Raw genomic sequence first — 230,000 nt, forward strand, 5'->3', positions numbered from 1 at the left:
GATCAGGTGTTTGCTTTGAAGAATGTATGTGAGAAATACTTAGAAAAGCAAATGGATTTGTATGTAGCATTTATGGATCTGGAGAAGGCATATGATAGAGTTGATAGAGATGCTCTGTGGAAGTTATTAAGAATATATGGTGTGGGAGGCAAGTTGTTAGAAGCAGTGAAAAGTTTTTATCGAGGATGTAAGGCATGTGTACGTGTAGGAAGAGAGGAAAGTGATTGGTTCTCAGTGAATGTAGGTTTGCGGCAGGGGTGTGTGATGTCTCCATGGTTGTTTAATTTGTTTATGGATGGGGTTGTTAGGGAGGTAAATGCAAGAGTCTTGGAAAGAGGGGCAAGTATGAAGTCTGTTGGGGATGAGAGAGCTTGGGAAGTGAGTCAGTTGTTGTTCGCTGATGATACAGCGCTGGTGGCGGATTCATGTGAGAAACTGCAGAAGCTGGTGACTGAGTTTGGTAAAGTGTGTGGAAGAAGAAAGCTAAGAGTAAATGTGAATAAGAGCAAGGTTATTAGGTACAGTAGGGCTGAGGGTCAAGTCAATTGGGAGGTGAGTTTGAATGGTGAAAAACTGGAGGAAGTGAAGTGTTTTAGATATCTGGGAGTGGATCTGTCAGCGGATGGAACCATGGAAGCGGAAGTGGATCATAGGGTGGGGGATGGGGCGAAAATCTGGGAGCCTTGAAGAATGTGTGGAAGTCGAGAACATTATGTCAGAAAGCAAAAATGGGTATGTTTGAAGGAATAGTAGTTCCAACAATGTTGTATGGATGCGAGGCGTGGGCTATGGATAGAGTTGTGCGCAGGAGGGTGGATGTGCTGGAAATGAGATGTTTGAGGACAATGTGTGGTGTGAGGTGGTTTGATCGAGTAAGTAACGTAAGGGTAAGAGAGATGTGTGGAAATAAAAAGAGCGTGGTTGAGAGAGTAGAAGAGAGTGTTTTAAAATGGTTTGGGCACATGGAGAGAATGAGTGAGGAAAGATTGACCAAGAGGATATATGTGTCGGAGGTGGAGGGAACGAGGAGAAGAGGGAGACCAAATTGGAGGTGGAAAGATGGAGTGAAAAAGATTTTGTGTGATCGGGGCCTGAACATGCAGGAGGGTGAAAGGAGGGCAAGGAATAGAGTGAATTGGAGCGATGTGGTATACAGGGGTTGACGTGCTGTCAGTGGATTGAATCAAGGCATGTGAAGCGTCCGGGGTAAACCATGGAAAGCTGTGTAGGTATGTATATTTGTGTGTGTGGACGTGTGTATGTACATGTGTATGGGGGGGGTTGGGCCATTTCTTTCGTCTGTTTCCTTGCGCTACCTCGCAATACGCGGGAGACAGCGACAAAGTATAAAAAAAAAAAAAAAAAAAAAATATATATATCCCTGGGGTTAGGGGAGAATGAATACTTTTCCCATATTCACTGTGTGTCATAGAAGGCACCTAAAAGGGGAGGGAGTGAGGGGCTGGAATCCCTCCCATTCCGTTTTTAATATTCCAGTAGAGGGAACAGAGAAGGGGTCAAGTGAGGATTTTTCCTTTACGGCTCGGTCTTCTGTTCTTAACGCTACCTCATTAATGTGGAAAATGGCAAATATGTTTGAAAAATATATATATATTTAAATGTATGTATGCATGTATATGTTGGTATATATATGTACGTGTGTATATATATATGTGTGTGTGTATATGAGTGGATCGATCATCCTTTGTCTTTTTTCTGGAGCTACCTTACATATGCGGTGAAACAGCATTCAAATGTAATAATAATGATAGTGATTATGATGATAGTAATATTTTTTATACATATTTGCCATTTCCCGCATTAGCAAGGTATTGTAAAGAACAGATGACTGGACCCTTGAGGGAGAAATACTCACGTAGCCCCCTTCTCTGTTCCTTTTTTTTTGAGAAATGAAACTGGAGGGGAGGATTTCCAGCGCCCTGCTCCCACCCTTTTAGTCGTCTCCCACATCACAAAGGAAATACATGGGTAGTATTCTTTCTCCCCTAGCCCCAGGGATTACATGTAGCGCCAGGAAAAAGACAAAGAAAGACCTGTCCACTCATATTCACACATATATACATATATACACAAAGTCAAATACATATTTACACATGTACATATTCATACCCGCTTGCCTTCATCCATCCCCAGTGCCACCCTGCCCCACAGGAAACAGCATCACCACCCCATGTGCTAGCAAGGTAGCACCAGAGAGACAGACAAAATAGGCCACATCCACTCACACTCATTCTTTCATAGTTGTTCACTGTTTCCTGCATTTGTGAGGTAATGTAAGGAACAGATGAAGAGAAGGCCTCATTAGCTTACATACATTTTCTAGCTGTCCTGTGCAGTGCTACAGAACCACAGCCCCCATCCATAACCAAGCCCTACAGACTTTTCTGTGATTTTCCCTGGCTGCTTCATATTCCCTGGTTCAGTCTGTTGATAGTAAATCACTTCCTTTATATACAGCATCAGGACCAGCCTTTCCTATGCACTCTTTATGCCAAAAACATAGGGCCCTAACTACTAAGGTGGCCTATATTATGTGGCAGCATTCAGAAAATGGGCAAAATACTGTCCCAGAAACTGTAAATTTTCAAATTTGTTTTGGGGGCATGCCCTTATGCCCCCTTAGAGCTCGTGATTTAGCGGAGAGTGTAAAGGGGCCCCCAGAAAAGACTTAGCGTAGGGCAACATGGTCCTAGTTCACTATGTTTCACCCTCTTGTGTAATTAGGTTCCAAGCACTTAAAACCTTTTTCACTCCTGCATAATCAGGTCCCAAGCATATAAAATCTTTTCATTTCATCCTCCTATCTCCACTTTGGTCTTCTTTTCCATGTCGCCTCCCCTTTTGACATATATCTTTATCAAGCTTTCCTCTCTCATTCTTTTCATATGTCCAGACCATTTCAGCTCACCCTCTTCAGCAGTCTCTAACATACCCCCCCTATTACTTCACCTCTCTTGTACCCTATTGTTATTAACTGGATAAAGTCCTTTCACGCCACCTATTGTTCTCAAACATTTCATTTCCAACACATGTATCCTACCCCATAATTTCATATGTAGCACCTGCTTTGCATTGATACATCATTGTATGAATTATCTTATTCATGCTAAAGCCTGTGGCTTCTTGCTAAGGCATCCTTGATAATTTTCATAATTATCTTAAAGTATTTTGAACTTGCAGGTGGAAAACATTGTAAATGAGTCAGTAGCTGCTGGAGCAAAAGTAGTACTTGGAGGAAAATGTCTTAAGAAAGGCAGCCTTTTCTTTGAACCAACTATCCTTAGTGAAGTAACTGAAGATATGTCATGCTTCCAGGAAGAGGTATTTGGCCCTGTCATATCACTGAAAAGGTAAGAATTGTTTAAATTTTTGTATGTGTATGATGTTATGACTGCTCATAGACATTTTCTTGTAGTTTAGCTTAACATGAGTGCCCACTCAAAACCATCTTACAACCATCATTGCATATGATTCTCATTCAGACTCATCTTTTTTCTATACTTGCTTTGTTTTCTGTGATTCATTTGGAGCTAAGCCTATGTAGATTAGTCTTTAGTCAGCCAAATTGGATACAGTATGAAAACCTATTTTCTCTAAATGTTTTATGGTCACATCCAAAGGATGCCCTAAGTACACAAACTTGGTCTGCAGGGACAGTTTCCACTTTGAAGTTCAAAAGAAAATACTAAAATAAACTACATGCTTTTCAATCTTTCCCTACTGAACATACCATCTTCCAGCCCTTGTGGCCAGCATATAAATAAGCATTCATTAATCTGTTCACTAACTAACTTCAGTGGTCAGAAACAGCCTTTGCTCTTCAAGCAAGACTGTAGACATTTTGTAGAAATAGGGCTTGTATCTTTGTTCTTTTGTGTATTCCTAATAGAAGACTATAAGTGGTAGATATTATTATTGCTACTTTAGTGAACTGCATGTTTTAGAGAGGTCAAAAAGGCTTACTTTCCCAGAGAAAAAAAATTGAATGTTGTAATTTTGAATCACACAAAAGTCCCTAATGGCTGTGTAGTTTATGCAAATTGAAGAAAATTTGGGATTATGCAAAGATGATGTTCTAGTTGGTGAAAGCATGAAAAGATCAGTAGTAAGTATTCATAAGTAAGCAAGATGGCTGCTGTTGATTCTGATACAGAGAAATGCTAATTCCAAGGAAAAAAAAAGGATATAGATAATAAAGGGAGAATTTTGATCAGGGAGCTCATGAATAATACAAAGATTGAGATTTGTAATATCATTTTGGTGAAGCCCAGAATTGGTATAAAAAAAATCAGACAGACAAACTTGAAGAGGACACATTAAAGACTTTGGAAACAGAAAAGTTGTTACTCATAATTTAGAAACAGGATAAGATTAATCAGGAACATATACAAATGATCGTGAGTTAGTTACTACCTATTTCTAATTGCCTGTTTGTACCGTGTGGGGAAGGAGTTTTATCTATGGGGCCCCATCTCTTGGACATTCTCTACTTTCTTACAGCTGCTTAGATTTATGTATGCTGTCTACATTAGCCATGTCATTCTGTTACATTCATGCACCACTCTTATACGATAAGAGAACTTTTTGATATCCTTTTTAATGTGTTTCTTGCTTGATATCTTGTTACAGCCTCAGGTTGCTCTATCCCTATATCTCTCTCAAAGAACTGTTCACTGTCCATGTTATCAATCTATCAGTCTCTTTTAAGAACTCAAAGGTTGTGATCAGATGACACTTCATTCCTCTCTCTTTCAAGGTGGGTGGAATTAAAGTCCCCAGCCATTCCCTGTAAATTAGTTCTCTTAATTCTGGTACCATCTTTGCTGCCCTCCTATAGACCTCTATGAGCTCTTTGTGCTTTTTCAGGCATGGAGACCCATATTCAGTTCTGCCTCATGTGGGGGCATGAATAATTTGCTGGATATTTCCTTATCCTTGTACTTGAAAGCTGTTGTGATATTTGCATGGAGACATTTTGTCTCCCAGACTATTCTCCTAATGTGGGACTTTGACCACAGGTTACATATGATGTCAACTTCCTAGTCTCTCTCACGTATGAAATCCTGAAACTTACTTCCTTCTACTTTCTAATCATATTGAGGCCATCTTTTGCTTTGTCCTATCCTCTTTACTTTATATTTGCATGGGTTGAATTTCCCCTACTATGTTTCAGATAAACTTTGGAGTTAGTTTAACGCCTCTTGTAGGCTGATGCAGTCCTCCGTACTTTTTACCTCCTTCATGACTTTGCAGTATTTGCACACATAGGCAAGCCATTAATGTAAATCAAGAAGAGTAATGATTCCAGAAGTGAATGCTGTTGCACTTTGTTGGTCACCTCAACCCATATGGAAAAGGCTCCTCGACATGCATCCTTTGTTCCCTCCCATTGACATAATCTTCTATCCATAGCAGGAGTTTTCTCCTTATTCCTGCCTGGTGATCCAGCCTCTTAATGAATCTTGCATGTGATATAGGGTCAAATGCTTTTCAGCATTGTCCTACTAACCTTCCCTTTTATCCAGGACTGAGCTCTCTCTCTTGTATATCTCTATGAGGTTATTTACCCATCACTTCTTTCCTTAAAACCATGCTATCCCCTCACATAGGAAATTTCTCCTGTGTAATAAGTTATCAACTTCTTTTGATATTCTTTTCCAGAACCTTACATGCCACATTCATTAGTATTACTGGCCTGAAGCTTACTATCTTTTCCTAGTCTCCTTTCTTACACAGGTTAAGTATCCCTTATTTGAAATGTCTAGGGCCAGAAGTGTTTTGGAATTTGAATTTTTTGGATTTTTGAATATTTGCATATACATAATGAGATATGTAAAAAACAGGATGGTATGGAAACAAATGGATTAGAAATGAGACATACCTCTAAGTTTCAACCGTTCAATGGTCTTCCTCAGGAGATACCAATTCCAGCATTCAGCACGACTGTGTTACCCAGCAAGTGATAGTCACCTTATCAGATGCCTTGATGTGTTGCTCTCTGATTGGATCTCTTGTCCTGCTTCCTTCACCCATTTTTAACAATCTCTGCTGCCTGACATGACCAGCAGATGAACCCAGACCTTGTGTTAACATTGTTCTTAATCCCTTCCTCTAGGTCATCACCTCACACTATCACTAAATGGTTTGTCACTTGCCTGTAGTTGCCCTGGTGTTGACAATTTAGTGAGTGTGAGAACTTACCTAGAGGAAGGGATTAAGAACAACATTAACACAAGGTTCCAGTTCATCTGCTGGTCATGTCAGGCAGTGGAGATTGCTGTGAACAGGTGGGGGCAGTAGGACAAGCAATCCAATCAGAGAGCGACACTCAAAGGCATCTGACTCGATGACCGTCACTCACTGGGGAATATGGTCCCACTGAATGCTGGAATCAGCATCTCCTGAAGAAGTCCATTGAACAGTCGAAACGAAGTTTGTCTCAGCTCTAACCCATTTGTTTTCATGCCATCCTGTTATCCACATTTGTCATGATAGATAATAGATAATGAGATATCTTGGGGCTGGGACTCAATTCCCAACACAAAATTCATTTATGTTTCATATACAACTTATACACATAGCCTAAAAGTAATGTATACAGTATTTTTAATGATTTTGCACATGAAACAAATCTGTAACACTGAATCATGAGAAAGCTAAGGTGTCACAACGTCAGCCACTCGTGTTGACAATCTTTGGTTGTTTGGCGTCACTTTCATTCCTGACCTTGAATTATATGCTACTGATAAGCAATCATTTTCTCAAACTTGTTCATACACAGCAAAGAATAAGCAAAAAACACAGTGAGCAATGCACATAGGTCTGGAGGTGACCATGGTTTATAACAAGCTGGCACCAACAGAGCGTCATATCCCAGCATGGGCAAGTGAGGTCAGGTGTGGAATTTTCCACTTGTAATGTCATAACGCCGCTCAAAAAGTTTTGGATTTTGGATCGTTTCGGATTTTCGGGTTAGGAATGCTGGCAATTTGCCTCTCCAGTTATGTTTTAAATGGTACTTCTAATGTATATGCACACATCTTCAATACATTTGGTGAAATTTCATTATGACCATGAGTCTTGTATAGGTCAAGACCTTTTAGCATTTTGTTAATATCTTATCTATATATGTCATTCATTTTCCAAAACCCTCTCCCCTTCCATCTCTAGCATTTGGGCTGTAGTGTCTTCCACTGGGAAAAACACTTTCAAACTTGTTATTCAGTTCCTCAGATATCCTTATACAATCCCCTACAATTTTTCTCTCCAAATCCCATAGCATGATCAGCTGCTCCTTTGATGACAAATGACTCCTAATGAATTTTTGGAAAACTTAGATTTTCACCTGCTGTGCCCGTAATTTTATTTTCAAACCTCCTTTGTTCCTCATTTCTTAACCTACTACATTTATTTCATACTCTCTTTTATCTTGCAAGTGCTGGATAACTGGAGTGCTGTCTATATCTTTGCCACTGCTTATCTCGAAACTCCTATGTTCGATGATATCTTTTATTAAACCATTCCTTCCCATCTTACCACTGTCTTTGTATTTGAAGTGTAAGGCACCCATGCCTTCACCTTTTTATTGAAATTTCACAGTTCTTGGCCACTTGACTCCATTTTCCAGTGTACGTTCCCTTAGAGATTATTGAAGTTTGTGTAATTTCTGCACTTGTATTTTCTCTATATGTCCTGTCTCCCTTCTCCTGTTATGATATCCTCTTTTACCATATCTTCAAAATGAGGATAAATTATCTCTTTTCCAGCTGATGTATGATTTATAATGTTCTCAGTATCCAGGCATATGTGTGAAGAAAAGAACTAGCAGTGATGGTGTGCTCTGTGACTTGTTGGTATTAGAAATTTTCCTGTGTACACTAAAAACTTGTGTCTCCACAACTCATTGTCTGTCTGTATCTCTGATGCCCATTCCCTCTTGAAACTCTCTCAATGGGATGGCCATGGCAGAAAAGCCTCCATAACTGGTGAACTTCACTGAAGCGTCCTAGCCTTTAGTGCCTAACCTTTACCAGGCCATTGGCAGAAGGGAACTCTAGCACAGTGTTTCCAGAGGTTTCTACCTAATTTTCCCATCAACTTCTACCTAAGGTATCTGTTTAATGGTTCAACCTACTACTTCTCCCTAATGCTTCTGTCTACTGTTCCTACCTACTATTTCTATATGTTTCAATAAAGTTTTCAATACGGTTTGTAAGGCTCAGCATCTCACTATGGAGGGCTCAAGTATTCGTCACTTCAGGAAAGAATCACAAAAAGAGAATGGTTATAGGCTATTCCCAAACGATAAATCGTTTCACAGAACTTGATACTTATCCCTTGCCATGAATAGATGAGTTGGTGAGTAGTATTGCAAAGTATAAGGTGTTCATTGCACTGGATATGAATACTAAGGAGGGAGTGAAGGACACTTTTGTTTTTGTGGATAGTGTAACAGTGTGTGATGAGACTGAAGTGGAACATGATAAAAACCTGACATGCTTTTTGGATGTGGCTCTGGAATATAACTTGACTCTTAGTTGCGATAAGTGTGACCTTAGAGTCCAAGCCATAAATCTTCTCGGGTACTCGATAAAGGAGAGAGTGATCAGACCCAACCTGGAGTGCCTTCACCCACTGTAGAATTTTCCACTCCCTAAGTATTTCCTCTGTGTACGGATGCAGTACTAGCTTTTGAGAACTTAAAGAAAGATGTTGCCAATTCATTGGTACAAGCTATTAATCCTATATCTCCTTTCAGTGTGGGAATTGATGCTTCAGACACTGCTATAGCTGCTACACTGACTCAGAATTGTCGTCCTGTGACATTCTTCTCTTGCATTCTTTCTAATAGTGAACAGAAACATTTTTATTTAGAGGAAGAAGCATATGCCATAGTAGAAGCCTTTAGGGAGTGGAAACACTATTTTGTTTCAAGCTTATTGCAGATCAGCGCAGTTTGAAGTTTATGTTTGACACTAGATCTGCGAGCAAAATTAAAAGTGACAAGATAGCAGGATGGCACATTGAACTCTCGTGCTGTCACTAAGATATTGTAAAGAAAATATACTTGCTGATGCGCTCTCACATGTGTGTGGTGTTACTATCACAGATAAACTCAGGGAACTACATGAAAACCTTTGCCACCCTGGAGCATCTCAAATGATGCATTTTCTCCATGATCAGAATCAGCCTTTTTCTATCAAAGATGTGATGAGAATCACTGCCTCTTGTCAAGTATGTTGTGAGCTCAAACCTCAGTTCTACAAGTCAGACTCTGGCCAGTTGATTTAGGCAATTACAGTTATGAAAGGCTGAACTTGAATTTTAAAGGCCCACTTCCATCACAATCAAGAAACAAATATGTGCTCTCTGTCATATATGAATTCTCAAGATTTCTATTTGCCCTCCCTTTTGAGATAACTATCATTACTGTTATCAGATGTTTGATACAAATGTTTGCCATGTTCGGTATGCCAGCATATACCCACTCTGACAGAGGGGTACCTTTCATGTCAGGAGAGCTAAAGGATTTTCTGTTGAAGAAAGTAGTAGCTGCCAGTCATACTACTCCCTACATCCATAGGGGCATTGGACAGCTTGAAAGGTATAATAGAGGCAAATGGAAGACCATAATGCTGGCTCACAGTGAACTAGGTCATTTTTCAACTTATTACCTTGGAAAGTACATTGAGAATCAGTAAGCTAAAAGTGTTACAAAAAAGATTGGAAATCTGCAGTAGATCATTTATTTGTGCACACTGGAGCCTTGAGACACCTTTTGGCAAGAAATATCTCTACATGGATTGAGACACTTGTTTCCTTTGCTTATTTGAGCTTTACATGATGTGAGAAAGGTAGTCTTGACCTTGCTAAGAACCTTTCGTTGAAGAAATTCAAGATGGAAGTCTTCTACACTCTATTCCACCTTTGTCAGTTGGTACCTTAGTTTAGACTCTGTGGATCTACCCATAAGGTTCTAAGGGTCCTTTCTTCAGGAACATTGGATTCTGTTGAGTCTCTGATATACCAGTAAAGGTATTCATTTTTATCTTGTGATTTAGACATGTAGATTTTTTTCTCTAAATCCACTTCCTTCATTTGGGTATGATCTGCTTTGATGCTTGAGGGACAGATCACAAAGGAGAGAAATGTATAAGCCTTGAAAAGTGAAAAAACCTATGCTCTGTTAGGCAGTGTCACAGAAGCAAGAAATATCTCTACATGGATTGAGACACTTGTTTCCTTTGCTCATTTGAGCTTTACATGATGTGAGAAAGGTGGTCTTGACCTTGCTAAGAACCTTTCGTTGAAGAAAATCAAGAAGGAAGTCTTCTGCACTCTGCTCCACCTTTGTCAGTTGGTACCTTAGTTTAGACCCTGTGGATCTACCCATACAGTTCTAGGGGTCCTTTCTTTAGGAACATTGGATTCTGTTTTGTCTCTAATATGCCACTAAAGATATTTATTTTTATCTTTTGAATCAGACATGTAGATTTTTTCTCTAAATCCACTTCCTTCATTTGGGTATGATCAGCTTTGATGCTTGAGGGACAGATCACAAAGGAGAGAAATGTATAAGCCTTGAAAAGTGAAAAAAAACCTATGCTCTGTCAGCCAGTGTCACAGAAGCAGTATTACTTGGTTTCTTGCCCCTTTTCCAAAAAATCCTCTTCTCTGTCTTCTCTGGTTTCCTTTGGGATGACAACTGAGATCTGCAAATTGTGAGCTTGGAGTGGCTCTAAGTGAGAGGCTTCATGATGTCATCCCAGTGGTTGTCACTGATTGGCTGAGAGCGTGCCTGTAATGATTGAGCTGCTGCAGTTACCCCAGTTTGTTTCATAAAGGGTGAATGAAGGATGATGTATCATCACCAGAATTGTGAGGGTTGAAAGGCTCCTGACCCATATGTTCTCAGAGAATGTATATCTCTTGCTGGTGGGTTACTGTTTTGAGAAGAAAGATTTCTCAGTTTTCAAACTTACATATTATCTGACTACATATATCTAATTTGCCATTACTATATATATCTAATTTGCCATGACTACATATATCTAATTTGCCATTATGCTTTCCTTATGGACTTGCATTTTCCTACAGATTCACCACTGAGGAAGAGGCTCTAAAGATTGCAAATTCAACAGACCAAGGTTTAGCTAGTTATTTCTACAGCCAAGACGTATCACAGGTGAGTGATTCTATTTACAATATGAAAAGATAACAGAAGATTCTGTGAAGGACATAATGATTAAAGTCATATCCCCTACATATATTAATGTAGGCAGGGGACAGGGGAGAAAGAATACTTCCCACGTATTCCCTGCGTGTCGTAGAAGGCGACTAAAAGGGAAGGTAGCGGGGGGCTGGAAATCCTCCCATCTCATTTTTTTTTAATTTTCCAAAAGAAGGAACGGAGAAGGGGGCCAAGTCAGAATATTCCCTCAAAGGCCCAGTCCTCTGTTCTTAACGCTACCTCGCTAATGTGGGAAATGGCAAATAGTATGAAAGAAAGATATATATATATATATATATATATATATATATATATATATATATATATATATATATGTATATATATATATATATATATATATATATATATATATATATATATATATATATTTTTTTTTTTTTTTTTTCTTTCTTTTTTTGCTTTGTTGTTGTTTCCCGCGTTTGCGAGGTAGCGCAAGGTAACAGACGAAAGAAATGGCCCAACCCACCCCCATACACATGTATATACATATGTCCACACACGCAAATATACATACCTACACAGCTTTCCATGGTTTACCCCAGTCGCTTCACATGCCCTGATTCAATCCACTGACAGCACGTCAACCCTGGTATACCACATCGATCCAATGCACTCTATTCCTTGCCCTCCTTTCACCCTCCTGCATGTTTAGGCCCCGATCACACAAAATCTTTTTCACTCCATCTTTCCACCTCCAATTTGGTCTCCCACTTTTCCTCGTTCCCTCCACCTCTGACACATATATCCTCTTGGTCAATCTTTCCTCACTCATTCTCTATATGTGCCCAAACCATTTCAAAGCACCCTCTTCTGCTCTCTCAACCACGCTCTTTTTATTTCCACACATCTCTCTTACCCTTACATTACTTACTCGATCAAACCACCTCACACCACACATTGTCCTCAAACATCTCATTTCCAGCACATCCATCCTCCTGCGCACAACTCTATCCATAGCCCACGCCTCGCAACCATACAACATTGTTGGAACCACTATTCCTTCAAACATACCCATTTTTGCTTTCCGAGATAATGTTCTCGACTTCCACACATTCTTCAAGGCTCCCAGGATTTTCGCCCCCTCCCCCACCCTATGATCCACTTCCGCTTCCATGGTTCCATCCGCTGCCAGATCCACTCCCAGATATCTAAAACACTTTACTTCCTCCAGTTTTTCTCCATTCAAACTTACCTCCCAATTGACTTGACCCTCAACCCTACTGTACCTAATAACCTTGTTCTTATTCACATTCTCTCTTAACTTTCTTCTTTCACACACTTTACCAAACTCAGTCACCAGCTTCTGCAGTTTCTCACATGAATCAGCCACCAGCGCTGTATCATCAGCAAACAACAACTGACTCACTTCCCAAGCTATCTCATCCACAACAGACTTCATACTTGCCCCTCTTTCCAAAACTCTTGCATTCACCTCCCTAACAACCCCATCCATAAACAAATTAAACAACCATGGAGACATCACACACCCCTGCCGCAAACCTACATTCACTGAGAACCAATCACTTTCCTCTCTTCCTACACATACACATGCCTTACATCCTCGATAAAAACTTTTCACTGCTTCTAACAACTTGCCTCCTACACCATATATTCTTAATACCTTCCACAGAGCATCTCTATCAACTCTATCATATGCCTTCTCCAAATCCATAAATGCTACATACAAATCCATTTGCTTTTCTAAGTATTTCTCACATACATTCTTCAAAGCAAACACCTGATCCACACATCCTCTACCACTTCTGAAACCACACTGCTCTTCCCCAATCTGATGCTCTGTACATGCCTTCACCCTCTCAATCAATACCCTCCCATATAATTTACCAGGAATACTCAACAAACTTATACCTCTGTAATTTGAGCACTCACTCTTATCCCCTTTGCCTTTGTACAATGGCACTATGCACGCATTCCGCCAATCCTCAGGCACCTCACCATGAGTCATACATACATTAAATAACCTTACCAACCAGTCAATAATACAGTCACCCCCTTTTTTAATAAATTCCACTGCAATACCATCCAAACCTGCTGCCTTGCCGGCTTTCATCTTCCGCAAAGCTTTTACTACCTCTTCTCTGTTTACCAAATCATTTTCCCTAACCCTCTCACTTTGCACACCACCTCGACCAAAACACCCTATATCTGCCACTCTTATCATCAAACACATTCAACAAACCTTCAAAATACTCACTCCATCTCCTTCTCACATCACCACTACTTGTTGTCACCTCCCCATTTGCACCCTTCACTGAAGTTCCCATTTGCTCCCTTGTCTTACGCACTTTATTTACCTCCTTCCATAACATCTTTTTATTCTCCCTAAAATTTAATGATACTCTCTCACCCCAATTCTCATATATATATATATATATATATATATTTTTTTTCTTTGTCGCTATCTCCCACGTTTGCGAGGTAGCGCAAGGAAACAGACGAAAGAAATGGCCCAACCCACCCCCATACACATGTATATACATACGTCCACACACGCAAATATACATACCTACACAGCTTTCCATGGTTTACCCCAGACGCTTCACATGCCCTGATTCAATCCACTGACAGCATGTCAACCCCGGTATACCACATCGATCCAATTCACTCTATTCCTTGCCCTCCTTTCACCCTCCTGCATGTTCAGGCCCCGATCACACAAAATCTTTTTCACTCCATCTTTCCACCTCCAATTTGGTCTCCCACTTCTTCTCGTTCCCTCCACCTCTGACACATATATCCTCTTGGTCAATCTTTCCTCACTCATTCTCTCTATGTGCCCAAATTATTTCAAAACACCCTCTTCTGCTCTCTCAACCACGCTCTTTTTATTTCCACGCATCTCTCTTACCCTTACGTTACTTACTCGATCAAACCACCTCACACCACACATTGTCCTCAAACATCTCATTTCCAGTACATCCATCGTCCTGCGCACAACTCTATCCATAGCCCACGCCTTGCAACCATACAACATTGTTGGAACCACTATTCCTTCAAACATACCCATTTTTGCTTTCCGAGATAATGTTCTCGACTTCCACACATTCTTCAAGGCTCCCAGAATTATCGCCCCCTCCCCCACCCTATGATCCACTTCCGCTTCCATGGTTCCATCCGCTGCCAGATCCACTCCCAGATATCTAAAACACTTTACTTCCTCTAGTTTTTCTCCATTCAAACTTACCTCCCAATTGACTTGACCCTCAACCCTACTGTACCTAATAACCTTGCTCTTATTCACATTTACTCTTAACTTTCTTCTTTCACACACTTTACCAAACTCAGTCACCAGCTTCTGCAGTTTCTCACATGAATCAGCCACCAGCACTGTATCATCAGCGAACAACAACTGACTCACTTCCCAAGCTCTCTCATCCCCAACAGACTTCATACTTGCCCATCTTTCCAAAACTCTTGCATTCACGTCCCTAACAACTCCATCCATAAACAAATTAAACAACCATGGAGACATCACACAACCCTGCCGCAAACCTACATTCACTGAGAACCAACCACTTTCCTATCTTCCTACACGTACACATGCCTTACATCCTCGATAAAAACCTTTCACTGCTTCTAACAACTTGCCTCCCACACCATATATTCTTAATACCTTCCACAGAGCATCTCTATCAACTCTATCATATGCCTTCTCCAGATCCATAAATACCACATACAAATCCATTTGCTTTCTAAGTATTTCTCACATACATTCTTCAAAGCAAATACCTGATCCACACATCCTCTACCACTTCTGAAACCACACTGCTCTTCCCCAATCTGGTGTTCTGTACATGCCTTCACCCTCTCAATCAACACCCTCCCATATAATTTCCCAGGAATACTCAACAAACTTATACCTCTGTAATTTGAGCACTCACTCTTATCCCCTTTGCCTTTGTACAATGGCACTATGCACGCATTCCGCCAATCCTCAGGCACCTCACCATGAGTCATACATATATTAAATAACCTTACCAACCAATCAATAATACAGTCACCCCCTTTTTTAATAAGTTCCACTGCAATACCATCCAAACCTGCTGCCTTGCCGGCTTTCATCTTCCGCAAAGCTTTTACTACCTCTTCTCTGTTTACCAAATCATTTTCCCTAACCCTCTCACTTTGCACACCACCTCGACCAAAACACCCTATATCTGCCACTCTATCATCAAACACATTCAACAAACCTTCATATATATATATATATATATATATATATATATATATATATATATATATATATAGGATATTCCAAAAAAGGCCCAGTCCTCTGTTCTTAACGCTACCTCGCTAACGTGGGAAACGGCAAATTGTTTAAAAGAAAGAAGAAAGATATATATATATATATATATATATATATATATATATATATATATATATATATTTTTTTTTTTTTTTTTTTTATACTTTGTCGCTGTCTCCTGCGTTTGCGAGGTAGCGCAAGGAAACAGACGAAAGAAATGGCCCAACCCCCCCCCCCATACACATGTACATACACACGTCCACACACGCAAATATACATACCTACACAGCTTTCCATGGTTTACCCCAGACGCTTCACATGCCTTGCTTCAATCCACTGACAGCACGTCAACCCCTGTATACCACATGACTCCAATTCACTCTATTTCTTGCCCTCCTTTCACCCTCATGCATGTTCAGGCCCCGATCACACAAAATCTTTTTCACTCCATCTTTCCACCTCCAATTTGGTCTCCCTCTTCTCCTCGTTCCCTCCACCTCCGACACATATATCCTCTTGGACAATCTCTCCTCACTCATTCTCTCCATGTGCCCAAACCATTTCAAAACACCCTCTTCTGCTCTCTCAACCACGCTCTTTTTATTTCCACACATCTCTCTTACCCTTACGTTACTTACTCGATCAAACCACCTCACACCACACATTGTCCTCAAACATCTCATTTCCAGCACATCCATCCTCCTGTGCACATCTCTATCCATAGCCCATGCCTCGCAACCATACAACATTGTTGGAACCACTATTCCCTCAAACATACCCATTTTTGCTTTCCGAGATAATGTTCTCGACTTCCACACATTTTTCAAGGCTCCCAAAATTTTCGCCCCCTCCCCCACCCTATGATCCACTTCCGCTTCCATGGTTCCATCCGCTGACAGATCCACTCCCAGATATCTAAAACACTTCACTTCCTCCAGTTTTTCTCCATTCAAACTCACCTCCCAATTGACTTGACCCTCACCCCTACTGTACCTAATAACCTTGCTCTTATTCACATTTACTCTCAACTTTCTTCTTCCACACACTTTACCAAACTCAGTCACCAGCTTCTGCAGTTTCTCACATGAATCAGCCACCAGCGCTGTATCATCAGCGAACAACAACTGACTCACTTCCCAAGCTCTCTCATCCCCAACAGACTTCATACTTGCCCCTCTTTCCAGGACTCTTGCATTTACCTCCCTTACAACCCCATCCATAAACAAATTAAACAACCATGGAGACATCACACACCCCTGCCGCAAACCTACATTCACTGAGAACCAATCACTTTCCTCTCTTCCTACACGTACACATGCCTTACATCCTCGATAAAAACTTTTCACTGCTTCTAACAACTTGCCTCCCACACCATATATTCTTAATACCTTCCACAGAGCATCTCTATCAACTCTATCATATGCCTTCTCCAGATCCATAAATGCTACATACAAATCCATTTGCTTTTCTAAGTATTTCTCACATACATTCTTCAAAGCAAACACCTGATCCACACATCCTCTACCACTTCTGAAACCGCACTGCTCTTCCCCAATCTGATGCTCTGTACATGCCTTCACCCTCTCAATCAATACCCTCCCATATAATTTACCAGGAATACTCAACAAACTTATACCTCTGTAATTTGAGCACTCACTCTTATCCCCTTTGCCTTTGTACAATGGCACTATGCACGCATTCCGCCAATCCTCAGGCACCTCACCATGAGTCATACATACATTAAATAACCTTACCAACCAGTCAACAATACAGTCACCCCCTTTCTTAATAAATTCCACTGCAATACCATCCAAACCTGCTGCCTTGCCGGCTTTCATCTTCCGCAAAGCTTTTACTACCTCTTCTCTGTTTACCAAATCATTTTCCCTAACCCTCTCACTTTGCACACCACCTCGACCAAAACACCCTATATCTGCCACTCTGTCATCAGACACATTCAACAAACCTTCAAAATACTCATTCCATCTCCTTCTCACATCACCGCTACTTGTTATCACCTCCCCATTTACGCCCTTCACTGAAGTTCCCATTTGCTCCCTTGTCTTACGCACCCTATTTACCTCCTTCCAGAACATCTTTTTATTCTCCCTAAAATTTACTGATAGTCTCTCACCCCAACTCTCATTTGCCCTTTTTTTCACCTCTTGCACCTTTCTCTTGACCTCCTGTCTCTTTCTTTTATACTTCTCCCACTCAATTGCATTTTTTCCCTGCAAAAATCGTCCAAATATATATATATATATATATATATATATATATATATATATATATATATATTTTCACATGTATATATATGTATGTGTGTGTGTGTGTATATGTGCGTGTGTGTGTGTATGTGTGTGTATGTGTATTTTTTTTTTTTTTTTTTCATACTTTGTCGCTGTGTCCCGCGTTTGCGAGGTAGCGCAAGGAAACAGACGAAAGAAATGGCCCAACCCTCCCCATACACATGTACATACACACGTCCACACACGCAAATATACATACCTACACAGCTTTCCATGGTTTACCCCGGACGCTTCACATGCCTTGATTCAATCCACTGACAGCACGTCAACCCCTGTATACCACATCGCTCCAATTCACTCTATTCCTTGCCCTCCTTTCACCCTCCTGCATGTTCAGGCCCCGATCACACAAAATCCTTTTCACTCCATCTTTCCACCTCCAATTTGGTCTCCCTCTTCTCCTCGTTCCCTCCACCTCCGACACATATATCCTCTTGGTCAATCTTTCCTCACTCATTCTCTCCATGTGCCCAAACCATTTCAAAACACCCTCTTCTGCTCTCTCAACCACGCTCTTTTTATTTCCACACATCTCTCTTACCCTTACGTTACTTACTCGATCAAACCACCTCACACCACACATTGTCCTCAAACATCTCATTTCCAGCACATCCATCCTCCTGCGCACAACTCTATCCATAGCCCACGCCTCGCAACCATACAACATTGTTGGAACCACTATTCCTTCAAACATACCCATTTTTGCTTTCCGGGATAATGTTCTCGACTTCCACACATTTTTCAAGGCTCCCAAAATTTTCGCCCCCTCCCCCACCCTATGATCCACTTCCGCTTCCATGGTTCCATCCGCTGACAGATCCACTCCCAGATATCTAAAACACTTCACTTCCTCCAGTTTTTCTCCATTCAAACTCACCTCCCAATTGACTTGTCCCTCAACCCTACTGTACCTAATAACCTTGCTCTTATTCACATTTACTCTTAACTTTCTTCTTCCACACACTTTACCAAACTCCGTCACCAGCTTCTGCAGTTTCTCACATGAATCCGCCACCAGCGCTGTATCATCAGCGAACAACAACTGACTCACTTCCCAAGCTCTCTCATCCCCAACAGACCTCATACTTGCCCCTCTTTCCAAGACTCTTGCATTTACCTCCCTAACAACCCCATCCATAAACAAATTAAACAACCATGGAGACATCACACACCCCTGCCGCAAACCTACATTCACTGAGAACCAATCACTTTCCTCTCTTCCTACACGTACACATGCCTTACATCCTCGATAAAAACTTTTCACTGCTTCTAACAACTTGCCTCCCACACCATATATTCTTAATACCTTCCACAGAGCATCTCTATCAACTCTATCATATGCCTTCTCCAGATCCATAAATGCTACATACAAATCCATTTGCTTTTCTAAGTATTTCTCACATACATTCTTCAAAGCAAACACCTGATCCACACATCCTCTCCCACTTCTGAAACCACACTGCTCTTCCCCAATCTGATGCTCTGTACATGCCTTCACCCTCTCAATCAATACCCTCCCATATAATTTACCAGGAATACTCAACAAACTTATACCTCTGTAATTTGAGCACTCACTCTTATCCCCTTTGCCTTTGTACAATGGCACTATGCAGGCATTCCGCCAATCCTCAGGCACCTCACCATGAGTCATACATACATTAAATAACCTTACCAACCAGTCAACAATACAGTCACCCCCTTTTTTAATAAATTCCACTGCAATACCATCCAAACCTGCTGCCTTGCCGGCTTTCATCTTCCGCAAAGCTTTTACTACCTCTTCTCTGTTCACCAAATCATTTTCCCTAACCCTCTCACTTTGCACACCTCCTCGACCCAAACACCCTATATCTGCCACTCTGTCATCAGACACATTCAACAAACCTTCAAAATACTCATTCCATCTCCTTCTCACATCACCACTACTTGTTATCACCTCCCCATTTACGCCCTTCACTGAAGTTCCCATTTGCTCCCTTGTCTTACGCACTTTATTTACCTCCTTCCAGAACATCTTTTTATTCTCCCTAAAATTTAATGATACTCTCTCACCCCAACTCTCATTTGCCCTTTTTTTCACCTCTTGCACCTTTCTCTTGACCTCCTGTCTCTTTCTTTTATACGTCTCCCACTCAATATCATTTTTTCCCTGCAAAAATCATCCAAATGCCTCTCTCTTCTCTTTCACTAATACTCTTACTTCTTCATCCCACCACTCACTACCCTTTCTAATCAACCCACCTCCCACTCTTCTCATGCCACAAGCATCTTTTGCACAATCCATCACTGATTCCCTAAATACATCCCATTCCTCCCCCACTCCCCTTACTTCCATTGTTCTCACCTTTTTCCATTCTGTACTCAGTCTCTCCTGGTACTTCCTCACACAAGTCTCCTTCCCAAGCTCACTTACTCTCACCACCCTCTTCACCCCAACATTCACTCTTCTTTTCTGAAAACCCATACAAATCTTCACCTTAGCCTCCACAAGATAATGATCAGACATCCCTCCAGTTGCACCTCTCAGCACATTAACATCCAAAAGTCTCTCTTTCGCGCGCCTGTCAATTAACACGTAATCCAATAACGCTCTCTGGCCATCTCTCCTACTTACATAAGTATACTTATGTATATCTCGCTTTTTAAACCAGGTATTCCCAATCATCAGTCCTTTTTCAGCACATAAATCTACAAGCTCTTCACCATTTCCATTTACAACACTGAACACCCCATGTATACCAATTATTCCCTCAACTGCCACATTACTCACCTTTGCATTCAAATCACCCAACACTATAACCCGGTCTCGTGCATCAAAACCACTAACACACTCATTCAGCTGCTCCCAAAACACTTGCCTCTCATGATCTTTCTTCTCATGCCCAGGTGCATATGCACCAATAATCACCCATCTCTCTCCATCAACTTTCAGTTTTACCCATATTAATCGAGAATTTACTTTCTTACATTCTATCACATACTTCCACAACTCCTGTTTCAGGAGTACTGCTACTCCTTCCCTTGCTCTTGTCCTCTCACTAACCCCTGACTTTACTCCCAAGACATTCCCAAACCACTCTTCCCCTTTACCCTTGAGCTTCGTTTCACTCAGAGCCAAAACATCCAGGTTCCTTTCCTCAAACATACTACCTATCTCTCCTTTTTTCACATCTTGGTTACATCCAGAGGAAGAAAGTTAAGAGTAAATGTGAATAAGAGCAAGGTTATTAGGTGCAGTAGGGGTAAGGGTCAAGTCAATTGGGAGGTGAGTTTGAATGGAGAAAAACTGGAGGAAGTGAAGTGTTTTAGATATCTTGGAGTGGATCTGGCAGCGGATGGAACCATGGAAGCGGAAGTGGATCATAGGGTGGGGGAGGGGGCGAAAATTCTGGGGGCCTTGAAGAATGTGTGGAAGTCGAGAACATTATCTCGGAAAGCAAAAATGGGTATGTTTGAAGGAATAGTGGTTCCAACAATGTTGTATGGTTGCGAGGCGTGGGCTATGGATAGAGTTGTGCGCAGGAGGATGGATGTGCTGGAAATGAGATGTTTGAGGACAATGTGTGGTGTGAGGTGGTTTGATCGAGTGAGTAACGTAAGGGTAAGAGAGATGTGTGGAAATAAAAAGAGTGTGGTTGAGAGAGCAGAAGAGGGTGTTTTGAAGTGGTTTGGGCACATGGAGAGGATGAGTGAGGAAAGATTGACCAAGAGGATATATGTGTCGGAGGTGGAGGGAACAAGGAGAAGAGGGAGACCAAATTGGAGGTGGAAAGATGGAGTGAAAAAGATTTTGTGTGATCGGGGCCTGAACATGCAGGAGGGTGAAAGGAGGGCAAGGAATAGAGTGAATTGGAGCGACGTGGTATACCGGGGTCGACGTGCTGTCAGTGGATTGAATCAAGGCATGTGAAGCGTCTGGGGTAAGCCATGGAAAGCTGTGTAGGTATGTATATTTGCGTGTATGGACGTATGTATATACATGTGTATGGGGGGGGTTGGGCCATTTCTTTCGTCTGTTTCCTTGCGCTACCTCGCAAACGCGGGAGACAGCGACAAAGTATAAAAAAAAAAAAAAAAAAATGTTTCAGGGGGAACGAGCTCATGTATAATTAACCTCTTAGAATTCTATGAATGGATGAGTTCCATCTTGAATAAAAGGGAATGCTGGGTGAATTGTTTGTAATTGGACTGCCAGAAACCTTTTGATGCTATACCACATGAAAGGCGGATGAAGAAAATGGATCATGCAGCTGCAATATTAGAGAAACTCCTAAGTGTATTGAAAATTATCCCAGTGGAAGGGAACAGAGAACTCATGTCATAGGAGCCTTCTCCAAATAGGTCAAGTGACCATGGAGTACCATAGGAATCTGTTTTGGGACCTTCATTCTTTTTGATTTATGTAGATAACTTTTCTGAAGGTATGGACTCTTACTTGAATATGGTTTGCAGATAATGCAAAAGTCATAAGGGAAGTGAAAAGTGAGGGGACCTAAAAGGTTCCAAAGTTAGTGTGATATATGGTTGATGAAATTCAACCCAAGCAAACTGTAAGATAGTGATGATAGGAGAAAATAAAAGATCTCAATATTATTATTATCTAGCAAGAAATAAACTTCAGGTTTCTGTGTGTGAGAAGGACTTGGGAGTTGACATTGTCTTTAACCTGTTGCCAGAGTCCCATATTAGGAGAATAGTTTAGGAAAAAACTAATGCTAGAACTATAAATTGCTTATCAGGTCCAGCCAATGCATCTAAAGAAGCTCTAAAAGCTAGCATAGAAAGTCCATTGGAGGGCCACAAAGATGGTACCAGAATTAAGGGAGTTAAGTCATAGGGAAAGGCTCAAAGCTTTAAATTTGTAGACCTTGGAAAAGAGAAGAATGAGGGGTGACTTGATCTCAACCTTTAGATTTTTAGAACAGATCATTGACAAGGACAATGAACAGATTAGTTCTTTGAGAGATGTAGGGATAGAGCAACCAGATAACCTAACATGAAATTAATTAAGAAACTTTTTAAGAGCTTGGGAAGTGAGTCAGTTGTTGTTCGCTGATGATACAGCGCTGGTGGCTGATTCATGTGAGAAACTGCAGAAGCTGGTGACTGAGTTTGGTAAAGTGTGTGGAAGAAGAAAGTTAAGAGTAAATGTGAATAAGAGCAAGGTTATTAGGTACAGTAGGGTTGAGGGTCAAGTCAATTGGGAGGTGAGTTTGAATGGAGAAAAACTGGAGGAAGTGAAGTGTTTTAGATATCTGGGAGTGGATCTGGCAGCGGATGGAACCATGGAAGCGGAAGTGGATCCTAGGGTGGGGGAGGGGGCGAAAATTCTGGGGGCCTTGAAGAATGTGTGGAAGTCGAGAACATTATCTCGGAAAGCAAAAATGGGTATGTTTGAAGGAATAGTGGTTCCAACAATGTTGTATGGTTGCGAGGCGTGGGCTATGGATAGAGTTGTGCGCAGGAGGATGGATGTGCTGGAAATGAGATGTTTGAGGACAATGTGTGGTGTGAGGTGGTTTGATCGAGTGAGTAACGTAAGGGTAAGAGAGATGTGTGGAAATAAAAAGAGCGTGGTTGAGAGAGCAGAAGAGGGTGTTTTGAAGTGGTTTGGGCACATGGAGAGAATGAGTGAGGAAAGATTGACCAAGAGGATATATGTGTCGGAGGTGGAGGGAACGAGGAGAAGAGGGAGACCAAATTGGAGGTGGAAAGATGGAGTGAAAAAGATTTTGTGTGATCGGGGCCTGAACATGCAGGAGGGTGAAAGGAGGGCAAGGAATAGAGTGAATTGGAGCGATGTGGTATACCGGGGTTGACGTGCTGTCAGTGGATTGAATCAAGGCATGTGAAGCGTCTGGGGTAAACCATGGAAAGCTGTGTAGGTATGTATATTTGCGTGTGTGGACGTATGTATATACATGTGTATGGGGGGGGGTTGGGCCATTTCTTTCGTCTGTTTCCTTGCGCTACCTCGCAAACGCGGGAGACAGCGACAAAGTATAATAATAAAATAAGATATTTAAGAAGACGTAAAGAAGTACCTTTATTGTATAAAAGTAGTGTATAAATGGAACAGAATGACTGAGGACATGGTTAATGCAGACACCATACATAAATTTGAGATGTATAATAGAAGAGAATGTTCAGGAGACTGGGCCCTATGAATGTAAAACTCCCTTCCCACAAATGCTCTTACAGTACAAACTAACAATCACACACACACACACACACACACAAAGAAAAAAGAAAACACACTCATTCATTTGTTCATTCATTCATTCTAACCTTCCTTTCAATTTGATATTAGCTATAATTGGATTTGGATAAGGGAGAATATCATGAGCAAGCAACTGTGAGAATAGCCACAAAATGGAAGCTTACAGTACAAACTAACAATTACACACACACACACACACACACACACACACACAAACACACACACACACATATGCACATGCAAACACACACACACACACACACACACACACACACACACACACACACACACACACACACACACATTCATTCATTCATTCATTCATTCATTCTTCCCTTCCAATTTGATATTATCCAGAATTGGAGTTGGATAAGGGAGAATATCATGACTAAGCAATCGTGAGAACAGCCACAAAATGGAACCTTACAGTACAAACTAACAATTACACACACACACACACTCACACACACACACACACACACACACACACACACACACACACACACACACACACACACACTCATTCATTCATTCAGTAATTCATTCTACCCTTCCTTTCAATTTGATATTAGCCAGAATTGGATTTAGATAAGGGAGAATGTCATGACCAAGCGATTGTGAGAACAGCCACAAAATGGAAGCAAGAGGAAGGGATAAAACAAGTTACACCAGAGAACAAAAGTTTGGAATTTTTGGTCGAAAATTATAGAAACAGGATTAGAGATTAATGCAGTTAGAGATAAGAGTAATGATTATCAGAAATTAATTTCAGGATCATGAGAAGTGTCATGAAGATAAGAGGAATTGAAGGAATTAAAGGATAAGATGTATAATCATGAGCACAGATCAGCATCAGTTGAGGGGTTTAATACAGTATGTAGCCAGAGGAATGAAGGTACAATGATTTATGAGTGGCAGAGATCAGGAAGTGCTATTCTAGATTCCCTAGAGGCTGATGAACAAGAGGAAATTCCTTTAACACTTGGGTAAGATTTTTTTTGTTTTGCTGGTGCAATAAGACAGAAACTTGGGAGCATTGAAACTGAGGTGCTCATAGCTCTGCAAATTTATGGTCCAATGGATGAGAACTTCAGAAAAGTGCAAAGCATACAGGATGAATGTTTATTAGCAAAAAGGAAGGTTATAGAGAAGTCAGAGGCACAGTGGTTGATGAACTGAAAATAATGGACATAGCTGCAAGGAGGGTAACCCTTAAATTAGAAGGATAAGTTAACTGGAACCCTAACAGACATAAATCTCCCTGAAGAAGGAAAGAAGAATGAGTGGTGCAATCAAGACAGAGGTATGACCAACAATAGATTTGTTTGATTTGGAGTCATCTTGCTAGGAGATACTAAGATAGGCTGAGAAACTCATAAACAGGTAAGAATTCAGAAGAGCATTCATCATTCATGATAGACCAAGGGAAGAGATGGAAGAAAAGCAAAGAATACAGTCAGAGGGCAAAAACTGGAAGATGTTCATTGAGGTTATGAAGAGGACAGACCACCATTGCCAATGCTACAAAGAGGTCAGAAATGCTAGGAAATGGTAATGGCAGACTGAAAGTTTTATGAACAAATGCTGATTGATTGGTAGTACATGGTAAAGAATGGAAACTTAAGGATCATGTAAAGGAAAATGTACCTAATAGTGTCAGAGTTGTGGAAACAAAACTTACTAAAGAAATAAGAATTTGCTTTACTGTCCAGAGTGGTACATGATATTAAGGAGGGATGGAGAAGAAAAAGAGGTGGAGGTTCAGCTCTCCTAATAAGTTATGACCTGAAGTTTCAGGAAACATTAGTGTATTCCCCATTCAGACAGTACATAATGGAAAGGGAAAATGTAGGAAAGAAGTACATAGTGGCACTGATAAAATGTAATCCAACAAAGTGAACCAGAACAAAATATACAGTGAAAACAATGAATGAACAATCAGGGTGGCACAGGAAACAGTAAGACATTCACTTCTCAGTAAAAGTAATATATTAATGATAAGGAATTTCAGTTATAAGGAGAGAGACTGGTGGGATTAGGATTCTCATGGTGACAGAAAACCATGGAGACACAAGTTAGTAGAGTATGTACAGGAAAATTTCTTAAATCAGCATGCTAGTGAACATGCTAGGATGAGAGTGACTTATTCTCCCCCATTATTGGATCTTATCTTCACCCAGACTACCATGGATATTGAAAATATCATATGATATATAACTTGGAAAAAGTAATCATGTAATGCTATAGTTTAATTTTATGGTAAAAGGAAGTTAAAAGAGCAGAGATGAGACTGGATGAGAGTGACTGATTCTCCCCCATTATTGGATCTTATCTTCACCCAGACTACCATGGATATTGAAAATATCATATGATATATAACTTGGAAAAAGTGATCATGTAATGCTATAGTTTAATTTTATGGTAAAAGGAAGTTAAAAGAGCAGAGATGAGACTGGATGAGAGTGATTGATTCTCCCCCATTATTGGATCTTATCTTCACCCAGACTACCATGGATATTGAAAGTATCATATGAAATATAACTTGGAAAAAGTGATCATGTAATGCTATAGTTTAATTTTATGGTAAATGAGGAAGTTAAAAGGGCACAGATGAGACAGGACTTAAAGAGATGTAGTTGTATAAACTGTATAGCACTTATCAATGTCTGTGGTAGCATTTTAAAGGGCAAATGTTGTACCCACCTTTAAGAAAGGAGACTGGGAAAAGGCACTCAGCTACAGACCATTCTTCTTGATTAGTGTGGTCTGTATGGCACTGGAAGAAATAATCAGAAAGCAAATGGATAACTTTCTAATGTGGGACTATTACCTTATCTTACTAAGGCAAAAGGGAAGGCTAGGTAGATGTTTTATATCTTAACTGCCAGACAGCATTTGGCCTAGTACTTCATAGGAGGCTCTAATTGGCACAGTACCTCATAGGAGGCTCTTAGTGGAATGGAACAAAGGCAGAGGAGCCTTCTCCAAATGGGTGGAGGTCACCAGTGCAGTGCCACAGGATTGTTTTGGGACCTTTACTCTTCTTGATTTATGTAAATAACTTTTCTGAAGTTATAGACTCTTACCTGAATATGTTTGCAGGTGATACAAAAATCATGAAGGAAGTGAAAAGTGAGGAGGATTGCATCAGCATGCAAGGGGACCTGATACATGGTTGATGAAATTTAAACCCAAGCAAATGTAAGAAAATGGGGATGGAATGAATTGAGAGAAGGCTTCAGTATGACTGTTATCTAGCAGGAAATGAACTTTAGGATTCTGTGCATGCAGAGGACTTACAAGTTGACATTGTCCCTAACCTATTGCCAGAATCCTATACTAGGAGAACAGTGAAGGAGACAACCTGTCTGCTAGCGAATATCAGAATAGTTTTAAAGAATATGGATCAGGAAATATTTTGCAAGTAGTTCATACCATTCATAAAGCCAAAACTAGATCATGCTTCTCATCTTTGGTGGTACTGTACTTATAAGAACAAAGTGTGACCTGATCACAGTTTTTAAAAGATCAGTGATGTGGACAATGAAGAATTCCTCATCTTTATAAAAACTACTTCCACTTGAATCACTATCACTCTATTCTGAAATGTTTGAGTTAAGTGGATCTAATATGAAACTTCTCAATGTAGCAATAGTATTTTACATATTGCAATGATGATGTTTTGGTATTTAGCATATATACATGTTATACTCCTCTGTTTTCTGTCATTGCTTTTTGCTTGCTACATCTCAAAACATGGATCCTGGGAGACTTAATTCCTCATCATGATTGATTTCAGTTTCTTTGCCAGTACATTCCAAAAAAGAAAGTATGTAGCATTGTTCTACATCAAAAAATGCAAATATTTCATCTTGTGGGATGTCGGTGAAGTTGGACAGCCTACTGCTTGGAGATGTTGGCTGTATTTTCTTCACCAAACTATATTCCCAGTTTGTTTCATTTACTATCATGCCTGTCAGATGACTATCAGAATACTATAAAAAACTGTCCAACTCTGATCTCTTGGTGACAGAACAAACACTGGTTATACCTGACTTACCAGAAACAAGCTGTGTTGAAGTTGGCAAACATGTTATTGAGGCAAATGGTCGATGAGGCAAAGCACCTCCCCTCCTCACTGCTGGCAATATCATGTTCTTCTTCCTCATACATTTATTTTTCCATATCTTTATGAAAACTACCTACACTTGGTTTAATATTATTCTCCTCAAAGATTTTCAGTCACCTGTATCTAATAAGTCCATTTATTAATTCGGGTAGTTTTATATGACTCTCATGAGGCAAAGTTGTCTTACCATATGCTTCACCATTGTGAGGGTTACTGGCAGCTCAAGCAGAAAAAATTCAGACTTAATGCATTAAATACCCTCTGAAATGCCAGTAAATGAATTCTTAATTAATTCCCATATAGCTACACGCAAACTTTTTAGAAATATGTTCCCACGTATGGGATACTTGCAATCAACTTTTGGAGGTAGCACATCCCATGTATGGGATATCAGCAGTCAGTCGATTAAGAAGTACCAGTTCAGTGTTAGGTTGCTGGTTGATAGGAATAAGCTAATCAGTGAATGCTTGCAATTTACAAAGGGTTAAAAGGCTACTTGATATCATGGAAAGTTCAGGAAACAGGGCTTCATGAGTGTAGAATTCTCTCCCAGTACTGGATGACTTTCTACAGAGGAGAAATTACTTAAGTGAGAGGCAACACGGTTTTCAGGAAAGAAGTGCACCAGGGTTCTGCTTTGGTAACATTATTTTTTTGATGTATGTGAATGACTATTCTGACTTGTCTGAAGGTACAGACTTCTACCTAAATATGTTTGCTGAGGATGCAGAAGTCATGAGGGTAGTGAAATGCAAGGAGGATTGTTCAGCATTCATGGGGACCTAAACGGACTCCAAAGTTGGTCAGATACATGTTTGATGAAATTCAGCCCAAGCAGATGTAAAGAAATGAGGATGGGACAGAGTTTCGTAGGCCTCAGTATGATAATATCTGGCAGGAAGTAAGTTTCAGGAATCTGTGTATGAGGACTTAGGAGTAAATGTCATCCCTAACTTGTTGCCAGAGTCCCACATTGGAGAACAGAAAGTGAAACATACTGTCTTCTGGCAAATATCAAAGTAGTTTTCAAATATATGGTTAAGGAAATATTTAGCAAACTTTTCATTTCCTGCATAAGGCAGAAACGATAATAAGCATCTCAGTTTTGGTCACCACACCGTAAGAAGCACATAGAGCAAATATAGAAGTTCCAGAGTAGTGTAACAAAGATGGAACCAGAATTATGAGAGCTAAGTTACAAGGAAAGGCTTTGAATTTGCCCACCTTGGAAGAGAGAAGAGTGAGGGGCAACATGATCACATTCTTTACAATTCTAAAACAGACTGATGACATGGACAGTGAATAGCTCTTCAAGGGATGTAGGGATAGAGCACCCAGAGAACATAATGTGAAGTTAAGTAAGAAACTTGTTAAAAAAAGATGGTAAGAAGTACTTTTGTAGTACAAGATAAGTGGATGAATGGAACAGAATTACTGAGGGCATGGTTGATATAAACAGCATACATTAGTTCAAGAAGCTGTGTGATAGTAGAGAATGTTCAAGAGGTGGGGGCTCGTCGAGTGTAAAACAACCTCCCTGTACAGTAGAAATAGGTAATTTCATGAAGATGAACACTCCATGCATGGCTCCTTCTTTTCCAACATTTAGAAATGAAGGAACAGGAATGGGAGGGTTTTCAGCCTCCCACTCTTGCCCCTCTTAGTTAACTCAAATAACATGCATGTAATATGTAGGAGGTATTCTTTCTCCCATCTCCTCAGGAGTGAGTCATTTGTAACTCTAAATAATTTAGTTGACTAGACAGTGTCACTTATTCTGTAACTTGATGTTATGAAGGTAGATGTTGAAGGGGTGTCTTTGTTTTTCTTTCCTTCTTTGATAAAACAATTTTCTCTTTGATTATTTGCCATGGTGTAGGGGTCACTTTGGTAATATTTTAGGACTTACCACCTGACTTTTTAAAGTGCAAAGCTTTGTGTAGACAAGAAATGAGAGCTGTTGCTCCTTCAGCCTGCTATATTTAGGCACAGGAAAGAGTTTCTTGATAAGAATTTGAAAGTTACATTGTCTCTGTGATGGAGAGCTTGCTGATATATAGGTTAAGCTTTTTGTCATGAATTCATTCATGTTACAGGTTTGGAGAGTTGCCCGTAGATTGGAGACTGGAATGGTTGGCATTAATGAGAGCCTGATTTCTGCTGCTGAAGGAGCATTTGGAGGTGTCAAGCAGTCGGGAATTGGTAGGGAAGGATCAAAGCATGGAATTGATGACTTCACTTATTTAAAATACCTGTGTATAGGTGTTAACTAAAAGATTTCTCAGCTAATATGAAATATGTCTGTTAGAGGAAATTGTGGGTGATATCAGGTAAGTTGAATGAACAGAAGCATATCCATTTAATAGTATAACCTCTCTGTAGTGAAAAATATTGTAAGAATGAAAATGCATAATTGGGTATACTGGGGGTCCCCAACTTCTTAATACAAACTGCAGAACCACATCCCTTTCATTAAGTGTTGCTTTAAATAATGTTCCTTTAATTATATTTACTTCAGAATACAATATCTTATACATTATTATAGTACAGTATAGGTATTAACTCCTAATTTTATGTATTTCTTTATCATATCTGTCTTATGAACAGATCGACTTATGAACAGGGTCCTGAAACCTTACCCTTTTGCAACCTGTGGGCCCCTTGTAACTTTTTGTTATTTGTAGGAGATCTGATGCTTGATTATGTTGATGGAATTGTGTATCTAGAATACCATTTTGTGATTTGTTAAAGCAGTGATTTAATGGATGCCTAGGTGTATGTGATTATATGGACATCCTAACACATAAAAGACTCATTATATATTACTCTACCTTGTTTTAAACTGAGTTTCAATCAATAACCTACATAGCTTACATGAGAGCATTAAACATATTTGAGGAGCATAATCCCAAATACTTGTTTATGTGTTCACATTCTTTCACAACTCTCCGAACACAAAGCAGTGAAGAGGTCCAGACAGTGATCCCTTCATATTTCATGATTTTGAAGGTTCTACAGCTCATGGAGCCTATTATGTACAAGTAGGGGAGAAGTAGAATATGAAGGGGTCCATAAGTTGTATAAAGCGTTAGATATTCAGCTTAAGTGCAGCAAATTTTGTGAGTTTAACCGATTCATTGCAGATGGGTAATTCTACGGTTTACCCCCCTGTGCAGCAGTAATTACAAAAATCAAAAATGAAGTCCATAAACATATTTGGTAATGAAGATGAATATGATTTTGGATTCTGCTGGACTTGGCTGCATTTTTGCTGTCAATGTGTGTATTTTAAAGAATATGCAGCTCTCTTCACTGCCAGATGCATGATGTAGCAGCAGGATATTCTGCCTCCACTCATAGTGAATTTTTTTTTTTTTTTTTTTTTATACTTTGTCGCTGTCTCCCGCGTTTGCGAGGTAGCGCAAGGAAACAGACGAAAGAAATGGCCCAACCCCCCCCATACACATGTATATACATACGTCCACACACGCAAATATACATACCTACACAGCTTTCCATGGTTTACCCCAGACGCTTCACATGCCTTGATTCAATCCACTGACAGCACGTCAGCCCCGGTATACCACATCGCTCCAATTCACTCTATTCCTTGCCCTCCTTTCACCCTCCTGCATGTTCAGGCCCCGATCACACAAAATCTTATTCACTCCATCTTTCCACCTCCAATTTGGTCTCCCTCTTCTCCTTGTTCCCTCCACCTCCGACACATATATCCTCTTGGTCAATCTTTCCTCACTCATCCTCTCCATGTGCCCAAACCACTTCAAAACACCCTCTTCTGCTCTCTCAACCACGCTCTTTTTATTTCCACACATCTCTCTTACCCTTACGTTACTCACTCGATCAAACCACCTCACACCACACATTGTCCTCATACATCTCATTTCCAGCACATCCATCCTCCTGAGCACAACTCTATCCATAGCCCACGCCTCGCAACCATACAACATTGTTGGAACCACTATTCCTTCAAACATACCCATTTTTGCTTTCCGAGATAATGTTCTCGACTTCCACACATTCTTCAAGGCCCCCAGAATTTTCGCCCCCTCCCCCATCCTATGATCCACTTCCGCTTCCATGGTTCCATCCGCTGCCAGATCCACTCCCAGATATCTAAAACACTTCACTTCCTCCAGTTTTTCTCCATTCAAACTCACCTCCCAATTGACTTGACCCTCAACCCTACTGTACCTAATAACCTTGCTCTTATTCACATTTACTCTTAACTTTCTTCTTCCACACACTTTACCAAACTCAGTCACCAGCTTCTGCAGTTTCACACATGAATCAGCCACCAGCGCTGTGTCATCAGCGAACAACAACTGACTCACTTCCCAAGCTCTCTCATCCCCAACAGACTTCATACTTGCCCCTCTTTCCAAAACTCTTGCATTTACCTCCCTAACAACCCCATCCATAAACAAATTAAACAACCATGGAGACATCACACACCCCTGCCGCAAACCTACATTCACTGAGAACCAATCACTTTCCTCTCTTCCTACACGTACACATGCCTTACATCCTCGATAAAAACTTTTCACTGCTTCTAACAACTTTCCTCCCACACCATATATTCTTAATACCTTCCACAGAGCATCTCTATCAACTCTATCATATGCCTTCTTCAGATCCATAAATGCTACATACAAATCCATTTGCTTTTCTAAGTATTTCTCACATACATTCTTCAAAGCAAACACCTGATCCACACATCCTCTACCACTTCTGAAACCACACTTATGATTTACTTTATGCATTCAAACAGTTTTAAGTTTGGAAGAGCATATGCCAGATGACCTTTCCACAGCACTTAACTCTCATCTGTTTATAAATCTTGAAAAGGCATAAACTAAAGGAATTTTGTGCCAGAAATCTTGTGCACTGGCTGGATTTTCTGCAACTTACCATCTAGTGAAAGTTGTGTATTGTCAATACAGTGAATAACTCACAGTTGAAGAAAGCGGCCATGAGGCCTTAGCTTTCCAAAAATCTTGGTCTCATATGTGTCATCTGTTTTTCAGTAGTCATTCATTGTTCCTTTTAATATGTGCCACAAGATCACATTGAGAAAAAGTTACGTATGATTGTTGGCTATGTTAGTCCTGTTAGCCACTCTGCAGCAAGGTGGGAATGGAGGAAATGTTTCCCTGAGATACTGATTGTATGTAGTTGCTTCCTCCTCAGTCTATTCTATTGTCTTTTCAACAAACTCTAGAAAAAATCATCCCTTTGAACAAGAGTTTTCCGCTTCTGAATTTGAGGAATGAATCACAAAATATTTTTGGCATGAATGGCATAGCCTGCCAAGCAAATACAGCTACCTGATCCATCCTCATGACTCACAAGTGTTCATTTTGCTGGCAGTGTGAATGGGTCATTAAACCTCATTTTCACTAAATGGACATTCATATGCTCATATTGCTACACTTAGTTGATCTTAGTCATATCCAGTAAGAATATCAGTATGATTAGTGGGGTCAGGATAGTGTGGTAGAGGCTTGTTGTTTTTGTAGCACCCACTCTGCCATGATAAAGTGTGAAAAAATGCCTGTATCTTATGGCAACATTATGAATGATACCATTTAGGTCTTCTTTCACCAATATTTGCCCACCAGGCTTCTGCAGTTTTGAATGGAGAAACCATGTATATACCAGCCATATTGAAGCCTTATTTTTCAGCCATATACCAGCCACAGCAAATTTCAGTGAATCAATTTCTTTCCTGCCTATTATTTTTATCCTTTTGAGACCTAGTCAGTAAAAGAGTGAGTGGATAACAATGTGAAATGAACAAGAGCAGTAACCTAGTGTATAAAAGTGCAACTCGCCAAAAGGGAATAAGATTTTTATTTTTAATGTAACTAAGAGGTAAGACTTTGTTAAAGATAAATTTTTTCTAAATGTTTCAAGGATGATTTATTGTCGTAAGCTTCACTACTGTTACTAGTATTACTTTAGAGGCAAATTTATGACCTTCAGCACAGCCTGAGTCAGGAATGTCCTTGCGTTTGCACTGGTTTGTGCATCTTACATAGGCTTAATATTTTGGGATAAAGAGAGACTAGTGTTGTCTTGTTCAGTATACTCTCTCTCAAAAAAAAGATTGCTTACATTCATTTGGGTGTCATTAAAGTCGCTGCTTGCTTATTGGAAACATGCTTTGGTAGACAGTAATAAACATGAATAGTGTCTAAATGTGAAGGAAAGGAACCTGGATGTTTTGGCTCTGAGTGAAATGAAGCTCAAGGGTAAAGGGGAAGAGTGGATTGGGAATGTCTTGGGAGTAAAGTCAGGGGTTAGTGAGAGGACAAGAGCAAGGGAAGGAGTAGCACTACTCCTGAAACAGGAGTGGTGGGAGTATGTGATAGAGTGTAAGAAAGTAAACTCTAGATTGATATGGGTAAAACTGAAAGTAGATGAAGAGAGATGGGTGATTATTGGTGCATATGCACCTGGGCATGAGGAGAAAGATCATATGAGGCAAGTGTTTTGGGAGCAGCTGAGTGAGTGTGTTAGTAGTTTTGATGCACGAGACCGGGTTATAGTGATGGGTGATTTGAATGCAAAGGTGAGTAATGTGGCAGTTGAGGGAATAATTGGTGTACATGGAGTGTTCAGTGTTGTAAATGGAAATGGTGAAGAGCTTGTAGATTTATGTGCTGAAAAAGGACGTGTTAATTGATAGGTGTGCGAAAGAGAGACTTCTGGATGTTAATGTGCTGAGAGGTGCAACTGGAGGTGAAGATTTGTAGAGGTTTTCAGAAAAAAAGGGAGATTGTTGGGGTGAAGAGAGTGGTGAGAGTAAGTGAGCTTGGGAAGGAGACTCGTGTGAGGAAGTACCAGGAGAGACTGAGTACAGAATGGGAAAAGGTGAGAACAAAGGACGAAAGGGGAGTGGGGGAGGAATGGGATGTATTTAGGGAAGCAGTGATGGCTTGCGCAAAAGATGCTTGTGGCATGAGAAACGTGGGAGGTGGGCAGATTAGAAAGGGTAGTGAGTGGTGGGATGAAGAAGTAAGATTATTAGTGAAAGAGAAGAGAGAGGCATTTGGACGATTTTTGCAGGGAAATAATACAAATGACTGGGAGATATATAAAAGAAAGAGGCAGAAGGTCAAGAGAAAGGTGCAAGAGGTGAAAAAGAGGGCAAATGAGAGTTAGGGTGAGAGAGTATCATTAAACTTTAGGGAGAATAAAAAGATGTTTTGGAAGGAGGTAAATAAAGTGCATAAGACAAGGGAACAAATGGAAACATCAGTGAAGGGGGCTAATGGGGAGGTGATAACAAGTAGTGGTGATGTGAGAAGGAGATGGAGTGAGTATTTTTAAGGTTTGTTGAATGTGTTGATAATAGAGTGGCAGATATAGGAAGTCTTAGTCGAGGTGATGTACAAAGTGAGAGGGTAAGGGAGAATGATTTGGTAAGCAGAGAAGAGGTAGTAAAAGCTTTGCTTGAAGATGTAAGCCAGCAAGGCAGCAGGTTTGGATGGTATTGCAGTGGAATTTATTAAAAAAATAAATTAATGTATGTATGGCTAATGGTGAGCTGCCTGCGGCCTTGCGAAAACCATTGTAGAAAGGCAAAGGGGATGAGAGTGAATGCTCAAATTACAGAGGTATAAGTTTGTTGAGTATTCCTGGGAAATTATATGGGGGGTATTGATTGTGAGGGTGAAGGCATGAACAGAGCATCAGATTGGGGAAGAGCAGTGTGGTTTCAGAAGTGGTAGAGGATGTGTGGATCAGGTGTTTGCTTTGAAAAATGTATGTGAGAAATCCTTAGAAAAGCAAATGGATTTGTATGTAGCATTTATGGATCTGGAGAAGGCATTTGATAAGAGTTGAAAGAGACGCTCTGTGGAAGGTATTAAGAATATATGGTGTGGGAGGTAAGTTTTTAGAAGCAGTGAAAAGTTTTTATCGAGGATGTAAGGCATGTGTACATGTAGGAAGAGAGGAAAGTGATTGGTTCTCAGTGATTGTTGGTTTGCAGCAGGGGTGCGTGATGTCTCCATGGTTGTTTAATTTGTTTATGGATGGGGTTGTTAGGGAAGAGAATGCAAGAGTTTTGGAAAGAGGGGCAAGTATGCAGTCTGTTGTGAATGAGAGAGCTTGGGAAGTGAGTCAGTTGTTGTTCGCTGATGATAAAGCGCTGGTGGTTGATTCAGGTGAGAAACTGCAGAAACTAGTGACTGAGTTTGGTAAAGTGTGTGAAAGAAGAAAGCTGAGAGTAAATGTGAATAAGAGCAAGGTTATTAGGTACAGTAGGGTTGAGGGACAAGTCAATTGGGAGGTAAGTTTGAATGGAGAAAAACTGGAGGAAATGAAGTTTTAGATATCTGGGAGTGGATTTGGTAGCGGATGGAACCATGGAAGCAGAAGTGAATCATAGGGTGAGGAAGGGGGCGAAAGTTCTGGGAGCATTGAAAAATGTGTGGAAGTCAAGAACGTTATCTTGGAAAGCAAAAATGGGTATGTTTGAAGTAATAGTGGTTCCAACAATGCTATATGGTTGTGAGGCGCGGGCTATAGATAGAGTTGTCCGGAGTAGAGTGGATGTGCTGGAAATGTTTGAGGACAACATGTGATGTGAGGTGGTTTGATCGAGTAAGTAATGAAAGGGTAAGAGAGTTGTGTGGTAATAAAAAGAGTGTGGTTGAGAGAGCAGAAGAGGGTGTTTTGAAATGGTTTGGTCACATGGAGAGAATGAGTGGGGAAAGATTGGCAAAGAGGATATATGTGTCTGAGGTGGAGGGAACAAGGAGAAGTGGGAGACCAAATTGGAGGTGGAAAGATGGAGTGAAAAATATTTTGAGTGGTTGGGGCCTGAACATGCAGGAGGGTGAAAGGCATGCAAGGAATAGAGTGAATTGGAACGATGTGGTATACCGGGGTCGATGTGCTGTCAATAGATTGAACCAGGGCATATGAAGTGTCTGGGGTAAACCATGGAAAGTTGTGTGGGGCCTGGATGTGGAAAGGGAACTGTGGTTTCAGTGCATTATACATGACTGCGGGGTGGTGACGGGAATGAATAAGGACAGACAGTATGAATTATGTACATGTGTATATATGTATATGTCTGTGTGTGTATATATATGTATACGTTGAGATGTATAGGTATGTATAAGTGCGTGTGTGGACGTGTATGTATATACATATGTATGTGGTTGGGTTGGGCCATTCTTTCGTCTGTTTCCTTGTGCTACCTCGCTAACATGGGAGACAGCGACAAAGTGTAAGAAAGAAAATAATACGTTTTTTTCCCAAGCTCTCTGTTCTTTCACCACCACCATCTCACATATATCATTTCCTCTTTTCCAAAAACCACAACAAATCTTTTACATCTCCACTAAGAAATTATCGGACATCCCACCAGCTGGCCCTCTCAGCTCATTCATGCCTGTGAGCCTCCCTTTTGCATGCCTGGCGATCAATATGTAATCCAATAATGCCCTCTTACCACATTTCTTGTTCTAGGTATTCACAATCAACAATCCTTTTTTAACAGGCATCTCTACAAGCTGTTCATTTCCATTCACCTCTAAAACCCCATGCCCCTCAAATATACTCTCAACCACCACATTACTCACTTTTGCATTTAAGTCATCCATTACTAATGCCTATGCTCTTACTTCAAAATTGCTGACACACTAAACTGCTCCCAAAGCACTTAACCCTTTTCACTATCCTTCTCGTGACAAGGTGCATAAGAACTAACTATCAGCCCTTTCGTTTTCCAGTTTAATTATTAGTTGCACTGGAACTCAGTTCCTTACATATTTAACACGTTCCCACAACTGCTTCAGCAGTAGTACTACCACTTCCTCAGCTCTAGCAAGTCTTATAACAAAAGACATGGACTTGATATTTTTTGTATTTTATATATTCAGTGTGTGGAAGGAATTCCGAGTGGATCGATAATAACTGTAGGTAAACATTAAATCTGAAAGTGGTCATTGATACTCAGACTTGTGCAAAACTAATTTGTTTCACCACCAGTGTTAGACTGATTTGGTCAGTTTATTTCATTAAGATATGTAATACCAATGATTTCTTAAAGGAAACACAGTGAAGCAGTGGTGATGAATAATAGATATAACAAAATAGTCAACTTTAGTTTCTGGATGATGGGCAGCAAACATTGTATGGCAGGAGGGTTTTACAGTCCTCCAGAGGGTGCTATGAGACACGAAGCCAATGTACATTATACTGAAAGGACTGATCACAGGTAATTTGAGTGAGAAACTGCAGTAGTTGGTGACTGAATATGGAAAAGTGTGAAAGGAGAAAGTTGAGAGTAAATGTGAATAACAGCAAGGTTATTAGGTTCAATAGGGTTGAGGGACAAGGTAATTGGGATGTAAGTTTGAATGGAGAAAAATTGGAGGAAGTGAAGTGTTTTAGATATCTGGGAGTGGACTTGGCAGCAAATGGAACCATGGAAGCAGAAGTGAGTCCCAGGGTGAGGGAGGGGGCGAAGGTTCTTGGAGTGATGAAGAATGTGTGGAAGGTGAGAATGTTATCTCGGAGAACAAAGATGGTTATGTTTGAAGGAGCAGTAGTTCCAACAATATTATATGGTTGCAAAGCATGGACTATGATAGGTTTGTACGGAGGAAGGTGGATGTGTTGGAATGAAATGTTTAAGGACAATATGTGGTGGGAGGTGGTCTGATCAAGTAAGTAATGAAAGGGTAAGAGAAATGTGTGGAAATAAAAAGAATGTGGTTCAGAGAGCAGAAGATGTGTTGAAATGGTTTGGACATATGAGAGAATGAATGAGGAAAGACTGACAAAGGGGATATATGTGTCAGAGGCAGACGGAACAAGGAGAAGCAGGAGACCAAATTGGAGGTGAAAGGATGGAGTGAAAAAGATTTTGAGCAATCGGGGCCTGAGCATATAGGAAGGTAAGAGACTTGCAAGGAATATAGTGAATTGGAACGATGCGGTATACTAGGGTAGACATGTTGTCAGTGGACTGAACCAGGGCATGTGAAACGTCTAGGGTAGACCATGGAAAGGTCTGTGGGGCCTGGATGTGGATAGAGAGCTATGGTTTTGGTGCATTACACATGACAGATAGAGACTGAGTGCGAATGAATATGGCCTTTTTGTCTGTTTTCCTGGCACTACCTCACTGAAGCAGGAGGTAGCGATGCTGTTTCCTGTGGAGAAAACATATAAAGGCAAGTGTTAGTGAATTGAGGAAGTGACCGATATGGCAGAAGAGAATGTGATGTAGCTTGCAGAATGAGAGAGGTCGAATATGGATATATGTAAGTGAATGTAACTACTGTATTAGCTGAAAATGGGTGTGGGTGATTGAATGTAACTAGTAACTGAAAAGTACTGGAAGTTTGACTCTGTGTGTGTGTGTGTGTTTGGGTGAGAGAAAGAGAGAGAGAGTTTGCAATGGCTTTTAATTCAGTGGACAGTAAAGTGTGCTGTCTTACCCCCTCCAACATCGACTAACACAACGTCCAGACGTGTGCTGCGTGAGGGCTAACCTTCCTGTGACACCCTTGATGATCTGGTGTCATATCATTGTCAACATATAATGTCAAAAATTTTTTACTCTGTTAGTCCGCACCACTGTGTTAGTCCACACCACTGTGTTAGTCCACACCACTGTGTTAGGACTCATCACTTTGTTAGACCACACTTCTGTGTTAGTCCACACAATTGTGTTAGTCCACAACATTGTGATAGTCCACACTACTGTGTTAGTCCACACCACTGTGTTATTCCACACCACTGTGTTAGTCCACACTACTGTGTTAGTCCACACTACTGTGTTAGTCCACACCACTGTGTTAGGCCTCATCACTTTGTTAGACCACACTTCTGTGTTAGTCCACACAATTGTGTTAGTCCACACCATTGTGATAGTCCACACTACTGTGTTAGTCCACACCACTGTGTTAATCCTCACTTCTGTGTTAGTCCACACCACTGTGTTAGTTCACACTATTGTGTTAGTCCACACCACTGTGTTAGTCCACACCACTGTGTTAGTCCACACTATTGTGTTAGGCCACACTACTGTGTTAGTCCAAACCACTGTGTTAGTCCACACCACGTACACTACGTGTTAGGCCACACTACTGTGTTCGTCCACACCACTGTGTTAGTCCACGCCACTGTGTTAGTCCACACTACTGTGTTAGTCCACACTACTGTGTCAGTCCACATCACTGTCAGGACACACCAATGGGTTAGGCCACATCACTGTGTTAGTCCACAATACTGTGTAAGGCCACACCACTGTGTTAGTCTACACCATTATGCTAAAACACACCACTTTGTTGTACCCCACGGCTGTTAAACCACACCGCTGTGTTAGGCCACATCACTGTATTCAAAGCCACAACTCTGTGTTAGGCCACATTACTGTGTTAAACCAGAACACTGTTAGTCCACATCATTCTGCATTAGTCCACATTACTGCGTTAAACCACAACACTGTGTTAGGCCATATCATTGTTATGCTACATCACTGTGTTAGGCCACATCACTTTGTATTGGGCTACATTGGTTTGTGTTAAGCTACAACACTGTCTTAGGCCACATCACTTTGTATTAGGCCACATTGGTTTGTGTTATGCCACATTGCTTTGTGTTAAACCACATCACTTTGTGTTAGGCCACATAGTTTTGTGTTGTCACAACACTTTGTGTTAGGCCACATGACTCTGTTAAGCCACAACACTGGCCACATGGGGGGGGGGGGGGGGGGGGGGGGGGGGGGGGGGGGGGGGGGGGGGGGGGGGGGGGGGGGGGGGGGGGGGGGGGGGGGGGGGGGGGGGGGGGGGGGGGGGGGGGGGGGGACTTTATTAAGCCACAACGCCCCAACACTTTCAGGCTGGCCACAACACTGTTTGGCCACATGACTTTATCAAGCCACAACGCTCCAACACTGAGGCAGACTCCACCTTAGCTGGGACATCCAACTCAACTGGGGCAACCTTCTCAACTGGAATTTCAACCTTTGTTTCCTTGGCAGCTGAGGCAGACTCCACCTTAGCTGGACATCCAACTCAACTGGGGCAACCTTCTCAACTGGAGTTTCAACCTTTGTTTCCTTGGCAGCTGAGGCAGACTCCACCTTAGCTGGGACATCCAACTCAACTGGGGCAACCTTCTCAACTGGAATTTCAACCTTTGTTTCCTTGGCAGCTGAGGCAGACTCCACCTTAGCTGGACATCCAACTCAACTGGGGCAACCTTCTCAACTGGAGTTTCAACCTTTGTTTCCTTGGCAGCTGAGGCAGACTCCACCTTAGCTGGACATCCAACTCAACTGGGGCAACCTTCTCAACTGGAGTTTCAACCTTTGTTTCCTTGGCAGCTGAGGCAGACTCCACCTTAGCTGGACATCCAACTCAACTGGGGCAACCTTCTCAACTGGAATTTCAACCTTTGTTTCCTTGGCAGCTGAGGCAGACTCCACCTTAGCTGGACATCCAACTCAACTGGGGCAACCTTCTCAACTGGAGTTTCAACCTTTGTTTCCTTGGCAGCTGAGGCAGACTCCACCTTAGCTGGACATCCAACTCAACTGGGGCAACCTTCTCAACTGGAATTTCAACCTTTGTTTCCTTGGCAGCTGAGGCAGACTCCACCTTAGCTGGACATCCAACTCAACTGGGGCAACCTTCTCAACTGGAATTTCAACCTTTGTTTCCTTGGCAGCTGAGGCAGACTCCACCTTAGCTGGACATCCAACTCAACTGGGGCAACCTTCTCAACTGGAGTTTCAACCTTTGTTTCCTTGGCAGCTGAGGCAGACTCCACCTTAGCTGGACATCCAACTCAACTGGGGCAACCTTCTCAACTGGAGTTTCAACCTTTGTTTCCTTGGCAGCTGAGGCAGACTCCACCTTAGCTGGACATCCAACTCAACTGGGGCAACCTTCTCAACTGGAATTTCAACCTTTGTTTCCTTGGCAGCTGAGGCAGACTCCACCTTAGCTGGACATCCAACTCAACTGGGGCAACCTTCTCAACTGGAGTTTCAACCTTTGTTTCCTTGGCAGCTGAGGCAGACTCCACCTTAGCTGGGACATCCAACTCAACTGGGGCAACCTTCTCAACTGGAATTTCAACCTTTGTTTCCTTGGCAGCTGAGGCAGACTCCACCTTAGCTGGACATCCAACTCAACTGGGGCAACCTTCTCAACTGGAGTTTCAACCTTTGTTTCCTTGGCAGCTGAGGCAGACTCCACCTTAGCTGGACATCCAACTCAACTGGGGCAACCTTCTCAACTGGAATTTCAACCTTTGTTTCCTTGGCAGCTGAGGCAGACTCCACCTTAGCTGGGACATCCAACTCAACTGGGGCAACCTTCTCAACTGGAATTTCAACCTTTGTTTCCTTGGCAGCTGAGGCAGACTCCACCTTAGCTGGGACATCCAACTCAACTGGGGCAACCTTCTCAACTGGAGTTTCAACCTTTGTTTCCTTGGCAGCTGAGGCAGACTCCACCTTAGCTGGACATCCAACTCAACTGGGGCAACCTTCTCAACTGGAGTTTCAACCTTTGTTTCCTTGGCAGCTGAGGCAGACTCCACCTTAGCTGGACATCCAACTCAACTGGGGCAACCTTCTCAACTGGAATTTCAACCTTTGTTTCCTTGGCAGCTGAGGCAGACTCCACCTTAGCTGGACATCCAACTCAACTGGGGCAACCTTCTCAACTGGAGTTTCAACCTTTGTTAAAAAAACCTTGTTTCCTGCAGCTGAGGCAGACTCCACCTTAGCTGGGACATCCAACTCAACTGGGGCAACCTTCTCAACTGGAGTTTCAACCTTTGTTTCCTTGGCAGCTGAGGCAGACTCCACCTTAGCTGGGACATCCAACTCAACTGGGGCAACCTTCTCAACTGGAATTTCAACCTTTGTTTCCTTGGCAGCTGAGGCAGACTCCACCTTAGCTGGGACATCCAACTCAACTGGGGCAGCCTTTTCAACTGGAGTTTCAACCTTTGTTTCCTTGGCAGCTGGGGCAGACTCCACCTTAGCTGGGGCATCCAACTCAACTTGGGCAGCCTTTTCAACTGGAGTTTCAACCTTTGTTTCCTTGGCAGCTGGGGCAGACTCCACCTTAGCTGGGGCATCCAACTCAACTTGGGCAGCCTTTTCAACTGGAGTTTCAACCTTTGTTTCCTTGGCAGCTGGGGCAGACTCTACCTTAGCTGGGACATCCAACTCAACTTGGGCAGCCTTCTCAACTGGAGTTACAACCTTTGTTTCCTTGGCAACTGGAGCAGACTCCACCTTAGCTGGGACATCATCCTTCTCAACTTGGGCAGCCTTCTCAACTGGAGTTACAACCTTTGTTTCTGTGGCAGCTGGAGCAGACTCCACCTTAGCTGGGACATCATCCTTTTCAGCCTGGGCAGCCTTCTCAACTGGAGTTACAACCTTTGTTTCTGTGGCAGCTGGAGCAGACTCCACCTTAGCTGGGACATCATCCTTCTCAACTTGGGCAGCCTTCTCAACTGGAGTTACAACCTTTGTTTCTGTGGCAGCTGGAGCAGACTCCACCTTAGCTGGGACATCATCCTTCTCAACTTGGGCAGCCTTCTCAACTGGAGTTACAACCTTTGTTTCCGTGGCAGCTGGAGCAGACTCCACCTTAGCTGGGACATCATCCTTTTCAGCTTGGGCAGCCTTCTCAACTGGAGTTACAACCTTTGTTTCCGTGGCAGCTGGAGCAGACTCCACCTTAGCTGGGACATCATCCTTTTCAGCTTGGGCAGCCTCCTCAACTGGAGTTACAACCTTTGTTTCCGTGGCAGCTGGAGCAGACTCCACCTTAGCTGGGACATCATCCTTTTCAGCTTGGGCAGCCTTCTCAACTGGAGTTACAACCTTTGTTTCTGTGGCAGCTGGAGCAGACTCCACCTTAGCTGGGACATCATCCTTTCAGCCTGGGCAGCCTTCTCAACTGGAGTTACAACCTTTGATTCCTTGGCAGCTGAGGCAGATTCCACCTTAGCTAGGGTAGCCTCCTCCCCAAAAGGAGCAGCTTCCTCAAGCAAGGTAAACTTCGTATCTGCTGGGGTAGCCACGTCAGATGAAGCTTTTTCCTCAACTGGATCTGTTGCCTCGACGATGTCGGTAGTCTTCATTTCTGTATTGGCTGCGAGAGCTATATCATCTTTAGCCACGGCTTCCGTTTCTCCAGCTTCAGATTTCACGAGGTCGATGGCAAGTTGAGCTCGTTCTGCAGGCAACTGCTGCTCTGTGTCGACAGGTACAGCTTGTACAGCAGCGTCGCCCTCAGGTGCGACGAACGGCGCCGCTTGCACCGCCAGTATCATCGACAGTAGCAACTGCAAGAATGAAAAAAATAACACTGAAAACCTGCCACAAAAAAACAAGAGACGAGGAACTGCAGTCGCCAAGCAAGGTAGATGCCCTTGATTGACTCTCTCCTGGTAGCCTATCATACACATACATAAATGAAAGGTCTCAGCAATGAGAGAATATTAGGGTGAAATGTGTTTTTGAATTCAAAAGTGCAAAGAAAGTACTGGTTGCGAAAAATAGATATTGCTAATGAAAGATTACAAATGACATTTTGTTTACAGGTCAGGGATTTTTTTGTTCAAACCTTGCAACTACATCACAATGAATGACTCTCCTACATTTTCATGTTTACTTGTTCCTTGCATTATAGGTTATCATGAGGGAGAACAGGGTGGGGAGGAAGGAACTTCATTTATCGTCCCCACCTGTGCTGAAAGTCAAGGCCTCGAATCGAACAGGATATGCGAATTTGTTTGGTGTGACTCTGGTATAAATTTCCGTCGCTTCTACGAAATTCTGTAACATCAGATAAGTAAGTGCATATGCACGCCGCCGTCTTACCGTAATGATAAAACATTGCCAAATGTCTGATCTTACCTTGATGAATGATTTTCAACTCATCTCTACACCTTCAGCCCATCTCCCTACCTTCAACGTCTTTCTTGACTTACACAGTGTAGGCGCCACTTGTTACGTAAAGAAAAAAAGATATGAAAAGTAATTGTTTCCGCCTAGTTTAGGCATTGTTACGTAAAGAAAAAAAGATATGAAAAGTAATTGTTTCCGCCTAGTTTAGAAGTGCGATTAGTGAAGTGAAAAGATATGAAGCTGGAAATAGGAATGAAGTGAACAGAAAAAGAAAATAGAAATAGTGATGCCAGTAACAGTAGGGTATGGAAGCTAAGTATATGTGCCCTATATGATTTTACTATTTTTCATCACCCGCTCGTTGTAGACGCATCGTATCACATCGCCAGTACGTCGTCGAAAGTCGCAAATTAACCAGAACATAATCGTAGTCATAACTTGAAAAGTTTATATTACATACCGCAAAACTTCATAGATTTCCCATCAACCAAAGAAATTGGCGGCGTAAGATCCGTAACTTTAGTTCAAAAACTGCTTGATTTGAGCTTTTATAAAATGTTTAACTTGAAACATGATAACTTAGCTCAGACTTGAAACAAAACTACACCTTTCGCGATGTACTAAACACGGATGTTTTTCCAAATATCATTTCCGACGTTTTATTTCATTCCCAGTAACGCCTTTGTACTGCTGACGACACTACAGTTCCGCTGGGCACCCCTCTAGTTAATATTATCAAGACCCATAGGCATCTTCCTCCCTGTATATATATTTGTTTCAGATCAAAAGTTGCATGTTTAACCGATCTGCCTAAACACATCTCACGGAACATTACGGACGAAAATAACTTTGCCACTTTAGTACAATATAAAACGTTGAATTAATTCTGAAATTTATGATAGTTCGAATGAATACATTAGACTGTGGTATTTTCACTGTAATACCATTCTGTAAGGATTGTTTCATAATATGAGTCGTGGTGATATTTTGCTCATCCTTACTTAAACAACCTTTATAACGCATAAAGTATGATTTATCTGAATAGCATCACAGGATGCATCGTCAACGAGCTGTCTAAAAACAAAAGTGAATAATAATCACACTAGAAAATAGTAACAAAACCACAGTATTGAGTGGCTAATGACGATAAATCACAAACAATATAAAACACTTGTGCCCACCAGAACTTGCATGGCTGCTGGCACTCGCTGGGAGATTGTGTGTCGAGAACATCGCGGCATTCCATTATATACCTAAGGCCATCTGGCTCCGCCCACCCGCCCAATCCTTGAACCTCCTTCAGTCACTCCTCCGTTGTCCTGCTCTCCCCTTCCAAGCATTCTCTGTTATTATGGCTGTATCCGAAGAGTTCCAGCTATGAGATTCTTATGTAGTGATTCATTGTTTCACGATGATTTCTCATGTTCACAATTACACGCAAAATCCTGGGATAAGCCTACTTATTTCTGTCTTTATAATCGAGGTCCTGTACCCGTTTATTTTTTTTCTAAAGTATGATAATGTCAACCGGTAGCTTCGCATGAATGTTGCTTTCAGCCAAGTGTTCGGAAATTGGATACAGCTGATCACTGAATGTCTGAGAAGTTGGTTACCTCTCTGCCTGTCGTCCATATACTTTGCGTGTTCTCTAGGTTATACTAGGCGGTTACACATACATTATAATCAATAGCTACAATTATGCCAACGACAAGATATGGCAACGAGAGCCCTAAACTAACAGGGACTGCAGAAAGATTGTTTGTGAAGGTAACACAGATGAGCCTGTAACACCACGTGTGGTTCAAGTTGATGTACATAAAGTGTGGCTACATTGATGTACAACATATGAGGGTACACTTGTACATCGGGTGTGGCTATACTGATGTGCAGTAGGTGGTAGATGTTGCTCTACTGATGTGTAGCAGATTTGATCATACTGATGTACTGCAGGTGTGGCTCTGCAAATTTATATATGGTGTGGCTACACTGATGTACATCAGGTATGGCTCTACCAATGTATAACCGGTGTGGCTACACTGATTCACAGCAGGTATGGCTACACTGATGTACAACAGCTGTGGCTCCGCTGGTGTACGGCAAGTGTGGCTCTTTTAATGTACAGAGGGTGTGGCTCCATTTACGTACAGCAGCAATGGCTACACTGATGAACAGCAGTTATTGCTCCACTGATGTACGAAAGACGTAGCTTTATTGATGTACTGCAGGTGTGGTTCTACTGGTGTACTGTAGCTACGGCTCTGTTAATGCATAGCAGGTTTGACTCTATTGATGCATGGCAGGTATATTCCAACTGATGTGCTGTAGGTGTGGCTCTATTGATGTACTGCAGGTGCGGCGCTGTTTATGTATAGCAGGCGTGGCTCTACGACAGGTGTAGCTCTACTGATGTATGACGGACTATGGCTCTAGTAATATACTGCAGATGTGGTTCTGTTGTTGTACAGGTGTATATCTACTGATGTATTGTAGGTGTGGCTCTGTTTATGTATTACAGATATGGCTCTATAGAGGAACAGCAGGTTTGGTGCTGATGTACATTAGGATGGCTCTACAATTGTTCATCAATTATGTCTTTACTAGTGTGCATGGTTGTATTTCTACAAATATACACCAGTTGTAGCTTTATTGATGTACTGTAGTTTTGACTCTGCTCATGTATAGTATAAGTAGCTGTACTGTTGTACAACAGAAGTGGCTCTGCTAATGTACAGATGTTGCTCTACTGATGTACAGTATATGTGGTTCTGATGAGCAGCAGGTGTTCCTCTACTGATTTACCGCAAATGTAGCTTCACTGGTGTACAGCAGGCGTGGCTCTACTGATTTACAACAGATGTGGCTCTACTGATTTACAACAGATGTGGCTCTACTGATTTACAGTAAATGTGATTCTAATGACATACAGCAGTTGTGGCCCCACTGTTGTGCAACATGCTTCTCTACTGATGTACGGCAGGTATGGTTCTACTGACATACACTTCGTATGTTTCTGGTGGTGTACAGCAGGCGTGGCTCTGCAGATATACTGTAGGTGTGGCTCTGCTGACGTACACTAAGTGTGGCTGTACTGATGTGCAACATGTGTCACTTTAATGGTGTTTAGCAGGTGTGGTTCTGCTTTCATACAGCAGGTATGTCTTAATGATGTACAGTATGCTTGACACTGATGATGTAAAGCAGGTGTGGCTCTGATGACATACACTAATCATGACTGCTGGTGTACGGCAAACGTAGCTTTACTGCTGTACAGCAGGTGTGGCTCTTCTGATGTATAGCATAATTTCCTGCTGATTCACAGCAGGTGTGGCTTTTCTGATGTATAGCATGTTTCTCTGCTGATTTACAGTAGGTGTGGTTCTGGTGACGTGCAGTGTATGGCTTTACCGGTGTACAGCTGTGGCTCTGCTGATATAGAGCAAGGCAGGTCTGGTGCTGCTGACGTACTGTACAGCAGGAATGAACCTACTGGTGTACAGTAGGTTTCTTTACTGAGATACAGCAGGTGTGGCTCTTCTGGCTTATAGCGGGTGTAGCTCTACTGATGTGCACCACATATTTCTATATTGATATGCAGCAGGTATGGTTCTGCTGACGTACAACATGTACGGCTCTAGTGATCAGTAGAACTAGTGTCCCTACTGATGTATAGCAGGTGTAGATATCCTGATGTACAGCATGTTTCTCTACTGACGTACGCCAAGAGTGATTCTACTGATGCACAATTGGTATAGCTCTAGTGGTGTATAGCGAGCGTGGCTCTGCTGATGATGTACAGCAAGTGTGGAATCTCCTTGATTCGCTTGTTTACAAGCGACAGGCGAAGAGGCGTCGTGTTTAATTGGGATGAGCCATTAATTGTACCATGATATAGTGTGTAATATATGTAAAACGTTAGCAGGTTAATTTTTCTTGGAAACTATAGCCAATTGAGCGTTTTTAGTGTCGTTCGCGTGTTCAAGCGAACCCAAATCCATTAAAGGAAACACATCGCCTCCGAACATTTTTTGTCATCAGTATTAGTTGGAGAAACACCAGGTGCATCGTCATTATTTCTGGCGAAACTAAAGAAATTTTTACCTTGAATATCTATATTGCATCCAGAAAATGATGCAAGACAAGAATCAACGACAATATTGAATTAATTCTATACGAAATTATGATTGTAGTTTCCTTCATACCTGAATTTCCCACTTTCTTCGGTTTCGATTCTGAAAATCACACACACACACACACACACACACACACACACACACACACAAATAAAACTTATTTTGTTTCCTTTTTTTGCAGAGGGCATATAGGTGATATCATCACTTACTGATACGTTCGTGTCGACCGAATTTCATTTTCATGATTACGTTGACGTTGATATGAATATACAGACGACGGGTCGTCACCCCGCCATCTGTTGAGACGACCCAACAGTGACATATGGGGCAGTGATGACGGGGTTTGGTCGAGGTGTCCTGTCCTTCGTATATAGTCTTTGAAAAATCACGGGAAACATTTGTTTACACCGGATAAAAATGTCTTCCTAGATTTGTGAGTGTTGTGCGCAGATGATGTCCTGAACTTTTGTCCATACTTGGGTGAATAATTATTCTCGAAGTGAAATGTAAAGCTAATACCGAGTGTTGACTAGCCTGGATACATTACAGAAGAGTTAGAGACGTAAAGGTAGGTAAGAATATGATTTTCCACATCTTATTCTACCTTAACCGAAGTGTCTTAGTCACACAGACAAGTTCGTCGCTCAGAGAACAGATCATGACCCAAGACAATTGATTAGGTAGACGGACGCCAGACAAATTGTTGGATGGACCAGTTGCTAATGTTAAGACATCATTTATTTTCACTATGCTCTGACACGATTATTATGTTTATTTCATGGCTGGCTGACGAGTGATTCTAGATTGGGGTGTGGGGGAGGGGAGGGGTAGGGGGAGGGGCTTTGAAAAGTATATCGTACATATCGTTTTTGGAAAACGAAGCACTGAAAAGATGTAATTGGTGTCATGCCATCAGTACACTCAGGCAATTTGGAACGATGTTTCCAGTTCATTTCACATACAAAATTCGTAAAAATTTACGCATATCTTTTCCTTAACTCTTTTATTAACTTTTATGTATTTCAAGTAAAGCCCGTCCTTTATGTAGACTTTTTTTTTCATAGCAGGAGCTATGTAACAATGAGATGATCAGATAAGTACACGCGTAAAAAAGAAATGAAAAAAATCTTCCTGGTCAGGTCCGATGAGCTTTGAGACTGTGAGACATGCCTCCTAATAATTATGAAAGTCCCACTTTATAGTTAATTACATAGAAATATCAAATTAGTATAATATTGTTATGGGGAATGGACGGAAGTGTCGCTAGAAATCGATGTATTACATTATCATGGAAGTAAGGCTACCTATGTGAGACCAGATCTTTGCACTTTTCTCAAAGTCCTTCGCACAAAAAGTGGTTAAACTTTTTCTTTCTTTTTTTTACCGTGTGTAACCTGTTATACCAACACAGCTTAGCATGCGTAAATTACGCAGTGACGGGTAGTTCCGAGTCACAGGTTGGCGTATGTGACGACGTCAACACTTTATCTTCGTGTGGTCTGACCATGTTAAAGAAATAAGATTAAAGAAATAAGTTATGCGAGCGTCCTTCTTGAGCAAACATTTTTCTTTTAGACGAAATGCTAAAAGTTCAGCTTTATCTTTCGGCGGTGCCAAACCTCGCACCAAATCATTTAACCCGAGAAAACTTCTTTGGTTCGTCGTCGTCAAACACAAACTCTGCATCCGGTCCCGTTTCTTCCAATCCAGCACCAGCAGCAGCAGCGTCCTCATTATACACTTCTTCATCGTCGCCACTTCCCATGCCGTCCGGTGGTAGCGGGATGGGAAGGTGGTCATTGTTGTACGGCACTGGTCGTATTGTGGAGTCCAGGCTTGGGTAGACAATCTTGTGCTTGTTCTTAGCAGAAAACCCAGTGACATTGACCATGCAGAGCAGAAATATCAACGGTGTGTGACATGATCCTTCTGCTTCCTTTGCATCATGGCAACTCCAAAAGGCATTGCTTTCTTCTCTTGTTCAGCCAGTCTCTTAGTCCATTTGAACAAACTGTACAGGTGATATGCAGTGCCCATTTTCTGTCCTGATCCCCAAGAGAACACCGAAAGTTCTAATGGTACATCATCTTGATTTCATTTGTGATGATACGTACATGCCCAAACACTTATGGCACCTCCACCCCAGCGATTACCCTTAACAATGCAGGCCATTAGGGCCAGACGCAGCAATGTAGCTTTCATCACATCATGAAAAGTAGACGTGATACAAGAAAACGGATTGCTTTTTCGAAATAGCGTCCAAAACTACAGCAGGTACACCGCAAGCCATGTGTGATGAAGATGAGTTGTTGACCAGTGGGGGGCTTAGGAAGAGAGTCAATTGTTTGATGACACAGCACTGGTGGGGGACTCGAGTGAGAAATGCAGGAGTTGCTCACTCACTCATTTTGGGAGTGTTTGTTTAAAAAGTTGAGGATAAATGTGAATAAAAGCAATGTTATTGGGTACAGTAGAGCCAAGGAACAGGTTGGTCGAGGTGTGGACATGGAAACTAATGGAACCATGGAAGGGAAAGTGAGTTACAGGGTGGGTGAGTGGTCGAAGGTTGTGGGAGTATTAAGGAATGTGTGGGGCGAGATGTCGATATCTGGGAGGGCCATCATTCGATCTCCAATTTGGTCTCTTCTTTCATCTTGTTCCCTCCACCCTGACATATATCTTACCTCTGACCCAAATATCTTGATTGCTGAACCTTTTCATCACTCATTCCCTCTGTATGTCCAAACTATTTCAGCGCATCGTATTCAACTTTCTCAACTGTACTGTTTTCTTTACCACACATCTCTCTTCCCCTTTTATGACTTACTTGATCAAAAAACCACCTCACACCACATATTGTACTCAAACATTTAATTTCCGTCACATCCACCCTTCTCGACACAGCTTCATCCATAACCCATGCCTATTATCCATATAACATTGTTGGGACCATTACGTACGTATGCCTTCAAACATACCCATTTTTGCCCTTTCATGTAACGCTTTCTCTTTCCACACAATCCTCAATGCTCCTAGAACCTTCGCCCCCTCACCTACTGTATGACTCACTTCCGCTTCCATGTTCCATTTGCTGCCATATCCACTCCCAGGTATTTAGAATACTTCACTTCTTCCACTGTTTCTCTGTTTAAAGCTGTACCCCAACTCACCTGTCCCTCAACCCTGCTAAACCGAATAACTTTGATTTTATTCACATAATCTCATCACTATTTTGAACACCTTTTGTTCATATTCAGGGCAAAATGTCTTGCAGAATCTTCCCCAAACACTTTGTTTGTTAACCATGACATTCATTTCATATACATAGCAGACATGCTCATTATATTCATTAAACTCTATGTTGTAAGAATGAACAGTCGTTACTTCCGGTGACAAGAAAGAAAATGGGACAAGAACCAAAATATAAACATTTTACTGAAATGCCGGTCAGCAGACGTGCATAAATAAACGTCTTAGTCTTAACTGTAAAGAAATAGTTAAATCTCTCTGTTCCCCATTTCACTTTTGTTGAATTTTATATATATATATATATATATATATATATATATATATATATATATATATATATCTGTTTCCCATTTTAGAAAGTTAATACAAGGAGGGGAGGATTTCCGGCCCCCCGCTCCCGTCCCCTCTAGTCGCCCTCGAGGCGTGGGCTATGGATAGAGTTGTGCGCAGGAGGATGGATGTGCTGGAAATGAGATGTTTGAGGACAATGTGTGGTGTGAGGTGGTTTGATCGAGTAAGTAACGTAAGGGTAAGAGAGATGTGTGGAAATAAAAAGAGCGTGGTTGAGAGAGCAGAAGAGGGTGTTTTGAAATGGTTTGGGCACATGGAGAGAATGAGTGAGGAAAGATTGACCAAGAGGATATATGTGTCGGAGGTGGAGGGAACGAGGAGAAGAGGGAGACCAAATTGGAGGTGGAAAGATGGAGTGAAAAAGATTTTGTGTGATCGGGGCCTGAACATGCAGGAGGGTGAAAGAAGGGCAAGGAATAGAGTGAATTGGAGCGATGTGGTATACAGGGGTTGACGTGCTGTCAGTGGATTGAATCAAGGCATGTGAAGCGTCTGGGGTAAACCATGGAAAGCTGTGTAGGTATGTATATTTGCGTGTGTGGACGTGTGTATGTACGTGTGTATGGGGGTTGGGCCATTTCTTTCGTCTGTTTCCTCGCGCTACCTCGCAAACGCGGGAGACAGCGACAAAGTATAAAAAAAAAAAAAAAAAAAAAAAAAAAAAATATATATATATATATATATATATATAACAGAAGTTAACGTTTTGTTCTTCTGTATAACTAGTTTTCTGTATATGGGACAGGATATGGACAACTGAATACCTGATCAAACTGAATTTCAATATAAATAATTTCTTATTTTGAATTTGATGAGTACTTTTGTAATTGATTTTGTTATGTACGTTATATTCTGATTTGTATGGTATGAAATTTATTAAGTTATATATATTGAAGTAGTTCTCAATATCTTGACTACTGGGTCACCTAGAGTTGGTATCAGATTAGCTTTTTGTATTAGTAACAAGATGGACTATGTGTGAACGTGGTAAGGTCTGCAGGTATTGGTTCTGTTCACTGTTGGAGAGGAACTTCGTCTCTGTATAAATACCATATCTAGGATGAGAATTTTATTGCGATATTCAGTATCAAAAGTCGTTTGAATACCAAGGAGTTATAGATTCAAGTGATTGTGTAGCTAAACCTTGATGCTTTTATTTGATCTATTAAGAGTATATCATCATAGTATGTGGTATAGGATGAATGCATGAAACCAAGAGGACATTCAGCTAACCTCTGTGTACATATACTGACGTTAAGCAATGTGTTCAAGTGAAGCGACTAGACTTACGCCTTCATTTGCCTTATAATGTTAACCATTAAAGCGGATATATATATATATATATATATATATATATATATATATATATATATATATATATATATATATATATATATATATATTTGTATGATATGAAATTATCCCTGGGGATAGGGGATTAAGAATACTTCCCACGTATTCCCTGCGTGTCGTAGAAGGCGACTAAAAGGGGAGGGAGCGGGGGGCTGGAAATCCTCCCCTCTCGTTTTTTTTTTTTAATTTTCCAAAAGAAGGAACAGAGGGGGCCAGGTGAGGATATTCCAAAAGAGGCCCAGTCCTCTGTTCTTAACGCTACCTCGTTAACGCGGGAAATGGCGAATAGTTAAAAAAAAATATATATATATATATATATATATTTATATACGTTATATATATACATTATATATATGTATACATTTATATATATATTGAAAAGATGCTATGAATCACAGTATTACTTCCCTTCTTTCTTACTCCCGTCTCCCAGCATGGCAGTGCTATCTTTAATATTGGGAAGATATCTTGAACCATTTATTTTAAGTTCTTTAGAAAAGTTGAAAAAAAAAGTGAAGACCAGTTGGGCAAGGCAAAGTTAGGGTTAGACATCTTGAAAAGAATTCATCATAAAAAAAAGTTTCCGCACTCAGAAATTATGGGAAAACACATTTGTTACGAAATCTATAGAAGCTGTTGACTAAAGTTCTTCGGCCTTGAAATCAGGTGAAAGTGTAGGGAAACCTTGATATACAAAATTATTGCCTTATTTATTTTAGGGGCTGAAAATCAGGATTCCTTGTCTTGTTGTTAGTAATGTCAAATGTTATGTTGAAGAGGTAATTGAAAAAATTCTCATTAAGGCCAAAGGTGCACAACAAAGACAGTTTATCACCTTAGTTTAAGATGAAAAACATGGGGAATCAAATCAAATAGAACTGTATATAACTGGCCTTCTGTATCTTTCTCTACCTAGGGACTTAGAGCCAGTGCTGGGTATGAGTTTACAATATCCTTCATTATTCTATCATCTTTTTTCTATCCTTTGAGAAAATGTTATGATCTCTTCGTAGACCTACGCTATAACAAAGCCTCTCTAGATGTTCATTGTGTGAAAACCACTTATAAGAACTTGGCCTTCTCGAACTTTTTGTTCTTTTATCCGGTAAAAGTTTGAACACATAACGGTAGATGACATGAACTTATTGTATGACTTGAGTAAAAATGTTTTAATGGTGACAAAGCCAGATAAAGGACAAGACATATTTTTGTTAGATAAGAAAGGTCATGTTAATAAGATGTTGACTGTCTTGTCTGATTATTGTAAATTTGATCATTGTTGTTCACTCATTATAACAGTAGAGACGTTGTGTTAAAGACATGAGAAAACTTAAGATATGATGGTGTTATAATGAATATGTTTTTCGGTTCTATTTTCCTCTGCTTCTGGACCAGGAATATTGATTGTATGTTCTTGCCCAGGTACACAAGACGTTGTCCCACGGGGTCCATTCACTCAGCTGAAGCTACAGTGAACTATAATGTTTCAAAATGTATCATTGTTATTCCCAAGATATTTTAATGATTCTAACGTACATAAAACTTTTTTTCGTTACAGAATTAGTGAAAATGGAAAATACCCGAGATTACACCATGGCAGTCTCCGATGAAGCCAGAAATATTATCATTAGCCTTGAAAGCAGAAATCTACCAGGGAGTGTCGGTAAGGGCCATAACGTTTTTTTGTTTGTTTGTTTGTTTTTCCATCAGTGATGAACATCATAGATTGTTAGAAAGTGTAGACATAGGTACTTAGGTACTCCACTCAGACCTACCATTGGCAAGCACCTTTATGTGTCGTTATGAACACAAGTGGTAGACTGAATGTCTTCGTGTCAGACCTTTATATTATCACAGATATGTTAGTGACATTTCTCGTGTTCAGATATAGGCATTAGGTCCATGTGTTCTTGGTGTTACATGAGCTCAGAACGCCCTCCTATCCAATTCGTTTATGATTATGAAAATTAGAAAAAACTGCCTTCCTAGATTGTCATGTTTACAGGGGTAACAATAGTTTCTTTACATCAGGTCACGGGAAACCAACATACACAGACCTTACCATTTAGGTCGATTCATTCCTGACGTTGGTGTTCGAAGCTGATTTGATTTAGTCGCTTGTTGACCGAGCAATCAAGATATGACAGACCTGCCTTATTTTTACCAGTTAGATTTCCTAAGAGTTATAGATTTCTTTTGTGTGTTTTTGATTATAACATTAACAAATTTCGGATCATATATTTATCGGAAAAGTCCACATTCAGATATCAAATGGCATAGTTTCTATGTAATCACTATATTTAGGACCTGCAAGTTATGCTGTCAAGTTATGCAGTCATTACGTAGACCACTACTTGGCATGCCACTACGTCACTTGATTACTGTGTGGCAGATGGCAGCTCAAGGGTGGGCTGTTGTAGTTTGCTTCTTTCCCTACGCCGCGAAGCTTTGGGACTTAACATCTACGTGCCCCTGCTAGCAGTGACAACTTGCTCCACTATAAAAGGGAGATTTTCTACTCCCTTCAGCATTTCAAATATTTTTTCCTTCTTGCTTCATATTTCTTCCTTTTTGTATTTCAATTAAGGTCTGTCCTCATTGTGGACTTTTGTGTCCATGACTGGAGCTTCCGTCATAAAAAAGAGGAGTTGGCAATATATTATTTGACCCACCGGTGCCGACCAGACGGGAAAATAACCATTACCTTACATTTGATACGTAAGATCACACATCACGAAGTATGTCTTACAGTTATAGGCTTAGATTGAAGGTTACTCGATAAATCCAATTCTACTGAGAAATGTGAGCAAATAATGCAGCTCACCGTTTCTAGCTTAAACTTCTGCGCCGGAACACTGAAATGGAAGGATGGCTGCTATTTAGCTCTTTGTGGATTCGATGAGCTGGGAGCCAAGGTCATCGAGAAATTGAAAAGTATTCTTCTCCGTGGTTCATGTGTCTGACGCAACCGAGACAAAAAAATGTTCTGTGTTCCCAGGGTCATATGTTTTGCTCTCTCTAGCTGTTCCCTGTGGCCCACGACGCTGCTCTTGCTTTCTGAGCTTCTCTCCAAACATGTCAACCAAGGTGGAACCTGCAGTGTAGTCCCACACCAGCGATCCACACCCCTCTCACCTACATGAGGCTACACCAGCAGGGCGCGTGCCACCCCTCACCAGACCCGTGGAACTGGCATTCTTGGTCAGTAGGACAAGGTAGCGCAGGAGATGCTTCGCAGTCATATATCACTCGCCACACTGTACCTGGCTCACCAGATGTCAAGACTCCTAAAGACGTGGATGGCTATACCAAGACGTACTTATGGACGAGAGGAGGTGGGTGGGTCTGGAACGGCAAGTAGGAGGTAGCTCACGTGGAGCGTCCTCAACGGCTTGTATTTGGGTCTTCCCTGATATCGTTGTTGGCTTGACCGAGCCAACAACTGCGAAACATTTGGACGGTCTGAGACATGAGGCAGATCCTGGTGGAGTCCGCGCCGCACCCGTTATGTCTCTGTTGACCTATAGCTAACGTGCCAGCAGCCACGAGACCAACCCCCTTCAGCACCTCACCATTACAGTCAGTACTCATCTTCCATCACGATTCTGAAGACAAGTAGATAACTGAAGGTGAATATAGATTGTGGTCTTCGTAATCGAGGTCTCTGTGGACTAGCGGTCTTCCAGGTTAACCAGATAACAGACAAGTTTGGGTTGTGCAGTGTGGTGGTGTGACGGCGGCAGCGGCATGTCCGTCCAGCCTGCTCCTCCCAGAACCTCACACCTGCAGCCTGCAAGGCAATTGGCAGGAGGCCGCAACGCACTCACGGACGCCTCCTAGGATGGATGTGACCCTCAGTCTTCTAGAAATGGTGATGACCCTCGTCTTCCTTCATGCCTGCTGGTGTCTAATATATGGTAGTTGCTGCCTCCCTTCCTGCCTCCCTCCCTCCCCCTCAACTATCGTTGTCACAGAGGCCTGCGCTAGTTCGTGATGGGAAGAGAACTGCAACTTGGCACGAGATTATTAGCCTCAGACACACAAGGCAAGAGGTAGAGAATCCTCGTTATACCCGATTTCGCAGACGTCGCTCATCTCCTGAACTGGACGAGTCACGTCAGGGCTGCTGCTCTTGCTCTACCTTGGCTTACTCAGGGGCAACTTCCCCCAGGCACGCGTCGCCATATTTGTAATAGTCTTTTTACACTGTCTTTCTCCAATACTTCCAGCCTCTCCATTTAGTCTCTCCTCTGCTGTCTTGGTCAGTCTTCCGTCCATTCTCAACATACATGCCTTCCATTTCACCACACCAGTACACACCTGACCAAGCTCCATTTTCTTAGTCCCATGCATTTTTCCTTCTTCATTTGTGACTAAATCAAGTTGACATATTTTAGTTCCGGAGAGTTCAGGACTGGGAGCTTTCAAGACCATCACTTGTGGGGAGGAACCAATTTTCAGCTAAAGCCTCAGGACACTCGAGCACGTCATCCCACACCAAAACATCCAACCGATCTCAACCCCTTCAAGAACGAGGACTTGACCCTTCGACTTCGAGACACTCCTTGAGTACGATTACTCTAGCCTTGAGTACGATGACTCTAGCCTTGAGTACGATGACTCTATCCTTGAGTACAATTACTCTTCCCTTAAGTACGATGACTCTAACCTTCAGCGCGATGACTAGCCTTGAGTACGATGACTCTAACCATCCTGTCAAGGAATGTCATCGTACACAGTGGATGAAGTCATACTCGAGGTGTTACGTTGTTTTACTCGTGGGGTTCGCTTACCATCGTCTTGCTTTCCCAAGATGGCTGAGAGGCTGTGGACTATTTTTTTATTTTTCTATATACCGGGGGTCAGCAGGGGTAACATGCGCTGGATAATTCAGTAGTTCGCAGTCTTACGGCCGTCGGCTGATGGTGAAAGGCTGACCGATTATCTCCTCCAGTCTGAGGATTTTAAGTTGACCATGATTTCCACTTGCCTGGTGGGTGATGTGTCAGTGAGAGGCGGGACCGGGCCCCACCCTAACTGTACTGCGCCATTTCGCTTTGTCTGGACGTCACCTGATTCAACACTCACCTGCCAGTGCCCTCGACTCTAAAGAGATTACAATCCGCTTATCTATTATGCTGTTTCAAACACATGTTTTTGTCCCGTACAATGAATAGTAAGGTGTTTGATCCTCTCCAGCAAACTCTGTCACAACAGCCTAGTCAAGTTCGCACGAGGAGCTTTTTAGCTGAGCTTCGCAAATTCGTCAATGTTTCATTGAGCTTTGTGACTCGTGACGTGTATTACTTCACTACACTTTTGTAATACGTTCCACCGATACGTCTTGATCACCTCCCCAGTTTGTGTCCTGCTCCTTGTTTCAGTTTGATTGACCTGTGCAGGCACCACTCGCCTACCTCTCCTCACACTTGCACCAACAGTCGCCCCTTACAGTACGCTGTTCTAAGTTTGAAATCCCCTGGTGTCGTCTCACCAAAGACTCCACTCATGATCGTTAGTGTTCAAAATCTTACATCCCCCCCCTCCCACACACACACACAAACACACACCCCACCCGACGCCTGTCTGAAGTTGCCGTAGCGGCCACCTCACGGCCCACACACCATCAGTGGCCTTTTTAAAAAGCCGCAGAAAGGAGAAGAAAAACAAACAAACGCTGACCTAACTGCACCTTGTACGCTGCCACTCACGTCCTCACTCACGGTTTAACCTGACTCTTGCTCCACATTAAACCTCTCCTGGTCTCCTGATTATTAGCGTTGCACACGGGAAATGCTCCCGGTGCTCGAGTTAGGCAACTCTGGTTTACCATGAGTTTAACCCAGACCCATATTTCTAGACGCCAAGTCATTAACTTTCTTAACAATCTGATCCGCTTGTCTTGCCAGTAGGCATGATCCAAGCTAATCCCGTACTAGAACCTCATGATTTTTCTTTCTTATGCTACCTCTCATACTGAATACTTAATACTATTCAGGGCTTACGGTCTTTCTCTACACATAATCTCTATGAAGACAAACCACTCCTGCTGTGCACTTTAACTGTAGGCTTCCTACCAGGCTACCAGGGACGCTTACGAACTGCAGCCTTTCCACCAAGGCTGCCAGGAACCCTTACTGACTGTAGCCTTCCCACCAAGCTACCAGGAACCCTTACTGACTGTAGCCTTTCCACCAAGCTACCAGGAACCCTTACTGACTGTAGCCTTTCCACCAGGCTGCCAGGAACCCTTACTGACTGTAGCCTTCCCACCAGGCTACCAGGAACCCTTACTAAGTGTAGCCTTCCCACCAGGTTACCAGGAACCCTTACTAAGTGTAGCCTTCCCACCAGGTTACCAGGAACGCATACTGACTGTATACTTCCTACCAGGCTACCAGGGAGGCTTAGTGACTGTGGCCATCCCACCAGGCTAACAGGGAAACTTTTTTTTGTCCGTGTTGAAGGCTCCATTCACGGAAAAAAGTCCGCGTCAAGGCCGGGCCTTAATTGAAGTATAGAGAGAATTAAGGAACAAAAAGAAAAGACAAGGGAAAGTATGTACGAATTTTGGAGGATGGGAAAAATCTGTCTTTTGAAATATGACAGGTCATAGTCACTGGGAAAGACATGAGAAGGTAGAGAGTTCTAAAGCTTCGACGTGTCGGGAAAGAAGCAGGTATCACAACTGCCCACCCTTGATCTGCCCATGGCCACACAGTGATCATGTGACGCAGCAGCTTTCCGAGTATTGTGTGGTCTTGCTAGTGGTGTGGGCACAGAAATAGCCAGTTCTTGGGAGCAAAAACCAAAGTAATACCAAGATAAGAGGGAAACTGAACCAACACTGTAGCTTAAGGCAAGGTAGTCAACTCTGGAAGTTAGCCTGGGACAGTTTATAAGTCGGACCACTTTCGACTCAACTCTTTCAAGTAAGGATGCAGAGCTAGAACCACCCCAGATGTGAGAGCAGTACTCCATACAAGGACGAATCAATCCTTTGTATAAACGGAGCAACTGTTCAGAAGAAAAGAAGTTTCGACATCTAAATAGGACAGCAAGTTTCGTGGAGGCAGACTTAGCTATTCCTGTTTTGTGGAGTTTTCTAGAATGAGTGGATGTTGTAGTAATACCACGTATATTCATTGAGTCAAGAGGTAGAATTACAGAACCGTCAAAGAAGAAACGAGAGTTGTGAGGAGTTTTCGAGAGAGTAGAAACTGAGTCGTGGAGGCATTAAACGTAACAAGTTTTATATACTATACTGAAATATCCTGTCCAAGTCTGAGTTTATTGAGGAAGCTGTGTCAAGACGAGATGCAGAGCGAGTGGGAGAAGAGGGAGCAGAATTGAAGGATGTGGATGAATGCAGTGAGTTGTCAGCGTATGAGTGCACTGGATTAATTTTTGGAGAGGAAATCGTTGAAAAAAGGAGAAAAAGTGTAGGAGACAGGACAGAACCTTGAGGGACACCGCTGTTGATGGAGAAAAGGGGGAAGGCCGATATATCAACAACCACAGAGATAAATCGGCCAGAGAGAAAGCTGGATATGAGGGGGCAAAGTGAGGGAGGGAAGCCAGAAGAGGGGAGCGTAGAGATGACACCCCAATGCCACCCTATCCAAAGGCTTAGATACGTCAAGGGCAGCTACACATGACTCCCCAAAAATCTTTCAGGGATGATGACCACACACCAGTAAGACAGGTAAAAACATCACCAGTGAATCTATCTTTACGGATCTGAGGGAAGACTGTGATTTTCGAGATGTTTAAGGATATGATGTGGATGGATTCAAAGACTTTGGAAATGATAGATGTCAAAGCGATAGGACGATAGTTAAAGGGGTCTGAATGGTCACCCCTCTTAGGGATGGGATGTATCCACATATGCTTCCAACGAGAAGGAAAAGTTTTGGTTTTTAAACAGAAACGAAACAGAAGAGCAGGCACATGTGCAAGTTTAGAGGCACACTCTTTCATTACACGGGGATGGATGCCATCAGGACCATAAGCCTTGCTTGTGTCCAGAGAAAGAAACGCTTTTCGGAGGGTCCGGAAAGAGATTACGGGTAGGAGGGTGAAGGAATGTTAGAATCATCCAAGGTGGAGTTAGAGGAGAAACGGTAACCAAAGAGAGTTGCTTTGTGTACGGGAAAGACAGCTATAGTACCGTCAGAACGGAAAAGTGAAGGAAAGGTAGAGAGACAAAAGTTATCAGCGATGCCCTTAGCTAAAAACCAGAGAGACACATCGGTGGATGACGAGGAGAGGTTACCGCACTTTAGGATAAAGGAACGCTTTGTGTCACAGATAACGTGCTTGTAGCGATTACAGTCAGTGATAAAAGCTGAATGGGCGCCAGAGGAAGGGGAGTCTTTTCAAGCCCGATATGCCCGATCCCGTTGCCTTAATGGCCTCAGAACAGGAGCGGCTGAATCTTGGATTGGATGAATAGGTCCATTCCCGCAAGAATAACATCTACTGTGTGTTTGGCGGAGACAGAAGCGTCACCACATAAGAGACTGATTTACTCAAGGAAAGTCAGAAAAGAAATTACGTAAGATATTCCAGTCAAATTCGTTGCCAGTATTTACGCTTAGAGGGGGCTGCTGGAGGGTGAGATGCCGTTAGAATAGATACATCCCTGAGAGTGTGATCAGATTAACGAACTGAGGGCGAGATTGTGTACTTACAACGGGATGGACAAGGGGTGAAAAATAAATCCAGAATATTAGGAGAGTGGTCACAGCAGTCAGGAATATGGGTAGGTTGGGAGATGATTTGCTCTAATTTACTGAGAATAGAGAACATGAGGGCCTCAATCCCTCTGCCATTTGTATTGAAGTAATTCAACTATTCCCTATTGTGAACGTTGAAATCCCCGGGTAGCGAGTGAGAGGATGTCACAGTCTCATGGCGGGAGTTTAGATCAAAATTTGTAGAATTAGGAGAGCAGCAGGCTAAACAAAGGAAAAGTGTGGTAGCAGGAACCCAGACCTTGAGTCATGTAACATCATAGTTTGGGGACTCGAGGTCCTTGAGGCGTGCAACAGGTGTGATGATGTTGGAAGAAGCACATACATCACCTTCATACCGGGAATGTTTGTGGAGGTTATGGTTGTACATGAAAAAGGGACTTTTGAGAACATCGTTAGACAACTGTGTCTCAGTGAGAACTAAGATGTTAGGAGAGGTACTAGACAGCTGGTGTTCAGTAAAGGAGAGGTTACTTAAGAGACTGCGAATGTTGGTACAGTGAACAGAAAAAGAGGAAGGTCGAACAAAGGGAAAAGTCGTGGGACGGGTTGGTACTACTTCTGTTAGCGTCCTCCCTCTCATTGGTAATAGAGTCAGACAGAAATTTGAAGATTCCTAGCACCCAATGATATGCCGGGGGACTTGGGGCCATAGATTTGTCGGGCACCGTCATGGAGCTTTCCCACCAGGCTACCAGGAACCCTTCCTTACTGTGACCTCCCCACCAGGCTACCAGGAACCCTTCCTTACTGTGACCTCCCCACCAGGCTGCCAGGAACCCTTCCTTACTGTGACCTCCCCACCAGGCTGCCAGGAACCCTTACTGACTGTAGCCTTTTAATCAGGCTGCCAAGAACCCTTACTGACTGTGGCTTTCCCACCAGGCTGCCAAGGAACGCTTACTGACTGTAGCCTTTCCGCCACACTACCAGGGACGCTTTCTGATTGTAGCCTATTTCCCACAAGGCTACCAGGGACGCTTTATTGACTGTAACCTCCCAACCAGGCAACAAGGGATGCTGTTTGACTGCAACCTCCTCACCTGGTGGGGGTAAGGGTGAAGATTTATAGAGTTTTTCGGAAAAGAGGAAATAATAAATAAGAAAAGAGTGATCAAAGTATGTAAGCTTGAAAAAGACTTGTGTGAAGAAATACGAGAGATTCTGTGTAGAATGGCAAAAGGTGAGAATGTACGAAGCAAGGTGGGTGGGTAAAGAATGAGAGATATTTATGGAAGCAGTATTGATATATGCAAGAGAAATCTGTGTCATGTGGTATGTGGGAGGTGACAGGTGAGAAAGCATAGTCACTGGTGGGATGAAGTAAAGTTGCCAGTAAAAGTGAAAATAGAGGTATATGGGCGGTACCTACGGGGAAGGAGTGGAAATGATTGAGAGATGTATAAGAGAAAGCGGCAAGAGCCCAAGACGAAAGTGCAGGGGTTGAAAAAGAGAGCAAATGAGAATTGGGGCAGCGATTATCTGTAAAATATCATGGAGAATAAGATGTTTTAGAAGTGTGAGAAAAACAAAGAGAACAAATGAAAGCATCAGTGAGAGGGGCAAATGGAGAATGGTTGATAGGTAAGAATGAGATAGGTGGACATAGAGGGAGTATTATGAGTGATCTGTTGATTATGTTTGATGATAGGGTGGCATTTGTGGGGTGTTTGTTTCGGCGAGTTAAGCGAAGTCAGAGTCGAGAATGTTTTGGCGAAGAGAGAAGATGTGGTGAAAGCCTCGTGTCAGATGATTTGCGGCTAGGCTGCTGGAGTGGATGGTATTGCAGTTGTATTTTTTAAGAAAAGGGGTGACTGTGTTGGTAATTGGTTTGTTGGGATTTTCAGTGTATGTATTTATCATGGTAAGGTGCTGAGGATCGGCAGAATGCATGCATAGTGCCTCTGTATAAAGTTAAGGGGGATAAAGGTGAATGTTCGAACTACTTAGGTATAAGTTTGTTAAGTGTACTAGGTACATTGTTATATGGGAGAGTGGTGATTGAGACGATGAAGGCATGCACAGTGCATCAATTTAGGGAGGAACATTGGGTTCAGGAATGGTAGTGGATGTGTGATTTCAATGTTTCCTTTGAAGAGTATATGTGAGAAATGTTAGAGAAACAGGAGGATCTGTGTAAGGAATTGAAGGATCTGGACAAAGCATATGATAGGGTTGATAAGAGATGCCTTGTGGAAAGTTTGGCGAGTATATCGTGTGGAAGGAAAGCTACTAGAAGCGTGAAGGTGTATGAACGAGTAGGAATTGAGGAGAGTAAGTGGTTTCAGGTGAAGTTTGTTCTGCGGCAGGAGTTTGTGATGTCACCATGGTTGTTTAATTTGTTTATGGATGGGGTGGTGAAGGAGGTAAATGCAAGAGTCTTAAAGAAAGGGGCTAGTATGCTGTCAGAAGGGATAATGGGGCCTAGGAAGTGAGTCAGTTGTTGTTTGCTGATGACACAATTTGGTGGCAGATTCAAGTGAGAAACTGCGGAAGTTAGTGACCGAGTTTGAGAAAATGTGTGAAGGGAAGAAAGTGAAAGTAATTGTGAAAAAAGCAAGGTTATTTGTTTTAGCAGGGCAGAGAGACAGGTTACATGGGGTGTGAATGTGAATTTCCTCCAATTTTTCTCCATTCAGACTCGCATCCTAACTAAATTGTCCCTCAACCCTGCTGAACCTAATATTAACCTTGCTCTTATTCACATTTACTCACAACTTTCTCTTTTTACACACTTTTCCAAACTCAGTCACCAACTTTTGCAGTTTCTTATTCGAATCAGCCACCAGTGCTGTATCAACTTTACTTCTTCATCCCACCTTTCATTACCCTTTCTAATATGCCCAGCTCCTACCCTTCTCACGCCATATACATCTCTTGCACATGCCATCACTGCTTCCCTAAATGCCTGCCATTCTTAACCCACTCACCTCACTTCTTCTGCTCTCACCTTTTGCCATTCTAAACTCAATCTCTGATGGTATTTTTTCACACAAATCTCCTTTCCAAGCTCACTTGCTCACACCACTCTCTTCTCCCCGACATTGTTTCCTCTTTTTTGAAAACCTTTAAAAATTATCACCTCCACAAGATAGTGAACAAATATCCTACCAGCTGCCCCTTTCTGCACATTTACATTAACAAATCTCTCTTTTACAAGCGTATCAATTAATACGTGATCTAATATTGCCCGTTAACCATCTCTTTTGGCATACTTATACTTGCGTATATCCCTCTTTTTGAACCAGGTATTCCCAGTGACCAATCTGTTTTCAGCACACAGGTCCACAAGATCTTCACCATTTCCATTCACAACACCGTATACCTCATGCGCGCCAATTATATCCTTAACGACCACATTACTTACCGTTGCATTTAAATCACCCATCAGTAAAACCCGGTTTCATGCACTGATACTGTTGACATACTCACTCAGCTGCTCCCAAAACACTTGCTTCTCATAATCTTTGATATATATATATATATAGTTGACGTGGGACATGATATAAGTAAAAATGGAGAATGTTTTCTTTTTTATTTTAATATTCAGATTCGGGAAGACATGTTAGGCTCTTCGTAAAGATACGGGAGAACCCCAGCCTCCACTTCTTGCACGAAGCTCTTAACTTTATTGCTGGAGAGAGTGAGAGAGTGTCAGGCCGGAGGGAGTTCCCCGGGATGAGAGGCGGCTGGTGCAGCCTGCAGGTGGCCGTGGGTCAAGATCCATGTGGTGGTATGGGATGACCCACGTAGCAGGTCTGTCCAACACCGTCCCCGCATTCTTGTCTTTTTCTAAGACCCAGGATGGTCGGTGGTGTGTTGTTGTTCGCCCCGACGGGGTCTGTGACTGGCACGAGCCGTTGGCATCATACTGAGAGGCCGTCCTCAGTGTCGCTTCGTCAGCAGTTGGTGTTCAGCCTTTAAACTCACCACATGTACCGTTACCTGTTCTTGTGGGGGTCTCTTGTGCACTCTTACTGGATGTTTTACTAACCTAACTTAACGTAACCTGACCTAAACTAACCTAACCTAACTTAACCTGACCTAACCTAACCTGACCTAACCTAACCTGACCTAACCTCATCTGACCTAACCAAACCTAACCTAACCAAACCAAACCAAACCTAACCTAACCTTACCCAACCTAACCTAACCCAACCTGACCTGACCTAACCTAAGGATGACAACTTCCACAGGATAGATTAAAGTGTGTTGGGTAATATATCAGGATCACACAGAAGACGTTGGTTGTTGGTTAATGTCGTACCTTTCTGACTGGACCATAACCTATCACTAACTATCCTGGGATGAAAATAAGAGGTAATGATGGTAGTTTCAACCCACTCGGAAAAAAAAAAAAATCGGGTGGGGCCACCTGACAGACCAGTCGTCATCAAACTGTGCCACACGATGTAGACATTGCTCCATTGACTTCCTTGTTTACCTCCTGAACTACGTGCTGAGGTGGCGGGGGGAGAACTCTGTAGTTACACGTCGCGAACAAACAAGATGTGATTGATATAAATTGTTCTTTATAGTGGCTCAGGAAGACGAACTGTAGTGGAGAGACAGTACATTAGGTTTTCGTGCATTTGTACATGCCGTTGAGATGTGTGATTTCTGTTTCATAATTCAGCAGTTGAGGTCAGATCCTAACACAGGGTAGACAGTAAGCAGTTTGGCCTCACATGTCATCTCGCTGTGAAACCCACTGAACTGCGTCTGGTGAGTCATGCGTCCCTGAGGTGGTTAGGGAAGCCCAGAGCCCTGGAACAGGTTGAGGAGGATGTTATACTCCAGTTATTATTATCCCGCGTCATAGATTTTACGAGGTTAACCCATCGAGGACGACCGTTAAGATCCTTGGACGTGGTGACCTGGCCTTTAACCTGAGGCTTCCAGGTCAGACGAAGGACCACGTCACCATACCCAGTGGTCTTACTGTCATGCTAAAGGGGTGAATGATAATGACTAGGTCACATATGTTGACGTGAGGACGTCGTATGAAAACAGAAATCTGGAACAAGGGCACAGGGAACTGTTTGTATGTTTATAGGTAACGAGGTAAATGTCGTTGGAATTGACCGCAGAAGACAGGATCCATTGATCCTGATGTCTGATGGTCAACACTTGGAACATGTCTATTTATAAGAGACAAATTTTGGATAGACATGATAAGTTTGATAAGGAAATGGGACATGTGGAAACTGAGATGACTGGTGGTCATGTCGAACCTTTTGGTAAACAAGTCATCCAGTCTCCTGGATGACTCCTCGAGATCAGGAGGGAAGGCGACTGGTCAGGTCGTATGAAGATTGCCTCCTTCCTTTAGCCACGCATGAAGCAACTAACGTTATTACCCTGGACCTGGCGCGAACTTCCGACGAAACTTTCATACCTCACTGTGAGGCAGATGATAGAAATACTAAGCTTGTGAACCTCACTTTACTGTACGTATGTATAGTTAGAACCGCACACCACACGTGATGATAGCATGAAAACCCGAACTGCAAAAGTGATGATTATAATAGTCTCTCTCTCTCTCTCTCTCTCTCTCTCTCTCTCTCTCTCTCTCTCTCTCTCTCTCTCTCTCTCTCTCTCTCTCTTCCCGTGCCCACTACCGAGAGGGTGTGTGTGTTGTGGGTGGTGGGAGTCGGCCATGCCAGGTCGGGAGCCGCGCCTCAAGGTGACCACGCCCTGCTCCCTCTCCCACTTCATCTGTGTTGCTTGTGGAGGGTGATGGCCGTGCCATCCACGATACATCGACGGTTTTATCAGATCCCGAGGAAGAATGTATGGGCCAGACCGTAACACTATGTGGAACTGTTATCTTTTTTCATATCATTGGATAAAAATGTCTTTTTAGACAAGTTTTTTTTTAATCCCTGGCGGAATCTCTTTCTCTGTTTATTCCGACGACGTTAGAAAGTCAGTGTTGTTGTTGTTATAAGCTGTAGTGAGGACAGATGTATATTTAGAGTTACGCCAATACACACACTCAAGGTCGCTCTCGCTTACGACCTTTACCGTCGTCACCATCAAGTTCTTTTTTCATCGTTCCTCTTTTTCTGTGAGCACCACTTTTACTTTTTATTTTCTGTATACATTGTAAGTGCTGTGATATTATATATATATATATATATATATATATATATATATATATATATATATATATATATATATATATATATATATATATATATATATACTTTTTCTTCCAGCAGTTATCAGACTTACAGAGGTTTGTAAAACTATATAAACTTCAGGCCTGGATATGTGAGGCTGTGAAGGTATTTCTCTTGTAATGGATGGATTGGATAGCGCCTCCGTCCGAGGCTGCGGAGGCCTTGATGTTGGAGAAATGAAGACAAATGTGATAAATGTGTATCATCAGATGTGCCTTATGAAACGCAGACATATTCATCTGTGCCACAGTGCACCCTCAGAAGGCAGGCCGCCCATGGAAATGTTAACCAGTGGCTTTCTAGGCTGCTCAAGGCTACGTAAAGGCAGGAGGTCGTGGTGTGGCGGCCTCCAGCCACAGAGGAGATAAATATTGGACTAGTTTGAGACGTATGACATTAGGACTTCTGGAATTATGTTGTCTTGATTTTTCGGACCAAAGTGGCCAATTTCTGATGAAATCTCTCATCTGGAAAACCTCAGGTCACAGCATGTTCAGTTGGTGGGCGCCCCCGCCTTCTCTCTCTCTCTCTCTCTCTCTCTCTCTCTCTCTCTCTCTCTCTCTCTCTCTCTCTCTCTCATGGCGTCGACTGCAAGAAGATAATGTCAGAGGATCTTGTTTTTGCTCGGGTTCAGTTCGAGTAGGACCACGACTGGCCACCACTGACGAGGCACTAAAATGATAACCACCTCAACACCTGCTACCACCTGACGATGCCTCAGATACACGTGATTACACAATTTAACGAGGCGATAATGTGGGAACTGTGTAAAACAGGTCCTCTCTGTCAGGAAGAGATAAAAGGTCAAGGATACGACGCCAAATAATTTTTTCCCCCTCCTCACTCTCTAATATATCACGTTGGCCGCGTGACATTTGTGTCAGGTTTAGGGTTCACATAATGAAATATCGTTTGTGTTCCTACATTACTGTGGTCGTGCTAGTTTTGTACAACGTCATTATAGTTTTGAAGTTTTGTCTTCGCATGTCGCGCGTCAGTTGATATATTGTTGTTCATTTGTCATACATCATCATATGAATTTCACTATTAGCATTCATTTGTCGGGCACTGTTCTATGTCTTCCACGTATTTATATCGTAATGAATGATCGCATGTCTGACGTTTGCTATCGTTCATTTTACCGGTTATCGTATCTCCATATTCTTTCTTTCTTTCCGCATCCATTCGGTACGTTCTACCGGATTTCTTCATTAAGTCTTATCGCTTGTTTAACAAGAAAAATATCGTTCATTCGTCGCATGACATTCTGTCTGATACCTACCATTTGTTATCATTCCCCGCGGCCTCTTGTCGGTATTCAGGCACTGTTCACTGTCACGCTTCACTGAAGAAACACCTGGGAAATTATCGACAGTAAAAAGTGTACAAACCTTTTGCGGTTTCCAGGCCCATAACCATAACATGACTTCACCAGGGCAGCAGGGGAAGTTATGAATCATAAATGATTGTTGCGTTTATGGTGTCAAGTCCACGACCGCTGGAGGAATCACTGATCAGCAGTAGAAGTGCTGCGACAAGAAGTGCTGGAACCAGAAGTGCTGGAACCAGGAGTGATGGAACCAGAAGTACTGGAACCAGAGGTGCTGGGAGCAGAGATGCTGCGACCAGAAGTGCTGGAACCAGACGTACTGGAAGCAGAGATGCTGCGACCAGAAGTGCTGGAACCAGAAGTGCTGGAACCAGAAGTACCGGAACCAGAGGTGCTGGAACCAGAGATGCTGCGACCAGAAGCGCTGGAACCAGACGTATTGCAACCAGAGATGCTGCGACCAGAAATGCTGGAACCAGACGTGCTGGAACCAGAGATGCTGCAACCAGAAGTGCTGGAACCAGAAGTACAGGAACCAGAGGTGCTGGAACCAGAGATGCTGCGACCAGAAGCGCTGGAACCAGACGTATTGCAACCAGAGATGCTGCGACCAGAAGTGCTGGAACCAGACGTGCTGGAACCAGAGATGCTGCAACCAGAAGTGCTGGAACCAGAGGTGCTGGTACCAGAGGTGCTGGTACCAGAGGTGCTGGTACCAGAAGTGCTGGAACCAGAAGTGCTGCGACCAGAAGTGCTGGAACCAGAGATGCTGCGACCAGAAGTGCTGGAACCAGTGGTGCTGGAAGCAGAGATGCTGCAACCAGAAGTGCTGGAACAAGAGGTGCTGCAACCAGAGATGCTGCAACCAGAAGTGCTAGAACCAGAGGTGCTGGAAGCAGAGATGCTGCAACCATAAGTCCTGGAACCAGAGGTGCTGGAAGCAGAGATGCTGCAACCATAAGTGCTGGAATCAGACGTGCTGGAACCAGAGATGCTGCAACCAGAAGTGCTGGAACCAGAGGTGCTGGAACCAGAAGTGCTCCAACCAGAAGTGCTGGAACCAGAAGTGCTCCAACCAGAAGTGCTCCGACAAGAATTGCTGGAACCAAAGTTGCTGCAACCACAGATGATGGAATCAGAAGTGCAGGAACCAGAAGTACTTTAAGTAGGAGTGTTGCAACTAGAAGTGCCGGAAGCAGAAGTGCAGGAACCATGATCTTAATTTTCTGTCATGAATGTAACGGTGACACTGGTAATTATTAGCTCCTTACTTCATCTCCCAGTCGTTCACTTATAAGATAATTTTTGTCATGAAATCTAATAGCCTTACTCTTATCTATAGTACGTTTATGTGTGCCAACCGTGCACATCAGATGCTGTGCAGGTATGAGATACGTAATGTGTTGATATAGTGTACACAGATGTATGGAGAGAACGTAAGCACTTTTTGAGTTGTCCTAGATTAGTTCAAGAGCAGAGGAGTGAACGCTGGGTGTTAGCTTGGCGTCAGGAGAGAGTGTTGGCTGGGAGCCGGGCGTCAAGAGTGAGTGTTGGGTGTTAGGCAGACGTCAGGAGTGGTCGTTGGTTGGTAGCCGGGCGTCAGGAGTGAATAGGTAGGTGGTAGATGGACGTCAGGAGTGGTCGTTGGTTGGTAGCCGGGCGTCAGGAGTGAATAGGTAGGTGGTAGATGGACGTCAGGAGTGATCGTTGGTTGGTAGCCGGGCGTCAGGAGTGAATAGGTAGGTGGTAGATGGACGTCAGGAGTGATCGTTGGTTGGTAGCCGGGCGTCAGGAGTGAGTAGGTAGGTGGTAGATGGACGTCAGGAGTGATCGTTGGTTGGTAGCCGGGCGTCAGGAGTGAGTGTTGGGTGGTCGCCGGGCGTCAGGTTTGGGTGCTGGGTGGCAGCCGGGCGCCAGGACTCTGTAATCGGGAGCCACAGGCTCATGAAGGACAACGAGAGATCACATCAACCCTCGGCGGGGCCTCTCGTGCTAACGTACATTGGGAAACACATGTCACTGTCGAGCCACCAAGTGTAGGAAACCTTGTGTAAAGTTCGAATCTAAGAATCATCCTGTAGCACGTGTCTGTCAAGCAGTACTGGTCCTTCCCCTCGACAGATGTATATTATCATTAGCCCTGGCAGTTCTCACAGAAGCAGAACTTAAGGGTTCGTATTCCAAGTGAACAGGACGACCTCAGGTTGATGTAGTGGCCGACCTCCCCGCCGAAATACCATAACTGAGACACGCTGGAGGTTCCTCCCTTAGTGAAGTTCATCATGACCCACAAAAACTGTCGACTGGTCTCCGGGAGAATAAAAATACCTCAGGAGCTGGTGGAGACGCGGGTCAAGGCGGACATGCAACCATCACCCAGCAAGTGTTTATAACTTTGTTTATTATACAAGTCTGCTTTGATCACGCTTATGGCGAACTGGAGCAGTAAGTCTCTTGACCTTTGTGTGTGTACCTCATGATCACCAGCTGGGCTGGCCTGATGTGGCTTATGAAGGTGATTCGTGCTGCGCTGGCTGTGGCCCCCACTGTGGCAGGCTGTGGCAGACTGTGGCCCCCACTGTGGCAGGCTGTGGCCCACACTGTGGCAGACTGTGGCCCCAACTGTGGCAGGCTGTGGCCCACACTGTGGCAGACTGTGGCCTCCACTGTGGCAGGTCTTGGTCCACACTGTGGCAGCTAATGGTACGCATTGTGGCATGCTGTGGTCCACACTATGTGCGGCAGGCTGTGACCCGCACAGTGTTGTTGTAGGCTGTGGCCCGCATCATGCCATGCCCACATTGTGGCAGGATGTATGAATATATATACACACACAATCACCACTGGAAAGGGAAAATAAGAAACAGTTTCATATTTTCTTTTTCCAGTGGTGATTGTACATTTATCTCTTTACGTTGAAGTGAAGGTTCTGCATATATATTAAGAATATATGGTGTCGGAGGCAAGTTGCTAGAAGCAGTAAAAAGTTTTTATCGAGGATGTAAGGCATGTGTACGAGTAGGAGGAGGGAAAAGTGATTGGTTCTCAGTGAATGTCGGTTTGCGGCAGGGGTGCGTGATGCCTCCATAGTTGTTTAATTTGTTTATGGATGGGGTTGTTAGGGAGGTGAATGCAAGAGTTTTGGAGAGAGGGGCAAGTATGCAGTCTGTTGTGGATGAGAGAGCTTGGGAAGTGAGTCAGTTGTTGTTCACTGATGATACAGCTTCTACAAAGTGTGTGAAAGAAGACAGCTTACAGTAAATGTGAATAAGAGCAAGGTTATTAGGTACAGCAGGGTTGAGGGACAAGTCAGTTGGGAGGTAAGTTTGAATGGAGAAAAACTGGAGGAAGTGAAGTGTTTTAGATTTCTAGGAGTGGATTTGGCAGCGAATGGAAGTGAGTCACGGGGGGGGGGGGGTGCGAAAGTTCTAGGAGCGTTGGAAAATGTGTGGAAGGCGAGAACATTATCTCAGAAAGCAAAAATGGGTATGCTTGAAGAAATAGTGGTTCCAACAATGTTATATGGTTGCGAGGATATATGTGTCAGATGTGGAGGGAACGAGGAGAAGTGGGTGACCTGATTGGAGGTGGAAAGATGGAGTGAAAAAGATTTTGAGCGATCGGGACCTGAACATGCAGGAGGATGAAAGGCGTGCAAGGAATAGATTGAATTGGAACGAGGTGGTATACCGGGGTGGACGTGCTGTCAGTGGATTGAACCAGGGCATGTGAAGCGTCTGGGGTAAACCATGGAAAGTTTTGTGGAGCCTGGATGTGGAAAGGGAGCTGTGGTTTCGGTGCATAATACATGACAGCTTGAGACTGAGTGTGGACGAATGTGGCCTTTGTTGTCTTTTCCTAGTGCTACCTCGCGCGCATGCGGGGGAAGGGGTTTGTCATTTCATGTGTGGCAGGTTGTGGTCCACACAGTATTAAGCTATAGTTCGCACTGTGGCAGGCTGTGGTCCACACCGTGGCAGGCTGTGGTATGCACTGTGGCAGGCTGTGGTCCACACTGTGGCAGGCTTTGGTCTGCACTGTGGCAAGCAGGCTGTGGTCCACACTGTAGCAAGCTATGACTCACACTGTGACAGGTTGTGGCCCGTGTAGTGTTAGCATGTCTCATGAAATTTGTATGTTTCTCGTGATTTCACGTAAAAGGAAGTTGTTACCTGGGTATGAGTGGGTCGGTTTCCTGAGGCTTGGTGGTGGAGATGAGTCTTCCTAACTCGAGTGTAAGATCAAGGGTAAAAAACGATAGTAGGGTCCGTCAACATGCGTGTATGATGACCTGACGTGGGGAATAAATGGGAAGGTCAGATAATAGGATACTTGATCGTCTATAATGAGGTGCGTGTGGCCAAAGACTTTCAGTGACAGCATGAGTGAAGTGTACGTGGCCAGATGTGTGTGAAAGCAAGTATAAACCGAACTGCATTAGGTACAGTACACCAACGTAGGAGGGTGACAGGTGGGCCCGGGTGGGCCTTGTCCCGTGTGAGAGGAAGGAATGATATCAGTGGCATTTGTGTAATACAAAACAAGTTAACATAAGACACACATGCTGAATATTACGGGTCGTTTGAGCTCAAGTACAATCATTATTGTGGGGAGTGAAAACACGTATCATGAGTTATACAGTGTGCTACAATGTCCGAGATAGATATATAATTTTCGCGATTAGAGACAAAGAAAAACACATGTACACTAAGTATCAGCATGCATTTGGAACAGGACGTAGTGTTCAGATAGTGTGGTGTCCAGTTGTGAACAGTGATAGTGGCCCACTTATATAACATACAGAATGTATTTGCACGGGGATTGATTACGTCAGATATCTCCATAGCTCAGAACATGGCGCATTTTAGATATATCGTCAGAATGACTTCAGTGATCGTAAACTAGTAACAATGTTGTCGAACATGTAGGCTTTGAGGTCTAGATTTTGGGACTTTCTTGGCTACATATAACTGTGCCTTTGACATATCTGGTAGTTTACAGTATCACATTATTTAATACAGATCGCTGCTCTCCATACTCATGTTTCTCGAACTTAAAATGATCATAAAACATCATACTACTGCTCCCTGCTCTTTCGGCATCTCTCAAGAGGTCCTGGCCGGCAGATGTGATGTGATCGGAGTGGACTATACCCTGGAGCAAGCAGGCGTGTTTAGCAAGATAATCTCGGTCGTGACGTTTATGTCCGACATGGGAAAGTATCTGTGGGAATTGGATGTTACAGGTTATAGGTTTCAATAAGCAGAGAGTGAGTGATGGAAGGCACAGCTTCACGCAGGTCACGCCCTCCGGAGGTGTTGCGAGAGTCTGGCTTGAAGTCATGGAGGACTGCTGCATGAGCCTGGAATTAGATATCTCAATGCTATATGAATACTACATGTTCGTGGTGGGTGGAACTGGACCGACGGCTAAGTTGTCTTGCTGAGGGTGAATAAGGCTATTATTGCTGGAGACAGCAAAAAAGCGCGCCGGCCTTACCATTTCCTCTGAAGGATCCATTAGTATACATAAGTAATGTATTGTCAGGCATGATGGTGAGCACATCGTCTAGTTGTTCATACATCAGTCCTTGTAGGATATCATGACCGAGCTGACTACGATGTCGATTTACATAATCAGTTTGGAGAGGTCGAATGTGTCAAGGTTCCAAGAATACTGGTACGAGATCTGTTGCTGTTACTTCCTCTAGTGGCCATAGTTAGAATCACCTGCAGTAGTGGCCATAGTTGGAATCACCTGCAGTAGTGGCCATAGTTGGAATCACCTGCAGTAGTGGCCATAGTTGGAATCACCTGCAGTAGTGGCCATAGTTGGAATCACCTGCAGTAGTGGCCGTAGTTGGAATCACCTGCAGTAGTGGCCATGGTTGGAATCACCTGCAGTAGTGGCCATGGTTGGAATCACCTGCAGTAGTGGCCATGGTTGGAATCACCTGCAGTAGTGGCCGTAGTTGGAATCACCTGCAGTAGTGGCCGTAGTTGGAATCACCTGCAGTAGTGGCCATAGTTAGAATCACCTGCAGTAGTGGCCATGGTTGGAATCACCTGCAGTAGTGGCCATGGTTGGAATCACCTGCAGTAGTGGCCGTAGTTGGAATCACCTGCAGTAGTGGCCGTAGTTGGAATCACCTGCAGTAGTGGCCATAGTTAGAATCACCTGCAGTAGTGGCCATGGTTGGAATCACCTGCAGTAGTGGCCATGGTTGGAATCACCTGCAGTAGTGGCCATAGTTAGAATCACCTGCAGTAGTGGCCATGGTTGGAATCACCTGCAGTAGTGGCCGTAGTTGGAATCACCTGCAGTAGTGGCCATGGTTGGAATCACCTGCAGTAGTGGCCATGGTTGGAATCACCTGCAGTAGTGGCCATGGTTGGAATCACCTGCAGTAGTGGCCGTAGTTGGAATCACCTGCAGTAGTGGCCATGGTTGGAATCACCTGCAGTAGTGGCCGTAGTTGGAATCACCTGCAGTAGTGGCCGTAGTTGGAATCACCTGCAGTAGTGGCCATGGTTGGAATCACCTGCAGTAGTGGCCGTAGTTGGAATCACCTGCAGTAGTGGCCATGGTTGGAATCACCTGCAGTAGTGGCCATGGTTGGAATTACCTGCAGTAGTGGCCATGGTTGGAATCACCTGCAGTAGTGGCCGTAGTTGGAATCACCTGCAGTAGTGGCCGTAGTTGGAATCACCTGCAGTAGTGGCCGTAGTTGGAATCACCTGCAGTAGTGGCCGTAGTTGGAATCACCTGCAGTAGTGGCCATGGTTGGAATCACCTGCAGTAGTGGCCATGGTTGGAATCACCTGCAGTAGTGGCCGTAGTTGGAATCACCTGCAGTAGCGGCGCTAGGTGGAATCGGCTAAGGTCGAGCAAATTACAGGGAGGTGGGGTCTTTAATAACTTAATTAAGATGTTGTGCAAATTTGTGAAAGAATGTAATTTTGCTGAGACATTTGGCATTAAAGCCTTTGATAAAGTCAGGAATTGTGGGAGGGGCAAGCTGAGCCCTCATATTTATTACCCTCGTCGACATAGGACAGCCTTGGATTAGTCTCATAGCTTTGTTTTGTACAACGTCAAGGGGAACGAAGAAGTTTCGGGTGAACTGCGGTTAGTTATCTGCTGGCAAGATAAACATGGATAGATCGAGAGGACACGAGCGCGGACAGGTTGTAGACGACCAAGGAGCCTGGTTTCCAGGCCAGATACACAGGTGTGTCGGTCACTGAGGGAACCAATGTTGGTGGCTATTTAAGTGGGTAAAGGACTTGTTTCAGTTACAGCATTGAGAAGCACGAAGGAGGAATTCTTATTAGGTCTTTTGTTTTGACGGTGATTGGTGGAATGTGCGAAGTGGTCAAGAAGAACTTGAGGTTCTTCGTGCGAAGAGGCGCTCGGACAGATGTCATCAGCATTACACAGTACATGATCAAGTTCATGGCTGGCGAGAACAATGAGTAGTGTTGGGGGCTGAGGACCCCCTCCTTGTGGGGTTCTTAGGACAAAAGGAGATAAGTTACAGACGGCTCCTTTGAATAGGATCTTTGAGAGGCGGTCTGAGACAGCTACCCTCTGATCCAGCTGAATAGGTGACCCCTCACCTCATATTTTGAGATTTGTCCTAAGATGATTTGCCTCTTTGCGGGGTTATCTACGGAAGCTGTTCATGTGTTCTCTTGTTGATGAATGAATACTTGGCAAAGTAATGGTGTATGGCCCTACCTGGAAGGAAGCCTAAATACATTGATAGCTGAGGACAGATGAGATCCATGAGACCAATGAAGATGATGCGCCCTTGTATCTTACAAAAGCAGGACGTGAGAGAAATAGATTGAAACATCAGAATTATGTTCGGGTATAAGTACAGTATAATGGGGCTGGTTTCCCAGGGCTTGAGGAAGGCTTTCTTGCTGAAGGATCACGCTGAAGAGATCGAGAGGGCGAGTAGTAGGAGACTTGACATTTAAAGTAAGTCGGATCACATCATCAGTGACACCATCATTCTCGGGTATAGTGGCCCTGGGCCTTGGAGGAGGGAGTGGACCTCGTAGCTTCTCATGTGTGATTGGAATGTTTTCCATCTCATTCTGATCGCTAAGAGCTATTTCTGTATTAGATATTCTACTGGAAACGATCGTGAACATAATGTGATTTTACAGACCCCCACATTGTTCGATCACTGGCAAACTCCGATGGACTGTGATGTATGGGTGGCGGGATCTTCGCGGGAATCCTTAAATACCTGGCTTTGGTGTGTCTGAGCATTATGGAGGTGATGCAGGCTTAAGTGGGTACGTCATTAGGCTAATTTCTGTTCAGAGAACGACACCTAACATTTAAAAGGCATAATACAGTTATAGTTACGTATGACCTTTCATAAGGCGTTGGTATAAAGCAGGACATTTACGTATGTATTCATGTTTTCTTTTTGCATAATCCCATCAGAGGCAGAAAGCGACGGTGCATTGTGTTACCGGCTGAAGGACAGACGCACATATTCTGTCTCAGATTTAGGGACGGGTGTACCTGAACCCGTCTCACGCAGAGAGACAGGTGGGCCTGTTCCTGTCTCACACTAAGGGACGGGTGTATGTTCCACTCACACTACAACACACACATTCCAGGTTAGCATTGGTTAATGTCATCAGTTCTTCCTGACCGTTCATGTTGGGTGACGTGACCGGTGGTGGAGGGCCGACCGTGACCAGGGATGGAGGGCCGAGCGTTACCGGCGGTGGAGGACCGAGCGTTACCGGCGGTGGAGGGCCGAGCGTTACCGGCAGTGGAGGGGCCGAGCGTGACTAGGGATGGAGGGACCGAGCGTCACCGGCAGTGGAGGGGCTGAGCGTCATCGGCGGTGGAGGGCCGAGCGTCATCGGCGTTGGAGGACCAAGCGTGATCGGTGGTGGAGGAGCGAGCGTCACCGACGGTGGAAGGACCGAGCGTCACTAGGGGTGGAGGGACCGAGCGTGACCGGGGGTGGAGGACTGAGTGTATAACATTGAGAACATTTCTCTGGTTTCGTATTAATAAAAGTTTCTGTATTTTTCTAACACAGTCGTGATGACTTTGTATTTTCAGCCGTTCACGTACCAGAGGCAGGCAGGGAGAAAAGGAAATTTTTCTTGAGAACGTTATTTTAAGCACTCGAGGTTTACGTTAAAAGATTTGTTTTATTACGTAATGAATGTAAACCTATCTAGTTTACCGTCCTCTGGTGAAGACTGTGTAAACCATGTACTTGGTGAAGCTGTGGACAGGCGGAGAAATGTCGAAGTAAACTCAAGTCGAGCGCGTTGCTCTGCCTAAGGTAGGATGGAACGTGTGTGGCGCGGGTAACTCCAGGAAGCAGCAGCATCATACGTGGCATTTAACGTGGCGTCATGGTAGAATGTTGTGAATGTGCTATCAACTGTAAGACACATCTGGGAAAATATGGCACAAACAAATGTGTTCACAGCATTATGGATCTGGGGAAAGATTACTACAGCGTTTACTGGTGTGTGCGGCGTATTGTGTTTGTGTGTGTGGCGTGGACAGAGAGACACGCTGAGGATAGGGAAAAGTTCCCTCCAGCCTTGATATCTTGATGGTCAGGGTTGGGGCGAGCCAGGTGTGTTGTCACTGTGCGGAGCGAGGCTTCCCAGGTCTTGACTGGTCAACACTGGGGAAGGTCAGGAGGAACTCGGGTGGGGGGGCCGCAGGTCAGGGGGCTGTTGGAGGGACGTGACCAGTTGAAGGTATAACTAAGAGACGACACACCATGAGAGTTAAGAAGAAACGTGAGAAATGGAGCTGGAAAGTAAAGTGTTGATCTAAAGTGTGGGTGAGATTTGAGGAAGGCAGGTCAGTGTAGGACTTGGAGGTGGTGACTCCGTACGTTACCAGATGCATTGTAAAGAGACTCAGTGCAGGAGGCAGGGATTGTTGCCAGGATTAAACCTGAAGTGTTAGAGCTGGTCAGGTTGTTCAAGGACGCTGGCAGGTAGGGCTGGGGATAGTACTGGTCACACACGTGGATGTTTAAGAATAAAGTAAAACTGAAGACAGGACTTACTGACATTGCATGGCCATGTCAGAGAGACGGGAGAGAGGAAGTCGCTGGTATAAGAAGTTGAGCATAACCAGGGGGGATGACTCGAGTGCCACAGAGATGATGATGTGGTATGACTGGGAGTGTACGTCTGCAAGATGATAGGAGAGGAACGAAGAGGGGGAGTGAGGTGAAAGGAGGGAGTGTGTAAGTGAAAGGGAAGGATTGAGGTAGTGAGAAAGGTGAAGAGGGAGTATGAGGGAGTGTGTGAGTGGAGGGAATATATAGGATAGACAAATAATAGGAGGCTTAATAGTTAGTGTTGAGGCTATCTGCTGTAGCTGGGTCCTGAGCTCATGATATTGTATGTGATAGCGACAGAATAGCAAGACTGTAGGCACCTCCCCTCCCACTATTCCCTCCGGGTCATTGGATGGCGGGAAGAAATGTGAGAAGGAACACCATGAAGTATGAGCAGGATGGGAAAGAGTGTGTGTGTGAGGTGATGGGAGATAGCGATAGTTGAGTAGGTGACGTAAATAGAGAGTGCGGGGTGAGTGTGTGGTGGGTGAGGTGACGAGAGAGAGTGAGAGTGTTTGGGTAAGGTGACAGGAGAGAGTGAGGGGTGAGTTTGCGAGAAGTGACGGGAGAGAGTGAAGTGTGAGTGTGGGTGAGGTGACGGGAGAGAGTGAGGGGTGAGTGTGGGTGAGGTGACGGGAGTGAGGTGTGAGTGTGGGTAAGGTAACAGGAGAGAGTGAGGGGTGAGTGAGTGAGACGTGACGAGAGAGAGAGTGAGATGAGAGTGTGAGTGAGATGCCGAGAGTGAGGAGTGCGTGTGTGTGAGTTGAGAGTCGCGTACTTTGTGTGGTGTTGTGTGAGGTGTGATGCTGGTCCACGCCACCCGTCCATATGGTACACACACACACAACATTACTATATACAAATCTGTGAAGATATGTGAATTGTTCTCATGGTGAATGTAGCAAGAGCCTTGTGTGCCAGACGATGGCTTCATGCCGGAGCCCATGTCCGGCAGTCATACTGGAGTCCGGGTCCGGTGGCCGAGTGGATAAACGAGCGAACCACACCCTCCTATGCCTCTGGCAACATACCACGCACGGCGACTGGTCTGGTCGGTCAGTCTGAGAACGATCTGGGCGAATATCTGGTGATATCCATCTTCAGCAGATAAAGAATAATGAGGCTCAGACGACGAGCTACAGCCTCAAATGTGGCTACCCTCCAGCCAGCGTCTGGCTCTCGGTAAGCCACACGCTTGATGTAATCACATGCAGCGCATTCCTGTTCTTTGACCATACCCCAGATTAGCACGGCAGTGGTAGGCCTTGCAGATGTCCTCACCTGCGCCACCACCACTCACAATACTCACTACGAGGGGCGACTTACGATGAATTACGCCAATAGTACCAAGACGTAGGTATTGTAGATACCGTCATAATACAAACATCGTGTGAAGACAAAGTGTTAAAGCAAACACCGTGTTCAGAAAGACACCGTGTTAAGACAGACACCGTGTGAAGACAAACATATGGTTAAGACAAGAGTCGTGTTAAGGCACATTTCATAGACTGAGAATGAAGCGAGACTTCCTGATGGTGATACAGAACTGACCATAACGAATGCGAAATGAGTGGGGGGGAAAAAAAAGCAGCAAAACTAAGAGAGAAGTAGGGTTGATAAAAGGACCTTCACTCGCTCACGAGAACCTAGCCTTGACTCAACTGTACAGAGACGGTGTTCGCCCACTTGGGAACATGCCTGTCCTGTCTGCACACTGCACAGGGCGACACACCATCACTGCAAGCTGTTCCCACACCAGCAGCTCTCACCCAAGGTATACCATGTGTCAAAGGTGACATGTCCCATGGAAATTTAAGAAACGGTCTGGCAGAACGCACGCCTACAGACGGCTCGACTTATGAAAGTTTATTTAATATTACCACAGGGACAGTTTCCATAATACCCAGGACCTCTCTAAAGGCTCCTGCAGTCCAAGGCTGCCCTACTTACAGTAGCAAGGAAAAGTAGACTCCTTTGAAGAGACGAGACAGTACTTCCAGTCCAGTAATGCAGACTATCCGAAGATAGTCCGAAGATTGGCAGTGTAACTATGAGCAGGCAGAGTCCGGCGACACCAATGATGAACGAATATATATATATATATATATATATATATATATATATATATATATATATATATATATATATATATATATATACATATATATATATATATATATATATATATATATATATATATATATATATATATATATATATATATATATATATATATATATATATTCCGTCTTTACCAAAGGGAAATGAAACACGATAAGTTCCCAAGTGCACTTTCGTGTAATGATAACATCATCAGGGGAAAGAAATATAAAAGTCAGTTGATATACAATGAAGAGACGTAGCCAGGATGCCATCTGGTAAACAAGTGATAACCCAATTGGAGGACGGGTTCGTTCAAGTCTGGCAACATGCGTATCATATTTATCATGTGGACAAGAAAGGGAACTGTTTACAAATTTCATCAACAATAAAGCTTTTCAGTTTGTACAGACCTTCACTAATATTATTGTATAGTTCTTTGTGTATTTAATGATAGAAGATTCAATGATATTTCTCGTGGTACAAGTGTTAGAGTTAGTAACTGAGATGGCATTACTCCAGTCAGTACAATGATCATAATTTTTGACATGATTAAACAGGGCACTTGATTCTTGTCCTGTTCGTTTACTATATTTATGTTGCTTAAGTCTAACTGAAAGATCCTTACCAGTCTGCCCAACATAAAGCTTATAACAGTTTTTAAATGGTACTCTATAAACGCAGCCTGTAGAAGTTTCTGGTGAGTTCCTGATTAAGATATATTTTTATAGTGTTGTTGTTGCTGAAGACAGCAATACTGTAAAGAATAGCTCCCACACCATATATTCGTAAGACCTTCCATAAAGCATCTCTATCAACCCCTTCATATGCCTTCTCCAGATCCATAAATGCCACATACAGATCCATCTTTTTTTTCTAAGTATTTCTCACACATTCTTGAAAGCTAACACCTGATCCACACATCTACCACTTCTGGAACCACACTGCTCCTCCCCAGTCTGATGCACTGCACATGTCTTCACTCAATCAAAACCCTCCCATACAATTTTCTAGGTATACTCAACAAACTTATGCCTCTGTTGTTTGAACACACCTTTATCCCCTTTGCCTTTATTCAGTGGCACTACACATGCATTCCTTCAATCCTCAGGCACTTCACCATGATCCATACTTACCTTAAATGTCCTTACCAACCAAATCAACAACACTCACCCCCTTTCTTAATAAATTCAACAGCAATACCATCCAATCCCACCGCCTTGCCGGATTTCATCTTCCGCAAGGCTTTCACTACCTCTTCTCTTTTCTCCAAACCACTCTCTGTGACTCTCACTTCGCATACCACCACGACCTAAACACCCTACATCTGCCACTCTGTCATCAAACACATTTATTAATCCTTCAAAATATTCACTCCATCTCCTCCTCACTTCATCCCTACCTTCATCCCCATTCGTTGTCTTGTCTTTTGCACATTATTTACCTCCTTTCAAACATCATTTTATTCTTTTTAAAGTTTAATGATACTTTCTCACCTCAATTCTCACTTGCCCTCTTTTTTAACCTCTGCACCTTCCTGTTGACCTCCTGCCGGTTTCTCTTATACATCTCCCAATCATTTGCACTCCATTCTTGTAAACACGGCCTAAACGCCTCCATTTTCTGTTTCACGAACACCTTTACTTCTTCATCCCACTACTCACCACCCTTTTTAATCCGTCCATCTCACCTTACGCACGCCACATGCATCTATTGCATATGCCATCACTGCTTCCCTAGATACGTTCCATTCCTCACCCATTCCCCTAACAACATTTGCTCTCGCCTTTGGCCATTCTACACTCAATCTCTGCTGGTATTTCTTCAAACAAGTCTCCTTTCGAAGCTCACTTGCTCTCACCACTCTCTTCTCCTCGATATTGTCATCTATTTTTCGAAAACCTCTATACATCTTTACCTTCGTTTCTTTAAGATAGTGATCAGACATCCCCTCAGCTGCCTCTAGTTCGTGTCAAACATTGTGTGTTGTGTCATACTCCGGCAGACTGCCTCCCCTGCACCTCTCACCCGTATGTTTTCTCGCTGTCTACTTGGGGAGATTTTTCTTATAGAAAAATTTAAGATTCTTTCTCTGTCATACCACGTAACATGACTGAAAATGTTAAGTATCCAATCATATTACTGTTGAAAAGTCAGTTTTTAGAGATGATTTTGGACCACTGGCACGAAGTTGTATGAAAATATAACACTTGGTATAAACATCTCATCAGCTTGAAATTAATCAAGAGACATTATCTATCCTATTGTTTTAGATTAACATTAGATAGTTTGTAGAGTTACGTTACAGTGTTTGGTTACGCCTTCAGCCGTGCTGATGATTTCTGCCTTCCCTTTCTTACACTAGTGGCTTGAGGAACCCGATGGACTGCATTCACCTGCGCCAGAGGGGAACGCAGACTACCTGCATTTGTTTAGATTTCTGACATCAAGCATTTATGAAGCACTACGATGTCAGACTTCCTCACAAGCCAAGAGAACAGGTGCGACCGTCCTCATTAGATGTCATGCACATGATGTCCTGAGGCTCGACGTACGACCTTCTCTCCAACAAGCGCTTTTTTCCCTCCACTTCCACCACCAGTCATCGGGCGAATTCTTTCGTCGGTAGATTCACTGAGACTGGATTACCTCGTCCCGTCACTGCAGAAAGTTCAATGCAGAATACTGTTGATTTGTAGTCGTGGTGAGGTCCCTGAGTGCCGCGGTAACCTTCACATCCTTCGGCCACCATCACGATTCGTCTGGTTTCTGCTCTTTTAGTCCCCCCCCAAAAAAAAATAAAAAATAAAAAAAAAGAAAATCACAGTTCTTGATGTCCAGTCTTAATATTTAATGAAATATTGTATACTAAGCAGGGTTAGTTCGTGTCTGCTGGCCTCTGCTTGACGTCTGAGAGAAGGGATGGTGAGGAAGGTTGAGGAAGCCAATGTGATAATAGGGTGTCTTAATTTTCTCATTCAGGCATCTGGGGTGTTATGGGACGGTTGGTTTTCGTTGGGGAAACTCAAGAGTGACTGAGTTCGTGGAGCGAGGTTGGCTCCAGCAGTGAGGTGCGTCGTAATTGACGTGTTGCAGCGCCACATGTGATGCATTTGTTTGCTCCGATCTGAATGATCGAGTCATCTGTGTTGTTTCACATTTTCTTTCATCTTCAGATTTAACGTTTGTATTCAGAGTCACCTCACATCTTCCGGGTTGTGACTGCAGTATGAGCAGCCCACTGGCTGGTCTCGTGGCGGACTCTGGAACTTTCCACGCGTTACTTGTTGTCGACCAGGGCGGTGTGGTGACCTTGTCACCGTCCCTAGTGACCCTGTGTGGGAAGACTGGCTGTACCACCGTCCCTGGTGACCCCATATAGGAAGATGGGCTGGACCGCCATCCCTGGTGACCCCATATAGACAAGTGGCTGTACCACCGTCCCTGGTGACCTCTCGTAGGACCATTGGCTGGGCCACTATTCCTGGTGACCTAATGCAGCACGACGGGCTGGCTGGACCAGAATCCCTACTGACCTATTGTGGGACGGGTGGCTGGACCACCGTCTCTGGTGGCCTCATGTAGGACGACTGACTGGCTTGACCTGGTAACACCTGGTTAAGTCTTCGGGGTCTTCACTCCTACAACCAGGGTTAGGCCGAAGCTGTTGGATTTGGTCGTCGGTCGACCAAGCTATAGGCCGCCTCAGCCTTCAGGCTCACATAGCCCCCCCACAGCCAGGCTGGTCTGGTACACGTTATAGGTACTGGTCCAGTGCACTCTTAAACTTCTTGCTCTTTCTGATGGTGGCTGGCATCGTGTTGAAGAGTCTTGGGCCAGGGTGTTTCAGGTGTTCTCTCCCTTTGTCCATATCGCACCTTTGGATTTCAGCGGTAGTATTTTACATTCTACAATTTCTTCCATTCTGTCATGCCAGAGGGATGTTATTGGGAACCATACCTTATATGATTTTCCATATATCGATGGTGATATACCTCTCAAGTCTGCGCTCCAGGGAGTATAGCCTTAGCGGATCCCAGTAATTTAGTTCCTTTACCACGTTCATACGGGCTGTGAAAGATCTCTGATCAATATCTAATTCGGAAATTTCGTCCTGCCTTGTAGGGTGATGTTCGAACGCAATGATATTCAGTTTGTGAAAGAATTTACGCTTTGAATGATATCACTGTTGATGTGTCTTCCCTTGTCTCGAAGTTCCGCAGGATCCACCCTTCCATTCGTCTGCATGAGGCAATTGTCGTTCTTGTATTCTCTGAAGGTTAGGTCGTTAGACATAATTAATCCGAGGTCTGTCCGATATTCTGTGTTGTTTTTTATTTCTTCATTTTTCCTATTTCGGAAGAGTTGAGACTTATTTCCATTGAAAAGGATGTTGTTCTTTTTTTGCCCAGAAGAAGACTTCGTTTATGTCTTTTTGTAGCCTTTCCTCACCTTCATTTATGTGATCATCATATATTTTATCATATCATATATAAAGGATGGAGTGAAACTGTGGCTCGTGTTCGCATCAATGCCAAATATAAGAATGAGGAACAGGAAGGGTGCAAGTAAGTACATTTCCTTGGAGGGAATTAACAGTTGTAATCTGTTGATGTAAAAATGTCGTATATCCATCTCCTAATTTTTCCGATGATTTCCATCTTTCGCATTTTATCTTCTGTGACGACCTGGTCACACTTGTCAGATGTTTTTGCAAAGTCTTTGTAAATCACCTCAGCATTTTCTTTGTTTTCCAGGAGTTCAGCCATCTCATCATAGTGGTCAAGCGACTAGGAGAGGCAAGATCTTCCCTCCCTGAAACCATGTTGTCCTGGATTATGTACATTGATCTCCTCTTACGAATCTTTCGATGATTTGAATGATGTGAGATGTTAATGCTGTTGGTCGATAGTTTTGGGGACTTCTTTGATCCCACTTCCAGAGGACATTTTAGCGTACGTGTTGAGGGTGTTTTGCATCTCTTTATTCAGACTGAGTTCCATGAGTGAGTCGGGCCTGGGGGCTGAGTGCATGGTCATGCTCTCAAATGGCTCTCTCGAAGTCTTGTGTTGATGTGGTGATATCTGGTATGTGTACACTTGGGGGAATTACTGTTCAGGAAGAAGTCTGTAGGGTTATATTTATTTAATGTAGTTTTTCGCTCACTCATTACCGGTTCATATTACCCATCTAGAGCCTCATTCATCTCCTGGCAGTCGTCTGTAAAAATACTTTTTCTATTTCAAGTAGGCCGGTGGAGTTTATGGTGATGGATTTGCGTTCAGCATGTGATGAAAAGTATTTTCGCTCGAGCATTGTCTCTGGTGATCCCATGTATCACGACTGACTTGATCCCCCTCCCTGCCTGGTGACCCCATGTGGCACTACGAGCCGGACCACCGTCCAGGGTGACCTCATGTGGCACTACGAGCCGGACCACCGTCCAGGGTGACCCCATGTGGGACGACTGGCTGGGTCCAGTGTTCCTGAGGGTCTCCTATGGAACGAGTGTCTGGACCACCATCCCTGGTGACCCCTTGTGGCACGACTGGCTCTTCCACCATGAAGGTGCAAGGTGTGCACGGGATCGAGTGAATCAGAACGGTTTGTTATACAACGGAATTCAAACAGCAACAGACCATTGAGTCTTAGAGAGGCTATTTGTGATAGTGGTAGAAAAGAAACGTATGGATCACTGTGGTAGGAACAGAAAGACATACAGAATTTTTTTTTTTAAGAGGAAGACTTGTATATGTAAACTTATCGTGTAGCTCTTGGAACTGAAGCGAAATATTGACCAAGTTTATGCTTCAACGTATCTATGGTACAGAGAGCACCGTTCCGTCAATGGACTGAACCAAGGCATGTGAATAGGCCAGGTGAAACCATGGAAAGGTCTGTGGGGCCTGGATGTGGATAGCTAGAGAATGGGTATGGGCAAATGCAGTGTCTTCATCTGTTCATGGCGCTACCTCTCTAACCCAGGAAACAGTGGATATATATATATATATATATATATATATATATATATATATATATATATATATATATATATATATATATATAATGATACAGTTGAGGGTATAACTAGGGGACATGGGGTTTTGGTGAGATGAATAGAAATGATGTATAGCTTGTGGAGTTGTGTGCTGCAAAAGGACTGGTGATTGAGAATGCCTGGATTAGGACGAGGGACATAATAAGTACACGTGGGTGAACAGGAAAGATGATCGGCGGGCAAAAGAGAAACCTTAGGTTGTGAATGTGTGGATTGCCTGAGGCTAGGGTGAATATTTGTAAGAGTTTTCGGAAAAGAGGAAACGATACGAGTGAGAAGATGATGGTGAAAGTAAGGGAGCCTGGAAACGTGTGAAGAAATACCAGGAGAGATTGGGTGGACAGTGGTAAAAGGTCAGAGTAAACGAAGCAAGGGCAATGGGAGAGGAATGGGAGGTATTAAGGGAAGCAGTGATGGCATGTGCAAGACATGCGGAAGGTGGTAGGTGTGTAGGTGAGGAAGGTTGGTGAGTGGTAGGATGAAGTAAAGTAGCCATTGGGAGAGAAAAGAGAGGCGTTTGGGCGGTACTTACAGGGAAGGAGAGAGAATGATAGGGGATGTACAAGAAAAAGCGACAAGAGGCCAAGAAGAAGGTGTAGGGGTTGAAAAAGAGGGCAAATGAGAGTCAAAGTGAGCGATTATCAGTAAACTTTAGGGAGAATAAGATGTTTTGGGAAGAGGTTATTAGTATGAGAAAAACAAGAGGACAAATGGGAACTTCAGTTAAAGGGGGAAATGGGGAAGTGATAACAGGTAGTGATGACATGAAAGGAGATGGAGAGAATATTTTGAAGGTTTGTTGAGTGTGTTTAATGATAGGGTGGCAGGTGCAGGGTGTTTGGGTCGGGATGGTATGCTAAGTGGTAGTGTCGTGAAAAGTGGTTTGAAGGAAGAAAAGGTGGTGAAAGCCTTACTTAAGATGAAAAGTGCAAGGCTGCAGGAGTGGATGGTATTGCAGTTAAATTTCTTAAGACAGGGGATGACTGTGTGGTTGATTGGTTTGTTAGGACTTTCAGTGCTTGTTGGATCATTGTTTGGTGCCTGTGGATTGGTGGAAGGTCTTACGAATATTTGATGTAGGAAGAAAGCTGCTAGAAGCAGTGAGAAGTTTTTTCTTTTCTTTATAGAGGATGTAAGGCGTGTGTACGAGTAGGAGGAGAGGAGAGTGAGGGTCTTCAGGTCTGCGGCAGGTGTATGTGATGTTACCATGGTTGTATGATTTGTTGATGGATGGGGTGGTAAGGGAGATAAATGCAATAGTCTTGGAGAAAGGGACGAGTATGCAGTCTGAAAGAGATGAGGTATTGTGGGGAGTCAGTTGTTGTTTGCTGATGATGCAGCACTTGTGGCACATTCGAGTGTGAAGTTGCAGAAGTTGGTGACTGAATTTGGAAGAGTGTGTGAAAGGAGGAAGTTGAGGGTGAATGTGAACAAAAGCAAAATTATTAAGTTTAGCAGGGAAGAGGAACAGTTTAGTTTGGATGTGAGTTTGAAGGGAAAAAATATTTGGAAGAAATGAAGTGCTTTAGATAGCTAGGAGTGGATATGTCAGCGAATAGAATCATGGAATTTATAGTGAGTCATAGGGTAGGTAAGGGGCCGAATAGTGAGTCATAGGGTAGGTAAGGGGCCGAATAGTAAGTCATAGGGTAGGTAAGGGGCCGAATAGTGAGTCATAGGGTAGGTAAGGGGCCGAATAGTGAGTCATAGGGTAGGTAAGGGGCCGAAGGCTCTGGGAACATAATGAAGTATGTGGAAAAAGAGTTCGTTACCTGGGAAGGCAAAAACGATTATTTGGTATAGTAGCTCCATCGATGTTGTATGAATGCGAGGCATGGCCAATAGATGAGGATGTGCGGAGGAGGGTGGATGTGTTTGAAAACAATATGCGGTGTGAGGTGGTTTGATCGAGTAAGTCATACCAAGGTTAGAGAGAGGTTAGGTAGTAAGAATAGTGTGGTTGAGAAGGCTAAAGAAGATTTGCTGAAATGGTTTCGACATATGGAGACAGTGAGTGAGGGATGGTTGACAGAGAAGATGTGTCAAATGTGGAGGGTGAAAGAAGGGAGAGACCAAATTGGACATGAAAGGATGGATTGAAAAATATCTTGAATGACTTGGGCCTGAACGTGCAGGAGGGTTAAAGGCGTGCACAGGATAGAGTGAACTGGAACGATGTTGTATACAGGGGTCGAAGTGCTGTCAGTGGAGTGAACCAGAGCATATAAAGCGGCCGTGGAAAACTATGGAAAGGTCTGTGGGGTCTGTGTTTTGGGAGCAGCTGAGTGAGTTCGTCAGCAGTTGTGTCGCTAGACATCGGATGATAGTGATGGTGATTTAAATGAGAGAGTGAGTAACATAACAGTTTAGGGCATAATTTGGAATCATGGGGTACTCAGGAAGGTGAATAGCAATGGTGAACAGCTTGTGCAGCAATGTTCTCGTAAAGAACTGGTGAGAATGAATACCTGGTTTAAAACGAAGGGCATACATAAGCAAACGTGAGTGAGTAGGAAGGATGTTAAGAGAGTTATTGGATTACATACTAACTAATGGGCGTGCGAAAGAGAGACTCTTGAATGTGAACGTGCTGAGAAGGGCATCTGGTGGGATGTCTGAGGCGAGGGTGAAGGTTAGGGGGTTTTCAGAAAAGAGGAAACAGTATAAATGAGAAGGGACTGGTAAGAGTAATTGAGCATGGAAAAGAGACGTGTGTAAAGAAATGCCAGGAGAGATTAGGTATTGAATGGCAAAAGGTGACTGTAAACGAAGCATTTGGAGTGGAGGAGGAATGTGAGATATTCAGGGAAGCAGTGCTGGCATGTGGAAGAGAAGTGTGTGGCATGTGGAAACATCTTATTCTCCCAGAGGTTTACTGATAATCGCTTACCTCAGCTCTTGTTTGCCCTTCTTTCTACTCCTGTGCCTTCCTCTTGACCTTTTGCCGCCTTTTTCTTTCACATCTTCCATTCATTTGCGTTCCCTTCCTGTAAGTGCAGCCCATATACCTCTCTTTTCCTTTTCACTAGCAACTTTGCTTCGTCATCTCATCACTCACTACCCTTTCTCGCCTGCCCACTCCCACCCGCATGCCCACCTCCCACCCGCATGCCACACACTTCTCTTTCACGTGCCAGCGTTGCTTCCCTTGATATCTCTCATTATTCCTCCTCCACTCCCATTGTTTCGTTTACTCTCACCTTCTGTCATTGTACATCCAATACCTCCTGGTACTTCTTCTCACGCGTCTTTTTTCCACGATCACTTTCACACCCCTTTTCTCACTCACATTGTTTCCTCTGTCCCATTAATCCCCTATATATCCTCACCCTTTCCTCCACCAGGTAATGGTCAGATATACTATTGGGTGCCTTTCTAAACACATTCATATCGAAGTGTCTCCCTTTCACGCCTGTCAATTAATATGTAATCCAGAAATGCCCTCAGACGTTTTCCTTCCTACCCACCCACGTATACTTACGTATGTCCCTCCTTTTAAACCAGTTATTCCTAATCACTAATCTTTTTTCAACACACAACTCCACAAGCTGTTCACCATAACGATTTACCCAACTGAATACCTCATATCGCCCAATTATAACATCATTTGCCGCATTACTCTCTCTCTCTCTCTCTCTCTCTCTCTCTCTCTCTCTCTCTCTCTCTCTCTCTCTCTCTCTCTCTCTCTCTCTCTCTCTCTCTCTCTCTCTCAAATCAATCATCACCAATACTCGATCTCTAGCATCAAAACTGCTGACACACTCGCTCAGCTGCTCTGAAAACATTTGCCTGTCATCACCCTCCTTCGCAACCCACTTAGATTTTTACACGAAATCAGGCTGGAGTTCACTTCCCTACACTTCACACGCTCCGACAATTCCTGCTTGATCAGGATCGCTACCCCTTCCTTAGCTTTTACCTTTACATCAACCCCTAATTTCACCTCTAGGACACTCCCAAAACATTCTTCACCTTCACCCTTGAGCTTTATTAAGATCAGAGACAGAACATCCAGGTTGCTTTCCTCAAGTATACTACCTGTCTTTCCAGTCTTCTCATCTTGGTATATCCACGCATATTTAGACATCCCAGCCTGAGCCTGCGAGGAGGATGAGCACTCCGCGCTTGGTTCCTTCTTTTAGAAATTGTATTACCAAGAGGTGAAGGGGCCGTAACCAGCCTCAAGCTCCGCTCCTCTTAAGTTGCCTTCTGTGACACCCATGAAATACGGTGGTAGGATTCTTTTTCCTCTACCCAGTTATATATATATATATATATATATATATATATATATATATATATATATATATATATATATTTTTTTTTTTTTTTTTTTTTTTTTTTTTTCGCTGTCTTCCGCGTTAGCGAGGTAGCGCAAGGAAACAACGAATGGCCCAACCCACCCACATACACATGTTTATACATACACGTCCGCACACGCACATATACATACCTATACATTTCAACGTATACATATATGTACATAGATATATGCATATATACACATGTACATAATTCATGCTTGCTGCCTTTATTCATTCCCTTCGCCACCCCGCCACACATAAAATGACACCCCCTTCCCCACGCACGCGCGCGTGGTAGCGCTAGGAAAAGACAACAAAGGCCACATGCGTTCACACTCAGACTCTAGCTGTGTAATGCACCGAAACACAGCTCCCTTTCCATGTCCAGGCCCCACTGAACTTTCCATGGTTTACCCCAGACGATTCACATGCCCTGGTTCAATCCATTGACAGCACGTCGACCCCGGTATACCACATCGTTCCGGTTCACTCTATTCCTTGCACACCTTTCACCCTCCTGCATGTTCAGGCCCCGATCACTCAAAATCTTTTTCACTCCATCCTTTCACCTCTAATTTGGTCTCCCATATATATATATATATATATATATATATATATATATATATATATATATATATATATTCTTTCTTTCAAACTATTCGCCATTTCCCCGCATTAGCGAGGTAGCGTTAGGAACAGAGGACTGGGCCTTTGAGGGAATATCCTCACCTGGCCCCCTTCTCTGTCCCTTCTTTTGGAAAATTAAAAAAGAAAAAAGAAAAAAAAAAGACAAAAAGAGAGGGGAGGATTTCCAGCCCCCCGCTCCCTCCCCTTTAGTCGCCTTCTACGACACGCAGGGAATACGTGGGAAGTATTCTTTCTCCCCTATCCCCAGGGATGGTATATATATATATATATATATATATATATATATATATATATATATATATATATATATATATATATATATATTCCCTGCGTGTCGTAGAAGGCGACTAAAAGGGGAGGGAGCGGGAGGCTGGAAATCCTCCCCTCTCGTTTTTTTTTTTTAATTTTCCAAAAGAAGGAACAGAGGGGGGCCAGGTGAGGATATTCCACAAAGGCCCAGTCCTCTGTTCTTAACGCTACCTTGCTAACGCGGGAAATGGCGAATAGTTAAAAAAAAAAAAAAAAAAATATATATATATATATATATATATATATATATATATATATATATATATATATATATATATATATATTCTCTCTGCATGTTTTTCGTCGTTTCCCGCGTTAGTGAGTTGGCGCCAGGATCAGACGAAGAAAGGCCTAATTAGCTCACATCCATTCTCTTGCTGTCATTTGCAATACACCGAAACCACATCTCCCCATCCACAACCAGGCCCTTTACATGGTTTCACCTACCTGCTTCATATGCCTTTTTTCAGTTCATTGGCTGCACGTCACCAGTATACCAAATTGCTCCAGTTTATTCTATCCCCTGCACGCCTTTCGCCCTCCTGCATCTTCAGGACCCCAGCACTCAAAATATTTATCGCTCCATCCTTCCACCTCCAAATTGGTCTTCCCCTTCTTGTCCCCTCCACTTCTGACTTATGTACCCTGTTAGCCATCCTCTCCTTGCTTATGCTGTCCATATTTCCCAAACATTTCAACGCACCATTTTCAGCTCTCTCATTCATACTTCTCTTACTACAGTATCTCACTCTTACCCTATCACACCTTATTTGATCAACCCTCTTCATACCACATATCATCCTCAGGCACTTCATATCCATCACTTCTCCCTCATTGTGTTTTTTTTCTAAGGCTTACGCCTGTTACCCTTGTGGTGTCGATGGAGCTGCTATACCATCAAACATACCCATCACTGCCCTTGAAGACAGTGACGTCTCTAACCATACACCCCTCAGTGCACCAAGAGCCTTTGCCTCCTCACCCATCCTATGGCTCGCTGCTGCTCCCATGGTTCCATTTGTTGATTGCTTAGTTAGGATATTAAATGTACGTATGACTCATAGTAAGGTGCCTGAGGGCTTGCATAGTGCCAGTATAGTGCCACTGTGTAAAGGTAGGGGGACAAAGGCAAAATCAAATGTTTGAATACAGAGATATACGTTTGCTGAGTGTGTTTGGTAAGTTATTTGTGAGAGTATTGATTGAGAGGGAGGAACAGTGTGGCTTCAGGAGCAGCATGGCGTGTGTGGATCAGGTGTCTGCTTTTGAAAATGTGTGGAATATGTGATTAGAGAAAGAGGAGGATTTGTAGTTGGCATATATGAGAGGGTTAATTGAGATGCTTTGTGTAGGGTGTTACGAAGGTATGGTGTGGGAGGAAAGCTGCAAAGAGCAGTGACAGATTTTTTGTGCGAGTAGGAAGAGAAGATGGTGGGTGTTCAAGGCGATGGTGCGCCTGCGGAAGGGGTTTATCATGTCCACATGGCTGTTTAATGTGTAAAAGGCGCGCACGGCTAAGAGTAAATTGGAACGATGTGATATACAGGGGTCGACGTGCTGTTAAGGGACTGAGTCTGGACAATGATAGCGTCTGGGGTAAACCATGGAAAAGCATGTGAGGCCTGGCTATGGATAGGGAGCTGTGGTTTCGGGGCATTACACATGACAGCTAGTGAATGGATGTGAGTGAATCCTGCCTTTCTTCGACTCTTTCTGGCGCTCCCTCGCTAGGTATTATTTTCATTATCATTTTTATCATCATTATTATTATTATATTATTATTATTATCATTATTATTATTATTATTATCATTATTGTTATTATTATTATTATTATTATCATTATTATTATTATTATTATTATTATTATTATTATTATTATTATTATTATCATTATTCATATTATTGTTATTATTATAATCATAATACCAGGACTCCTAGTATGGGGCTCCTGCAATTTTAAGAATGTGTTCCAATCACAAGCAGGAGTAAACGCTGAGCATCATTTGGAGTGAGAAGTTCCTCGAGGACTCTGTACCGGTATTGTACTACATCTCGTCCTTTGCCAAAGATGCGACCCTCTCTCAAGGTGACGTTTCACTGGTGGTGTAACCAGAAACAGGCACAGTCTAGCCCCTCCGAGCCCCGCCCTAACCTTGGCCTTGTGATCTATCTAGAGAGCAGCAGGTACATGTATTCATGTGCCAGTTATGGACAAGCAACAAGATGGCAGAAATTCTTTTCGTCTTACTCCACACTTAAGTTTACTTTTTATACGACTCTTTTTGAAGGCATATACGAGGTAAACTGATAGTATTATAGTGTTCTACATAACATCAGGACGTCAGGTCTTGTGTTGCTGATGTGACCTACCAAGGCAGCAGACCTAAGGGTACTAGGTGTGACCCCTAAGGCAGCAGACCTAGTGTTGCTGATGTGACCTCCTAAGGCAGCAGACCTAAGGGTACTAGTGTGACCTCCTATGGCAATAGACATGGTGTTGTTGATGTGACCTCCCAATGCAGCAGACCTGAGGTTGCAGTGGTAGAGCCAACCAGGCAGCTAGTGTGACCTACAAAGGCAGAGTACCTAGTACATTTAGGGTGACCTCCACAGGCAGCGGACCTGATGCTGCTGGTGTGACCTCGCTGAAGCAGATTTGTTGTTACTAGTGTGACCTTTCCAGGCACCAGGATTGATGCACCTAATTTGACTTCAGTAGGTAGTAGGTCTGGTGGTGCTAGTGTGACCTCCCAGACTGCAGACTTGGTGCAGCGAGTGTGACCTCATGGGCAGCTAGTATGATTTCTCTCGTCAGCAGCCCTGGTGCAGCTAATTGGACCTCCCCAAAAGCATACTTGGTTCATCGCGTGTGACTTCCCCAGCACAAGGAGACTTAGTGCAGCTAGTGTGACCTCCCCAGGCAGCTTGTGTGATTTCCTCAAGTAGTAAACCTGTGGCAGCTAGTGTGACCTCCCTAAGAAGCAGACCTAGTTCAGATAGTATGACCTCACCAGATAGCAGACCTGCTGCAGCAGTTGTGACCTCCTCCTCTAGCAGAAGGACCGGTTCAGGTAGTGTGACCCACACAGCCAGGAAACCCGGTGCAACTAGTGTGACATCACTGATGTCACACCTGGTGTAGGAGATGTCAACTCTCAGCAAGCACCTTTGGTGTGGCTTGTATGACCTCCCAAGGCAGCAAGTACAACCGGTGCGGCCACTGTGACCTCGAGGGAGCAGAACTGGTACATTTTAGTGTGACTTTCCCGGGCAACAGACCTGGTGAGACCAGTGCGACCTCCCCAGCAGATGACCTGGTACAACTAGCGTAACTTTCACTGGCAGTAGAACGAGAGCAGCTAGTGTGACCTTTCCCAGCAGCAGGACTGGCGTGGCTAGTGTGACCTTTCCCAGCAGCAGGCCTGGCGTGGCTAGTGTGACTAGTGTGACCTTTCCCTGCAGCAGGCCTGGCGTAGCTAGTTTGACCTCTCCAAGTAGCAGATCTGATGCAGCAAGTGTGACCTCCCAGGTCAGATCTGATGCAGCAAGTGTGGCCTCCCAGGTCAGATCTGATGTATCAAGTGTGACCAACTAGGACGACCCATTCCTGAACAACAGACCTGGTGTAGTCAGTGTGACCTCCCAGGCATCGCTTGTGTGACCTCGACCAACAAACCTTGTGCAGCTAGTGTGACCTCCCCAGGCAGCAGAGGCAGTGTAGCTAGTGTGACGACTGCAAACAGTGGACACAGTGCAGATAATATGACCTCTCAGGCAGCACACTTATTTCAGCCAGTGTGACCTCCCCATGCAGCTCACTTGCTGCAGCTAGTGTGACCTCCCCATGCAGCTCACTTGCTGCAGCTAGTGTGACCTCCCCATGCAGCTCACTTGCTGCAGCTAGTGTGACCTCCCCATGCAACCCACTTGCTGCAGCTAGTGTGACCGTACAACAGGCATCATCTGGTGGTCACAGCCATTCGATTTATACAGCACTCACTCTAACCATTACTCTGCTGTCTGTGTAGTGAGTAATAGATTCACGAGTTTACTCATGGCTTCATGTTTTAAGGATCTCCGTGACGTCATCATCATGTGACAGCCTTTATGCCCATAAAAACGCCCCAGGAAGCCTTGGTATTTGATGTGATGATGGAAGTGATGTTTTTACTGATAGACCCGAGAGAGGGAGTGACGCAGCAACGTCCACGCCTGACCTATGGTGCGCCAGGACGCGGACGACCAACAGACCCAGCGAACACCTTGGCTTGGGATGATTTTAATCTGCACGCTCCAGTTACTCAGGTGTATAACAGTCAGCCTCATCTAACATGAAAAGAATTCTATATAAGCCACAGTCATTTGAAATCGGATAATGAATAGAAAATAATTAAGTTAGATGACAGTTGTCTTCGATTATCAAATGTGTATTTAGCGAATATCAAACCAGCGGGCTTAAATTGCTTAGGTCTATTTCCTGAATTTTGAGGAAATTAATCATATTGCCGAAATTTTGAAATAAAATTTTTATTATTTTCAGAAAATATTTTCACGATTAAGAAACAAGTAAATCATCATATTTAATCCAAACCAAACTTAATGTTTGGCACATTTCCTTTATAAACAAGATGGATGATGAAGGATGGAGTACTGGCGAGCCAGTACTAAGGTTATGATCATCATCATCAGTCTGTGCCTTATGATGTCTGTCTCGAAATCCTAAAATCATAAGAAAATTAATAAACAACCTCACTTGGTGCACAGCTGGTACACCATACGTTCCGCTGAAGTTAAATGATTTGGAACCTTGAGGAACGTAACATAGCCAGGGTTAGGTTAGTTAGAGGATTCCAAGCCAGCCTGGAATGGGCCCTGAGCTAGCCTGGTTTACATTCAGGGTATATGAGGTTCCACCTGACGGTCGCAGAAGGTAATGCCGGAATGTATGGAGGAGTCAGCATAGATTAGCAGGTCAGGAGTGTGTGAGGCAGTGGTCATCATAGACTGGCAGGTCAGGAGTGTGTGTGGCACTGGTCATCATAGACTGGCAGGTCAGGAGTGTGTGAGGCAGTGGTCATCATAGACTGGCAGGTCAGGAGTGTGTGAGGCAGTGGTCATCATAGACTGGCAGGTCAGGAGTGTGTGAGGCAGTGGCCATCATAGACTGGCAGGTCAGGAGTGTGTGAGGCAGTGGTCATCATAGACTGGCAGGTCAGGAGTGTGTGAGGCACATAGACTGGCAGGTCAGGAGTGTTTGGAGTAGTGGTCGTCATCATAGACTGGCAGGTCAGGGGCGCTAGACATGTAACATGTACCCTGCACAAGCTGCAGCATCGCTCACTGTCCTCATTCTAGTGTGTGTAGATGCATATGGACTGGTAGGATTGTCAACATACCATCAGTATGATCGTGTATTTTGGATGACTTTGTTGTATTCTAGAGAACTATGTTTGTATGTAGAAGGAGGTGTGGAGAGTTCCTGTTTTTTTAGGGATATTTACACCCGCTGTTTTCTCTCCAGAGCCGGAACTGACGTGTGACCTGTATATATCTTTTACTTTAATTCGAAAGTTTCCACGACACTGGTATGAGAGACTGCTTTATATAAAAGGAAGTTTACGGTTGTAAACTCTATGCCTGTTTACAGTCCTAAACTCTATGCCTGTTTACAGTCGTAAACTCTATGGCTGTTTACAGTCCTAAACTCTATGGATGTTTACAGTCGTAAACTCTATGGTTCTTCACATACTGAGTAAGACAACAGAAGCGACTGACTGCCTGACTCATTGTGTCCGCAAGACATTCCTCGTAGTGGGACTTGCAAGCTTCAGTTTTCAGAACTACACCGTCGATATCATGGTACATTGTGCTGTCATATGTGGCAACTTGAGCGGACACATCCTTGACGTATGTAGGTGAAACAGATAATCCTCACAGCGTAATGAAACTCACTTTCGTTTATCTACAATGTCGTCAAATGTCCGATCAGATTAACCTCCCATTTCGTGGGCTGTAAATATGGCTTAATAGCTTGTCAAGTGTCGGGTCATGAACGCTGACTAAGGTTTGTTGTGGTCGGCCTCAAGCAGCGGCGCTCAGTGGTATTTCCTCGTTGATCATCGTCCGTGGCGACCCTGTGCCCGTGTGCGGCCTCTCATACCACAGCTGGCGGCTCTGGTTCCCGGGAGTCTCTCGTGTGTCTGGTTGATACACCAGATTTATCGACCATTTTTTTTATATACTCATGATATTATACACTGTTCCTGTTTGTGTCTTTGCTCCAGTCCTGTCAGTTTATTTGTGGCGGTAAACAGTAAACAACGGAAGAATAAGAAATGTCCCCGTGTAGCCTCGCTCTGGCCCGGCCGACCGGCGGGAGGCCTTGTGATCCTTGGAGATTACATGTGTCCATATGTCAGGCGGCGGCCTCCACCACCACCTCCACCAGGAACAAAACGTTGGTCGTTGTGCGTTCGACTCGCGTCCGGAATTATGAAACGATTTTCCGACACACGTTCCAAGAACGAGGGGGGAAAAATAATGAGACTGAATCATAAGGTGATTAAATTACTCGTCCACCCAAGCGACTGCTCTCGCAAGCTGTTTCTCTGTGTACCAGCCACGAGGGCTTGGGACGGGCGGTGCGCGTCTGCCAGCTGCTTCCAGGTGTTTCTATGTGGTGACCAGCCACACGAGGGATGACCGTTGTGATGCTCCTTTTCCCCCAGATAACGTTACTAAGGTCTCTGCACTCTCTCATCTTCCCCTCCTCCTGTAATCGATTTAACCTGAGGAGTTAGGTCTACACTCACCTGGGGAGATAAGATTCATTTCCTTGTAGTTTTTCTCTTACTAAAATCTCCTTTCTTCCATAAAGACCATGACTGGAGCCTGCTGGTTTACACGTGCCAAGTTGGCCAGTGCGACAAAAAGTAAGTCACATACAGGTAATGTTGGCAGTCCAATGGTATCTCTCTCTCTCTCTCTCTCTCTCTCTCTCTCTCTCTCTCTCTCTCTCTCTCTCTCTCTCTCTCTCTCTCTCTCTCTCTCTCTTAGGAAACTGGGATTTCCATTAAGAGTATGTTCTTTAAGAATCTTATATTTTTTTTGGGTGGATGGTAAAGGTACAGATACTCTAGAAAAAAAAAAGCAAAATTGGATTGAAGTCGTATGAATAAGTACCATAAATCCGATCGTAATTGCATGACTTGGCTGCCCAAGTTCATGTGTAGCCTATGCTTCCTTCCTCCGTCACACCCAAGTGAACGCCCTGGGGACTGCTCTCCAGTGATCATGTGAATTAACAATTGCTTGCGCCTTCATTCGAGTTTTTTTCTTTTCTTTGAACCCGGCTGTAGGTGCTAGCCTCTTAAATTCAATCCCCGGAACACGCTTGTGTACCATCTACCAGTATGAGTGACCTCCCAAGGCAACAGCCCTGGTGCAACTAGTGTGACTTCCCCTGGCAGCAGACCTGGTGCAACTAGTGTGACCTCCCCAGGCAGAAGACCCCAGGCAGTTAGTGTGCCCTCCCAGGCATCAGACCTAGTGCAGCTAGTGTGACCTCCCCATGCAGCTCACTTGCTGCAGCTAGTGTGACCTCCCCATGCAGCTAACTTGCTGCAGCTAGTGTGACCTCCCCATGCAGCTCACTTGCTGCAGCTAGTGTGACCTCCCCATACAGCTCACTTGCTGCAGCTAGTGTGACCTCCCCATGCAACCCACTTGCTGCAGCTAGTGTGACCGTGCAACAGGCATCATCTGGTGGTCACAGCCATTCGATTTATACAGCATTCACTCTAACCATTACTCTGCTGTCTGTGTAGTGAGTAATGGATTCACAAGTTTACTCATGGCTTCATGTTTTAAGGATCTCCGTGACGTCATCATCATGTGACAGCCTTTATGCCCATAAAAACGCCCCAGGAAGCCTTGGTATTTGATGTGATGATGGAAGTGATGTTTTTACTGATAGACCCGAGAGAGGGAGTGACGCAGCAACGTCCACGCCTGACCTATGGTGCGCCAGGACCCGGTTAATAGTCGGTCTCATTGGACACTTTCGACTGAGGTTGTGACTTGTACCGTGAACGGTCGATGCTCAGTTGTTTTTCCCTCGTATCTGTAAAGATCAGGATAACCCAAGTTTATCAAACATCAAGATCTGATCCGTTGGTTAAGATTTTAATTAGTTCATTTAGTAAAGGTCAGAGGAGCAGACCTAAATTGAAAAAAAAGGTATCGTGTAAACACTTGAAAGGTCACATATTCACTGAATTAACTCTTGATTTATGGTATCAGCTTACACTTTTTTTCAGAATATAATTCACGAAATTCTTTGATAGGACTAGCAAAAAAATAAGTATGCGTTCAAGGCTTTAGGTGAATGTGTCTGGTGAAGACGAGAAGTCGAGACTTTAGTCCTGGTATGAGCTGTTAAGTGTAGGGCGGGAGACACCGACTCCTGGGTCAAGAAGTACGACTAGCAGTGAGCACAGGTTTGGTGAGCCTTGGAGGGCGTAAGGAGGCATCACAGACTTGGTTAGAGTGTTTGGACCACAGTCTAGCGGGTTAAGATGTAACTGGAGTAGCGAATGCAGGTGCCCACAGCAGTGATCCTTAACACACGAACACAGGGCTAGGCTTGCACTTGATCCCATCGCCCTCAAACTCAGGTGACTTGTTGGATTATGTGTCAAGTGACAGACGTGGAGAGGAATGTGGTGAGACGAACTGCTGGTGGGGATGCCTGAGCATTGTTTTGTGGTGGCGAGGGTGAAGGTTTGTAAGAAGCTTGAGGAAAAGAGCAAATGTTATGTGTGGGAGGAAGGAGCCAGTCGCCTACTGTTGTTAAATACGAGTGTGCCAAAAAAGTACTGAATATGAAATTAGATTTGTTGATGACAGTTAGAAAGATCAACTGATTATCTTCACGACAGAAAAATCCTAAAAGCAAATGACTTGTGAATAATGAATGATAACCAGGGTTTAAAGGCAGGTTGAAGGAAGCTACTCTGCTTCTCCAGCATTACTCTGTTCCATGCTGCCTAATTATTCGCGTTACCTGTGCGCCAAGTGTGACGAACTTTGCCTCTGTATTAGTAACCATGTCATAGGGTTTGTATTTAACAACCTAACGTAAAACACATGTATTATGAGGATGATCATATTGTCATCATCCATCTTGACAAACGAGGATGGGAGGGATGGTCACGGATGGAGTGCGTCCCAGCGGAGGTACATTTCTCTCACGTTTCACTACGACCTGCAGAGCAAATGGCGACATAATGAATGGGAAAACCCAAGCTAGTGTGACCTCTGGAGGACGTCACTCTGATGGTATAGTCTTGCTGTGTTGTTTCCTGATTGGCTTGATATGCTATCTGGCTCCGCCCTTTCTCCCCCGCTCGGCCAGACACGTATAGCCACGTTCGCCGTTATGTTTGGAACAACTGATGAATCAACCGCTGTTTGAGGAACGTCCAATGCTTATGTGCGCCGCCTCTAACACCTTTCTTATCCTCATATTCAACGCCCTCCAGGTTAGCCAACTGGCTGACTAAACCACCTTGAAAAACACTAGGATCGATCATTGGCGCCCATCAGAAGAACTCGGCGGATCTGATAAGGTTGAATAATTTTCTTTTTTCTTTTTAATTCAAAGACGGCGAGTGTTGATATGAAGGCCTTGTTAACCAACGGACCAGCGGACTGAGCTATGCGAAAATCGAGGCCGTAGACAGTTAAGTACAACGAGTTTCCAAGGTCTGACTCAGATTACGTGAAAGTCATCTCCATATGTCACCTGCGACCCAGTCGGGTTCAAATGATAATATGAATGTTGACAGCGTAGGAGGTTATCCATGGTTGCACCCCTCCGTGCAGTGCTGATCTGTCTGCAATGAGGAGGTTATGGAAAAGGACGGATTCGTGGCAATCATGAGCGATGATACAACGTTGTGCAGATACGTTGATGGTGAAATACTCCAAAGGGAACATATTCAAAGAAGAGACTAAGACGGACCCACTACCGGGTGTGGATCCTTTCATTTCATGATGTAATATGAATAAAGACGTCTACCATTCTTAGATATCATTCCACGGGAAAGTGACCAGGCCTGTAATTTTTCTGTGAATAGAGAACCAACAAATAAAAGATATCATCATACTCTCACCATCCATTCAAGTGATAGAACAAAGTCGGGAGAAGTGATAGATTTTTCCCTACGGGCGTTACGAATCTGCGGCCGAGGATTCCTAGATGATGAGTTTAGTTGTATTGTTGATGTATTCAGAAGATTTCGTTACTACAAAGGTTTGATATCAAGAGTAAGAGACTTGGCAAAAAGAATACAGGAAGACGCATTAATGAATAAAGAAACTCAGATGGAGAAGCAGTAAGATCTTTAGTGGACACCAGTTCACAGCAGGCACAGAGCATCGACAGAATTCTCCAAGGAACGGGTCTAAGTGCTGTCACCTCAGTGAGTAAAAGGACTGATGAGGCTTAGACAGAGGGTTGAGGAGTAGAATATGTCGAGTATTTTGTACTGAATCCCACGCAATCGTTGCTAACACGCAGGTATAGTGCTGGCAAAAGTGATCACAAAACTGATTTAGATGCAATAAGATTTTGCAGAAGTCGGACAAATAGGGTACGAAAGGCATTAGAGGCAGCTTACATAAGGATAGAAAGTTCCACAAACAAGAACAGTGGGTTTATTCATTTAGCCAAGATAATGATGAAGGTAGGTACACGTGAGCGACTAAGCAGAGGAGAAAGGAGTGTATCAAGCCAATCAGGAAACAACATGTAGACCCCAGCAATGGTACGTCTTCGTGACATCACACTATCTTCTGTTTTTCCGTCATGTTGTCATTGTCTGAAGAAGCTTGTACCGAGAAGTTAAGAGACCCATAACTCTGCTCGGACTTGTTCCTATAACAACCCTTCGTTTCCTTATTGTTTGATACATATAGTTTTTAGAATTATTTGTTCACGTACAGTGAAAGGACTTGTGGCCAGTGATGCCACACACTCCTGTTGTATGAGCAACACAGACCACTCCGCCGGTCACCTAACTCCCTGCAGGCGTCATCACTAGTCATGCTGGCCTGCCATTCGTGGTGACACGTGAATACCACACCAGTTACATGAAATGCTCCATGAATTAGCATATGATTGAGACAGTGATATCACAGAGATCCTCCGGTCAAGAACCATAATTTGGATTTGGAAGTAATGAAGTCAGGTACCTCTTGACTATTGGAGACACTGATATTAGATATCCTTTATAGAAGCATATAAATCCATTCTCTGAGTTGGGATGAAAACAGTTGTGGCGATGAGAGGGTACTGAATTTTCTTCGTGCATATGAATGTGACGACTGGTCTGGGCGCTTAGCACTTCCTGGGAATGTGGTTTTCGCTTGTGAAATGTTACGATTGACGTGCACAAGGAAAGACCCGCCATTCTCTGCCGTTTTCACCGTGGTTGACATGCATATATTTGTAACGGTGTGTAAATACGAAAATATAGATATGCTAAGGTAACAAATTAATAACATACAGTGTAATCATATACAGTGTAATGATATATATTGATCGCCTCGTGTACTTCTGCCGGTGTCATCTTTCAGTACCATTATTTTTCTCTGTAAATTTGTAAGATATACGTTTAACATGATTATTTAGAGCTACGTTTCTGTTCTAAAGGTAATATTTAGGACTGAGAGTGTAGTTTGCGGTGGGAGACGCACCATATGTGTAACCCTACAAAACTTGCCTCAACACAGTTCACACTAACAACAAATATGTTCCTGCGGATCAGGAAGTTTTTCTTCGACTACTGATATTACTTTGTCTCAACCTGGACTTGTGTAGTATTTACGAGTCTTTTGAGCGCTGTTTTTGCTTCACTGTTGGGCGAGCTTATTTTGATTTTCATAGGGCGATATTACAATGTCTCCTATTTATTGTACTTAAGATAATGCGCCACTCTCTCATCAACCAAAGCTGCACAGATCTGTTTTTACTTTGCATTGTATTTTGCTTATCATATTGATATCCTATGATAATTTATGATAATAAAAGCCTAGTATTGGCATGTACAACGACAAATCGTTCGCACGTAAACCACGTAGCAGTGGAGTATGGTGGGCGTGTGCCTTGTGCTGGTACTTGTGGGTCCAGAGATCAACAATTACCTGAAGCCATAGTAGTTCAGTCGCGCTTCTCTCGTTGTTGTGGTAGAGGGACTCCCATGTTGCCGCGAATAAAATGCTTTGTTGAATGGTTCCTCCTGTGAACAGCATACAGAATATTGGAACGTCTTCCACTATAGAAAATTACAAAGGTCTTAATCTAAGTCAGGAAATGCAGTTTTTCAGACTGAAGTTAGTCGGCCATATTGTTAATCGTGTCATTTGTTTCGGGTGTCTAGCATTACTCCTCCGATATTAATATTGATTAATGTTCTGCTTTTAGTTTCATCTTCAATAAGTAATTTTATGAAATGGATATGAGAACTACAGAAAAACAAGTTTCAGAATAACAGAAAATCTATGACAGATTGATAGCATTGGTAACACTGCTGAGGTTTGTTTTCCCAGTGAGCTAGGTACGGTGGAACCGTAAACAGGTCTCCTGGTCGTGGCGAGGATACATTATGGTCGAATGAAACTTTGTGTACTTCCCATAATGTTAACAGTTGTTAGTGACGGCGAAATTGAATGATAGGGCAGTGAAAAAGACATTAACATGATGGTAGTGCTTTATTAGGACACGGAAAAGATAATGTGCCGTCAGAGTACGCGAAGACCGAATAACATTTGAGTTAATGACTCGGATGATGGAAAAATAATAATGATCCTCATTATGAAAATTTTGTCCAGTGCTACCAATATGATGCTGACGACATGGATTGTGTTGGTACTGTGTTGCTGCAAGTCAAGCCTATCAGGTGAGCTGTTGTGATGTTCAGAAGTTAGACAACACTGTAGAATGCATGGGTTTTGTGTACTTCCTAAGATGAATTATTTTCATGTAGTTGTATGCAACCCAAAACTACGAGATCAAACTATTGTGCTACCTGTATCACGATTTTTAGTACCATAGGCTTCAGCGTTCATATATATATATATATATATATATATATATATATATATATATATATATATATATATATATATATATATATATTTATATATATATATATATATATATATATATATATATTTTTTTTTTTTTTTTTTTTTTTTTTTTTTTTTTTTTATACTTTGTCGCTGTCTCCCGCGCTTGCGAGGTAGCGCAAGGAAACAGACGAAAGAAATGGCCCAACCCCCCCCCATACACATGTACATACACACGTCCACACACGCAAATATACATACCTACACAGCTTTCCATGGTTTACCCCAGACGCTTCACATGCCTTGATTCACTCCACTGACAGCAAGTCAACCCCTGTATACCACATCGCTCCAATTCACTCTATTCCTTGCCCTCCTTTCACCCTCCTGCATGTTCAGGCCCCGATCACACAAAATCTTTTTCACTCCATCTTTCCACCTCCAATTTGGTCTCCCTCTTCTCCTCGTTCCCTCCACCTCCGACACATATATCCTCTTGGTCAATCTTTCCTCACTCATTCTCTCCATGTGCCCAAACCATTTCAAAACACCCTCTTCTGCTCTCTCAACCACGCTCTTTTTATTTCCACACATCTCTCTTACCCTTACGTTACTTACTCGATCAAACCACCTCACACCACACATTGTCCTCAAACATCTCATTTCCAGCACATCCATCCTCCTGCGCACAACTCTATCCATAGCCCACGCCTCGCAACCATACAACATTGTTGGAACCACTATTCCTTCAAACATACCCATTTTTGCTTTCCGAGATAATGTTCTCGACTTCCACACATTTTTCAAGGCTCCCAAAATTTTCGCCCCCTCCCCCACCCTATGATCCACTTCCGCTTCCATGGTTCCATCCGCTGACAGATCCACTCCCAGATATCTAAAACACTTCACTTCCTCCAGTTTTTCTCCATTCAAACTCACCTCCCAATTGACTTGACCCTCAACCCTACTGTACCTAATAACCTTGCTCTTATTCACATTTACTCTTAACTTTCTTCTTCCACACACTTTCCCAAACTCAGTCACCAGCTTCTGCAGTTTCTCACATGAATCAGCCACCAGCGCTGTATCATCAGCGAACAACAACTGACTCACTTCCCGAGCTCTCTCATCCCCAACAGACTTCATATCCCTGGGGATAGGGGATTAAGAATACTTCCCACGTATTCCCTGCGTGTCGTAGAGGGCGACTAAAAGGGGAGGGAGCGGGGGGCTGGAAATCCTCCCCTCTCGTTTTTTTTTTTTTTAATTTTCCAAAAGAGGGAACAGAGGGGGCCAGGTGAGGATATTCCAAAAAAGGCCCAGTCCTCTGTTCTTAACGCTACCTCGCTAACGCGGGAAATGGCGAATAGTTTAAAAGAAAAGAAAAGAAATATATATATATATATATATATATATATATATATATATATATATATATATATATATATATATATTAGTATTAGTATTATTATACTTTGTCGCTCTCTCCCGCGTTAGCGAGGTAGCGCAAGGAAACAGACGAAAGAATGGCCCAACCCACCCACATACACATGTATATCCATACACGTCCACACACGCACACATACATACCTATATATCTCAACGTGTACATATATATACACACAGAGACATATACATGTATACACATATACATAATTCATACTGTCTGCCCTTATTCATTCCTGTCACCACCCCGCCACACATGAAATAGCAACCCCCTCCCCTCGCATGTTCGTGAGGTAGCGCTAGGAAAAGACAACAAAGGCCACATTCATTCACACTCAGTCTCTAGCTGTCATGTATAATGCACCAAAACCACAGCTCCCTTTCCACATCCAGGCCCTACAGAACTTTCCATGGTTTACCCCAGACGCTTCACATGCCCTGGTTCAATTCATTGACAGTACGTCGACCCCGGTATACCACATCGTTCCAATTCGCCTTTCACCCTCCTGCATGTTCAGGCCCCGATCACTCAAAATCTTTTTCACTCCATCTTTCCCCTCCAGTTTGGTCTCCCACTTCTCGTTCCCTCCACCTCTAACACGTATATCCTCTTTGTCAGTCTTTCCTCACTCATTCTCTCCATGTGACCAAACCATTTCAAAACACCCTATTCTGCTCTCTCAATCACACTCTTTTTATCACCATACATCTCTCTTACCCTTTCATCAATTACTCGATCAAATCACCTCACACCACATATTGTCCTCAAACATCTCATTTCCAGCACATCCACCCTCTTCCGCACAACTCTGTCTATAGCCCACGCCTCGCAACCATATATCATTGTTGAAACCACTATTTCTTCAAACATACCCATGTTTGCTTTCCAAGATAACGTTCTCGACTTCTACACATTCTTCAACGCTCCCAAAACTTTCGCCCCCTCCCCCACCCTATGATTCACTTCCGCTTCCATGGATCCATCCGCTGCCAAATCCACTCCCAGATATCTAAAACACTTAACTTCCTTCAGTTTTTTTTTTTATATTTAAACTTACCTCCCAGTTGACTTGTCCCTCAACCCTACTGTACCTAATAACCTTGCTCTTATTCACATTTACTCTCAGCTTTCTTCTTCCACACACTTTACTAAACTCAGTCACCAGCTTCTGCAGTTTCTCACACAAATCAGCCATCAGCGCTGTATCATCAGCGAACAACAACTGACTCACTTCCCAAGCTCTCTCATCCACAACAGACTGCAGACTTGCCCCTCTTTCCAAAACTCTTGCATTCACCTCCCTAACAAACCTATCCATAAACAAATTAAACAACCATGGAGACATCGCATAACCCTGCCGCAGACCAACATTCACTGAGAACCAAACGCTTTTCTCTCTTCCTACACGCACACATGCCTTATATCCTCGATACAAACTTCACTGCTTCTAACAACTTGCCTCCCACACCATATATTCTTAATACCTTCCACAGAGCATTTCTATCAACTCTGTCATATGCCTTCTCCAGATCCATAAAAGCTACATACAAATCCATTTGCTTTTCTAAGTATTTCTCACATACATTCTTCAAAGCAAACACCTGATCCACACAGCCTCTACCACTTCTGAAACCACACTGCTCTTCCCCAGTCTGATGCTCTGTACATTCCTTCACCCTCTCAATCAATACCCTCCCATATAATTTCCCAGGAATACTCAACAAACTTATACCTCTGTAATTTGAGCACTCACTTTTATCCCCTTTGCCTTTGTACAATGGCACTATGCAAGCATTCCACCAATATATATATATATATATATATATATATATATATATATATATATATATATATATATATATATATATAGTTTGGCCGGCCTAATCTTATCCGACCTCATTAACGTTGGCGGTGAATACCTTACTGTGGCATGTGCTACCAAGAGACTGTTATCACCTACTATTTGGCGATGTACCATCAAGCATTGTTTTTTTTGAAATCCATTTTGGCTTGGATGTTGATAACTGGGACCTACACCCATTAAGGAACTTTTACCCCTGTGATGTTCTGATATCTTCCACTGTCACAAACAGCCTCGAAAGTATCCAGTGGTGTGTTGCTGTGTATTAGGCTCCTCACCGCTGTCATCTTCAGGATGGCTGAGGTTCGTGTTTCCGGATTGGACTGGCGCTATGTCACACCCTCCAGGCTGGCTCTGTGTCACACCCTCCACGATTGTTTTGCTGTATGGGCTTTAGGCCTTTTGACTGTCAGGGTCATGCAGGCCGTCAGCGTCAAGCTGCATCATCCACCAACCGAAAAATCTCGTAACAACACGTTGTGCAGGTGTTGAGGATTGTGTCTTGTTGTATCCCAGATGCCACAGCCTCCAGGCTGGCAAGATACCCTTTAGGCTGGTGATATGTTACGTATCACCTCTCTGTTGCTGTGGTGGCCTGCCTCGTACTTCGTAATGTGTCTGTTGTTATTTGGAGAGGATGATGTAGAGATTACATCTGGAGTTATTGTTGACTGGGAGTTCTGTTACCAATAGGCTATTAACACTCAGTATATAGAGGGTGCCGGCCTTTGCTGTGTTTCGGGCTAGGCTGTAACGCTAAGTATGTGAGAAAAAAAAAATAAAAATGACCTTGAGGATAAACTATGATTAAGTGGTAGGGTGCTGTGCTTCTAGGAACTGGATATGTCGTTTTAGTGTTTGTGTTCGTTGTGTGTCCTGAGATTGACCCTTACGTACCGTATGTCCTTGAAAGTGGTGGCCTTCTTCAGTTCCAAAGTGTTTTGAGATAGTTCAGTGCGACTGGGTCATGTGTGTCCTTCGTGGTATATCTCAATTCCCTGACGTGGTAGAATGTTACGTCGGCCAGTAGTTTACCACCTTCCTGTAGTATATTGTCATGTATGTATGCTGCAGTAGTTTACCGCATTCTTGTACTGATGGTGGTATACTATGTGACGTATACCCTGCCATACCCTCCGGTGTGGTCATATCACAAAGGTGTAGTTATTTATGCCCAAGTCCCGCAAGTCTTTCTAGTAATGAGACGACTGTTTTTTGTTTTTTTTTCCTTCAACATGTTACTTGTGTTGATCTACAGCCATCAGGGTAGTAAAATTTAAGCTGGGATTTCAAATGTTTAGTTTGGAGGTGATGGCTTTACACGAGAGGCGAAACGCTACCATGACAGGAACAATGTTAATGTTCACACCAACAGTTTATGGCACTTTACACTTTCCCCGAAGTATACCAGTTATACTTGCTGACACTTATCATCATACTTATATACATTGCAAGTTGACGTTTGTAGTTCTGTCTTACAGATACTTTGAAAAGACACTTGTAATTCTTACAAGGATCACCACGACCACCCTCTCCTCTCTGTGTTGGTTTTCGCTTTATTAATCTGCTCAAGACGACCCATTCTCTTTATTTTTTCTCAGCATCGCGCCCAGCGATACCTGACCAGCCTATTGTAACTGTTTTACTAATACGCAATTCATGGGTAGTTATCAACACTAGGTTAATCCAAATTCAGTACACTTTTTTGAAAAATTTTCGCCTACACAGATTTCTTTTACGATTTGCTCATGACAGTACTTTACTTGGCGATCACATTTATATAGAATTTATATGTGTATCAACATATTGCACCAACTTCTCTCTGTCTGATTTATGCGTTTTAAGCAAGGTTTTCATTTTCTTGGAATATCATTAAGGGAGACAGAGGTTTTGACATATACAGATGCACGAATTACTTCTACCCTTCTTGATGACGTGCGACGATGCATCCTACTAATGAAGAATTTGGTTATTACACTTATTGGCTATCGATCATTTCGGAAACGAATAGAAAGGGCCAGTTTGAGATGAGATTACTAAAGTCTTGCCTGAAAGAGTATACATTTTCTATGAATGTAATACTTAAGTCCATTTTTTGAAAATTAGAGAGTTTGAGATTGATTTTTTGGGCATTAATGTACATTTTCATGTCACCGAGGATAGCACATAAAGTATAACTACGTATACTTATTTGCAAGCTGGTCTTCATAATACATTCAAGGTAAAAAATAGCAATAAAATAGTACAAAAGTACCTTTGAGCTAGATACAACAGTGACTTTATAATTACTAGGAGCTAACATAATAGCTAAGAACTGTAACAGATCCTGTGTAGAAGTACTGAAAATTAGTTGCAAACCCAGAAGATAACTGGTATCTAACATATTTCATGAAAACGATAGAAACCATATATAATTTAATGTTTCTACTGTTTGGCATTTAATCTTGTTGAAGACATTTTAAGGAGTGTCAAAATATGCAAGATACTATTTTGCACCTGCATGAGGATATGAGAACTATTGTAACCGTTACAAAAAGGAGATATGTTTAAACTCATATTTTGTGTGGTACAGTTTCTGTCTTCCCAGTCCGCTAGCTCACCTCTGTCGAATTTTTCATGTGAGGTTACTCACTGTGAGAGATACCAGACATTTTGGAAGGATATTCAGACCTCTATATACTATCTCAAATTACAATAAATATATATTCTAGCCAAATTATGAAGGTTTGTCTAAGTTCTTACTGTTTCTATTGTTATCATTGTTTCATACTTGATTGCTGTTTCCTGAGGTAGCGTCAGGAACAGACGATGAAAGGCAGCATTCGCTCACATTCATTCTCTAGCTGTCATTTGTGATGCACCGGAAACACAGCTACCTATCCTCAGTCAGACACCACTTTATAATACGGGTTCAGGCCATTGACAGCACGTTCACCCCAGTATACCACATCGTTCCAATTCACCCTATCCCATGCACGCCTTTCACTCTCCTGTATGTTTAGACCCCGATCGCTCAAAATCTTTTTCAGTATCCTACCATCTCCATTTCGGTCTCCTCGTTCTCCTTGTTCCCTCTTTGTCAACCTTTCCTCTCATTCACTTCATATTATCACATACATAAACGTATGGAAATATCACAAATTCAAGAAAGAGAGAAAGCTTTTTTTTTTTTTGATCCATTCACTCTCTTCCTCCTCGTACACATGCCTTACACCCTTGATAAAAAAATTCTCACTGCTTCTAGCGGCTTACCTTCAACACCATATATTCTTAAGACCTTCCATAAGTTTCTTTATCAACCCTATCATATGCCACATACAAATTTTTGTTTCTCTAAGTATTTCTGACATTCTTTATAAGAAACTCTTGATCCACACATCCTCTACCACTTTTGAAAACACATTGTTCCTCCCTAGTCTGATGCTCTGTACATGCCTTCACCCTCTCAATCAGTATCCTCCCGTACAACTTACAAAGTACACTCGATAGATTTGTATTTCTGTAGTTTAAACACTGATTTTTATCCATTTGTCTTTGTATAGTGGCACTATACATGTATTTCGCCAGTTTTCATGCACCTCACCATGTTCCATAGATACATTAGAATTCCTAACTAACCAATCAACAATACAGTCACCCCCCTTTCTTAAGAAATTCAACTGCACTGTCATCTACTGCAGCCTCCTTGCCACATTTTATTTCACGCACAGCTTTTACCACCTCTTCTGTCTTCACCAGACCACTCTTCGTGACTCTTTCAGCTCGCGTACTACCCCAGCCTAAACGACCTACATCTGCCACTCTTTCATCAAATACTTTCAACAGTCCTTCAAATTGCTCACTCCATCTCCTCCTCACTTCATGACTTCCTATTACCACTCCTGTTTACCCTCTTCATGAAGGTCGTGTGTAGTCTGAATTTAACGTCATTAACTTCAATTTGGCCACTTGCTGTGTTTGCCATCCTGGCACCGGTGTGTCACAGGAAATTAATTCACCTTTTGCTAAGTTACTCCAGAGGAAATTAATCTAGGTTTTCAAGCCTGTGATCATGAACAGGAAGCCTAATTTACATAGGTCGTCCTAGCTTCGTCTCTTCGATGTATATCAACTGACTGTTATATTTCTCTCTTGTGTCTTCCCTGATGTGATTATTACACGAAAGTGCACTTGAGAACTTTTCGTGTTTTATTTTCCCCGTGGACTCATAGGATATATATATATATATATATATATATATATATATATATATATATATATATATATATATATATATATTTTTTTTTTTTTTTTTTTTTTATACTTTGTCGCTGTCTCCCGCGTTTGCGAGGTAGCGCAAGGAAACAGACGCAAGAAATGGCCCAACCCCCCCATACACATGTACATACACACGTCCACACACGCAAATATACATACCTACACAGCTTTCCATGGTTTACCCCGGACGCTTCACATGCCTTGATTCAATCCACTGACAGCACGTCAACCCCTGTATACCACATCGCTCCAATTCACTCTATTCCTTGCCCTCCTTTCACCCTCCTGCATGTTCAGGCCCCGATCACACAAAATCCTTTTCACTCCATCTTTCCACCTCCAATTTGGTCTCCCTCTTCTCCTCGTTCCCTCCACCTCCGACATATATATCCTCTTGGTCAATCTTTCCTCACTCATTCTCTCCATGTGCCCAAACCATTTCAAAACACCCTCTTCTGCTCTCTCAACCACGCTCTTTTTATTTCCACACATCTCTCTTACCCTTACGTTACTTACTCGATCAAACCACCTCGCACCACACATTGTCCTCAAACATCTCATTTCCAGCACATCCATCCTCCTGCGCACAACTCTATCCATAGCCCACGCCTCGCAACCATACAACATTGTTGGAACCACTATTCCTTCAAACACACCCATTTTTGCTTTCCGGGATAATGTTCTCGACTTCCACACATTCTTCAAGGCTCCCAAAATTTTCGCCCCCTCCCCCACCCTATGATCCACTTCCGCTTCCATGGTTCCATCCGCTGACAGATCCACTCCCAGATATCTAAAACACTTCACTTCCTCCAGTTTTTCTCCATTCAAACTCACCTCCCAATTGACTTGACCCTCAACCCTACTGTACCTAATAACCTTGCTCTTATTCACACTCACTCTTAACTTTCTTCTTCCACACACTTTACCAAACTCCGTCACCAGCTTCTGCAGTTTCTCACATGAATCCGCCACCAGCGCTGTATCATCAGCGAACAACAACTGACTCACTTCCCAAGCTCTCTCATCCCCAACAGACTTCATACTTGCCCCTCTTTCCAAGACTCTTGCATTTACCTCCCTAACAACCCCATCCATAAACAAATTAAACAACCATGGAGACATCACACACCCCTGCCGCAAACCTAAATTCACTGAGAACCAATCACTTTCCTCTCTTCCTACACGTACACATGCCTTACATCCTCGATAAAAACTTTTCACTGCTTCCAACAACTTGCCTCCCACACCATACATTCTTAATACCCTCCACAGAGCACCTCTATCAACTCTATCATATGCCTTCTCCAGATCCATAAATGCTCCATACAAATCCATTTGCTTTTCTAAGTATTTCTCACATACATTCTTCAAAGCAAACACCTGATCCACACATCCTCTACCACTTCTGAAACCACACTGCTCTTCCCCAATCTGACGCTCTGTACATGCCTTCACCCTCTCAATCAATACCCTCCCATATAATTTACCAGGAATACTCAACAAACTTATACCTCTGTAATTTGAGCACTCACTCTTATCCCCTTTGCCTTTGTACAATGGCACTATGCACGCATTCCGCCAATCCTCAGGCACCTCACCATGAGTCATACATACATTAGATAACCTTACCAACCAGTCAACAATACAGTCACCCCCTTTTTTAATAAATTCCACTGCAATACCATCCAAACCTGCTGCCTTGCCGGCTTTCATCTTCCGCAAAGCTTTTACTACCTCTTCTCTGTTTACCAAACTCCTAATTCTCTTGCTACACGTTTCCACTCCCAGTACCTAGCCACTCTGTCATCAATATTATTCATGTGAGTTATCTATGTTATATTCTATCATTTTTGTTTTTTTTTATTTTCTAACTCTTTGATTACTCGCATTGCGAAGATAGCAAGGTACCAAATATGAAGATTTGGCTCAACTTCCTCTGTTCTATGTATCATTGTCTTCACTTGATGCTGATCCTGAGGTACGCAAGGAACATACCACACAGCCTTCTCACATTCATTCTCTAGCTGTCATTTGTGACATCCGGGAACACAGTCCTATCTCAGTCAGACACCCACTTTATATACGTCACCATGACAGCAATTACACATACCATCGTTCCAATTCTCCTTACCCTGCACGCATGTTCACCCTCACACAAATTTTTTCAGACCCCGTATCCCCCTCCAATTATCTTTTTCGTATCCTACCATCTCCATTTCCGTATCTCCTTCTTGTTCACTCTCTACAACTTCCTCCATCACTCCCAACCATTTCAAAACACACTACTATGGAATATCACAAATTCAAGCATTGAGAAAGCTTTTTCTTTTTGATCCATTACTCTCTTCCTCCTCGATAACATGCCTTACACCTGATAAAATTCCACTCTTAACTCTTCCTTCAACACCATATATCCTTAAGACCCTCCCATTAATTTCTTATCACCCTACTGCCACATACAAATTTTTTCTCTAGTATTTCTGACATTCCTATAATAATTTGCTCCAACATCTCTCCACTTCAAAATATTTTCCTCCCTATTGATGCCCTCCCACCTATGCCTTCCCTTCTCAATATATACTTCGTAAATTAAATATACACTCATAGATTGTATTTCTGTAGTTAAACATGTTTATCATTCCTCTTGTGTCGATGAAGCATGTAAAGGCAGAGTTTGGGCTGAATCCACCCTCTTCCATTATATTAATTTACTAAAAAGTCAACAAGAGGGTCCACCGCCTTTCTAAGAATTCCAAGCTCTTGTCATCTCACGCACCTCCTTGCGAAATGCGAATATATTAAAGAACAAGCTATTTATCACTTTATGTTTTATCCAGATCACTTTCGTGACTCTTTACTCGCGTACTAAACCCACCTAACGACTACATTGCACATTTTATACACAATATCTTTAACAGTCCTTCAATTCACTCATCCCTCTCACTTAGACATCCTATTACATCTTTTACCATTCATGAAGGTCCTGTGTAGTCTAATTAACGTCATTAACTTCAATTTCACTGCTGGTTCCAATCTGGCACGGGGTTGGTCAGGAATTAATTCCCTTTTGCTAAGTTATCAGAGAAATTTATCTAGTTTTCAAGCCTGTGATCATGAACAGGAAGCCTAATTTACATAGGTCGTCCTAGCTTCGTCTCTTCGATGTATATCAACTGACTGTTATATTTCTCTCTTGTGTCTTCCCTGATGATGTGATTATTACACGAAAGTGCACTTGAGAACTTTTCGTGTTTTATTTTCCCCGTGGACTCATAGGATATATATATATTATATATATATATATATATATATATATATATATATATAATATATATATAATATATCCTCATTACTATCCATAAAAACTTCCTCCATGATTCAGCTATTGATAGATAACAATATATGTAAGCTGTCACGTTTCACTGACACTTGAATTAACAAAATATCTTAATTGTCATTCCCACCCCTAAAGATGGGGGCCGTCTCAGGAACCCAGATTCGGGGTTGGGTGTATGTCTGTTGATATTGATAGGACAATTTTTAGAAACAGATTAAAAGAAAATAATTCCACTTTGTTGAGGCGCTGTAGATAATCACAAGATATCTATTTTCAAAATTCAATGAATTTCTTGGATTTACTATGATAGGAGTAACAAATATATAAGGAAATTGTTATAAAATGTTTATCAGGGAAGTCGATAGAGAATATTGATAGTGTTTAAAGTCCCTTATTAGGTTAAAGCTTAGACTATGGCACACACTGATCACGCCTACGAGGCTGAATGTGATCTATAAGAGATGTCGTAATGGGTCGTGCAACGCTCTCACCACTTCCCATACGAGTCACTAGTGGAGAAGTTCTTGCGAATATGCCTCATCACCGAACTCGGCGAGAATACCTTACCATGGACGGTGTTAAGACGGTTAGGAAGAGAACTCTCGACATCCTACCTCGCGCCTTTCATTTTATTATTTTCATTACTATACAACTCCAGGATCCTTCTCGAAAGAGATTGAACCCCGCGATCCCTTATCCAGGGGATCCTGCAGCTTTAAGGCTGCGAATCACTCTTTAGCAGAGACGGTATAGACTCCTTTGAAGCAAGAAGTTCTTTGACGAGACTACTCATGTTTCCGCAACTGACAATGATACAGCCTCGCCAAAATTAACTTTTCACTCGCGGTGCGCTCTCAAGCAGGCGAAGTCCCGGAACACCCTCACTTCAGGGTAAACTTTTAATGAGTGGAGGCACAGCTCATGAACACCGTTTGTGTGGAATGTCGCCATTTAATGGCTTCCTTGTTGAGAGGCGCCAGGCTTCTGGCCGTGAGATTACACGTCCTTATGCGCAGGAACAGACATAGACGTAGATGCATACCGGGTGGAGCTCCACCACTGACTTGGGAACATTGAATATATAACAATTATAATTCACTCACATCAACGCTGACGACTCCAAGAGGAATGAATGTGTGGATGCGAATTCCTTAAAGCTCGTTTTACGCACCATTTATATGTTGTCCATAACTTTGCTGTTTCTAAAGCAGTAATTTTTACTTAGAATGTGGTCAGATTCTATGTCAACGCTTAACGCTGTATATTCAGGTTCAGATGATGCAAATCGGATATAAATTCGCATTGCAATGAATTGCATACATTAGGCTATACATGTAATATCATTACTTGACAGAAACAACGAACGGGCAGACAAACCTGCTAAGTCTATTTATCTCGAAGAGATAGGTGGACGAAGCTCCTCGGGAGACGCCGTTTTATGTCGCTTTGTAGAAAGAGAAAAATATTTTTGTTGCAAGGTAGTGGATGAATGCCACTGATCACCCACCCACCTCAGCCTTATATTAATCATTCCGCCACAATAAATCTTTAACAATAGGAGATGCGTTATCAAAAGTACACTTGATACCAGAAAGACTTATTCATGATTATTGAAACAAAACAACATAAATTTCGACAAAAAAGGTAGATGGTTTACACCCAGATGGATCATATGGAATGGTTATTCTACTGAAAAGATAGATGTGATCAAAATGTAATTTTAATTAAAGATATATTTTATCGTATGCAACTTTGGTGGAATATATTGTCCATTTATCCTCGTGACATTCATGTAATAACTTCACGAAAACATTCTGATTTTATGATGTATTTGAATAACAAATCCTTTCGATTTACATCTTCATAACTGTTAACTTACCCCTCATAGATATTCTGGTACTGTGAAGGTACGTGCTAATATTGCACTCTTCAGTTCCTATTTTTAAGAATTAAAGTTTTGTAAATGTTTTGTAAACATATCATAGAACGTAAAAAGATGTGCAGAACTAATGGCTTTCCCTATCACTCGCTGGTCGTCAAACCCAACAAACTAACTCTCACTTAAGTTCAAACAAAAGACGAAAAGAGCTTCAAGTGGAGGCCAACACTTACCACAAAGTCGAATAGGATTATAATCAGTATAGTTTTTTTTTATAGGATTTCATTCTTTCTTTAGTAAGATTAGTCTGTATCATCTACGTACAGTTAATTAGATTAGCATTACAGAACGACACACTGTCGGTTAGAGCCATCTGTCGTCTGGTAAGCAAACCAAAAGGGAAAGTGAGGAGTGGTGCATTGCCATGTTTCACTTCATATGATCTGTAAAGTTCCCATAGATATGCCACTCTTTGTAGTATTTGTAGTTTGTTTATTTCACAGTTGTGTAACACTAGCCTTCTGAACATTTGCCATAATGTTGCATAGTTTAGTGTGTGTTACGCCGAGCACTGAATTACGCCATTGTCATCTTCAGATTACGACTTCCCTTGGTTGAAAGTGGACGGGTCTCGGCCGTCTATCAATCTTCCGCCCTCCATTTCCAATATCTCTGCAGTAAGGAAGGCGGAGGAGAAGGTAGCTCAGGGCCCCAGGCTAGTGTCAGGCCCATATTCTCGCTTTGTGGTATCTAGAGGCTCCTCCGTCACCCTCAACTGCACCGTGGAGGACGCAGGTGGAGTCACGGTGAGTACAGTCATAAACTTTCAGTACCGTAATGGATCTGGTTAAGATTATAGGGGCAGTGGAGTGATGCAGGGTAGTTTAATGAGGGAAATGGCCTGTCAGCTATGGATCCTTAAAGACCGTGTAAGGTGGATGAAGTATGTCCAAGGACTCCGGACACACGGACCTTAGGATGTAAGGTGGATGAAGTATGTCCAAGGACTCCGGACACACGGACCTTAGGATCGGATTTAGGACCCACCCAGGGTAGGGTGAGAAGGACGTCGGAGAAGTGGATGTTCAGCTGCAAGTAGAGTAGGAAGATGGAAATTTACTGAGTGTTTGGTTGGGATGGTAAAGAGGGATCGGGGATGCTACGCAGCTCACCTCAGGTTTCGAAACCTCGTCGTACTTTCTGGGTAATGACAAAAGCGGTACTTGGTACAATAGTTTATTTTGCTGAATTTGCGGCAAGTGGTGACAGCCGAGGGTATTAATGACGGCCAAATGGGGTAAAGACAACCAGGATGTACAGAACAGTGATGTAAAGGGTGTTTGAGTATCTTTTAAGGCTGTTCGTCACAACTTTTCTGAACACAGGAAGTCAAATAACTACAAGGAAATTGTTTAAGACTGGGTCAGAAAGTATTTCGAATTCTAATCCCCGTATAACCAAAGGCACCTTGTTCCGTAATTTCAGCACCTTTTTCGTATATTCCATTTAGACAACTACACCTTGTACAGTGAGCCTCACACAATGGCACCCTAAATGATCGGGAGTCAGACAGCAATCATACGGACCCCTAAATTAAAAGTCATTGACTTCAATGCAACCTTCTTATTTCGATTTATGTATATGATTTAATGTGTGTTAATTACATACAACTTAACTTATTAAGTATCATATTTACCTCGTCCCGTGTTACCACTCAGCGTGCCCCCCACTATCATGCCTCTCTAGCCTATAGCAGACAGACCACTTTCCCTCACTCTCATGTCCCTTAATTTTAATCTCACATTTCATTTAAAACTATTATAAACACAGTCTTGTATCCCTTTCAGTTAATCTCACATTTCATCTCTTTAACTGGACTCAAATATTTCTTTATTGTAGCGTGCGGTGTCTGTCCTCTCAGTCGATGGTCATACTTTTGTGTGGTCTTCCCGGGCGAGGCCAGGCGTCTCGAATGGACATAACGAATATCGAGTTCGTTCCTCTGCTGCTGTTTTCCCGTGGATTTCTTAAACTATTATTCATTTGATCGCTGCATTTTGTTATGTATAGTACAAGTAGATTGAAATGATTTAGTAAATTGAACTAATAAAAAGAAAGTATATTTAGTATGACGAGTCTTTGCAGCCTTACGCAGCAGCGTCGTATTTTTACTGTAAGCTAATCAAAGCCATCCCATTAATGCTATATATATATATATATATATATATATATATATATATATATATATATATATATATATATATTTAAGAATACTTATATTTTGCCAAAGACTCTCAAGTAGCGGTAAGACTCGCACCAGTCTCGAAAAATATTTTCCTGAAAGTTTTATTCGAATTCCTATCTCTTTAGTATAAGATAATAATATTTTCGAATATGTTTAATGCATAAATAATCATTTAAGAGATAAAATATGTAATTGTTAACGATTATTTTCCGTCGTAAAGCCTCATCGCAAGGGGGGGGGGGTCCCCTTCCGAAGGTCACCTTTGCAACGATATAATAATTCATCACATAGTCATACCAGCCAGCCGATCAGCGTCGCCCTGCGGCACATTACCACGTTCTGGAATACGACGATGCGAAGCTTCGTCGCTTTCGCAAAGTCAACCTCCTGTCGTTTGATTCTTGAATACGAGCCCTAAATCTCATCAGTAACCAATAATGATACAGTTCGGGTCTTCTTTAAACATGCAATTAGAAAATATTGATGGTTATATATTTCGCAACGCTCACGTATTTGGCTCCTAGTCATGCAAAATATCAGACGCAGTATGGCTGGTCACATATGTATATCAGACGCAGTATGGCTGGTCATGTATATCAGACGCAGTATGGCTGGTCATGTATTTCGCTGGTCACTTATTTTGCTTGACGTAATGAGCGTATTCATGGGGTGGGGGGCATCACCCCTCCTCCACTCAGGCCTTGTAATGACAATAATAATGATTTTAAGATACTCTTCAAATTATTTTAGTCCCTCGAATAAAGAACAATTTAAATGATTATAACGCGAGTGATAAATGAAATAGCTTCAACCGATAACTCGTGTTTATTAAGACTGTTGTCTTTGCAAAATCTGTCGGCTGTACCATGTTATATAGAATTATATTAATCTAAAACCGGTCGCTGGTCTGATAATAAGTTTACTTCTGTACAGTAGCTGTTTTCACTTTCAAGAATTTGATCATGGATAGAAATTATCATCCGAATGATTTAAAAGCCGCTAACTTCTCTTGAGATAGTGTGTACTTACATAGCACTTTCATAATTGTCTTTGCGAATTCATAACCCCACTGAAAGTTCATAATTCCTTCCCCCCCCCCTTCCCACACACACACACACACACACACACACACACACACACACACACACACACACACTTAAGCAGATTCTAGTACCCGCTACTTGACACTAGAACAGTTAGCGAGAAGCAAATCTAGTTGTTCGAGACTACATTATGCGCGGCGTCATCTGCACAGATATGTCCATCCTCACGGCATCAGCTGGTGGGGGAATGTCAGCGGTGTAAGTTATGAATAGTGCTGGTGATAAGACGCTGCCCTGGGGTACCCTTCGTAGTAGAGGGAATTTTGAGTGACGTCGAAAAGCTGAGTTGTTGATGATTTCTTCGGTGCGACGGCATAGAAATGACATAGAAAGTTACACAGAGGACCTGTGATGCTTGATATTCCTTCTTGTTGTACTACTTTGTATCGTAGGCCGGTAGTCCACACTTTGTCAAAGGTTTTCCTTATATCTCTTTTTATGATTGTGCAGTTTATTCCTTGTCTGCACGGAAAGTTGTATAATTTTTTTTTCCCTATAAAACTTATCGTACAAGATTGCATGCTTATATTTATTATAGATCTACCACGTCAGAGATAGGTGAAAGTATTTATGTTTTACTGCTAGGCTTGGTTTTAACACAGACACGTTTTATAACAAAAATGACAGTTTATAACCATTTACCTATTGTTAATCATGCAATTATTCCTGCATGTGTGTATGCCGTAAGTGTACTAATGCATTTTCACTGGTTATCCCTATAAACTGAACAAATTAAACCCAGTACGTTTTCTTACATTTGTGGAGGGTATGCTTGTGCAAATGAGGCTAAATAACTGGACACGTTAAAATAAGTTCTCAAGCCTACTTTGACTGTATGATTAGTGACCTGGACAAATCATGGGCGCCACATTCTATCTTTAAATCACCATGATATAGTGAGAGATCCTACAAACCATCTTGATCATTGTTATTTTTCCATGACAGTTGGGTCAGGATACAAGATAAAGACTTTTTGCCTGTCTTGCACCCTATGCTGCATTCTGGCCAAATTCCTGTATCACAGCCACCTTTTGATATTGGGGAATCTAATTCAGATGCATGCCGTTTCAGTGACAGTAGTCTACTTTAAATTCAGATTTGGGATACTTTTTATATGAAAATCGTTTATTCTGGTAGCAAATCAAGCTAATCAAAGTTATTCAGGGAGAGATTAAGCTGTACCGAAGGAATTACCTGACCTTATTGGAACTAGGCTTAAAGAATGGAACCTACTCGTTCGTGAGGCATTCTACTGGTGTAGACATACTGGATGTCATTTTGTTTTCTATCTCAAAATGTTGATCACTTTATACGGCAGTAATATGTCAGGTCTCGCGAAGACGTTAAGTAAAGACTTCCAGTCTTGTTACTGGCGCCTGTATATCGATTCTCCCAAGCAAAGTGTAAAAGCTATAATACTACAATGGTGGACACAAAAACATATTCAGGACATTCAGTTCTGTAATAGATTTATGAAAATTCTGAATTCCCATTGAACACAGGTCCGTACCTGTTTTTATTTTAGGCTTAGAAAAGTGACCCGACTGACTCGGGTATTTCATCTCACTCAACCACTTCGTTCGGCTCTCGGGACGTCCTCAAGCACCACAGGTCCGTACCTGTGTCGATTTTTGGCTCAGAACTGCGCCCCGACTGACTTGCGTATTTCATTTCAACAGCTTCGTTCAGCTCTCTGGATGCCGTCAAGCACCATAGGTCCATCCGTACCTGTGTCGATTTTAGGCTCAGAAACGCGCCTCGATTGACTCGGGTATTTGATCTCAACGACTTCGTTAGCATCGCCATCCCCTGCATCAGTGAGGTAACGTCAGGAAACAAAGAAAGTTTACATCCACTCACACCCATACACAAGATCTCATGTGTAATACACCGAAACCACAGATCTTTTCATGGTTTACCCCGGAAATTTCATGTACCCTGGTTCAGTCCATTAACGGCACGTTGACCCCAATGTACCACATCGTTCCAATTCACTCTATTCCGCGCACGCCTTTCACCCTCCTGCATGTTCAGGCCCCGATCGTTCAATATCTTTTTCACTCCATCCTTCCATCTCCAATTTGGTCTGCCAATTCTCATTGTTCCCTACACTTCTGACACTTATATTTTCTTTGTAAACCTTTCCTCACTCTTTCTCTTTATATATCCAAACCATTTCAAAACACCCTAACCTGCACTTTCAACCATACTCTTTATTACCACACATCTCTCTGACCCTTTCATTACTTACTCGATCAAACCACCTCACACCCTTATATTTTCCTCAAACATTTCATTTCCAACACATTCACCCTTCCCCGTACAACCCTATCTATAGCCCACGCCTCGCAACCATATAACATTGCTGTAACTACTGTTCCTTCAGACATACCCATCTTTGCTCGACGAGATAACGTTCTCTACTTCCACACATTCTTCATCGCTCCCGGAACATTTGCCCCCTCCCTCACCCTTTCTCCATTCAAATTTACATACCAACTAACTTGTCCTTCAACAATGCTGAACCTGATAATCTTGCTTTTATTGACAGTTACTCTCAACTTTCTCCTTTCACAGACTCTTCCAAACCCAGTCACCAATTTCTGCATTTTCTCATTTGAATCAGCCATCAGTGCTGTATCACTGGCAAACAACAAGTGTCTCACTTCCCAGGCCCTCTCATCCCCAACAGACTGGCATGCTCATCCCTCTCTCCAATTACGCCTTAATTATTTCTGTAACAGCTCTGTTTAACCCCTTGAGTACGACGATGCGACAGATTGACCTTATACCTGAGGATTAGGTCAAAGATCTGGACATTCACAGTAACTTACTTTGTAATCAAGAACTTAAGCTGTTAAAAGTATTGGCTGAGCCATAGTTCTTTGTCTCATTAACACATTCCTGCACATTACTGGATTGTTACTTTCATTTCTTCACAATAACGTCAGGTAAACAAGATGAAATAATGTTTCTGGTGATCCTACTCTAGTCTCACCAGGACAAAATAAAGGTTCAGGAAAACAATAATTTTCACAATAATTTTATTCATCATCAAGTGACTTGAGACAAAGCTTCAAGCTGATCAAGCGCCTCATAAAAAAAAAGTTCTTGTGTCTTCCTCATGATTAGTGTGGAAAGGGACCATCGCCAAAAACTGGCCTGAGACAGAAATATTTCCCTGTAACTATAGTGTCTGCACAGCACAGGAAGCCTGGTCTGCATCTGGGTTGGTACGGGGTGCATTCATCCGGAGCTTCTCCCACGGGAAAGAAGGCAGTTGCTATGGAAAAATTCCTGGGACAGCGACCTCTACCGCCACCTGTCGAAAGCCATATCTTAGTATAGGTTTTCTGGGACATGTGAGAAGTAAGCAGCAAGTCTTATAGCATGAATAATGTAGCCATTCATTTATATTCACTTACCTGGCCCGTAGTACTGTCCTTGTACAGCTACTGACTCCATCAACACCACCGCCGCCACCAGGACTGCCAGCGTTCCTCTCATCTTTCAACAAAATTCTGACCTATGTGGAAGGGAACCACTCAGTGACTGACCCAAACCGTCAAGCAAGTCAGCCTGTTCTTTGGCTTAATTTCATTACTTAATTTCAGCAATACTTAAGACATTTACTCATGTAACATTTAAGATATCAATTTTCTAAATATTAGATCTAATCTGCACATTAATGTGTTATCACCGTCAATGGCAGGGAGCTAACATTCATGAAAACATTTCCAGAAATTCTCTATCTAAACATCTGTGTTTATTGCCGAGCTGCTCATGTTGTATGGTGGGGCCCAGGTTGTCTGCCAACCTCAGAACCACAGTCTAGGCAGCTCTATATGTCATGTCTGCACAAACCTGACGTCAGTGTCACCAAGAGAGGCATATCCAAGATCGTATTTTCATGTAAATGGCTCCAGTCATGGACAATGGCTCCTCAATGAGAACACAAGAATATATATTTCCAGAGAAAGAGAGAAAAGCTTCAAAGAAAGTAGGTATGTGGTGTACGTCAGGGAAATATGTTAAGTCTTGTGAGGGAACTTAAGTATAGTGAGACAAAGCAAGATAAGATATCCTGACACGTAGAGTGTACGATGATTCTGGTCGTTAATTTAACACATGTCAGTCAGGACGGTTAGTTACTTATGGCTATCAAGTATAACGTGATGTAGGAAGGTCCTGTGTCAACTTCCTATGTTAATCTCTGAGGCTCCAACACCATCACAACAGTGAGAGGAATCTTGTTAAGGTTCGGTTCCTGGAGCACCCTCACTCCTCCCAACACTCCACCAATGCCACATGATCAACATAATAAAGAAACACAGTTGTCACCTGTCCATAAGGATCAATACCTGTAACATAAGCACACAACTTCACACATCACTACAATATGATACTGCTGGAAAATGATGCCGGTCCCACCCTCCTACAACACCTGCTATGGAAAGGGTCTCAGGCTACTTGCAAACTTGGAGAGACAATACTTCAAAGGAGGAAAGTATTCTTCCCCTCAGAGCCACGTCGGCGTTACCTGAGTTAGTCTTGCCTCCGACTGACGATGACAACATCCTGGTCAGCTGCTTTATATACCAGCCGCCATCCCTTGTGGTGGCCACTCCTCCCCAGGCCAGCCGGAACAGGTGACCATCTTACAGCCAACATATAAACAAGAACAGGTACAGGACATGTGACCAAGTATGATACATGACGTGACTGATCATGGTACATGACGTGACTGATCATGGTACATGACGTGACCAACCATGGTACATGACGTGACTGATCATGGTACATGACGTGACTAACCATGATTGAAGGGAACATGTGAACCAATCATGGTACAGGGCAACGTGTGATCAGCCGTGGTGCAGGGTAACATGTGACCAATCATGGCCCAGGACACCGTATGGCCAACCATAGGGACATGGACACTCCTGTGTGAAGATGGTAGCTCCAGTCACTGAATACATCACTACCCATACAATAGTGTACCACGCCTCTGTCAAAGGCCTTGAGTAACATAGACTAAAGAGAATAAATCTGGTGATGGAAAATGTAGAATAAATCTTTGAAGCAATAAGGAGCTAACCTTCCTGTAACGTACATCTGGGCAAAGGGAATCAAGTTAAAACTGGAGGATGACCTTGGGCGACCCGGATATATGAAAATAACGTTTGCCTCAGAGATCAACGTTTGTACATGAGAAAAAGGTGCAAATGATATATATATATATATATATATATATATATATATATATATATATATATATATATATATATATATGAGTCTTTCTGGGTTTTACCTTAAGGTTTCTGCCACATTTCCTCAACACAAGCAACGTCATCAAGACCCGGTATAATTATCGCTTAAAAGATTTCTTTGATTTACTTCACCTTTTCCTTTTTTTTTCGTCTTTTGTTCGTCTTTTTTCCTTTTCTTTTTTCTTTTTTTTTTTTTTTTAGACCAGTCTTACTCTAGACCTTTGACAGAAGTGTGTGACGCTTTTCCCAAGATTATATCTTGGTATTGGTATCTTCATTCGCTGCATATTATCACTTTCTTAATCCTGGATTCCTCATTGTTTCAGTCACCGAACGAGCTTTTCACCATCTTAATCAGTGCACCCCTCACTATCTTAATCATGGAGACCATCATTATCTTAGTTGATGGATCCCTCACTATCTTAATCATGGAGACCATCATTATCTTAGTTGATGGATCCCTCACTATCTTAATCATGGAGACCATCATTATCTTAGTTGATGGATCCCTCACTATCTTAATCATGGAGACCATCATTATCTTAGTTGCTGGATCCCTCACTATCTTAATCATGGAGACCATCATTATCTTAGTTGCTGGATCCCTCACTATCTTAATCATGGAGACCATCATTATCTTAGTTGATGGATCCCTCACTATCTTAATCATGGAGACCATCATTATCTTAGTTGATGGATCCCTCACTATCTTAATCATGGAGACCATCATTATCTTAGTTGCTGGATCCCTCACTATCTTAATCATGGAGACCATCATTATCTTAGTTGCTGGATCCCTCACTATCTTAATCATGGAGACCATCATTATCTTAGTTGCTGGATCCCTCACTATCTTAATCATGGAGACCATCATTATCTTAGTTGATGGATCCCTCACTATCTTAATCATGGAGACCATCATTATCTTAGTTGATGGATCCCTCACTATCTTAATCATGGAGACCATCATTATCTTAGTTGATGGATCCCTCACTATCTTAATCATGGAGACCATCATTATCTTAGTTGATGGATCCCTCACTATCTTAATCATGGAGACCATCATTATCTTAGTTGCTGGATCCCTCACTATCTTAATCATGGAGACCATCATTATCTTGATTGGTGCACCCCTCACTATCTTAATCATGGGCCCCTTCAGTATCTTTGATTGCTGGAAGAAGGAAAAAGAAAGCCAAAGGAATGAACTTTGGAGAGCAAAGACTTGTGGCTCACCCTGTTAAATTGGTCGTCGGCGATGTCGAGTCGGGTCCACAAGAACAGATACACTAAAATCCCCGAGAGGAGAGCAGAGATGGAACGCGGGAGGAAGATCGTATGTAGATCTTGCACTACCAGAGCCATATGGGTGAATAAAAAGGAATAGGATTCTAAAAGCTCGAGAAACTCAGTTGAGGAGAGTTTCAAAGACGATGGAGAAGAGCGGAGGTAAGAACAGTGGGACGATACTTGAAAGGGTTCGAATCGTTGTCTTTCTTAGGGGATGGAGTGCACCAAGAGGATGGAAGTCTGAGTTTGTGGACAAGAGACGGAATAATCGAAGGAGGATCGGAGTTAACTCAGAGGCACACCACTCAGGACTCAGGTGGTGTGCCATGTATACTATAGACCGTGCCCACTTGAAGTTGGGAAAACTGCTTGGTAGACCTTGAGCAAAAACAAAACAGTATATTCAAATTACACAGGTATAAGATTGTTGAGTATTCCTGGGAAAGTATATGGGAGGGTATTGATCGAGAGGGTGAAGGCATGTACGGAGCATCAGATTGGGGAAGAGCAGTGTGGTTTCAGAAGTGGTAGAGGATGTGTGGATCAGGTGTTTGCTTTGAAGAATGTATGTGAGAAATACTTAGAAAAGCAAATGGATTTGTATGTAGCATTTATGGATCTGGAGAAGGCATATGGTAGAGTTGATAGAGATGGTCTGTGGAAGATATTAAGAATATATGGTGTGGGAGGCAAGTTGCTAGAAGCAGTGAAAAGTTTTTATCGAGAATGTAAGGCATGTGTACGAGTAGGAAGAGAGAAAAGTGATTGATTCCCAGTGAATGTCGGTTTGCGGCAAGGGTGCGTGATGTCTCCATGGTTGTTTTATTTTTTTATGGATGGGGTTGTTAGGGAGGTGAATGCAAGAGTTTTGGAGAGAGGGGCAAGTATGCGGTCTGTTGTGGATGAGAGGGTTTGGGAAGTGAGTCACTTGTTCGCTGCTGTTGATGATAAAGATCCACCTTTGGCTGTATCAGTGGAAGTGCAGTCTCGTCAAAGAACCTCTCTCTCAAAGGAGTTCACATTTCCCTGCTGCTGGAAATGGAGCAGCCTTGGGCTGCAGGAACCTTCAGAAAGGTGCTGGATAACCCCAGGACTCTTGTAGAAACTGGTCCTCGGGTAATTAAGAATAGAATAAAGAGTTGGGCCTTGGGGGAGGAGGGGGAATTTGAAATACAAATGAAAGTTATTGTATAGAGAGATCTTGAGTCTGATGGCGAGCAGTAGATGTTCCTGTGCTGCAGCAAGCACAAACGTGGCCCTTGAGAGTGAACGCGATCTTAAGGATTATAACGAGATGTGAAGTGAAGAGGGAATCCCTGGAGATTGTGACTCACACTTCTGGTAACAAACTCTCTCCACATTCAGGTCACATAAATGTGTTTTGATCCTAAAGATGTTTAAGAAGGGCCACTGATTTCACAGTAATTTGTTGCTATTACGTAAAACTATGAAGCCGTTTAAGAGCAAGTATTTAGGTGTTGACCATTTCTTCTGTAGATATGTAGGTGATGGTATTATTATGAAGGGTGTTGTTGAATTACATTGTACATACACAACAAATTAGTTAATAATAACCATGAAAAAAAAAGATCATTGTGTTATTTTGATCGATCCAGCTAGTCATGACATGTCTCACTTTCTCCAAAACTGGGTCATAAGCTTTGGATATTAGAACGCAGAACACTGAGATTGATTCTCGTTAAGGACAGTGAGACAATGAGAGCTAGATGAACTAGATCAGGTCAGTCTCATTAAAAACAGTGACACCGTTACCTGGACGGCTCAACCTGAGCAGTCATCATCTTACCCACAGATTTGCCACACAGTCTACCTTTGTTCTGATTTTATGAAGAACTCAACTTGTGTACCTTTGTTACAGAGATCTGAAATGATGAAGGTGTTAGTGGCAGAAATGGAGTCGTAGTGATGTGTTACTATTAGGTAAACGATGTCTATTGTTATATCTAATTAGAACTAGAGGTACTCCAGTGGGAATATACTGTACACAGGGGGACTCCAGTGGGAATATACTGTGCACAGAGGGACTCCAGTGGGAATATACTGTTCACAGAGGGACTCCAGTGAGAATATACTATGCACAGAGGGACTCCAGTGGAAATACACTGTACACAGAGGGACTCCAGTGGGAATATACTGTTCACAGAGGGACTCTAGTGGGAATATACTGTGCACAGAGGGACTCCAGTGGGAATATACTGTACACAGGGGGACTCCAGTGGGAATATACTATGCACAGAGGGACTCCAGTGGAAATACACTGTACACAGAGGGACTCCAGTGGGAATATACTGTTCACAGAGGGACTCCAGTGGGAATATACTGTGCACAGAGGGACTCCAGTGGGAATACACTGTGCACAGAGGGACTCCAGTGGGAATATACTGTACACAGAGGGACTCCAGTGGGAATATACTGTTCACAGAGGGACTCCAGTGGGAATATACTGTGCACAGAGGGACTCCAGTGGGAATATACTATGCACAGAGGGACTCCAGTGGAAATACACTGTACACAGAGGGACTCCAGTGGGAATATACTGTACACAGAGGGACTCCAGTGGGAATATACTGTTCACAGAGGGACTTTCATGGAAATATACTACACAACAAAGCTGACTGGAATGATTTACGAAAATTCTTTTTCTGACTTTCGTTGGGTAAATTATGGTCTCTTATGTGGTGATGCTTCTGTCTCCGCCTTACTTATAGCAGATGTTATTGTTGCGGGAATGAAAGCATTTATCCCCTCGTCCTCCAAGACGACGTCTTCATCCAATCCATGTTCAACCGTTCCTGTTCTGAGGGGATTCAGGCAAGGGATCAGACATATAGGGCTTGGAAGAACTTCCTTTCCTCCCACTCCCATTTGATATTTCCCATTGCCCGTAGTCATTGCAACTACGTTATCCTCGAGGCAAAGCGTTCCTTCATTCAAATGAATGGTAATAACTTGTCGTCCACTGTCGTCCACTGATAGATCTTTCTGGTCTTTAGCCAAGGGTATCACTAACAACTTCTGTCGCGCTACCTTTCCTTCAGTTTTCTGTTCTGACGGTACTGTAGCTGTCTCTCCTGTAGACAAAGCAACTCTCTTTGGTTAATGTTTTTCCTCTTACTCTACCTTGGATTCATCCCAGGTGCTCCTCATACTAACCCTATGCCTCTTCTCGTAATCTCTTTCGGACTGTCCGAAAAGCGCTTCTTTCTCTGGACACGAACAACGCTTATGGTTATGATGGCCCCCAATCCCCGTGTATTGAAAGAGTGTGCCTCTGAGCTTGCTCTTATGCTTGTTCATCTATTGAGTTTGTTTATAAACCATAACTTTTCCTTCTTGAAATCATACGTTGGTACATCCCATCCCTAAGGAGGGTGACCGTTCTAACCCCTCCAACTATCGTTCCATTGCTTTGAAATGTACTATTTCTATAGTCTTTGAATCTCTTCAAAACTCCCATATCCTCAGACATCTCGAATCTCACGTTCTTACCTCCGACCACATAATGGCTTCCGTAACTTAGGTAAATTCCACTGGTCATATTCTTTCATATCTTACTCATGTTTGGGCATCATCCCCGAGAGATTTTAGGTAGTCATGTGTAGTTTTTGACAGGGTATGGCATCGGGGTCTAATCTCTAACCTCCCCTCATTTGGCTTCCCTCCCTTAATTTGTTCCTTAATATTTCGTCTCCTCCTTGGCTGATTTGTCTTCGTGGATGTAAGTGGATCATCCTCTTACCCTTTCACCTTCAACAGCGGTGTCCCTCAAGGTTCTGTCCTGTCCCCCGCACTATTTATCCTTTTTTTCAACAGCGATTTCCTTTCCTCAACAAATAATGATCAGATGTTTTCATTCCCTGACACTCAACACTGCATTCCTCCACAGTCTGCTCCGTCTCTCACTCGATCCGCAGCTCGTCTCGACACAACCTCCTCAGTAAACTCCAAACTTGGACAGGATACCTCGGTAGGGTAGACGAAATCAAGTCAAGTTTGGTTCTTCCATGACCCAAGTTTCTGGCCATCTCTCAAATCGGAAATTACTCGCAACTTTCTTCTCTCCTTCGACGGTTTTATAATTTCACGTCGTCAACTCAAGTAAACATACTTGATGTTATTGTGACATCCACACTGTCTTGGAAACCCCACATTGCGGCAATAGGTAAAAGTCTGCCTGTAAGAAACTGAGGGTCCTGTTTACATGTCGAATTTTTCGTTGTTGTTGTTCTTTGGACATTTGCTCCGTTTTATGTAAGGGTTTGATTCGTCCTTATATGGTGTATTGCTCTCATCTGGGGTAGTTCTAGTTCTGTAGCCTTACTGGACAGAGATGAGGAGTCGAAAGCGGTCCGACTTATCAACTCTATCACGCTAACTACAAAACTTGACCCACTGGCCATCCGCCGCAGTGTTGGCTCGTTTTCCCTCTTGTACAGGTATTACTTTGGCTTTCGTTCCCGAGAGCTGGCTGCTTGTGTGCCCGAATGTTAGATGATGTAACCCATGGCGTGGATATAACCCCTTATGTTAGGATGTTAGATAATGTAACCCATGGAGTGGTAATGTTAGATGATATAACCCCTTATGTTAGAATGTTAGATGACGTAACCCATGGCGTGTCAATGTCAGATGATTTAACCCCTTACGTCCGAATGTTAGATGACGTAACTACTCATATCTGCTTCTTAGATGGTGTTACATCTGGAGTGTGAGTGGTGGATGATGTGAGTCCTCCTGTCTGAGTGTTAGATGATGTGACACCCAGAGTCTTATTGTTGAAGAGTGTGACCTTCGCAGTCTGTTTGTTAGATGATTTAACTCCTAAAGTCCGACTATTAGATGATATGACCCCCTGGGTTCCAAGTGTTAGATGATGTGACCCCTGGGTTCCAAGTGTTAGATGATATGACCCCTGGATTCCAAGTGTTAGATGAATTGACCCCCTGGGTTCCAAGTGTTAGATGATATGACCCCCTGGATTCCAAGTGTTAGATGAATTGACCCCCTGGGTTCCAAGTGTTAGATGATATGACCCCCTGGGTTCCAAGTGTTAGATGATATGACCCCCTGGGTTCCAAGTGTTAGGTGATGTGACCCCTGGGATCCAAGTGTTAGATGATGTGACCCTGGAGTCCGAATCTTCAGATGATGTGACCCCAGGAGTGCAGTTGCAAGTTGATGTGACGTGTGGAGTCATAGTGTTGGGTTATGTGACTCCTGGCGTCTGAGTGTTAGATTATGTGACTCCTGGAGCCCATGTTTGATGATATGACCTCTGGGGTCCAAGTGTTAGATGATGTGACCTTGGAGTCCGAATGTTAGATGATGTGACTCCCAGAGCTTAAATGTTAGGCGAAGTGTCTCCTGTAGTTCGAGTGATAGATGATGTGAGCTCTGGAGTGTAAGGGCTAGATGATGTGATCCCTAATTTCCGAGAGTTTCTTGTGAACTCTAGTGTCAGAGTGTTAGATGATGTGACCCCTGGAGTCCTAGTGTTAGATGATGTGACTCCTGGAGTCCTAGTGTTAGATGATGTGACCCCTGGAGTCCTAGTGTTAGATGATGTGACTCCTGGAGTCCTAGTGTTAGATGATGTGACCCCTGGAGTCCTAGTGTTAGATGATGTGACTCCTGGAGTCCTAGCGTTAGATGATGTGACCCCTGGAGTCCTAGTGTTAGATGATGTGACCCCTGGAGTCCTAGTGTTAAATGATGTGACCCCTGGAGTCCTAGTGTTAGATGATGTGACCCCTGGAGTCCTAGTGTTAGATGATGTGACCCCTGGAGTCCTAGTGTTAGATGATGTGACCCCTGGAGTCCTAGTGTTAGATGATGTGATCCCTGGAGTCTTGCTGTCCGATAATGTGACTCCTGGAGTATAGGATACTACACTAGATAGCCAGAGAACCTAAGGTAGGAAGAGGAACCTGTGTTATTCATCCATGAAATGTAAGCTTCTTGGATCACAATATAAATTGGTCAGTTTATACATGAACGCACGTACACTTGCACGCGGGAAAGATGCACACACAAGACTGACGTGTTGTACACAGAGAAGCGCTGGCGTTCCTCCTGCATGATGTGTGATGTAGATCATCAACTGTGAAGGCCTTCCCTCCTCTGGGCTTGCATTACCAGACCTCCTAGTGTGCACCGCTCACGGATGTCGTAAACAGAATATAAAAAATATATAAATATATTAAAATATATAAAAAAAAGAGGGAAATTGGATCCGTGTACTACTTTCAGCCACATGATTTTTCCTTTTCTTTGTTTCCCAGGTGACGTGGACTCGTAACAAGGAGGTGCTGACGGTGAACAAGTACAGGTATGTTGCAGTATCATATGTCAGTGTTGTTGTTGGGTCACAGCGGCAAACGAATTGCAGCCAGAGATTGTTATCACAATATCACCTGATACCTGGCCTCAACACTCGGGGTTTTTTCTTTTTTTCCTCCCCCATAACGTGCGCTGTGGTGAGGCCACCTTGCGGGCAGACTAACCGGAAGAATCTTATTTAAAACAATTGACGGTCATCATACGTAGCACGTGACGCACCGGATCTCAGATGAGTTTGAAAACCTCACACGGTCATACATTTCCATGGAAATTTCAACCATTATTTTTTTTTTTTTTACACATTTATTGTATTTCGCAAATACAGTAAATACAATCCATCAGGGGCTCAAGAAGCCAGTAGAACGTTCTGGGAATCAAGGTGGAGGACCATACTGGTTGTGGACACCACCAGGTGTTGTCATGACCAGAAGATACAAAGCCAGCGTCACGGGGCAGTGCACTTCTGTGTTATCTGTCTGTTGTAATTTCAAGTTCGTTATCTTGGGTTAGGAAAGCATGTGTTGCATGTGTGTGTGTGTGTGTGTGTGTGTGTGTGTGTGTGTGTGTTGAGAAGTCGTGAGACGTTCGTCTTGTCTTACGAAATCATCCACTTAAGGAAGATACTTGATCGTGTGGATGGTTATGGTGTATAATGAATTGTATAATTGATTATTCATGTTTGTTGTATGTATGTATGGACAGGTAAGTAAGTTTCTCAGCGATGCATATTGAATTATTTATGTTTGTTGTGTCTATGAACAGACAGGTAAGTTTGTTAATGATGTATTATAAATTATTTATGTTTGTTGTATGTATGTATAGACAGGTAAGGAAGTTTGTTAATGATCTATAATGAATTATTGATGTTTGTTGTACGTGTGTATAGAGAGGTAAGTAAGTTTTGTTCATGATGTATAATGAATTATATATTTTTGTTGTAAGTTTGTTTCGTGAACGGATGCAGCAGCCAGGAGGTTGCGAGGGACAATTTTTGTAGCCTCGTACACATCGTTGGTACTGGACACGTCGGGTCTGGCCTCGTCCGTTGCGTCACTTGACCACAGTCCACTGGGAATATTACTCCTCGGTCGGCACACGAAGATCTTGCAGTCTTACCACTTGTTGTATATATCGTATTAAATCCTTCAGTGGAAAACGAAACTGGAACAGTTTGTTCAGAATATTAAGGGTATCGCTCATGTGACTCTTAACATTAAGAAACCATCGTCCTTGAACGGTTGTACGGAAAAAGTGAACTATGGTATGGCAACAAAAACATCCTGGTGGGTGTATGATCATCCTCTCTGGTCGTGTAGGTGCCCTTGGCAACATGCAGGCTCGCACACACACACACACACATATATATATATATATATATATATATATATATATATATATATATATATATATATATATATATATATATTCCAGGTTTGTTGTGGTTGTAAATGCAGTGTACTTCGGAATAAGAATATCCTACACGAAAAAGCGTAGGATATAATGAAGATGGGATGTAGAATGATATCAGGTTTAGGGAGAATTTTCATATATATATATATATATATATATATATATATATATATATATATATATATATATATATATATCTTTCTTTTTTCTTTTAAACTATTTGCCATTTCCCGCGTTAGCGAGGTTGCGTTAAGAACAGAGGACTGGGCCTTTTTTGGAATATCCTCACCTGGCCCCCTCTGTTCCTACTTTTGGAAAAAAAAAAAAAAAAAAACGAGAGGGGAGGATTTCCAGCCTCCCGCTCCCTCCCCTTTTAGTCGCCTTCTGCGACACGCAGGGAATATGTGGGAAGTATTCTTAATCCCCTATCCCCAGGGATAATATATATATATATATATATATATATATATATATATATATATATATATATATATATATATATATATATAATTCGGCAGTTCATCACAACATGATGACTGGTGAGAACAACTAGCATTTTCCAGCTTCCTCGTAGATGAGAGGTGGAAGCATATATGTATATATACTTTGAGGGAGACTCTTATTATCGTTAGTTGACGGGACGGATTACGGTCTTGTCAGAGAACTTCTCGCCTCAGAAGTGTCCATAAAGAAGTGGGCATAAAGAACGTTTACTCTAGTCATTAAATGTTATGTATATACATTCATATTTCCCCACTCCAGCTTAAGAGGAGGGAGCAGGGCCGAGGTTCATGTGTTTACGCTTGTCTACCATGACTGCTGTGGAGGTCAGGTGTTTGTTCACCTGTGTCCCGTCCTGATATATGGAAGCAGTTGAGGTAAAAAGGAAAGAATTAAACGCAAGGTTCATTGATCCTTGTCTTGGTGCTCTCTTGATAACTGTCTCTAGTCAGAGTGGATGAGGTCACAAAAAGATCACGAATTGTGTGATTTGATTTGTGTCGGTAACCCAGGCCAGGTTTATTGTGCACCCCATGCTCCTCCTGTGAGCGGTAGCCCTAAAGGATTACAGAGGTTACAAGGTCTCAGTCAGATCCCAGTGGGTTGATATTACATAGGTTGTGGAATCGACAATGTACAGGTAGAATCAGAGCTCTCATAGTTGTTGGAAATTTGCTAGAATGATGTACTTCGCTTATTACAGGTCTCACAATACAACGCACCACGTTTGGTTCTACGTAACAGCAAAGGTGTCAACAGACTTGAAAAAAAAAATGCAAAATGAGGCCTTAAGAATCATACATGGTTTCCCAAAGTCCACTTAAGGACTCAACATGCAGAAAGAACTTGGTATATACAGCATTGAAGACAGAATACCTGACATCAATCTTAAGACTGAAACTTGTGTGTGGTGATCCAGATAGTGTTGTCTCTAAAGATAACGTTACACCATATACGCCATGGCACAAGTGAATCTAGTAAATGGATCCCATTAACAACCGCCCACATGGTGATGTTTGGTGCACATAATTTCCATGAAATGAGTTAGGAGCAGCACTTCCTGCCTCCATGGCAGACACCTCCCTTTGGCATCATTTATACCTGCTCATCCACCTAAAAGAAAGGTGAGGAGGCTCCCCCCCCCCCCCCCCACACACACACACACACACACACAAACTCCGGCGATTACACCCAGCAGACAATTGAATGGAAGATAAACCACACATTTATGAACTAAGCCACCATGGTGGAGTGTAACAGGATAGGACGAAGGAGAGTATCTTGTGATGAGATGTTACCACACTGTCCTACGCTACAGTAAATTCTCATTGTCTGGGATGAGGAAATGTATAGTTTTTCCTTGTATTCATTTGGTAAATACCTGAACACGCTTAGAAGTTTTTCTAACACAGGTGTTGAAGGTATCTTTTATTCTTCCTGCTTAACAACCTCCAACGATCACTTTTTTTTTTTTTCTATAGCTGAGACGATTCAGGCAATTGAACTCCCTAATATATATTATATAATATATATATATATATATATTATATATATATATATATAATATATATAATATATAATATATATATATATATATAGTATATATATATATATAATATATATATATAATATATATATAATAAGTTTATGATACGCTCGCAGTCTGTCTTAGACAATCGCATGTTTACCAAATGGCGTCCTAGCTACGTCTTTTTGTTGTATATCAGCTGACTTTTATATTTCTCTCTTGTGTCTCCCATTATGATGTGATTATTACACGAAAGTGCACTTGGGAACTTTTCATGTTTTCATTTTCCCCGTGGACTCGTAGGAATATATTTTTTTTTTTTTTTTTTTTTTTTTATTTTTTTACAATTTTACATGTCTATATGATCCAGCAGGTACAATGACTATATGATCCAGCAGGTACAATGACTATATGATCCAGCAGGTACATCACTATATGCTCCAGCAGGTACATGACTATATATCCAGCAGGTACATCACTATATGCTCCAGCAGGTACATGACTATATATCCAGCAGGTACATCACTATATGCTCCAGCAGGTACATACTATATGATCCAGCAGGTTCATGACTATATGATCCAGCAGGTACAATGACTATATGATCCAGCAGGTACATGACTATATATCCAGCAGGTACATGACTATATGATCCAGCAGGTTCATGACTATATGATCCAGCAGGTACATCACTATATGCTCCAGCAGGTACATGACTATATGATCCACAGGTACATGACTATATGCTCCAGCAGGTACATGACTATATGATCCAGCAGTACATGACTATATGCTCCAGCAGGTACATGACTATATGCTCCAGCAGGTACATGACTATATGCTCCAGCAGGTACATGACTATATATCCAGCAGGTACATGACTATATATCCAGCAGGTACATCACTATATGCTCCAGCAGGTACATGACTATATGCTCCAGCAGGTACATGACTATATATCCAGCAGGTACATCACTATATGCTCCAGCAGGTACATGACTATATGATCCAGCAGGTACATACAATATGATCCAGCAGGTACATGACTATATGATCCAGCAGGTACATCACTATATGCTCCAGCAGGTACATGACTATATGATCCAGCAGGTACATGACTATATGATCCAGCAGGTACATGACTATATGATCCAGCAGGTACATGACTATATGATCCAGCAGGTACATGACTATATGCTCCAGCAGGTACATGACTATATGATCCAGCAGGTACATGACTATATGATCCAGCAGGTACATGACTATATGATCCAGCAGGTACATGACTATATGATCCAGCAGGTACATGACTATATGATCCAGCAGGTACATGACTATATGATCCAGCAGGTACATGACTATATGATCCAGCAGGTACATGACTATATGATCCAGCAGGTACATGACTATATGATCCAGCAGGTACATGACTATATGATCCAGCAGGTACATGACTATATGATCCAGCAGGTACATGACTATATGATCCAGCAGGTACATGACTATATGATCCAGCAGGTACATGACTATATGATCCAGCAGGTACATGACTATATGATCCAGCAGGTACATGACTATATGATCCAGCAGGTACATGACTATATGATCCAGCAGGTACATGACTATATGCTCCAGCAGGTACATGACTATATGATCCAGCAGGTACACGACTATATGATCCAGCAGGTACATCACTGGATGAACCTGCCAGGTACATCACTATACTGAACCAGCCAAGTACATCAATGTATGAACCAGGGAGGTACATCAGTATATGATCTAGCCAGGTGCATCAGTACATCAACCAGTCAGGTACATCACGTATTTTCCAGTTGGAGAAATTGGGGGATTTTTGACGGGTTTTCCCTGAGGTTGTCCGTGGGTGTCGTGTCCCGTCCGCCTCCACCACAGTCCCTTGTTTTCTTCCTTCACGTCTCGTGTCTCATCCTTATTATTTCTTTTTTTTTTTCTGGTTTCTTTTTACTCCTTATAATGCATGCGGAACAATGAGAGAGACTGCATCGCACGAACAACGAACATCCTTCATTGGCAGCTCATGAGGTGCATGTGGGGAAGGTGGAGTTATGTTTGATGTGATGATCTTTCTAAGAAATGCAGCATTTCCAGGCGACGTGGAGTTGTTAAGGAAATGTTTGCCATGTTTTGAGCACGTTTCGCTCAGCGGGAGTCAGGGTGCTCCACGTGAAAGAAGGTCGCTGGCAGTGTTCACGTTGCTTCATCAGGAAACATGAGACCCCAGTCGTGAATATATGCCATGGACTCCATGACTGTCACCAAACAAGGGATATTTTTGATGAACAAAGTGGAAATATAATGAACATTGACTTGCAGTGAATATATGCTTTCATTTGTTGGACAGTGTCGTTGTTCTTGGATGATATAATTGTTAGTTGATGGTACTGATAGAAATCAAAACTATTCCATATATATATATATATATATATATATATATATATATATATATATATATATATATATATATATATATAAATATATATATATATATATATATATATATATATATATATATATATATATATATATATATATATATATATATATATATTTCTAGAACCTTAAGAAACCTTCATGCTTGCCACTCAGCTCATACACATCCAAGAGTCTCTCTTTTGCACGCCTGTCAGTTGGTGCGTAAACCAGTAATGCCCGTAAACCATCTCTCATTCTCGTATACTTAAGTATGTCTCTCTTTTTGAACTAACTATACCCAATCACCGGTCCTTTTTCGGCACATAACTCCACATCCCTCATCACTAATACCAAGTCTCTTGCATCGAAACCGCTGACACACTCACTCAACTGCTACCGAAACACTCGCCTTTCTTCATTCTTCTCGTGGCTAAGTGCATAAGCACGAATAATCACCCATCTCTCGTAATCCACTTTTATTTTTACCCACATTAGTCTGAATTTTGCTTCCCTACCCTCTTTCACACATTCCCACAACTCCTGCTTGCTGAGCATGAACCCTCGCCCTCACACTAACCCTTTAAGACATTCTCACACCATTCTTCCCCCGGAGCCTTGAGCTCTTTTTTTTCTCTCTCTCAGAGCCAGAACATTCAGGTTCCTTTCCTCATACATACAACTATGCTACTTATTTCTCCTTTCTTGTCTTGGTTACATCCACACACATTCAGATACCCCAGCCTGAGCCTTCAAGGAGTATAGCATCCTTCGCTTGGCTCCTTTTACTCTTCCAACTTTTACTGGAATACGAGACGAGGAGGGTTTTCAGCACCCCGTTCCCACCCTTTCTGGTCGCCTTCTACGACACGCAGGGAATACCCGGGGAAGTGTTCTTCCTCCCCCTATCCCATATTCCGTAAGGTGAGATCCACTGGTGATAGTCATTACTTTCCTACTAATATCTGGTCATCTCTGAAAGACTGGGGGAATCCTATGTAGTTGCTCTTGATATATTCAAAGTTTTTCACAGGGTGTGGCATCGGGGTGATCTATCTCCATGGCTGTTGATGGATCAGTCTCTCTCCCCTTCTCCATCAACAACGGTTTCCCTCAAGGTTCTTCCCTGTCTCCTACACATTTTCTCCTTTCTAACAACGATTTCCTTCCTTCTACAAATAACCAAATGCGCTCATATGCTGACGACTCAAACCTGCTCCCTCTTCTCTCAGTCGATCAGCTTCTCGTCCTGACACAACTTCCTCGGTAAACCCAGACTTGGACAGGATTCCTAAGTGGGATAGACCCAGTCTGCCCGTCTGTCTGTCTGTCTCTCTCTCTCTCTCTCTCTCTCTCTCTCTCTCTCTCTCTCTCTCTCTCTCTCTCTCTCTCTCTCTCTCTCTCTCTCTCTCTCTCTCTCTCTCTCTCAAAAATTCCTCAACGTTCCTCACTCCTCGGATGGATCTGTTATTCTCACATCTTGGGTCAATGAACATACGTGGTATTAATGTAACAGCCACTCTGTCTTGGAAACCCCACATTATGGAAATGGCAAAGTCTGCCTCTAAGAAAATGGGAGTGATGAACAGCTGCGTCGACTGTGTACCGACAGCGGCAACCAGGATTCGAACCTATGCACTCGACCCTCGGCGGCCCGTGAACGCGTCACGTTCAGAAATACTAACCGCTACACCCCGGAGGTCCATTACGCTGTTATACAATGGATTGATTCGCTCTTGTATGGAGTGGTGGAGGGGTGGTTTTAGCTCTGCATCCTTAATTAACAGAGCTGAGTCGAAAGCAGCCCGACTTATAAACTGTCCCAGGCTAACTTCCAAACTTGACGCTCTTGCCCTGCGCCGCAGTGTTGGTTCACTTTCCCTCTTCTGTAGGGTATTACTTTGGTTATTGGTCCCAAGAGCTGGCTGCTTGTGTAACTCTCCCCCCCCCCCCCCTCCTTTTCCTCCTCCTCCTCCTCCTCCTCCTCCTCGACTACGTAATGCTCGGCAAGCTGCTGCGTCACATAATTATTAGGTGACCTTTGGGAGCCCAAGGGCTGGCCATTTTGATGACTGCTTCTTTCCCTCTACACCCTGGAGCTTTGGGACTTTCTACGTTATCATGTCTGTCCCAATCAACATGACCGACACTTCTTATACAAACCATCTTTTCACTTCCTCCAAAATTCGCAAATACTTTTCCTCGTCTCTTAATTTTTCACTTTCATTATCCTTTTTATATTTCAGTTAAAGCCTGACCTTGATTTGATCTTTCGTCCCTAACTGGAGCTTCCATATATATATATATATATATATATATATATATATATATATATATATATATATATATATATATATATTTATTTTTTTTATTATACTTTGTCGCTGTCTCCCGCGTTTGCGAGGTAGCGCAAGGAAACAGACGAAAGAAATGGCCCAACCCCCCCCATATATATATATATATGTATATATATATATATATATATATATATATATATATATATATATATATATATATATATATATATGATCCACCCAGTTTCAGGAGTCCCTTTTATAAGACTTATACAGTACTCAGGAAGCCAGCCCACGTCCAGTGCTGGATCACAGGTCATAAAGTGTGTGTGTGTGTGTGTGTGTGTGTGTGTGTGTGTGTGTTTACCCGCATTGTGGGCACTAGGGGTTTGTAATGTGTGGGAATGGTGTTTGTGATGTTAGGGTGATGATGACTGGTTTCTAGGATAACTCGTATATGTATGATCAGCGTAGGATCTAATGGTTGACGGGGTGAATGGTAAGACTTGGCTAGGGAGGGCATGCATGCGTGTCTGTACTTGGTCATTGTTATGTTTGCTCGAGCAGACGGGATCTGTGAATACAGGTTTCCAAAGCTTGAGGCAAGGGTCACTTTTTTTTTTACATCTACTCAAGGACCAGTTTTTTTGGGTGCGGAAATTCTCGTGGCGAGCATCGTAAGGCGACTGACGTATTTATGGACCAGGGTTCGAACAAACTCTTCATTCTTCTCTAAGTTTTTTAAACTTTCCGTTTCTTCGTTGTTGTTTTTTTTTATGTGAAGCTTGGCGTTACAGAAGACTTTTGTCATATGGAGCATATGGAGCTGATGCAGACAGACTCAGTCGTCAGTGTAGAGGAAAAATGAGAGAATCTTTGTGGTATGAGGCAGCCGGCGATTGTTTTTAACTGCCTTGTGTTGATATATTTCCTTTTAACATGGAAGTGACCAGGAAGGTAAGGCCTCGTTGAGGATGGATAAGATGAAGTGTTTGTATAAAATTTAAATGATGTTTTTTCCCTTGTCACGGCGTATCTGGTGCCAGTAATTGTTCCAAGATCCTTCAGTGTGTGTATGACCTCTGTGTTCATGTCTGTGGTGTGCGCAGTAATTGTCGTGTGTGTGTGTGTGTGTGTTATTAGTGATGCCGAGTGCGGTTGGAGTTTTATTCAGTGGGAGGGAGTGGTTGGCCAGCCATGAGCGACAGACAGGTGGATGGTTGCAGGATGGATCTATGTTTGTCAGGGAGTTAAGAGAGTGACGGTAGGGAGACCTCTCTGCTCACATGGACATTTTGATTTGTGTGAGACAAAAGTGTTCTTGTTGTGTGATGTGTTGTTGCATGTTTTGATATGATTGAGTTCATCTGTGTGCGTGCGTCCCCACTACAAACTGCTAGGGCTGCCTGCCTGTTCTAGAACGGGGAGCCAGAGTCAGTAACTGGAAGCTCCCAGCTGAACTATGTAGATATTCTCATTCCCTTAAGATATCTTAATGTCTCCAAGAAAGATGATCTTAACCGTACTGTAAGTCTTTTCCTCACACTCTGCCATAAACTCCATTCAGCATCACGGTTCACCTACTGTGTAGTTTGCTACACATGTAAACAGCTCACTTGTACATCAGTTATTGAGGACCGTCTTAGGTCCTTTTTAGGGGCACTTCCAGTCCCCTTTTTGCGCCACTGGCCATAGGATGGGTCGGAGTGCACAATGAATTTGCTGCTGTTGTGGCAATAAGGATCAAGAATGTAAGCAAACTCAGATCAAGGGTTCGAACAAACTCTTCATTCTTCTCTAAATTTTTTGAACTTGCCGTTTCTTTGTTGTTGTTTTTTTTTATGTGAAGCTTGGCGTTACAGGAGACTTTTGTCCTACTCGAACCTTGTTTGGAAGGAAAGTGAACGCTCACTTTGATGCCTTAGCCACAGCTTGACTGAATTACCAAGAGCTTTTGTACAGCTAACGTCCCGGTCACTTACCTCACAGTCCTCCTTAGTGTAGCGGTTTGGGTCATTTACCTCGTCACAGTCGATGGCACAGTGCTCCTGTTTAGTACATGGTTCTTTGCTATTCATGTTAATATGTTATCAGAATCGTCTAAGAAATCCAAGTCGCCGGGCTTTTGTTCTGTTTTTTTTTTCCCGGGGGATGATGATGGTTTTGGTATTAAAGCGCTCGGGATATTGCCTGTAGGAAGCTTGGCTCGAATAGCTTACAAATGACGCTATTTAAGATTCTGGATACTCGGATTTTTTGTCTGCAACTGTGGGATTTTATACCACACGTTGTTGGACCTGATATTACGATGGTTGCTGTCTCTTAATAGGTTTATAGGTTTTAACTACAAAGATTATAAGACCACGAAATAGGCCAGTAGATATGAACAGAGGAGGAGTGAAAGTAGAGTAGCGGACGAGATGGTGGTAAGTAGTTCATTGTCATGACTGTCCTACACAATTAATGCGCAGTGAGGAGTGAGGAATCTACCTCACCAGAGGCTGAGTCATGCTTCCTGCACGTCAGGTGGCCAGCGCTCAAGGGCTCTAGCCAGCGAAACGTCACGAGAAACGCCACTTGCTGTGCTTAAAGTCAGAGCTAGGGTATGTTATGGCCTTCAGCCCCGTGATGAGGCAAGAAAGATGGCCGACCTTCACGGATTTCGAGTTAGCTCTCGGCGATCACAGGCAAAACAAAGACAGAAGGAAAATGACGACGATGTTGCGGCATGAGACTGTGGATACAAGGAAAAAGACGCGGGAGGTACGCGGGGGAATACCATAGTTACGCCCGAGGCAACCCATCTGGTGGCGGCCGTACGTTGGTAGGTTTCTTCTACATTGGATTACCATAGGCATGTCGCCTCTGTTTGCAGCCGCTGGCGAACAGTGCAACCTGTTAGTTGTCACTGTGTGTGTGTGTGTGTGTGTGTGTGTGTTGATGGGCAGTACTCACACTACACTCAGACTTGTGATGAAGGTAAACTGTTGTGTTACATCATTGTGTGCAGGTCTGCAGGGACCACAAGAGGAAACGTGGAGTGATGTTTCAGGGTTACAGAGGAGGAGGAGGAGGAGGGAGGGTAGGGCAGGGAGGAGGAGGAGGAGGTGGGAGGGTAGGGCAGGGAGGAGTAGGAGGAGGTGGGAGGGTAGGGCAGGGAGGAGTAGGAGGAGGAGGGAGGGTAGGGCAGGGAGGAGGAGGAGGAGGTGGGAGGGTAGGGCAGGGAGGAGGAGGAGGAGGTGGGAGGGTAGGGCAGGGAGGAGGAGGAGGAGGTGGGAGGGTAGGGCAGGGAGGAGTAGGAGGAGGAGGGAGGGTAGGGCAGGGAGGAGGAGGAGGAGGTGGGAGGGTAAGGCAGGGAGGAGGAGGAGGAGGTGGGAAGGTAAGGCAGGGATTAGGAGGAGGAGGTGGGAGGGTAAGGCAGGGAGGAGGAGGAGGAGGTGGGAAGGTAAGGCAGGGATTAGGAGGAGGAGGGAGAACGTCATGATAAAGAGGTGGGTGCTTGGTTCTGTGCCACACACCACACCATCTTTACGGGAGAGTCATTTTAATCTGACCCGAGACTACTTGTGCTCATCTAGGTACATTATTATGGTATCAATATTTATGCTGTTTATAAAAACGAAAATTGTTACTCGTTCAGAATGTGTCCACCTTTTTTTTTTTTTTTTTTTTTTTTTTTGGGGGGGGGGGTCTCTTCCCTTCCTTGTCCTGCCTGCTGTGATGAAGGCAATGATTTCTGCTTTTATATCAGATGAAATTATATCTTGCAGACTAAAATTCATCGGGTTCAGATATAACCTGGGTAACATGTCACACAGTAGACACAAGGATTCACGGTTTATATTCAGCATGTTTGTGGATTCACCTCCAACTTAATAAGCTAAAAAAGAAAATTGGGAGGCAGCCCTGTATCAGATGCCACCTATCGCTCCTAACTTTGAGTTCTGCATTTATTTACTTTGTGCTCTCCTCTTGCCCTACCCTGGCTGGAGTGTCTCCAAGCAGGCACAGGAGACCCGTGGCCTGAGGGCTGCTCAGCCTGGCAGATCCGCCTCACCGTACCCCTATCTTGTGGGTGTGGCGAGCCATCGCCCGAGCAGGCTCCACCAGGGTGAACTCGTATACAGAGTGTAGCACAATATTTCCTACTTCAGCCTTTAGAAAATTAGTGTCAAGCAGGAATATCATGTATGGTATAGACTATTTGAGCACGTATATGTGGACGTTACTTGTGTAGTGCTTATTAGGAGAGAGAGGAAAAAGAGATAGCCACGTTCCGAGAAGCAAGTGCTGTTACTGGCGGGAGACATAACCCTGGTAGTGCATGTTGGTCGTGGTTGGGAAGCAGTCGGCTGGCCTGGGGAGGAGTGGCCACCACAAGGGATGGCGGCTGGTATATAAAGCAGCTGACCAGGATGTTGTCATCGTCAGTCGGAGGCAAGACTAACTCAGGTAACGCCGACGGGGCTCTGAGGGGAAGAATACTTTCCTCCTTTGAAGTATTGTCTCTCCAAGTTTGCAAGTAGCCTGAGACCCTTTCCATAGCAGGTGTTGTAGGAGGGTGGGACCGGCATCATTTTCCAGCAGTATCATATTGTAGTGATGTGTGAAGTTGTGTGCTTATGTTACAGGTATTGATCCTTATGGACAGGTGACAACTGTGTTTCTTTATTATGTTGATCATGTGGCATTGGTGGAGTGTTGGGAGGAGTGAGGGTGCTCCAGGAACCGAACCTTAACAAGATTCCTCTCACTGTTGTGATGGTGTTGGAGCCTCAGAGATTAACATAGGAAGTTGACACAGGACCTTCCTACATCACGTTATACTTGATAGCCATAAGTAACTAACCGTCCTGACTGACATGTGTTAAATTAACGACCAGAATCATCGTACACTCTACGTGTCAGGATATCTTATCTTGCTTTGTCTCACTATACTTAAGTTTCCTCACAAGACTTAACAAATTTCCCTGACGTACACCACATACCTACTTTCTTTGAAGCTTTTCTCTCTTTCTCTGGAAATATATATTCTTGTGTTCTCATTGAGGAGCCATTGTCCATGACTGGAGCCATTTACATGAAAATACGATCTTGGATATGCCTCTCTTGGTGACACTGACGTCAGGTTTGTGCAGACATGACATATAGAGCTGCCTAGACTGTGGTTCTGAGGTTGGCAGACAACCTGGGCCCCACCATACAACATGAGCAGCTCGGCAATAAACACAGATGTTTAGATAGGGAATTTCTGGAAATGTTTTCATGAATGTTAGCTCCCTGCCATTGACGGTGATAACACATTAATGTGCAGATTAGATCTAATATTTAGAAAATTAATATCTTAAATGATACATGAGTAAATGTCTTAAGTATTACTGAAATTAAGTAATGAAATTAAGCCAAAGAACAGGCTGACTTGCTTGACGGTTTGGGTCAGTCACTGAGTGGTTCCCTTCCACATAGGTCAGAATTTTGTTGAAAGATGAGAGGAACGCTGGCAGTCCTGGTGGTGGCGGTGGTGTTGATGGAGTCAGTAGCTGTACAAGGACAGAACTACAGGCCAGGTAAGTGAATATGAATGAATGGCTACATTATTCATGCTATAAGACTTGCTGCTTACTTCTCACATGTACCAGAAAACCTATACTAAGGTATTGCTTTCGACAGGTGGCGGTAGAGGTCGCTGTCCCAGGAATTTTTCCATAGCGGCTGCAATCTTTCCCGTGGGAGGAGCTCCGGATGAATGCACCCCGTACCGACCCAGATGCAGACCAGGCTTGCTATGTTGTCCAGACCGTTACCTTGAAGGGAAATATTACTGCCTCAGTCCAGTTTTTGGCGATAGTCCCTTTCCACAGTAATGAAGTGGAAGACACAAGAACTTTTTTCATATGAGGCGCTTGATCAACTTGAAACTTTGTTTCAAGTCGCTTGATGATGAATGAAATTATTGTGAAAATCATTGTTTTCCTGAACCTTTATCTTGTCCTGGTGAGACTAGAGTAGGATCACCAGAATCACTGTTTCATCTTGTTTACCTGACGTTATTGTGAAGGAATGGAAGTAACAACCCAGTAATGTGCAGGAATTCTTTTTATGTTTATGGCTCCAGTCACGGACAAAATCCAAATCACGGCCAGGCCGCTGTTTGAAATATAGAGAATTATGGAACAAAAAGAAAAGACAAAGGGAAAGTACATACGAATCTTTGTGAGTGAACAACCAGTCTGAAATGTACCAGGTCATAGTTATTGGGAAAGACACGAGAAGGTAGACAGTTCCAGTTTTTCGATGTGTAGGAAAAGAAGCAATAATCATGTGGCGCAGCAGCTTGCCCAGTATTGCGTGGTCTAGCCAGTGGTGTGGAACACAAGCAGCCAGCTCTCGGGAGGAAAAACCAAAGTAATACCTATAGAAGAAGGAAAGTGAACCAACACTGTGGCTTAAGGCAAGGTAGTCAAGTCTGGAAGTTAGTTTAGGACAGTTTTTAAGACGGGCTGCTTTCGACTTAACGCTGTCAAGTGAGGATGCAGAGCTAGAACCATCCCAAACGTAAGAGCAGTACTCCATACAAGGACGAATTAATCCCTTGTACAAACGAAGGAACTGTTCTAAAGAGAAGTTTCGACATCTAAACATGACACCCAGTTTCTTAGAGGCAGACTTGGCTATTCCTGTAATGTGGGGTATCCAAAAAAGAGTGGTAATATCAAGTACATGTATGTTCATTAAGTCAAGAGGTGGAATTTCAGTATCGTTATAGGGAAAACGAGAGTTGTGAGGAGTTTTCGATATAGAAAAGGGTAGAAATTGGGTCTTGGAGGCATTAAACTTAGCAAGATTTTGTATACTCCACTGAGATATCCTGTCCTAGTCTGACTTTATTGAAGAAGCTGTGTCAAGATGAGATGCAGATCCAGTGAGAAAAATGGGAACAGAATTAAGATTGTGCATTCGATTATGTGTGGAGGAGAGGAGATGGTTGAAAAAGAAAAAAAAGTGTAGGCGACAGGACAGAACCTTGAGGGACGCCCCTATTGATGCAGAAAAAGGGGTAGGCTGATCCATGAACAACCACAGAGACAGATAGGCCAGAGAAGAAGCTCGATATGAAGGAGCAAAGTAAGGAGGGAAGCTTAGATGCCACACCCGGTCAAAAGCCTTAGATATGTCAAGGGCAACTACACATGACTCCCCAAAATCTTCCAGGGATAATGACTAAACATAAGTAAGATAGGAAAGAATATGACCAGTGGATCTCGCCTTACTAAAGCCATACTGTTGATCAGAGAGAAGACTGTGATTTTTGAGGATTTTAAGGCAATGGGAGTTGAGGAGGGATTCAATAGGATGAAAGTTATAGGAGTCAGAACGGTCATCCTTCTTAGGGATGTGTTAATGAGACAAAGAATTATGGGTCACCCAAGACTTTTGATATCTTCATCTCTTAATAACGAAGGAACTAATTCTGAATGTCCAAGTCTTTGACTTAATCCTGAAGTGTAAGGTCAAACTGTCGCATCGTCGTACTCAAAGGGTTAAACAGAGTTGTTATAGTGGTAATAAAGGCGTAATCACTCGCCAGCAATAGTTTCAATCATGTATGGAGAATTTTAGAATCGAATACTTTAGCAGAGAAAGTTTATCACTGAGCTAAAGTTAACAAGTTGATTAAAAAGCAGAGACGAAAAGTGTAGTGGACTGGATGCACCATTGGCCACACATGCTGACCACAGATATAAAGGGAGTAAGGCAGCGATAACTTGGAAAATTAATTTATGTGGTTTTTGTGTTACTGGTGGACAGAGCGTCATGGAGCGTGAAGGTTATAATATCTTATTTCATTTGAGGTTTTGTGCAAGTGACGAGGTAATGTTGCTAAATAATAAGCGTGTTGCTGGCACTAAGGATTGGATTTGAAGTTAACGTTTCGACTTGATGGTTGTAAAGATTAGCTCTAAAGTTAGCGTTTCCATTTGATGGATGTAAAGATTACCTCTAATTTTAGCTGATTGTTGTTAAGATTAGCTCTAGATTTAGCGTCCCACTTGATGGTTCTAAAGATTAGCTCTAAAGTTAGCGTTTCCACTTGATGGTTGTAAAGATTAGCTCTAAATTTAGTGTTTCCACTTGATGGTTGAAAAGATTAGCTCTAAATTTACCGTTTCCACTTGTTGGTTGTGAAGATTTCCTCTAAAGTTAGCGTTTCCATTTGATGGTTGTAGGAATTACGTTGTCGAGTGTATGGACATAAAGACAGTATTATGTTCAGGTTAACAATATCAGCTCCATTGTTTGTTGTGGCTGAACTGATGACGTACTTTCTTACAACTGTTCTACGGTCCAGTTGACAGAGCCACGGTAGCAAGATAAAAGTTTTCATACATATCTTTAAAGTAGTTTTAGTTTGCGCTGCTGAGATGTGGACCAGGTCTTGGTAAGTTCTTATTAAGATGATGTGGGTCAGTTGGCATGGTAGGGATGACTGTGGTACGGTCATGTTGCTGGGAAGAAGGAAGTAGATCATGGCAGGTAGTCGGCAGTGTGGAGGAAGAAGTACTTATATATCTTCCTTAGAACAGCAGATGGATGTACCTGGTGACTGACAGTCATAAGGAGGCCTTGGAGGCGGAGGCACACACTAGCAGTAGCAGCCGGGAAAGTGATCACACTGGCAGTAGCAGGTGGTGGAACTGAACACAATGTTGGTAACCTATATGGGAAGTGGACACACTGTCAGTAGCAGGTGAATGGCTGTTGAATAGACTGGCAGTAGCAGGCAGGAGCGTGAGGGGAGCGCACGCACAGGCTATATCATGCGGGTATGGGAGTGTGCACACACACAGGCAGTTCCAGGAGGGTGAGAGGAGTGTATACACAAGAGGTGGCTGGCGGGAAAGTGATCACACTGGCAGTAACTGCAGGTGTGAGAGTGTACTCAGTGGCTATAGTAGGTGGTGAAGTGCGCATATAGTCAGTACCAGGTATTGAAACGTATACACTATCTGTTACATGTGGGGAAGTGCGCAGTGTGGCAGTAGTAGGAGGGGAAGTATACCCACGGACAGTAGCAGTAGTGGTAGTGATAACATACTTAGGAAGTTAATAGAAAACATTGTTAGATATAGATTAATGTTTATGTTATATACTTTCTTTGGTTCGAGTTAGCGATCTATATAGTTTGGTAATAATAATAAGTATCTGTAACATTTCAAGAAAGCCATTATGGATATTTGGTAATTTGAAATATGATTACTGATCATAGAGGGAAATCACTGACATGAGAGGTGTAACAGATATCTTGGTCCGGTGTACATTTTGGTCATATTTGTAAACAACGTATGTAGACAAGGTCAATGTGACAATAATAACATGATGTTTCTCAGAATGAAAATATATTGTGGTTTTCCAACTTCAGTGGGTATACCCTAGGTTTCTTACGGGTTTTTCCAATCACCTGTTTTTTGTTTTTGTTATTGTTACGCCAACCAAATTGTCCGAAACCTGTAATGTTTTCATCATACCGAAGAGAGAAATACAATTTTATATTTTGGTAGGTTACGTTGACACATGACAATACTTTTAGACCTTTCTACAAAGCTGACATAACTAAACACAAGCCGTCTATCTCAAAATCATTTGTCAGCCGTCGAAGTCTGGATGTTACGATGAAATCGGACAACGGCCACGTAATTGGTGGAAGCAGTGTAGGGCAGCGCAAGGCTGCAGTGTCGCGCGTATATATAAACTGCTGTTGTCTAAACACTGGCCAGTAGGGAGAAGCTGAAGTCAAGGTAATGTAATGAATATTCAAATTGATATCAATTTTTCATAATGTAGTAGAAAATGTTACGTGGTCAGAATGATGGACACTTGGGCCTAACTGTGGTTGTACATTGTCACTTGATCAAATTTTGATTTGAGTTTGATGATCCATATGGTTGCGTGCATGGTAGGTGATGAAATTTGTAATGGTCTGATTTGATGATGGTCATGGATGGTGTGTTGATGTTATCATGATTGTCATGGATGGTGTGTTGATGTTATCATGATTGTCATGGATGGTGTGTTAATATTATCATGATTGTCATGGATGTTGTGTTGATGTTATCATGATTGTCATGGATGGTGTGTTAATATTATCATGATTGTCATGGATGTTGTGTTGATGTTATCATGATTGTCATGGATGGTGTGTTAATATTATCATGATTGTCATGGATGTTGTGTTGATGTTATCATGATTGTCATGGATGGTGTGTTGATGTTATCATGATTGTCATGGATGGTGTGTTAATATTATCATGATTGTCATGGATGTTGTGTTGATGTTATCATGATTGTCATGGATGGTGTGTTAATATTATCATGATTGTCATGGATGTTGTGTTGATGTTATCATGATTGTCATGGATGTTGTGTTGATGTTATCATGATTGTCATGGATGGTGTGTTGATGTTATCATGATTGTCATGGATGGTGTGTTAATGTTATCATGATTGTCATGGATGGTGTGTTAATGTTATCATGATTGTCATGGATGGTGTGTTAATGTTATCATGACTGTCATGGATGGTGTGTTAATGTTACAACATGTTTTATTAATCCATTCCTTCTTTTTTCTTACCATTCCCTCTGTATATGAAGCTTGAGGTAACCATGTCTTAACTCCTTCACTGTAGATTTCACAGAACCTTTTAACACAAAGCCCTGCTTCCTGTCTGTTGAATTCCCTTTCCCACCATACGTTACCAGAGAACTTATTGAGGTTTGAGTAGTTTCTGCGACTGTATCTCCTCTGTTGTTTTCGTCGTCTATTGTGCCTCATACTCAAACTTGAGGATTGCATGATGACTTCCTCTAACTGCATTATCGTAAATGGTATTTTCAATATCCATGCTAAAAATTCTACTGTGCTGCTTGACATGCTGACGTAGGACCTTTTCCTGTATACACTCTAAGAACTTGTCTGTCCAAGACTCCCTCTCATAATGATAATTCAAATTCCCCAAGTCTGTTATATCCTTTTGATGGAAATCGCCCATTAACAGTGCTTTACCATCTCTTGATTTAAAAAGTGAGTGTTCCACTGCTTCATGTACCATCCTGATCGTTCCTGCATTGTTATCATTATACAATTGTTCTGGTTCATTGCAATTGTCTGAAGGATTTTGATATAATCACACCACTAGGCTCTTCTTCCCTGCAGTTAGTATTCCCTTTACGTATTGTCTGAATGGGGCCATCTTCCACTATATCTGGAAGCTTCGGTCTTTCTTTTATTATGATGGCTAATCCTCCCCCTGACTTACCTGGTCGTTCTTTCTTGCTATCATGTACCCCTCTGGGCAGAACAGGTGAGAGCTTATGTCTCTGATGCTCTCAGTGAGGAGGTTTGAGAGTCATGCTTGGTGAGGGAATGTGAGTTATGGTTGATGAGTACCATGGTTGGTCACATGTTGCCCTGGGCCATGATTGGTCGCATGTTTCCATGTCCTATGGTTGGTCACATGTTACACTGTATCATAGTTGGTTACATATTATCCTGTCCCTGGTTGGTCACGTCCTGGACTATGGTAGGTCGTATGTTATCCAGTGCCCTAGTTGGTCACCTGTTCCGGCTGGCCTGGGGAGGAGTGGCCACCACAAGGGATGGCGGCTGGTATATAAAGCAGCTGACCAGGATGTTGTCATCGTCAGTCGGAGGCAAGACTAACTCAGGTAACGCCGACGGGGCTCTGAGGGGAAGAATACTTTCCTCCTTTGAAGTATTGTCTCTCCAAGTTTGCAAGTAGCCTGAGACCCTTTCCATAGCAGGTGTTGTAGGAGGGTGGGACCGGCATCATTTTCCAGCAGTATCATATTGTAGTGATGTGTGAAGTTGTGTGCTTATGTTACAGGTATTGATCCTTATGGACAGGTGACAACTGTGTTTCTTTATTATGTTGATCATGTGGCATTGGTGGAGTGTTGGGAGGAGTGAGGGTGCTCCAGGAACCGAACCTTAACAAGATTCCTCTCACTGTTGTGATGGTGTTGGAGCCTCAGAGATTAACATAGGAAGTTGACACAGGACCTTCCTACATCACGTTATACTTGATAGCCATAAGTAACTAACCGTCCTGACTGACATGTGTTAAATTAACGACCAGAATCATCGTACACTCTCCGTCCGTGTAGGGATTTTTTCCTTTGTCTCACTAAAGTTCCCTCACAAGACCTAACACATTTTCATAACATACATCACATACCTACTTTCTATAACATCCTTTCTCTCTTTCTTTGGAAACGTATTTTCGTATTTTTCTCGTATTTTCAGTCAAGTTCAAGTCTCGAGGAAGAGCCCTTGTCCATGACTGGAGCCATTTACATAAAAATACGATCTTGGTTATGCATCTCTTTGTGACACTGACGTCAGGTTTGTAGACATATAGAGCTGCCTAGACTGTGGTTCTGAGGTTGGCAGACAACCTGGGCCCCACCATACAACATGAGCAGCTCGGCAATAAACACAGATGTTTAGATAGGGAATTTCTGGAAATGTTTTCATGAATGTTAGCTCCCTGCCATTGACGGTGATAACACATTAATGTGCAGATTAGATCTAATATTTAGAAAATTAATATCTTAAATGTTACATGAATAAATGTCTTAAGTATTGGTGACAGTGTGGCTGTAGTTAGACAAGGAATTTTCTCAGTAATGAAATTAAGCCAAAGAACAGGCTGACTTGCTTGACGGTTTGGGTCAGTCACTGAGTGGTTCCCTTCCACATAGGTCAGAATTTTGTTGAAAGATGAGAGGAACGCTGGCAGTCCTGGTGGTGGCGGTGGTGTTGATGGAGTCGGCAGCTGTACAAGGACAGTACTACAGGCCAGGTAAGTGACTGTGAATGACTGGCTACATTATTCATGCTATAAGACTTGCTGTTTACTTCTCACATGTACCAGAATATCTTTACCAAAATATGGCTCTCAACAGGTGGCGGTGGAGGTCGCTGTCCCAGGAATTTTTCCATAACCCTTGCCTTCTTTCCCTCGGGCGAATTTCCGGAATCCTGCAACCCGTACTCACCCAGATGCAAACCGAACCTTGTATGTTGTCCAGACAGTTACCTACAAGATAAACATTTCTGCCTCCAGCCACTTTTTGACGATTAATACTATCCTCTTTGATGATGTGAGAGACACAAGAACTTTTTTCATATGAGGCGCTTGATCAGCTTGAAGCTTTGTCTCAAGTCACTTGATGATGAATAAAATTATTGTGAAAATTATTGTTTTCTTGACCCTTTATCTTGTCCTGGTGAGACTAGAGTAGGATCACCAGAATCACTGTTTCATCTTGTTTACCTGACGTTATTGTGAAGAAATGAAAGTAACAACCCAGTAATGTGCAGGAATGTGTTAATGAGACAAAGAACTATGGCTCAGCCAATACTTTTAACAGCTTAAGTTCTTAATTACAAAGTAAGTTACTGTGAATGTCTAGATCTATGGCCTAATTCTTAAGTGTAAGGTCAAACTGTCAGACCGTCGTACTCAAGGGGTTAAACAGAGTTGTTATAGAGATAATGTGTAATCACTCCATGAATGGAGAATTTTAGATTCGAATACTTTAGCAAAGAAATTTTATCACAGCTAAAGTTGATTAAAAAGCATAGACGAAAAGTGTAGTGGATTCGATGCACCGCTGGCCACACATGCTGACCACAGCTATAAGGAGAGTAAGGCAGTGATAACTTGGAAGATATATTTATGTGTTTTTTGTGTTACTGGTGGACAGAGCGTCATGGAGCGTGACGGTTATAATATCTTATTTCATATGCGGTTTTGTACAAGTGAGTGGAGGTAATGTTGCTAAATAATAAGCGTGTTGCAGGCACTAAGGATTGGATTTGAAGTTAGCGTTTCCACTTGATGGTTGTAGAGATTAGCTCTAAAGTTAGCGTTTCCACTTGATGGTTATAAAGATTAGGTCTAAATTTAGCGTTTCCATTTGATGGTTGTAGGAATTAGGTTGTCGAGTGTATGGACATAAAGACAATATTATGTTCAGGTTAACAATGTCAGGTCCATTGTTTGTTGTGGCTGAACTGATGACGTACTTTCTTACAACTGTTCAACGGTCCAGTTGACAGAGCCACGGTAGCAAGATAAAAGTTTTCATACATATCTTTAAAGTAGTTTTAGTTTACGCTGTTGAGATGTAGACCAGGTCTTGGTAAGTTCTTATACTGAGATGATGTGGGTCAGTTGGCGTGGTAGGGAACACTGTGGTACGGTCTTAAGAATATATGGTGTGGGAGGTAAGCTCCTAGATGCAGAGACGTTTTTTTCAAGGGTGTAAGGCATGTGTACTAGTTGGAAGAGAGGAGAGTGATTGGTTCCCCGTGAATGTCTGTTTGTGGCAGGGGTGTTTGATGTTCCCATTGTTGTTTAATTTGTTTGTGAATGGGGTAGTTAGGGAGGTTAATGCAAGAGTTTTGGAGAGAGGGGCGAGTATGCTGTCTATTGAGGATGATAGGGCCTGGTAAGTGAGTCAGTTGTTGTTCGCCAATGATGCAGCTTTGGTGGTTGATTCGAATGAAAAACTGCAGAGTTTGGTGACTGAGTTTGGAGAAGTGTGTGAAAGAAGAAAGTTGAGATTAAATGTGAATAGGAGCAAGGTTATTAGGTTCAGTAGTGTTGAGGGACAAGTAAGTGGGATGTAAGTTTGAATGGAGAAAATTTGGAGAAAGTGAAGTGTTTTAGATATCTGGGTGTGGACTCAGCAGCGGATGGAACCATAGAAGCAGAAGTGAGTCACAGGGTGGGGTAGGGGGCGAAGGTTCTGGGAGCGATGAAGAATGTGTGGAAGGAGAGAACGTTATCTCGGAGACCAAAAATGGGTGCGTTTGAAGGAGTATTAGTTTCAACAATGTTATATGGTTGTAAGGCATGGGCTATAGATAGGGTTGTACGGAGGAGGGTGGGTGTGTTGGAAATGAAATGTTTGAGAACATTGTGTGGTGTGAGGTGGTTTGATCGAGTAAGAAATGAAAGGATAACAGAGATGTGTGGAAATATAAAGGGTGTGGTTGAGAGAGCAGAAGAGGGTGTGTTGAAATGGTTTGGACACATGGAGAGAATGAGTGAGGAAAGATAGACAAAGATATATGTGTCAGAGGTGGAGGGAAGAAGGAGAAGCAGGAAACCAGATTGTAGGTAGGAGGATGGAGTGAAAAAGATTTTGAGCAATTGGGGCCTCACACAGATGGGTGATAGGCGTGCAAGTAATAGAGTAAATTGGAACGATGTGATATGCCGGGGTCGACGTGCTGTCAATGGTCTGAACCAGGGCATGTGTAGCGTCTGGGGTAAACCATGGAAAGTTCTGTATGGCCTGGATGTGGATAGGGAGTTGTGGTTTCGGTGCATTACACATGACAGCTAGCAACTGAGTATGAACAACTGTGGCCCTTTTTGTCTGTTTTCCAGGCGCTAACTCACGGAAGCATAGGGTAGCGATTCTGTTTCCTGTGGGCTGGGGTAGTGACAGGAATGGATGAAGGCAAGCATGAATGTGTGCATGTGTATGTATGTATATGTCTGCGTATGTGTATGTATATGTGCGTATATGGACGTTTAAGTATATACGTGTGTATATATATATGGATGGTCCATTCTTTGTCTTTCCTGTCGCTACCTCGCTCATGCGGGAAACAGCAATTATATATATATATATATATATATATATATATATATATATATATATATATATATATATATATATATATATATATATGCGATGGGAATGAATAAAGGCAGGCAGTATGAATTATGTACATGTGTATATATGTATATGTCTGTGTGTGTATATATATATATATATATATATATATATATATATATATATATATATATATATATATATATATCTGTGTGTACATTGAGATGTATAGGTATTTATATTTGCGTGTGTGGACGTGTATGTATATACATGTGTATGTGGGTGGGTTGGGCCATTCTTTCGTCTGTTTCCTTGCGCTACCTCGCTAACGCGGGAGACAGCGATAAAGCAAAATGATAATAATGATAATACTAATAATAATGATATATATATATATATATATATATATATATATATATATATATATATATATATATGTATATATATATATATATATATATATATATATATATATATATATATATATATATATATATATATATATTTCTAGTTCCATTGTATTTTCTGTATCATATGTTTACATTTCCACATTAAGAAATGGGAATGAATGCCGTAATCATCCTTTGCAGGTACACAAGTGATGAGCGAATAAGTCCTCTCCACGAGTCTAGACCGCACGATCACAGCCTTCGCTTTTCACACGTCCAGCCAGAGGATTCAGCCATCTTCCAGTGCCGTGTAGGAACTGACCCGGAGCAAGTGGCTAAAGTCAAACTCGTCGTTATAGGCATGAACAGAAACTGACGTTTCCTTGTCATGTGTACTTTCTGCTTCTCTTGATTTTTGTTTTGAAATTCATACTTCATTGCTTTCTTCCTTATATATATATATATATATATATATATATATATATATATATATATATATATATATATATATATATATATATATATATATATATATATATGGGAGGCAAGTTGTTAGAAGCAGTGAAAAGTTTTTATCGAGGATGTAAAGCATGTGTACGTGTAGGAAGAGAGGAAAGTGATTGGTTCTCAGTGAATGTAGGTTTGCGGCAAGGGTGTGTGATGTCTCCATGGTTGTTTAATTTGTTTATGGATGGGGTTGTTAGGGAGGTGAATGCAAGAGTTTTGGAAAGAGGGGCAAGTATGAAGTCTGTTGTGGATGAGAGAGCTTGGGAAGTGGGTCAGTTGTTGTTCGCTGATGATACAGCGCTGGTGGCTGATTCATGTGAGAAACTGCAGAAGCTGGTGACTGAGTTTGGTAAAGTGTGTGAAAGAAGAAAGTTAAGAGTAAATGTGAATAAGAGCAAGGTTATTAGTTACAGTAGAGTTGAGGGTCAAGTCAATTGGGAGGTAAGTTTGAATGGAGAAAAACTGGAGGAAGTAAAGTGTTTTAGATATCTGGGAGTGGATTTGGCAGCGGATGGAACCATGGAAGCGGAAGTGAATCATAGGGTGGGGGAGGGGGCGAAAATCCTGGGAGCCTTGAAGAATGTGTGGAAGTCGAGAACATTATCTCGGAAAGCAAAAATAGGTATGTTTGAAGGAATAGTGGTTCCAACAATGTTGTATGGTTGCGAGGCGTGGGCTATGGATAGAGTTGTGCGCAGGAGGGTGGATGTGCTGGAAATGAGATGTTTGAGGACAATGTGTGGTGTGAGGTGGTTTGATCGAGTAAGTAATGTAAGGGTGAGAGAGATGTGTGGAAATAAAAAGAGCATGGTTGAGAGAGCAGAAGAGGGTGTTTTGAAATGGTTTGGTCGCATGGAGAGAATGAGTGAGGAAAGATTGACCAAGAGGATATATGTGTCGGAGGTGGAGGGGACGAGGAGAAGTGGGAGACCAAATTGGAGGTGGAAAGATGGAGTGAAAAAGATTTTGTGTGATCGGGGCCTGAACATGCAGGAGGGTGAAAGGCGAGCAAGGAATAGAGTGAATTGGATCGATGTGGTATACCGGGGTGGACGTGCTGTCAGTGGATTGAATCAGGGCATGTGAAGCGTCTGGGGTAAACCATGGAAAGTTGTGTGGGGCCTGGATGTGGAAAGGGAACTGTGGTTTCGGGCATTATTGCATGACAGCTAGAGACTGAGTGTGAACGAATGGGGCCTTTGTTGTCTTTTCCTAGCGCTACCTCGCACACATGAGGGGGGAGGGGGATGGTATTCCATGTGTGGCGAGGTGGCGATGGGAATGAATAAAGGCAGACAGTGTGAATTGTGTGCATGTGTATATATGTATGTGTCTGTGTGTATATATATATGTGTACATTGAGATGTATAAGTATGTATATTTGCGTGTGTGGACGTGTATGTATATACATGTTTATTGGGTTGGGTTGGGCCATTTCTTTCGTCTGTTTCCTTGCGCTACCTCGCAAACGCGGGAGACAGCGACAAAGCAAAAGAAAAAAAATAAATAATCGAGTATCTCTACTCTCAGTAGGTTTTTCTTATAGTCAAATCATTACAAAATTAGTATGTTTTATTAATAGTTTTACATAAAGTATTGCTGGAATATGAGTATTATAAGTCAAAGTATTATACAAAGCTGTCTAAGCAGACATTATAAATAATTCTAACCTTAATATAAGCCATGAATTTCTTATGGAAAATTAATGACAAAAATTGCCAAAAAAATTGCCAAATTTTCATCTGTACAGACTATATACTTGTCTCTGATGGGTATGGTCTGTATTTTGCTGGAAAAGATCAAAAAGCACGTTGATGTTTAATTGCATTACACATGACAGCTGGAGAATGGATGTGAGAAGCAGCCTTTCTGTTTCTCTTTGCGCTGCCTCGCTAATGCAAGAGGTGATCAAGTATAAAATTTTATTTATGTACATATAGAGGGAGACCAAATTAGAGATAGAAGGATGGAGTGAAAAAGATTTTGAGCGACTGGGGGCTTGAATATGCAGAAGGGTGAAAGGTATGCACGGAATAGAGTGAATTAGAACGATATGGTATACTTGGGTCGACGTGCCATGAATGGACTGAACCAGAGCATGTGAAACGTCTGGGGTAAATCGTGGAAATGTCTGTGGGGCCAGGTTCTGGATGGGAAGCTGCGGTTTTGGTGCGTTGCACATAACAACTTGAGAATGGATGTGAACATATGTGGCCTGTCTTCGTAAGTTTCCTGGCGCTACTTCGCTGATGCAGAGGGTGACGATGCTGTTTCCTGTGGGTCAGGATGACATTGAGAATGGATATGGGTGAGCAAGTATGAATATGTACACGCTGGAGGGGGGAATTCTATTTCATGTGTGGCAGGGTGGCGTCGGAAATGGATAAAGGCAGCAAGTATGAATATGTACATGTGTATATATGTATATGTATGTGTACGTATACATTAAATTGTATATGTATGTATATGTGCATGCGTGGGCGTATATGTATATACATTTGCATGTGAGTGGGTTAGGCCATTCCTCGTCTGTTTCCTTGTTCTACCTCGCTAACACGGGAGACGGCGATTAAGTATATATATGTATATATATATATATATATATATATATATATATATATATATATATATATATATATATATATATATATATATATCTTCTTTCAAACTATTCGCCATTTCCCGCATTAGCGAGGTAGCGTTAAGAACAGAGGACTGGGCCTTTGAGGGAATACCCTCACCTGGCCCAATTCTCTGTTCCCTCTTTTGGAAAATTAAAAAAAAAAAAACGAGAGGGGAGGATTTCCAGCCCCCCGCTCCCTCCCCTTTTAGTCGCCTTCTACGACACGCAGGGAATACGTGGGAAGTATTCTTTCTCCCCTATCCCCAGGGAATATATATATATATATATATATATATATATATATATATATATATATATATATATATATAATGTGTGTGTGTGTGTGTGTGTGTGCGTGTGTGTGTGTGTGTGTGTGTGTGAGTAGAAAGAGAGGAGAAGGATTGATTCCCAGCGAATGTCGGTCTGCAGCACGGGTGTGTGATGTCCCCATGGTTGTTTAATTAGTTTATGGATGGTATGGTTAGGGAGGTAAATGCTAGAGTTTTGGAGATAGGGGCAAGGATGCAGTTCGTTGGGGATGAGAAGGCTGGGAAATGAGTCAGTTATTCGCCGATGGTACAGCTCTGGTGGCTGATTCAAGTGAGAAACTGCAGAAGTTGGTGACTGAGTTTGGTAAAGTGTGTGAAGGGAGAAAGTTGAAAGTAAATGTGAATAAGAGCAAGGCTATTAAGTTTAGTAGAGTTGAAGGACAAGTTGATTAGGATGTAAGTTTGAATGGAGAAAAATTGGAGGAAGTGAAGTGTTTTAGATATCTGGGAGTGGACTTAGCAGCAGATGGAACCATGGAAATGGAAGTGAATCACAAGATGGGGAGGGGGCGAAGGTTCTGGGAGCGATGAAGAATGTGTGGAAGGAGAGAATGTTATCTCGGAAAACCAAAATGGGTATGTTATATGGTTGCAAGGCATGGGCTATAGACAAGGTTGTACGGAGGAGGGTGGTTGTGTTGGAAATGAAATGTTTGAGGACAATATGTGGTGTGAAGTGGTTTGATCGAGTAAGTAATGAAAGGGTAAGTGAGATATGTGGAAATAAAAAGAGTGTGGTTGAGAGAGCAGAAGAGGTTGTGTTGGTTAAGAGAGCAGAAGAGGTTGTGTTAAAGTGGTTTGGACATATGGAGAGAATGAGTGAGGAAATATTGACAATGGATATATGTGTCCGAGGTGGAGGGAACAAGGAGAAGCAGGAGACCAAATTGGAGGTGGAAGGATGGAGTGAAAAAGATTTTGAACGATCGTAGTCTGAACATACAGAGGGTGCGAGGCATGCAAGGAATAGAGTGAATTGGAATTATGTGGTATACTATGGTCGACATGCTGTCAATATACTGAACCAGGGCATGTGAAGTGTCTGGGGTAAACCATGGAAAGGTCTGTGAGGCCTAGATGTAGAAAGGGAGCTGTGGTTTTGGTGCATTGCACATGACAGCTAGAGACTGAGTGTGAATGAATGTGGCCCTTGTTGTCTTTTCCTGGCACTACCTTGCTGGAGGGGGAATGCTATTTCATGTGTGGCGGATTGGTGACGGGAATGGATGATGGCAGCAAGTATGAATATGTAAACGTGTATATACTGTATGTCTGTGTATGTATATGTATGTATACGTTGAAATGTATAGGTATGTATATGTGCATGTATGGGCGTTTATGTATATACATGTGTATATGGGTGGGTTGGGCCATTCCTCGTCTGTTTCCTTGCGCTACCTTGCTGACATGGGAGACGGTGACTAAGTATAATAAAATAAGACGAAATATAATAATTTATATTTTTATGTATTATAATTGATTGCTGTTTCCTGTGCTAACAAGGTAGTGCACGGAATCAGACGAAGAACAATCCACACTATTTGTAATGCCAAGAGATCTTTCTCTGGTTTAAACATGTAAAATGTTTATTAAGATTGTTCAGTCGTAAAAGATTCAATAACTTTGTTTTGCTTACCTTTGAGTTTGAACTTTTGAATTCTTTTCTGTATGATGATGATACTGAAGGCTTTAGCAATAAAGATGTTTGCCCCAAAAATGCATGAGACGATTTCCTAATGGACCTGACCCAGACTGAGGTGTTTGAGTCATCAATACTGAGTTTGAGACCAAAATTGCTTTGTGTTGATGATATCGATGTATATTCCATGTTTGTAAACTCAGGATGAATTTTTATTTGTGACTTATTTCAATGCATTAACTTATCAGGTCAGTGAAGCTAGTAAATTCACAGTACTGCACACAGGCCTCCATTTGATCCAATTTGAAGTAAGTAAGGTAAAATTGTTAGGGGAAAAAAAAAATTGGCCAAGAGGTGGTAGAGAAGGTAAACCTGGCCTTGGTATAGTCCAGCAAATCCTTTTATGGAAATTTTCCTCTAGAATAAAAATTAATAACGCATTCAATTCACTTCTCATTTTGGTTAGTGGGTTTTAATATCGAAGCCAAATATTTTTCTGGAAATTCATGTTGTAGGCACATTTTATTGTAATTAAGAAAAAAGAAAATAAATATTGCTGAATTCTTTCTATTTTTTCAGATGCATATTCTGTTATCTTCGGGTCATCCGAGGTGTCTGTTGCTGCAGGAGGAACTCTGTATCTACTATGCATGGTTCTTCAAGTATCTGATATACCAGAATACATCCTTTGGTATCACAACAAAGCAGTCATTAATTATTCTAGAAGCAGCATTACCGTAAGTAATCAAATCAACGTGGAACATTCATCGTGTTATAATATGGGAGATTTGTCACTTATGATATATGTAGATGCCAGACAGTGTAAAGAAGGATCCTGTGTGGTAATTAAGGAGTTACTAGATTATATATATGATAAATTAGGTCTTGAGGACACCTCAGACTCCTGTTTCCTCTAAGGTTTGTTGGTTAGAAAAGAAGGTAACAGAAGCTATATCTATGGAAGTGTTATTCATATACTTGGATCATATATAGCTATTTATTGAATTTTACGGTATCCAGTAATGTTGATTCCATTCATCCAGCAGTATGGCCCAAACATTATACTATCTTCCACTTATTTTCATCTTTGCATAACATGACTTAGGGCTTAATGATGACCCTCTCATAACCTACCCTTAAGAGGATCCCCCCATAATGATTTGCAGCTTGGGCTTTGATAAGGTCACTCATATCTGACAAATCTGCATGATTTCTTATAATACAAGTAATGTATGTGATGAGAGTAAGACAGCTGATGTCATCTAATTAGATTTTCAGTATGCAAGCTTTCTGCCATTCCTCAGGCACCTCACCATGAGTCATACATACATTAAATAACCTTACCAACCAGTCAACAACACAGTCACCCCCTTTTTTAATGAATTCCACTGCAATGCCATGTATATATGGTTTAAAAAGAGAGATATACATAAGTATACATCTGTAAGTATGAGAGATGGCCAAAGACCGTTATTAGATTACAAGTTAATTGATAGGTGAGTGAAAGAGAGGCTCTTGGAAGTTACTGTGCTGAGAGGGGCATTATCTTGTGGAGGTGAAGGTGAAGATTTGTAGATGTTTTCAGAAAAGAAGAGAGAATGTTGGGGTGAAGAGAGTGGTGAGAGTAAGTGAGCTTGAAAAGGAGACTTGTGTGAGGAAGTACCAGGAGAGATTGAGAGCAGTATGGCAAAAGGTGAGAGCAAATGACGTAAGGGGAGTGTGCGTGGAATGGGATGTATTTAGGGAAGCAGTGATGGCTTGCGCAAAAGATGCTTGTGGCATGAGAAATGTGGGAGATGTGCGCATTAGAAAGGGTAGTGAGTGGTGGGATGAAGAATGAAGATTGTTAGTGAAAGAGAAGAGAGAAGTGTTTCAACACACTTTTCCAAACTCAGTCACCAGCTTCTGCAGTTTCTCACTTGAATCAGCCACCAGAGCTGCATATCGGCAAACAACAACAGACTCACTTCCCAGGCCCTCTCATCCCTAACGGACTTCATATTCACCATTTCTCATGTTAGTGGGGTAGCACCAGGAAAAAATGAAGAAAAGGCCTCATTCAGTCTTAATCATGCCTGAGCTGTCTTGTGTAATACACCAAAACCACAGCACTCTATCTACTCTATACCTAACAGAACTTTTTGTGGTTTTCTGCAGCTGCTTCATATGCCCTTGTTCATGTTCAGTCTATTTACATGTACAAGACGTCACTTTCTGTACAATGAGTCACTCACATTCACTCTATCTCATGCATGCCTTTCATCCTCCTGCATGTTCAGGCCCTGATCTCTCAAAATTTTTTCACTTCTTTTCCAATATGGTTTCCACATTGCCTTTTCCCCTCCCCTCTCCACGCTCATTCTCTCTATATATCCAAACCATTTCAGTACATGCTCTTCAGCTCTCAACCACATTCTTCTTATTACCAAACATCTCTCTTACCCTTTTATTACTTAACTGAACAAACTACCTCACACTACATACTGTCCTTAGGCATATTATTTCCAACACATATATTTCATGATAAGCTTACATCTGGCTCACACTTAAGTGATTTCTAATTACAAATCCCCCACTTTCAACAAATATGATACTGACAAAACACATACACATTGAATTAGCCTGTCAGCTGTAAACAAACACCCTCTCAATTAGTCTAAACATATAGCCACCAGACATACACCCATCAGGAACCACACTCCCCAGACAAGCATGTGTTGCACTTTCCCATCTACATTTTGGACATCACCCATCCCTTCAATATTATAAGCACAGTTTCGACATCAAGCACTTATTACTTAATTGCCTTGCATATGGACACACATACATAACTAAACATTTTGACCTCTGGTCCCATTTGGTGGATGTAGCCTATTTCCTTATTGCTGCAGGAGCCTCATGGATATAGAAGACACGCTAGGTACAGGAATAATGTAATTATGTAAGTATTCTATTGAACGGTACATGAAGTATGCTGAAGTGCTAGACTGCTCTTTTATTTTGTCTCGTGTGAAGCTTCACACTAGAGGCAGGAATTATGTAATTATGTAAGTATTCCATTAAATGGTACATGAAGTACACTGAAGTGCTAGACTGCTGTTTTATTTTGCCTCATATGAAGCTTCTTTTTTTAAAATTGTAAAATTCATTTAAGCAAATTCAAAATTAAATATCAGTTGCAAATAGTAGTGTCTGTGATGAAAACCCTGTTTATCATGATAGATAGATGCTTGTATGACTAACTAACAACCTTTTCCATGTTAGCAAGGTAGATTCAGGAACAAATGAACAATGGTTTCATTTGCACACACCATTAAATGTCTTTTTCTTTTCTTCTTTAGGTAAAGACAGATGAAGAGACACGTTCAAGTGAACTGCAGGTTCAGAACATCAATTATACTGACGCTGGGAATTACACCTGTGAACCTTCTAATGCTACACCAGCCTTTGTTTCTGTTACAGTGTTCAAAGGTGAGTTCACATGGAAGCTGTACTAATCAAGAATCTGAATATTGTATTGCTGGACAAAGTGTCTTTGTGTAGATTTTGTGATGGCATTTTTCTTTATTACATCAGAGTTTATGGGGAAAGGACTATTGAAGGTTATTTCCCTGTAACAATATTTATTTTTCAAGTTTATTCTAACCCTTTCACTGCACAAACCAACTACAATAAAGTATTTAGTGTGACTTTTTGCAGTAATCAACTTTTTTCTCTTACTGCCAAAGAATGTTTCCAGCTCCACAGTGGTTGAGTGTAGTCCTAACATCAAAAGTTAGATGTGCTGCCTACTGGTAGCAGGACAAAACTAAACAAGAACTATCTTTGTGATAGTTACAATTTTGAAAATGGCCGCATTAATCAAAACCACATTGATCAATAATATAGGTAACAGAGATTAAGGGGGTTCATTATTGATAAGACCATACGAAATATCATACCAATGAAAAACAACAGTATGCACATACCTGGGAATATAAAATACTGTAATAGACATACAATGAATTCTGTTAAAATGAAAACAGAAAATAACCAATTTTATTCCAGCTTTCATGTTTATTGCTGTTCCTAAATTGCTGGTTGGTGCTGATGGAGAGAGAGGAGGTAAGTTGAGGAGTAGTGATTTGGAAAGGTGGTTATTTGGGTCAGATGACATGGTTGTGGAAGGTGGTCATGAAGGTCGAGTGAGTTTAGCAATTATACAACCAGTTGTTGATGGCTGGTCCTCCTTATGAGAGTCTTTTTTTCTTTTGAAAGAGAGCTAGTGTTGTCTGTTTAGCTTTTGTATTTGTTCTCATTGTGGATTTATTTATAGTAGCTGATTTTAGCTAGGATACTTTTACTCTCTTAACCACCCAATGACTCACTTCCACGGATCCATTAGGTGCCTTATCCATTCCCAGGTACCTAAAACACCACTTCCAAGTTTTTTTTATTTAAAACTCACACCCCAATTAACTTGCCCCTCTACTATGCTAAAACAAATAACCTTGTGTTATTCACATTTACACTCAACTTTCTCCTTTCACTTTTCCAAACTCAGCCACCAATTTCTGTACTTTCTCACTTCAAATCTAACACCAGTGCTGTGTCATCAGCATCCAACAACTGACTCACTTCCCATGCTCCTCTGACTCCCTACAGACTGTATACTTGTCCTGCTCACCAAAACCCTTTCATTTAACTCCCTCACTACATCCATAAATGATTTAAACAGCCAGTGTGATATCCCACACCCCTAACACAGACCCTTCTTTACTTGAAACCACTCATCCTCCTCTCTTCATAGTTACAGATATGCTTTACTCATTTGATTAAAACTCCTCTGCTTCTAATAGCTTCCTTCCCACGCCATATATTCGTAACACCTTTCACAGTGCATCTCTATCACCCTTATCGTATGCTTTCTTCACGCCTATAAATGCCATATACAGATCCTTCTGTTTCTACAAGTATTTCTCACACACATTCTTTTGAGCAAACATCTGATCCACACATCCTCTGCTACTCCTGAAATCACATTGTTCCTCTCAGAGTGATGCTCTGTGCATGCCACCAGCCTCTCAATCACTCATCCATACAAGTTATCAGGTACACTGAACAAACTTATGCCTCTGTAATTTGAACACTAACATTTGTTCCCTTACCTTTAGATGGTGACACTATACATGCATTCTTCTAATACTTAGACTCCTCACTGTAGTCCATACACAAACTGAAAAGCATAATTAATCAATAAAATAGTCACGATCTTTCTATGATCCTATCCAATTCATCTACCTTACCACATTTACACAAGGCTAAATTGTATAAGAAAAAAGGCAGCAATATAATCTGTGTTATGAAGGCAGAATTGCAATACAGTTTGCTTTATGGAGGATGAGGTTGGACAGACATAAACTGAACCAAAATATATGCACATGGTAAGTTATGTTAAGTTGCACAGTGTAGATAAATTCTGTTTTCTAAAGCAAGGTATAGTATGCGTCACAGCCCTCATCATAATTGAGGAAGGGTCTTGTGCTTATGGATAGATCCATTATCTTGTATGACAAAAAAAGTTAGAATATTAAAGGAATAATGAAAAAAAAGAATTTGATGCAAGTGTTTGTGTTGACTGTATCATTAGAAAACTCAAAGATTACAAGGAAGACAGCTAAAGAAAATGACAGGCTACTTTATTTATGAATATAAAGACACAAGAAGAGATAGACTACTAAAGAGTATAGATCCAACAAGGAAGTTGATTAGGGCCCAAAAAACTGCATTTGAAAATGTTAGAGGAATTATTTGACTGAATTTAACATTTAATGAATATTCTGTGAAAAAGACATTCTTTAATCATCTAAGAATAAACTACTGATTCTTCACCATCTTGAAACAGATACCAACAAGAAATCTGGACGACCTGAGAAGTGTGATGATTGTGTGTTATTCCTTCAGCTGGGGGCAACGTTTGCATTTTTCACCTTAAGCTTTTTGGTCGCCTTCTGCATTCACAGCCGTAACCACAGTTCTCAGCCTTGGATAGAACGCCACCTCTCTGAAGATCTTTATGTTCCACCTGATATTGACAAAACTTTGTAACAAGAATCAGGTTATGAACTTACACTGCTTTTGTTGTTGGTTATTAAAATATCTTAATTTCAACAATGATCAGATAATTGGAATGGAAATTATTATTCAAGAGCAAAATGCAAAATAATTTTATTATTGAAATTTGAGTAGTTTTAATGTTCAAGAATGATATAGTATAATGGATGTAATTAGAACAAGTGAAACCAAATGAAGTCATTAACAGATGAAAGAGTAGTTGCAGCTTTTTCAAGTAGGTAACTAAAAATGTTGTTTCAGAGTTTCTTTAATGTATCAAAGGAAATTGGAGACAGTATGAATAAATACACAAAATCCTAAAATAAAAATCCTTTAAGCTGTAGCACAGTAGGATGAAATATTTTGGGGCAACAATGCCTATAAATATCATGGAGAATGTTATGCAACCTTCAGATTCCCATGGGGCTCCTACTATTTCAAGACTGGAGTAGGAAAGTTCTCAGCAATACTGAACTCCTTTCTGTTAATGACAATGATACTTCTTCACTAAAGGTGACCTATTTGTTGTGGTATTACCACTTCTCGTTAGAGGAGTTAAGGAACACCTTATGATGAGATGAGTGTCGGTTAACAAAACAGGCTTAGAATAATGGCTTTTTTATATTAGCTAAACAAGTAGATGATTATTATTATGGTAAAAGTAGAAATTGTGTAAAGGGCATATGTGTTTGAGAAACATTTTGATGTCATAGTTCATTGTATATATATATATATATTTCTTTTCTTTTTCTTTCATGCTATTCGCCATTTCCCGCATTAGCGAGGTAGCGTTAAGAACAGTGGACTGGGCCTTTGAGGGAATATCCTCACCTGGCCCCCTTCTCTGTTCCTTCTTAATTATACCACTTGAGTAATCAGACGCATTGCATAAGTTTACTTACATATATCTGATTTTGAGAAAAGGAGATGCTTATCATCAAATTTAATTAATTGTGCAACTAAAGTAATTATATAATATTGCATTTTTACAAATGTATATTCAAGGGATCTGATCAAAAACACCACAAATTGTTCTTAGTTATTTTACAGGATATGTGTGATTGAACAATTAGGTTAGCTAGTCACAAGTCAGAGACAAGACAAAATGTCAGTGTATGCCCACATTTTGAATTGCAGAAAAGCAGGAGTGAGGAATCTTTAACCTCTGGGCATTAAAGAAGGCTCTAAGGGAAAGATTATGAGCAGTTAAAGGAATGACTGCTTCTTTTCTTATAAAAAGTGTGAAATAAAAAGGAACGTACTTAAGAGATAAAAAGTGCTTCTCAAGAAGCACTTTCTGAATCACAGATCCCATGCTTCCAGTGTCCCCATCACCAAAATGTTCATGTGATATCACCTGCTGTGGGGAAGAGACTTGACTTCAGCTTCCAGTGTGAGAGACATATCAAAAACTAATTGAAATTACTTATATCTGTGTATTTTACTAACACTAGACAAACTTGACAGGACAGTTTGTTATATTCATCCTTATGATCAAATTTTTCATTTGTGTATTATTGTATGGTTAATGATTGTGTGTGTGTGTATCTTTTGATACCAGCATTGTTAATATGTATTCAGGATTTTGTGTGTATTATTTGATTTAAGCATGTTATTGTGTCACTGTCCTTTGGTGTAAAATCAGTTTCTAATCATTATTTGTAACACGTTTTTTAAAGAAAATACTAGGCTTGGGTATTTTATTCTTGCTAATGCCAGACAATTTTTTTCCAGCCCTCAAGGCTCCACAGGTTTGGACCAGTTGGGCACGTAGACTTGGTTATCTTATTTTGCCAAAACCAGATGATTTTTCCTAGTCCCTAAGGGGATCATATGTCTGGACCTTTGGGGAAACTGGGCTTGGGCATTTTATTCTTGCCAATGCCATATGATTTTCTCCAGCCCCTTGGGGGAACCACAGGTCTGGACCTGTGGTTTAACTGGGCTTGGGTATTTTATTCTTGCCAACACCAGATGATTTTTTCCAGCTCTTGGGGGATCACAGGTCCTGACGTAGGGCAGCTGGTCTTGGATGATTTATTCTTGCCAATGCCAGACAATTTTTTCCAGCCTCTGGGGGACTACAGGTAGCTGGACATATGAAAAATACAAAACGCAGTTTAGGCCAGTCTTCACGCTGACTGAACTGTGAAACTCTGCACAGCCTCATTCTGACCTTCAACCACGTTTTACAGTTTTATTACATCAACCTCACGCACATTATATTACATCATTGCCACTCAGACCCTCACTATAAACCTCATAAAGTTATCACAAAGGAGAAGGTATATATAAACAAGTTCTGACTATATCTCATCCTCACATAATATCAAACCACACAACCTTATATACACAGCAATATCGTTTACCTCATCCTTAATTTTGCCCTCAACTGCAACATTCCTACAAACACCCCTGAGGACAAGATGGCGGTCCCCTATAGTACAATACTAATTAAGAGCAATACAGGCCAGTCTTCACTCTAACCCAACCTATACTCATGCAAAACCACAACCTGAACCTCAACTGAAATCTTCAACAAATTATCAGAGAGATGACTACAGAAAGGTTTTCTCCCTCAACATCTAAACTCGCCCATAACCTCACAAAACCTTCCCATCAAACTCGAATCAAATTTCACCGTCATCTATAATAATTTCCACCAGAATCCCAGAGGAGAGGTAATTAAGTAATTAAGGCAATCTTCACCCTAACTAATCTTTCAAAATCATACACAACCTCATTCTGAACTCCCTCAATATATAAAGCTCACACACATAGTACATCGTTTTCATCCTGAACCTTACTGAAAACTTTACAAGATTACTAAAGGAAGCTTATGTCTCGTGTATCCCTATCAGTATTTGGTAGGCTGCCAACGACCAGGGAGGTATATTACCAGTATTACTCGACTGGATGAGGGTTAGTGACATCAGCCTAGTGAGCCTTCACTTCAGTGCTTATCAGGTTACAGTTCTCTGACCCAGGTAGCTGTCTGTTCTCTCTGCCTCACCTATACGTGGACTTTTGGCATTCTGTTCTCAAACATACAATCTCTCCTTGTCACACATAACACTTGGCAACAATTAACTCACGACCTCATTCTTTGTAACTAGACTTTCCTGTGGTGAGCACTGGGTGCTAGCCCTGCCTTTGGGCAAAATGGTTGTTGCATTAGATAGAAATAGTTGGTAAGAACATTAGTTAGGCGCATTAGGTAGAAACATTTAGAAGTAGTAAAAAGGAACGTTAGGCGGGAGTGTTAGTTAGAAGTAGGATGCTATGAAACCCCTGGGATGGACTTAGCCTCAGGGAGGGTTGCCAGATTCTTTTGAGAAAAATTCGCATCAACACACTTCAAAAGTAGGGGATTTTAAGACAAAGTAGCCCAATACATTCAAGCACTACTACTTAACTTGCTGCATTTTCCTGGCTTTTTTCATTTTTTTGTTTTCTATTTTTTCGTTTTTTCTTGTTTGAGTTTTTGCCTTTGGAATTTACATTGTACTTCCTTATAGTTTTAATTAATTTTTCCTTTTAATTAAATTTTTTTTTGAGTATACTGCTATCTTTCTTATTGTTTTACCTAATAGATTTTATTTTTCCTTTAAGTGGATTCCGTTCGAGTTTACAAGATGTCTTCCTTATTGCTGTAATGAAGATTTTTTCCTTTCAACTTAATGTTTTCTGTCTTTAAGCTAGGGACATATGTTTTTGCATCTTCCTTTAGTTACAGATTTGCATCATTCAATAGGTTATTTTTCTCTGTATCCCCTTCCTCTTTCTATAGATTGATGAGTCATAGCTTAACAAGTCCTTTGTTTGTTCAAATGATGACAGCATATTCCATTTAGTTCAGGGTTTGTTCTTATTCTTATTATTGATGTTACAAGTTCGTCCCATCCTGTTTCTTAGTTTCCACTGATGTAACTTGTGAAAACACCCGTTCAACGAGAGCATTACTTATTGGCTGGCTGTATGCTTTTAGTGCAAATTGTGTAAAGTCTTACAATACAATTTATCCACCTGCATTTTGTATTGTCCAAAACAGTGATCCGGTTGTTGGTACATTGCCTGCAAAAATGTCATATCGGTTCATGGTTAATATCTGATGCCACTGGAACACTTCCTCCTTATATAACCAATGAAGATAAGAAAAAATAAGAGGGGCTACCTACAAGCAGGAAACACCGTTCATGACATACGTGTTCACGTGGGGTTCACACCTCTGAAGGGTAAGGCGTACGAGGCAGCCAGGTCGCGCCACTTGATAGAAAATAATGACTAATGTTTTCTTTATTATCATTTTCATTATTTTCACTTATCACTTATAGTATTGTTAGGGAAGTAGCTTAATCATGTTCACAAGTAGCTCAAATATAATACGATCTAGCCAAAAAATGTCAGGTAGCGGATTAGATATTTAAGAATCGTGTAGCCTTCATAAGTCGCCAAATCCACTACTTTTCACCCAATTTGGCAGCCCTGGTGGCCTGTTAAAGGTGAGGCGATAAAGGTTAGGAAGCAGCAATGGAGTTCCACTGGTTATGGAAACTGTGACCACCCCCTTGAGTTAGGTCATCTGGTGCTTAAAATGTACTGTAGTACGCTCGTCTCCCACTTGTTTTGAACGAGCGTTATGCACTCTGACGGCAGAACGGCAAGGTTTTGGACAGTTAACTCGCTCCCTCTTGTTTTGCTTGATTTCGCTGGTGTATCTTGTTTGTTTGTGAATAAACTTGCGTGTAACGTCTTCAGCAGCGTCTTGGTTTCACCATTGCTTCATGGCGGAGAGTAGGATCAAGGAGTGGTGTAAACAGACTGACAGCCGAGGTTATAACTGCAGACCCAGGTAAGGTGTGTGTAAGTGCGACTTCCTCACCCTCACCAACATCACTGACCTCACCTCTTTCATGGGTCCCGTGAACCAGCTAGTAGACTTCACCCCGAGCACAGGATCAGCGGCAGACGCCCTCCGCTCCCTCCTCAGCCCAGCGATGATTGCTTGGGGATCCGACTCGGCAGGAATTACCTAATACTGCCCAGGATGGACCAGAAATCTGAATGTTTTGTAGGCAGAGATCCTCTAAGTGGAGTTGTTGGAATAACTTACCAGGAACATAAGTTCAGAATAAATTTTCCCTGTGATACTTTGGTTATATGCACATGACATTTTCCTTCATTGTGAAGATATATGCAAGAGGCCTTGTGTTACAAGAGGTTTTATAACTAAGGAAAAATATCATCAGAAATTGCATAAATGAAAGGATCTAAATTTGAAATGATTAGGGTTAGAGAAAGGTGATGTGAAGTATCTTGGATCCACACAGGTTATCCGTGCAACAGTAGTGTGTTTGAGGTGCATTATCTGGAATTAGGCGCATGAAAGTACCTGTTAAGACCTTTTAATACCTTTGGCGTGGAAGGTAAATGGCTCCGGTATTATTTTGATGGTGCATGTCAGGACGATGCATTCAATCATTGGCTCTGCAGCACCAATTGGCATAATGTACAACAAGATGGCTGTTCAAAAGCCTAGTCATACAAAATGAGGCTGTGAAAACTGCCCTGGGTTGCCCACGAACACTAGAATCGAAATCAAGAGAATGGAGTTGAATTTACAAAGTATTGAACATAAACTTGCTTAAGTGGAGATAGACGCTTGAACAAAGTTGTGCGTAAATGAAAGAATACCTTTGAAATGTATACAAGGATACTTTATTGTGTTATGATGGTGTTGATAAACTTTGTAGTTCATCACAAACTTACTTAAGGTTAAGACCAAGGCGGGAAGGATGCAGTGCACTTGTTATTTTATTAAAGATGACTGGCATACCAATCACGAAATGTTTTTCTGCTGAAATAGTCTCCTGAGACGAAACTCTTACATGTATATATTTTGATGGATCATTGTTAAATGATAGACGGGCGGGATGTGGTGTTATTTATCGGGGAATGTTTAAGTAATGAGAGTGTGGCAGATGGAACAGTTAGTAAAAGAATTAGTGACCGCCTCATCCACCTTGGCTGAACTACATGCTATTTGTGAAGGCCTTCGAGATGCTGCAGAGAAATGTAAGATGTGTATATTTTTGTTGATAGTAGAAGTGATAGTAGTACAAAAAATGAAACGCAATGTTCAGTTTGTCTGGGTTCCATCACGTTTGGGGAATCATTTCAATGAAATGTCTCACGAGTTGGCCAACAAAGCCACAGCAAAGATATGGTATTTAGGTACTGTTAGTAATAATTATGGGAATGATAAAGAATAAGAGACAACTGGGAAAATGTAAGAAGCTTAATTGCTAGATAAGGAAAGAGGTTACGCATTATCTGTATGGGGATATAAAACACCACTGTAACCTTTTCCTATTATAATAGGAGGTTCCAGTCACGAACAGAAGTCCACATAAAGGCTGGGCCTTCGTTGAAGAGGAAAAAGAAGGGACAAGGGAAAGTATGTTACGAATTTTGGAGAAAGTGAAAAACCTGTCCTTTAGAATGTAACATGTAATAGTTGTTGGGAACGACATGAGAGGGTACATAGTTCTAAAGCTTCGAGATCCAGGGAAAGAAACCGTTTTCAAAACGGTCCACTTTTTAATTGCGAAAGGCCACACGGTAATCAAGCGACGCAGGAGCTTGCCGAATATTGCTTGGTCTGTCTAGTGGTGTTGGCACAATAGGAGCCAGTTCTCGGGAACAAAATCCAAATACCTATAGAAGAGGGAAAGTGAACCAACATTGCGACGTATGGCAAGTGGGCCAAAGTTCAAGTTAGCATGGGAGAGATTATATAAGTCGGACCACTATCATACTAATGATGCAAATATGTTGAACAATTTCACCGAAGTGAGTGAACCACTTTGCCGCTCAATTTCGCTCCAACCTATCTTGTAACTCGTCTTTTAATTGATGGTAGTGAATGCACTTAACAACAAAAAGCATTCTTAGTTATTTGTATATTAGGTTAAAAGGTATATCTAGATGGAAAATAATTATTTTCATTCGAATGTGTAACTTCATTTACTCCATCACACAGGGTTCAGATGAAACTTGGAAAGATTTACGAGCTACGTGTCTGTTTTGCTGGCTACTGACTTTGGTTGTCATCTACAACAACTCTTCAAACATGTTCCTTATTCTACATCTTATCAGAGGTTAGTTCTAAGGGTATGAATTGGTTTGTGTCTTTTGTAGCCAATTTTGGTTTCTCAGGGAAAGATGTGGTAAAATTCAGCTGTACGAACGCGCGTTTTCTAGATGATAGAAGCTAATGACACCTGGTACCATTCCATTTCGTATATTGTGCCGAGTTCATATAGAATTTTGGATTCCAGGTACTGCACCTCCAACTCCATTTTAAAGTTCTCTTGTTTAGGAGTCTATAGAGCTTTATTCCATTCGCTTGGCGATATATAAACTGAGTTAGTGTACAAAAGAAGAAAACTTGTCTATAGGGTCTAGAAATGCCTAATTTTCTTGATATTTTAAGGTTTGTGTAGCCTACTGAAAGCCATCGTGCTTATAGCGTTTGAATCACACGATGCGAATTCTGCAAAAAATGCTTAATGAATTAGAATGTCTATATAAACTTTAGGATCGAATTACTGCCTATGAGATGTACGCAGGAGCAGCAGACTCCCTGTCTCTGTTGACGTATTTCATCACAGTCTATCTTCCAGATCAAACAAATCATTGACGAGATAAGCGAAGTGCAAGTTTAGATAATGAATTTTCACTAATAATAGGCATCTAAAGTTTAAAAATGAATATATGTTTTATAATTATTTAGATATATATGTCAGTAATGTACCATAACCCTACCATTAACGATTTATTTGATATCGGAAGACCGTTTGTAAGAGTGAAAATTGATAATTCCACGCTTTTGAATCGCTTTACTGTGGCGACGGTTATTCCATAGGAGCAGAACAGATCCTAATAATAGAAAACTCGCGGTCGTATCGAAGAATTTAACGAAAATTTTATCCTTGTAAAGTATGAATCAATTATGAGCCTGAGATGCAGGGTTGTATCATTATACCAAGGTGGTCAGGTAAGCTATGTCCTTATGACACTTAAAATCTGAAAGTATTTAATGTATTTTCACCAAAATTGTACAGAACACCAAATAAGTCAACTAAGTAACAAGTTATCCCTACAGATAATATTTTCTCTAAACGCCTTCAATCACAGAAAACGTATAGATTTGTGACGTCATAAAGGCCAGCGGGGACTGCAAAATTGTACACAGCCAAAATGGTCCACGAGAGCCGGCCGGTCCCAGCCCTTCTCCCCCACACCACCTTTCAGGTGTTCCTGGCCCTCTCCCTAGGAGGGCTAGGTCCCCTCCCTGCTTTTCCCCCCGACCACACCGGCTCTCAACCTCAACAATTTCCAACAGAACCCCAGGGACAGGATGGTGGTGCCCCACAGGACAGTGGTAGAAAAGAACGATTCAGACCCATCTTAGTGACCAAGTCTTCAGACTCATGCTAAACCTGAACTCCACACACATTATATTATGTCAACCTCACTCGTGTAGAGAGAGAGAATGTCAGACTACATCTCACCCTCACATAGCATCTACACGCACTCATAACCTCATCCATAACCCTCCTATCAACCTTGCCCTTAATGTCACCCTCAACCAGAACAATTTTCACTGGGACAGCAGATGACAGGATAGCAGCACCCACAAGACAATGGTAGAAGAAAGGCATTCTGACCAATCTTGACCCAAATTGAACCTTCTAACTTATGTACAACCTCACCATGTACCTCAACCGTATCATATTACATGAACCTCACCTACATCATATTATATCAACCTCACCCTAAACCTCACTCTCAACATGACTAATCACTACACCTACAACCTTACCGTGAATTTAACCCTTGAGCTTATCCACAACCAAAACAGTTCTACCATCACCCTAGAGGAGAGGATGAGGGCACTGAAAGGATGATGATGAAAAGGCAGTTCAATTACATTCAGTCTTACCCTAAACGTACCCTCAGACTCATGCAAAACCTCATCCTGAACATCATCCATGTGATAGTACATCAACCTCACTCTCGTAACGTCTAACCTCATCATGAACCGGCACTCCACCCTCACCGAACCTTCAGACTCGCACACAACCACAACATGAACCTCAATCTGAACTTAACCAAGTTTCGTCAAAGGAGAAGGTATAGGTATTGCTCACCCTTACATTACATCAGAACTCACTCATGACCTCACGCACAACCTTCACATCAACCTCATCTATAATCTCACACTTAACCACAACAATTTCTGCTGAAATCCCAGAGGACAGGATAGCTACCCCCAACAGGACAATGAAAGGGAAAAGCATTTCAGACCAATATTTACCCTAATCGAACCTTCATACCCTTGCAGAACACCTGAAGCCTACCCACATTATTTACATCACCCTCGTTCACAATACATTACGTCAACCTGACCCTAAAGCTCACCAAGTTACCATAACAGAGATGTTGAGACAGACGTTCAGACTACTTCTCATCAACACATATTATCTAAAGTCGGCCAAAAACTCACCCGCAGCCTTTCTTAAGAACCTCACCCCTACGTTTACCCTCACTGGCACCTCCGAGGACAGGATAGCAAAAATCAGTTCAGGCCAATTTCAACTTTAAACTAACCATCATACTGACTTATAATTCCACCTGAACTTCACTCCATAATAATACAAACACACTCATTTACCACAGAGGTGTAGCGAGAAAAGTCCAGACTACTTTTCACCCAGAAATAACATTTAAACTCATCCATAACCTCACCCAAATCCTTCCCATCAACCTCACTTTTAATTTTATCTTCAACTATATCTTAGCAGAACCCCAGACGACAGGTTTGCGACAACCCTGAGAGACTTAAAGAAAAAAAACAATTCTTGCCAATCTTCACATTGCCTGAACCTTCAAACTTATACATAGCCTCAGTCTGAGCCTCGACCACATTGTGTTGCATCAAACTCCCCCACATTGCATTGTATCATTCTCACCATGAACCTCACTTTCAACCTCATTAAGATACCGCAAAGAGTAAGGAGTATAGAGAGAAGTTCAGACTTTCTACCACGCTCACATGATATCGAAACTCATCCACAACCTCAACCATAACCTGCGCATGATCCTCACCCTTAATTTCACCCTCAACCACAGCAGTTCCTCCCAGCGTTCTAGAGGACAGAACGGCGGTGCCCCACGGGGCAGAAATAGAAAATAGCATTTCAGGCCAGTCAGCAACCTAATCGAACCTCAAACTCATGCACAGCCTCAACCTGAACCTTACCTACATTGTAATACATCATTTTCCTCCTGAATTTTACTTTCATCCTCATCAATTTACCACAAGGGAGAAGGTGTAGAGAGAGCATTGATCCTACTTATCACCCTTGCATAACATTTGAGCTGACATGTAACCCTACCCACAATCTTGTCATCAACCTCACCTTTGACTTCACCCACAGCCACAAAACAACCACATATTTAACTGGAATCCCAGATGAGGGCATGGCATTAATCCACAAGACAATGTTAGGCAAAATAATGTAAGCCAACCTTCCCACTGCTGAACCTTCAAACTCATGCACAACCTCAGGCTAAATCTTTTCTACTGATGTTGCATCAACCTCATTCTCAAGGTTTCGTTATGCTCGTTCTGAAGGTGACATCAATCTCATTTTCAAGGTTACATCAACCTCAGTGTCAACAAGTTACCATAATGAAGAGGGTGTTGAGAGACACTCGGCCATAAATTTGCCCACAACTTTATCGTGAACTTCACTCGCCCTCAGCCTCACCCTCAACCACAACAACTTCTACCGACACCCCTGAGGTTAGGATGGTGGCACCACAAAGTATGAGACTAGAAAAAAAGCATTTCAAACCGATCTTCACCGATTTTCACACTCATGAAAAAACTCATCCACATGATATTTCCACCTCACCCTCAACTTAAATCTCAGCCTCACCAAGGAGAGGGAGAAGAGAGGAAAGCTCAGACTAGTTTTCAACCTCATAGAACATATTGACTCATCCATAACCTCACCTCAACCTTCCCATCAATCAGGAGTTTAATTTCACTCTCAACCACTACAGTTTCTACGGCCCGCCTTCAGACTCGTGCGCAACCTCATTCTAAACTTCACCCACATTATGATACATCAACCTCACGCACATTATATTACATCAACCTTACGCACGTTATATTACATCAACCTCACGCACGTTATATTACATCAACCTCACGCACGTTATATTACATCAACCTCACGCACGTTATATTACATCAACCTCACGCACATATTACATCAACCTCACGCACATTATATAGCATCAACCTCACGCACTTTATATTACATCAACTTCACGCACAGTATATTACATCAACCTCACGCACTTTATATTATATCAACCTCACGCACTTTATATTACATCAGCCTCACGCACCTTATATTACAACCTCATGCACATTATATTACATCAACCTCACGCACGTTATATTACATCAACCTCATGCACGTTATGTTACATCAACCTCACGCACGTTATATTATATCAACCTCACGCACATTATATTACATCAACCTCACGCACATTATATTACATCAACCTCACGCACATTATATTACATCAACCTCAGGCACTTTATATTACATCAACCTCACGCACATTACGTTACATCAGGCCCATGCACATTATATTGCATTAAACTCACGCACATTACATTACATCAACCTCACGCACATTATATTACATCATTGGCACCCTGACTCTCACTGCGAACCTCATGAAGTTACCACAAAGAAGAAAGTTTACATAGACAACTTCAGACTATATCTCACCCTCACATAACATCCACACTCACCCATAACCGAAACCTCACTCTCAACCTCACCTAGGTACCACAACGGAGGTGTAGAAAGAGAAGTTCAAACTTCTCATCCTCCAATCATATCGAAACTCACCCACAACATTATTATTTACCTCATCCTTAACTTCGCCCTCAACCTTAACATTCTTTTTGGCACCCCTGAGGACAAGATGGCGGCTTCCCATAGTTCAGCACTAGAAGAAAAAAAAAATGCAATTCAGGCTGATCTTCACCCTCATCCAACCTGGATACTCATGCAAATCCACAGCCTGAACCTCACCCACATTATAATACTTCCAACTCAACCTCGACCGAAATCTCAACCCCAACAAGTGATCAAACAGAAGGTGAATAATAAAAAAAAAAAGTTGACTACTTTTCACCCTCACATAACATCTAAACTCATCCATAACCCCACAAACAACCTTCCTATCAAACTCAAATCAAATTTCACAGCTTCCATTGGAACCCCAGAGAACCCCACCTTAACTAATCCTTCAAAATCATATACAACTCATTCTGAACTCCCACAGTATATAAACCTCACGCATGTTACAACATTCTCCCCCTGAACCTTACTGAAAACTTTGTAAGGTTACTGGAGGAAGCTTATTTTATGTACATTAATATGTACTGTAGTACGCTCGTCTCCCACTTGTTTTGAACGAGCGTCATGCACTCTGGCGGCAGAAACGGTAAGGTCTTGGACATTTAACTCGCTCGCTCATGTTTTGCTTAATTTCGCTCGTGTATCTTGTTTGTTTGCGAATAAACTTGCGTGTAACGTCTTCAGCAGCGTCTTCGTTTCACCACTGCTTCATGGCGGAGAGTAGGATCAAGGAGTGGTGTAAACAGACTGACAGCCGAGGTTATAACTGCAGACCCAGGTAAGGTGTGTGCAAGTGCGGACTTCCTCACCCCCACCAACATCACTGACCTCACGTCATTAGTGGGTCTCGTGAGCCAGCCCGCAGACCACCCCTGAGCACGGGAACTGCGGCAGACACCCTCCGCTCCCTCATCAGCCCCAGCAATGATTGCTTGTGGACGACTGACCACCTTGTTCGTTTTAAGATCGTCGGACCTCTGCTTGGTCCAACACGGACCTTTACCTGTTTGGCGGCCCGTTAGGAGACCACCACGTGTCATACTAGAGAGTGAAACAAGCCCTGGGCTCGACTCCAGTTCTCGCCCACTTCGATCCCGCCCTTCCTAGAGTTCTGCGCGCTGAAAAGTTTGGGATACGCCCTTCTGCGCCACGGTAACGAGTGTCGGCTGGTGCAGTGTGGCTCTCGTTTTCTTTGCGATACGGAGGCAAGATATGCTATTGTGGAGTTGATAGAGCTCGTGGCGGATGTGTGGGTCATGTAAAAGTGTCGCCTGTATCTGCTGGGCCTGCCACACTCCGATCTCCTCATCGATCACAAGCCGCTGGTACCCATTTTGAACGACCACACAGTGGACGGTGTGGAGACCTTCACGTCTCCAGCGTTTAAAGAAGACACCGCAGTTTTCCTTCACGACAGAATGGCGTAAGAGGAAAGAGCAGAGGCGGACGTCACCTTACGGAGCTACATGATGGCCAGAACAGTGGACGTGCCGTCGCGGCCCCCCCGACCACCTCCGTGGCCCCGTCATTCAGGAGCTATACAGTCACTGCCCAGGGTGACGCGTACCGTCAGCTCCACGATGCCGTTACCGCAGGTTTTCCCACGGACAGGAAAAAGGTACCAACAGAATTACGGGACATGGAAAATACGAGACAGCCTGGCAACTGACGAAGGTCTCTTCCTCCACGGCGCCCGGCTCATCATCCCCGCCGCACTACGCTGCACCGTTCTGTCCCGCCTTCACGACATTCACCGAGGTATAGAGACAGACGGTGTGGCGGGTTGGCATCACGAGGGACATGGTGAACACTGGCAGCATGTGACGCGCGCCATCCCAGGTAAAGGAGCCGTTGGTGTGTAACCCGTCCCCGTCCAGACTTTTCGAGGACGTGTCTGCTGACCTGTTCTCCCTCGGAGGAAAGGAATTCCTGCTGTATGCCGATCGTCTCTCTGGATGGTCACACGTTGGTCAGTACGGATGGGACGCCACATCACGCACCACCAAGCTTCTCCGTAGCTTCGTTACTGTGGGCGTACCTGTCCGCCACCTCACGGACGGTGGACCTCAGTTCTCCAGCTCCGAATTTCGTGCCTTCCTCAAGTGTTGGGGCGTGACTCACCACGTTTCATGACCGCATTGCCCGCATGCCAACGGTTATGTTGAGGCCTGTGTGAGGCAGGTGAAGCACCTCATCATCAAGACCACCAGTGATGGTTGCTTGGAGGATGAAACCTCGACTGAGGACTGATGGAGATACACAACACCCTCCCCCGCCCAGACGACCGGTCACTCGCTGCGTACAGCCAGGCCAGCACACCGCCGCTCCTTCGCTCTTGAGTGGCAGGACGCAGCGGATGAGTGTGATGCACGACAGCTCAAGGAGTACCGTAACAGCACCGCCCGTTCCTCAAAGGCTGTGGTGTGTGAGTGACGTGGCACGACAGTCTCTGATGTGAGGTTGACTTGGCAGCTACTGGCTATGGTGTGCGGGTGACCTGGTTCGTGGGTGACGTTGTTTCTGAAGGGCCTAATGTGGATGACTTGGCAGCTATAGGGTCCGATGTGTCTGTGACGCTTTGTTATAGGGTCTTGTGTGGCTTACGTGGTAGCTACAGGCTTTGGTGTGTGGCTTACGTGGTAGCTACAGGCTTTGTTGTGTGGCTTACGTGGTAGCTACAAGCTTTAGTATGTGACTTACGTGGTAGCTACAGGCTTTAGTGTGTGCCTTACGTGTAGCTACAAGCTTTAGTGTGTAGCTTACGTGGTAGCTACAAGCTTTAGTGTGTGCCTTACGTGGTAGCTGCAAGATTTGTTTCGTGGCTTACGTGGTAGCTGCAGGCTTTGTTATGTGTGTTGCTTGGTAGCTGCAGGCTTTGTTGTGTGGCTTACGTCGAGCTGCAGGCTCTGGTGTATGGCTTATATGGTAGCTGCAGGTTCTGGTGTGTGGCTGACGTGGTAGCTGCAGGTTCTGGTGTGTGGCTGACGTGGTAGCTGCTGGCTCTGGCGTGTGGGTTGTGTTTGAGAGCGAGGATCAGTGTGAGGACATAATAACATGAGTGAGGTTGATGAAATGTAATGAGAACTAGAGCAAAGGATGAGGTAGCCCTTCTGCTGGAGCAGGAGTTGTGGAAATGTATAGAAGAATTTAAGGAATTAAACCTCAGACTGATGTGAGTACAAATAAATGTGGATAACAAAAGTGAATGATTACTATTAGTGTAGTGACCATACTTACGACGCCCTGACTTGGTGGCAGGTCACAGCCAGTGACCTCACCTGGCCTAATAATCCCCAGAGAAATGAATTTAGTGGCCCAGCCCACGGCTACACCCGTGGCATCCACACTCGATGCTTGGCAGTGGCAGATCAGAAGATGCCGCAGTAATTATAGATTAACTGACATTTTCCATGAGAAGAGCTGCTCTTGCGGACTTAACCTCAGTCCTCCAGCATGGAGAGAGGTCAGAGCAGCGGGTATCACAGCAGGAAGTCAGTCAGGCAGTTAACTCGCGCTCGACAACGGGAGTAACACTCCGGTATCTGAAGTCTTTACGATGTGACACCAGACTTAAGCCGCTCTTTGGGCGCCTGTAGAAGTCCCAGCGTGACTGCTGACGGGTTATCTTCATGGCACGTTTCATTGTGGTGCCTCATCTCCAACGTCCACCTTCAGCAGGGCTCGCGTGGGACATCGCCTCTGCCCGTCACGAGCAGCGGCTGTAACAGTGAGGGACCTACGGCCACGCCCGCGGCACTCCTGCAACCAGATCCTGCAGCCGATACCGCCGCCGCCGCACACTCCAGGAGTCGCGATACGTGCCACACTCTCCTCCTCCTCCTCCTCCTCCTCCCAGCGCGAATTATACATGGTAGTTCAGGGATAGATGTGAGCGAGTGAGGCTGTATCTTTGTTTTTGCAGAGCAATGTTGCAGGGAATGGCGGACGTGTATGAAATGAATATTATTTTTGATAAATGATTATAATAACGTAATTTATTATTATTATTATTATTATTATTATTATTATTATTATTATTATTATCATTATTATTATTATTATTATTAGTAATAGTAGTAGTAGTAGTAGTAGTAGTATTGATATTATTAGTATTATTATTTTTGTTATTATTATTACTTGAATTATTTGCACTACTTGTGTAAGTGTATTGATAACTGATCTGCACACCGTCTTCCCATTATAACTTTGTTCCTTCATTAATCCTTTTACCTAACATGATCAGTCGTCCCTCCCCCGACATAGCAACACCTGACCAGCTGTGTTAAGGAGACTTATTATTGTTCTGCCATGCTTACCTTCACCTCTGCTCCCTTGTCTTGTACAGAGAGGAACACCTATTGTCTCCTCCAGTCATGAGGCAGCTGATCATGATACTGTCTCCACCCAGTCATGAGGCAGCTGATCATGATACTGTCTCCACCCAGTCATGAGGCAGCTGATCATGATACTGTCTCCACCCAGTCATGAGGCAGCTGATCATGATACTGTCTCCACCCAGTCATGAGGCAGCTGATCATGATACTGTCTTCACCCAGTCATGAGGCAGCTGATCATGATACTGTCTTCACCTAGTCATGAGGCAGCTGATCATGATACTGTCTCCACCCAGTCATGAGGCAGCTGATCATGATACTGTCTTCACCCAGTCATGAGGCAGCTGATCATGATACTGTCTTCACCTAGTCATGAGGCAGCTGATCATGATACTGTCTTCACCCAGTCATGAGGCAGCTGATAATATTATTGCTCTCACGCCATGACGAGGCAAATGATCATATTCCCACGCTGCCATAATACACCTTCCACACCAACTCCACATTAGCTTCACTTCTACTTTTTCGCTATTTGGCTCACCACAGTTATCATAGCATACCCCCAGCTGTTGCTCTATGATCTTATACATTGTTGATCTCTCATATGTCATCATTTCTCTCCCCAGTATCTCTGATCCTACTGCACCACTAGACCCGCCACCACCATTTTTTTTCCGATCTGATTTTTGAAATATTCTCTCCACTCTTTTAGCACTCCCTCCACTTATTTAGTACTCCCTCCACTTGTGTAATGCTCTATCCACTTGCGTAGTTCTCCATCAACTTGTTTAGTACTCCCTCCACTTGTGTAATACTCTTTTCAGTTGTGTAGCACTCCCTCCACTTGTATAGTTCTCCCTCCACTTTTGTAATACTCTCCATTTGTTTAGTACTCCTCTTCTTGTGTACTACCTTTACATTTGTGTTGTACCGTCTCCACTTGTTTAGTACTCCATCCACTTGTGTAGTGCTCCCTCCACTTGTGTAGTACCTTCTACATTTGTTTTGTACTGTCTCCACTTGTATAGTACTCCATCCACTTGTGTAGTACTCCATCCACTTGTGTAGTATTCCCTTCACTTGTGTAGTACTCCCTCCACTTGTGTAGTACTCTCCACTTGTGTAGTATTCCCTCCACTTGTGTAGTACTCCATCCACTTGTGTAGTATTCCCTCCACGTGTGTAGTACTCTTTCCTCTTGTGTAGTATTCCCTCAACTTGTGTAGTACTCCCCCACTTGTGTAGAACCTTCTCCACTTGTTTAGTACCTTCTCCGCTTTTGTAGTACCTTTCCACATGCGTAGTACCTTCTCCAGTTGTTGAGTACTCCCTCCAGTTGTGTAGTACTCCCTCCACATGTATAGTACCTTCACTTGTGTAGTACTCCCACCTCATGTATATTACTCGCTCCACTTGTATAGTACTCCATTCACTTGTGCAGTATTCCCTTCACTTGTGTAGTACTCCCTCCGCTTGTGTAGGACTCCCTCCACCTGTATAATAGTCTATCCACTTGTGTACCTCCTTCTCCACTGGTGTAGTACTCCCTCCACTTGTGTAGTACTCCCTCCCCTTGTGTAGTACTCCCTCCACTTATGTAGTACCTTCTCCACTTGTGTAGCACTCCCTCCACTTGTGTAGGACCTTCTCCACTTGTACTCTTCTTGTGTAGTACTCCCTCCACTGATGTAGTACTCCCTCCACTGATGTAGTACTCCCTCCACTCGTGTAGCACTCCCTCCACTTGCGTAGCATTCCCTCCACTTTTGTAGTACTCTCTCCACTTGTGTAGTACTCCCCGCTTGTGTAGTACTTTCTCCACTCTTGTTGTACTCTCTGGACTTGTATAGTACCCCCTCCAATTGCTCAGTACTCCCTCCACTCGTGTAGTACTCTCCACCCGAGTAGTGCTTCTTTAACTTGTTTAGTACTCCCTCCACTTGTGTAGTAATCTCTTCACTTGTGTAGTACTCTTTCCACTTGTGTAGTATTCCCTCCACTTGTACAGTACTCCCTCTACTTGTTTAACACTCCCTCCACTTGTGTAATACTCACTCCACTTGTGATATTCCCTCTACTTGTGTATTGCCTTCTTCGCTTGTGCACTTTTCCCTCCACTCGTGTTTTACTCCCTCCACCTGTGTAGTTCCTTCTCCACTTGTGTAGTATTCCCTCCACTTGTGTAATGCTCTCTCCAGTTGTGTAATGCTCTCTCCAGTTGTGTAGTACTCCCTCCAATTGTGTAGTCTCTGCTCCAATTGTGAAGTACTCCCTCCACTTGTGTAATACTCTTTCCAATTGTGTAGTACTCCACTTTTGTAGTATTTTCTTTACTTGTATAAAACTGTCTCCACTTGTGTAGTGCTCCTTCCACTTGTTTAGTACTTTCTCCACTTTTATAGTACTCTCTCCTCATGTGTAATACTCCCTTCATTTGTGTAGTACCTTCTCCACTTGTATAGTATTCTCTCCACTTGTGTAGAACTACCTTTACTTGTGGAGTACTCTCTCCACTTGTGTAGTAGCTTCTCCACTTTTATAGTTTTCTCTCCACTTGTGTAGTGCTATCTTCACTTGTGGAGTACTCTCCGCTTATGTAGTACTCCCTCCACTTGTGTAGTACCCCTTTACTTGTGTTTTACTCCCTCCACATGTGTTCTACTCCCTCCACTTGTGTAGTACCCCCTCCGCTTGTGTAGTACTCCCTCCACTTGTGTAGTACCCCCTCCACTGGTGATGTACTCCCTCCATTTGTGTTATACTCCCTCCACTTATGTAGTACCTCCTCCACTTGTGTTCTACTCCCTTCACTTGTTCAGTACCCCCTCCACTTGTGTAGTACCCCTTCCACGTGTTTTGTACTCCCCCCATTTATGTAGTACACCCTCTACTTGTGCTACTTGTACTGTATTCCCTCCACTTGTGTTGTGCTCCTTCCACTTATATAGTTCCCTCCATTTGTGTTGTACTCCCTCCATTTTTGCAGTACCTCCTCCACTTGTGTAGTGTAGTACCCCCTCCACTTGTGTTGTAATCCCTTCACTTATGTAGCACCCCTCCACTTGTCTACTCCATACACTTGTGTATCACCCCTTCCATTTGTGTTGTGCTCCCTCCACTTGTGTTGTACTCCCTCCATTTGTGTAGTGCCATCTCCACTTGTGTTGTGTTACCTCCACTTGTGTTTTACTCTCTCCTCTTATGGAGTACCCCCTCCACTTATGTTGTGCTCCCTCCATCTGTGGTACTCCTTCCACTTGTGTAGTAGCCACCTCCACTTGTTTTGTGCTCCCTCCGCTTGTGTTGTACTCCCTCTACTTGTGTAGTACCCCCCTCCACTTGTGTAGTACCCCCTCCATTTGTGTTGTGCTCCCTCCACTTGTGTTGTACTCCCTCCACTTATGTAGTACCCCTCCACTTGTGTTGTACTCCCTCCACTTGTGTAGTACCCCCTCCACTTGTGCTGTGCTCCCTCCACTTGTGTTGTACTCCCTTCACTTATGTAATACCTCCTCCACTTGTGTTGTGCTCCTTCCACTTGTGTTGTACTCCCTCCACCTGTTTGGTATCCCCTCCACTTGTGCTGTGCTCCCTCCACTTGTGTTGTACTCCCTCCACCTGTTTAGTATCCCCTCCACTTATGTTGTGCTCCCTCCACTTGTGTTGTACTTCCTCCACTTATGTAGTACCTCCTCCACTTGTGTTGTGCTCCCTCCACTTGTGTTGTACTCCCTCCACTTGTGTAGTACCCCTCCACTTGTGTTATGCTCCCTCCACTTGCGTTGTACTCCCTCCACTTATGTAGTACCTCCTCCACTTGTGTTGTGCTCCCTCCACTTGTGTTTGTGTTGTACTCCTCCACCTGTGTAGTACCCCTCCACTTGTGTTGTGCTCCCTCCACTTGTGTTGTATTCCCTCCTCTTGTGTAGTACTCCCACCACTTGTGTTGTGCCCCTCCACTTGTGTTGTACTCCCTCCACTTGTATAGTACCCCTCCACTTGTGTTTTGCTCCATCCACTTGTGTTGTACTCCCTCCACTTGTGTAGTACCCCTCCACTTGTGTTGTGCTCCCTCCACTTGTGTAGTAACACCTCCACTTGTATTGTGCTCCCTCCACTTGTGTAGTACCTCCTCCACTTGTGTTGTACTCCCTCCACTTGTGTTGTACTCACTCCACTTGTGTATCACCCCCTCCACTTGTGTTGTGCTCCCTCCACTTGTGTTGTACTCCCTCCACTTGTGGAGTACCCCTCCACTTGTGTTTTGCTCCCTCCACTTGTGTTGTACTCCCTCCACTTGTGTAGTACCCCTCCACTTGTGTTGTGCTCCTCCACTTGTGTAGTACCACCTCCACTTGTATTGTGCTCCCTCCACTTGTGTAGTACCCCTTCCACTTGTGTAGTACTTCCTCCACTTGTGTTGTATTCCTCCACTTGTGTTGAACTCCCTCCACTTGTGTAGTACCCCCTCCACTTGTGTTGTGCTCCCTCCACTTGTGTTGTACATCCTCCACTTGTGTAATACCCCTCCAGTTGTGTTTTGCTACCTCCAATTGTGTTGTACTCCCTCCACTTGTGTAGTACCCCTCCACTGGTATTGTGCTCCTCCACATGTGTAGTACCTCCTCCACTTGTGTTGTACTTCCTCCACTCACTTGTGTTGTACTCCCTCCACTTGTGGAGTACCCCTCCACTTGTATTGTGCTCCTCCACTTGTGTAGTACCTCCGTCACTTGTGTAGTACCCCTCCACTTGTGTTGTACTTCCTCCACTTGTCACAACCTTAATGTTTTTTCACAAATATTGTCCAAAACTTGTCTGCTACGCTGGTACTGCTTTACATGCACGTATCTCCTAATTTTCTTTACCTCCATCTGCATTATTGTAGTGTTGTTATTCTTTGAATATTCTCGAAATCGACCGATACTTTCCATTAATTTAAGTGTACCATTCTTTAACTTTTTTTTTTATTAAATATCCAATCTACTACATTCCTTGACTTCCATTCATCGCATTTTCTTACATATTCAACTTATTCCAAACTCTCTTTCTCTTTTCTACCAACTCTCTTGGATCTTCTCATTACCAGGCTGTATCCTTCTCTCTCCACATCTGAGTCTATACAGTGCCATATGCCTCCATAACAGCTTTTGATAATTGTATTAAACCACCACCCCAATGAATAGATCAAGATGCGCTCCAGGAAGTCTTAACTCTATGTATGGAGAGTGTTTGGTGACATGAGCGAGTGGTCTGAAGTTCGGGAGTGCGTCGAAGGTGTGTGGCGTCACCTTGGTAATCTAATGTCTTTATGAGGGAAACGTTACCTCAGACGAGAGCGAGATGTGCTGATCGTCATGTACTGTATGGGTGATGTTGGTAAGGGATGTGCATGAACTTGCCCTTAAGTATTTGAGTACAAAATTTAGTGAGGATTATAACGGGGAAGTTGAAGTTGAGAGGCGAGATATGCAAGGGTGAGAAGTAGATGTGAAACGCAAGATGATATGGGTTATACTGGTAGAGAATATTGCGGTAGACATGGGTAATGTGCGTAGTATAGTTGGATTAAAAAAGGATAGATAGAGGGAAGAATGAAGATGAAAACGAAATGTGTTGTGAAGAGATCAATAATAAGACGGTTGGCAGTTGATAAGTTGGTCCAGGAGGTTCTTTCTTTTTCTTTTAAACTATTCGCCATTTCCCGCGTTAGCGAGGTAGCATTAAGAACAGAGGACTGGGCCTTTGAGGGAATACCCTCACCTGGCCCAATTCTCTGTTCCTTCTATATACCAGGAGGTATATAGATATAAACTCACACATGTAGACTGAAGAGAGAGATAGATGCAGTGAGTGAAGTGAATAGGGCTAAGAATAGTATGGAAGAAAATACCATATGAATGATGGGATGGGTTGGAGTGAGAGCATTTTGTGTGGAGAGATGGAGTGGATAGAGACGTTGGTTTCAGCTGATAATTCGACTCTGTGTGCGGTAGAAAAAGTAAGAAGCACTGTGTGAGTGTGGGATATTTTAGAGGATTTATGTACACACCTGATGCAACAGTTGGAGCTGAGGATGGCGGTAATGATGATAGACAAGTTCATTTTCATCGTTCTCATTCCTGTAAGCACATTTAGATCACCGTCAAACAAACACTTTATCGATTTTTTTTATTGTTAGTAATTAAGTCTGTTCAAGAGCGCTAGCGTGATGTGGAAGGAGTTCAGTATTTTCTTTTCAGATCTGTGTTTTCTCCCAAGCCCCCTCTAAATGTAAATGAATATTAGCACCTCATCAAAACTGGGTGGAATAACGTACGAAAATTCTTTGAAGAGTTTTCTTGGGTGAATTACTGTCTCATGTGGTGATGCTACTGTCTCCGGCAAACGCATAGCAGGAAATGTTGTGGGAATGGAAGCATTTATCCCCTCTTCCTCCAAGATGATCTCTTCATCCAATCCATAATTCAACCGTTCCCGTTTTGAAGCCATTCAAGCAATGGATCAGGCATATCGGGCTTGGAAAACTCTCCTTCCTTCAACTCCCATTCAGTATTTATCACTGCCCGTAATCATTGCAAGCACGTTGTCCTTGATGCAAAGCTTCCCTTTATTCAGAGGAAGTGCGATAACCTCTCCTCGTCATCTGCTGATAGGTCTCTCTGGTCTTTAGCCAAGGGCATCGCAAACTACTTCTGTCGCTCCATCTTTCCCTCACTCTTCCTTTCTGACAGTACTATAGCTGTCTCTCCCATAGACAAAGCAACTCTGGTTCCCGTTTCTCCTCTAACTCTACCTTGGATGACTCTAACATTCCTTCACCTATTGATACTCCTCCAACCAGTCTTATGCCCCATCCCCATATCTCTTTTTAACTGTCCGAAAAGCGCTTCTTTCTCTGGACACAAGCAAGGCTTGTGGTCCTGATGGCATCCATTCCCGTGTCCTGATAGAGTGTGCCTCCGAACCTGTACCTATTCCGTTTCTTTGAAAAAAGAAAAAAAATAGAACATTTCTTTATTGAAGCATGCGTTGGTTCACCCCATACCTGAGGAGGAGGATCATTCTAACCCCTCTAAATAACGTCCTGTTGTATCGACATCTTCTGTTTCCAGTCTTTGAATCCTCCTCATCTCCCAAACCCTTAGAGACATTTTGAGATCCACTGGTGATATTCTCTCCTATCTTACTAACGTCTGGTCTTCGTCCCTGAAAGATTTTGGGGAATCCACTGTAATTGCCTTTAATAAATTCAAAGCTTTTGACAGGGTGTGGAATCGGGGTCAGATCTCTAAGTATCCCCATTTTAGCTTCCCTCCCTCACTTTGCTCCTTCATATCTAGCATCCTCTCTGGCCGATTTATCTCAGTGGTTACTGATGGATCTGGCTTTCCCCTTTTCTCCAACGACAGCGGTGTCCCTCAAGGTTCTGTACTGTCTCACACACTTTTTCTTCTTTTCATCAACGATTTACTTTCTTCACAAAAATCAGATGCGTTCATACGCTGACGACATACCCTTGCATTCCTCCACATCCTTCAAATCTGCTCTTTTCTCTCTTACTCGATCTGCATCTCGTCTTGGTACAACTTCATCAGTAAACTCACACCTTTCCTCTCTCCTTTGAAGGATCTGTAAACCCCCCTCTTAACTCAAAGAACATACTTAGTATTACTGTACCATCCACACTACCTTGGAAACTTCTCATAACGGGAATAGCAAAGTCTGCCTTATTTAGATGTGGAATTTTGTTTTCCGAACAGTTGTTCCATTTATAGAAAGGATTGATGCGTCCTTGTATGGAGTACTGCTCTCACATCTTAGAGTTGGCTCTAGCTGTGCATCCTTACTTGACAGAGTCGAGTCGAAAGCGGTCCAATTTATGAACCCTCCCAGGCTAACATCAAAACTTGATCCAGTTGCCCTGCACTGCAATGTTGGTTCAATTTCCCTATTTTAGAGGTATTACTTTGGTTTTTGGTCTCGAGAACTGGCTGCTTGTGTACCCCCACTATTAGCTAGACCACACTGCTGCGTTATATGATTACATACATAGTAGCCGTCGGCAACTCAGGGGAGGGCCATTCTGATAACTGTTTCTCTTCCTACATATCAGAGCTTTTTGACCCTCTACCCTCTCATGTCTTTCCCATTAACTATGGCCTGACGCTTTTTAAAAGAAAAGTTTTTCACTTTCTATAGAATGTATAAATACTCTTCCTTGTCTTTTCCTTTTCCCTTTCATTAACCTCTGTAGCGACCCACTGTCGCATCTCTAAGTGTTTCTGACGACGCTCTGACTCGTAGGCAGGTCACAGCGGTTGACGTCACCTGACCTAATAAATCTCCTAAGAAATGATTTTGCTGATCCAACCCAAGGCCTCACTAGCAATATTAATCCCAGACATCCATACTCGATGTTCGACGATGGCAGTTCAAAAACTGCCACTGTAATTACGGACTTAGCCTCTGTCAAGAAGCAGAGAGAGAGAGAGAGAGAGAGAGAGAGAGAGAGAGAGAGAGAGAGAGAGGCTTGCGACATTCGGCTTCGACGTCTCTAGTTCCCTTTGGGAATAGCTACCCCTCCCAAACCTGACCTCGCCGCCTCTTATATACCCGGGCATCACGGAAGGAAGTCAGAGGGAGCCTGGCTCTCCTGATGGCCGGTTCGGATAAGCCCAACCCCATAGGCCCAGTGCTTAGGTCCCTCACCACCGGCGGGCCGCCCTATAGCACAGGGCCCGCACCTTATGAGTTGGAGGAAGGTTTAATCTCAAACAACAGAAAGAAGTCAGTCAAGCTGGCCTGGGACACACAAGCCCACTTACTAGCACCTTGACGTCTCCTACCAGGACGCTGGCTCAGAGAAGCCACTGTGGTGTTCTCTTCCTTGCGGCCTGCACTCTTCGCCACACCATAAACCTCCACCTCCAGTAGCCCATTGTCCTCTGTTACCTCGCCTTTTATATTCTGTGCAATAAAGTACTGATGTTGTTGTATAACGTGTTTCTGTTTCCCTCTCAGATATAACAATGATCTAACCAAGAACACCCGCTGAAACGTTATTTGTCTTCCAATTATTCCCATTATCATAATGATAATAATGATAATGATATTTTTTTTTTCCATACTATTCGCCATTTCCTGCGTTAGCGAGGTAGCGTTAAGAACAGAGGACGGAGCCTTTGAGGGAATATCCTCACTTGGTCTCCTTCTCTGCTCCTTCTTTTGGAAAATGAAAAACGAGAGGGGAGGATTTTCAGCCTCCCGCTCCCTCCCCTTTTAGTCGCCTTTTATGACACGCAGGGAATACGTGGGAAGTATTCTTTCTCCCCTATCCCAGGGATTATTATTATTATTATTATTATTATTATTATTATTATTATTATTATTATTATTATTATTAATATTATTTATTATTATTATTATTATCATTATTATTATTATTATTATTATTATTATTATTATTATTATTATTATTTATAAGTTACCAGATACCAAATTTATTCCTATACTGGGAGGCCAGTATAGGACTTCAGCTGGGCGTCGTCCACTCCCTGGTTCAGCTAATTGTGCCTCGTTGTATTAGAAACTCACCTCGAAATTTGAGATCTACATTCGCTCTTTATTTCCAGCGGATTATGAAAAAGAAATACATGGGAATCCCAGTCAACAGTTGAAGGAAGGCTGGTCTGGGACCCACCTGTTGCCCCTACTGTTGGTGAGACACAGTTTTCTGTTTCAGTCTACGTCCGCGCCAGGTGATCTTCAAGGGTCACCCTGAAATTATAGTAAATTCTAGAGCCGGTGACACTTCCCTTAGCTTTAACCAAGTGGCACGTGCAAATATTTGTTTTAAAGGACAAGAGACTTTGTAACTTTTTCCACTTTATGTAATGAGAAATAATAAAATCTGATTAGATTATCATAAAAATCTAATTACGTAACGATACGGGCTTTGCTGTACATGGAATTGCTGGCATCATGTTGATACGGTGTATGGTGTTGGCTCACGCCGGACTGATCGATACCTTGTCAACGTTGCGTGGTTAGTACTCACTTCCCGGGATGGCAGGGATGCGTGACGTTATAAAGACCCTGGCGCTTACCGTTTAGTGCCACTCAGACTCCCCCACCAGGATCGATACCCGGCAAAGTGTATCGGATCGCCGCCGCGAAGAGTGCAAACATTTTGAATTACGCGCGTTTGGCACAATATTTACCTGTGTTGCGTGGACCGCACAGTTTAAACTTCCTCTTCAGCTGATAGATGTAAACACAGACGTAAACAGTTGATATCACAAGGAACGCCTACTATTACCTTCGCATTAACATCCTCTTTGGAAGAAGAAAATAAAACATTTCGTATGAAAGGCAATTTGTGAGTATAAATTTGATGTCAAATACCCATATTATAGCCAAATATGTGCACAATTCTCGCGTATTGCGTAGATGGCGCTACTGACGTTTTTGCTTCACTGGTAAACTTAAGTCTTTTGGCTCGTCTTTCGTAGGGAAGTAGCACATACAGAGGAACATCTGCGGTCACTTTTTAGAGACCGGCATCTGAAATAGGTGGGTTATATGCTTTTCTGCTGGAGGCATCGAAGTTCTCATTTGTAAGTCTCCTGTGGTGTATATACTTAAGATATGAGAAGGTTGAAGAGAGTGACACGTCTTACGTTTTTTCTCGCCTTCTCTGTAATAGTTAGTCTGTGATAACATCCAATATATATGATGGAAAGTCAATGATGTGATCGGACTATTCAGACTATCTGTATCAAAGTGGCGCTGGTTAACTAGCATGTATTTATTGCACACGTGTTGATTTGCTTAGCGATGTTCTTGTGTTTTGCTGATCAGCTGTTCAGAGCGTCGCGATTCAGCCATCTTGACGCTCACACTTCCTCCCTCTCACCTTACACTATTCACGTCACCAGCGGGACCTGATCATTATGTAGGAGTGGACATTAGTGCATCACATCGTGAGTGAGAACTGCGGTTGGTTTTGCTCTAGATCAAATGTTGTCATTGTAGGAGAAACTTGTTTGTAGAAGCTGCTAAGTGGGGCAGGCTATTTATAAAAGTCACACTGCATCATGTTTACTGATAGTGAATCAAAATGTATTCATTAGCGGTTAAGTACACCAGTATGTGTCAGTATATAGATGATTATTCATTGAATCGGTCTGATCTTAAGTCCTCTGAGCCAAAAGTAGGTATGATGGGTAGTGTTGAATAACTTGCAGCTTATCAGTGCTTTGGGAAAAAGTGAAGGTTTCTGTAGTATAAACTGTTTTTTATTCCATTTTTGGTTCTCAGATGTTCTCTCTAAGAAATTTTGATGGAGAGAAAACTGGTGTGATATAATCCATATGGCTGGGCCAGCTGGATGGCTCAGACTATATGGAGTGTAGTTATCATCTCAGGGATAGGATGCATAGTTCTGTGAAGTAATATCTCCCAAGCAGATGGTTATATTTTCATTGAACTCTGGGGCACTGAATATATTCATTATTTTTGAGTATTTGGTGGTGGATACCATAAACAGATCTCTAATTAAAGGAATGTCATAGTATTCATATAAAGTTTGTGACTTTTTGATAGTGTGTAAAGGAAGAGAGTTTTCGAGATCATGATAAGATGTACCCATGATATTCCATTTTTAGCTCAAGATGTATGAAGAATATTAAGTCTTTAGCTAGTATAATCGGTACCATAATGTTTGAATTGTAAATTGCTGTATATTACTGTTTTAATTCAAGTGAAGTGATTTTGGTTATGAAATATGTTTATCTGTTACCTGAATTTGCATGCAGTTACTTTATAGTTGATAAATATTTATGCCTCATTAAAGTGGACATACAGGTCAACTTTAGTTTCAGGGGGTTTTGCTCAGAAATCGTAACAGGAGTGTTAGGTTGATTACCTATTTGAGTAGATCAGCATATTTTGTGGAAAGAAGCAATTGCCTTTTATATGAAATTCACAATTCGTTTTCATTTTCTAATGGGAATTGGTAATAATGCAGTACTTGAGAAACTTGTTGAAGTTATTGCATATGGCTCAAGCGATATATAGGCATACTAAGATATGCATGCTTTCATGAAGACAGAGATGATTTTTAGTGAAATTAAATTAGTTGTCTTAGTTGTGAGTTTGGTGACATTGGATATTGTTTAATCATTTTACTCACCATTTTCCGTGCACTTCAAAGCTCTCCCCTTATTTTGTTGTGCTTAGAAGTTAAATGACCTAACAAAGCACTGGTAGTAAGATGTGAAAGTCTCCCTGAATAGTGTTACGTATGTATGTATTTTTGTTCTTTTTTGTCGGTAATGTTAGATGCTACATTCACTATTCACTTATTTCGTAGCCTATCATTGTTAGTCTAGAAAGGATGCTTTTTAGGAGGATTGGAGAGAGAGTAGATGATTATTGGATGTTTCGTGTAACAAACATGGGCATGTATTTTTCTTTGAGTTTTTATGATTACATTCTTTTATTTTTGATATATATATATTAAGGGATGGTAAAGGACATGCACAGGATAGAGTCACTTGGAGTGATGGGAATACAGGGATCGACATGCTGGCATAGGACTGAGCCAAAGCATTTGAAGTGTCTAGGGTAAACCATAGAAAGGTCTCTGGGGCCTGATTGTAGATAGGGAGCTGTGGTTTCAGTGCATTACACATGACAGCATGTGAATGGATATAGGTAGATGTGGCATTTCTTCGTCTGTTCCTGGCAGTACCTCAGTAATGTGGGAAAAGGTGATTGAGTATAGAGAAAAGAAAGAATATATACATATATATAAAGCGCACACACACACTACTACTCAAAAATCACCCACAAACCAACATCTAAACAGAAAAGTCATGAAAAACTTACACAAAATTCATCCAAAAACATCTGCCCACCTACCCTTCACTTCCACTGATACAAGCATTGTAATTAAAACCATAAAGAACTCTCCTGCTTAAGGCCCTGATAACATATCAAACTTTCACATAAAATGCTTTGGCCCATTTGCACTCCAAACACATACAGATATCTTCATTTACTCCTGGCAACACAACAAAATCCCAAACATCTGGAAGCTTGCCAATATAATACCAATCCTAAAGTCCTCCAAACCATCCAACTCCCTTGCCTCTTACTACCCTATTTCCCCTCTTTCATAAGTATCCAAATGGTGAAAAAATGGTTTACATCAGAATCAGACAAAACCTTCCACCCACACCAACTTAGCATGGCTTCAGACTCGAACACTCAACGACAAAACCTTCCACCCTCACTGACTCAGCATGGCTTCAGACTCAAACACTCAACTACCATACTACACACAGAGCTCACACAATTTGTACTATAATGATTTCATAACCTGTGGCAGTAGATATCAACAGAGCATTTAACACTCCCCACCAAAAAATCCTCACACAGAAAAATACTTGACACCACCCTCCAAAACAATGACAAAACATTGTTGGCCAATTTTGTAGTGAGCAGTTCTTTCTCTTAACCCTTTCTACATGACATCCCATTAAGTAACAAACCTCAACATGAACATCCTTTTGTATGCACAGGCTCACAGTCACCTCACAGCACCCTGATACCACAATAGCACCATCGTTGTAACAATTGTAACAATGCCTCACATAGAACAAAATGCCTACATCTGTTCAGAATTTTTCAGTTCCTGTTTTATCCTTAGACTGATACTTTGTCATCATGAAGGGTCAGTTCTCCTCCACCGAGCAGAACACATTCCATTTTAGGCATCACATATGACACACAAGCTAAGTGCCCTCAGAACCCTCTGTGGTACTAGATTTGGACAAGTAAATGAATCCTTTAACTCCTCTATAAACGGTTCTTTTGCTCCACTTGGAATATTGCATCATCTGCCTGGTCTTCCCATCTGAAAGGTAAAAAAAAAAAAAGCAGCAAACCAAACAGAATATTGCTTTCAGAACAATCACTGGGTATTAAGCATCCACAAATACTGAGCATCTTCAAAATGAAACAAAGACCCTCCCAATCAAACTCACTTCAGAATGCACATCACTTAGTTCTATGCAACTCTACTAGAACTCTGCATCCAAACCATTCTTTAACTAACCATCAACCCAACCCATGCCCAACATATATAACACTGACAAAACACATACACACAGAAGTAACCCAACATGCACCATCCTTCAAACCCAGACTTGAATTCCAACACAAAGACTAACATTACAAACACTTTATGAACATATTCCAAGATTCTTCAGATCCATGGCACAGCTACCATAAAGGAGACACCAAGCACTTACTACTCAATTACCCTGCTTTTTCTGCACATAGATGCTAACACATCTCTGTGCAGGATCTGTGGTCCTGACCAGTGGATGTGGCCAGCACCCTGGATGCTGCAGGAGTCTTGTAAGGACAAAAGGGACTCCTTGGGTAAGAAGGTAAGGTAAGGTATATACAGTTCCACTTCATGGTGCTCAGCAGTTAATTCTGTGTAATAGCACTAGACCTCTCCCACCCAAACCCCGAAGTAGAAGTAAAAATCTTAACATTTTTCACACTTCAGTGATTTATACTCAAACCTTTTTCACACTTCAATGACCTATACTCAAAGATCCTTTCACCTCCCAACAAATACAACACAGACTAAAGATTTACACATCGAAGTAACTTAACAAGCATGAAACAGCTGACCTCACAACTCAGTCTTAAAATCCAGCTCACTAGACAGACTGCCACCAAAACCACACTCCAGACAAACATGAGTTGCACACTCATGCTTGTGCTTTGGACATCCTCGATCACTACAAAGCTACAAACACCATTTCAACATATCATAAGACCTTTCATGCTCACAATGGAGTGACCCTAAAAAAGACACTCCTCACTTACTACTAAATGGCCCAGCTCTACCTGCACATTTATGACCTCTTTGGCTCTGACTGGTGGATGTAGCTTCAGAAGTGATTCAGAAGCCTCTTAAGAATAGAAGGGACTCTTGAGGATGGGAGCTTGGTATATTAACCACTAGGCTATGGAGTCCATGATAGAGAACTGACTTCGATTACTGTTAATTGAGTACCCTTCATCTCATGTTTGTAAGCAACGGGGTCTGAGTGGGTTAGTTCCCATCATACTGACAGTAACCAGTAGCATTCCTTGCCATACCAAATCTTTCATACACCCCCTCATTACTTTCTTCATTCCATCTAATCCTACCACATACAACTCTTAAATAACTCATTTTTCCCAGCCTGGATTCATGACCTCTGTGACTCATGTCTGTGTTGGCTTCATTTACTGCACTTTCATCTAAACTTTGTGTCACCCTTCTTTCACACTTCCCCTTGCATTCTTTCTGCTTCATCTCTTCCCTTTCCAACACTTACTCTAACTTTCTTCTTTGTGCCATACCTCCACTTCTTCCTGATCCTCATCTCCGTAGGTAATGCAGACGATATTTGATTGGCTTACTGAAAAATGAGTGGAATAATTGCTACCAGAAAGGAAGGGGGTGATAGCCTTGTCATCATCACCCTCTGAATCATTTGATCCAGCTGTTGTTTTAACTGAAGTGGAAAAATTTCCCCAGGTTGTTTGAAAGAGCTGTCCAATGTCAACTTTGTGTCCAACCTCTTTCTATCTTCAGAAATATCCCTTTAGGCATGTAAAGTATCTATTAATCTGTTATTGAATCTAGAGAATGCCTGTGCATGTTCATTGTTGGAATCCATATCATTAATTAGAGGAACAGCCTTGTGTAAGTCATTAAACTTTTCTGATAACTTCTTGGTTGTAAGTGGCACGTTACAGTAAAGGATGTTTCCACTTCCCTTTCCCCTTGGAGGTTTTTATTTATTTATTTGTTTTTTCTTATAAGTGCTTTTCTGTGTTACCTCATGAATCATCTAATCCAGCAATTATTATAACTGGAGGTGGATAAGTTTTTATAGGCCTTTAGAAAAAACTGTCCAGTGTTAGCTGTGTTACCCACCTCATTTTCTATAAATCTCTGTGTAGGTATGTGAAGCATTTGCAAATAGTCTACAGAATGCCAGAGCACATTCATGTCTGGGATCCATATCATTAGTGAGGGCAGCAGCCAAACCTAAGCTGACCTCATAAGTTCCCTTCAGCTCCTCAGCTACATTTTTCTGAATTTCGTAGAAGCCAACATTTTTTGCACATTACAGATGTTTGCTGGATTTGAGATATTTTTTCTTCTTGGTCAAAACCAGAGAAATTGTGCTTACACTGAGGCCATAGCTTGCCCCAAACAACATCGTTTTAAATATAACTTCCTCCCATGATCTAGCAATGTTGTCTTAACAGTATGTAAGATGGTATATTTCTTCCACCATTCCTTGATTGAAGGCTTTCTTTCACCATATGTTTACCTTTGAGGAGATGTTGGAATGCTCTTCAAAGATCATATATCTTGGACTGAAGCAAGGAAGTGGTAGTTTTTTGTAGTATCTCTGCCCTAACATTTTATTCATGTGTTCAGGATGTCAAGAATGGGCAATACTTTATTAACTAAGGTTTTATTGGCACACTTGTGTTCCACAGCTGGACAGAAAGAGCCAGCAAACCCATTGGTATGAATTTGTTATGTTGCCCCTAAGACTTTTGATTAGAATGCTAGATCACAAGCAATGCTGACTTTACATACTCATGGGATTTTCAAAAAGAAACTAACAAGGTTTCAACCTTAAAACTTCCCTTAGATTCCCACCAGCAGCAACATCAGAGTTAATACTGTCTTGAACCCTGAACACTGTTTTCTTCCTTGTTGATGAGTGTTGTGGCTGGCATTAATTTCCCAAACAACCCAGTTCCATCTCTGTTAAGTACTTGTTGAGGTGTGTAACCTTCCTCAGTGTCATCAATAGCAGCCCTGCGATACAGATGTAATGGAAACCATGATGCTTTTTGAACTTCTCATACAACCCCTGTCTTTTAGCAAAATCTTCCTCATGATTTCTCCCTTCTTTATTCATGTCATTATTCAGTGTCTTCACCTTTACCTGGATAATCATTGTAGACATAGGCATGTTTCTCTGATCCTGGTCCTCAGTCCAAGTGTTGAGGTTTTTTGTTCTGTCCATCACATTGCTTCTTTTTCAGCTTATTAGTATAGCTCTTGATGGATAGCCCGACATAGAGGAGAATGGAATTTTATCTTTATGGATGGTGACTACAGGTGAGTGAGGAAGACCCATGGACTTGGCTATTAAACAGAGATTCTGACCAGCATCAATGCTCCAAAGCATCTCTAACCTCTAGTGATAAACTTACATCATGGACTCCCAAGTTTGCATAGCATTTCTTCCAGACTTATCAGAATGTCTAAACTTATTTTAAACTTGGTAAATAATGGGTTAGCAGTTAACTATGGTGTGCTGTACTTCTAGTGCTCCACTACACTGTGCAGGTATTGACTACAGGTGGTCCACCAGCTATTGGGATATGAATGTATTTTGCTAATTGGTGGGATGTGAGTGAAAATGTATTTTGCAGTGATGTTAGTGAAATATTCACGACAAATTTACAAATAACTTGAAATGTTCTGACATACTGTATTTTATCAGTAACAAATATTTGATATATTTGTACGTGTAGGAAGAGAGGAAAGTGATTGGTTCTCAGTGAATGTAGGTTTGCGGCAGGGGTGTGTGATGTCTCCATGGTTGTTTAATTTGTTTATGGATGGGGTTGTAAAGGAGGTAAATGCAAGAGTCCTGGAAAGAGGGGCAAGTATGAAGTCTGTTGGGGATGAGAGAGCTTGGGAAGTGAGTCAATTGTTGTTCGCTGATGATACAGCGCTGGTGGCTGATTCATGTGAGAAACTGCAGAAGCTGGTGACTGAGTTTGGTAAAGTGTGTGGAAGAAGAAAGTTGAGAGTAAATGTGAATAAGAGCAAGGTTATTAGGTACAGTAGGGGTGAGGGTCAAGTCAATTGGGAGGTGAGTTTGAATGGAGAAAAACTGGAGGAAGTGAAGTGTTTTAGATATCTGGGAGTGGATCTGTCAGCGGATGGAACCATGGAAGCGGAAGTGGATCATAGGGTGGGGGAGGGGGCGAAAATTTTGGGAGCCTTGAAAAATGTGTGGAAGTCGAGAACATTATCTCGGAAAGCAAAAATGGGTATGTTTGAGGGAATAGTGGTTCCAACAATGCTGTATGGTTGCGAGGCGTGGGCTATGGATAGAGATGTGCGCAGGAGGATGGATGTGCTGGAAATGAGATGTTTGAGGACAATGTGTGGTGTGAGGTGGTTTGATCGAGTAAGTAACGTAAGGGTAAGAGAGATGTGTGGAAATAAAAAGAGCGTGGTCGAGAGAGCAGAAGAGGGTGTTTTGAAATGGTTTGGGCACATGGAGAGAATGAGTGAGGAGAGATTGACCAAGAGGATATATGTGTCGGAGGTGGAGGGAACGAGGAGAAGAGGGAGACCAAATTGGAGGTGGAAAGATGGAGTGAAAAGATTTTGTGTGATCGGGGCCTGAACATGCAGGAGGGTGAAAGGAGGGCAAGAAATAGAGTGAATTGGAGTCATGTGGTATACAGGGGTTGACGTGCTGTCAGTGGATTGAAGCAAGGCATGTGAAGCGTCTGGGGTAAACCATGGAAAGCTGTGTAGGTATGTATATTTGCGTGTCTGGACGTGTGTATGTACATGTGTATGGGGGGGGGGGGGGTTGGGCCATTTCTTTCGTCTGTTTCCTTGCGCTACCTCGCAAACGCGGGAGACAGCGACAAAGTATAAAAAAAAAAAAAAAAAAAAAAAAAAATGGTAATGTAACAAATGGAGAGTGGAACCCATAGACTTTTTTTATAACTGAATGGCTGGCCAGCATCAGACCTGAGAACCTTCAGTGATATCCTTGCATCCTTTACTTCAATGAACATGTTGGAAGTTCTTTCCAGAAATATTGAGATGCTTATGCTCTACCTTGAATGCTGTATATAATGAGTAGCAGTGAATATATATGTATATTGCCATTTGTGGTTGGATATGAATTGAATAGCATTAAGGTAAAAGTAGTGGTGGGAGCATTAGATAGAAGTAGTCTTTAGGAACATTAGGTAGGAGCCTCTGCAAACACTGCACTAGACTTGCCATCAGCCAGTGGCCAGTTAAGGGTGAGGCAGTAAAGGCTAAGAAGTGGCACTGGAGTTCTTTAGTCATGGAGACTCTGTTGCTGTGACCACCCTTTTGAAGGATTTCCATTTGGAACAGGTATCAGAGATATAGATAGCATTTTTGTGTTACAGTTGAAATGTGTGATAGATACACAAATATCTCAAAATATGCTGACATTTTATCATTTAAAGAAAAGCTTCTTTTAAATATTAAGAATATTAAGGTAAATATTTCTTTTTTCAAATTTGTAACAAGTTGAGGCATATGTGTTACAAGTCTGAAATGACCCAAGTGAAAATGCCATATCAAGGTATAAGTGTTTATATTTTGTTTTAGCTAATATTTCATCCTTCTTCGTTAGGTAGCATCAGGAAGAAATGAACAATGACTTTATTTGTCTTTGAGAAACAGTTCACTGGAGTTACCTTCTACCAGTTTCCGGTCAAGGGTGAGGCACTAAAGGCTAAGGAGCATCGTTAGAGTCTACCAGTTATGCCAGGGAGTAAAAGGGATGATTGATTAAGGGTTATAATTCTGAATGTTAATGGGATGACTGGTGAGAGTGAAGAGAGGGAGCTTGTTTAAATATTCAAAAGTTATAGTTTAAATGTGCTAGGAATTGTGGAAACCCATATCCTGGGAAGGGTGTATGGAATGAAAATAGAAATGATGAATGCAGGTTGTGGAAGGGCATGGAAAGAGGAGTGGCATGGATGGGAATTAATAAAATCTATCAGGGTTTAGGTAAAGAAGGATGTGCAATTGTGCTATGGCTGAGAGTATAGAAGGGTGTTACAGAGCGAGGATAGAACAGATCAAGAATAGTGTTGGTGATAGGAGATATTGGAATTGTGGATTATGCAAGGGTGTTTGGATATGGAGACTATGCAAGGCAAGGATCAAATGATGCATTTATAGAGAAATTTGAATGACTGTATGAATGGGTAGTAGTTGATAAGCACCCACCGACCAAGACGGTATATTACTGATACTACTGGCCTGGGTATTGGGAGGGTTAGTCATGGCTACATTGTGAGAAAGCACTTCAGTGCAGCAAAAGTTGCACTCCCCTTAACCATCTAGCTATCTTTTCTTGCTGTCTCAGGTACACATGGACTGCTGGCATTCTTTCCACAAATATACAATCTCTCCTTTTCATGCAACTGTTGACATTGCTTAATTCACACAACTTGTTCTTCATAACTGTAGATTTTGTTGCAGTGAGCACTGTGTGCTCACCCTGCCTTTTAGCAAAATGATAGATGTAGTAGGTAGGTAGGTAAGAACATTAGGTAGAAATATTAGGTATGAACATGAGGAGGGAGCATTAGGTAGAAGTGGAAGGTTGGAAAGGTAGACAAATTAGGCAGTTGGTAGGAACATTAGTTTAGAACCTCAGAAAGCACTGTGAGTTGCTTTCTGCCATTGGCCTGATATGGGTGAGTGCTAAAGGTTATGGAGGCACTGAAGTCCACCAGTGATGGAGACTCTTTTGCTGTGGCCACACCCTTAATGGAGTTCCTGGAGGGGACAGGTGTCAGAGGTAGAGTATAATTGGGTCTGCGAAAGAAACGTGATTTTAATGGGTAATATTAATGTGAAAGTGAGATCTGATGAAATTTGCAAGGTAGTTGGTAAATGGGTAGTGCCAGGAGTAAATGAGAACGGAACCTGTCTTGTGGATGTCTGCACTGAGAGAGGTTTGTTCCATGCAAACACCTTTTTTCAGCACAAGATGATCCACAGATATACATGGGTGAGAAATGATAGAAGAGAAGAACAAAAGAGTTTGATTGACCTTTTGGTTGTGGATGAATGTTTGTGCTGGATGCTAGTGTTGTTAGAAGATTCTTTGAAAATTCTGACTATTTTGCAGTTCTTGTGGAGATGAGGATCAGGGAGAAGTGGAGGTATGGTGTAAGGAAGAATGGAGAGGTAAAAGTGGTAGTCTAGAGAAAGACTCAGGTTGTAGAATTAGTAGTAGGGTACAAGATTGTGAGATATAAGAATAAAAGGGAAAATGCATTGTGGATGGAAGAGGTTATAAGTGCTGTAGAAGAGAGGAAAAAGGTATAAGGTAAATTGCTTTAACAGAATGTACCTGCAGTACCTGCAGAAGTTCAGCAAAAGAGGAGGGAAGAATAAAAGATATGTATGTAGAATGTTGTGAAGCTGATAGAGGAAAGCAATAAAAGAATAAATGAAGATTTTGGAAGAAAGTTCAGTTAAAAGTTTAGGGAAAATAAGATATTGTACTGCAAGGAGGCAAAATAGGAGAGGAGAATATAAGATTGGAAATGCAAATGTGAGAAGTAAGGAAGTGGAGTTTCTGAATCAAAAGGAGGATGGAAAAAGTACTTTAAAGAACTAGTGAAGGTGGGGAAAGGTGAGTCAGCACTTGTTGCATGCATGGTTATGGAGGATTGAAGGAAATGGATACAATTGCAGGGGCCAGTAGCAAGAAGGGAGAGGAAAATGGGCAATAATGGGGTTAAAGGTAGGAAAGGCACCTGGCTTCGATGGGATTATGGCTGACATGTTGATGTATGGAAGAGAAAGTATGATAGAGTGGATGCATATGATATGTAATTTAGCATGGAAGCAGAATGTTGTGCCTGAGGATTGGGTGAAAGCTATTATGTTTGTTTATTCAAAGGAAAAGGTGCAAAGGATGTATGTAGCAATTATAGGAGAATGTTAAGTATACCAGCTAAATTTGTGCTTGATAGTGATGGATGTAATTGTATGCAGAATAAGCAAGGAGCAAGGGGGTTTAAGGAAAGGTATCGGATGTGTGGATTTGATTTTTATGGTGATAATGACTGTGAAAAAGTATCAAGCTAAAGTTAAGACACTGTATTCAGCTTTTATGGAACCGGAGAAAGCATATGACAGAATCTAGTGGAATGCTTTATGGGATGTGTTAAGGATGTGTGGGGTATGGGGACAAATGTTGGATTTTGTGAAGGCCTTCTATAGAAAAGCAAGAGCATAGTAAGAGTGAATGAAGATTTGAGCAAAAGTTTTGGTATACATGTGGGTGTGAGGCAGGGCTGTATGATGTCAGTATATATGTGTGGATGGATTGTTAAGAGAGATGAAAGCAAAACTAGGGGAATGGGATGCAGAGATAGAGTGTGTCAGGGGTTGGAAATGTGTTTTATGGTGTGTAGGCATAGGTGATTGAAGGTAGATACAAGCAAAATTAGAATGATGATGTTTAAAAGGAAACAGAGTAAAAGTATAAATTTTGCAAAGCCCCGTAAAGTGAGAGAAGAAAGTGTTCTAAACTGTTGGGGGAGAAAGACTGCAAGAGGAAACAGAATTACAGTATTTTGAAGCTATCATGGTTAAGTTTGGTCAACGACATTGAAGGACTGATAAAGAAGAGGGCACTACAGAGTAGAAGAGTCATTGGGTCCCATGATAGAATGATGAAAGGATAAAGGTATGGAAATGAATAAAGGATTAAGGGACAACGTTGTCCTGACCCAGACCTGTGGAGCTGAATCAAGGACATGGTATGAGCTACAGAGGTCAAGAAGCCAGGTTGTGGAAATAAGCTATTTCATTGGAGCGTGTGGTATGACTGAGAGGTGCAATTGGAGGGATGTCTGATCATTATCTTGTGGAAGCGAAGGTGAAGATTTGTAGAGGTTTTCAGAAAAGAAGAGAGAATGTTGGAGTGAAAAGAGTGGTGAGAGTAAGTGAGCTTGAGAAGGAGACTTGTGTGAGGAAGTACCATGAGAGACTGAGTACAGAATGGAAAAAGGTGAGAACAAAGGACGTAAGGGGATTGGGGGAGGAATGGGATGTATTTAGGGAAGCAGTGATGGCTTGCGCAAAAGATGCTTGTGGCATGAGAAGCGTGGGAGGTGGGAAGATTAGAAAGGGTAGTGAGTGGTGGGGTGAAGAAGTAAGAGTATTAGTGAAAGAGAAGAGAGAGGCATTTGGACGATTTTTGCAGGGAAATAATGCCAATGAGTGGGAGATGTACAAAAGAAAGAGGCAGGAGGTCAAGAGAAAGGTGCAAGAGGTGAAAAAGAGGGCAAATGAGAGTTGGGGTGAAAGAGTATCATTAAATTTTAGGGAGAATAAAAAGATGTTTTGGAAGGAGGTAAATAAAGTGCGTAAGACAAGGGAACAAATGGGAACTTCAGTGAAGGGGGCTAATGGGGAGGTGATAACAAGTAGTGGTGATGTGAGAAGGAGACGGAGTGAGTATTTTGAAGGTTTGTTGAATGTGTTTGATGATAGTGGCAGATATAGGGTGTTTTGGTCGAGGTGGTGTGCAAAGTGAGAGGGTTAGGGAAAATGATTTGGTAAACATAGAAGGGGTAGTAAAAGCTTTGCAGAAGATGAAAGCCAACAAGGCAGCAGGTTTGGATGGTATTGCAGTGGAATTTATTAAACACGGGGGTGACTGTATTGTTGATTGGTTGGTAAGGTTATTTAATGTATGTATGACTCATGGTGAGGTGCCTGAGGATTGGCGAAATACTTGCATAGTGCCATTGTACAAAGGCAAAGGGGATAAAAGTGAGTGCTCAAATTACAGAGGTATAAGTTTGTTGATTATTGCTGGTAAATTATATGGGAGGGTATTGATTGAGAGGGTGAAGGCATGTACAGAGCATCAGATTGAGGAGGAGCAGTGTGGTTTCAGAAGTGGTAGAGGATGTGTGGATCAGGTGTTTGCTTTGAAGAATGTATGTGAGAAATACTTAGAAAAGCAAATGGATTTGTATGTAGCATTTATGGATCTGGAGAAGGCATATGATAGAGTTGATAGAGATGCTCTGTGGAAGGTATTAAGAATACATGGTGTGGGAGGCAAGTTGTTAGAAGCAGTGAAAAGTTTTTATCAAGGATGTAAGGCATGTGTACATGTAGGAAGAGAGGAAAGTGATTGGTTCTCAGTGAATGTAGGTTTGCGGCAGGGGTGTGTGATGTCTCCATGGTTGTTTAATTTGTTTATGGATGTGGTTGTTAGGGAGGTGAATGCAAGAGTTTTGGAAAGAGGTGCAAGTATGCAGTCTGTAGTGGATTAAAGAGCTTGGGAAATGAGTCAGTTGTTGTTCGCTGATGATACAGCGCTTGTGGCTGATTCATGTGAGAAACTGCAGAAGCTGGTGACTGAGTTTGGTAAAGTGTGTGAAAAAAGAAAGCTGAGAGCAAGTGCGAATAAGAGCTAGGTTATTAGGTACAGTAGGGTTGAGGGACAAGTTAACTGGGAGGTAAGTTTGAATGGAGAAAAAGTGGAGGAAGTGAAGTGTTTTAGATATCTGGGAGTGGATTTGACAGCGGATGGAACCATGGAAGCGGAAGTGAATCATAGGATGGGGGAGGGGGTGAAAGTTCTGGGAGCGTTGAAGAATATGTGGAAGTCGAGAACATTATCTCGGAAAGCAAAACTGGGGATGTTTGAAGGAATAGTGGTTCCAACAATGTTATGTGGTTGCAAGGCATGGGCTATGGATAGAGTTGTGCGCAGGAGGGTGGATGTGCTGGAAATGAGATGTTTGAGGACAATATGTGGTGTGAGGTGGTTTGATCGAGTAAGTAATAATATGGTAAGAGAGATGTGTGGTAATAAAAAGAGTGTGGTTGAGAGAGCAGAAGAGTGTGTTTTGAAATGGTTTGGTCACATGGAGAGAATGAGTGAGAAAAGATTGACCAAGAGGATATATGTGTCAGAGGTGAAGGAAAAGAGGAGAAGTGGGAGACCAAATTGGAGGTGGAAAGATGGAGTGAAAAAGATTTTGAGTGATCGGGGCCTGAACATGCAGGAGGGTGAAAGGCGTGCAAGGAAGAGAGTGAATTGGAACGATGTGGTATACCGTGGTTGACGTGCTGTCAGTGGATTGAACCAGGGCATGTGAAGCGTCTGGTGTAAACCATGGAAACTTCTGTGGGGCCTGGATGTGGAAAAAAAGCTGTGGCTTCAGTGCATTATTACATGACAGCTAGAGACTGAGTGTGAACGAATGTGACCTTTGTTGTCTTTTCCTAGCGTTACCTCGCGCACATGAGGGGGGAGAGGGTTGTTATTTCATGTGTGGCGGGGTGATGATGGGAATGAATAAAGGCAGATAGTATGAATCATGTACATGTGTATATATGTATATGTCTGTGTGTGTATATAATGTGTGCATTGAGATGTATAGGTATGAATATGTGCGTGTGTGGACGTGTATGTATATACATGTGAATGTGGGTGGGTTGGGCCATTCTTTTGTCTGTTTCCTTGCGCTACCTCGCTAACGCGGGAGACAGCGACAAAGCAAATAAATAAAATAGATAAATTTAATATTTTAGTACAAAAGTATTCAGACCTGTGTCACCATGTGCTGCTCATTCTATGATGTTGCAGTGTAGCAGTTCCATTTTCATTGTTTTACCGAGATCATTGTAACTTTTTATTTTTAGCAATTCAAAATAATTGCACACTTGTTTGTTTGCAAGTATTTGACATGTTCAAGCAGTTGACTGACAAAGATTTGTTCTTGGCAATCTGATTTATGAATATTTAGATCAGTTATAATTAATGTTATTTACTTTAGTCAGTGAAATTTTTCTTGATTTTGTTTCTTGATGTACATTAATATTCTTTTGTTTGGCTTGACCATGAGCATTATCATGGTCAGTTTTGTTACCTGATTGAATTAATTGGTCAGTCAATATCAATATCATTTTTCCATTCCTTTAATTTTCTTAGGACATAGTTAACTTTATCATTGCACATGTTGGATATCATGCACCAGTGAAAATCATGTAGCTCAGATTTTAATGAAAACTCTAAATTTATAGTTTAACTGTGTGAGAATATCCATGCTTTGCAGACCGAGTAGCAGTTCACCATAAGAGCTTCCGTGTTGAAGTCTTCCAAAAGACAACAAAATCAGGTAAGTTTTGCAAAAATTATATCTTGTATAGAATACTGCAGTTTTGATAATATATCAGTCTAATGCAATCTATAGATAAGGTGGTATAAAGTGTTCCAGTTGAAAATACTGTATTTGGTGGAAAAATTTATTATGTTATCTTATGGAATTTTATATTTGTCATTTCATATTTCATAAGTACTGGAAGATATCAAGTTCAAACATATGAAGTTCAAATGTATGTGCATATGAGATAGTTACTAATATGGCAGATGAATTTCCAGAGTCTGATTTTGAGGCAGTAGTATACCATGATTACTCAGTTATATATGTTACTTTTGTGGGTTTTGCTCTTTTTCTTCCTATATAAAAGTGTCTAGCAAGCGTACAGCCTCACCTCACATCAGTTATTTAACTGCCATCTGAAGTGTACATTACGTTTTTTAGAAGAGGAGGCAAAGAAGAATTTAAGACAAGGGCAGTAGAAATATGTGTTTTTATATTAAAAAAAGTACTGAGTGAGTACAGTAGATGAAATGTTTTCAGATATTTTACATAGTGTATATTGATACATATTTCATGTAACATTTGAAAATCAAAAAACTTACCTAGAAAGATTGTCATAAGCCCCTAAAAGTTTGATTTCCGAAGTGCCCAATCCCAAGAAAATCACTCTTGAGATCTTTGATGTCTATCTGTATGTCGTGATCCATTGTTTCCTGTTTGTATTTTTTTTTTTTTTTTTGCCGCTGTCTCCCGCATTTGCGAGGTAGCGCAAGAAAACAGACGAAAGAAATGGCCCAACCCACCCCCATACACATGTATATACATACGTCCACACACGCAAATATACATACCTACACAGCTTTCCATGGTTTACCCCAGACGCTTCACATGCCCTGATTCAATCCACTGACAGCACATCAACCCCGGTATACCACATCGATCCAATTCACTCTATTCCTTGCCCTCCTTTCACCCTCCTGCATGCTCAGGCCCCGATCACACAAAATCTTTTTCACTCCATCTTTCCACCTCCAATTTGGTCTCCCACTTCTCCTTGTTCCCTCCACCTCCGACACATATATCCTCTTGGTCAATCTTTCCTCACTCATTCTCTCCATGTGCCCAAACCATTTCAAAACACCCTCTTCTGCTCTCTCAACCATGCTCTTTTTATTTCCACACATCTCTCTTACCCTTATGTTAGTTACTCGATCAAACCACCTCACACCACACATTGTCCTCAAACATCTCATTTCCAGCACATCCACCCTCCTGCGCACAACTCTATCCATAGCCCACGCCTCGCAACCATACAACATTGTTGGAACCACTATTCCTTCAAACATAGCCATTTTTGCTTTCCGAGATAATGTTCTCGACTTCCACACATTCTTCAAGGCTCCCAGGGTTTTCGCCCCCTCCCCCACCCTATGATCCACTTTCGCTTCCATGGTTCCATCCGCTGCCAGATCCACTCCCAGATATCTAAAACACTTTACTTCCTCCAGTTTTTCTTCATTCAAACTTACCTCCCAATTGACTTGACCCTCAACCCTACTGTACCTAATAACCTTGCTCTTATTCACATTTACATTGTATTCACATTGTATTTTTAAGTAGAATAATTTCTTTTATGGTATGGGATTATTTATATTACTGGTACAGTATCAGATCAATTTTGATTATGTACTTGAATTTTTTGGGTATTTTTGATAACTGGCTTACTAAATCATTGTGAGTTTTGATCACGCTGAGAGGGATTATGATTTTAGCTTAATTTCAAAGATTTGAATGTATCGTATATCTGTTGACATGTCCGAAATTTTAGTTGGTGATTGATAGCCTCCTTGAGTCATACTGGATTTTAACAAACTTTGGAGATACTTATAGATAAAAGTATAGAAAATGTAGGCTGATAAAATAATGCATGTGTACACAGTGTCTTGATCTTTATTTTTTTGTCCTTAGCTTTACAAAATTGTTGTGGAATTTGTCATGTCATCATCACTAGTTTTTATCTTTAGCTTTACAAAATTGTAGTGGAGTTCATCAGATGTCATCATAACCATTTTTTTCTCTTTTATGATAAGATATAACCTTGTCATGAATTTTTACTTATTATCTGTGCCAAATAACAGGAACTTTTGAGCAGATTAGGTAAGATCCTCAGCTCATGGGTAGAGTTGTAGTTGAATTTGATATATCATAACTTTGATTGTTGCTTTTCCTGAATTGCATTGGAGATTTTTCTAACTTGAAGTGACTGATTTAATGATATTTCAATGTTTTTTTTCGGTCTCCCGCGTTTACAAGGTAGCGCAAGGAAACAGACGAAAGAAATGGCCCAACCCACCCCCATACACATGTATATACATACACCTCCACACACGCAAATATACATACCTACACAGCTTTCCATGGTTCACCCCAGACACTTCACATGCCCTGATTCAACCCACTGACAGCACGTCAACCCCGGTATACCACATCGATCCAATTCACTCTATTCCTTGCCCTCCTTTCACCCTCCTGCATGTTCAGGCCCCGATCACACAAAATCTTTTTCACTCCATCTTTCCACCTCCAATTTGGTCTCCCACTTCTCCTCGTTCCCTCCACCTCCGACACATATATCCTCTTGGTCAATCTTTCCTCACTCATTCTCTCCATGTGCCCAAACCATTTCAAAACACCCTCTTCTGCTCTCTCCACCACGCTCTTTTTATTTCCACACATCTCTCTTACCCTTACGTTACTTACTCGATCAAACCACCTCACACCACACATTGTCCTCAAACATCTCATTTCCAGCACATCCACCCTCCTGCGCACAACTCTATCCATAGCCCACGCCTCGCAACCATACAACATTGTTGGAACCACTATTCCTTCAAACATACCCATTTTTGCTTTCCGAGATAATGTTCTCGACTTCCACACATTCTTCAAGGCTCCTAGGATTTTCGCCCCCTCCCCCACCCTATGATCCACTTCCGCTTCCATGGTTCCATCAGCTGCCAGATCCACTCCCAGATATCTAAAACACTTTACTTCCTCCAGTTTTTCTTCATTCAAACTTACCTCCCAATTGACTTGACCCTCAACCCTACTGTACCTAATAACCTTGCTCTTATTCACATTTACTCTTAACTTTCTTCTTTCACACACTTTACCAAACTCAGTCACCAGCTTCTGCAGTTTCTCACATGAATCAGCCACCAGCGCTGTATCATCAGCGAACAACAACTGACTCACTTCCCAAGCTCTCTCATCCCCAACAGACTTCATACTTGCCCCTCTTTCCAAAACTCTTGCATTCACCTCCCTAACAACCCCATCCATAAACAAATTAAACAACCATGGAGACATCACACACCCCTGCCGCAAACCTACATTCACTGAGAACCAATCACTTTCCTACACGTACACATGCCTTACATCCTCGATAAAAACTTTTCACTGCTTCTAACAACTTGCCTCCCACACCATATATTCTTAATACCTTCCACAGAGCATCTCTATCAACTCTATCATATGCCTTCTCCAGATCCATAAATACTACATACAAATCCATTTGCTATGTACTATGAAATAACCCCACACTTGGTTGAGTTTGCCGATCTCTTTATGGTGTTATCAATCAACCCTTAGGGGTTGTTGACTGTGGACCAACTGCTGCAACCAGGATTCGAATCTACACATATGCAATTTTGGAAGAGTTAAAAACCTTTTTTTAAAATGTACCAGGTCACAGTTATTATGAAAGATATGAGAGGGTGGAGGGTTCCAAAGCTTTGAGGTGTAGGGAAAAAAAACAGTTATCAAAATGGCCCACCTTTGAGATGCCAACAGCCACTCAGTAATCATGTGACACAGCTGTTTGACAAGTATTGTGTGGTCTACCAAGTTGTGGGGCACACAAGCAGCCTGCCTTTGGAGCAAAACCCAAAGTAATACCTATAGAAGATGGAAAGTGAACCAACATTGTGGTGTAGGACAAGAGGGTCAATTTTGGTAGTTAGCCTGGGAAAGTTTATGTCATCTCTGTCAAGTAAGGATGCAGAGCTAGATCCACCCCAGATGTGAGAGCAGTACTCCATATAAGGATGATCAGTCCTCTATATAAACAGAGCAACTGTTCAGGAGAAAAGAAGTTTCAACGTCAAAAAGACTTAGTAATTCCCATAATATGGAGTTTCCAGGAAATAATGGATGTTACAGTAATGCCAAGTATGTTCATTAACTCGAGTTGGAATTACTGAACTGTCAAAGGAGACACGAGAGTTGTGAGTTTTCGAGAAAGAAATGAGTAGAGACTGGATCTTGGGGGCACTGAACTGTATTTCATCTACCTTACTGAGATATCCTGTCCAAGTCTTAGTTTATTGATAAAGTTGTGTCAAGACAAGATGCAGACTGAGTGAGAGAGAAAGGAGCGGAGTTGAAGGATGTGGATGAATGCCTTGTTGAGTTGCCAGCTTATGTGTGCATTTGATTATTTGTGGAGGAGAGGAAGTCCTTGAGGAGAAAAAGTGTATTGGACAGGACAGAATGTTGAGGGACACCGCTGTTGATGGAGGAAAGAGGGGAGGCTGATCCATCAACTATCACAGAGATAGACTGGCTGGAGATGAAGCTAGATATGAAGGAGCAAAGTGAGGGAGGCAAGCCAAAAGAGGGTACCTTAGAGATGAGACCCTGATGCCACACCCTGTCAAAAGCTTTGTATATGGCAAGGGCAACTACTCATGACTCCCCACAATCTTTTAGGGATGATAACCAGACATTAGTAAGGTAGGAGGCTCCCCAAAATCTTTCAGGGCTGATGACCAGACAATAGGAAGATAGGAAAGAATATCATTTGTGGATCTTGCCTTATGAAAGCCATACTGATCAGAGAGAAGACTGATTTTTGAGATTTCTAAGGATATGGGAGTTGAGGAGGATTCAAAGACTTTGGAAATGACAGATATCGAAGCAGTAGGGCGATAGAGGGGTTAAAACAGTCAACCTTCTAAGGAGAAGAAGGAAAAGTTTTGGTTTCTAAACAAAAATGGAACAGAGAAGCAAGCACAGGTGTAAGTTTAGAGGAACACTCTTTCAATACATAGGGATGGATGCCATTCAGGACCATAAGCCGTGAATGTGTCCAGAGAGAGAAGTGCTTTTCAGACAGTCCAAAAAGAAGTTATGGGAAGGGGCATAGAATTAGTATGAGGAGCATCAGGGGGTTACATTGTTCATCATAGCAAATGGTTGAATTCCTCCTATATGGATGGTGAAGGGATTGAAGCCCTCAATATTCTGGATCTCTTTTGTTATACTCTGGTCCATCCTGCTGTCAGTACACAATCTTCCCCCCAATTGGTTCATCTGATCACACTCTCATAAATGTATTAATTCTAACAGCATCTCCCCCTCCAGCAATCCCTTCTAAGTGTAAATACTGGCACCTCAACAAAGCTGACTAGAGTAACATATAACTTCTTTTCTGACTTTCACTGGGTAAATTACTGTTTCTTGTGTAGTGATGGTTGTCTCTGCCAAACACATAATAACTTCTGTGATGCATTTGGCAGAGACAAATTTTATGACATCATTGGTGATAACTTGTGGTTTTTAGCTTAGCTTAGTTTAGCTTTAAAGTATATATTAACTTTAAATCCAGTATAGTATAGACATTTAATTTTGAGATGGAAATACATATTTGATTTTTTTTTTTTTTTTTTTTTGTCTCCCGCGTTTGTGAGGTAGCGCAAGGAAACAGACGAAAGAAATGGCCCAACCCACCACCATACACATGTATATACATACGTCCACACACGCAAATATACATACCTACACAGCTTTCCATGGTTTACCCCAGACGCTTCACATGCCTTGATTCAATCCGCTGACAGCACGTCAACCCCGGTATACCACATCGCTCCAATTCACTCTATTCCTTGCCCTCCTTTCACCCTCCTGCATGTTCAGGCCCCGATCACACAAAATCTTTTTCACTCCATCTTTCCACCTCCAATTTGGTCTCCCTCTTCTCCTCGTTCCCTCCACCTCCGACACGTATATCCTCTTGGTCAATCTTTCCTCACTCATTCTCTCCATGTGACCAAACCATTTCAAAACACCCTCTTCTGCTCTCTCAACCATGCTCTTTTTATTTCCACACATCTCTCTTACCCTTACGTTACTTACTCGATCAAACCACCTCACACCACACATTGTCCTCAAATATCTCATTTCCAGCACATCCATCCTCCTGCGCACAACTCTATCCATAGTCCATGCCTCGCAACCATACAACATTGTTGGAACCACTATTCCTTCAAACATACCCATTTTTGCTTTCCGAGATAATGTTCTCGACTTCCACACATTCTTCTAGGCTCCCAGAATTTTCGCCCCCTCCCCCACCCTATGATCCACTTCCGCTTCCATGGTTCCATCCACTGCCAGATCCACTCCCAGATATCTAAAACACTTCACTTCCTCCAGTTTTTCTCCATTCAAACTCACCTCCCAATTGACTTGACCCTCAACCCTACTGTACCTAATAACCTTGCTCTTATTCACATTTACTCTTAACTTTCTTCTTTCACACACTTTACCAAACTCAGTCACCAGCTTCTGCAGTTTCTCACATGAATCAGCCACCAGCGCTGTATCATCAGCGAACAACAACTGACTCACTTCCCAAGCTCTCTCATCCCCAACAGACTTCATACTTGCCCCTCTTTCCAAAACTCTTGCATTCACCTCCCTAACAACCCCATCCATAAACAAATTAAACAACCATGGAGACATCACACACCCCTGCCGCAAACCTACATTCACTGAGAACCAGTCACTTTCCTCTCTTCCTACACGTACACATGCCTTACATCCTCGATAAAAACTTTTCACTGCTTCTAACAACTTGCCTCCCACATCATATATTCTTAATACCTTCCACAGAGCATCTCTATCAACTCTATCATATGCCTTCTCCAGATCCATAAATGCTACATACAAATCCATTTGCTTTTCTAAGTATTTCTCACATACATTCTTCAAAGCAAACACCTGATCCACACATCCTCTACCACTTCTGAAACCACACTGCTCTTCCCCAATCTGATGCTCTGTACATGCCTTCACCCTCTCAATCAATACTTATATGTATTTTATATGATCCTTGTTATGGATGTAACAAGATTTGTGTTGGTTATGTTTGATGGTTACGTAGTGACTATTGTCTCTTAGATGTCTAATGTTCATGTTAGTATGCAGTTGTTGGTGATGTGGGATCTTGATATTGATTTTCTACATCACACTATGTATTTTGATCTCCAGAATTTTCATGTGCACAGTGATGACTTGCAATCTCTGTGAAAAGGACATTATATAATGAAGAGGTCTTACTTAGATCATGTACTTTTACCTCAAGTTTTTAGTTGATATTTATGGAAATTTAACACCCTTTGTTATGGTGGTAACCTGTGTCATTACTTGTGTTAACTCTCATCATTCAGTGTATTAGTGTTGTTATAGCCAAGTTAGCAACATTTCTTGAGTACTATTCTTTTTCTTAAATAGAACAAAGCTGGTGCATATGAAATGATTAGATACAAAGTCATGGATACAGTTTTTCAAAATTATTTCTTTTAAGTTTTTAAAAGATGTTTTTGACTTTGCAGATTGAAAGATATTTATGGAAAAGTGATTGAAATCCTTTTAGAAATATGCTTTGTCCTTTACTTTTACTGTGATAATGTCACACTTTCTTAGATGATGATAAAGATGATAATTATCTGTTTGCTGCTTAAGTAGATTCCGTCGTTGGAAGAAAGAATTCTCTTTCATGGTTGGCTTTCAGAGGTTGTCGATAAGTTGCTGCTGATACTGAACCATGCTTGCTGTGAGAGAAGTATTAGTTATCTTTGATGACATTGGGACTGATCACATCCAATCTTACCTGAAAGAGTTGTGTGCTGATTAACCGGCTGTTTTTCACTGAAAATATGAACCTGGCATAAGTTAGGAAACTCATGCCGGTGAGAGTCTCAGAGAAGTGTTCGGGGCTTGTACTTTCAGTGATGAACTATGTACATTTGTTTTTAATACTATGTATTACAAGTGTACAAGTAGGATTTGTTTATGGATGGGATGGTGAGGGAAGTGAATGCAAGAGTCTAGGAGAGAGGGGCAAGCAAGCAATCTGTAGGAGATGAGGAGGTTGAGAAGTGAGTCAGTTGTTGTTTGCTGATCATACAGCATTGCTAGCAGATTCTAGTGAGAAACTGAAGTTGGTGACTGAGTTTGGAAGAGTGTATGAAATAAGAAAGTTGAGAGTAATGTGAATAAAAGCAAGGTTATAGGAGATCCTAATTTACAATGGGGTTACGTTCCGATGAACTCTTTGTAAGTGGAAATTTCATAAGTGGAAAATACATTTAATACATGCACAGTTGTTTACACACATGATTGCATGGCTGACTGGAAGCTGTGGCTTGCTGCCATTGCGCAACATCATGAGAGAGTATCATACCACATATCATTAGCATGGGAAAAGATCAAAATTTTAAGTACGGTTCTTATTGAATGCATATCGCTATTGCAACATGTAAAGTAAAAAAAAATTGTGAAGTTGAACTGTTGAAATTCGGTGAGCATCTGTATTAGATTTGGCAGGGTTGAGGGTCAGGTTAGTTGGGGAATAAGTTTGAACGAAGAGAAATGGAAGGAAGTGAAGTGTTTTAAATTCCTGTTAGTAGACATGAATGTACATGGAACCGTAGAAGTGGAAGTGAGTCTGGGTAGATGAGGGGTGAGGGTTCAGAAGTGTCTTAGGGTGGATGAGGGGGGTGTTGGTTCTGGGAGCACTGAGGAATTTGTGGAGAGGTCCTTGTTTGGGAGGGTAAAAATGGTTATGTTTAAAGGTACAGTACTTCTAACAATATTATAAGGATGCCAGGCATGGGCTGTAGATGAGGATGTGCATAAAGTGTAGAAGTATTAGATATGAAATGTTTGAGAATGGTATGTGGTGTGAGTTGTTGTGATCAAGTAAGTAACAAAAAGGGTAAGAGATGTGTGGTTATAAAAAGAATGAGGTTGATAGAGCTGAAGAGGGTGTGAGAGTATGCTGAAATTGTTTGGACATATGAAGAATTTCACAATGAGGATATATGTATCTGAAGTGGAAGGAACAAGGAGAAGGACTAGACCATATTGGAGAGTAAGAAAGCGATATGATAATAAAAAAGATTGGTTGAGAGAGTTTAAGAGGATGTGCTGAGATGGTTTGGACGTATAAAGAGAATGGTATAGGATAGTTTAACAAAGAGGATATATGTGTCAGTAGTGGAGGGAACAAGGAGAAGACCAAATTGGAGTTAGAAAGGTGGTTTGAAAAGGATTTTGATTGATTGGGACCTGAACGTGGAGGACTGAACCAGGGCATGTGAAGTGGGTGGGGTAAACCACGGAAAAGTCTGTTGGGGTGGGTTGTGTGGATATGGATCTGTGGTATCCTTACAGCTAGAGAATGGATGCAATCAAATGTGGCCTTTGTCTGTTCCTGATGCTACCTTGCTAACATGGGAAATGATGATCAGTTATGGAAAAAAATAAAAGATAACTAAAGAGACTATGAGGGAATTTAATGTGTGGACACTTATGCCATGATGCAAATGTTTAACATGGATGAGTACTTCAGTATCCCACCAAGAGGAGGTCACCCAGTCCTACTCATCACACCAGTGATTCTGTGTGAGATTTAGGTCCTAATTCAGTTACACCTTTGTTAAAGATTTGGTCATAGTCAGTTTCTGCCACTGTTTGATGTATGGTCATGTAACTTTATACACACATGCATATTGATGGATGCTTCAGAACCTTAACAAAAATAGGATGCCTCAACCAGGATCTCATGCTTCATTGACTCTGGTTAAGTTATAAGCCTGTCCATGGTTTACCCCAGATGCTTCACAGTAACCCAGTTCAATCCATTGAACGCATGTCGATATCGGTATACCACAACATTCCAATTCACTCTATTCTTTGCATGCCTTTCACTCTCCTGTATGTTCAGGCCCCAGTCGCTCAGAATCTTTTTCACTCCATCCTTCCACCTCCAATTTGGTCTCCCACTTTTCCTCATTCCTTCCACCTTTGACACATATATCCTCCTTGTCAATCCCTCCTCACTCACCCTCTCCACATGACCAAACCACCTCAACATACCCTCCTCTGTTCCCTCTACCACACTCCCCTAATTACCACCCCCCCTCACTACTTACTCGATCAAACTACCTCACACCACACACTATCCCCAAACATCTCATTTCCAACACATCCACCCTCCTCTGCACAACCCCATCCACAGCCCACTGTTCCCCCAAACACACCCACTTTCGCCCTCCGAGACAACATTCTCGCCCTCCACACATTATTCAACGCTCCCAGAACCTTCGCCTCCTCTCCCACCCTATGACTCAGCCCCACTTCCATGGTTCCATCCGCTGCCAAATCCACTGCCAGACATCCAAAACATTTCACCTCCTCCAGCCTTTCTTCATTCAAACCCACCTCCCAACTGACTTGTCCCTCAACTCTACTGAACCTAATAACCTTGCTCTTATTCACATCCACTCTCAACCATCCTCCCCCACACACTTTACCAAAATCAGTCACCAGCTTCTAAAGCTTCTCACCCGAACCAGCCACCAGCGCAGCAGCATCAGTGAACAACAACTGACTTACTTCCCAAGCCCTCTCATCCACAACTCTCTCCAAAAGTCTTGCATTCACCTCCCCAACAACGCCATCCATAAACAAATTAAACAACCATTGAGACATCACGCACCCCTGCCACAATCCGACATTCACTGGGAACTAATCATCCTCCCCTTCCCATACCCATACACATGCCCCCACATTCCTGACGAGAACCCCTCACTTCCTTCAGCAGCCTACCTCCCACACCACATACCCCCAATACCCTCCACAACCAACTCCACCACACGCCTTCTCCAGATCCACAAATGCCACATACACATCCACTTGTTTCTCCTGGTACCTCTCACATTCCTCAAAGCAAACACCTGATCCACACATCCTCTACCACTTCTAAAACCACACTGCTCCTCCCCAATCTGATGCTATGCACATGCCTTCACCTTCCCAATCAATACTCCCCCAATACACCCATCAAACCCACACCTCTGCAATTTCAACATTCACCTTTATCCCCCCCCCGTACAATGGCACCATGCATGCACTCTGCCAATCCTCAGGCATCCCCACCATGAACCACACATGCATACATAATCACTGTTGATTAGGGCCTCAATTTCCTGTGCCATCTTAGCTAACATAAAAAGATCAGACCTAGCTTGCCTATTCATATGCTGCACGTAAAAATTATGAGTAAGTACATTCATTGAAAAAGAAAAAAAATGAGTATTGGGGTGAGGAGAGGAAGGAAAGTGATTTTTTTTCATGAAGAATGGGGTCATCGGTGTAAGACGTAAGGGGTGAAGAAAGATTATTGTAACTGGAAGGAAGAGATTAGAGGAATTAGAAAGGAACTCAGATGGACACCACTTTTGGCAGGGTGAAAGGGAGAAGTTGCTCCATCATTGACTGACTCAGTGGCCAACTAAATAGGAAACTTTACTGGGGAGAACGGAAAAAGCTATTGAGCTTCATGAAAAAAAGCCTGGGTAATTAATGAGAATGAGAGATGAGTCACATGGGAGGTAACGTTAGTATACCTTGCACCACAAAAGCCATATTAGTGATCAGAAAGAAGATTGTATTCTTATTGTTAAAGGAAGTGGTGGATGAAAAGGCTTTCAGAAACTTTGGAGACTACAGAAGTGAGAGCATTGGGCTGATAGAGGGAGTAGAATAATCTTTCCAAGGGATGGGCTGCACCAAGACATACCTCCAACTAGAAGGGAGGTTTTAAGTGTTTAGTAAGACAAAATAGGTGTGCAAGGATTGAAGCTGGTTCAGAGGTTTACTCTTATTGAAAATGAGGCATATACCTTGCGAAGCACATGCCTTGCCCTCAAGTAGCTGGAAGAATACTTGGAAGACCATGCATGAGGTAATATATGTGGGAGGGCATAGGTCGACAGGGAATCCAGTGAAAAGTTGATGGAGAATTAGGTGCTGAAAAGCTTGGCTTTATAAGTTAGAGAGGCAGCCATAGATTGAGGTGGTCAGAAGAGAGCAAGAAAGGTGCGAGTTACAGAAGCTGTTGGGATGCTTTTGATTAAGGAAGAAGAGATTTATCTGTAGAGGAAGAAACCAGATTGGCCAACAATGTTACGAATGTAGGCTTGACATCATGAATAACAGATTTGCAGTGGTTACTACTGTTCATTTTTGAAATTACTCTGTTTAACCCGTTTATAACGTAAATAATTTGGGCTAACTATATCTTCCACACTATATTAGAAATTCCAAAATGAAAATAAAGAAAAATCTGCCTCCCAAACGCCAGGGTATTATATAATTGTTTCCAATATTTTCTCATGAGCAGCTGTTCCGTATCTGTAAGGACTTCGAGTGTCTCAGTATAGAGTGGAGTACTGCTAGCATATAAGGGGTGGATCTTCGTTATCCTCTCAAATTAGCCTCTGGAATCAAAAGCCTCCTGCCTAATTAACTTTCGTGCTACTCCTTTTCTTTGACCGTCCATTTCCGTCCACTGCAGTGGTGCTTCCCTTTCCTCCATTTTGCAGGTATTATTTCAGCAACTGTTTTTGTGAGCGGTGTGTGTGTGTGTGTGTGTGTGTGTGTGTGTGTGTGTGTGTGTGTGTGTGTGTGTGTGTGTTGTTGTTAGCCCCCTTAATCCAAGCCCAAGTCAGGCATGTAGCTGCTGTCTTGTATAGCTTTTGTGTTGAGACCAGGCATGTAAGGACTGACCACTGTGACACTTTCGTACAGTGAAGCTGTGGAATTTTCTTCCGTCTGTATTTGCCTCATCCTGTAACATTTTCACCTCTTAAGAGTTATGTCTACAAACACCCGTGGAGCTCAGATTAAACCTTGCATTTTATATCCTTATGCCTTTCATTCTAGGTGGCCATGATTTGGGCATGCTTTTGTTCGTGCCATATTGTTGGCTACTGTGAAAAAAGAGGGAGAATAGCTTAGTGAGGATGCTAATGGAAAAGCTAAAGCTGAACGTAGAGTCATGGGAGGGAGAAAGTTAGGGTACGTAGAATGTTTTGGTGATCGAGTAAGATTTAAGGAGACTGTGTGCAAGGAGGTTTCATAAAGTAGTTGTCCCAGCACTTATGTATGGCTGTGAAACCCAAGTGTATATTATATATATGTTAGGATTAGTCATAAGGAGCAGTAGAGAGGGATCATTTCCATGGTATAGTTGGATTCAGGAGGAGAGATAGAATGGAGTAATAAGTTGTTAGAAGGTTAATTGATGTGAAGAAGTGTTTAGAAGGGCGCTGGAATGAAAGCCTTTTGGGATGGCATGGGCATGTAGGACGAATGCAGATGACAGGTTGGGCAGTAAAATCAGCACAGTGCAAGTTATAAGGAGGGGAGGTATACCACAGAAGAGCTAGATACATGTAATAAGAGACCTGATTATAGCTAGTGATATATCAGGTGAATGATACAGAGTTAGTTAGATACAGTGGAAGCGTTGTGCTTAGGGAGGGGGTGTAAATGGAGACGAGCCTCACAGAGATGAGTGTCTTACTTGACAGATCACCTTAGCTTGTAAAGTGAAACAGTTAAGAGGCACATTGATGAATGGAAGTCCATGATTTACTTCAGCATACTGGGCGAGGTTTGAGGGTGTCTGTGTGTTGTTATAGTCTGTATACCTGATACAAAGGCAGCGATGGCAGGAGCTATTCAATCTTGCGGAGAGAGAGAGAGAGAGAGAGAGAGAGAGAGAGAGAGAGAGAGAGAGAGAGAGAGAGAGAGAGAGAGAGAGAGAGAGAGAGAGAGAGAGAGAGAAACCCCATCCACCCCACAACAGGTTATCATTCCCGGCATGGTCCCCATAGTACATACCAAGCAGAGCAATGTGTATCCACCTTGGTGAATTTGTGGGTCGGTCCTCCGCACAAAATGGGTGTATTTTACACCCTATTCCTCTGAGAGTGGTAATGAGAAAAGATAGGATAGTTGTTAACTTATTGTATTGGGGTTTTTGTTAGTGGATGTGTATTTTGGCTCGTGGTGATGCTTGTTGATTTATGGTGTCCGGTATTTCATAGAATATGGTGTGGCTAGGGTCGTAATTGTTCGTATATACATCTGGATTTGTTCATATATTGACGTCGTATATGTTGATTCATCTTGTTCGTTGTTTTTGCTTGTGAATATGTTGTGCGGTGTTGTTATGTGTTAGTGTGGTGATAGCAGTTGGTGTACGGCGGTCTTTGTAAGTACGGTGGTATTGTAAGTACTGCGGTATTGTAAGTACGACGGTATTTGTAAGTAAATCGTAGTGGTGATAGCGGTTGGTGTACGGCGTGTAAGTCGTAGTAATGGTCTTCGATCATTGATACTCCGTCTGGGGCTGCTTGTTACCATATTTCTCTCATGTATTGATATTGCAGTAGGTAAGAAAGCTGAGCTCAGGCCAGCATTACACTGCCTCCCCGTGATCCTGGTTCTCCCTGGCTTTCGTACCATGACACTATACTAAGGTAAGGTTCTGACCTTCCTATGTGTCTCCCGTCCCTCCTTCCTTCCGTCGTCTGGAGTCGCGCCTTACTAATGTGTAGTGAAGTTTTGTATGTTATGTGGAGCGAGTTTCACACTAGTGTTATACCGTCTCGTAACTTCATTTATATGTTTCATGTTTTCACCCCTATGTAGGTACACACACACAGCCTGGTGTTGGTGTGTTTGTGTGTACAAGTATGTGATGGTGTTCGTTGCTCTGTTGGTGATGATGGTGTATGGTATGTTCTGATGGTTTTAGTTGATGACTGGTGATGTTACTGTTTGGTAGTTTGTGTTGGTGTGTGGTTTGTGTGTTGGTGTATGGTAGTTTGTGTTGTTATGTGGTGCTGTATTATAGTTTGTGTTGGTGTGTGGTTTGTGTGTTGGTGTATGGTAGTTTGTGTTGGGTGTGTGGTGCTGTATTATAGTTTGTGTTGGTTTGTGGTTTGTGTGTTGGTGTATGGTAGTTTGTGTTGTTATGTGGTGCTGTATGATAGTTTGTGTTGGTGTGTGGTTTGTGTGTTGGTGTATGGTAGTTTGTGTTGTTATGTGGTGCTGTATGATAGTTTGTGTTGGTGTGTGGTTTGTGTGTTGGTGTATGGTAGTTTGTGTTGTTATGTGGTGCTGTATGATAGTTTGTGTTGGTGTGTGGTTTGTGTGTTGGTTTGTGGTTTGTGTGTTGGTGTATGGTAGTTTGTGTTGGGTGTGTGGTGCTGTATGATAGTTTGTGTTGGTGTGTGGTTTGTGTGTTGGTTTGTGGTTTGTGTGTTGGTGTATGGTAGTTTGTGTTGGGTGTGTGGTACTGTATGATAGTTTGTGTTGGTGTGTGGTTTGTGTGTTGGTGTATGGTAGTTTGTGTTGGGTGTGTGGTGCTGTATGATAGTTTGTGTTGGTGTGTGGTTTGTGTGTTGGTGTATGGTAGTTTGTGTTGGGTGTGTGGTGCTGTATGATAGTTTGTGTTGGTGTGTGGTGGTGTATGGTAGTTTGTGATGGTGTGGTGGTGCTGACGTTGGCCTGGAGGGTGTGTGGTGATGGTGGTGTATGACGGTAGTTGTGGACGTACAGTGGATGTGATTGTGTGGCACTCGCTTGTGATTCACTGAACGTCTGTGAACATAAGCTTTAGTCATAACTTGAGACAACTCTATACAGTGGTTTCCCAACTGATTGACGGTAGACCAGTAACTCTGGT

General features: G+C 42.3%; 5 protein-coding genes and 2 long non-coding RNA genes across 20 annotated transcripts in view; 4 read left to right on the forward strand and 3 right to left on the reverse strand.

Annotated features, from left to right (window-relative positions):
• Positions 1 to 31,039, forward strand: part of LOC139761649 (succinate-semialdehyde dehydrogenase, mitochondrial-like) — a 228,420-nt gene extending 197,381 nt beyond the window's left edge. For both annotated transcript variants that reach the window (XM_071685965.1, XM_071685955.1), the window contains exons 10-12: positions 3,202 to 3,371; positions 11,119 to 11,206; positions 30,294 to 31,039. In XM_071685965.1, the coding sequence (XP_071542066.1) occupies positions 3,202 to 3,371; positions 11,119 to 11,206; positions 30,294 to 30,470 (435 nt within the window). In that variant the 3' untranslated portion in view covers positions 30,471 to 31,039. The remainder of the gene's footprint in view (positions 1 to 3,201; positions 3,372 to 11,118; positions 11,207 to 30,293) is intronic.
• A 10,814-nt stretch (positions 31,040 to 41,853) lies between these two features.
• LOC139759454 (uncharacterized) lies at positions 41,854 to 46,450 on the reverse strand. Its single transcript, XM_071681605.1, has 7 exons — positions 46,315 to 46,450; positions 44,194 to 44,568; positions 42,986 to 43,834; positions 42,797 to 42,887; positions 42,451 to 42,720; positions 42,192 to 42,374; positions 41,854 to 42,029 (listed from the first exon to the last, which is right to left on the reverse strand). The coding sequence occupies exons 1-7, from the start codon at positions 46,372 to 46,374 to the stop codon at positions 41,854 to 41,856; spliced, it is 2,004 nt and encodes a 667-aa protein (XP_071537706.1). The 5' UTR covers positions 46,375 to 46,450.
• A 3,189-nt stretch (positions 46,451 to 49,639) lies between these two features.
• On the forward strand, positions 49,640 to 173,389 carry LOC139761658 (cell adhesion molecule DSCAM-like). Of its 2 annotated transcripts, XM_071685984.1 has the most exons (8): positions 49,640 to 49,831; positions 55,775 to 55,879; positions 120,553 to 120,761; positions 136,166 to 136,212; positions 160,710 to 160,867; positions 166,186 to 166,343; positions 168,948 to 169,077; positions 171,491 to 173,389. In XM_071685984.1, the coding sequence occupies exons 2-8, from the start codon at positions 55,786 to 55,788 to the stop codon at positions 171,691 to 171,693; spliced, it is 999 nt and encodes a 332-aa protein (XP_071542085.1). In that variant the 5' UTR covers positions 49,640 to 49,831; positions 55,775 to 55,785; the 3' UTR covers positions 171,694 to 173,389. The 2 variants fall into 2 exon arrangements, with proteins under 2 accessions (XP_071542085.1, XP_071542077.1); XM_071685976.1 differs by lacking the exons at positions 49,640 to 49,831; positions 55,775 to 55,879 and adding an exon at positions 106,673 to 107,002.
• Positions 70,665 to 72,502, reverse strand: LOC139759924 (uncharacterized). Its single transcript, XM_071682548.1, has 2 exons — positions 72,489 to 72,502; positions 70,665 to 71,601 (listed from the first exon to the last, which is right to left on the reverse strand). The coding sequence occupies exons 1-2, from the start codon at positions 72,500 to 72,502 to the stop codon at positions 70,665 to 70,667; spliced, it is 951 nt and encodes a 316-aa protein (XP_071538649.1).
• Positions 126,334 to 127,897, reverse strand: LOC139761679 (uncharacterized). 3 transcript variants are annotated; one of them, XR_011715589.1, is made up of 3 exons: positions 127,844 to 127,897; positions 126,729 to 126,829; positions 126,334 to 126,625 (listed from the first exon to the last, which is right to left on the reverse strand). It is a non-coding gene; the product is annotated as an uncharacterized lncRNA (long non-coding RNA). The 3 variants fall into 3 exon arrangements; XR_011715593.1 differs by lacking the exon at positions 127,844 to 127,897 and adding an exon at positions 127,748 to 127,772; XR_011715594.1 differs by lacking the exon at positions 127,844 to 127,897 and adding an exon at positions 127,665 to 127,689.
• On the forward strand, positions 148,711 to 157,681 carry LOC139761670 (uncharacterized). 3 transcript variants are annotated; one of them, XR_011715583.1, is made up of 5 exons: positions 148,711 to 148,856; positions 149,871 to 149,971; positions 150,075 to 150,809; positions 157,186 to 157,286; positions 157,390 to 157,681. It is a non-coding gene; the product is annotated as an uncharacterized lncRNA (long non-coding RNA). The 3 variants fall into 3 exon arrangements; XR_011715584.1 differs by having other exon boundaries at positions 148,828 to 148,952; XR_011715587.1 differs by lacking the exon at positions 148,711 to 148,856 and adding an exon at positions 149,011 to 149,035.
• Positions 173,390 to 184,478: 11,089 nt separating the features above from the next.
• LOC139761687 (uncharacterized) overlaps positions 184,479 to 230,000 on the forward strand; it is a 312,428-nt gene continuing 266,906 nt past the window's right edge. For 2 of the 8 annotated variants that reach the window (XM_071686115.1, XM_071686079.1), the window contains exons 1-2: positions 198,309 to 198,434; positions 214,064 to 214,126. The gene's annotated coding sequence lies outside the window, so the exon portion shown is untranslated. Of the gene's footprint in view, positions 184,498 to 198,308; positions 198,435 to 198,518; positions 198,629 to 198,908; positions 199,055 to 214,063; positions 214,127 to 230,000 lie in introns of those variants that run through there. The other 6 variants (XM_071686125.1, XM_071686070.1, XM_071686090.1 and 3 more) reach the window with 4 other exon arrangements.

Source organism: Panulirus ornatus, chromosome 3 (assembly GCF_036320965.1).
Source record: "Panulirus ornatus isolate Po-2019 chromosome 3, ASM3632096v1, whole genome shotgun sequence".
Classification (NCBI taxonomy): domain Eukaryota; kingdom Metazoa; phylum Arthropoda; class Malacostraca; order Decapoda; family Palinuridae; genus Panulirus; species Panulirus ornatus.

Bases quoted from the DNA above. Each gene is read 5' to 3' on its own strand.
- LOC139759454 (XM_071681605.1), bottom strand. From the start codon at position 46,374: ATGCCGCGATGTTCTCGACACACAATCTCCCAGCGAGTGCCAGCAGCC. The intron at 44,569-46,314 runs GTGGGCACAAGT...TCATTCTTGCAG, and splicing joins CAGCAGCCATGCAAGTTCTG to TTGCTACTGTCGATGATACT. The intron at 42,030-42,191 runs GTCTGCCTCAGC...TTGGATGTCCAG, and splicing joins GGATGTCCAGCTAAGGTGGA to CTAAGGTGGAGTCTGCCTCA.
- LOC139761658 (XM_071685976.1), top strand. From the start codon at position 106,906: ATGATCCTCATTATGAAAATTTTGTCCAGTGCTACCAATATGATGCTG. The intron at 120,762-136,165 runs GTGAGTACAGTC...TTTGTTTCCCAG, and splicing joins AGGACGCAGGTGGAGTCACG to GTGACGTGGACTCGTAACAA. The intron at 136,213-160,709 runs GTATGTTGCAGT...CATCCTTTGCAG, and splicing joins CTGACGGTGAACAAGTACAG to GTACACAAGTGATGAGCGAA.